At 44.0% G+C, this 264,929-nt stretch overlaps 1 protein-coding gene and 2 long non-coding RNA genes across 5 annotated transcripts; 2 read left to right on the plus strand and 1 right to left on the minus strand.

The window, feature by feature from the left end:
• Positions 1-63,766: 63,766 nt before the first annotated feature.
• Positions 63,767-97,938, minus strand: LOC147915938 (uncharacterized). 2 transcript variants are annotated; one of them, XR_015553558.1, is made up of 6 exons: positions 97,738-97,938; positions 75,405-75,587; positions 68,061-68,297; positions 67,826-67,913; positions 65,705-65,784; positions 63,767-64,489 (listed from the first exon to the last, which is right to left on the minus strand). It is a non-coding gene; the product is annotated as an uncharacterized LOC147915938 (long non-coding RNA). The 2 variants fall into 2 exon arrangements; XR_015553557.1 differs by lacking the exon at positions 75,405-75,587.
• Positions 97,732-100,230, plus strand: LOC147915939 (uncharacterized). Its single transcript, XR_015553559.1, has 3 exons — positions 97,732-97,845; positions 98,294-98,375; positions 98,756-100,230. It is a non-coding gene; the product is annotated as an uncharacterized LOC147915939 (long non-coding RNA).
• Positions 100,231-116,482: 16,252 nt separating this feature from the next.
• Positions 116,483-231,932, plus strand: SPRED2 (sprouty related EVH1 domain containing 2). 2 transcript variants are annotated; one of them, XM_087436652.1, is made up of 7 exons: positions 116,483-116,712; positions 117,162-117,284; positions 198,743-198,920; positions 207,343-207,511; positions 209,893-209,957; positions 225,914-226,063; positions 228,694-231,932. In XM_087436652.1, exons 2-7 carry the CDS (start codon positions 117,259-117,261, stop codon positions 229,357-229,359), a joined length of 1,254 nt encoding a protein of 417 aa, XP_087292778.1. In that variant the 5' UTR covers positions 116,483-116,712; positions 117,162-117,258; the 3' UTR covers positions 229,360-231,932. The 2 variants fall into 2 exon arrangements, 1 of the variants encoding a protein (XP_087292778.1); XR_015553637.1 differs by lacking the exon at positions 116,483-116,712 and having other exon boundaries at positions 116,721-117,284; positions 228,694-229,855; positions 230,903-231,932.
• Positions 231,933-264,929: the final 32,997 nt, after the last annotated feature.

Here is a 264,929-nt window from a genome sequence, read left to right on the forward strand (position 1 = left end):
GACAGTTCCTACAGCACCAAACTCAGGCCCACTCTGGACTTTCTCCTCTGTTTTCTCAGTGTTCATGCATGCACGACCCAGAAATGCAGGCGAGGCGACCTTCCACAGAGCAAATGCTCCAACAGTGGGGCATGAGAGCCAGTGGATAAGTGCTTCCTTCTTCTTCTCCCGAAAAACGTCCTGATACGTTTCATACAGCACCGGGCTCTCAAGCAGTCAGAGGGGATCAAGCACTCAGTCCCCCACAGCAGTGGTCAGATGTGCATCCTTCTCTCGGCTCCCCCTTCCCTGCCTCAGCGTACGCTCGCTCCTGCTTCCTCTCGGGCTCTTCTTTCTGGTGAACCCACACTGACCTCAGAAGATCTCTGAGGGGCACATTTTTATGGTTGGTGTTTATCTTTCTCCCTCTCCCTTTTCTCTATTTCCCAATTATTCTTACAACGAACACTTCCTACTCTCATGATTTTTTAAGTCCTTGTTTTTCCCAAGCTTACAGTCACATCTTCAAGGCTAGTTTTCCTTCATTATGAAAGTAGTATGAAATTAGAGTTAGGGAGAAAGTGTGAGAACGGGACATGAAACATTGCTGGTGAGAATAACATACCCAGAGTCCTCCCAGGAAGCGGGGGCAGCAGGCAGGAGAGAGGGAGAGGGGTGATTCCTCCTGGATGCTCTACAGCCAGCTCTGAGACGGTTCCACAGTAAAGGGCAGAATCCTGTGGAAAGAGAAGCAGCGGGGAGCCAGGGAGGGAGGGAGGAAGGGCATCTGCCTTCCTTTGTTCTCCAGCCTGGCTCCCTGAGATGGGAATGAAGAGCAGGGCCCCCTTCTGTTCCAGGCCTTCTGTTTAGCGGAGGTGCTAACTGGCTGGCAGGCCAGGTGAAAGGCAGACTCAGAGGGGAGCAGAAGACAGGAGGGTGACAAACTAGGTGTGAAGGCCCCTCCCCAAGCTGGAGAGAGCCATTTGCCTGTGTCTGCACGGGCAGCTGGAAGCATGCACTCAGCTACACAGCTCTGTGTTAGGAGCAGGAACCCGCCTCAGGTGTCTCAGAATTAAAAAGCATGAGGCTCTGCGGAAGAATGGGAAAAGCCCACCCGACCATTTAGGTCACTAAGTGGAACTTCAGTCCCTGCTGTTTCAGGGTCTGCTGCCTAAGGAGCAAAGCACTAGATCCCGGGTTATGATCCAGGCTCTGGGCATCTACCCTTGCCCCCATGTCAGCGTCAGCGTGTCCTGTGGCAGAGAGAGGGACACATCCTGCAGCCAGGGCCAGCCAGGCACCATGCTGGGCCAGAGGTTCAGACAGTGGGGGAACTCAGTGGGGTGCTGCAGAATTTGATAGCAAGGTTAGTCTCTGAAACAAGCAGGTAAAATCCTCATAAATGAGCACAAAATGATGAGAGCAGCCACCTGAGCCCTGCCTCCTAAATCCAGCTCAGTCTCTCAAGGTGTAACCCACAAGGACAAGTTTTTTTTTAATTCCCACTAATTACCTTTTTTTATTGTGTTAAAAAATACATAACAAAATTTAACATCTTAACCATTTTTAAGTGTATGGTACATTAGTGTTAATTATATGCACGTTGTTGAGGAACAGATCTCCGGAAACTTTTCATCTTGCAAAACTGAAACTCTTGACCCCTTGAATGACATCTCCCTTTCTCCCCTTCCCCCAGCCCCCGGTAGCCATCATTCTACTTTCTGTTTCTAAGAGTTTAGCTACTTTAGATACCTCATATAATCAGAATCACAGAGTATTTGTCTTATTGTGACTAACATTTCACTTAACGTAAGTCCTCAAGGTCCATCTATGTGGTAGCACATGACAGGATTCCTTCTTTTTAAGTCTGAATAATATTCCACTGTGTATGTAACGGACGACTTTGCTGCACCATTTTACGGGTGACTGGTGAAAAGGCATGGACTTGTGAAAACACACCTGTGTTGATTCAGCTCCTGCCCAGGGAGAAAGAGACGTTGCCTCTGGCCAGCTCGAATATCTGAGTTGGGTCATACACGTGTTCATTGATTTATCTATGTATCAAGTATGTACAGGAGCTACCACATTCTGGGGTACTGGATGTGTGAGGGAAGACAGAGTCCCCACCTCCATAATGCTTCCAGCCCAGTGGAGGATAAACACACACCAAGAGCCCCCAGATGCCCAGCCCAGCGCCATAATGAGAGAGGTACCGGGTATGGAGGGAGCACAAGGGGAAGGCAGCTCCCTGGGCTTGGGGTGGGGGGTAGGGGGGCGGGTCATCAGGCAATGAGAGGGGGATGAGCATTGGAGTGGGAGCAACTGCAGATACAAAAGTTCAGAGAGTCAAGAGAACACACCTGATGTGATGTAACAGGAAGTACACAGTACCACCTACAAGCTATTCTTGCCAAAAAAAGACTTGAATCCAATCAAATCTCTAGGTCAGAGTTTCTCAACCTCAGCACTAGAGATATTTGGGGCCAGATGATTCTTTGTTGCAGGGAGGAGAAGACTGCCCTGTGTGTTGTAGGATGTTTAGCAACATCCTTGGCCTCCACCAATAGACGCCAGTAGTACCCACCCAGTTGTGATGACCAAAAATGTCTCTGGATATTGACAAATGTCCTTTCAGGAGCAAAATAATTACCAGTTAAGAAGCACTAGTGTCCTGAAACGTTTAGCAGTAGTGAGGGCTTCAGGACTCTGTTTCTCTGCATTTCTTTCATCAATTGCCCTCTCCCTTGTGTCAGCATCACCCCAAGTCTGGCTTTGTTTAAGGTATCAAAGTGGCCACAGCAGCTCTGGACCTCACAGCCACGTATGCTGACTAGAAAAACAGAGTTTCTTTTCCCCTAACCACTGAACAAAGGCCTGACTTCACTCTAATTGGACTAACTTAAATCCTGTCTCCTTTCCTGTCCCAATCACTGTAGTCAGGGGAAACTCTGCACTGACTGGCTTGAGTTAATATAGGTCTATCCTTGAGTCACGTCATTCATTTATTTTAAAAATATTGAATGCCTACTATTATAGCCACCTATGTATCCTTACGGTAACTTCTCTTTTCCTTTTAAGCTGATTTGAGAAGGGTTCTGTTATTTGCAACCAACAAAAAAGCCTTAATTAAGACACAGACCACATGTGGAGCATTTTAAGAAGGGGCCCTGACAATCCGGATAATACTCAAATCAGTCCTAGTGCAACGAGTGTATTGAACAAGCAAGATTTCTGGATTATAGTGATCACAACAGCATCATTTGTTGTCTCCCACCATCCCTTTAAATTTTACTTAGACGGTATCACCCCCTTCCTCAGATGAAAATGCCACCAGATTTTTGGCCACTCATAGGTCAGAGAAAATCCTAAGTCATTGTAAATCCCAAATACAGTCTCATCTCCAAAATAAGAATCCCCAGTCAGCATTTGGGATATACTTATACGAAATAATATTTGGGATATACTTATACTAAAAAAGTATTCACTGTTTCTCTGAAATTCAAACTTAATTGGGCATCTTGTATTTTATCTGACAGCCCAAACACAGGGCTGCTTGAGTATCTTCACGACACGGCAGCCGGCTTCCCCCAGAGCGAGCAATCCGAGAGAGAGGAAGGAGGAAGCCACAAGGCCTTTTATGACCCAGTCTTGGAGGTCTCACACTTTTACTTCCACCAAATTCTATATTCAGCAGCAGCAAGTCACTAATCCTAGACACACTCCAGCAGAGGGGAATTAAGCATCAACTCTTGAAGGGAGAGAGATTGAAGAATTTGTGCACATGTTTGAAAACGCAATAGTCCCACATCTTTCTTCTTACCCAAGCAGCCCCCCATCTGGTCCTTGAGACACGTTCACACACACTGTGCCCTACACACTTGGGGTACGGGGGCCAATCCATATGCAGCAGTGCTCGCCCAGCTCTGCCAAAAGCAGCCAGGTTACAGGGAGGAGTCCACACTCTACCTTGTGTCGACACCCACCTCTGTGTTCCCCATGGAAAGCATTCGTCAACGTTCTCCTGGTGGTCTCAAGCCTGGGGTTAGAAGGAAGCACCTCCTCACCACTCCCCAAAAAGAAGTTGGGGGCCCAGAGCACAGCAACAGCCCTCTCCAGGGAAATCCCCTCACCGAGTCTTGCTCTTTTCCCTCTTCCTCACTAACAGTTTTTTAAGGATGCCCAAAGATCAAGAATCAGGTTCCCAGAGATTTCCTTTGAAGACAACGCAGAATTGTCTCCCACTCACTTTGCCCGGAAAAGTCTCAGTCTCACATCTTTCATATTGGTGTATTAAAGGACTTCATTCGGGATAAAGAAAGCATCACAAACCAGGGAAGGGGATGGTGTATTCACAAATCATGTGAGCGAGGTTGGCTCTTGGATTTAAAAAAATCTTAGATTGTATAATCATTATGCATCATATGCAAAAGAAAATCATTCCAGATATGTTAAGTCAACAAAAAAAGAAACAATTTAAAAACTAGAAAACATTTAAGTGGATATTTAACCGATTTTGAAATAATAGAGAACCTTCTAAGCCTAAAGGTAATGGGGGGAAAAAGCATAATGAGTTTAACAGTTCTTTTTAACTAAACACTTAATAAACATTGAAAACTTACCACTAAATTGAACCTCAGAAAATCCTCTCCTAGGATCAGAGGTGGTAAAGAAATCAACCTACATCTTACACGACAGACCAAGAAACATCTTCCTGTAATATTCCATGAGTCACCCTGAACTGAACCCAATATAGCATGTTCTAAACTCCGCAGTGAGACTGCTGTTTTCCACCATATAAAAATCATATTGATAACAAACACAGCCGGAGAGCAGGCTATATTTTTTGTTCATTCATTTCACAAAAGCTACTATGAGCCCAGACTCTGCCCAGCACTATTCCAGGCTCATGGACCCAGAGGTGAACCAGACCATGGAGCCTCCCTCCCTCGCGTATTGCACCTTCTTTGGAGGCATAGGTACAGAAATTTACAAACTTGTTATCATATTGTGAGAAACTGCATCGTAATATGAGCTCATATTTTTACAACCCAGAATTGCTTTCATTGAAGTATGTTTTTACCATTTGGCAGGAGAACTCATTGAATGCTGTGGTTCTCAATCTTGGCTGCACTTGGGACTAATGTGGGAAACTTTTAAAAATACTGATGCCTGGGTCCCACTCCCAGAGATTCTGACATAATTTGTCTGGTGTACCGCTTAGGCATCAGGATTTTTTTAATCTCCTCAGGCAATTGTAATGTGCAGCCAGAATTAGAGCCACCGAAAGGGGTATATAAAAGAAATGACCACTAGATGTCGCTATCCCCAAAGGTTTGACGAGAAAACAGCCCTCACGTACTCTTACTAAATTCTCACATAGATAGATAGACTTTCTTCTGCCAGATTTTGGACCCAAGGAAAAGCCAAACAAAAATATTCCTCGATTTATCTTTGGCCTGAATGAAGCAAGTCACACAAAACCCAAGTGTATTAGTTTCCTAATGCTGTCATAACAAAATACCACAGACTAGGTGGCTAAAAAAACAGAAATTTATTTTCTCACAATTCTGGAAGCTGGAAGTCCAAGATCAGGGTATCAGCCGGGTTGGTTTCTTCTGAGGTCTCTCTCCTTGGCTGGCAGATGGCCACTTTCTCGCTGTTTCCTGGCACAGTCATCCCCCTGTCTATGTTCTCCTCTGCTTATAAGGACACCAGTCACATTCAATCAGGGTCCACTCATATGACCTCGTTTTACTGTAATTACCTCTTTAAGGGCCCTGTCTCCAAATACAGTCACATTCTGAGGTGCTGGGGGTCAGGGCTTCCACATATGGATTTTGAGGGGACACAATTCAAGCAATAACACCAAGAAATCAAAACCAAAACCAATCCAGTCATTTAACTGCAAAAGACCATTTTCCCAGCAGATCCCTCAGACAGTAACTACGGAGAGAGAGTTGCATTTTTTTTAAGTCTGTTTTCCAAAGTCCACACCTGTTATTCAATTTTAATTCAAAGTTTTCTAAACAGCCCACACACACTTAGAATTAAAGCATTCAGTTGGTTGTTTAACCCTATTTCCTGAACCAGGACACTTGAGCTCAAAAAAAAGCAACAGCCTGAGAGAAAGGGTACAGAGTTATGTCATGATTGTTCTGGTGTAAGTTATATTCTTATTATTATTTTTACAACACAAGCAATGCATGTTCATTGAAGAAAAATTAGAAAGTACAATACAAAAACTCAAAGTTGTCCAAACTCCACTAAGAAAGTAACACTTAGAATACATCCACCGAGACTTTTCCTCACTGTGTAGATGTGTGTGTCCTCAAAAACGGAACTGTATGGTTTTGTCACCTGCTTTTCTTCACATAACAAAATATCGCAAGCGCTTCTCCATGCCAATATTAAAGCAAAGAAGACTTGAGAGAAGGAATCTATCATAATTTTATGTAGTTATTTTTTTATTTTTGCTGAGGAAGATTAGCCTTGAGCTAACATCTGCTGCCAATCTTCCTCTTTTTTTGCTTGAGGAAGATTAGTCCTGAACTAACATCTGTGCGAGTCTTCCTCTCTTTTGCATGTAGGTCACCACCACAGCCTGGCCACAGATTAGTGGTATAGGTCCGCACCCAGGATCCGAACTGGCGAACCCGGACCACTGAAGCAGAGCACGCCAAACTTAACCACATATTTATTTAGATAAAAGTTATACGTGTTCACAGGGAAATTTCAAACCATGGTGGAGGATATAAATGAAAAAGAAAACTCTCTTTCTCCTCTCCATCCCCACCCCCACCCCCCAAACTCATCGTTCAAAGGTGAAACATTAAATTAGGACTGTCCTGGAACTCGTGCAGTTTGATCCTCACATCCTATGAACAAGCCACTGTGTTAGAGCCGCATGCTGAAGAGCGATGTGAGTGTTGCCAAAAGTCCTCGTCTACCACAGGAAGTAAAAAAACATTGCTTACAGCTACCTGTCAGGGTGTCTGAATCCCACCACCATAGTCACCCTTCCAGAGCCTTCTGGAGACTCTTTCTCTTTAGGGTTGTTGTGACAGTTGCCTCTGAAGCATGATTCACTTGAGTTAACACGCTCACACATGTTTTTCTGTCTAGTGAAATCCTTCCTGTCCGTTGAACACTACCCAACAGGAGCTTCTAGAACTGCGCCCTCCAGTACCATAGCCACTAGACACGTATGGCTGTTTAAATTTACGTTCATTAAAATGAAAAATTTAGCAAAACCGTGAAGTTTGGCGCCCCCTTTCCTGCACCTCCTCGCTGTCACTGAGCAAAAACTGACCCCGTGCACAGAAGATGGGTCCCAGCCATCCAGGGGCTTTGGAAGCCGCAAGTCTTTCCATAGTGCCTACAGTCAACTCAGCTCTCAGGACTCTGTCTTTAAAATCAATCTGCCACCAGGACGGCCCGGGGGTGCAGTGGTAAAGTTCCTGTGCGCTGCTTCGGGGGCCCAGGGTTTGCAGGTTCGAATCCCACACGTGGATGGACGCACCGCTCATCAAGCCATGCTGTGGCAGCGTCCCATATAAAGCAGAGGAAGATGGGCACGGATGTTAGCCCAGGGCCCATCTTCCTCAGCAAAAAAGAGGAGGATTGGCAACAAATGTTAGCTCAGGGCTAATCTTCCTCAAAAAAAATAAATAAATAAAAACCAACCTGCATCACCTCGATTTGTACTTTTGTTTGAAGAGGAACACTTAAGGACCTCACCAGAAGTCCAGAGCTGTGTGAGCACAGCCAAGCAAGGTTAGCAAGAAGGGATCCTGGGAGGAAGCGCTCCCCACCAACAAATCCCAACCCCACTTCTCCTCCCAACCTGACCATCACACAGCTTTAAAGGACCTGAATCAAGACCCCAACAAGCACAGCACCTTCCCTCGTCCCAAATCCTCACTAGAGTCACATGTTCAGACCAGAGTGGAACACGCCCATCTGGTGGTGGAAGGAAAGAAAGCCTTCCCCAGGTGCCAAAATCCATTGACACCAGCAGCCCCGTGAGGAATTCCAGCTTTATCAGGGAAGTCACGCTGACCCATTCGATGAGGGATTTACTCAGAAGAGAGGACGTCACACACCAAAAGCAAACTAAAATAGCTTCAGGACACCCCAAGCAGAAGAGAAATTTCCCTGAGCTTCTCTTGGCAGGAATGTGTCTCAATTGCCGCCCAAAAAATCTGGTGACAGTGATCCCTCTGCTGATTCAGAAGCACCAACAGTGCAGCAAGCTCGCTTGAACTTCAAGCCGCCACACGTTGGAATGAGCACATGAGAAACCAAACACCTTTCACAAAACCTGAATCAAGCCAACGCGTCCTCCCAGCAGCTCACACGCACACACTCGACTAAGTGTTTGCATGGCAAATGAAATACACCCTGAGAAAAATTCTGCTGAGAAATTTCCTTGTGAGTTTCCGCACAAGCCAAGCAGGTTTCATAGAAGCCACAAATCACAGAAGCAAGTTTTTACCATTTTCTGCTTTTCTTCCCCACTTTCTCTCTTACCTGCCCTGCCTACGGACTTCCCAGCTCCCAGCCAAGTGAACTGCACCAAAGGCGGCAGCTTGGACACCTTTAAAAGCTCAGGATTCATCTACAGCGTAAATCCATGGCCATCTGGACGGAGGAGGGAAGATACTAAGTTTCATCGTGCTGAACAGCATCACCGGGCCCTAGGGAGCCATGCTCACCCAGTGTTTGGGGAAGAAGGGAACAATTATACCGGATCTGAGAGCAGGACCCTGCTGCCCTGCTCATCAAGGTGGCAGCTGGTGGGGCCGGGTCCCTGGAGATTGAGAGAAGCCCGTGGGAGAAAGTCTGGCATTTTCAGGATGCTTTATGTTGGTGAAGGGCACTGTCGACCAAATGCAGCGATCGCAGGAAGACCCCTTTCTATACAGAAAACTCACTGTCTGCGTGAGCTTCTTTAGTGATTTCTGGTCTTAGAGGGCCCTCTGGTATAAAGCGAATAGCCAAGAAAGGGGAAACCTTCAGGTTTATCAGCTGCCATCATCCAGCCATCATGAGGAAATAGGAAACAGGATGGAGGTCTGAGGACTGGCAGGAACTCAAAGGAAAACCCGAGAAAAAGAAGAGGAAGCTCGAGTAGCCAGAGGTGTTATTTTGCTGGGCCTGATCCTGGACACAATGAGCAAAAGCTGTCAAATTCAAGTTCAGGGCCCCAGTACCCCAGTCCACACGCTAGCTCCCAAGGCTTTAAGCCAGAGCACTGGCTGGGGTCCCAGTGGGAACATCAGCCTCCTGTTGGGCAACCAGGGGAAACAAGCCCCAAAAACGTGGGGTCAGAGGCCATCGGGTGAACGGAACTCACAGATGCACTTGGTTTGTCTGATACAGTTTTGGCCCCTGCGGGGTTTTTAAAATGTGAAATACTAGCCAACATTAAAAGTTCAAGAGATTTCACCTTTAAAAAAAAAAATCTAGATCATCGCTTCTCTTGAGAAATCAGCTCTCTGGCTCCGTTGGTTTCGCTTTCTGGCTAGAGCTGAGACGTGGCTGCCCCTTTGCAGCTGGGCACGCGCCCTCCACAGTCCCCCACCCCTGCTGTCTCCTCCACCTGGATCCACCGTCACAGACCATTCATCCCGGCTGTGACTGTGATGTTAACACTCCAGCCAGCTTCACTTGTGTGTTGTAAGCAATGGGCTGTGGCCTTGTCCTGATGTATATGGGGAGAGGCTGCACACTGCGGGCATAATGAGGCCAAGGCAGTCCCAGTGCCCCCCTGACCAAAGGGCACAGGCTCTGGGGGGCCTCAGGGGAACTTGTAGGAGAGGGCTTCACCTAAGGAGCCTAGGTTACTGCCACCCAGGAAGAGGAGGTTGTGGGGCTGGTCCATCAATGCCAACATCAACCTCAGTTGAGGTTGGCAGGCTGCATCTTTGTCCCTCAGGTCAGGAAGAGCCACATGCAGGTGTCAAGGCCGTGCCTAAGGGAGAGAGGCGTTGTTGGCCAATCTTGCTGACAAGATAGCCCGGCAGACTTCAGGCACAAACTCGGCTCACCAGGCGGCACAAGCAGTGGCATCCGCAGGGAGTCAGGGCCGCTCCAGGTGTGGATGACCAGGCGTGGTGCTGTGTCTGTACCTTGTGCATGTCAGCAACATTAATGTCTCACAGGAAGCACTCCTTTAGGGGTCGTCCAGCCTCAGATCAGGATGGGCCTTCAGCAAACATCCCGTGGGCGTCTCTTCTGTCACTGAGAGAACTGAAGCCCAAGACTTAAAGAAACACCCTGGAGGTCAGAGCTCGTCGCTGGCAGAGCCAGAAGCCGCACTTGGGAACCCTGGCTTCTGACTCTGAGCCATTCCCTTTACTCCACGCTGCTCCAATCACCGGGAAAGGAAATGGAGTGATGTAGGAGATTTTCAATCTTTACTCAATTGAGCCCAGATTTCTTTTAAGCGTAGCTGCTTTTTCTGAAACTCAAGCTGTCCAAAACCCTCCCACACAGGCTTACTGGAAACGTTGGGGCCAAGCCATGGCTTTGATCAAAGTTAGGAGTGGGGTGCCCGGTAGCCAAATGGGGCAGGGTATCCTTCCAGAGGAAATCTGGAGCCCCAGTGCCAGCAGGAAAGTCAGAGCCAAGTTCTTGAGAGAAAGCCAAAAGTTTCACCAGGGAGGCCGGTCTAATTCCAGGCGTATAGAGGCAAAATGAGGAAAAGGATGGGAACCCGGGAGTTAAAGATCAGGTTGAAAAGGGACTAGATGGAGTTGGGGGGTAGGGCTCCAGGGGCGCCATTCACATTATAGTCTAAGGACTAGAGCTCCCTGGAATTGTGCAGTGCACAGCCTGCACAACTACACGTGGAGGCATGACCAGGAGTGAGCAGGTGGCATGTATCAAATAAATGCTGCTCTGAACGGTGTGGGAGTGTTTGTGGCTTACCCATGTCGGTCAGTGGCTAAGTAGTACAGGACACTACAAGTTGCCTTAAAGATGAAGTCAGGGCAGACACAAGATCTATATTTCTTGCTGATTTGTAGGTTGACACTAATCTATGGACGTAAATGTATGTTTATTTGAGTTTATTACATTCACAAGTATGAGTTTAATATCTTAGATGCAAAACAAATCCAAGAGACAATGTGTAGGGAAATATCTTTAAGGTGTTAAAACATTTTTTTAAGTCGTAAGAGTCCCCCCTTCCTAGCCAAGCCCTGGTTCAGTCCTATTGAATTAGTGTCATTCACTGTGCCCTGGGGCAGGAAGAACCACCTCCCTCCCCCAGGTCAGAGAAGTCATTTTTGGAGGTTCAGCATAGAATTTTTAGGGTCCATAAAGAGACAATAATCTTGAAAGCCAGATTTTGTTCAGAAAGAAAAAGGTTTTCTAAATTCCAAAGCTCGCCTTTTGATATCAAGAGCAAAACTTGAGATCTTAGCCCAGAATTTTACTATAAACCATATGTAAAGAGGATGCCAAGATTTGACGTCAGGGTATAGTTGTTGTCAAGGCAAAATAACCAATAACCATTCTCTAAATAAGAGAATAGGTGAGTTTTACCTGAGCCGGGGAGAGGATTATAACCCAGGAAGGCACTTTCCACAAAGGAAGAAAGCGTTCCAGAGAAGCATGGTTTTCAGCACATACTTATACCTTTTCAGAACCAAGAACGTACATTAAACACACCCAGGATACATATTCTCAAAGTTTCAAAGAGGTATTCTGTTGCAAATGAGCAGGTCAACACGACCCCAGTGTCGGGGAAAGGGACTAATCCGGGCGTTACCAATAGGGCAAAGGAGGGGCAGTATGCATGCTCATCATGGTTACAGCAAATGGACGATGTATGTGTGATAGGCCATAAGTCAGGCTTCTTTAGTTCAAGCTGAATCAGTTTTGAACCCAAATAGTTGCCCGATATACCTCAATATGTGAAAATCTCTTGTCATTGTTTTGTGGGAAAAAAGATAAATGTGTAAGTAGCAGGCAGAAAATAGTGAGGGCAAGATGAGGGTCTGGGTCTCTAAGGAGAAAAGCAATTCTCACCATCCTGGGCTTGAAAGGAACTGTACGTAATTTGAGAGTGAGCCCTGCCTGTCCCGGGTTGGTGTCCCAGGTAGAACAGACCTATATTCAAGATGGGGTCCAGCAGGTAGAGGAGCAGAAGGGAGGCTGTGGCAGAGGGTTCAGTTGTCCAAAGTCCATGTGGGTGAGCAGGACCTGGCAGTTCCTAAGTGTCACAGCGAGGACCACTGAAATGCTGAGAGAATCAGTAGACACAGAATCTGAGAACCTCATGGTGGAAACAAGAGAAAATCATGATCAGCAGCAGCAAACATAGCCTGATGCCAGGACCCCACCCTCAGCAGGGCCACCCAGGGACCAGACCAGGCCAATCATGTGGGAACAGGTCACAGCAAAGCCCTGGAAGACCCCAAGAAGACCAGAGGCCCTCTGACGATGGAGAGAAGATAAAATCGTTATAGAAAATAACATACATTTGGCTTACCAGAACCATAATATGTAAATTGTAAGCCTGCTACAGTTCTAGAATGGAAATGTATGAGAAAATGTAATTACCACAGAATGCTCTTCCAGTGGCTTTTTGAAAAAGGCCCAGTTGTAACACTACCTCATGTGTGAGTGAGGTACCAACTGGAACTACTGTCCCCATCTAGTTGCTCAGTCTTTGAAGGGTGGCCACGTTATCCATGCCCTGGTCACTGCTTCAGAGTGAGCTGGGCAGCTCCCAAGGATGGTGCCAGAGGAGGGAGCCACATTCACTTCTGCCTGCTCCTTCCTGAAGGCTTTGTCTTGTTCTGCTGGGGCTGCTGTAACAAATACCTTAGACTGAAAGCTTAAAGAACACACATGTATTTCTTACAGTTCTGGAGGTTAAAAGTCCAAGATCAGGGTGCCAGCATGGTTGGGTTCTGGTGAGAGTCCTCTTCCCAACTTGGAGACGGCTGCCTTCTTGCTGTGTCCTCACGTGACAAAGAGAGAGACCATCTCTCTTGTGTCTCTTCTTATAAGGGCACTGTGATGATTGAGTTTATCTGTCAACTTGACTGGGCTAAGGGATGCCCAAAGAGTGGTAAAACATTATTTCTGGGTGCGTCTGCGAGAGTGTTTCTGGAAGAGATTAGCATTTGATTCAGCAGACTGCGAGAAGAGAGCCACCCTCACCAATGTGGGCAGCATCACCCAATCCCTTGGGGGCCCAAATGCAACGAAAAGGTGAGTTCCTTCTCTCCCTTCTTGAGCTGGGACGTCCATCTTCTCCTGCCCTCAGACATCAGAGCTCCTGGTTCTTGGGCCTTCAGACTCCAGGACTGACCCCAGCGGGCCCCTGGTTCTCAGGCCTTTGGACTCAGACTGAATTATACCACTGGCTTTCCTGGTTCTCCAGCTTGCAGATGGCAAATTGTGGGACTTCTTGGCCTCCATGACCATATGAGCCAATTCCTATAATAAATCTTCTCTTGTGTATGTCTGTATATATCTTATTGGTTCTCTTTCTCTGGAGAACCCTGACTAATACAGGCACTAATCCTATTCACGAGGGCTTCACGCTCATGACCTAATTATCTCCCAAAGGCCTCACCTCCAAATACTATCACACTGGGGATTAGGGTATCAACATATGAATTTTAGGGGGACACAAACATTCTGTCTATAATAGGCTTTGAGTAAAAGTCACAGCACAGCCACCAGGCAAACGCCCAGAGCCCCGTGGAGTAACCCAATCTGGCCTCTCCAAGGCATTGGCAGCCACCTTGGCCCAGCTGTGCCAGTGGGAAAAGAGTGGGGACCACAGACAGTCACCATGGTAACCCAGATAGCCCCTTTTATTTTCACGCTGCAAAAATACAAAGCTGCCTCTAGGCCAGAAACAGGTGGTGGTCCTTCTGGGGTGAAGAACACCCTTTGAATTTTCTTAGCTAACTTGGGTAAAAGGCCCTGGGCTGCCCCTTGGCAAGGATTTTGAGGATTACCCAGCAGGATGGATGAACGCTTGTTGATGCTGCTTTCAATGTTCTTTGAGCTTTTCAGAGAAAACTACCATTTCAAGATAAAGTATCTTCTTTTCAGTCTCAAGATGAATGTGTAGCGACCAAAGATTGACAAATACTTACACGTTTTCCTCTAATTTCAAAAGTGTTCATTATTTGGGGGAAAAAATACGTCTCTTCTCATAATAGCTCAGGTTTATTTGTCCTGGAAAGGTTGTATTTTTACCCTGGCTAAGCCCGTTGTGGCCCAGCTCAGATGCCGGTAGGACCTCAGGCTCCTGCTCCCTGAGAAGAAGATGGGATCTTTACAGAGGTAACCAAGTTAAAATGAGGATGGATCCTAATCCAACATGACTGGTGTCCTTATAAAAATGGGAAATTTGGAGACAGACACACATAGAGCCTATGTGAAGAGACGCAGGGAGAAGACGGCCATCTACAAGCAAAGGAAAAAGGCCTGGAACAGATCCTTCCTCACGGTCCTCAGAAGGAACCGACTCTACCAACACCTTGACTTCAGACTTCTAGCCCCCAGAAATGTGAGACAATAAATGTCTGTGGTTAAGCCCCTAGTCTATGGGACTTTGTTATGGCAGCCTTGGCAAACTAATAAAACACCAAGTTGGTATTCAAACCCAGATGTGACTGACTCCTACAATGGACCACACAGCTGACGAAGATGCAACATGGCCCAGAGGATTCAGGAGATGCTCCATTTAGGCCCTGCTAAGACCTGGCTGGGATTTGCAGCCAGTTCTGGCACCAAAACTAAAACCACCAAAGATGGAACGTCAACGCCTGTTACTTCCTCTGTATTTCCCTCCCATCCTACCCACCCCACCTCACATCTTCCCCTTTCTCCATGGTGCCTCCACCAGCTGGTTCCTTGGGCCACTGACAGACACCCCATTTCCCCTATTCTCTTCCCCCATCCGGAACACTCTGGAACGCTTGTTCCCATGTAGACAACCCCCTTGGCTGCTCCGACTTTCTGCTGAATGCGCTGTCCACCTCCTGCTTCCCCGAGGGGGAGGCTGCTCATTCTCACACACTCCCCAGACCCAAAGCAGGAAGACAGAGCAGATATGCTTTCACAGTTGCTGCTTCAAAGTCCTTAGTCTTTCGCCCTCGGCCAAATTTCTCCTCCTCTGACACTCCCAATATCTACGGCCTGAGTTCCTCTTTCCAGGCCACACCTAATTCCATGGAGAACTTCTGCACCTGCCGTCATCTTAAGAGATTTCAACACCCACGTGGAGAATCCATCCAATACCCCAGGCTCAAAGTTCCTCAACCCCCAGGACTCTCATCTCCACTCCATCCACCCCTGCTCACATCACCCAGAGCTGTGCCACCCCCTGAACCACTCCACTTCTGACATTGTAAACCTTGGCCTCCTGCCCTTTGACCTCTCCCACTTCCTCCCTTCCACCAGCTCTGTTCTCTGCTCCTCCCTCCGCTCTCAGCAGAAGACGTGCATTCCTGTCTGCCTGGCCAAGACTCTTCTTTCCCATGTCTCTGGCTTCCATTCCTGCCCCCCGGGAGTGATCACGGCTACCAGTTCTCTCTCATCACCACTCCATCTGTCTTCACCTTCTTCTCTATATGGTCCTCTCCTATCAGTATTTAAACTCAGCCAAATCTCATCTTTAAAGAGAGAGAATTCCATATGTACGAAATATTTTTCTTGGAAGATATATCAGAAATTGATCACAATTGTTACTTTTAGAGAGAGCGACCAGGGGTCTGAGATGAAAAGTACGGAATTTTATTTTTCATTTTATACATTTGCTATCGTGTTTCATTTTTTTTTTTAACACTTACATCCAATATTTTCATTAAAAATAGCAAATAAGGGGTCGGCCCAGTGGTGCAGCGGTTAAGTGTGCAGGCTCTGCTGCGGCGGCCCGGGGTTCGCATGTTTGGATCCTGGGTGTGCACCCATGCGCCGCATGTCAAGCCATGCTTGGTGGCGTCCCATATAAAATAGAGGAAGATGGGCAGGGATGTTAGCCCAGGGCCAGTCTTCCTCAGCAAAAAGAGGAGGATTGGCATTGGAAGTTAGCTCAGCACCGATCTTCCTCACAAAAAACAAACCAAAAATATATATATAGAGAGAGCAAATAAATTAAAAGATAGGGATTTAACCATTGTCTCTTCTCCCTTAGAAAAAGCCCTCCATTGGCCCCATCCTTCCGTCTTGTCATTCAGTCAACCTCCTTGCAGTTGTCTTTGCTCTCTGCCTCCACTTCCTAGCCTCTGAGAGCTGGTGCCTCCTTCACGACCCACTGAAATTGCTGGCAAAGGTTATCATCACCATTGTTGCTAAATCAGGGCCACATCCTGATCCTCCTTGATTGCCTGCTTGGACCATTCTCCCTCCATAGCTTCCCTTGCGTGCTAGTTCTCTCCTCTCCTAGTCTAGATGATATCAGCATCTCCCAAGGCACCACCCCCATCCTTCCCCTCAGACACCACAAGATTTATCCACTTTCGTGGCTTGATCTATAATACGCACATATTGGCCTCCAGGCTTGACCTCTCCTTATCTAACTGCTACTGGTCATTTCCTCAGTCACACCTCAAACCCCACGGGTCAGGTCATCTTTCTCTGAATGCCCCAAATCTGCCCAGTGGGTGGCACCACCATCCCCCATACCAAGTCACCCTTGACTCCTCCCCCACCTTCTTAGTCACAGACACAATAATATCCAAATACCACTGAGTTTATCAACTAAATACTTCTCTTACCTGCCCTCTCCCTCTACCACATTTCTACTGTTGCTGCCTTAGTTCACGCCTGTACCACCTCTCTCCTGGACTAGTGCAATAGCTGGCTGCCCTCTCTGACTCCAGCCCTGTCACCCTCAAACCTGCCCTCCCCACCAGCTGCCAGAGTGGTTTATCTGAAAATGCAAAATCTGGTTTAAGATTCTTGATGCCTAACTACAACCGAGACCTCCCCGATGAAGTCTGAGCTCCTCGTCATGGTTTATAAGCCCTCCACGACCTGGCCCCCTCTGCGCTCCAGCTTCATTTCCTACTACTCTCCGCTCCAGGTTCGCTGAGAAACTTGAAGTTAGAGCATCTGCAGTCATTTCCACCTCCATTTTCGGGCTCCCCGGTAACATCTGCAGGGCCCTGGGTCAAGAGTACCAATGGAGGCCCATGCTGTATGTGTCTAAATGTTGAAATTTCTAAATCAAGCTAACAAACTGTCCAATAAATATTTTCTTTTTTTAATTGAGATATAATTTGCATACCATAAAATCCACCATTTTAAAGCATACAATTCAGTGGTTTTTAGTATGTTCTCAGACTTGTGCAACCACAACCACTATCTACTTCTAGAACATTTTCATCACCCCAAAAAGAAACTTGTACCATTCCTTCCTCCTCTCAGCCCATTGCAACCACTAATCTTTTTGCCTCTATGGATTTTCTCATTCTGGACATTTCATATGGATGGAATCATAGAATATGTGACCTTTCGTGACCAGCTTCTTACACTTAGCATAATGTTTCAAGGTTCAGCCATGTTGTAGCACATATCAGTGCTTCATTCCTTTTTATAGCTGCATAACATTCCATTGTATGGATATACCACATTTTATTTATCCATTCATCAGTCGATGAACATTTCCAGTGCTTCTACCTTTTGGCTACTATAAAACATGCTGATGTGGGCTGGCCTCATGGCATAGTGGTTAAGTGCGCGCGCTCCACTGCTGGCAGCCCGGGGTCAGATCCCGGGCGCGCACCGACGCACCGCTTGTCAGGCCATGCTGTGGCGGCATCCCACATAAAGTGGAGGAAGATGGGCACGGCTGTTAGCTCAGGGCTAGTCTTCCTCAGCGAAAAGAGGAGGATTGGCATGGATGTTAGCTCAGGGCTGATCCTCCTCACCAAAAAAATAAAAAATAAATAATGCCGATGTGAACATTCATTTACAAGTTTTTGCATGGATATATGTTTTCAATTCTCTTGGGTATATTTCTAGGAGTGGAATTGCTGGGTCATATGTTAAATCCACTGTCAACTTTCCACAGCAGCTACACCCTTTTACATTCCACCAGCAGCGTACGAGCATGCCCATTTCTCCACATCCTCACCAGCACTTGTAATTTTCCATCTTTTTTTGTTACAGCCATTCTAATGAGTTAAAATATTTCTTTCCTCCTATCTTAACAGATACCTTTATAATGACAAGGAAGAGCAGGTTTGCATTTAGAATCATCAAACTTCTTGGGGTTTAGCACTGGAAGTGGCATGTGGGGAAAGCCAGCCCTTGGCCCCCAGCCCATGGCCAGTCCCTTCACTATCCACCCCTGGATTTGTCCTGCACCACAAAGGCCTCTCATGCATGTGTGTGGACAGTCCAGCACTAGCATCCCAGCTCCATGCATACACCCCAAAACAGCCTCCTCTTGGGCGTGGAGGTTGGTGCTTCAGGGGCACAGTTTGACCCTGAGAGGAGAAACCTGGGCCCTGGAAGCAGGCTCGGGGCCATTTGAGCAGGGAATTCTAGGCTCGCAGAACCCAGAGCATGGTCTGGGAAGTGCAGGCTTTGCATGGACACGTCCCCTTGTGCCACAGTCTTCTCACCCCTTGTGGAGGGGAGGGGCTGAAGGAGGGCCAGAGGGGTCCTCTGAAGTGCAGTGGACAGTTCAAGGGCCCGTCTTGCTCACGTCTAATGATGGCACGCTCTTGCTCATGTTGTCACTGCTTTCCAGAAGGCTTTCTCTCCCTGGAAGATCCCCACTCATTCTTGAAGACACAGCCCAGCAGTTACATTGTTTGGGAAGCCTTCCCTGGTGCCCCTCACAGTGTGCCAGGCAGGGCACTGGGTCCTAGCAAGAGCCAAGTATATGCTGGCCAAGTACAGAGTGGTCAGCACAATAATCAGGGTGTGCCCGGGGTTCTGGGGGCACGTGGGAGAATCACATCACCCTGCCACGGGGGAATTCAAGGAGGGCCTCCTGGAGTGAATGACCCCTAAGCTGAGACCAGGAAGACAGGCCAGATGCAGCCAAGCAAAGAGGAGTGCCACTAGCAGGGGCCTCTCCAGTGCTCGCCCAGGCAGACATGCCCAACTTCACTGTCTTTCTGCCATCAACATTAAGGAGCACATGGTACAATCGTAGGCTGAACATGCAAAATGCTTACTGCATTTCATGCATGACAGACAGGTTGTATCAGATGTACTAATCATTGCCCATTGTGTTCCCACTCCTTTCTGAGGGGGTAGCCCCTAACCTTGTCCCCTGTCCCCCACACTCCCATTTCTAGTTGGAAGAAGGGGAAGCCATGAAAGGCCAACATGTGGACAAGCGAGTGACCAGGGGCCATGCGGACAGGCCTTGAGGGCTGGTTGACAGCAGTCAGGAGAAAGAGCTGGCAGGAAGGGAACCAGAGACACAGAGTCCTGTGCCCCCCTCACCCCCCAGGCTGACTCAGGACCCCTTGAGGCCTGGCCCTACTGCGGCTGGGTGATCCAGGAGCAGGAACCTTTGCCAGGGCCCCCTCTTTGGATCATTCTGCTCCTCTTCCCACCTTGAGAAGGGAAAGGGGGAAAAGAGATCCCCAAACCAGTTTGTTCTTTGTAAATTGCACTGGTGGAAGTGTGTACTGTGGGCAAACCATTAAACCCTCAGCTAAAATTTGGCATTTTAATTATCCGCACATTCAAGTTATTTGATTTATTCTCTACCCCCCAATGGTTTCCAATCCTGTTTGCAATACCCAGGAAAGTACAACTCCGTCTCAGAACCGTATTTTGCAGATCACGTTTCTTGGGGGCCGTTCCAATAAAATAGTATTGGCCAATTTAGAAAGGAAATTTTCCTCCCACCTGTGTGGTCCCCGCTCTCCACAAGAGGGAGCAAGCAGGTCCTGTTTGGACAGGCTTCTCTGCTCCTCCTCACAACCCCTTATCCAAGCAGAGTGAAAGCGAAATGTTACAGACCTGGTGCCAGTAAGTTTTGGGGGCAGTTCCCGAACTTTCTGGTGCACAGCACTCTCTAAACACGAGGATGTTTTGGCAACTTATTTAAAGGGAATGAGAGATCAACACCTTTCTTGAAAAGAATGAGATCTGGGGAAAATAAAAAAAGCGTTCTATTCATTGCAGTCCATAATACTATTGCATGTAGGTATGTTTATTGAACACTTTTAGTCAAAAGGGTATGATCAAATAATAAAATAATTCTACACAGTAATTATAAATTAATTGGTATTTTAATGGGACACTTACACCTTATTTTTTAAGTTATTTTTTAAATATTAGGGCATGAAAATGATAAGATGACTCTCGTTCTGTTTCAAGAGGTGGTTCTTAAAGCCGCACGGTGAAGCATTTTGAATACCGGTTTAGAGAGACTGGAAGTCCTAAATGTTGTTAAACCAAGGAATTGTATGGACCAGTAGGGAGATTCACTTGGTGGCAGTGTGCTAGATGATCCAGAATGGGGCCTCAGAGACAGAGCAGGTGGGCAGCCCTGGCCACATGTGAGTGGTGGGGTAATAAGGCCAGACGTGGGTGACAAAGGTGGGGAAGAAAGGGAACATACTGAGATTACGAAGGAGCCATTGAGAAGACCTGGTTCCCGACTGAAGAGGTGGAAATGGGAAGGGGTTGGAAGCTAGCCAGGAGCCAAACTCAACATGGGTTGTGGTTGAGGCAGGAGTAGCAGGGAAGGGACAGTTTACTCTGAATTCAGCACCTCAATTAAGCCCTTTGGTTAAATAACAGCAGCATTTACGTACATTTGAAAAATAGTAGAACATATATGTGTGAGATCTCACACATTTAATCTTCAGGCAAAGGCTTGTTGCACAGGTCACAGACCCCTTGCAATAACTGCAGCACCTTCCTCCCCGCCCAGGGTTCTTTGGCATTGAACACGAAGAATGTGAATGTGTGATGGGAAAGAAACATGGGATGCTGTAAATCCATCAGCAAAGGAATCGCCCTGGCATTCTTGTCCCGCTGGGGCAGAAATGGGGACCTATCCCTAGACAGGCAGGGTGAGGTTGGGGCAGGGCCAGGCAGCCTTTGAATCCCATGTCTTGGGTAGAGTTCCTATCTTCTGGCTTTCCACCTCCCTCAAGCCTAAATTCCTTCTGTGAAACAAACCTTCTCAATTCCCTAAGCTCCCGTGGCTCAGCATGCAATCAACGAAGGTTCAAATGACGGGATTTTGAGTGACCCAGATGATTTCCTCCTTCTCCACAGCTCCCTTGCCAGGACGCCCTCACGTAAGAACTCCCCCCCCTGAGCAGGGCTTCCTGAGGCCGGATGTGGGGGCTTTTCTGCAGAAATCTGCAGTCAGCATGAATAATCGCTATTGAGCAAGAGGAAGGGCTCTGGACTCTCAGTCCCATCTGAGTCCATCTCAGCTACTAAAACAAGTCTGACCTTTGGAGGGGAAGCTGCGCAGATGAGAACCCAGGAGGCCTGCAGAACAGTACCGCAGGCCAACTGCACTCATCAGGCCCCAATCACAGCACAGGCCCTGCAGGGGAAGAGTGCCTGGCTCGCCCTCACTCCCAAATGGATACAGCCATTTGTTGAGGACAAAGGCCACCATGAGGCACCATAGCTGATGCTGTGAGAGTCCAAGAGATGCAACACTCTCCAAGAGAGCTTTCCATCTAGGAGAGGAGATCACAAGCCCAAACAATCCTGTCCTTTCTCCCTCACCAGTCTTTGTCATCTTTCAGCCTCCCACAAGCACTGTGTCTGGCACACAGATGATGCTCCCTAAATGTCTGGTGATCATTACACATAACATGCAAGAGGCAGCTCATAGAAGGAAGAGAATGTGTGCATGCAATTGTTATGCTTTGGGGTCCATTTACAACATGGTTTCTCAAGAGTGGCACTTATGGACATTTGGGGCCAGATAATTCTTTACCATAGGTGTCATGTGTATCGTAGGATCTTTAGCAGCATCCTTGGCCTCTATCCACTAGATGCCAGTAGTACCTCCCCAGGCAGCTGTGACAACCAAAAGTGTCTCCAGCCATTTCCAAATGTTCCCAGGGGCAATGTCGCCCCCATCGGGAATCACTGAGTTATAGGTTTTATGTCATCCCACTCCCCCATCCTTCTTCCAGGGTCCTGTGTTTTGGGATTTCTCTACCCTGTCTTTATGAAAAGTATGCTTCCTGAGCTCTGTCACCTCAGAACCTTATTCTCTGTTTTTCAAAATGTTGACCAATTAATATAATGAATGAATTCAAATTAAACTGTTAATGGAAATAGATGCCAGTGGTTCCCTCAACCACACTCACCTCCACAATCCTTCATTTGTCACTGAAACATCTTAATAGAGACCACTTGGAATCAATCATATGACGTTGAGCATCCTATGACATAAATACCCACGATGGCACAAGGGGGCCCTCACAATGACACTTTACAAGATCTGCTACAAGCCACTGAGCACTTGAACTTCAGCTCAAGGCAACCAGCTTTCTCCCACCTGCCAGAAACACAGAGTTCAACAGAATGGGCCATGCCACTTTGGAGAGATCACCTACTCCTCCCCAAAGCCATGACTTAAAATGGCGAGAATTTTAAGCTACATCTAAATCCGGCCCTGAAACGACTTTGCAAATTTCTGTGTGTCCTCTGTCTCACCTCCTGCTGTGAGGGCTGTCCTAGGGATTGGATGCAGGTTATGTGATCTGAAAGCCCAAACTCTGATTTTCAAGCATTTCCACTGAGATCGGCTGGATGACCCAGTGAGGATTACTTCAACATAACCCTATTCGTCTTCTACAGGGGATAGAGGGAATGAGTGGAGAGAAAAAGCAGTGACCTAGGTCATCTGCAGAAATGATACTCAGGAAGGCCGTGGGCAGGCTCCCCGTGGAGCATTTTCTCCTCTCACCTGAGCTGACTGTGACATGCAGACACCCCTCAGACCCTGTCCCAGTTACTGGCAGTGACTCAGCTCTGCCCAATGACTCTAATTCAGTGCTTATTCATAAATTATAACTTTAGTACAATAGGGCACAGCTTTAAAGAAGAGTTATCATAAACCCACCCACCCATGACACGCCAGCGGGCTGCTCATCTCCCAACTTTGGGTGGGCATTCTGTTAGTCATAAAGAAGCATCGGGGCCCAGCTCACTTCTCTCCCCACTTTTTGTATCTCTAGACATTTTATCAAACAGACACTGAGTCAAAATAAGTGGGTTTAGCAATTAAAATCTGTGTGGAGGCTGCCGTATGAAGCTATTTGGTGAATTTGGAAATAAATATTCCTCCATGGCAAATCAAACACTCACTGTAAAAACCTGAATGTAATACGCGTGAAGACAAACTCCAGGTGAAACAACACGGCATCATCTTTTTCTCCTTCAGCAAGGGACATAAAGGACTTCCCTTGGCTTACAGGGAAAGCTGAGTAATTTAGAGTAGAATTGTCTCTAAGTACAAGGAGCAGGCTTGTACTTAGGAAGTGTCAATCTGCTTCTGAATAAACACGTTGCCATCAGGAACCTTGTTCAGCGGAGGAGTACCCCAGACAACGTGCCATCTCACTAAATCCGGTGTGGGGAGTCAGGCAGTCACAACACCCCCGATTTCCGTCGACACTCTCCTTCAGTCTCTGAGGAGATCTCAGGGCTGGGATGTTTCCGCATTCTGCACGCCCTGTGAGGCCAGTGGGGGAGAGCCTCTGCAGAACCTTCTCCCGGCACAAGATAGAAGGAAAAGCCATCCTGGTAGCACCTCCACCTAATGCTTGACATCATGCCTAGAAGATGTTCCTCCGGGATGGGTCATCTTGGTTCTCTCCACATCTGTTGGGAGAGCTAGGAAGCCTCCTGTAGCTACTGGCTTGCTTTAACAGGAGTTGGCTAGAGCCCCAAGTTAATAAGACCAAGACTTGTCTTCCATTTACACAAGGATCACTGGATAGCTCCCCTTTATAAAATTCCTGGATTACAGACTGCACCTCCCACCCCCAGCAGCTGGTGCAAATATCTGCCACCCATGATCTAGGCAGATCCATCTACGCACACACCCCAGATGCATCATTCCAGAGCCTGCCGCAGCCTCCTACAGATGGTGCAGCTCCCATCCGAAGGTGAGGACCGACAGTCCCTGGGAGAGTAGGGCCTCTCACAAGGGCATCTGCCATCACAAAGCCAATCACTTCACACGTCAGTCTTGACCAAGGGTCTCTTGTTTTTCCATCAAGCTGTCCAGAGCCATACTGCAGGCTGACGGTGGATCCAGGCTGGGACCGACTCCTGCTCTCAGCACTGTTTCTATCATGCCCTAGGGGATTAAAAGCAATACACAGTCATGTCTCCAGTTGGGAGGACTCCAGGCCAGTGGTTCTAAACATTTTTAAGGTCACAGACCCCTCTGAGAAGCTGATAAAAACCAAGGCGTCCTTCCTCAGAAAAATGAACTTCTGCACAAAATTGTCCCTATAGTTTCGGCAGGTTCAGAGAACCCCTGAGAACCATTCCTGAAGCACTAAAAACCTCTCCCTGGCCACTGAATTTTAAAGCAAGAGGGAATTTCCTGCTTCTGACTAATCTCCTCGCACCTGCCCAACGCTGGGTACCCACGACTAAACCATCTCTCGGTTGGGGTAAAGCAGCGGTATCACCTAGACTGGCCAAGGGCTAGGCCTGTGTGTAGCCCAAACTTTCAGACTCGCTTCCTTCTGTGTGCCTGCAAGGGGCAGCCCCTCTCAGCAGCTGCATATTGAGGGGTGACTACACCCCAGGCCCCGAGCCATGCTCTGATACAGCTCATCCTCAACCTTTACAGCAGCCCTAGAATACAGGGCCATTGTTTTCATGTTGTAGATGAGGACACTAAGGCTCAGAGAGGTAAACAAGGCCCGCCAGTCAGAGGCATGACTGCTGACACCCTTACCCATCCAGGGCTCCAGGCTCAGGGAACTCCAGCAAATGTGTTTCTCTGAACAGTAGGAATGGACTAAAATCCCAAGGCACCTGATGAGGGAGCTGCTAAAGATGTTGGCTCACTTTGTTTGCTAACTGGGATTATCTTCATTTTCATTTGCCTTTTGACTTCCTGTTTGGAGATGAAAACAAGCATATAACTTTCAGGAGGCCCAGTCTTTCTGAATTTGTAGAGGAACTACAGAAAGCACAAACTTCAAGGGGCACACCTCCAACCCACAATAAGATAAGATGTGTGTCTGGTGAACAACAACAAAAACTTTGATCAATATCGCAGTTCATCACTGATGTGATAGTATGTCACTGTAGTCACATAAAACTAAGAAAACTAGGAGTCTAACATCTGTGTTTTAAAATATCATTTATGTAGAATAAGCTGGGTGAGGTCATTAGAGGAACAAATATTCTCAAGTGACTCCTCCGTGCCCTGCACTGTGCTAGGCCCTGGAGAGACAGAGGTGAATAAGGCAAGGACCTGTCCACAATGAACTCATCCTCAGCAAGGAAGGGGCAGGCATATGATTAAGTGGAATAACAATGTGAGAACTGCTTTACCAGCAATAGGACTGAGGTGCCAAGGGCCAGAGAGCAGGAAGTGAGTAATGCAGGGGAAAGGAGAAGCAAGGTCTCAGGGGTCAGGGAAGGAAGAAGATTTCTCCGAGTTCAGAAGGGGCTGGTCAGGGCATCGTGGGCAGAGGGCACAATGCAAGCTGAGACCCAGAGGGTGAACTGCTGGGAGCGAGGGCTGGCTGCTGGGCAGGAAGATGTGCAGGATGTGAGCCAGAAAAGGAAGGAAGGAAGGCAGTGGCCAGATTATGAAGGCCTTTGTCATCTATGAGAAGTCACTAAGAGATTCTTTTCCTGGACAAAGGACTCAATCACATTTGCATTGTAGGAAGATCACTGTGCATCAGCACAAGAGGTAGAGTCTGCCTGGGAGAATCCAGAAGCAGGAGATGGGATAGAAAATTGCTTCAATCATTTAAGGCAAGGATGAGGAGGGTTGCATTTCAGTTCTAGATGGCCTTCCCCAATGAACATTCTTACAGAAAACCAGCAGCATCTGATGACATGTTGGATGTTCACAGGCAAGGTAAGAGCAGAAGAAGAAATGCCTCTGAGGTATCTAAGTTGATCAACTAGTAGACGGTGATTCTGTTCAGAGAGAATGGAAACATGGGAGGAAGACCTGGTTCAGGGTGAGGAGATGGACAGATGATGAGCTGTGTTCTGCACAGGTTGGTTTTGAGGTGGCCAAAAGGGAGTAGGTAAATGGTCTGCAGATGAGAGCTTTAGAGGATTGTAAGCATAAAGCGTGAACAAAATGAGGTGAGAACTAAGGAAGGAACCTTCAGAATATTAATATTTACAGAGAGTTCGAGGGAAGAAGAGCTAGCAGAGGAAACTGAGTATGAACAACTAAACGCAGGTTGTGGACAAGAGACCATCCAGGAAGAAGAGGCAAATACCAAAAGCTGCAGCGAGGAGGAAACGAGCCAGAAGGAGGTCCTGGGTCAGGCAGTTGGAAATTCCTGACTGACTTCAATTGCAGCAGAACCTCATGAGACTGGGAGTGGAGGCAGAGAGCTTATACTACTCTTTAAAGAATATTGGCCAAGGAGACAGTTCCCCCACCCTCACAGTAAAGCTTTTGCTTCTCTTGAGCGTGTGATCTAGTACATGCCAGGTTATGTGACCCCACCAGACTCACTGCTTAACCCTCGTGTTTGAGCAACAGAGTCTGTACACACTGAGGATAACGTCCAGAACTGGCTGAGGTTGATGCTGATTGCTAGCATTGCCAAGTATTACTAGTTAATTAACTGACTTAAATGTTCCTGAAATGTGAGATGAATAGGATTACTCAACAGTACAGTGAGAAGCTGAGGCTTAAATGGTCGATAAGAAGAAGAGACCTGTCTGCTAAAAAACACAGAAAAAGAGTGCAAATGGCAAAGGTATGTTGTTCACTTTGATAATACCTGGTTGAAGGTTCTGGGATGCAGACATTCTCAGACGCTACTGGTGAGGATTTAAATTGGCACAACCTCATCAACATGTAACCAAAAAAAAAAACAAACAAAATTTCATGTGATACTTGATTTATAATAAGAAATCTCTATTTCATCTTCCTCAGTTCCCGGCACAGAGCTACTAAAACCCTTGGAATTTCCTAAGTGATGGGACTGGTAAAGGTGTCTTTTGTTATGTTAATGTGGTGACTTTTGGAAAGCCCCTATGTCACCTAAGGATGGAGGCTGGTTGCCAGGGGAACCAACCTTGTGATGAGAGGGCTGGAGCTTTCAATCCCACCCCCCAGGGACAGGAGAAGGGCTAGAGATTGAGTTCAATCACCAATGGCCAATGATTTAATCAATCATGGCTATGCAATGAAGCCTCCATAAAAACCCAAAAGGACGGGGTTTGGAGAGCTTCTGGGTTGGTGAACACGTGGAGGTGCTGGGAGAGCATGCAAGCCTCTCAACATTGCCTTAAGCATCTCTTCCATCTGGCTATTCCTGATTTATATCCTTTTATAATAAATTGGTAATAGAGTAAGTAAAATGTTTCTCTGAGTTCTGTGAGCCTTTCTGGCAAATTAATCTAACCCAAGGAAGGGGTCGTGGGAACCTCTGATTCATAGCCGGTGGGTCAAAAGCACAGGTATTAACTTGTTATTGGCATCTGAAGAGGTGACTGAGCCCTTACCTGTGGGATCTGATGATGCTATCTCCAGGTAGACAGTGTCAGAATTGAGTTGAATTGTAGGACACTCAGCTAGTGTCAGAGAATTGCTTGGTGTGGAGAAAAAAACCACACGTCGGATGGAATTGGAATTGGAATCAGAATCGTAGTGCTTACATACACTGTAGTCCAGCAATTCAGCTTTCACAAACTTACCCTATGAAAGCCGTAGTGGATATCTGCAAAGTTATACCTACAAGAATGTTCACCATAGTTTTGTCCAAAAATAGAGAATCAGTTAAACACATCATCATACATCACTATAGGATACAACACTAAGCAACCATTTAAAATGTTGGGTGGATGACTATTTAACAACCCAGAAGAATGTTCACAGTATATTATTAAATCTTTTAAAATAATTTACAAGGGATAATGAGTACATTAAATGTATTTGTGTACATACACTCATATGCACACAGACAAAAGACTAGAAGAATGTACACCAAAATAGCAACACATTCAAATGAAAGCCTAGGAGAATAGGCACCAAATAGGAACAGTAACAATTTCTGGGTGTGTATAACTATGGGTGGTTTTCATTTACTTTTTGCTTCTCTGTATTTTCTAAAATATTTACAATAAACATGTACAGCTTTTGTAATTAAAAATATTCATTTATTTTTAATATAATGAAAATAGTTTAATATAACAAAATAGTCTTAAGTATAAAAGTAATAGAATCTGATCATTAAAAATTTTTAAAGTATTAAAGCACTATTAAGGAAAAATGAAGTGTTCCATTTCCTTAATTCCTCCAAATCAAATTCCCCATAGGGAATCACAAATAACTTTGTTATATCATTGTAGATTTTTTTCTGCCTAAATATATGTATACTTTTAAAAGTAATTGAAAATAATGTTTTTATTGTAGCTAAAGTGGAAGACTAGGTCAGGGGTCAGCAAACTTTTTGTGTAAAGGACCAGATAGTAAATCTTTTCAGCTTTGAGGACAGTCTCCGTTGCAACTACTCAGCTCTGCCATTGTAGCTGAAAGCTACCATGAATAATATGTAAACAAATGAGCATGGCTGTTTTCCAATAAAACTTTATTTACAAAAACAAGCAGCAGGCTAGACTTGGCTCATGGGCCATAGTTTTCAGACCCTTGGACTTAGGTGAACAAATAAACAAAAAAAAAAATGCCAACTTCCTGAGCACACTGGCCAAAGAATACAACTTATTTGGTGCCTTTTCATGTTAACGTCAGCTTCGGTTCAACTGTCCATGTTTCTGGGTCGCCACGTAGTACTTCTTCCTGTTTCCACGTAGCAAGCTGAGTTCCACATAGCAAGGGCCACCCCACCTACTGCTCACATCCAGGCTACCTGGATAAGGGTCCCACCAACTCCCTGGGATCAGCACACTCATTGAGCACCCATTGTGTGCAGACTGTGCTGCTACTGCAGCCTCATAGTCATGGTGATCAGGGAAATGTCCTTTTCATCTTTGTATTTCCATGCCTGGCACAGTGCCCAGCACATGATGATCCCTAAATTAGAGCTGAATACATGAATGAGCTATAAGCAAAGTAAGGATCCTACCCTCAGCCCTGTGGCTCGGTAGTGAAAAGGCGCTGGCACACAGTAGGTGCTGCATAGGCACAAGTCTCCTTGGCATCCATACATGCAAATTCTACAGTGGCAACGGCTAGTGCCACCGTCACGAGTGCTTTAGACAAGTGTTCCTGGGCCGGCTCCGTGGCTTAGCGGTTAAGTGCGTGCGCTCTGATGCTGGCGGCCCGGGTTCGGATCCCAGGCGCGCCCCGAGGGACCACTTCTCCGTCCAACGCGAGACCGAGTCCCACGTACAGCAACTAGAAGGATGTGAACCTATGACATACAACTATCTACTGGGGCTTTGGGGGGAAAAAAATGAATAAATAAAATCTTTAAAAAAAAAAAAAAAAAGACAAGTGTTCCTCAAAGTCCTATGTGAGGTGGAATCACTTAGGCTTTGTATTAAAATGCAGATTTTGATTCAGGATGTCTGGGGTGAGGCCCAAGACTGCATCTCTAACAAGCTCCTGGAGGATGCCGATTCTGCTGGTCCAAGTAGCATGGTTATGGAGGTTCAAGGCAGAGGCAATGACTGAGCAGTGAGGAATTGGAGGAGCTACAAAAGCCCGGGTAACATGGCCCCATTCCTTGACAAGCTTGGTTATGCTGGGTAAGAGAAGAAGCCTATGTCACGATGGGCCTCACAGGGAAACTCATCCATACACTCCTTCTTGGTCCAGGATTAGGTTTTACAGATCTAGAAACTCAGTTTTATCAGTCTTTCTGAGATAACTAGAATGTCCTGACCTCAAAGCAGGCTGGGGGCTTCTACTGAAAAAGAAAAACTAGACTAAAATTGGGGCAAGAGCTGAGAAAACCAACCAGGACAGATAAGACTGTTCTTTCCTCCTGTTCCACTCAAGAGAGAGTCCAGCATTTCAAGTGACCAAATCTCAAGGGGCAGAGCAAACTCTGGAAGATGGAGCCCAGCATTGCCACCCCAGGGTTCTATTCTGGAGGAGAAAGGGGACCCACTGAGGTAGGAAGGGACTTTCTAATGCAGGAAGCCAAAGCTCTTTGGGTCAGATGGACGCATAAGTCAGAGCTCAGGGAGGCCCTTGGTGGTGTTGAGAGAGATGACAGGTGCAGGTCCCAGAGGAAAGGGAACCAGAGGCGATCCAAAAAGCAGGGACCCAGACACAGGGCTGGCCAGCAGACTGGCTGCACATGGGAGGCTATTCCTGATGCGGACAGGTACCCACGGCCCTGGGGACACTCAGCACAGGCACAGAAGACAGTTTCCAGATCCACACATTAGTGCGGAAGGAGCTATCACAGCCATCCCAGGGCTCCTGGATTCCAGCCTGGCCTGGATCAAGCCTGCTGTAGGTAATTATTGCCGACAGCTGGTGGAGCTATGACTGGCAAGGACTGATACAGAAGCGATCAGGTAAGGCTGAGTTGAACCCTGCTAGCCCATCTCAACCAGTTTCTCACGAGAAATATCATTGCCAATTGTGACAGGCAAGCCTTCAGCACATCCTGTTCCTGGTAGAGGAAGCAGAACTAGGATGCAGAGGTTGCTGGGTGGACCAAGTCCCAGGGATCTGCATAGTTCTAATCAAGGTTGTCCCAAGACCTGCCAAGACCCCAGAACTCACACTTCAGTTAGGCATGAGCCTCTGAGTCTTGGTTGGCCTTCTGGGAAATCCTAACCTTCCATCTCTTTTCTAGCCCTAAGCACAACCACATGACCTCTGTTTTCATTGCCATTTAACAACCCAATTCTTCTTTATTTCCCCGTGTTTTCATAGCATGTTGTACGGTCTCAATTTCACAGATTATTTTACTTTGGTTACATTTTAAGTTGGATGACTCCTGATTAAGTGCTCTTTAATTTCACCAATAAACTGTCCTGAAAGGAGATTAACACCCAGGAATGTTCGCGTAAGTATGTCCCCCACTCGGCTATAATTTGTGCACTCTTTTCATCATTGTTTAGTCATAAATATTTATTAAGGACTTATTTTATTCCTTATATGATGCTAGGAACAGTGGATCCAAATACAAATAAAACACTCAGTTCATAAGTAGGGGTTCCTGGTCCAGGGAGGGAGACAAAAGGTGAACAAGTACAGATAATACAGATACAATAGGGAGAATAGGGGGGTTTGTCCCAGCATCACAGAGTTCAGAATGGTGCAAATGATGCCACCCAGAGAATGGATAAGGGAGTGGACTATTGGAGATGCAGGGACTTTGCGAGTGAAGCTGGAGAGATAAATACTGAGTTCCCTAATTCTAAAACCACACTTTTTCACATTTTAACATCTCCAAATCTATGTGTCATGCCATCACTGGCAGCCAGGTCGGTGGGTAATCACGTCTTAGTTGTCGCTGCCTGACACCATCAGGCATAATCAGGAAAGCGTCGTCATCAAAATTTGCAGGGTAGATGTCAGTAGCCTGGAAGAAAATTCCAGAGAGAGTAGTGAAGCACTCTTAAGAAATGCAACATTGGGGGCCGGCCCCGTGGCTTAGCGGTTAAGTGCGCGCGCTCCGCTGCTGGGGGCCCGGGTTCAGATCCCAGGCACGCACCGACACACCGCTTCTCCGGCCACGCTGAGGCCACGTCCCACATACAGCAACTAGAAGGATGTGCAGCTATGACATATAACTATCTACTGGGGCTTTGGGGGAAAAATAAATAAATAAAATTATTAAAAAAAAAAAAAAAAAGAAATGCAACATCGGGGCCAGCTCGGTGGCGCAGCAAAGTGCACATGCTCCACATCGGCAGCCCTGGGTTCACAGGTTCGGATCCCGGGTGCACACTGATGCACCGCTTGTCAAGCCATGCTTCGGCGGCGTCCCATATAAAGTAGAGGAAGATGGGCACAGATGTTAGCCCAGGGCCAATCTTCCTCAGCAAAAAAAAAAAAAAAAAGGAACTGCGACATCACCAAGTCACCTGATAGCAGAGAGAATGATGCTGTGTGGAAAATCAGAATTAAAAGCGATCAAAGATAAAAATGTTCTGCAATGAGATAGTGGTGATGGTTGCACAACTTTGTGAGTAAACTAAAAACCACTGAATTGTACACTTGAAAAGGGGTGAATTTTATGGTGTGTGAATTATAGCTCAATTTTTTTTTTGATGGGGAAAAATGTTTGGGAAGATTAGAAACGTTCTGGAGATGGATGGTGGTGATGGCTACAGAACAATATGAATGTACTTAATGTCACCGAATTGTACACTTCTAAATGGTCAATTTTATGTTATATACATTTTACAATAAATAAGAAATTAAGGGAAAAAATGCCACTATGGGGCTCTGCCCCATCTACACACAAAACCATGTGATGACTCAACCTTTATTTCAAGAGTTCTGTGGAAATAGCGGCTATGTATTACAGCTACAGCTGATTTAAGAGTGAAAGCAGGAAGTTGTGAAATTAATAAAATATAAGCTCATCATCACTAACCTCCCAAGATAACCACAGGAGAAGTAGAGATGGATGCCAACTATCTGTTGGGGCAAAATCCTAAAATTCTGGGTTGACCACAGTTGCACGTACCAATAGAACCCACACCTGCTAAGGCACCCCCAGCTAGTGCTGAAGGCAGAGCATCTGGCCCTCAAAAGACCCCTTTTACCTCATCTCAAATGAGCACAGCAGGGGCCACACACCAGAGCCTAAAAACCTGGAGGATTGAGCAGCAAGTGTGCAAGACAAAGAACAGGCTTGCAAGAGACGGGTCCTGGGTCTTCCTTCCGGAAGCAGAGGACCCACTCCCTGCTGTTCCCTCTTCTGAGGGTCCACACAGCCAGCCTCTGAACTGTCCCTACAGCCAAGTGAAGACATGGAGTCTCATTCCCAGCATTAAAACAGCAGAGTTCCCTCTGTCCAGCTTGTACATCCACCTGCTGTGAGCTCCCTACCACAGTGACAGCTAAGGTGAGAATGCAAAACACTCGCCAAAGAGACCACAACGCTCAGTTCCCCAAACACCTGAAGATAAAACTTTTTTAATAAATAGGTTAACTAAGACCAGAGCTCTCTATTCAAAGTGATCTGTTGGGCAATAAATCTTCTCTAGGAACTCTATTTAGCTCGATTTCTGAAACATTCTAAACAACAGGAAGGAGTGTCGCCAGGCCCCACTGTCTGATGGGGTCCATGAATAGTAGTTAGCCTCTGCTCCAAAGCTACAAAAGGTTAGCCTCCCAAGCATCAACCACGGGCTGAACTGCCAGCACCTCCTCAAGGAAAATCTTACCAGGGAAATTGCCCAGAAACTCCTATCAACAGAACAGATGACCAAGCTCAGGGCCTCCTGCATTCTTTTGAGGCAGTGAAATGTTTATATTGAGTCTTACATTTCACAAGTTACTCGGTGGTCATTTACAGTGTTCATTTCTCATGTCGTCCACTAATCTGGCTATACTCTGTTTGTTTGTTGATACCTGACTGGGGCAGACAAGCCAGTCAATTTTGTCCTGCCCTGGCCCCTTTCTCAGAGAGTCAGTATGATGCTCACTCCCAGAAATATGGGATTTTGACACAGAGACCCTAGATAGTCACTGTTTGAAGTTTTGCGCTTTTTATTATTAAACGTTTATCTCAATTTAGGGTCATCATTCGCATTTATTGAGATGATTTTACACCCTGGTTTTTTCATATCTAGTATATTAGCCATCCCCCCAGCTTTGTGTCATCCAAATAGCCGATCAACACGTCTCTTCAACCAAGTCACTAATAAAAATGTCCACTGTAGGGGCCAGCCCTGTGGCGTAGTGGTTAAGTTCACATGTTCTGCTTCAGCAGCCTGGGCTTCACCGGTTTGGATCCTGGGCACAGACCTACACACCACTCATCAAGCCATGCTGAGGCGGCATCCCACATAGAGCAACTAGAAGGACGTACAACTAGGACATACAACTATGCCCTGGGGCCATGGGGAGAAAAAAGAGAAAAAGGAGGAAGATTGGCAACGGATGTTAGCTCAGGGCCAATCTTCCTCAAAAAAAAAAAAAATGTTGACTATAGTGGTTAAAAAAGAAAAAAAAAGTCATAAAGAAGCAGCAGATTAAATGTAAACAAGTTTTAGGAATAATTTATTTTACTTATATGATTCTTTTTATGTATGCATAAGAGTTATGCACGTTTAAAAATGTACGTCTCAGGGCCATCCCCGTGGCTTAGTGGTTAAGTGCGCGCACTCCACTGCTGGCGGCCCAGGGTTCGGATCCCGGGCACACACCGACGCACCGCTTCTCCAGCCATGCTGAGGCCGCATCCCACATACAGCAACTAGAAGGATGTGCAGCTATGACATACAACTATCTACTGGGGCTTTGGGGGAAAAAAATAAATAAATAAAATCTTTAAAAAAGAATAAAAAATAAAAATGTACGTCTCAAAAAGTTCTTTTAATAAGCATAAAAGACCCTTAGTGATAAAAAAAAGTGTGAGATCATTTAGTTAGCAGCACTTTTGTTTCTTTTTATTGGTACAAAATAATGGTATGTCTTGCAATCGCTCATGTCTTAGACTCAATGTAATTCAGTAGGAGTTTCCCAGGCAGGATACGTGGGGAGGAGCACCTGAAGTAGAGAAGGATGAGTGTGCAAAGGCATGACCTAAAGAGAGTGTGACTATCCAGGGGATTGCAAGGTCGCTGCGTAGGCGACATGGTGAGAAGTAGATGAGAGTGGGAATATAGGAGAGAACCAGACAGTGGATCCCTTACCACGAAATGAGGGCTTGAATCAGCAATGAAAAGGGAATTGGGAATTTTTGAGTAGGAGAGTGATGAGTTAAGATAGATGTTTTTAAGAGACCACTCAGGCAGTCTTCTATGTGGGCAATGAATGGAGGAGGCTCAAACTGAATGCAGACTATTGCAGTGCTCTAGGATCTGGACTCTGGGTGACATGTGATGGCGATTGAAGTCAAGGCAGTGACAACTGCAGTGCAGAAAGAGCAACTCATTAGAATTGTCAGAAGTAAGGGACCAGTTAAAAATGGGAGGTGAGAATCGGGAGTTAGAGATGACTGAAGCTTTCTAGCTAGAGTTAGAAATGGTGTGGCCTTTAGCCAAAAAGGCATCCTGACCAGAAGTCAGTGCTCTCCCTCTTGAGACTGGACTTGGTCATGTCTTGTCCTAAGACTTGAGAGCTCACACTTACTTTGGGGCCTGCTGGCATCTGTACACTGATCACAGAGGGCTGGGGCCACCATTAGGACCTCAGTCAACTCTTTGAAGCTCCATTTATACTCCAGAAATTGTCCAGATGGAAGGAGGGGCATGAGCTCCTCACCTTTGCCCATCAGACACAGCACTCCAGGCTTTTTGGAAATCTGTATTCAGGGCTGACTTAGGTTGAAATTTGAGTCAAATATTTTCATGATCCCTTGTTGCCAATTTGCCATTCAGCCCTGAAGATTCTTTTCTGGTCAAATTTCCACCACTTCAAGATGAGCACTTTATTTCTTCAGGACCAAAAACAGCTCTCAGACTCACGGTTGCTGACTCCAGGAGATGGATTAGAAGAGAGCATAGGGCTTGGCTGCTTGCTGACACGCACGTTCCATCCTCCAGGAGAAGAAGGCTCCTCTCACTTCCAAACCAAGCAATGGTGAGTTTGGAAGGTCTGAGAGGATTAGAGACAGACAGCATAATAATGAAGAGTTTGGATTTGAGAGTCTAAGAGATCTAAGTCTCTGTTCTGCAGTTCACTAGCTGTGTGCCCTGGGGCCATCAATTTAATCTCTGAGCCTCAGTTTGTCTGTGAAACGAGGAGAGGAATAATACTCACTTCACAGGGGTTCTTGTGACGATTAAAGAAGATAACACATGTAAACTGCTTAGCACAGTGCATGACACATTATAAACACAAGATAATGTGTAATAAGATTGTGGATGAGTTGAAAGTGGGTAGAGTTTGACAAGCTTCTCTAGCTCCCCAACAGCAAGGGCAGCCAGAAGGATATGGATTAAGCAGTGTTTTTCAAACATTTGAGCACAATCCCCATAAGAAATACTTTTATATTGTTATCCAGAGCACAAAAAAGGATATATGACCAAAACAACACAAGTTTTACCAAACAATAATTACCTTTAGTACGTGCAACATGGGATACATTCTGAGACTTTCAATACATTAGTCTATTTTGATTCATTTATTTATTTACTTTTTTCTTTTTTTGGTGAGGAAGATTGGCCCTGAGCTAACATCTGTGCCAATCTCCCTCTATTTTTTGTATATGGGATGCCACCACAGTGTAGCTTGATGAGCGGTGTGTAGGTCCACACCTGGGATCCAAACCCGCAAACCCCAGGCCACAGACATGGAGTGTGCGAGCTTAACCACTAGGCCACAGGGCTGGCCCCTATTTATTTACTTTTGAAAGTTTTCAAACTTTCAGAACTTTCAGAAAAGTAGAAAAAATGATGCAAAAACACTCTTCATCTAGAGCAGAGTTTCTTAACCTCAGCAATATTGACATTTGGGGCCATATAATTCTTTGTTGTGGGGGCTGTCCTGTGCATTGTAGGACGTTTATTAGCATCCTTGGCATCCACCCACTAGATGCCATTAGCATCCCACACACATCCATTTGTGACAACCAAAATTATCTCCAGATACTGCCGAATGTCCCCTGGTGGGCAAAATCATTCCCACTGAGAACCACTGACCTAGACCTCCCAAGAGTTAACATTGTGTCATAGTACTTTATCTTTCCTTCAATACATGCTCGTGCGTGCACACACGCACATGCACACACACACACACACAGAGACATATTTTTTGCCTGAGCTATTTGAGAGTAAATTACAGACATCATGACCCTTCACAACTAAATAGTTCAGCATGCACCTCCTAAGAATAAAGACGTTCTCTTATATAACCACAATTCCATATTGTACCTAACACATTAAAATTAATTCAATAATTTCTTTTCTCCTTCTGCCATGTTGTTTGTAATTCACTAAATTGGTTTCGTGCTCCATTTATGGGTCATGACCTACAGTTTGAAGATTATAGAAAGAGGATTAGAGAAGTGAATATAACTGTCTTCTCCTAAAGATCTTTAAAAACAGAAGCTGAACTTTGCCAGCAGAAAAGGTGCACATGATGTCACAGAGCCAAGTCTGTATTTACAGGAGTTTTACCGACGCACTGCTGTTTTTCCCTCCCTGAGGGCTTCCACCTCACAGAGCACACCCCCGTCACTCCCATGGCAGCACTGGGAGCCGACGACCCAGCCAGCCCCACCCTGCCGGGGACCCAGGAGCTCTCCCAGGCGCCGATGGTGTGTGCCCTGGCCTGTCTGCCCAGGGTTGGCGGGGCCTATGGAGCTGGGCGCACAGCGACCTGACCACATCACAGGCCTGGGCTCAGAGTTCAGGCTCAGGCAGGCTGCCCACCCCTTCACTGTTTGCTAAGCTCCTTTCCTTTACCTGCACTGGCTCCAGGAAAGTGGTTACAAGTCAGTCCAAAAACTGCCAACAGACAAGCGCTGAGACACATGAAAAGTGTGTGAGTCACTGGCCGTCTTTGATTCTCCTGACCTTATAAATCTGGCCTCTGAATCCAGCATCAGGATCCAAAGAGCAGCGAAACTTGAAAACTAACGCTACAAAACATGCAGGGAGAACCTGCCGCCACAGCCCCCTGCGTAATCTCCCAGGAGGTCTGGAAAGATCAGTGAGGGGCAAGAGTAAAGGAGATCTTCTCACACAGGCCCTGGCTAGCACCTTCCGTTATCCTGGCAAGGAGGCTCCTTGTGTGTTTGTTCTCACTTTTGTGTTCTTATAAAGGCTTGAAACCTGTGCAGGCCAGGCTTCCCTGAAAGTCAACAGTTTCTCTAGCTTGAAGATTAGAAGTAGGGGAGTCAGATCAGCTCTGGTATTTGAGGAGAAAGAAGAATTGACTACAGCCTGAACAGCCAAGGAGAAGACTCCACTGGAACTGACTGTTACCTCCAGGAGGCAGTTGCTATGGCAACAGCCCATCACTCCTAAGAAGACCCCAGAATACAGGTTCTGCACCTCTAAGCCAAGAGGGTCGGAGAGACGTGCTCCCTGACAGGGAGCAAGATTCAGACAGGGAAGTTCAGTGATGGGGCCACAAAAAGAAATGAATTATCCCGGAAACAAAGAAATGCCATCTTTGTGGCATCCCCTATGCTGTTCCAGTGAATCAACATGATAAAGACATTTCCAAAGCAGGCAATGCAGCAAGGACAGTGATCAGATGCAGCTACGGGCAGGAGTGCCACAAATACTCACTGATGACAAACTGCTCTCACCTACTATTATGCCCCTAGTGTCTCCAAGGTGGATATTGCGACCCAAAATTCTCTCATTTATTTAGTTTCTATCTGTCTTCCCCACTGGATTATAGGGACATGAGAGTCTTGTCTATTTTGCTCACCATCAAATCCTCACTTCTGAGAACGATGCCCAGAACATAAGCAGCACTCAAAAGATATTTGAACAATGAGTGAGGGAGTGAGCAAGCCAGCGAGCAAGTAAACACGGTCTTTCCTCACCTATAGCAAGTTAAGTACGATTCACCCCACTTAACAGAGGAAGAAAGTAAAGCACAGAGACATCAAGTTCACCCAGCTAGTCAGTGGTCAGCCTGGGCCTTAAATCCAGAACTCTTGACTCCAATTCCCACGTTGCCTAAAACCAATAGAGACACAAAATCACCTTTATCACTTACTTCTCTCATCCACCTGGCTCCTACAGTTTGGCAGGACTCACAGGACAATCCCAAGGATGATGGCTTTTCTTTCACCAGCTTGAGTCTAAAATCAACAGGACACTTTATCAAACTGTGGGGAACTTTCTTTGCTCCTTTCTCTTAAAGACACCCCACAGTGAGCCCAGGGCCTGCCTGAGAACGATTCAGCTTTGTCTTCAGCATCCCCATCCACAGAGATGGGCACTTAGCACCTGTGAATGCTGAAGATGCCCACCCAGAAGCTGGCACCCAGGTTGGTGACAATCTTCTACATTCAGAATAGTGGAGCTGGTTGGTGCTGGAGGAGATTAACTAAATAAGGATTGAATTTTAAAAGGCCCAGAGGGATAAAGTGACTCAAAAAACGGTATAAGCAAATTGGCCAGGGAGAACTACCTGGACGTGTAGTTAAAGGGAAAGCAAAAAGGAAAGAAGGAAGGGAGAGAGGGAAGGAAAGAAGGGAAGGAGGAGGGAGGGAGAGAGGGAAGGCAGGAGGGAGGGATCTCAGAGAGAAGGGAAAAATATCCTGTGGTGTTTCAGGCATTCAGATTAGTACATGAGAGAAGAATCATTTAGGGACATTTAGGGACATGGGGACCTTCTAGAGCCTTTCTCACTACTGGCACACGTGATCATTCCCCTGCCTCCCCGCATCCAGCTATGACTTCATGTCAGTTGATCCTACTCCATCTCTTTTAAAAGCATTGAAGACAGTGCTGATTTATCATCACAGAACCCAAGTCTCAGTTATCACAAGGATGTTGCACAAGAACAAGTTGAGAACAGAACTAAAGTCTGCTCCTTTCCTCGAAATCCCTAAAATTTGGTAGTCACATACACACAGGCACACACTTTGCTCCCACAACCCCATTCCTGCCACAGCCACTAGCAATTCCCAAAGCCCAGCCTAGAGTCACCTGCAAGTGGGGATCCCTGGGGATTCAATACAACCTGAGGTGTCTGTCCACCTGCAGCTGAGCCTAGTGCTGTTCTGGGCACCCCCACCAGACAGAGAGATGGAGAAGGGCATCCTCTGTTAAAGTCGTCTGTCCCAGGCCCTGACTGGTGCTTTACAAACAGTATTTAATCTTCCCAACAATCCTGCAAACAGATGAGGAAATTAAGGCTCAGAAAGACAAAGTACTTTACTGCGTACACAGCTAAAAACCTGACTCTGAAACTATTGCTCTTTTCATTAAACCAAACTCCCAACTCATAGTTCTAATTTATTTCAACCTGAAAATACATAGCTTTCTATTCTCCAAAATAAAATGGACTATATTTACTTTAGAGTAGAAAATGAAAACTTTTTAAAAAAATGAATCACATATAATATTAAAATTGCAAATTAGGGTGAAAAGGCAAGAGTAAATGCTAATATTTTTATCTCAATGTAAAGTGGACCCACATTGACAAAAGACTGAATACTTCATCATAGTCTCAGGAAGAGCCAGAACGTTATTCTTTAGCAAATCTGGCCACGTCCCTGGCTCTCAGCAGAGAGAGCAGGCCGGTGTAGAAATAGGTCCTCCAAGGTTTATAACTGCAGCCTCCCCACACCAGGCTGTGACTTCATGAGGCAAAGCATGGCAGAAGGAACCTCTGCTTTGCAAAGATTGACCTTTCTCATTACAAACTAGAGAAGATTCCAGATTTCCCTCCATATGGAAAGCATTCTTATATTCCGGTATGCTGTTCTGAGTAGAAGAAGGAAAAGGCTCAGGGTTAGGGCCCACGTACTAGATTTAGATATAACTCAGGGAACATACACGGATGGACTCATCTGTCTCACTCATTAAAAATAAAAAGTCACTGGCCATTGGTCCAAGAGATTCTTAGCAATAAGGGCAGGACCACACAGTGGATTTTTCACTAAGTGGTCCCAGAACTCGCTGAGGGGTGATCAGGGCTAAAAGATGCTCTCATTTTACTGAAATGTACCCAAGCCTGAGGGAGACACCAGAATGCAAATATATTAAGTTACAAAAAGAAACACAACGCCACATGGGCCCAAATCACCCAAGTCAGCATGATCTGCATTATTCACTCTCTACACCAGCTCCTTGGGAAGCCAAATCCTAACCTGCAGCTACTTTTATCTGCCATGAGCCATCCAGGTCACAAAGACCGGAAACGCTCAAAATCTCAATGATCAGCACTTTCATTGTAGGAGACCCAGGTGTGAAACCGAATTGCAGCAGAACATGGCTTGGATGTGTCATCAGGGCAAAGGTGATTTAATGAATCAAAAATTTAACGGCCTCAGCCTGGGAAGAGCCTGCTCACTCAGAGCCGTCTTGCCAAGGAGACTGGCAATTGCTTTCCCTTCCATTCCTGCAGTGCTATGGAAGCCAGAACTTAGTGAAACTCCTCTCCCTGGGCGGGCGAGGACGACACCACTGGCATTTCTCTTCTCCTATAGCTAACCAATCCTGCTTTAAGGACCGCTCTTTCTTCAGATGCATCAGCTCATTTGCTCAGGCTGCACTGATCAGGTCCTATTCGCCTGACAGCCCTCTTGTCTCTCTCTTTCTAGTAGCTTGTTTGTCTTACTCTCACCCAACATCGTGGCTCCCACAGAGACAGTTTAACTTCCTAAATTCAGGGTTCAGTTTAGCCCCTCAAGTACTGATAAGTGTATTCTCACATAAAATAAGAATCTGAAGCAATTTTTGGTAGATGCATTTTGGACTTGATCTACCCAGATAATCCAAGAAAAATTTCTGCAGTTTACCACCTCGGCTAGGAAGTTTCTTTAATGAAATTCTTCAGCACTGTATTAATTAAGATTCAGGTTTGGCTGCTTTAAAAGAGACCCAAACCAATCATGGTTTAGACAAGATAGAATGTAATTTCCCTTTCACATAACAGTGAATCTAAGCAATCTAGGCTGAGACCATAGTGCCCAGGTTTGAGACCCAGGCACTTTCTATTTTGTTGCTCTGCCATCCATAGGCATAGTCTTTATCTGCATGGTCTCGATGTCTCATGGTAATGTCCACGCTCTGTCACTAGAGGCAGGATAGAAGATGAGGGAAGTTCAAGGTAAGCTTCCTCCCTTTAAAAGCATGACCTGGAAGTTGCACACATCACTTCTGCTCACCCCATGGCCAGAACTTAGTCCATATCCTTGTTGCCGGGGCAGATTGGTCTTGCAATAGTCTTTAGCTGGGCAGCCTATGCTCAGCTGAAAATTCTATTTCTATGTAAAAATGTAAGACTAGATATTATCTCTGCCCAGCTACCATTATTTCTCCTTTTCCTATCTCCATTGCTTTTCTTTTAAAGTCAGGTTGTTCAACAGCTCTTTAACAAGAACAATGATAGCCTAGTGTACAAAATTAGATTAGAAATATGCTGACTTATTGAAAGTAAAGATGTCACATGGATTTTAACATCATATTAACAAATCAAAACACAACATTGTGCACAATACCATTCTAAAGTTCAAGACTAGGAGTACTCCTCAGTTAATACATGGGTATGGGAGCAAGTTTGCTTGAGAAATGGTTTCATGTTGGAGAAGAGTGGTAAATAGGATTGGAAAGGAGTTTGGGTTCCATTGGGGAGGGCCCTAAATGGACAGACTAAGGAGGGGATGCTTTTTCTCTCTTCATGCTGGATTTTACTTTTTGTGTGCATGTTCAGGTTTATAGAACTTAATTATGTGTATCTATAAATAACTAGGGGGCACATAGCATTGGGTTTTCTTAGACAAAATTTTCAGATAGTGTTTGTTCCTGAATGAGGATCAGTTTTATTCTCAGTTGTCATGGACCAAAGCTTATATACTTATTGCCCACTAACAAGGTAACTCCATTATCATTCTTCCCCTCACTCTCCCTCTATTATCAGCAAAATGTCCTATCCTGTTTTCAGCTGAAAGGGAAATCTCTGAGCTCTTGAAAAATAAAAGAAATGAAAATGAGATATAATTATGTATGGTTGCAGCCATAACCATAGGGTTGGTCGGTATAAATGTTGCAATATTTTATTGGTTAGCTTCTGATCCACCACATGAAACAATTCTTTTTTTAAAATTTCAAACACTTCTCCCCACCTCCACTGACTACATAATCATTCCAATCATTGTTCCCAATGGGCAAGAGACCTTTTTTTTTTTTTTTTTTTGCAGCATCCAGATACAAGGAAGGGGTTTAATTAACATACTGTTGACTTTTGTTGGGGAAGAGGGGGTATTTATAGTGACTGCTTTAATATTTGCTCCGACTCATTTTTCTTGCCTAGAACACCTCATTTAATAATTAGCTCAACTCTTTCTGTGGCTTCATATATGAACTTGCCAAATTTCAAAGTACATGAAACAGAGCTAGTAAAGTGTCTGTACAGTTTGAGGAAACTGAATTCCTAAATTTATTCCCTGGGTCAGGCTGGATTCCAGTAGCCTGAGGTGTTCTTTCAACAAAAAAATATTTGTCCCTCTCCATTGTAAAATCCATCCAATAAAATTGTTTAACCAATAACAGAGAAAACTAGCTCTAGCAGAAAGAAAGAAAAGAAGGAAGGAAGGAAGGAAGGAAGGGAGGGAGAGAGGAAGGAAGTAAAGAAGGAAGGAAGGAAGGAAGGAGGAAGGAAGGGGAAAATAAAAAGGAAGGAAGAAAGGAAGGAAGAAAATAAATGAGGTTCCTCCTAAAAACCCAGATTGATGGTTCTTCATGTGAGTGCAAAGGTTACTCTCCCTCTCACAGTAGCTTCTGAAAATATACTCCTCTCTTGCAAATGAAAACTATGCAGCCTTTCTTTTAAAAAATACCCCTCCATAAAATAACACATGTGCCTGGAGCTGGTCAACAAAAAAGATCATTTCTGGGTTGGTCAGTCCATGTTTGAAGAATCTGCAGACTGGAAAGACCCTGGAGGCCTAAGGCGGGAACTTCTGCCCCCAAGGAAAGATGGAACCCAAGCCAGCGATTCTTGGCCTGGTTTTAATAGCACGTAGAAACCTCAGAGTGTTGGGAGGGAAAAGAAAACAAACAGCTGAAAAATCAGCTTTTTCTTTCTCCCTCCTTTAACTTTTTTGAGTTAAAAAAAAAAAAAATCCTTCAATGTTTTACCAGGTCTTTAGACCTCTAAACATACCAATTACTAGTTTTATAAGAAAATTGACTCGCTTGTCACATAGTAATATATCCTTAAACTAACAATGACATTTTGGTTTTTTTTTTTTTGGTTTTTGTTTGTGAGGAAGATCAGCCCTGTGCTAACATCTGCCAATCCTCCTCTTTTTTTGCTGAGAAAGACTGGCCCTGGGCTAACATCCGTGCCCATCCTCCTCCACTTTATATGGGACGGCGCCACAGCATGGCTTGACAAGCAGTGCATTGGTGCGTGCCGGGGATCCAAACTGCGAAGCCCGGGCTGCCATAGCAGAGTGCTGCGCACTTAACCACTTGCGCCACCGGGCCGGCCCCAACAATGACATTTTGGAGCGGTAAAAATACTTTTTTTTACACTTTTTTTTTTATGTTGTACATGTTCAGATTTTCCCAAATTTTATGCATCTAGCAATACCTCACATTGTTTCTAGTTATGCAATATTCACTCAAAAATGTACTGAGGAGCTGGCCCAGTGGCGTAGTGGTTACGTTTGCACACTCTGCTTTGGCAGCCCAGGGTTCGTAGGTTCAGATCCTGGGTGCAGACCTACATACCGCTCATAAAGCCAAGCTGTGGCAGCATCCCACATACAAAATAGAAGAAAATGGACACAGACGTTAGCTCAGAGTTAATCTTCCTCGAAAAAAAAGAGGAGGATTGGCAACGGATGTTACCTCAGAGCCAGTCTGCCAGTCTTCCTCACACACACAAAAAAATGTATTGAGTTTCTGCTCTGTGCAAGACACCATGCTAGAGTCTGATGATAAACAGGGATCAAATGAAGATACAGCCTCTGTCCTCATAGAGCTTATGGTATGCAGAAGAGATGGGCTTTAAGCAATAATTATACAAAGAGTTCATTTTTTCTCCCATTGATCTTAAACCCCAAATCAATCCAAATCCACTTTGATATAAACATGTCACTGCCATGTGATACCTTTATTACAGAGTGGTGCCTCACACACGCATGCAGACAAGGAGGGTGTAATAAGTAATACTCATTTCCTTCTCCCTTTCATTTCAGGGCCTCTGCCCAACTTCCAGCTGCCAACCTGCATCTCCTTGCCTAAAGGCTTTTTCTGACTGCTGGAGCCCGCTCTGCCAGATCATTAACACCCAGCAGCAGCAGCCCTCAACCAAGGACTGACAGGGGTTTGTGTATAACTCCTGTTGCCTCTTGGGTAGCATGTGTAGGAGGTGTATTTTCCACACTGGCCTCCAAAGTTCCTGAATGAGATTTAGTTCCATTTACACATTCTGGTAACTTGCTTGATAAAGCACAATTTGATGGCTGCCTTCCCTTCCCATCTCACTTCCTCACTCTCCTACAGTTGTTTCTAGAATCATCTCCTAAATAATTACTCATGGTCAAATCCTTCCTTCAGGGTCTGCCTCTAAGCCATTTCAAAGAGCCTGCCAGTGTGTGCTCCTTTATTAAATCAATCATAATTTGACAGTACCTACTGAGCCCTGACTGCTTCATTTTTTTAATTTAATTTATTAATTTTCTTTTTTTTGTGAGGAAGATTAGCCCTGAGCTAACATCCATTGCCAATCCTCCTCTTTTTGCTCATGAAGATTGGCCCCGGGCTGACATCATGCCCATCTTCTATTTTATATGTGGGACAGCTTGATGAGCGGTGCATAGGTCTGCACCGGGATCCGAACCTGCAAAACCAGGCCACCAAAGCAGAGCATGCAAATTTAACCACTATCTCTCTTTAAACAAAGAAAGGTAGGACTGTCTCCTATGCATGGTGAGTTTTTTCCCTCCTCAAGGGCACTAAATTTACACAGCCTTGTTCCTCTGAATCACCATGTCATAAAATTTGCCATCATAGCCAAATAAAATTGCTTCACTTACATCTATTTCCTATTGTTCTGTCTCTGTTGACAGAGGCAGGGTCCTCCATATAAGGGGGAGAAGGATTGGAAAGAGGTGAAATAGGCCACTGGGGTGCCCTCTCCGCAATAGGAGATGGACAAGTAAGTCCAAAAATATCCTTTTAGAATCTTACAGGAACACACTACTTTTTATGAAGGTCACATGGACAGTGTTCTTCGTTCCTCTTTGGAACTCAAAAGATCTAACTATATTTCTGTTGATTGTCTCTACAAAGGGACATCTACCAAGAAGTCATCACAGCTCTCAGTTGTTTAACTTAGGATGTTTAATTTAGCAAGAGTCAAAATCAATTCAATCAATTTAAGTCAAAGAGGGGGGTTTGGGAAGGATGCGGGGGAATGCCACAGAATAGCCAGGCTGTGCAAGAGCAGAGATACAGTTGGGCCTTGGGAAGGATAGAAATCAGAATCTCGGCCCCCTTGCAACGGACTCTGCCTCTTTTCCCTGCTGCTCTCTGTAAACTGATTTTATGCTTCTCTCTCATGAAAGCCTAGTTTTCTCCAAGTCAAGGTTCTTGGTTATAGGCAATAAAATCTCTCTGGCTTAAGGAGAAAGGGACTTTTGAAAGGGCATCGGTTGTCCTCAGAATGACATTCAGCCAGTGTGCACCTGCACGGTCTTACCGGCTGCTCACAGCCACTTCCATTCTGACTGGTCACAACATCCACTCAGGTGAGTCAGTGCCCAGTTGTACCACTTATTAGGTATTTTGAAAACCACCTCGGATGAGCTCACAAAATCATTGTGAGTGTAGGCTTTAGACTGGGCTTCCTAGAGCAACTCCCAGAACCCAGCTAAAGAACAGACCTGATATGGGAGCCATCACCAACTCCAGAGCTACGCTCCCTCTCCCATTCCCCGTGCCAGCAAGATGGAGGCCACTCAGCCAAGCTGCCTCTTCACATAATTCCGAATCCAAGTCCCACACAGGATAATCTGGTAGGGGAAACCTAGGCTACAATTCTATATCCTTGTTTCAAAGGAAGCTGGAGAATGTAGGTCGGTTTGTTTGATTGTGGTTTTCGGAACCTACCTTAAGGTGGCAAGATTCATAAAATACGGCACTATCAAAATGTGGAAATATTCATAAGATTTGGGCAGCCACACATAATAGATGCCCATCACAACCCACAAGGCAGAAAAAAATGGCCACAAATTACATAGCTTATAGCTTCAAACACTGAAGGAAAACTAGCATGACTATCTCCATTCTAGTCTAAAAATCCAAGGGAACAGATCATTGGCCCAAACTGTCAGGTGCCCATCCAAACAAGGTGGCAGCACCATGGAAGAACATGGCTGCTCCTGAGGGACCCACATATATAAAGGTGGGGGGAAGGGTGAAGAGTTAGAGGGGGAGGAAGAAGGGAGAGTAGCCAGAAAAATGGGAGTTTGAGGGCATACAAAATAATAAGTAATAACAAGATCAGTTGAATACTATTTAGGTCATTCTTGGAGGAGTCATATTAAAACTATTTCAGTAAACTGGGTGTCAACAAATATGAATATATCAATGAAAGGTGAACATTGGGGAGTACCTGGGATAAGCTTGGTACAGTAGCATGGTGTTTTTAGAATCAGACAGACTTAACTTAATATCATAACTTCTCCACTTACTAACTGTATGACCATGGACAAGCCATCTAACCACTAAGAGGTCAGTATCCTCTTCTGCAAAATAATGAAAATTCCTACTCACAACATTGTTGTGGAGCTAAGTGAGAAAAGACATATAAAATGCTTAGCACATATCTGGCCCACAACAGACATCCAACACTGTTCCTTTCCTCCTGCCTTCCTTCCCTGGATAAGTAGAGTGGGGTTAAATTATGGTAAAACCGGCAGAGGAGCTTCAATCTTGCTGCTGGGACAAACCAACTGAGCTGAGAAATCAATTGAAATGAGAGTTTCGGGGGCATATCAGCCAGCTAAGACTTGTAACAAATGGTCCCAAATCTTTGTCACTCTAACAACTCACATTAACAGAGATGTATTTCTTACTCATTATCATCTGTCCGTTGCAGGTCAGCTTCAGTTCTTCGGCATGTAGTTTTCATTCCACAACCCAGGCTGAAGCAGCAGCTTCTATCTGGATATGACAGCATGATGGCAAAGGAAAAAGAGAATGGGGTGGAGGACACGTGATGACCCTAAACACTTCTGATTACAAGAGGCACAGGTCACTTTAGCTCACAATTGATTGGCCCAAGCAAGCCACATGGCCAAGCATGACAACAAGGGATAAGGATTTATCATTCTCCTGCAGGAGCCACCCAGTAAGGAGGATGCAGTAAATATAGGAACTAATATTTGTAACACTTGAAGAAAGGAGGAGCCATTAGTTGAGCTGTCTGTAGAATAACCTCTTTGGCCCATAGCAACATATCAGGGGATACGTGCATCACTCTTTACTGTTTTAAAAGTACTTTTTAATTTTCAACCATTCATTTAACCTTCACAAGCTTGTGAAATATTACGAGACTCAGGGAGATCAAGTGGCTTGGCCAAGTTCTCACAGCTACCAAGTGGCAGAGGTGGAAACTGAGCCAATTTCACCTCACTCCAGGTTCAGGACCAAATTAAATTCCCATGCTTTAAAGCTTGCCTTTAAAGAAAAGGAAGAGTAAAGATAGACTTATGCTACCTGATTTCAAGACTAGTTATGATGCCATGATTAAAAAAAAAAACCTAGTGGTGGTATTAGTATAAGGAACTAAATAGACAATCCAGAAATAGAAAATCCAAAAATAAAAATCCAAATTGATTTTTCACAAAGGTGTCAAGGCACTTCAATGGGGCAAAAGATAGTCATTCAACAAATGGAGCTGGAAGAATTAAACATACATAGGCGAAAAAAAAGAATCTCAACCCTTACCTCATACCATGTATGAAAAGTAAAATAAATTGGATCATAGACTTGCATGTAAGAGATAAAACTATAAAACTACTAGCAGAAAACATAGGACAAAATCTTGGTAGCTATGGGTTAGACAAAGGTTTCTTCAGAAGGACACAAAAAGAAAAATGCATACATTGAACTTCATCACAATTTAAAATTTCACTCTTCAAAAGACACAATTCAGAAACAAAACAAACAAACAAAAAAAGACATAGTTAAGGAATCAAGAAGGAAATCCACAGACTAGGAGAAAATATTCGCAAAACAAATATCTAACAAAAAGGCTTGTATCCAGAAGACATCAAGAAATTTTAGGGGCCGGCCCCGTGGCTTGGTGGTTAAGTGAGCGCGCTCCGATGCTGGTGGCCCGGGTTCGGATCCCGGGCGCGCACCAAGGCACCACTTCTCTGTCCATCCTGAGGCCGAGTCCCACATACAGCAACTAGAAGGATGTGCAGCTATGGCATACAACTATCTACTGGGGCTTTGGGGGGAAAAAATAAATAAATAAAATCTTAAAAAAAAAAAAAAAAAGAAATTTTAGAACTCAGAAGAAAAACATGGACAAGTTTGAACAAATATTTCACAAAAGATGTACAAATGAAAAATAAGCACGCGCAAAGATGCTAACCATCAGTAGTCATTAGGGAAATGCAAATTAAAGCCACAATGAGATACCGCTACATACCCATTAGAACGGCTAAAATTAAAAAGACTGACAATACCAAATGTTGGTCAGAATGTGAAGTAACTGGAACTCTCATACTTTGCTAATGGGAGTACAAATACTTTAAAAAACAATATGGCTACTTCTTATAAACTTAAATATACACTTACCACATGACCTAGCAATTCCACTCTTAGATATTTACCTAAGAGAAATGAAAGTATATGTCCATACAAAAACATATACATGAATGTTCATGAATGTTCATGAATGTTCACAGCAACTTTATTCGTAATTATTGTAACTGGAAAGAGCCCAAATACCCATCATCTGGTAAAGTGATAAACAAACTGTGGTACATCCATACAATGGAATGCTACTCAGCAATAAAAAGAAATGAACTACTGATATACACTGCAACATGGATGAATCTTAAAAGCACTATGCCAAGCGAAAGAAGCCAGATTCAAAAAGCTACAAACAGTATATCTTTTATGTGAAATTCTTTTTTCAAAGGCAAAACTATGCTGATAGAACCAGATCAGTGGTCGTCCAGGGGCCAAGAGATGAGGCAAGGGGATCAACCACAAACGGGAAGGAAGGAACTTCTGGGGGTGATGGACATGTTCTTTATCTTGATTATGATGGCTGTTACTCAAGTGGATCCATTTGCCAAAACTCATCAAACTATGCACTTGAGACTGGTGAATTTTATGTTATGTAAATTATACCTCAATAAAGAAAAAAAACAAAAACAAAAGAACCTGCTCACCCTTTCCTGCCCTTTCTAAAGCCCTCCTGTTCCTGCTTGTGCATTGTATGAAGTATGGGGTATCCTGTTTTGAGTTGTGGGTTTTTTCCAATTGCTATTGCCATCATTACTCTTTCTAGCTAAAATGCAAATTCTCTGAGGGGAGGGAGTTATTGAAAACTGACTTAAGCCCATTTGATTATACACAACATTGGTTCTTTCTGGTGGAAACAGCAGCCACCGGAGAAGTTGGAGGTGGGTGAGGATTAGCTGTTTCCCTGCACTCTCCCCACCCCATTACACTGATGGGAAACCTCAAGCCAAATTCTGCCACATGTACAAATGTTTACTAAAAACACAACATATTAACAAGCAAACACAAAGCCATTTCTAAAGCCTGTTCTGTAAGTCCCATGAAGTCTAAGCCCTCTGCTTGGCAGTGCTTTGACCACCGCCTCATGTGGAAGGCTTATCTGAGACACACAGGACAGCATTCCAGAAACAAGAAAGATCTGTTACCTGCACAGGTGGCATTAGGTAAACAGACATCCAACTAAACCAATGGTGGGATATGGGACCATTTAGGGATCAAGTATCTGTTGCCTGCACTTAGGGTACAGGCTACAGGCCTTGCTAGATTCTTCTACCCTGTTTATGCAAGTGGCTCTGAAACATTTTAGCTCACCCACACATCTCCAATATATTCAGTTTCATCCAACTGAGAGCTCACTTTCATTATGCAGGCTGCTAGCTACTACTTTCACCAATAAAACCCCATTTCCTACATTCATACGCTAGTTAGAAGAGCCTAAGCTATTGATCAAGATACAGATATCTTTCGCGTTTGTAGTGGCTGCCTGAGCTTCCTGATTAGAAGGAAGCTGGCCACGCCCTGGACTGTGTGTTCTTGGCAAGAGCTGCTACCCTTGGAGTTGAAGCTTAAACCAAACAGCACAAACTTAAGATTCTCTGTCTATGCTGAATTTTTTGAAAGTAAATTATAGACGTCTTTCCAAGAACATATCCTCGCTTCTTTAAAACTCTTCATAAAATTTTTGACTTCTAATAGATGCTTAGTAACTATTAATAACTATAAGGCAAGCAAATTATGAATGGAGGGTTTTTAAGTTTTTAAGCAGAATGGAAGGAAGGAAGGAAGGAAGGAAGGAAGGAAGGAAGGAAGGAAGGAAGAAGGGAGGTGTGGGGGGGGGAGGGAGGAAAGAAGGATGGAGAGAGGCTTCTGGCCTCCAGACCTTCCTTGTCTTTGAAGGCATGGACACTCAGCCCCAGGCTAGCCCTCAGCTTCCAGTGCAGCTTTTTGGGAGACTTTGGGGTCTGGTGGGTTTTTTAAACAAATCCAAAAACAAGGAGATGATGTGGTCTGTGAAAAGGCTAAGTCACTCTGTAAATAAAACTGGGGAATTTCTGGAGTGAAAAATAATCGCCAGAGGCTAATTAACAGCCTAAAACTAGTTAGATTAGCCCACAGAAGCAAGGCTCCTCTAGGTCACTGAGTTTGCTATTTCAAGGAAGCTCCTCTTCCCCACCCCTCCCGGTCACCCTGCAAGTCCTTTCTTCTGTAAGACCAGTCCCAGTGGTCATGCAGTCAGAGCTGCTGAGGGCTGAGCTCAAGGACCGGAAAGAGAAGTGATGGTCCGACTAGACAGAGAGCCAAACAGTATTCTGATCCCAAATACCGCCCTGCCACCTGCCATTCTGATCATTTCTAGTTTATCTTCTTACGGCAGCATAGCACAAGCCCTGGGATTCAACTTCCGGCCTGCTGCTCTCTGGGTCTGTGGTCTTCAGCAAATTACTTGGGTTCTATGAACCTCAGGATCCTCGTGTGTAAAAACCAAAAACAACAACAAAAAATAAGCAAACAAACCACACTACCTACCTATAGTAGCCATCCAATATTTTTTCTTGCCTGATATCCATGTTGCTGCTTGTAATAGCACCCCATTAATCTTTAGTGGAACAGCTCCTCACTGCTTTTGGCCTATGTGGTTCTGGTGAACCCACCACTATTGAACAGGTTGTCACATGACTAAGATCTGGCCAGTCAGCATATTCCATCCTGGCACTAGTGAACTGTTCAGTTATAAGTCCATTCCCAAGCTGGGATCACTGAGACTCAGCCCTGAGACTTGTTGGAAGTAATCCATTGGAAGTAGGTTCTCTCTTCTAAACTTGAAGCTGATAACGATGTGGGCCTAGTGGTGCTGAGGTCAACACATGGAGAGAGGCTGCCCGAGAATGAAGGTGAAGTGAGAAGGAGGAGCACCAAATCGTGATGGCTTGAGCACTTGGACAGAGCTGGGCCTGAAGCAAGGCCTCTCCAGGGACTGGTCAGTTACAGGGGGAATAAATTCTACTTTGGACTCAACCCAGTTTAAGGTGGGTTCTCTCTCACTGAAAAACCAAAATTTCATGGACTCTGGAATCATAATGTCTGAGTTTAGATTGTGGTTCCATAACTCATTAGCCGTGGGACCTTGGGTAGTTTACTTAATATCTCTGGGCCTCAGTTTCCTCACTAGTAAGTGGGATAATAACAGCATCAATTTCATAAGGCTATCACGAGGATTAAATGACTGAATATACAAAAAGCACTTACAACAGGGCCTGGTACATTGCAAACATTATATTGGTGCTAGCTATTTTATTATAATAATTGTTACTATGTTTTATTTGATTATAATAACTGCTATTATTATATATTTTATTACAATAATTGCAATTATATTATATAACTGCTAATTATAATTACTGCTATTTTTTTTTAATCTCATGGGTTTATAGGGTTTAGGGGAATATAGCCAATGAATTTGAGTAAAATTAAGAATTGTACAGGACAGAGCAGAGTGACTGCCTCACAGAAGGAAAGAGTCTTAAATTTCATCCAGCCCAACCTAAGACCCAATTAGCCATATTGTCTTTTTTGCTAGACTGATTAGACCGGTAAAGCAAGGTCATGCCATAGATGTATTTGAGATATATCTCAATAAAAGAGAGGACTTTGTCAAGACCCTGATGGTGTCTATATGGATAAGATTAAGAACTCCGGGTCAAGTCAGGCGATCATACTTGACTAACCAGTTAAACCAAACTTCAATGAAAAGGTGAGATTTGAGCATGATTTGGAGAAGTAGAGAGCATTAGTCTTGAAAATATCTATAGAAAGAGTTTCCTGGGGACAGGGAACAGCCAGTGCAAAGGTCCTGCCCAGCATTTTGGAAGAGCAGCTGGATTAGAGTGAGCGAGGTAGATTATTGTGGGAGACGAGGGCAGAGAGGAAACAGGGCCAGTCATGAGGGAGCCATAGGCCATGATGAAGACTTCAGTTTTTACTCCGTGTGAGATGGGGACCCAAACAGGGTTTTGAGCAAAGGAGTGACATCTGACTTTCATTTTTAAGGATCACTCCAGCTCCTGTATTCAAAGTAGCCTGTCGGTGAGCAAGGGTAGAAGCAGGGAGACAAGTGAGGAAGCTGTTCAGTATCCAGGTGAGAGATAATGCATCTCTCAGCGTGTTGGTCTTACTCTCTCAGACCAGCTTTCTCCTGATAAAGAAACAATGTCTGCTGGCGGCTTCAAGGCTCACATCCTCATAGCTATGACCAGAGGACACAGGCCTCCTTCCCTTTAATTCTCCTTAATTCCCCTAAAAATAAATGAGTAAAGCCCAGAGAAAGGCATGCCCCCACTTTACATTCCACTTGCCATCCTACCACAGGCCTAGCACACAGTTGGCACTCACTGAATGCATTTTGGAACATAAATAAGTAGCACGTAAACACATAGACCTGCTCCCTGATTGATTTTGCGGGATGTGCCATGTTGCACCATTTGCATCCTCATGCCTTTTCTACTTTAGGACTAATGGTCATATGTGCAAAGCGACCAGACGAATTTCATAGGGATGGCCAATGGCTACGAGAAGCATATAGTCATACCCAGAGAACTGAACACCAGGCCTCATTAACATCACCCTCTCATTGAGTTGTTCTTTCCTAGACAATGAGAAAAAATATACAGTTTGAATCTTAGGCAACATATTTTGAATCACAAGCAATGTTATGATACCAGTGAAAGTAGGAGGCCACTTTCAAATATTTTATCAGCATTTTTTATTGTGCAGAATCATCAAGTAAAGCATAAAAGAGAACAAGAAGGACATGGAGAAATGCGGAGCATTTAAATCAGACCCTGAAACCCACAGTCCAAGAATCTGACCTGTAGAAATGCATTGTTTGGCCTGCGCAGTAGTGACCTACTCATTGATTTTAATTTTTTAAATTAGTGGATGATATGTAAAAATCAGGATTCTTCATATGAATTCAGATCTCCAGTTTCTCGCTAAAATGTTACGCTATGTAGCAATGTTGAGCCACAGTCCCCTTGAGGCCCTGATCAGCTGGATTTCTTTTAGCAAGAGCTCCATCACTCCCAACACGTGCTCTGCTTCTAAAATTTACAATACCTCCCTAGTCCCCATTAAAAAAATTGAACTTGCAATCTCTAATTTAAGTATATGTTCTGAGATACCATACAAAACAAAATCCAGAGTAGTGTTCTAGAATTAACATGGTAAAAGAAATCTCAAACCACGGAAATGCAAAACTTTTGAGTAAGAATAGAGAAGTTTTAAATTGGGCATATTTATATTAGAGAACAAGGATGAAAAAGGCTAATGTGTGAATTTTGGCACATCTATCATAAGTGGGACCTTTAGCCATGCCCAATCACAGAGATAAATTTAGAGTCATTCAAAGTCACGCGGATTATTAGTTCCTACATAAGAAAAGCAAGATTAATAAACTTGCCTAAGTGGAAATCAGTTCTTTGGCCTATGTCTGCTATTCTAAATCATAATTGCAAAATTCCTAGCATGGATACATCATAACCAGGAACTAAAGTGGACTCAACCTATGAACCAAAAATTGGAAAGTATCACACTAATTTGTGAATTATTTTTTTCTAAATTGTAGACTCAGCCAAAAAGGTTTCTATGAAAACCAATAAAATTCTATTGAACTAATATGAACTATAACTGAACCAACGTTTTCTAAAACAATTGAACCAGAACATTAGACTATTATCTTAACGAAACCAGTATTTTTTCTGTTTGCATCTCTTCTGATAAGTATCTCTAAAAGCCTTCATATTTTTGTTCTGGTTATTGTGCATATCAAAACTACAGAAATATATTTCAATCAATTATTAATTCTTTTCAATTCTGGCAGACACTGCTACGTGCCTACCAAATACCCATTCCATCCCATTTCTTTAACAAAACCCAAATTTATTCCAGGAGACAATGTATCCAACTTCCTTTTCCTTACCTCTCTTGGAACTAAGTGTGGCCACATGTCTTAGTTTCAAACTACAAGATTTAAGCAGAAGTTGGGTGGAACTTCCAGGAAATCTTTTTGCCATGGACCATTCTATATTCTTCCATTCTGGAATTCAAGTATATGACGAGAGCTCCAGCACCATAAGACAAATTTAAAGATGGAAGCTATGAACTAAGGATGACAAAACAGAAGTCAGGAGATGGAGATATTGCTGACATTATAAAGGTCCATCCCAGCTCCAGACTTCTTTCATGTAAGAGCTAAATAAACCTTTATTGTGAATGAGCCATTGTCTTGAGGATTTTCTGTTATATGTAGCTAAAGCTTATCCTAACTTATAAAGTACATTTACATTATAGAAAACATCTCGGTACATCTTTTTATTCTACAAATATTCATTGAATACCTCCTATGCATCAAGCATTGCATTAAAGATACTGACGTATTTCCGGCTCTCATGGAACACAGAAGAAAGAAAACTTGGCTAGGCAACTAAATCCCAGACTCAGCCCTACTGTTAGCTAATAAAATCTTTGAACTTGGAGAAGTCACTTCACTTCTCTAAGCCCCAGTTTCTTCATATGTAATATGATGAGGTTTGACCAAATTTTTCTAAGGTCATTTCCAGCTCTCCCACTGCATGATTCAGTTGGTTTCCATAGAAAGCCAATCACTTTCTCACTACTCATAGAGACCCATCCCACCCTCAGTCCCTGGAGGCCAGGGAATATGACCCTAATTGATCTTCTCCAACCACAGTTGATAAGACCAAAGCCAGACAATCAGATTCTCCCTTCTGGGAATCTGAAATTGGAATACTGTGACACTGAGTCAGTTATGCGGCGCTGGACGCTTGAACTGAAAAGTCATGTGGAACGGGCGTCAGAGTGGGTGCCACAGCAAACCAAAGTCATGTGTGAGCCAATGTTTGGGGAGCAGAGACACATGAGGAAGCAGGGAAAGTTGCCTGCATAATGGAGCAGGAATACACAAAGGAGGAACAGACATGAAAATCCAAATGTATCAAACTGGCAGCCCCACAAGGCAGATCTAGTCCTTAGTTGGATTTTCATTTGGCCCACAACATTATTTTAAATTTGGATTAGCTGTCAAGATTTTTAAAAGAGGAAATTTTGCATAAAATTCTGAATTTCCAGCTTCTCTTAATTAGTGGAAGGTCTGACAACCCTAGGCCTTCTTTCTTGCATGGCCACAAGAGACTGAAACAGAGTTGTCTAAACAAGGTGAGTTACGTCAGCGCCCACCCCTCCTCCTTATCTTGCACCAGCGCTCTGCATTCATTTCCTCTCTGTAGGTATCTGAGTTTGAGGCCCAGTTCCGGGCAATGTAGCCTTATGAGAAAATGGCCAGCTCAGTTATGATTGTCCAATTCAATGTCCTCTGTGTAGTCCCAGCTCTGCTTTAATAACTCTCCTAGAATAGGTATTAGATTCCAGAGCCAGCGGTGAGGAAAGCCAAGAAACAACACAATGACAACTTAGCTCCCCCAAAAGGCTCAGGAATTGTCAGAACCAGGTTCTTCTGGAAGTGGAAGGTTAAGGTAGGACTAACAGGAGCATTGGTTGAAAACCAGATTAAAGCAGCTCAAGGAGACTTCCACTTTGGCCAAGATGGAACAGCAGTGACCAGATTTACCCTCCCACCAGAAACAATTAATAAAACGGACAAAATATACGAAACAATTGTTTTCAAGACATTGGATGTTAGGCAATGAAGTACAATCTTATTGGTCCAAGAAGAAAGACAAACATTCTGACATTAGGGTTTCCCTAAAGAAACAGCATAGCCAGATAACCCTACAGTGAAGCCCACAGTCAACAAGCCCCACCTGTGAGACCAGAGCTTCCGACTGGCTTTTTAATATCCCACTCTTAAACGTGAGCAGACAACTAAAATTAGAATTTAACTATTCTGAGAACATGAAGGGATAGAAAGGGTGCTTGAACAGGGGGCTGGGGAGCATTATCAGAGAGAGAGAGAAATTATCATATTCTTCAGGGATAAGTCATTAGAAAATGTCCAAAACTCAAATTGCCCAAGAAGTAGCAATTTAAGCCCAGTATTAAGATAAGCAAAGATAAATATTAAAAGAAACAGCTGAAAAAATTGGAAATGGTTGCCTATTAGGAAGGGAAAATGGGGAGGGATGAGGGAATTGCTGTAGTAACAAGTCTAGGAGAATAATGTGACTCTTTAAATTACGTGCCCATGTAACTTCTATAAAAATTAGGGGGGGAAAGGGAAAGAAAATCAATTAGAGATGAATAAAGCTCTTGAAAAGTCAATAGATAGGATGACCACACGTCTCTGTTTGCCAGAGACATTCCCGGTTTTCATCTATTAATAGTGCTCTCTCTCACTTTCCAAATATCTCAGTTTGGCTAACTTCATAACGGATGTGTCAGGCTGACGCCTCCTGAACCCAATGATCAACCTTAACATTACATTAACACGAGACATGGTGCCCTCCTCCTGTGATGCAACAGGAAGTGCACAGGACCGCCTATGAAATATCCTTGCCAAAAAAAATTAAAAGACAAGAAGTTGAATCTAATCAAGTCTCTTGGTCAGGGTTTCTCAAAATTCACAAATTCTTTTTCGTGTGTATAGGATGTTTAGCAGCATCCCTGGCCTCCGCCCACTAGCTGCCAATAGCATCATCCAGCTGTGACAACCAAAAATGTCTCCACACATTGTCAAATGTCCTGGGGTGGGGGGACCTCCCCCAGTTGGAAACTACTGCTCTACATCTAAGTACCAATTTATAGGAAATGGGATGGAGAAATGTGTTAAACGACACCAGCAGGACACAACCAACCAAATTCAGAATGTGGGAAATTCTAAAGGACATATGACCCGGTTTTTACAACAAACACACGGCCCGGGGGACGTATGCAAGGAGGGACTATTATGGTTTAAAACCCCTTTTGAAAAAAATCAACAAATGCAAAGTGTGGACTGTGTTTGGATCCTGATTTAAACAAACCACAAAAAGACATTTTGACACAATCGGGGAAAATTAAGGACGGGCTAGGTACTATGACACGAAGAAATAACGTTAATTTTGTGAGTGTGATAATGGCACTGTGGTTACATTGTTTTTTAAAGCTTTCTGTTAGAGACACATATTGCTGTATTAATCGCTAAAACGGTATGAAGCCTGTGTGGTTGCACAGGGGGAAGTGAAGACTAGATAAAACAAAAATGTCAGAACAAGGATGATTATTGAAATGGAGTAATGAGTACATGGGTATTCATCATACTCGTCTCTCTACTTTGGGTATGTTTGAAATTTTCCATGATAAATACTTAAATGAAAGAAATAAAATCCAAGAAATTAAGAAAGCATGGCTTGCTGGGAAGCACAAGGATAGGGAGTCCACAGTTCAAGGTTATATTCCTGGTTCCTCCACTAACCAGTCGGGTCATTTTAAGCAGGGAAGTCACTTCCCTGGGCTATAGAATAAGGGCCTTGAGTTAACGGATTTCCATGATCCCTTCCTGTTGAGGTTTTCAATGATTCCATGACAATACTTGAAAAAGTGAGTTGAATAGCAGCTCCGAAGACCCAGCAGTTTCAAAACCCTGAATTTGTGGTGGAGACACTGGTGGTGAGTTCTGGCCCAAGGTTCCCCGATTCCCTTCTCGTCCCCTCGACTAGTTTACAAGTAGCCAGATCAACTGCAGTGGAACATTCTGAATTAGAAAGCGCCTGCTGGATGGGGCTTGCGTCAAACCCCTCCTTAAGCGGCTGTGGCTGCAGTTTGAGTAACTTGTCAGGAAAGTGTGAATTACAAGTCACTATTACAAGAGTGTCTATTTTCAGCCTTTCCAAAAAACAGTGAGAAAGAGAGGAGCATGCATAATAAAGCAGCCGGGCATCTGAGGCAAAAGTTTGCTTTTCCTTATCTGCTCCCTCCCACCTAAGCGTTTAACTACTGGTATCTTTTCCCTGCGAACCTGAACGCAGCCCCCTGTAGGTTTGGGGAGGAAGAGCGAACAGGAAGAGGGCAAGAGGAGAGGGACGGAGGAAGGGGGTACCTACCACTCCTCGTCGGGGTGCAGCGCTCAGAGCGGCAAAGAACAGCAGCAGTCCTGTTCTCCCGTCCCGCTGCCGAGCCTGCTGCCATGCAATGATTAACGCAGGACTCGTTGCCCAACGCCCCAAAGCAAACCCTTTTTAGAGAGAGTTCCCTGAACCGCCCAGGAAAACAGCGTCCCAGAGATCTCTGCCCTTGCTTTGAAGAATACAGAAAACTCGCTTTGCCTCCATCTGCGGAGCATCGCCCACGGCGAAGGGAAGGGGAACTCACACCCCTTCCCTCCCCTGCACCCCCGTCCCGGGCCCCAACTTAAACCTCAGCTTCTCTCCCTGGGCCTCTCACCCATAGCTTATTGGCTTTCTAACAGTCTTCCGCCTGCAGGGTGACCTTCCGCAAACGCAAACCTGCCCACGCCACGGAGTCTCCTTTTTAAGATTTTTTTCACAAGCCCCCATCGCTGGGGGGATAAAAATCCAGGGTATAGGATCTCCAGTAGAGGCGATGAGTGCTAGTGATTTCTAAGCATCCTGAGACATCGCAGGAGCTACATGACTCCCCGGATAAACCTAGAAGTAGGTTCTTTGTAATATTCATACTCCAGGCCTAGGGGTGGAACAAAGGAATCGGCTGAGACGCTGGTGCTCTTGGCTTTGGGCCTGGACTCCCCGGCCTCTCCCACCCTGCGCCTCTCCAGTCTCCCTAGAACCTCTTTCGTTACCAGATGGCAGCACCGCCCCCTGGCCACGCCCTCCACAGAGAGTGCTGTGGGAAGGGCAGCCCCAGATAGTGGGTCTCCAGCCTGAAGGGGTGCAGGGGATGGAGGCCCCAGGAGGGCTAGATGCTACATTCCAAAAGTCTCGTCCACCTGAGTCATGATCAAAGCCGCTCAGCAGGCAGCCTGGAGGCGGAGGCTAACAAAGAGGCTGACAGGTCCAGAGAGCCTCAGGGAGCCAGCAAAAGGTGGACCAGGTCAGTTCTGGAGATGGAGTCCAAGTGTCTGAGGTAGCTTTACCAAAAACATGTGTAATTATACAAGTAGCTCAGGAATAAATTCTCCTGAGAAAATATCTAAAACTATTTCAGATTAAGCTACTATATTGGTTAGGATGTACTTAATTGTAACAATGCCTGGCTAACAGTGGTTTAAGCAATAAAGGCATTTAAACATCTCAGGTAACAAGAAGTTAAGGAGAATGGTATCTGTTTCAGAACAGCAAGAAGATATCAGGATGCTGGACTGATGTCTCTACAGTTCTCCTGGCATTTCCCTCATGGTCTTAAGATAGTTGCCATAGCTCCAAGCATCACATTTTCAGACAACATCACGCCAAAACAGAAAGGAAGGGGAGAGGCAGAACTCTTCCTCCACCATACTCTCTCTTTGTTATTAGAGCAAAAAAAAACTTCCTAGAAGTCACCAGCAGACCAGGTCACATGCCTACCCCTAGACAAATGACAGGCAAAGAGGAGTGGTATAAGTATATTGGGCTTAGATCAATCATGATTCAATGCCTGGACCTACCTTCCTTGAGCACAGTGCTGCCCTTTGATACCTGAACAAAATTTGGATTGTTAGCATGGAGGAACTGGTGGGGAGGGTGGGAAATGACTGCTATTAGGCAGCCAACAGTGTGTACCACAACTAAAGTCCTCTTTGTCACCTCCAATCATGAGCCTCCTCGCACCTCCCCAGTGCAAACTGCTACAATAGTCCCCCCTTATTGGGGGGGATACATTTCAAGACCCCAGTGGATGCCTGAAACTGCGGATAGTACCAAACCCTATATATACCATGTTTTTTCCTATACGTACATACCTACGATAAAGTTTAATTTATAACTTAGGCACAGTAAGAGATTAACAACAATAGCTAATAATAAAGATGGCCTTGGGGCCATTATTAAGTAAAATAAGGGTTACTTGAACACAAGCACTGTGATACCACCACAGTCATCTGATAACCGAGGCGGCTACTAAGTGACTAATGGGTGGGTAGTGTGTACAGGGTGGATATGCTGGACAAAGGGATGATTCACGTCCTGGGTGGGAGGGAGCGGGATGGCATGAGATTTCATCACGCTACTCATGGATTGTTTTTTTCTGGAATTTTCCATTTAATATTGTCAGACCGTGGTTGACCTCGGGTAACCGAAACCGCGGAAAGCAAAACCACGGATAAGGAGGTGCTACTGTATTATCATTCCAGACTTCATGTGCATATACACATACATGTGAGGAACACAGCATAATAGACCACAGACTTGGGGCATTTAATAGACTTCTGGTAGAGTTATGTGTGTGAGTATGTGTGCGTATGTGATAAACATGCCATCCTACTCTAAGCATCTTTCTGCAATTTGCTTCACCATTCAAGGATATGTCTCAGTGATCCATCCACATCCATACTTATTGATCTCTTCTATCTTTGCAACTGCTGCATAGTGTTCCCTAGTGTGGACATATCACAGTTTATTTAGATACATCCCTATTGATAGCCTCTTGGTTATTTTTAGAGCAGCTTCTAAGCATTTCTGTGGACAAAGGCACTGGGTATTCTCCATGTGTACCTCCAGATCCAACTTTCTCTGCTCTGTGTTCAGATTGCTGACTGCTATAAACAGCATGAGCTGGCTGTCTTGCTCTCTGGCATCTGGTTGGGTGAAACCTATGTGAGTGGCAGGAAATCAGAGGGTGCAACAGGAGAAGTTGGGGTGTTTATTCCCTGGTTCACTTCCTGTCAAACTGCAGGTTGGCAGTGGCTGTGTTCCTCTACCAAAGGCCACAGCTCCTGTCAAGGGGCCTGCCCTACAGCGAAAGCTCTCAGGGCGTTCCAGTATCTGCTATTGTCCCCTTGCCCCTTCAGGCCCCCCAGGGTGGTAACATTTCTCCCTACTGACAGCCCTAAGGTACTTCACCATCCCGTGTTGGTTTTTCTGACTTGTTGTAAGTAGCCCCTTTATTAAGCCCTCTTTGACATCCCTCTCCAGATGCTGTTTCCTGCTCCATTCTGACTGATAGAGCTACTTACTTATTTAGAAGAGCAAGAACAATGAAGACCTGAACCTTTCAGTGCAAGGCTCCATTTGCCCCCGGTTTGCCGGTTTCTCCCAGCAGCTCCCCTTCCCAGCTTCTGCTTTCATCCCCCTATCACTCGGTCTTGTGTAAGCGGCACCCCAGATGACCCCAGCCCCAGAGAGCCACCCGGACCTCTACTCTGTATGCTGCCCTATAAGCACACTGGGTCCTCATCCTGACTGACAGGTCCTCGTGTGTGGGCCTCACAGGGATCTTTAATTGGCTGCTGCTAAATGAGAGCTGGGAAAGATTCTCAGTTCTCACAGTACATGGTTCCCAACTATAGAGATATCCCCCCCGGGACATGACAAGAGCTCAAGGCTCTTGGGCCCTCTGGGCTCTCTAACATTTCATTCACCTCATGCCTCCTCTTAAACTCAACACTGAGTTCTCTACTTTAAGCCCTGAGATGAGTTTAGCAACTAGTCACCACATTTCCAGAGCTCCTAGCAAAATAGTTAAGAATATGGGCTATGGAGTTAAATAAATCAAGATTCAAATTCTGACTCCACCACTCAACAGCTGAGAGACTGCATGGAAGTTATTTAACTTCTCTGTGCCTGTTTCCTCATTGTAAAGTTGAAATTATAATATTGCTTACTTCTTAGGGTTGTTTTAAAGAGCACATAAGATATATCTAAATGTATTTCTAAAATAACACAGAGCCTCGTCCAAAGAGAGCTTCTCATACACAGTAATAGATTTGATTTGCTCAACACTATATAAGTTGCTGGGGGAGGTAAGGGAAGCCGTGGCCCTACCCTCAAGGAGCCTGATCTACTTTGGAAGATGAGAAGAACATTCTCATGATAATGAACAACACAGATGGCCCTATATTTTTAAGTGACAGATGATCTGGTATAAGCTCCAGTGCAACAGGAGTAGGATGATCCTTTCACATATCTAACTTTTCATATTACCTGACCGGTTCTTTTTTTTTTTTTTTTTTTTTTAATAATTTTATTTATTTATTTTTCCTCCAAAGCCCCAGTAGATAGTTGTATGTCATAGTTGCACATCCTTCCAGTCGCTGTACGTGGGACGCGGCCTCAGCATGGCCGGAGAAGCGGTGCGTCGGTGCGCGCCCGGGATCCGAACCCGAGCCGCCAGCAGCGGAGCACGAGCACTTAACTGCTAAGCCACGGGGCCGGCCCTACCTGACCGGTTCTTGAGGGCGAGCACCAAGCATTATTGTTCCTTGTGTGCCCAGTGCTCTGCACACAGTAGGCATTCAAACACAATTTGTCTAAATACCCAACGAATGCTTGGAGAGCATGTTAGAACAAGCACTTCATTCTTTACAAAGCACTTTGAATCTGAAGCATCGTTTAATTCTCATAACAACCCTGTGAGATAGTTACTATTACTGTCACCTGCATTTTCCGAATAAAGAAACCGTGTCAGATAAGCTTAGCATCTTGTTCAAGTCACACAGTCAGTTTATGGTGTGGCTGGTCTGACACCCAAAGCCTTTGACCGAAAGGAGGAGCCTCCTCCTACAAGGGCCACAGAAGTGCATAAGCTGAAGATGTCCATCCTCTGCCAGATGTCCTTTTCTGGCCTCCAGTGTGCTCTGTCTTTAACCTTTCTCTTTGCTCTCTCTAGCTGAGACAGCTGGCTCCAGTTTTTTCTTTTAGCCAAAGGGAATCCAATTTATTAGTATTTCTTTTCAGGGAGGCAAAGACTCTCCTATTCATCCAAGCCCCTATAAATATAAATGTATAATATAGCCATTAAACTCTGGAATGTGACACAGCCATAACCACACACAAGCTATTAAAAGTTTGCTACCTCCAGTGGGAGATATTCACCATGCTTACTACTCTCTCCTCCTCACAGGGCCAGGACAGAACAGGAGCTCTCTGATTAGGGGAAATCTTTTATTTTGCATTAGAATCCTTCTAAAAGCAGTTGTGTTACCGATTGGAAGGCAATGTTTAAAAAATTTTTTTAATCACAAAAAGCACTACAAGGTTTTTGGGAAAAAAAATCAAACAATACTGAAATATGTAAAGTAAAAAGTTAAAGTTTTCAAGAGAATGAGAAGACAAGCCACAGCTGGAAGAAAATATTTGCAAAAGATATATCTAATAAAGGACTGTTATCTAAAATATACAAAGAACTCTTACAACTCAACAATAAGAAAAGGAACAACCTGATTAAAAAATGCACAAAAGACCTCAATAGACACCTCACCAAAGAGATACAGAAGGAAAATAAGCACATGAAAAGACATTCCACATCACACGTCATTAGGGAATTGCTAATGGTTGTTAAGTTTGTGTGCTCCTCTTCAGCGGCCCGGGGTTTGCAAGTTCGGATCCCGGGAGTGGACATAAGCATCGTTCATCAAGCCATGCTGTGGCAGGCTTGATGGTAGAGGTAGAGGAAGGTGGGCACGGATGTTAGCTCAGGGCCAATCTTCCTCAGCAAAAAGAGGAGAATTGACAATGGATGTTAGCTCAGGGCTGATCTTCCTCACCAAAAAATAAATAAAGAAATAACCAGGAGCTACCACTACACACCTATTAGAATGGCCAAATCCAAAATGGTAATGGCACCAAATGCTGGTGACTATCTGGAGCAACAGGGCCTCTCATTCATTGCTGGTGGAATCCCAAAATGGTATGGCCACTTTGGGAGACCTTTTGGCAGTTTCTTACAAAACTATACTCTTACCATATGATCCAGCAACTGCTTCCCCTGGTATTTAACCAAATATGTTGAAAACTTATGTCCACACAAAAACATGCACACAAATGTTTATAGCAGCTGTATTCATAATTGCCAAAACTTGGAAGCACCCAAGATGTCCTTCAGTAGGTGAACGGATAAATAAACTGTGGTACATGGGACAATATTATTCAGTGTTGAAAAGAAATGAGTTTTCAAGCCATGGAGAGACATGGAGGAAACTTACATTACTAAGTGAAAGAAGCCAATCAGAAAAGGCTTCATAACATATGATTCCAACTGCATGGTGTCCAACTAGATGACATTCTGGAAAAGACAAAACTATTGAGACAGTAAAAAGATCAGTGGTTGCCAGGGGTTGTGGGGAGGGAAGGATGAATAGGCAGAGCATAGAGGATTTTTAGGGCAGTGAAGCTATTTTGTATGATATTATAATAGTGGATACATGTCATTATACATTTGTCAAAACTCATGGAATGTACAACACCAAGAGTGAACTGTAACGTAAACTACAGATTCTGGGTGATAATGATGTGTCAATGTAGGCTCATCAATTGTAACAAATGTACCACTCTGGTAGGGGGATGTGGTTGGTGGGGAGGCTGGGAGTGTGAGGGAGGGGTTGTATGGGAAATCTCTGCACCTTTCCTTCAGTTTGCTGTTAACCGAAAACTGCTCTGAAAGATAAAGTCTATTTTTTTCTTTTTTTTAATTGTGAAATTTTTATTGTACGTTATTGTTTGTCACCATATAAATGCATCCCTCCACCCCTTGTGCCCATGCCCCACCCTCCTTGCCCCTGGTAACCACCAAACAGTTATGTCTGTCTGTGTGTTGGTTTATCTTCCACATATGCGTGAAATCATACAGTGTTTATCTTTCTCTTTCTGGCTTATTTCGCTTAACATAATACCCTCCAGGTCCATCCATGTTGTTGCAAATGGGATGATTTTGTGTTTTTTTATGGCTGAGTAGTATTCCATGGTATATATATACCACGTCTTCTTTATCCAATCATCAGTCAAGGGACATGAAGTCTATTTTTTTTTAAGTGGAAGTCATTTTCCCTATTCCTCCCATGCTCAATCCCACTTCCCACATGTAAATGTTGTTAAATATTTCGTGTATTTTCCTCCAGTCTTTCTTTTCACACACACATAATGTGTGTGTATGTATAAGATTTCTTTAAAAGGTCAGAAAAAGCTATGTATGTGCACATGATTATAGCGGTGTCTCCTTATAACGGTGGAAATACTTTACAGTTATTCAAAATAAGGAATAGTTAAGTAAATTATGATATATTGCTAACTGAGCACTGTATAATGGACTCCCAGATAAGTAGAGTAGAGTAGTAGCAGTAGTTAAAGGAGAGTAGTAGTAGTAGTGGTTATAGTAGAGTAGTAGCAGTACTAGTACTAGTAGAATAGAGGAGGAGTTAGAGTAGAGTAGTAGTAGTAGAATCAGACAGAACTGGGTTTAAGTTCCCATCTTGCACTACCATACAATCCAGCTATTCCACTTCTGGGTATTTATCCAAAGAAAACAACACTAATTTGAAAAGATATATGCATCCCTATGCTCACGGTGACATTATTTGCAATGGCCAAGACTTGGAAACAACCTAAGTGCCCATCAACAGATGAATGGATAAAGAAGATGTGGTATATATACCACTGTGTGTATATATATATGTATGTATACTGAAATAGAATGGAATACTACTCAGCCATAAAAAAAAGATGAAATCTTGCCATTTGCTACAATATGGATGGACCTGGAGGATATTATGGTAAGTGAAATAAGTCAGACAGAGAAAGACAAATACCATATGATTTCACCTATATGTGGAATATAAAAAACAAAACAAACGAACCAACAAAACAAAACAGAAACAGACTTATAGATACAGAGAACAAATTGGTGGTCACCAGAGTGGGGGCGTGGATGAGCAAAATATGTGAAGGGGATTAAGAGGTATAAACTTCCAGTCATAAAATGAATGAGTCATGGAGATGTAATGTACAGCACAGGGAACATAGACAATAATATTGCCATAACTTTGTATGGTGACAGATGGTAGCTAGACTTGTCATGGTGATCATTTAATAATGGATATAAATGTCAAATCACTATGTTGCACACCTGAAACTAATATAATATTGTATGTCAACTGTAGTTCAATTAAAAAAAAAATCCCATCTTGCTATTTAAACAAGTAGTGAGCACTCTCCAAACCTTAAGTTTATCACCTGTACCACAAAAATATTAGCGCTTACCCAAAGGGTTGCTGTATCGATTAAATTGAAATTGAGAATCTATATAAACGCCCCAACAAAGTGCTTGGCACCTGATCGCTGCTCCATCAGCCACGGTCCCTTCTCGAGGGTAGACCCCTGTCCTGGTGATCGTTGCTCCCCAACAGCTTAACTCAGCACCTGGCCAAAGTAAGCAGTAAGATAAATGCTGGCTGAGTTGAACCGGAGTGGGACATTCTAACCATTTAAAATCACTATTCAGAGACAGGGTGTGGAGTTCGGGATTTCAAGCAATACGAGATTTACTGGAGGGAATGAGAGGCTTACACTGCGTTGGATGGTCTGGGGGAGTCGAGGCCAGGGAAGCGTCTTCTATCCTGCACAGTGTGGAAGGATCACAGTGTGGGAGGCCCCTTGCGGGTGACCCCAGCTGCCTGTGGCACCGAACAGGTGATTCCCAAGGGGCTGCCAGAAGCTGCCGCAAAGCCTCCCATCTGCCCTGGTAACGAGGCTTTCTCTGCACCGTCTTGACTCTGTTGACTCATTGAGAGAGAGAGCCCTAACCTGTGCAAAGGAATGCAGGAAAGTAAGTTCTGATAGGGGAGAAGGAGGGAGGAAGCTCATGGCTCAACCTATAGAAGACTGCAGAAGCATTTTTTAAAACTAGAAACAATTTTAGTTTTTAGTTTACAAACAAATATGTGCCCGTTATAAAGGCAGAAAATCATCCATAATCTCACTAGCCAGAGAAAACCCCTGTTAAAACCTCGGTCTTATTTCCTCTTGGATGTTTTCCTATGCCTGCATACAGGTATCGTACCTATATCATATATGTAAAATATTGTATATTTTACACATTGTATATGTGTTTTCCATATGATATCCTTTTATCACATCAATAAACAATCATCCATGACATCATTTTTAATGGCTGAATAGAATTCCAGTGTCTGGCTAAACTATACTTTATCTAACCAATCATCTATTGTCAGACATTTGGATCATTTCCAAAATCTTGCTATTATAAACAGAGCTGCCAGGAACTTCCTTAGAGCCATGCAGTGAACTTCTGATCCTCTTTCACAGAAGGGTGAGAGAGAACAATAAGCTATTTGCTGAAGCCGACTTCAACCCCAAACCACCACCCCCTCATCCCCACCCCTGGCGATACCCAGTCCCCTGGAGTCCAGCTGGAGGAATCCACGGTCAGGACCTTGGATTCTTGAGGATTTGCCCCACTCCCAGGAGGAGTGTCTGAGCCGTTTTGAACCCACATAATTAGATGTGAGGGCCCTGAAACCAGGCCAGCTCTAACCAAAACTGGGAAGCAGATGAAGGAAGTCTTGGCTCACTCTCAACTCCCTCTTAAGTGTTTCCCTTCCCTAGTACTGTCCAGTCCTCCCAAGAGGTAACTGCCTGGTGCCCCAAACCCCTAAGCCCTGATCTCAGCATCTGATATCCTAATTTCTGCAGCCGTGACAGAAACCAGGCTATAAGGAGCCATACCTTCTGGTAATGTATGCTCTCAAGAGGCTCCCTTTAACATCTTGAGTCAAGCAACATGCTTTGAACTAAACACTGCAGGGGGCACAGGTGAGTAAGACATCATCCCTGCCTGCAGGTAGTTTATACTCTGTTCTAGTTTCCTAGGGGCTGCCATAACAAAGCGACATAATCTGGGGGCCCTGAGGCAATGGAAACTCATGTCTCACAGTTCTGGAGGCTACAAGTCAGAAATCAAGCTGTTGGCAGGGCCGCGCTCCCTCTGACAGCTCTAGGGGAGATCGCTTTCTTGCGTCTTCCCAGTGTCCAGTGGGTGCCAGGAATCCTTGGCCTTCCTTGGCTTACAGCTGCACCTCTCCAGTCTCTGCCTCTGCCTTCGCACAGCCTGCTTCCCCGTGTATCTGCGTCTCTGTGTCCAAATTTCCTTCCTCTTATTGGGCATCCGTCATACTGGATTTAGAGCCCCTCCTAGTCCTGTATGACTTCTTCTTGACTAATTATATCTGCAAAGACCCTATTTTCAAATAAGGTCACATTCTGAGGTTCTGGGTGCACGAGGTGGGGGACGCTATTTAACCCAGTATACACTCTGATAAAGACAGTGGTGAATATAGACAATCAAAATTGCAGGCATGAAGTTACTACTACAGCTCTAAAAGGACCCAGAGGAATAAGACATGGGGGTGAGTAGGGGGTGCAAGGAGTTGTGAGCCTGGGGCTGTCCTTGAAGTCACCCTGTCTAGCACCTCCTAGTCTGGCTATGCCTATGAGCCAGACTCCCTGTGAGCCCCCAGTGGGCCGGCTGAAGCTCCCTGTGGAATAAGGAATACTTCTTGAATTCTCTCCAGCTCTCCTCACAACCCCATTTCCTGTCGACCAGAAGTTCTGCAGACAATCACGGCAGGGAAAAGACAAACTTAATGGAGAACATATAAAGGCAGAACTGCAACATCTTTTCCCCTAATTTGTTGTGCTTTTTGCACATATTTTTCCTTTTCCTCTGCTACCTCAGGTTTAAAAATGTGGGGGAGGTGCCAGAAGCAGCGCCATCCTTTTTGAATCCCAGAGCTTGCTCTTTCCTGCCCCAGCCATGCACTGCTAACACAGCAGGGTTGCAAACTCCTGGCGGGACAATTAGGGCCGAGCCCTTCTCAGGACTTCAGGCCACAGTCTGTGCATCTCCAGGGCTGACTTTCAGTGCTGGCAGGGCATGGCGGATGCTGAGATTTGAGAGTCGCCACATCACAGCACGTCCTTTGCAGAGGCAGCGGGGTTGTCTTCAGAGGCATGTTCCCCACACCTAAACCTTCCCCTTGGACCATTTCAAGGAGGTTTACTTCTCCACCAGCTCTTACAGATGACAGAAGTAACTCATAACAAGTGCTCTCATGGTTGCTGTCCCACCCAGAGTCCCCTGGCAGGTTGTCCAATGGTGACTATGACCTACCCCCGGGCTGTCTTCTACACACACCTTTCACTCTCAGCCTGGGAGCTTTCTTGGACTGGCTGTGGGGAGCAGGCTGAAAGGACAGGGGAGGTGAGCCTTTGGGAGCAAGCTCAAGCAATGAGCAACAGGAGATGGTGAAAAACACCTCCACTTTCTTGCACTTGGGGGTAAGGAGGGACAACTCTGAGGTTTGCTTTCTGCCATCTCCCAGAGGTCCCAGAGGGACTGAGACCAGCTGCTCCCAGTGGTGACCTGCTCATTCGTGTGTGCTATATTTTCTCACTTCCCCACTCCCTTCCCCATGCTGCCTGGAATCACTTCCCAAATAAACTACTTGTAATCAAAACCATGTCTCTTGGTCGGCTTCTGGGCAATTCTGTGGGGGAGAGGGACAAAGATAAGTAGAAGTACCTGAAAAGACAAATTACCAGAGCGGTCATCAGGCAGAAGTGATGCCTGGCCAAGTGAGTTGAGGGCTGGCCAAGTGAGAAAAGGGCTGTTTTCAGAGCAGAAGGTGACCTCTGGGAACTGGAGCGGGCAGACAGCCTGGAGGAAGTGGGGCTTAAAGGTTGGGAGAACTCAATGGCCAGAAGCAGGGACAGGGAGGGAGAATGAAAGGGGAAACACATAAGCAAAGGGAATTCCAGATGATTCTTTTCATCATTCTGCCCTGCCCTCTTCCGCAAGTCGAAAAAAATACCTTGACCAGGAGCAAAACCAGGGTTTAAGAGACAGTCGCTGAAGCTGCTTTTCAAGCTGAGACATGCATAAAGAAATACAAATCATCTACTAAAGAGGTCACCTTTCCTTCAGGTCTGAGGGCTGATTGAGTAAGATGACGCATGTAACCGCCACGGCTCCCCGCTCTGAAAACTTGGCACCAGAGCACACTGTGAAACCGCCAGCTCTCACTGTTGTGCCTGGAACCCGGGAGTCATGAACTTTGGGGGTTGAAGATATTTCCCTGAAGGCCTGGCAATCAAGACCTCATGTGCAGCTCCTGTGCTGGGAAAGATTTCTTCTTTGCTCGTCTTCACCTTCTCCCCAGGGAGGGAGAGTGCAGGCCCTATTGGCACATTGGATGAGAAAGGAAAAGAGCCCAGCCAAGAGAAAGGAAAAGAGCTCTGCCGGGTTTTATAAAGAGATCAGGCATGGAAAGCCTTGAAGACTCTGGGCTACATGCATAGAATTTGCTGGAAAGGACCTCGCCCTTGATGGCTGTGTCCAGAGCTAAGAGCCCCCTAAATAAACATACAGACTAAGTAAAAACAATATCTGCTATGCAAACTCAGCTTCAAGACCTACCCCCAATTCCCAACCAGACGGCTGCCCCCAGGCCTCTTCCAAATAGAAATTCCATAGCCACCATTCTTGCCAGCTCACAGGGGGCAACTGAGTTTTGCAGCCAGCGCTGTAGGAAGACAAAGGCTGGATCCGAGTCCTAGGAGGTTCCTAATTGCTCTGCTGTTTACTCAGTAAGAGAATCCGAAGCCCAACTAACACCAGCAGTTGTTGGAGCGACACTGTGTAGCCAACAGGCCCATGTGGGGATCATGCCCCTGGCTTTCCCCACACTCAGCCACAGACCAGGTGAGCGCAGGGGTATTGATGCCCAGGGACAACACTAGCCCACCAGGGGCTGGGATCAGAAGGGTAAATGCTTCCCCATTTCCTCTTCCCCCACCCCCAGATGTTCCTGAGGTGCATTTCACAAAGCTTCTCAGAAGGTCCCACTTAGTGGTGGCCAATTCAATAACTTATCCTTTTGTTGGCTCTTCCTCCTTTCCTGTTTCACTCTCAAATAGACTAGCCACATGTAAGCATTCCTATCAGGCTCTGCTTTCAGAAGAACCCAGACTAAGGCACTCAGAAACCTCGAAATAGATTGGCTTCTGAAAATGACCCCGTGGGGCACAGCAATGAGGTTCCCTCGATCCTTGCTTATGTTTGTCTTGAATGTGAACCTTCCTGTTGTACCCAGGCAGGTATTAACTTGGAGAGAGGTTCTCAATACATCCAGCCCAAAGAAGGAGGAGAAAATGATCCCTCCATCTACATGGAGGAGCCATGGCAGGTGAATTCTTTTCACCAAGTCCTACTTCATTTTGTTGATTCACTAGAACCCATCTTGTGGGAGGGCCAGTGACTCACTATGTAGAAATGAGAAAAACAGTTTCATAAAAAGTGGGATATTTCACACACTTCTTACATACACACATCAGGACACAAAGTGGTGTGACGTGGTTTGGCTGATGTCTAAGTGCCCTAGACTCAATATAGAGATTTTAACCAAATATAGCAAGAAGGCTTCCATTTGAGAATCTAGCTCTCTCTTCCAAAGCAGATGATGGGTGAGAATAAGGGAGGGGGCTGCAGAAGTAGGGGTGAATGGAATTAGAGTTAAAATAAACCTAGGAGGAAAGAGCAGAATTCTAAAGAGAGGAGGAAAAGAAAACCTCATCTATACTTTCTTCTGTTTGAATTCCTGGGTCTGACCATAATGGCTTTCAAAGTGATGTAGGAAACGTCCAGAAATGTACATTTTGGTGGGGGGTGCTTTGGAGGGGTGAGTCTTGTCTAGGTTGTGAGAACTAAGATTACAAATGGCACAAAAAAGAGTAGTGTTTAGTTTTTAGCACTCGTCACAGATCAAAAATCATATTTTAAGCCTAAGACTTGAACTGTTGTGATTATAACATTATCATTTTTCTATATTAAAAAATGTGAGGACTAGAACAAAAAAATTATTTCTGAATTTTTTAGAAGGGTGTGAATCAAAAAAATTTTTTCTCTGTGCCCTCCTCCCTACAGCAGGGGCTGTTAACATCTCCCCGAGCCTGAATATCCAGTTCCATAGCATCATGCAGCCTGGTCAGAAGCGTGAGCTACGCAGTCCCACTCCTAGGTATTCACCCAAAAGAAATAAAAACTTAAGTTCACACAAAGACCTGTGCACAAATGTTTATGTACCCTTATTCATAAACTCCCCAAGTTGGGCACCACCCAAATGTCCTTCAACTAGTGGATGGAAACAAACCTTGGTACATCCATAAAATGTAATAGTACTCATCAATAGAAAGGAACAAACATCAGCTGTATACAAGAACAGAAGAAGAATGAATCTCAATGCATTTTGCTAAGTGAAAGGAACCAGTCTCAAAATGCTGTATGATTCCATTTATGTGACATTCTGGAAAAGGCAAAACCATTCCCCACAGGGCTGTGGGTGAATGGAAGGAGGGGATTGACTACAAAGAGGCCCAAGGGAATTTTCGAGGGTGATGGAATTGTTCTATAGGTTGATTGGGGTGGTGGTTATACAACTGTGTGCATTTCTCAATGTTCATAGAACTGTACACCACTAAAAAGGGTGAATTTTACTGTACGTAAATTATACCTCAATTAAAAAAAAGAAAAAAAAGGCATGAGCTGTGGAGTCCCTGGCCTGGGAAAGAACCTCAGCTCCAGCACTTCCTTTTGTGTGATCTTAGACAAGTTACTTAAGCTTTCTGGGCCTTGGATTCATCATCTGTCCCTGAGGGTTTAATAGCCCCTACTTTACAGGTTTGTTACGAGGATTCAGCCAGTAACGTGGTGACTGACACCCACTCAGCACTGGATCTCATTATGACCATCCAGCCAAGATCCACAGCTGAAGTCCCTCCCCAGGTGGTCTTGATATCTGCGTGCCCTGCACTCTAGCACCCCAGGCCTCCCCCACCTGCCCTCTGCACAGCCTGCATTCCTGGGGAGAAATGGATGCCGTCCCCTGAGAAGTCTGGGAAGCAGTCTGGGCTGGGTTAGAGCTTGGTGCACCTGAAACCTGGCTTTCAGTCCCAACCCATGAGCTGGTATCTCTGGGGGTTTTTAAATCTCTCTCCCACAGTCACCAGCTGTGCCCCTCAGCAAGCCAGTAAGCTCATAAATGCCACTCGAAAGGCATGTGCGCTCACTTTCCCCAGCTCTTGCAGGGCTGTGATTTATCCATTCTTTATATCTTGGCACATAGTAGATGTTTGATAAATGAATGGGATGTACCATCCCAGGGCAGCTAGCTTCTGGGTGTTTCTATTGGACTATGCGAAACATTGTTTGATTATGAGTTCTCAGACTTTTCTTTCTTTCTTTAGTTTTGTATGTGTGATTCTCCTAGCTAATATTTTCTCTTACGTATTAATAAAAACCTACTGCCCAACTACACTATTCTAAAGATCCCAAGCAGACTTTTCTTTTTTTTTTTTTTTTTTTTTTTAAAGATTTTATTTATTTTATTTTTTCCCCCCAAAGCCCCAGTGGATAGTTGTGTGTCGTAGCTGCACATCCTTCTAGTTGCTGTATGTGGGACTCGGCCTCAGGATGAACGGAGAAGTGGTGCCTCGATGCGCACCCGGGATCCGAACCCGGGCCGCCAGCATCGCAGCGCGCGCACTTAACCACCAAGCCACAGGGCCGGCCCCAAGCAGACTTTTCTATAGTTAGAAAGTTTTGTGAAATATTCCCTTCATTACAGTAAGTAACAAGATGAACCCCTTCTTAATAGATTTTCATTGACCAGGATGAATTCAGGGCACAGAACCACACATGCACTGTGGACAGGATTTGACTTCTCATTCGTTCATTAACAGAGGCAATCACGTAATGGGCATTTACAGAGAACCTTCTCTGTGCTAGGGGTGCTAGGGTGCTAGGGAAAGCCCATAGCTCCTTCTCAGCTTCTGTACCTGAGTATGCACCTCGCCTCTTGGGGTCTTGGTTTTCTCAACTGTAATCGGTAAGGCCTATTCCAGACCTGGTCCAGAACCCACAATCTATGACTTGGAGACTGTATTGCAATCTGTGGTGATACAGAAGTTTTTTATCGAAACTGATGATGATGGTGCTGGTGAAATGGTGACGTTGCTGACCTAAAACACAGAAAGAAGTTAAAGGGATGTTTTTAATGGTAGCAGCTAATTTACAAGTTTCCATGTCTCCTGCTGCTTTGAAACTACTTATGATGGACTGAAGGAAACACAGCCCCTCAGATGGGGTAGGGAAGTGAGGAGAGAGCACAAGAGGGCTTAAACTGGTATCTGTAATGCTTTATTCCTTAATATTAAAGAAAAAAGAATTCAATAGTGCTAAATGTTAAATCGGGATGTTAGGAGTTCATACTCATGAGTTATAACGTACTCTGCACTCTTTCACATGTTTGAAATATTTCTTGATAATTTTTTAAAAGACACACTCCTTTCTTTTTTAAGTAACTAAAACTGTGGTGGGAGCATTTTTCATCGTAGAAAGGGTATTTCTCTGTTTACCTGAATAATCCATATTTCCTTGGAAATAACACCCTGCTGCTGATCCTCTCTCTGTCTCTATATGTATCTTTCTCCTTCTCTTTCTCTGTCTGTCTCTCTATCTCTTTCTGTCTCTCTCTCTGCTTCTCTCTTCTCTCTCTCTCTCCCTCCCTCCCTCTCTCCCACTCCCTTTGTCTCTCCAACCCCCCTTGAATGTTTTATGGGATCCTGCCTATACTGCTTGGATGAACAAATGGACCTATGCGTTAAATCATGGCAGCCAGAAGCACCAGTTCCTAGTTCCCTTAAACCTTTCCTACTGGCAGTTCAGCTGAGCCTCCACACTCCTACGGGACCAGACCATGGCCTGGCCACCCTGCTGTGGGAGCAGCTTTGAGCTCCTTTGCTCAAGGACAAATCTAGAGAGAACTCAGCGCCCTAGCAGGGCTGAAAGCGAAAAGGAATCCGCATTTCAAAGGAAGGGGCGAGAGGAGGGGTGAATCAGCCTGCCTCAAAGGCTAAAAATAATCCGACTCTGTAGACTTCTTCCTCAGACCAGTCAGGCCGGAAAAGGGGAGGGGGAAGTGAGGGTAGGATCTTCCCATCATCCTGAATGTGAAGCTGGGGCAGGGCAGAAAAGAGTTAAACTGGGAGCCTCCATCCTAGGCTCTCTCCCAAGTCAATTTCTTATAACCAGAATTCATCACTCATCTCTTTGATAATAAATGTGGTTAGTAGGAACCAGGGGTTTTCTGCCTCTCTGTCCCACTGTTTAGAGGAAAGCCCAGGTGGCCTGGGATGCAAGGCAGCTAGCTCCCTGAGCCTGTATGCTCTGTGCATCTGAGCCTGGGCCTTTGGCCTCCCTGGGCACAGAGGCCCATCTCTGTGAAGGCTTCGGGGGCTGATGGAAACTTCCCTCTTCCCCTAGATGGTTTCATAACAAAGGACATAATGGAAAGGAGGTGCTTTTCGCCTCCTCGAGGAAATCCAAGTGATGTTCCAGCCTTCCTGTGGTCAGATACAAGCTGTCCCCTTACGCTGGGGATGGATGTTTCTCTTCACGGGGTTTCCTTTACTCCCGGCCCGCCAATTCTCTCAGTAAGACAAGGACTCTTTACTGTGTAGGATGCTTCTCCTCCCCCACCCAAATCTGGGTGTTTGTAAATCTGTCTGCAGTTCTTTCCAGAGGAACAACTTCCTTTACAAAGGTTAGTGGCATCCAGGAAGCTCACTAGCTGGCCAGCACTGGGGCATGTCAGAGCTACAGCCTTGACAAAGATTCTTTGCTTGATCGAAGTTTAGTCAGGCTCCTGAATTTTCTCCTAGGTTCATCTGTGCACTTCCTCATAAAATCTAGTTTTAGCAAGAACCCTGCTAAGTCAGTTTAACCAGAACCCCCCACCCTCAATATCTGATCAGGTTCCTCATCCTCCACCATCCCCAGGTGATGTCTGATCACCCTGGCCTGTCCTCAGCAAGAAACCTATTAGGTCCATTTAGCCAGAACCCCTCTTATCCCTGATGTTTCCTCTTAGTAATTTTCCATACACTGACCCCCGGCCCTGCTCCTTGGCTATAAATTCCCACTTGCCCATGCTGTATTTGGAGTTGAGCCCAATCTCTCTCCCCCGCTGTAAAATCCTATTGCAGTGGTCCCTATACCTGTTAGGATGGTCCTGAATAAAGTCTGCCTTACCATCTTTAACAAGTGTCTTTTTTTCTTTAACAACCTCCTCCTGGGTGCCTGGGCTGGGCATCCTTCCCAGGAGCAGTAAATAAGAACCAAGGTTCTGCTCCTTTGGATCCACTGAGTAAAACCTTTGCCCTATAAACTAGTTCTTCTTCAGTGTGACGACCTGTGTGTGGAACCCCACACTAGCTCTGGCTCCAGAAATTCATCCTTCAACATGGTAATCTTACTCAGCAGGGCACAAACCTGCCACATAACCAATTTCTCTTTTCTTGGTGAATATGCCACCCACACTGGTTTTAAAGGTATACCAAGGACCCAGACCCCTCAACCCAGGTGTTATTGCTAAATACTTACCAGGACTTCATATGCTACAGAAACACATCAGCTTTTGTTTTGTTTTTGTTTTTGTTTTCTGAGGAAGATCAGCCCTGAGCTAACATCCATGACAATCCTCCTCTTTTGTGCTGAGGACCGGCCCTGAGCTAACATCTATTGCCAATCCTCCTCCTTTTCTTTTCCCCTTTTCTCCCCAAAGCCCCAGTAAATAGTTGTACGTCATAGTTGCACATCCCTCTAGTTGCTGTATGTGGGACGCCGCCTCAGCATGGCCAGACAAGCAGTGCATTGGTACGTGCCTGGGATCCCAACCCAGGCCGCCAGTAGCAGAGCTCGAGCACTTAACCGCCAAGCCACGGGGCCGGCCCCCACATGGGAATAGTTCTGAATAAGGACAGTTCCATGCAGCTTCCAAATGAGGTAATTTCAGGGAAGGGGAAATTCCTCCCTCTATCCCTCTTGAGTTCTTATGGCTGGACTATTAATAAAATTAACACAAGACCAGATTAACAGGAGAAAAACCAATTTAATATGTATGCATGGGAGATCATAAAAAATAATGCTCAGATAGTGAACAAAGCAGGCTGTTTACGTATCTTTTTACACAAAGAAACAAATTTGTGAGGATTTGACAGGACAAAGAAACTTAGGTTTGAGTGATTAATTAGTAAGGAATTTAAGCAGACTTTGGTTTTGGGGGTAGTAAATTAGTAAAAAAGTAACAAGATTTCTTTATACAGACTTCTCAGCCTTGAATTCCCAAACTTTGGTGATAAGGATGTCTCTCTTAGCCTCCAGGTACAGGAAGGGCACCCTTCACATGGGAGATTTATTTCCTACATTCAGGAGGAACAGAGATAGGAGAGTCAGAATGCCCTTTTTGTACCAGCTCTTTTCTCAAGGAACTCTAATTCAAAATAATCAGTATGCCTTTGTGGGATATTTGGGGGCAGCCTGCCCTGGGCCCCAACAGTAAGAAGACCATCACTGCCTGGATGTGGACCAAAAGAACTGTCAGGTACCACTCCCTTAGACCCCAAAATGCATTTCTTTGAATTACTTATGAGAAAGGATATGAACAGCTAACATCTTTTGAGGGCTTACTCTCTGCCAGGCCCTATGCTCAGCCTTTAAATAGATCATCTCATTTAATCCCTACATTTACACCATGATTTCCAGAAGGGCCCTGTTGAGGTGCAAGTAGTCTAGTGTGGCAAGTGTACAAGAATAGACATTGGAAGACAGGTGCTTGAATCTCTAGGTCACCTCCTAACTTTTTGTATGATTGTGCAGAATAGCACAACCTCTCTGGGCCTCAGAGTTGCAAAAGGAAATTATGGTATTAAGTGGTCCCTTTCACAAGAGTGGTTGGATGGGTGTTACTGCTAATCTCTAAAAGGAGACAGAAAGGAGATAAGCAAACACACAAGAGGAAGTTACCAAGATTCCTCAGGCTTGCCACATATCTTAGAAAGTACGCCTTGTCCCCACTGGGCTCCCTTTCTAGATAGTTTCTGGAAGTCAGACCCTCCCCCTGAGCCTTCCCAGTTTCAGTAGATACAAGGGAGTTCTGGAAAACAACAGACTTGAAATGGGCCACTTTAGGTGCCCAGGGCTCAAAGGGTTAATTTACATCTCAAGGGAAGTCACACTTGCCCTTTTTCCCCCAGTGCTGGAGGCATTAAACAGGAAAGGACTTTTTAGGGTCTGACATCTTAGCCATTTTTATCGAAATAGCCCTTGAAGCAGGAGAAAGATACATGTCTGAGGCAGATCCTGAAGAGGTCCCATAACAGGCATCAAATTGCTTTGAAGTTCGATCTATATCTTTTAAACTATATGCAAAGTTTTCATTCTAGTCATATCTGTGCCTATTTGTTTTAATAAAAAAATACTTTTGGTGACTTAGTCAAATTACATCTCTCTCCCCTTAAATCTTTGAGTAATCAATTATAGTGGTGTATTGAGCACAGTACTAAGAGCTTTACAGGCACTATCTCATTTAACTCTCACAATCACCCGAATGGGTAGGCGCTATTACCCCTCCCACTTCATAGGGAAACTATCTTCCACTTCACTGTTGGCAACACCGTGGATAGATGTTTAGCCTGTGGCTTCTCCCACCTTGGGCATTACGGATGAGTGCCCTCCTTCACTTAAGATCATAGGAAAGTGGGGCCGGCCCGGTGGTGCAAGCGGTTAAGTGCACGCTCCACTGGGGCAGCCCAGGGTTCGCCGGTTCGGATCCCGGGCGTACACTGACACTTGGCAAGCCATGCTGTGGCGGCATCCCACATAAAGTGGAGGAAGATGGATGTGGATGTTAGCCCAGGGCCAGTCTTCCTCAACAAAAAGAGGAGGATCGGCCGATGTTAGTTCAGGGCCGATCTTCCTCACAAAAAAAAAAAAAAAAACATAGGAAAGAGTCTTTACTGTTGTCATTTTTTAAATATAAAAGCATCTTGTGGGCCGGCCCCGTGGCTTAGCAGTTAAGTGCACGCGCTCCGCTACTGGGAGCCCGGGTTCGGATCCCGGGCGCACACCAACGCACCGCTTCTCCAGCCATGCTGAGGCCGTGTCCCACATAGAGCAACTAGAAGGATGTGCAGCTATGACATACAACTATCTACTGGGGCTTTGGGGGGAAAAAAAAAGGAGGAGGATTGGCAATAGATGTTAGCTCAGAGCCGGTCTTCCTCAGCAAAACAAGGAGGATTAGCACGGATGTTAGCTCAGGGCTGATCTTCCTCACAAAAAAAAAAAGCTTCTGCCAGAGATGCAGGAACCAGTTGGGACTCTCCCCTGGACTGAGACACCGGCAGGAGCCATAAAAAAAAATTTTTTTAAAAAGCATATTGTGAATATTATAGCAAACATAATTTCCTCAAACCATACACTTTTCTAAGCCTGAGAAGCCCCATCAATCCCTCTGAAAATGCCTGAAACAGAAATTTGCCTTGAGTGTTGCACTATTTCAGATAAAGACCCAGTTGAATGTGGTGACTAAGCTGCTTGGGCTCCAAGCATGGGCTCAGGAGTCATAAATCCCACTAAGCCACTTCCCCTCGTGGGATCTTGGGCTAACCATTTACTCGCTCAGCTTCAGTTACTCACCCATGAATTGGGGATAATAATGGGACCTACCCAGAGGGTTGTTGGGAGGATTCAATGAGCTAATGTACATACAGTGCCTGTCACAGAGTAAGTGATAGATAAATGTCAAATGCTTATTAAAGAGATTTTGGAGGGAGATTGCTTTAAGCAATACCTTTAGTCAACAATGCCTAAAACCACACTTCCATGGTGGGGAAAAATATTGCCATTGATTTCAAATTCATCTTCAGATGTCAGACCAGGTACTCTGACCTTTGACAGTGAAACTATGATGCTTGAAGCAATGTCCTGGATTCTAAGCACGGGATGGGGTGTGAGGTAAAGTCGACTGACTCCTGCAACCCAGCTGAAATTCTTTAGGAACCTGAAAGCCATTTGCAGGGAAGAACGAATCCATAAGAGGACCCGTTAGCTAACATGGGGTCATCCCTCTGAGACCACGTCCGCGCTGAGCCTTGCTGGCTGCAGATATAATGAGATCACAGCTGCCCTGCCCGGGAGGTGGTGCTCATCACCCTCAACCCCGGCTGAGCTGACAGCGCCCACTCTAACCCTAGGCTCCACTTCCCCTTCAGCCCCCACATTCTCATCTCTCTGCTGGACTGAGAACTCACAGAGATGGGGCCATGCAGCCTTCATATCTGCACCCCCACCCCTGGCACCCCCACCCCTGGCACACAGTACATGTCCTGCAAATCTTTCCAGAATGAATTCATGGAGGGCTGTAAAGTTCTCTCCACTCTTCTCTAGGGTATACCTGTGTACCCAGTGCCAGTCCTGTGGCCTGTGTATGAGTCAAAACAAATGCCTTCCAGGCCTGCCAACCTTCCTTTCCCAGACCTGGTGCATATGGCTGCCCTTCAGCTAAGCGTTACCTCAAAGAGTCAGGTCTATTCAGGCACGATATTCATATTCTTTATACATATTTTAATTGCATAAATATCTTGGTCTCCCTGGCATCATCCTTCCCAAATATTTCTTAAGCTGGATTACTTAGGCCAATGACAGAGCTCATCTATTTTATGTTGATTCCATTAGCTTTGGTTTCCTGACCTAGTTTCTAAATTGGAAGAAAGAAGGGGAAGAGGGCACCTTTCCATAGCCTTCTAGACCCTGCCTAAGGAGAAAACTTAGGAGATGTGGCTCATCTCCCACACTCTCATTTGAGTGTGTCCTTGTCTCCCCCTGACTCCCCCAATTCTATGTATGAAGATAGCAGAGAAGTAACATACCTGGATAAACTTAGTAAGAGCTTCTCTCCACAGACGTCCTGGAGCCTGGATCCCCTACCCATAAACAGATTAGTCTGGTATCCTGGCAAGGACCCTGGATTTATAATCACTGGCCCTGCCTCTTGCTGGCAGTGACATTTTGGATAATCACTTAACCTCCCTAGGCCTCAATTCTTCATTTATAAAAGCAGGAGCAGCCTAGGATATTTTTTAATGTTCTCTGTAACACCAAAGACTAGACAGCATTACACAAACATGAGGAATGATTAGTCTCCCTGGAAAATGCCTTCCTTCCCCCCAACATGAGTTGGCAGAAGGTTCTGAGAACAAAGGTCCCTAGGGAAAGAAAAGTTATCAGCAGATCACAGATCACATTCAGAACAAAAGAGAAGCTGCAGAACTCCCCAGACATATCTAATTTAGGCAGAATGTCTCCCAGAACCTTTGTGGGGACTTGAGAATCTCTGAAAGTTACCTTCCCATGAGAATGATTATAAGCATCAATTGTCCGATAGTTGTATCAAAGGAAAACTTTGGCTTGAACTAGAAGCTCCTAATATATTAACTGGCCCTTTTAGAGGGCAGAATATGCCAAGAGGTGCCTAAAGAACTAATAGTGCAACCTGTGCTCTATTGTCCAAGGCTACTTTGGGTCTTATAAACCATAAGTGCAATTTTTGAAAAATCAATGCTCTCAACAACTGAAAGTCAATTGAGTTACTTAAGCTTTCCCCAACATACATAGCCGTTGACTTTCCTGGAGTCTGGCTACAGCATTTGGGCCTTGGGAAGACACCAAACTACTTAGCCAGCAGACAAAAATATAGGAAGTTCCAATCATCCAATCAAGAGACTATTAAAATACAGGTCATAAATCTCTGGTTCTGCCACAGTTCACCAAGGACAAAGTCTGGCAACCTTCCGGCCTTGCTGAGAGGCAGCTCCATGGAGCTGGGATGGCCAAGGGTCCTGTTTTCTCCTCCTCTTTCTCTTAGTTTTATCTTAAGATTGTGGTGCACAAGGATCATCAGGGACCTTTTGTTTCCTTACCAGAAAGGGAACCTGTTTTCCCCAAAGGTACCTGAGAAGTTTTTACTGGTTTAGCACTTCAGCCTCAGCCTTAATCCTGAGAACATTCCATCTCCAGGCTCTCTCTGACTTTGACCATGAGCAGGCTCCTAAGGTCACCCCTGTAGCCCTGCCCCTTCCCTCCAGAGCTGTGAGTGTCAGAGGACAAAGGAGCAGTGTCTGCCTCTGAATCTGAGCTCACTGAGGGTCAGGGGATCCTGGGGCACACTGGCAGTGCTTGGGGAGGGGGCTGTGTTCTCCCTAGGACGTGACTGCCAGGGTGCTTCAGGAACCTCAGGCCCCATCCTAGCACCATTGATGCTGAAGGGATTGATAACTCAGCACACATAACCCATTCCAGTGTGCCAGTTGGGAAGCTCTGCTATAGAGCCTCTGCCCTCTAATCATGGTTTCCTCATCTGCAAAATGGGAGAATAACACCAACTGCACTGGGTGGTTGACTCCATGAGATTATTTTGGAGGCAAAGTGCCCAGTAAGTGCCTGGCACCCAGCAGGCTCTCAACAATGGCAGTGCTTTTTCCTTGCCTCCACCTCCATTCTGAAGTCCAACTGCTGAGGCTGATAAGAACCAACTGATTTTCCATCTCTAGAGTGGTATAATCTATCAATATACAAACCTTGATAAAGGGTGATGATAAAAAGTTCCTTTCAGCCTTTCTTCTGTTAATAAAAATTATCCAATGTCCTTCCAATGTTGTACAAGAGCATTCTAACAAGCCCACCTGAGGGTTATCTGATGCTCTGCAATAGAGGTTCTCAAAGTGTGGTACCTGGACTAGCATCAGCGCTTGTTAGAAATGCTCAAGGCAGTCAGCCCAGAACAGAAAAGGCCTGATCCAGGAGCCACACCCCATCCTCCTCAGATCCATCTTCCTGGCTCCCACAGCTTCACACGGTTGAGGTCAATTCCTTCTAAGGTCTTGGGTCAGAGAACTAAGAACTGAGTTTTCAATCAGGGCATTGATATTTATGTAAAAGACAGCTAACTAAATGATTATCCCAGACAACAGAAATACAAACCTGAGGCTAGTTCTACATCTGCTAGTTTTTCATGTGGTAACATGCCAGATACGCACAAAAAATCTAGCCCATTCACAGATGGGTTGATCCATTTACAAATTGCTGCATAGAAAATAAAAGCTGGTTTGGGGTCTTAACAATAAAATTAGTTTTATAAATACTTGAATTCTACTTGAAACATAAGTTTGAAGAGAAATCACGTTAATGAAAGTTACTTTCTTAATGCTATGGAAGTTTTGTGTTCATTATATTTCAAATCATTGCCAATTAATGCAATAATGAGAATGGTGTTACTTTTAACTGACTTTACTGTTCTGTAACCACTGAAAAGCATTTTTAAGTTTTTAATTATTTTTTTAAAGCACTGACTAGGCCAAGCTGATACTGTGGAAATGTGTTCTACTTGGTGAGAAAGGGGAGGAAAGAAGGGCGGAGGAGAGTGAGTGCCTAATCAAATTGTACATCCTGCCACGGGGGAGATTGAGGAATGATTGGCAAAGCTCTGTGGGTTGAGGAATGTCTGTACAAAGCATGTATGATTGATATATATATATATATATATATATATATATATACAGAAAGAGAGAAAGAAGAAAATGGTAGAGATGCTGATACAGGTAGTCCTGATTGGCATAGAGATGTGGGTATATATGAGCATTTGTAGAAAGATTTCAGAGTTCTTTCACAGTTTTCCCAACGCTTTTGCATAATATTCAAGGAACAGTTAGTGAGCTTTTCCTGCGTGTGAGGTGTAAAGTCTACAGGGAGGACTTAGGGAAAGACCCTCAAGTGGCTCACATCCCAGTTACTGGTAGGTAACATCACCTATATCTGTCCTATGGAATCCAAGTGAAATGTATGCTGTGCTCAGTGTGATAATATGTTGCAGATAAATTTGTAGTGGAAAAGTTAAGATTGGAAACTCAGTTTAATTTACCCTTTATAAGAGGGATACTTGGGGGAAGCAATTAAGAGCACAAAGTCTAGAATCAAATTTCCTGGGTCCAAATTCCAGTTGTATTGCTTACTAGCTATGTAATTCTAGGCAAGTAATCTAACCTCTCTGTGCCTTAGTTTCCTCATCTGTAAAATGGGGGTGGTAATATACCTACCTGAGAGGGTGATTATAAGAATTAAATGAGTAAATAATATATGTAAGGCACTTCGAAGAGATCTTGGCACATAGTAAGCACTACATGTGTTTCCTATTACTATTTTTAGTTTATTTAAATTTGGAGATCAACTTAAGGGGATATTTTGTTCATCCCTAGGTAATGCAACAATATGGTGAGAAAACGGAGATGAGATGGAAGTAGATTTGCAAGGTCATTTGGTCAACTCATTGCCCTAGAAAAACACAGTGGCATCGTAAGGGATCCTAGTGCATCATTTCTTGGTGAGCCAGAAATTGGTCTTGGCTGGCACCATTCATAAGTTTATGTTCTGGCATGGTACCCACACCTTTACCCCTACATGGTCTGACACCCTAGAGAGCAGTGGATAAATGCCATTACCCAGGCCAACCAAACCAGTTAGGAGCCATGTTAGGAAAAATTAATAAAAAAAAAGAAAACCTGAAGGAGGAGATCTGAAAATAGAACTTTCAACCTTGACAGCCTTCTAGAGTAAGTGAGTTCCATGGCTGGAAGCCATTACTCCATCTGTCCGATAAGTCATTCAAAAAAGTTCACCATCTTCGAGACTTCAAAGATGAATGCCTGTCAGCCCGAATAGCCCCAGCTGTGTGCAGAAGTCCCTAGTCCCTTACTTCCCTTCTTGGCTAAGACGCCCCTTCTGAAAAGTCATCCCAGGAAGTCACTTAACCACTCAGTTTCCTTATCTTTGAAAAGGAGAACCATTTGGTGACTTTTGTGCCTACTTATCTCCCTAGGGAATTTATGGTATATGTGTAACTAAGACTCCTATCTAAAGTGTCCAGTGTCGCAGAGACTATCAAAATATGCCTGGTTAATTCACTTTGGATTCATTGATGTTTCAGGAATTTGAATAACTGGATAATGTGGAGGTGGGCTTAGGTCTGGGCCCTATCTTTCATGTCTCTGGAAATCTGGCGGTTTAGACAAGAAAGAAAATCGTAAACATACCCTTTCTAAAAGATACTCTTCTCAACTATTACTACTATCTTCTTGTTCATGGACCTATTCATGGCATATTATTTCTCATTCATATATTGAAATTATTTCTTTCATCTGCTCTACCCACTGTGCACAGTAAGTAATAAGTGATGCTGCCACTGAATGTGGTGCTGCTTGGAAACTACCTGATGGTCAACCAAGTCTTCCAAGTTGTGCAGCCATGGGATGTGTTAAGAGGCATCCACCCACGCCTTCTTGACCACTTCAATTGGAGGAGAGCTTAGCCAGAATTAGAGGATTTAAAGCATTCAAAGAAAGTTAAAGCCAAAGAAGCACAGAAATGGGATCATCTTAGTGGTCTGCTTATTGACTTTATCTATTTACTTCCTGTTTGATCAAACAGTGCTCAGGTTGACAGTGACTCTGACTTTATCATGCATCAGAGTCACCTGGAGAGTTGCTAAAATATGGGTTGCTGGGCCCACTCCCATAATTTTGGATTCAGTAGGACTGGGAAGCGGCCAAAAAACTTGCCTGCTTCCTACAGATTCACAAGAGATACTGATGCTGCTGGTCCGGGGATGACACTTTGAGAACCACTGGGTTGAAAAGTACATTCTTACAGGTGAAAATCTTGTATTTCATGTCTAGTTATGGTGACCAGCTGTCGTGGTCTTCTTGGGGTTGAAGGGTTTCCTTGGATGTAGGACTTTTCAGTGCTAAAACTGGAATAGTCCTGAGCAAACCAAGATGGTCGATCACCCTAAGAATAGAAGAGATGGTGACATTCTTAATCTTTTTAAAGTTTGGACTAATTCAGCATGCTAACTAGTTAGTTAAGAATTTACTAAGTCCCAAAGACCATATATGGGTATATTAGACAAATTAAGACAAATTAAAAAGAACAATTCTAGTTCTTGTCCTCAAAGAATTTCCAAGCTGAGTTAGCCTTCTAGCCATTCATTCATTTATTGATTCAACAGATTTTTATTGACTGCCTACCCATGCTAGGCATTGGGGGGTACATCAGTGAATAAGATGGACGTGCAACCTGTCCTCATGGAGCTGACTGTCAAAAGGAAGACATTGAACCTGGGTGAACAAAGGTGAAATGGAGATAATTCTCACTTGGAAGTGGAGTTATGAGGCTTAATTGAGTTAATGTCTGGAAACCCTACAAAAGGGAACAGTATGTTACAATCACTATGATCATATGACCAGAATCTTCTGAAAAGTCCTGATTTATGAGATCATATTTCCCAGTTTTTGGATGAGGGAAAAAATATAGCTATAAAGTTGGAAGCCAGGAGAACTAAGGCTTAGTTCTGGTTTGGCTACTAACTTCTGTTTGACCTTGAAGGAGTCATTAATGTCTTTATTCCTCAATTTCCTCACACTATCACTGTAATGGTCAAATGAGATATTATTATGGAAACGCTTTCAACATCAGCAAACGGATTTATTTGGAAGGCAAGTTATTTGGAAAGGTATCACATGATTCTAACATCACAAAATTCCCTTCTGCAATAAAAGTATTCAAATCAGAACAATTTCTGTGACCTGTGGTTCTTTTATGAAAATGTTTTGAAAAAAATAAAGAGCCTAGGTGAGTATAAAGTTTTCATTTTAAAGGCAAGAGCGGGGCCAGCCCCGTGGCTTAGTGGTTAAGTGCGCGCGCTCTGCTGCTGGCGACCCGGGTTTGGATCGGGGCACGCACGGACGTACCACTTGTCAGACCATGCTGAAGCAGCGTCCCACACACAGCAACTAGAAGGATGTGCAACTATGACGTACAACTATCTACTGGGGCTTTGGGGAGAAAAAGGGCGGGGGGGAAGAATGAAAGTAGATTTAAAAAAATAAATAAATAAATAAATAAAGGCAAGAGCTTCCATGATTTAGGGTGAGAGATTTCTGAGGACAAATGGAAAGTTCTTTGAAGACTTGGAATTTAAATTTGCACCACTCTATTTGAATTCAAATTTCTAAGACCAAAGATTTTAACGAATACCTAAATAGCATTAGGAAAAAAAATGCACATCTAATTGTTGTCTACATGTTTTCATCTTTTAGAAAAAAGTCATTTTTGTAAAATTGAAAGCTATTTAATTTTTTTTTAAGGCTTCCTTTTTTCTTCACTGGGTGTATGTATATGCAGGCATCCTAGGGACATAAGATATATATCTGAATCATGTCATCCCCTGCTGTCAACAATTGAGTAGTTTCCCATAGCCCTTAGATTAAGGATCAAATAACCCTAGGCTAATAATATTTCTCAACTCTGGCTGTTTTACCTGGGAGACTTTTAAAAAATACCTATATCTAGTCCCTTTTCCTCCAACTGAATTAGAATCTATGTGGGTGGGGCCTGGATACTCAATTTTGTAAAAGCCATGTGGTCTGGCGCTTGTTGCCTCTCCAGTCAATTCTGCCTCAGCAGTCCCCTCCCTGGCTCTGCTCAGTCTCACTGGCCTAGTCCTTGATACTGGACACAGTTCAGGGCATTTGCACATGCTGTTCCCCCTCTTGGCTTAAGCATTCCTTTCCTGACCTCCCAGACTATACCAAATTGCTCCAGTGCACACTCTCCTAGCACGAGACTTGGGCCTCCTTAGCACATCTCACAGCTGCACTGCACATTTATTTGTGAGACCCTTGGATTAATGTCTGCCTCCCCACTGGGCTGTGAGTTCCTTGAGATCAGAGGCCAGTTGGATTCTGCTCACTGTTGTGTCTTCCCCAGCTCCAGAGAAGGGCCTGACACATAAGAGGTGCTCAATACTTATATCAAATGTGGGAAATGAATGACAGATGGAAGATGATCTAATATCTTCTGTCACAGCTTTTAAGAGATCAAAAAAATGTATATTTTTAAAAAGTCATGTGTAAATCTAAGGAAGAATTTTCACAAAACATTGAATCCCATTTAATCTTAGCTAAAGCTCCTCCAGCCGAGCTCCAAAGACAAACATCATTTGGAAAATAAAATTACAGAACTAATATAACGAGCCATATCCTGTTGAGAGTTATTTTGGGAGGTGCCTACAAAAGGAGGGTTGTATGCTGCCTTCTCAGTGCCTGGATGGGGAGCCACAGCCCTCCAGAGAGGGATTTTCTAAAAGAAGAGTTAGGCCGAACGGTAACTGCACTACAAAGCCTGGTTCTGCTCATACCTTGGTTCCACTGGGGCCTCTCTGTTAGCCAGTCAGTTTGTTCATAAATAATATCTGTTCCTAAATCCAGAAACGCAAATGACTTCGGTTCACATATTTGTACCTTGAAACATCAGAGAGCTTGAGTCTGCCAGGGTCATCCCCTTCTTTAAGCCAAAGCTGGTAATCTCAAGCAAAGAAGTTTCCAGACTAAACTGAAATGCACAGTAGATAAAGTTAATTCACAAAACAAAGAATGATCTGTGTAGGGTGTGGTGGGCTCTAGATTTCAGATTCCAGATGCATGTAAATTGATGCATTCAGGATATTTGTACTGGAAAGACTGGAAGCAAATAACAAAAGTATTGACAAATTTTAGAGTTATAAATGAGCTCCAGTTCTCTTTTCTCTGTCCTCAACCACTAATATGCCCCTGCTTGGGAGGTAGAGGGTTCAGGTGGCCTGTGGCACTAAATTGCAATTACAGATCACATTGCCATATCCTCATCTTCCACACTGGCACAAAAGTCCATGAGAGCGGGGAGGAACTGGCCTGCCCCGATTGTTATCACTGAGTAAAACCAGCTGTGTTTCCTAGGTCCAGAGCTACCCAGAACTATGATGTTTGGCTTTAGCATCCTGCCACTCCCTTCCAGAAGGCCTCTCCATCTTCCAAGCCAGCCACAGTGTCCCAGGGCATTGTACAGCCACTGGGAATGCCCAGGGACCAAACTCAGGCTCCAACCTCTAGGATCCTCATCTCCCTTCAAACATAAAAGAAGGATAATTCTTACCCTGCAGTGACATTTGGAGAATTCTATAAATAACATATGTCAAATCCCAATCAGTGCCCAGTAAATGTTAATTCCATGTGCGAAATGCTTCCTCCTTGATGTCAAAACGTCTAGGGTGTTGGTGCTCTGCTCTCAAGTGGACAGGAAATCGTCTAGGAATCTAAGTTACATGGCAGTGTGAATGATTGAAAATGGATTTCCCTGTCAGCTTCTCAGTGTAGATAGCTGCGTTAAAACAACAAAAAAAGACATTTAGAGAAGTAAACCCCCAGTGCAGTGTCACAGGGACAGTGTAATGTAGTAAACATTGGCCTGGGTCCTAAGGCCAAACTTCCTGGGTTCAGATCCTGCTTCTACTCCTAATTACCAGTGAGAGACCTTAGGCCAGTTATTTAACCTCTCTGTTTTCCTTATCCCTAAAAAGGGTTTGATGTTAATAGCACCATATCTCATAGGACGGTCGGTAGGCTGACTGAATGAATACACATGACATACTTAGAACAGTGGCTGGCACATAGGAAGTACTCAGTAAATATTAGTTATTGTCACTGATGATGGCATTTCAAGCACAGCTGTGGACAAGGTGGGATTCCTGGGTGGTTGCTTTCTTGCCAAGTCCAAGCTAAGTACCCACTCACCAGGTGGCCTTGTGCTTACAGGAAACCACTTACCAGGTGGCCTTGTGCTTACAAGAGACCACTCACTAGGTGACCTTGTGCTTACAGGGAGGGAGAACAATCCGCTTTGTTCAGAGTGACAGGAGCACAGATCCAAATTGAACGAGAAGGCCCCCTGCATTTTAACGAGGGGAAAGTACGTGCCACTTGTATTATTGCCTCCAGAAAAAAGGGAATGAGGGATTATTATACGACCCAGAGATGCCCTTATCTTTTAGTCAAGGTGAATTTGAGAGGGAACTAGGAAGCCATTTTCCGCAGCTCATCACAACATCAATATGGAGCATTTGTGTCCCACTCTATGCAGAGCAGGGCTCTTCTATATTCTTTACCTCTTTTGGTTTGGTTTGAGCTGAGGAGAAGAAATACCACAGAAAGGAGAGATGGCTAAAAGGTAATGGGAGACTGGGGGTGTAGGCCTAGCGTTATACCCTCCTTCCCTGGGCCTCAGTATCCTCATCCATAAAGTGTGGAAGATGGACTAAATACTCTCCAAGATTCCTCCTAAGAGCAAAAGAAAACTACTCTAAGACTTGAAGAGTTTACAGAAAGGGAAATTAAAGCGTAGAGGCATAGGCAATTAAGTGGCTTGTACAGCGTTAAATGACAGAACCATCACTAACTTAACATGTCCAAGACTGAACACCTGATCTTCCCCGACTCAAACCTGCTCCAGCCAGAGCCTTCCACATCCCAATCTCATGCAAATCCATCCTTCCAGTAGGCTAGGCTTGAAAACCTTGGAGTCGTCCCTAATGCCTTTGTTTCTTCCGTACCTTACATTCAATGCATCAGCAAATCCTGCGGGCTCTGTGTTCAAAACATATCTGGAATCTGAACACTTCCCACCACCTCCACCACTGCTTCAGTGCCTCCCTCATTGCTCTCCTGTCTGCTGAATTGAGGACCCTGCTGAAAGCAGGAACGTTCATGCTATAGCCTCTTGGAGCAACATGTCCCTCTCGTATAAAATACACTTAATTCTGACCTTGTTGTTTTCCTGTTGGGGTAGTTATCTTTTCCTTCTTGATTTTGTAGGAGTTGGTTGTACATTCTAGATATTAATCACTGGTTTGTTTTAGACATTGTAAATAGTATCTTTTTCATTCTGTCAGCTGTCTATTAATTTTGTCTATGGTGCCCTCTTTGAGAAATTCTCTTTGTTAAGGTAATATAATTTACTGCATATTTTTGTCTTAAGATTTGTTCTTTTTATGATTTGTTTAAGAAGTCTTTCCTTAACTCTAGGTCACAAAATATTCTACTACATGTTTTTCTATTAACTTTCAAATTTTACCATTCGGACTAAGGTTTTTAACCTCTCTATCATCCAGTTTTATATATGGGTTTAGATAGCAATTTTGCTTAATTTTCTTCCATAAGGTGAGCCAACCCCATCTAGTAAATAATTCATCCCTTGCCCATTGATTTATGAATTATATTATACAACCAAATTCTCATACATACATGGGATTGTCTCTGAACTCTGTTTCATTGGCCTATTTGCCAGTTCTTGCACCAATACTACACTGTTTTTATTACTAAGGCTTTAAAAAAAAATTTTTCCCCCAGCTTTATTAAGGAATAACTGACCAAAAATAGTCTATGTATTTAAAGTATACATTGTGATGATTTGATATACATATACATTGTGAAATGATTACCACAATCAAGCTAATTAACACATCCATCACCTCATATAGTTAACTTTTTTCTTGTGATGAGAATGCTTAGGATCTACTCTCAGCAAATTTCAAGTATACAATACAGTATTATTTATTAACTATAGTTACCATGATGTACATTAGATCCTTATAACTTATTCATTATCAGGATATCTCTCTGGATAGATGCTTTCCTCATTCCACCCCACCTGGAATCTGAATTCCATGTTGGGCCACCACCCCTCCTTACACACATACACACACACCTCACCCTGCACCAGCTGTGACACCTGACACTCTGCCACGGGTTCCCATCCCCCAACCACAGAAGCCCACCTTGCTCTGCCCCACCTAATGGCTAAGGACCAAATTGTGCAGGAAGGGTAGGGAGCAAAGGGAAGAAGAACCTTGCTTAGAGTTTTTTAAAGTTTTATCAACAAAAGTTTCATTTATTCTTGCTGTATTAGTTTGCTAGGGTTGCCATAACAAAGTACCACAGCCTGGGTGGCTCAAACAACAATTCTACACAATTTCTCATAATTCTAGAGGCTAGAAGTCTGACATCAAGGTGTCCACAGAATTATCCTAAGGTCTCTCTCCTTGGCTTGTAGATGGCCGTCTTCTCCCAGGGTCTTCACATGGTCTTCCTTCAGTGCATGTCTGTGTCCTAATTTCATTTTCTTGTAAGGACACCAGTCATATTGGAGTAGGGCGCCCTAATGACCTCATTTTAACTTAATTACCTCTTTAAAGGCCCTATCTCTAAATACAGCCACATTCTGAGGTATTGGGGGTTAGGAACTTCAACAATGAATTTTGGGCGAATATCATTCAGCCCATAAAACTTAAGCTAATTCCTAGATATTTTGTGCTTTTCGATGACTATATTGAATGTTCTTTTATATTTTAATTACATTTTGAGATGATTATTGCTAGTATAGAAAAATGCTATTGATTTTTATATGTTGACTAGCAATCTTCCAGAACTCGCTTATTAAATTGAATTCTTCGTTGATTGTTTCCTTCATCATCAAACAATGACAGATTTATCTCATTATCTGACATACCCTTTCTCAGTCAGCTTTATTTCCCAAGAACCGCCATTTCCTATAGGAGTCCTCTTACTTTCTTTATTTAGATTCTCATAGACAACTCTGTATGGTAGAATCTAGAGGGAGATACAAGGTCAAGAATGAGATTTTTTTCTTTTTTAAGATGGAAGAGACTTAAATGGCCAAAGGCAAAAAGCACTTGGTAAGAAAGAAATTGAAGATAGAAGAGAGAAAGGGGTACATAGGAAACATGGAAGGGGATTTTAGCAGAGATGGCAGGATTAGCCTTGGATAGGAAAAGAGGAGAAGGCAAAGGTAGGTGGGGATGTGGAAAAGATGGTAGGTTAGGGATGCAGAGATAGGTTGCAGGATCTCCTCTCTGATGGCTTTACCTGTAAAGTCACCTATTTTAAGACATAAGGGTATTGGGCGGCATGAAGTTGGAGTTTGGATGGAAGGCTGAAGAACTATAAAAGTTTGTTGTAATCCATTGTTTTTTCTTCATCTTACCATAATTTGTTATACATGTGTAACTTAGAGAATAAACCACTCCCTGCTCTTACCCCCATGAAAATTGAGAACAAGAGCTCCTGGCTAAGAATTTAGTCAAATCCCTTCCAGAAAGTTCAGGAGGTAAGAAAGCATCCATTAAGAGGTTCATGGCTCCTTTCTTATTCATAGTAGCTTGTACTGCCTCTGAGAATTCATGTCTGTCTGTGAGAGGAGAATGTTAAGTATGTGTATGTCTGTATCTAGCAGATCCAAAAGTCACGCACTGAAATTGTCAGGATAATGATTATTCATACTGCATCTACAGCGATGGGAAAACCTAAAAGTCAACTCAGCTTAGAGAGACGATGCCCATGCCAATATCCATACCCTACACCTTGGGCCCCAGAATGAGATACAGGGAACAGATCACATGCCCCAGGTAGCTACGGGTCCAAGGAGGACGAGAGACACAAGAAATACAATTGAATCCAACTTGGGTCTCAGATCCCAGAGCCAAAGGCCAACTTAGCTCAGTCAAGTCAACCTGTAGACCTATAAACATGAGAATAGAGGATTGTTCTTTTAAGCAACTGAGCTTCAGGATAATTTGAGACAGTATAACTGTGGCGGTAGCTAACTGACACACCACTTTATGTCAGAGGAATCTAACTTTAGAAAAGGAGAAGGGTAGAGGCTGACACTTTTGAGATATATAAGCAGTAGCTGTCTCTATTTTATCTGGTAAGCTGTACTGATTGACTCCTTCATTCATTCAAAAGATATCTAATGAGCACTTACTATATTTTAGACACTGGGGACAAAACAGTGAATAAAACAGATGGAAATCCCTGCCCCATGGAACTTAAATTCCAGTACGTGAGATATATTTGCTACAGGCTGAGGTGTATTTGCTACAGAACTTAAATCCCAGTATGTGAAGTGTATTTGCTACCTTTCCAGTGAGCAGAGAAAATGGTGTTAGACTGTCTTAACCTTGGTGCAGCTGGCTCACTTACATTTGTTTAGCTACTACAACACAGGCTTTTAGCCATTCATGTAACCCAAGTTAGTTCCCTTCTCTACTTCCCTTTTGAAAGGAGTGACTTGCCCTGAGTTCCTACTATTTGACAAGCACTAAAACTACATTATTTTTAATCATTACAAACCCTATAGAGTGGTTAACAGTATTCCTATTATATACAAGAGGAAGCTGACGTGAGAAAGGTGATGTAATTTGCCCACAGTCACGCAGCTGGGAAAGACCTTGGATCTGAACCAGTTGTGTACAGCTACAGAGCCCTGTTTTGATGAGCCATAAGAGCTCCCATAAGCTTGGCATTGCTCTAGAAGGTTCTAGATTAAAAGAAAATATTCCTAATGTCAGCTAACTTCACGGTGCAATGAAAATGGTGGTGTCTAGGAATACCTCTATGACTTCATCTTTTCCTACTAAATAATTTCTTTTTTTTTCTGATTCATATTCCATGAGCACACGTGGTTTAAGCCAACTAGAAATTCTTCAAGTGGCTACACATCTCAGAACATATAATCTTGGTTAGCTCTTAAAATTTCTTGTCCAAAATCTAATCCCAAATCCCACTCCAAAAAAAAAAAAAAATCCAGCAGGAAACAACTGTTTGCCTTGGAAGAATAATCTTAGAAATCAATATAAATAGTCAAAAGTTAAAGATGTTGGCTCCACTGGCCAAATTTGGAACAATTTTAGCACTAAAAATAATGATAATAAAAAATTATAACATTGAACAAGACAACAAAAAAAGGAATCTAGAATTCAGAGTTAAACAAAAGGTAGGATGGGGCACTTTTTTTTTCTCCAAATAAATTACAGCTAATAAATGTAGAAGGAATGATATAATCAGAAAATGACCATTTTGTAACCGCTGATGTAATTAATAAATGCTTTAAGCAAGAATCATCAATAGTTACTAAACCATTGGGTGAAAGATTGTTGGGGAACAGAGTATTTCCCAGTCTCAAAGTATTACCCCCTTTTATTCCTTATTAATTACAAAGGGTAAAAAGTACCTTTACAATAGAGAAATCTGACGGACACTGCCTGAACCAAGCTGCCAAACTTAGCATCACAAATAATGGGACAAATCGACATTATATACCTCCTGACAACTTGCAATGGGAAATACCCAAAATGTCCTATGTAATAGTCTTGCCAAAAAATGTTTATTCAGAGTGTCTAATCACAAGGAAACAATCTGAAAGTCTAGTGGGAGCCATTCTACAGGACAACTGGCCTGGGTTCTTTCAAAGTGTCCGTGTCATGAAAGACAAAAGCAACAACAACAACGGGAAACCAGGTGAGGGGACTGTTCTAAATTAAAAGAAATCAAAGAGACTTGACAACCAAATGCAAAATGCAGCACTTGATCCTTGATTGGATTGGGAGGGTGCTTTAAAAGACATTTTTGGAACAATTGCAAAAATTTGGACTGTATTTTAGATAATATTATTTCACTAACGTTAAATTTTGTGGGTGTGATTATGAATTGTGTTCTGTAGGAAAATGTCCTTATTCTTAGGAAATGCTTGATGGAGTATTTAGGGTGAAGTATCAAGTTGTCTGAAATTTACTTTCAAAAGGTTCATCATGTATGTGTGTGTGTGTAGATAGATAGACAGACAGACAGATGTACAATAGATAATCTCAAAAGTGTAAGAGAGAAAAAAAGAGAAAGATAGAGAGAGAAAGCAAATGTTAACAACTGTTAATCTAGGCGAAGAATCCATGGATTTCTCTGCTTTTTCTTTCAACTTTATTGTAAGTTTGAAAAAATTTGGATTAAAAATTGGGGGAAGAAAAATAAAGGTGTTGGAATAGATGTTGTCTCCATTCCTTACCTTGCTGGCATTTGAAAAATGGGAAGATCTGAAATAGATCATCCTTGGAAGATTCCGTCCTCTCTGAAGCCTGGGTCATTCCTGCAAACCCACATCCAGTGTCCAGCCTTTATGCTCGGCACACTCAGGAGCTGACCACGTGGGGCACTGGCTCCCCTGCTCCTCTCCCCAGTCTGGGACATTACGATGATTGTTTGGACCTGGCTTTGATAGACAAGAGGCTATTCGTGCATTGCTGGGAGAGACTGTGAAGGGTGAGTCAGGAAAAGACTGGGAAAGAGATGAGAGGGCAGAGAGTTGGGATGTTCGCAGGCACGAAACAACTCAGGGATGTGTGGGAAATGTGGAGGAAGGGAGTCTGGGAAAGGGTGAAGGAGCAGGGGCTTATCTAAAAACCCTTTAATACAAAACCAACAGGGGAGAGCTTATTTGTTCTTGTTTATTTACCCACCACAGGTTCCCACCATGAAGTAGGCAAGCAGCACTTACCTGCATTTCCTCCCCCTGCAAGTTAGCCCAAGCTTCCTTCCATCCTCTGTCATCCAAGCCCGCCTTTCTTTGCAAACAGCTGATCTTCGTCAAGTTAATGTCCCCAAAGTAAGGAACAAAAAATTTTAGAGCTGGAATATATCTGGAGACAGATTGTAGGAGGGCAAGGGTAGAAACAGGAAGACCAATTTGGAAGCTTTTAGAGTCATCCCAGTGACAGGTGATGGTAGCCTGGGGGCTTACAGAGGAAGTGGTGAGAGGCAATTGGATTCTGGATACATTTGAAGGCAGAAGTGAAGAGTGTTAATTGCTTCTTTGTCTACAAATGTCACTGGCCCCACAGATTTCCCTTCAGCATTCCCTATCTTGGTGGGGTTTTTTCTTTAACTAGAGGGCTTGGTTTCTTAGAGCCACAAGGTGAGTTGGAACATGGGCAGATGAAGGCAAATCCATCCCCAATCCTGGAAACACTATTCAAAGGGCATGCCCTCCTGATAAAGATTGGTTAGCAACATCAAAGGAAGTTGGGTCCAACTCAGCATTCCACCTTTTCCAGGAAGCCTACTTCGCACGGTGTGATGTCTGCCTCCTATGAAGTCAAGAGAAGTCTCATCTATAGTAATAATATCCTACGTGACGTGAGTATAGTACTTTACAATTGTTTCACACCATTTGGGGAGGTCTTTCCTGACCCCTAGACTGGATTATGTCCCCTGTTCTATGTTCCCATGGTATCTTGTTCTTCTCCTATTATAATTCTCACTATATTTTATTGTGGATACTTGTTTAAACATTTCTTTCTTGCTAGATTGAAAAGCTTTATGAGGAAAAGACAACGTTTACCCCTGGTACCTAACACTGTGTGGTTCATAAAAGGCATTTAGTACATCCCTACAATTGCGTGAATAAATGATTAGTAACTCTTTTAATTTTCAAAACAATTCTTCTAAGGCGGGTGTGGGAGATCAAGATTTGGCCACCCTGAAATCTATCTCTTTACCTTGGTTGTTTTCTCTAGGGACATTTGACCTCCCCCACTAACTGCCTAAAGAATTTGACATGGTGGCTCCTTCCTGGAACGGATCTATCATGATGGCTGTAAAGATAATGTAGGATGGAGATTACAATAGGAAAGGCACCAACAAGCCCCTCTTATCAGAAGTTCTGTCTCTCTGGCCACATTCTCTGGATGGCCCTGCAAGGAGTTGCCAGATAATCATTTACATTTATAAGGGAAATCTCCATTTGTAAAGGTATCTCCCTCTCTGTTTTGAGAAGAGAGGGGGATGGCCTCATTTCTAGAGGCTTATCAATGTGGAAGTTGAGGCCTTAAAGCTGCATAACCTTACTCTTGTTTACTGTGCTTTAGTGGTAACCTCCTGTAACTGACTCCCCCCACCCCCAAAATCCTCCTTTGTCATTGGCTGAACATGGTATTTAAGACGAGAATTTCTGCTATTGTGTTGAGAAACGCAGTGTCCCTGCTTTCTCCCAGGTATACATGTTATTAAACTTGGTATTATTTTCTCCTGCTAACCTCTCTTGTTAATTATTTGGCCAGCCATAAGAACCTTAAGGAAGGGGCCGGCCCCGTGGCTTGGAGGTTAAGTGTGCGCGCTCCGCTGCTGGCGGCCCGGGTTCGGATCCCGGGCGTGCACCGACGCACTGTTTCTCCGGCCATGCTGAGGCCGCGTCCCACATACAGCAACTAGAAGGATGTGCAGCTGTGACATACAACTATCTACTGGGGCTTTGGGGGGAAAAATAAATAAAATAAAATCTTAAAAAAAAAAAAAAAAAAAGAACCTTAAGGAAAAGGGCAGAGGGAGATTCCCCCTCTTCCCCCGACACGGGTGTTACTGTCTGCACTTCATTGATGAAGGGAAGAATCTGTTGAGAGACTATGGTCATGAAGCTAGTTAGTGGAAGAACTAACTGGGAATGCTACCCAGGGCTCAGCTCTTTCCACTATGCTCCACCTAGAACCTAGAAGAAACATCCACTCACTTAATCAATCAACCGACACATTGATTATTCCCCACATTCCAGGCTCTACTATGGGCACATATGCTCATGCGGGGACATACAAAAAACAGTAAGATTTGTGTTGAGATGCTGGAAACCAAAAGCAGGGAAATGGACATGCAAATACATAATTGGATTATAGTGTGGTAGGTACCATGTGAGCTCCTAGGAGGAATGTCTGACTCTGCCTGGGTGAGGGAAGACTTAAACGGATCCATTTGATCTGGGTTTTGAAAAAGAAAAAGCATTTTTCTAGGAACAGAGCAGGGAAGGTTGCTAAATGACAAGGCTGATGGCTGATACCTCCAAAGCTAAGCAACCTTGTTTTCTGCTCTATTGCTGACTCCCCCATCCCACCCAAGCCCCAGCAACTGGCTTAGGAAATGGAGGAATCAGTCCCAGGAACCCAGGCTTGCTTAGCTCAAAAGCAGTCAACGCAACAAGAAACCCGCAGTGTGGCGCCAGGTTGTATTATAAACATCCCTACAGCTCACTTACCTGGGCCACCATATACAGACTGAATATATCATCTATATGAATGGTGTTCGAGGGATTCAGGTAATGCTCAACCCTCACTATCGCACACAGTGGCCCCAACACCTCATTTCAATCAACATATAAAATCTATTTTTGTTACAAATGAAAGAACACTGCAGGCCATCTGACATGGAATAAAGTGAGGTAAAACTTGCTGTGAGTAAGAGAGCACTGGAGCAAGGGAAGACCACTGGTTTACTGGAACCTGGGAGAAGTCGCCTTCTAAGAATATAATGAACTAGCCAGGGTAGTTAACAATTCTTCTTTCACAGAGACATGGCTCTGAAGGGCAGCCAAGAGAAGAAGGTTATTCTGTGGGCATTGTCATATCAAATTAGGAATTTGGAGAAAAAAGCTACTACTATAAGCAGTTGAAGTGTCAGGAAATTTTTAAGTAGGAAAGTATGGTGATGATATTTACATTTTAGAAAGATAATGGACAGCAGTATGTATTAGAGGAACAGAGGACAGAGACAGGGAGATTGTTTAAAAGATTAATGAAAAAATACCAGTGAGAGATGATGAGGCATCTACCCTCAGGGTAATAAGAATGAAGAGGAGGAAATGGATTCAGAAACTATTTAGGAGATGGAGTCATCAAGACCTGAATGACTAATTGCGTGTAGGGGATGAGAAAATAGGAAGAGGAGAGGATGATTCCTGAGCTTCTGACTTGCAAAAGTGGTTGGATGGTTGTTGGAAGAAGAGAGAAAGAGAATGTATGTGTGTGTGTGTGTGTGTGTGTGTGTTTGTGTGTGTGTCTGAAAAGAAAGTTCAGCTTTATAACTGTTAAAGTGACCATGGACCACAGACAGGTTTCCAGTAGGTAGCTAGATTATGTGGTCTGCAATTCAGGAGAAAATTCCAGGCTGGAGACAGTAATTTGAGAGTCATCAGAGTTTAAATGGCAAGTAGGAGTGGATGAGGTAGCCCAAGGAGAGACCACACAGAGAAAGGAGAAAGCTGAGGACTCAAACTTAGGGATCATCAACATTTAAGGGGCCACTGAAAGCAAATGCCCATGAAGAAGACTGAGGAGTCAAGCCACACAAACTGCAAACTCTAAACACCACTGGGAGCCTTAGATGTTCTAGCTCAGTTGGAATTGTGTTTGGCTGCATATACCAGAAACGTGGCTGCAGTGGATTAATCAACTTCTTATCCAGAAGGCAGTCTGGGCATGGCTTAATGAAGGCATCAAGACTCATCCTCCTGGGCTGGCCCCGTGGCTTAGCGGTTAAGTGCGCGCGCTCTACTGCTGGCGGCCCGGGGTTCGGATCCCGGGTGTGCACCAACGCACCGCTTCTCCGGCCATGCCGAGGCCGAGTCCCACATGCGGCAACTAGAAGGATGTGCAACTATGACATACGAATCTCTACTGGGGCTTTGGGGGAAATAAATAAATAAAAAGATTCATGCTCCTTCCAGCTCCTTTTGTCCTCATGATCATAAGATGGCTGCTCCACATCAGGCATTAAGCCCTCAGTAAACAAGGAAGAAGAAGGGGAAGGGCAAAGGGCAAAAGGGCATTTGCCAAGCCTCTCTCTTTTTATCAGAAAAATAAGTTTTCCGAGAAGCCCCATCCATTAGACTAAAAACTACAACTCATTGGCCAGAATTGGGACTATGAATATCTCACTGCATGGGTACCTGAAGGAGATGAGGTGTTTTCTTTTTTTAACTTTTTGTTTGGCAATAATTTCAAACTGACAAAAAACTTGCAAAAATAATCAAAGAATTCGTGTATACCCTTCACCCAAAATTTCCAAATATTAACATTTACCACACTTACTATCATTTTCTCTCTCTCTCTCATGTACATTTATTTTTGCATACTTCACTGTGTGCTTCCTAAAAATAAGGATCATCTCTTACATAACCATAGTACAATGATCAAAATCAGAATATTAATATTGATACAATGCTATTATTAAATCTACAGCTTTTGCCAGTTGTTTCACTAACGTCCTTTATTGCAAAGAAAAATATTTTTTTTCTAGTCCAGAAACCAGTCCAGGATCACACATCGCATTTTGTTGTCATGTTGCTTTAGTCTACTTTAATCTAGAAATTTCCTCAAACTGTCCTTATTTTTCACATCATTGACATTTTTGAAGACCACAGGCCAGCTGCTTTGTAGAACATCCCTTATTTGGGTTTGTCTGATGTTTCCTCATGATTCAGGTTACGTATTTTTGGCTAGAGTACCTCAGAAGCAATGCGGTGTCCTTCTCAGGGCATCATATCAAGAGGCACATAATTTTGATTTGTCCTATTACTGTGATATTAACTTTGATCACTTGGTTAAGGTGGTAAGGTGGTATTGGTGGATTTCCCTACTACAAAGTTACTATTGTATCCTTTGAAATTAATAAGAATTTGTGGGAGATCAAACTTTCACCTACTAGTTTTACCATCCATTGATGATCTTACCTGAAATGATGTGCCCATCATTCTTTGAGCACTTTTCATATTTGAGATGATTATATTTAACAGGGCACATTACCACCTTGATAAAATAAGGCTTCTGTTAGTAAGCAACAAAAGGAAAAATGGAGGTTGTGTGGGCAACCAGTTCTATCTACCACACCTAGCTCCTCACCAGCCAAGAGCTGGTGGCTTGAACCCAAAGTGAGTGCCTTGCCTTGTTCTAACAAAACAACTTTGTGCCCACAATCCAAAGAGAGCCTTGAGGCCATGTAATTCCATCTGTGCCTTTCTTCACTGTAATCCTTTATCACCATGGCATCACTATGCCAAGTCTCCTGTGTTGCACAACTTCAGGGGGTGCCATTCATATTGTAGACTATGAATGATGTATTAGAGCAGGGGCCTGCAAACTTTTTCTATAAAGGGCCAGATAGTAAATATTTTCAGCTGTGTGGGCCATTTTTTTTTTCGGTCTTTGTTGCAACTACTCAACTCTGCCATTGTAGTGTGAAAGCAGCCGTAGACAATATGCAAATGAATCAGCATAGCTGTGATCCGATAAAACTTGATGTACAGCTACTGACATTGAATTTCATACCATTTTCATGTATCATGAAATATATTCTTACTTTCAATTTTAAAAAACCATTTAGAAATGTAAAAACCATTCTTAGCTTGTGGGCTTTACCAAAATAGGCAGCTGGTTAGATATGACCATAGTTTCCCACTCCCTGCCCTGCTCAGCTAAATTGTCATATGCGGTGGCCCTGCCTCCAGCCAGGTCTCCTCTCCCTTACCCTAATCTCCAATCTGCCGTAATTGCTCTGAGCTTTCTCTCCACCTCCTGTCCTCTTCTTTCTAAGGTCTTTCCCCTGTACCCCCGGAATCTCCCTTCAATTGTAAATAAACCTCTTTTCACCTTTAACCTCCTAGCTACTTCCTTGCCTTAACTGCAAAGTGAATGTATTGCCTAAGGAACTTTCTTCCTTTGCTGAATTCTAGAAAGGATGCTACTCATTTTCCCATGCCCCACAACTCATAGGCGTGGGAAGTGGTGCTGACATCCTCCACATTCCCCAATCCTACTTCTAAACTTTGTACTCTTCCGCCCTCTTGCAAAACCTCCTCCTCCTTTGAAGATCTTATCATGCGACTCTTTGAACAACAGCTAACACACACTGAGTGATCTCCTCACAACCACTAGGAGACAGGTACCATTATTATTCCCATTTTGCAGAGAGGCACAGAGAGGTTAAGGTCATACAGCTAGTAAATGGCAGAGACAGGAATCTAATCCCAGCAGTTCATGCTTATTACCAAGACGTTATATTGCCTTTTCTCTATGATCATGGACCACGTGGATAACTACCCTCCATCCTAGCCTCACTCTCCATTGTCACTTAGGCGCATGGACAGAAACAAGTGCACACTTAACTTGAGTCATTTGAAGAGGATTTAATAAAGGAACTATTTATAAAGGTGTAGGCTAGTCCTTCTCAACCTTTTTTCATTATCATCCACCCTAAGGAGAAAAATTAAATTAATCCACTAATTATTTTTACCAATTAAATTAACTTGAATTAATTAATAAGACATTCAGTTCACCTCAACCCAATCCATTCTTCCTACAAGTCAAAGTCGTCTTTCTAACTGCAACCAACTGGGAACCAGCTGGTTCTGGAGGGAACCGGATGGCTGGAGGTGGGCAGGAAGATGACCTTTTCAGCTTTTAAATGTTATACAATATGAGTGTATCATCTAATTTTAAAATGAAATGTAACTTTAAAAATTGACCTAAAATGCAAATATGGTCATTCTTTCCTATGCTCAAAACACTTTAGTAGCCCATCTGCCACCAAGTTAAAATCCAAATCGGTTCACATGTCACACTAGGCCCCTAGCATCCTTCTTTAGCCTCATCTCCACCACTTTCCACCTCAAACCCTGTGTCCACACATCTGAATCACTGAGAAATGAATGTGCTCCCTAAGCAACTGTCTTCCTTTGCTGCCTGTTTGTTCACAATGCCATTTGTATCAGGCGTCTGCTTTTGTAAACCTGCAGTTTCTACAACCCAGAATGCAATGCCTCTCGCTCTCCTCTTCTTTTCTTCCTGGTGAATTCTTCATTCTTCAAAATCCCGTTAAAACAACTTCTCCTGACTCCTGTGAGAATAGCCACCAATGTTCCTCTCTGTGCCACCACTGGTGATTAAGAGCACAGGCTCCCATGCCAGACTGTATGGGTTTAGATCCTGGATTTGTCACTTACCAGTTGGTGACTTCGGGCAAATTATTTAACCTCTGTGCTTCAGTTTCCTTATTTGTAAAATGGAGATTAGAATAGTTCTTATCTCAGAAGGAGAATATTCATTCACCAAATATTTACTGACTATCTATTATATATCAAAACAGATAAAAATTTCTGCCCTGGCGGAACTTATATTAGACTTTAGAGCAGGGGTTGGCAAATTACAGCCCCTGTGCCAAATTTAGCCACCTGCTATGTAAATAAAGTTTTATTGGAATGCGGCCACGTCCATTCATTTATGTATTGTCTATGGCCACTTCCATGCTACAATGGTTGAGTTGAGTTGTTGTGACATAGATCATAGGGCCTGCAGAGCCAAAAATATTTACCTTTAAGAAAAAATTTGCTAGCCCCTGCTCTGGTGAGGTTAAGTGAGTTCATACACTTAAAGTGTTTAAAACTTAAAAACATTGCCTGGCACTTGGTAAGCACTCAAAGGATGCCAGCTTTACTAATATCATTGCATACACTTACAAAAACACTTAGCACGGGTATTCAGTAAAACTTTTGCTGAATGAATGAATAAACAGAGAGGTAAAGAGGAACCAGAAGTTGGGGTCATGGAAACCACTGGCGGAAGTTTCAAGATGGTGGAAGTGGTCGGCTATGTTAGGTGACAAATCAATACTTAAGAAAGACCATCAGATTTGGCAATCAGATGAAGTGAGTTAACCAAGAAGCAGCTTGTGTGAAGTGGTGAGGACAAAAGCTAGACTATGGTGGGTTTAGGAGGGAATGGAAATGAGGAAGAAGAGATAGGAAAGTGGAGATTATACAGCTATGTGACGGCAAGTATTGAGATAAAAATGAACACCTTTGGTCTGCCACCTGAATTTTTAAAAATCTGCTAACCAAAAATGTTAGGTTTATTGAAATATTGGGGTACCTGATGGATTCTCTGCTTATCTTTGAGCTGTTTGGTGTTGGGTAAAATGTCAATGGGTAAATTCAAGTCCAGAACTAGAGAGAAATTTAGGCAGAACCTTCAAGTCCAGAACCATTAAAAAATTTATGATGATGTTAATGATGATAAAGTAATGTTTGTTTCTTTTGTGATCTTAATCATTGTGTGATCTTAACTAGTTTGAAATGAGAATTTCAATGCAAACAGCAGTGTAAATTTGCCTGTAGAATATTTATTATAATCACAGAACAAAAGCCATATAACCATACTTTTTTGTTCATCCTATAAACATTTGCTGAGTACTTTGCATGTACTACACATTCCGATATAGATAGATATGTGTGTATAGAACTTAGCTAATTTGGTCATTGCTTTCCCCATCCCCTCCAGGAATTTGTGATTTGGTTGGTAAAGAAAGCTCGTTGAGCAAATATGTTCAATATTTTTTATAGATGCTAAGGTAGAAGTTTAGATGAGTTACAGCAGGGGCACAGAAGAATAAAGTAATTTATATGAAATTATTTTGCCATCTGTTAACTATTTGCCAACTATTTTTACATCTATACAGATATACATTAAGACCAAAGAGAATGATATCAACTCATAGCTGCTTTCTGGAAAACATGTACGAGACATTTAGGACTCTGAACACATGCATACTATTACTGAGGTTTTTTTTAAAGGGCTACAAAAGAGTATGTTTAATATGATCATATTTTTATTAAAATATATACTATATAATATTTTATTAAAATATTTACTATGTATACAGAAAAAGTCAATAAAGATACACATTTAAAATATTAACAGGGGTTATATCTGGGTGATGGGATTACTGGGATATTATTTTATTAGCTATACTTTTTGCACTTTAAATATTTGTACAATGAACAGGGCTTACTTTAATAATCACAAATAACAAGAGAACAAAACCATTGAGTTGTAACCACGTTACAAGCACACAACATGTGTGCTTGTAAGCACAAAGAGACTAGACATTTTTATGTTTTTGTAGATTGTCAAGTGTTTAGTTGTTACATGAATAGCAACAAAAATTTATCAGCTTTTGAATGTCAGCAGATGACATCTCAAAGAGATGTGTCTAGAAGTCAACTCTGTTGGTTAGTCCTCTTCTGCAAGATGGCAAACTAACCAGGCACCTGCCGTTGAAGCACTGGAATTTACTTAAAATAGGGAGTGCTGTGCACACAATGAATGAACACAGTATGAATCACTTAGTTTGGCCACAAATAACAAGACACTGGTAAAAAGTGGCTTAAACAATAAAGATTTACTATTTCACATAACATGAGGTGCAGAAGTAGTCAGGTTCCAAGTCTGGTTAACTCAGTAGCTCAGCAATTTCAGGATTCTGGGTCAGCTCTCCTTTGATTTTCTTGGCTGTCCTCTCCTGGTAGCGCTGAACATCACTGCCTCACACAAGAACTTCCAAAGGCAGAAACGGGGGCGTTCCCCCTTTCTCTCTTTTTTTCAGGGATTCAAATCTTTCCCATAATTTCCCTAGCAGACATCTCCCTACATTTTATTGGCTACATTGTGACAGTTCAGTGTAAGGAAAAACGGGGAAAAAAACTAGACTCAGTCAAAGGAAAAAAAACATAGCCACCCCTAAACCAAGAACTGGAGAAAAGGATTACCATTACTGCCCTAGACCAGCGGTGTTCATTAGAATTTAATGTGAGCCATAATGCAAGATATATATATATATCTCCCTGAGTAGTCTTGGAAAGCTGAAAGCAAGTCTTCATTCTCTCCTCTACGAATGAGCTACAACATTGATAAGCAACACTGCCTTCCACCAGCATAATTAGAAGTAATTGCCAAGGGTGCATCTGGCGTTATTTCAACAAAGGCACCTCAGTGACAGAATCTGGACTTCGAGTTCCTGAGTTATGGTTCTGGGTGTGAACCTGACTATTTGTGTGGTCTTAATTGAGTCACTTGGCTTATCTGGGCCCCAGTTTCCTCCTTTTAAAACAGTTCTTTAACATCATTTTAACTCTAGTTCTCCATGATTTTATATTACTGTTCAACTGGGGACCTTCCTAGACTCTTATGTGACACCAGCAAGCTAGGTCAGCAACACATGAGAAGTCATTCAGAAGGGCACTTTCTCTGATGCCATGGGGCAAAATGCACTTTTAAAGGGAAAGAAAGAAGGCAAGCCATGGTGGCTTGTCATTCACTTACTCGGCTAAGTATTACAGGGTACCCACTAGGTGCCATAGTGACTCTAGATCTAGTAATAGAATAAGATGTAGTCCCCACTCTCAGTGAGCTTACAGTCTAGTGGGAACGGAGTATAGATAAGCAGGTACACAACTACAAAAGGTGTATAAAGAGGGCTAGGACAGTGGAAGACGAGGGTGTAGATCAGAGGAGCATCTAGCCCAGCTGAGGGGAGGTGAGAGAAGCCTCCCTGGAAGAAGTGATACCCGATTAAGGCCTGAAGAACAGTACATGGTTGCCCCTCCTGGCATCAAGGGAAATTGCCTGGCCTACAGGGCATCTCATCCTACACTTTATCTACTTTTCTTCTCTTCTTTTCTCTGACTTACTGTTTTTCTATTCGTTTCTTCAGTGCATTTGCCCAGTTGTCTGTATGCCTGGGATCTGGTGACAGGACCACAAGAAAACTCTTGCAGCAAACTGAAGGTTTCTGTTTCAGAACCTTCCACCACCTTCACCACCATCATTTCCATAATCCCCACCACCACCTCCACCATGATCACCACCACCATCACCACTATCACCACTACTACCTTCATCACCACCTCTCAACACCTCCATCATCACCACCATCACCACCATCGTCACTACCACCTCTCAACACCTGTCATCACCATCCACCATCATCACCTCCACCACCACGAGCATTACCTCTACCACCATCAAAAAAGTATACAAGTGACCCTTGCTTTAACGAATCCCAGAACTATGTCTAAAATCTGAATAATATAGTGAAAAAAATTGAGATGATTATTTGCTTTTCCAAATTATTCAGCCACCTTAAATAGTTACGTTTCCCTAGTGTTTTTTATATATGCTTTGGTTTACCAACATTTTAATTGCCCAGATCTCTTTAGGAATATACCTATTTTAAGAAGTAACACATGTCAGAGACAGGATGTTCATGCTAAGAAGGGCAAGCATAATAAGAAATTCATAAAGTCTCTTTCTTTATTCATCAAATTATTGAGAAGAGTTTTATATGCAAAACTCTACTAAACATTAAGCAGTTTTAGTTAGCCACAAATCAGTAATTATAAAGGTAAAGTTAATTCTATCAATAGTACTCCTATAAATAGTACACCTATATATAAATATATAATACTTACATAAAAATATAGGATACATACATTTATATACTAATAGCATGTTTGTAAATTTTAAAATATATTTATGATATATTTGTATACATAAATAACACTTATCATATATCTATGATCAATGTATATTATTATTATAAATATCCTTCTCTAATTGTGAAATTTGGGTGACAGACTGAGACAGATTGTAAAAATGGTTACAAATTCCTCTCTCATCCTTGTCTGCACTTCCCTTGCCATGTGACTTTGCCACTCTTTTCATCAAGGAGAGTCTATTTCCCCGCTCTTTGACTCTTGACTCTAGGTGGGCCATGTGACTTCTTTGGCTAATGGGATATTAACAAATGTGACGCAAGCAGTGGCTTGAAAAACGCACACGCTTTGGGGTTTGCCCTCTCCTGCTGATCTGGGAACCCAGCCACCACCGCCATGTGATCTAATCTGGGCTGGCCTGCTGGAGAATAACAGCTCATGTGGAGCAGAGATGAGCTAGTCCAGCTGCAGCCCTACTAGACCAATCAGCCCGCCAACCAGATACATGAGAGACCATTGTAGACCATCCAGCCCTAGCTGAGCTGGCTGAGGCCTGAAGACCCACCAAGTGGAGAGACTAGAGATTCATGAGAAAAAATAAGATGTTTATTGTTTTAAGCCACAAAATTTTGTGGTGGTTTGTTATACAGCAAAAGCTAACTGATACAGGGACCATATCTCACTGAGTTTTGTTTTCCTCTTTTCTCTTTATCCATTCCAAAAAGCTTCGGTAAAACATTTGGTTCATTAGAGCCAGTTATCACAAACCTATGATCTTTTCTTCCAATTCTAAAAGCTCTGATTCTCTTAAATTAATAAGCTTCCTCTCTTGGTTATGGTCTTTACAGAAGAAACGGGCTGGAGATAAAGGTAGTAAAAATGAGGAATGATGTTAACAGTGAGAAGGGAACTGGAGATGTGAATTTAGGTGGTGACAGTGGGATGCTGAGGCAAAAAAGAGAGGTTGGTACAACTCCTAAAGTGTTGACTAACTTCCTGGGAGAAGTTTGTTCTACTAAATCACAATCTGTGAAATTCCCTGGCACTGACCGCAGATGACCCAGATGACCCTATGTTACATTATAAACACACATTCTAAAATTCCCCTTTTCACTTTTCACTTTTTCACTATTCAAAATATGGCTTTCTATTTTGGTAGTTAGAATTTTGTTGGCTCCAGCAACAGAAGCCCAACTCGATCTTAAAAGCCCAGATCATCCTCCAGCTTCAGGCAAGGTTGAATCCAGTTACTCAAATGATGTCCTCAGGGAACTGTCTCTCCATCTCTATCTCTAGGTTCTGCTTTCCTGTTTTGGCCTCCCTGTATTCCTCAATCCCTGACCTACTTTGTGGGTCCCAGAGTTCAGTGGTAGCAATTGTCTATTGGGTCTCTCCATCTTTGGTGACCAAGCCCTATTCCTCCTCCCCAGCTGTTACTCTAATCATGTTAAAGGCACTAAGACCCATCCAATTACCCAAGTCAAAAACTTGGGAGTTATCCCAGACCTCTCCATTAGTCCCCATATCTAATAGATCATAAAGCCAAGTCACTTCTCCCCCATCTGTGTCTTTGGAATTGGTTTTCCCTCTCCATGGCCATTGCCACTATGCTTCGTCATGCATTGTTATTTCTCTCATGGAAGAAAATTTAGTCCTAATCAGTCTTTGTTTTGCTTCCTACAAACCATCCTCCATGCCTGGAGTAATCTATTAAAAATGTAAATCTGAGTCTAGCATTCCTTGCTTAAAATGTTTAGTCATGTAACTTGTATAAGCGGCTCCACAAAAGTGGGGTACAAACATGATCCTATTTGGTGATTTTTCCAGTTGATCCCTTGAACCCCCGCTGCTCTCTGTTGGCAGAGAGCCTAGTTATCTTAAGTTGAGCGCCCTAGAAACAGAGCCTGAGCTGGGATCTGTTGTTATTTTAGGGGCCTCATTGCTCCCTGCCACAGACGGGAGCCGAGCCCACTCTGATCCACCCTGCCTGGCCTAACTACAAGACAGAGTCTTGGGGCAGGAGATTGCAGATTGGTGTCTTTCCTTCCAAGAGGCCCAAGGCTCCTCATGCAAATTGCGTACCCAGTAACAAGCTCTGCCTACTTGGGGTCTCAGAGTGGGGCCTTGATCTAGTCACAAAAGATTCTTTTACGTCAGAGGTCAAAAACTCAAATGTATACAGGAGCCAGAAGCCTGACTGACAGGGCAGCCACCACCCAGCAATAATCGTTACTAAGCAGGAATTTGGCACTCACAGTTACCACATCTTTGGAGTTTTTTCAGGAGGAGCACAAAATCTTGATTTTTATGTGAAATATTCTGATTTTAAATTATTAACTTGATTTAAAAAAAAAAAAAAAAGCAGGCAAAACAAAGCTTGTCCGGGGCCTTCTCTGGCCCAGGGGCTATCAGTCTGTGAATTTGGTCTTACACCCTAAGTTTCAGAACAATGGATGCCCATTTGTCCCATATTTGCATAACTATGGGCCACTGCAATGAACCCGGTCTGGACAAAGATCTGATGTGAATCCTACAAAAGGTTCCATGACTTCAAGATCGTCTAACCTTCTCTAGTGTGGCCTGTGTGGCCTCCTGGCTCCTACACTTCTCCAGAACTTTCTGTTCCCCTCTCCCCCACTCTGTTTCACACCTCAGTATCCAGGACGCCCTCCACTTCCACTTATTTATGGACACTGTGGCCCTCCTTCAAGATCTGCCTCAAACACTGCTTCCTCTGGGCAGCCCTCCTTCCCCTGGTCTCTGCTTTCTCTTCTGCTTACCCCATGTTCTAGAGCAGTTACTCCACTGCCCTAATGTTTTACAGGCCTGTTGCCCCACCTGACCCAACCCCTAGAGGGCAGGAGTCTGGGTTCATTCACATCCGTATCCCCATTGCCTCATAGAGTACCTAGCACTTTAAATGCAGATTACAGAAACGGGCATCCACTTTGAAAAATAATGAGCTGACCATTGCTTTTCACACGCCAGAAATCCATTTATGAAGAACAGGTAATTTCGTTTGGAGAAATTAAGTTGAAACTTGGTGTTTAAGAGAAGGGACAAAAAAAAAAACCCGCAGACTTTCATTTTTAAAATGACCACATATTTGTGAAATACAGTTGGAAAGAGTAAGTTTTTAGACTCCCTCAGCTTTGGACATAGCCGAGGCTTCTAAGAGTTCTAGAACTAGAGAATAGCTAAATTGGTCGCACTAGCTTTTCTCCGGAACCTCAGAGGTCCCCAGGGCTCACAGTAGGCGATGTTTGCTGCCTCAGAGGGGAAAGGAAACCAGCTCCTCTGAATGAAACAGTACTTCCACAGGGGCGGCGGCCTACGGTGAGAGAGCGAGCAGCCACAGTCGAAAAGACCCTTTGCATAATCCACTCTTAAACTGACTGAGGCTTGCAGAGTTGTAAACTGAAACTCCGGAGGCAAACCCAAAGCGGTTACATTTTTCGACGAGGTTTCCCAGCCCTGTCAATCATTTCCTGCTTTCTCTCCCTCCCCAGTGCGCGCGCGCGCGCGCACACACACACAGAGTTTAGACCGCTGCATTGACATTGAGCCTCTCTCCTACCTGAAGTGGAGCACCTCAGGAAGCAGCGAGGCTGGAGTTTCATTCATAATACATGAACTCAAGGGAGGAGGGAGGCAGAGACAAGAGCCTTTCATCTCTACGTAAAATCCCAGCATTGCAGCTGAAAGGGAAAATGACCTGGGAGGGAACGGCATCGAGGATGAAGTACTGCACGATAACGGTACCGGCGAGCGCGTCAGCGGCCCGCCCGCCTGCTATTTATACCGCAGCGATTATGCAATCTGGCTCCAGCCATTCATGCCCCGACTGGGACGACGCGCGCCGGGGGAGGGGGGGGCATCATTCCCGGGCGCAGGGTCAGTTTCTAAGTTTGCATCATCCCCTTCATTACCAGAGAGCTTGGGTTTCCATTCCTGCCGGCGGGTCTTGGGGGAGACAGCTGGGCTACAAACTCACTTGGCACACACTGGCACACAGGACTGGACTGCTTATTTAAACATAATAATAAAGGCACCAGAGCGCCCGAGGCGCAGCCAAGCAGCGCGCAGCGCTGGGCTCGGGACAGACCGGAAGGAACTGATAAACCGAGCGCTAATGATACCCGCTCCCTCCCCTATCGGAAGTGTCCTCCGAGCGCCGGTCATTGAGAAATACCGAAGGGGCAGAATGCGGGTGAGATGAGGACAGGTCCGGGCGCAGCCGCGCGCCTCGCGGGGCGGGGAGCGGGGGCGCCGCGGCAGCAGGGGGCTTCTGCGGGCCCCGCGGCACAAACCTTAGGGCACAGTAGAGTCCTCCCAAAGCACCACCCCCCGCGCGCCCCTGAGTCGGGGGACTGATTTATCGATCCCTTCCCCCCAACCCCAGGGAGATCTACACTCCCGGCCCTACCAGACCCCGATGGGCGATAGATGGGAGGACGCAGAGAGGGGGCGAAGGACACGAAACAGAGCGGATGGCAGAGAAGGATAAAATGTCCGCTTCTCCCGGCGCCCGTGCGGGGCGAGAGGGGGCGGGGTCCGCGGCTGGCTTCCGAGTGAAACGAGACCTGCGGGTCTACTGAGCATGCCCGTCCCGCGGCCGCCGATGGTCGCTCCGGTTCCGCGCTCCGGGCTTTCCGGGCGGCCGGCGGGAAGGACCCGGGTGGGGGTTCTCCCCCGTCCGCGACTCGGGATTGAGAGGGGAGTAGGTGGGGGTCCTGCTGGGTTTGCGTGAAGTTGTGAGCAGATCGCCATTACTTTTGAAGCTGTACGATCTCACTCTGAGTCGACACCCTTGATTTGATCGTGTTCAGAGCTACCTGCCCCCTGCTTTTGCTGGTTGTCGGGGAGATACAGGGATGTGGGTATACAGCTCTTTCGGCAATGTCATTAAATTAGAGCCCTAAATCCGTTATACTTCCTATTCTGGTAACAATCCAGTTGATAAGACCCTGATATTCAGATCAATAAACATATCTGAATTATTCATCCAATATCGCCATTTATTCTATGGAGCGGCAGGAGTCACAGTTAGTAATTGATGGAGTGACCTGCTAGGAACATTTCCACCCAAAGGCCTCTTTTGGGTCACGAACAAGGCAGAAGAGAACTGGAAGGTTTTCTTTAGAGGAACATGAAGGACCAGGAGTGGAGGGGGGAGCATTTGGTAATCCCACTGGCTAGAGACAAGAAAAGATTGCCATTAATCTCCCATTTGCAGTGTGCTTAGCACAGTACCTTCACTGTATAGCCAATTAATCTTCCCAGCAACCCTATGTTGTGGGAATTATCCTGACACTGCAGACGCCGAACCCGAGGCTCAGAGAATTGAAGGATCTGCTTGAGTGTGGCACCAAGACATCCAAGTGGGGACCTGGTGACTCCTGGACCTTAGAATGTTTTCCTTTGCTCCTCTGGCTGCCTGGTCCGTGGGCTGGGCCAGTCAGTCACTGCCATTAGCAGGGAGCTCGCTGAATGAGTGGTGATGACACCGATTCAGCTTGCCTACCTGCAGAAATGAATACTCACCTCACCTGCTGCCTTGCCATTTGGGCACTCTGAAACTGGAGGGTGGAGCCAAAGAGATGCCCATTGGGTGGATAATTTTGACATAGACAAATGCCTATGTTTCTGGAAGTTCAGGAATGACTGAGTGGGATCTCTTTTAGCACCTCCAGGAGAAAAGCAACAGTGGCCACAGGGGAGAACTGGGTAGATGCCTTAGCCCTATGTGGATTTAGAGAATAATAAGATCTTGTTTTGTTTGGTGCTTTCTCATAGACTCAAAAACTGAGAAAAACAAGCTTGCCCTTGTTATCCCTGTTTTATAAAGAAACGGAAGAATTGCTAAAAGCCTCACTCAGTGTCTCAGGGCTGCTAAGAGAAAACTGGACCCAGGTGTTCTTCCCCTGTCTAGTGCCCTTTTCACCACCATACACCAGCATTCAGCATCAAAGGTGGGTGAACTTCAATCCTCATCCACAAAGATCATGGTTGCAATAAGCACGAAGCCTAGGGTAAACCACTAGTTTCTCCTTGACTCAAGGTGAAACTTTTACTATCTTTGGAGCACTTGTGGCTTTCCAAACGCATACATACACCCTTTAGGTATACTACATTTGAGGCATATATTTAATCTTCTCTTAATGTGTTCAATGGTAGCTATTTAGTTAACATCTCTGTGTAGTCGCTTGGCACATTCAGGAGGATGGAACATCTACTGTGCTTGGAGAGCAGGAAGGGGCAGGGACTGTATCTTTTGCACCCTAGTATTTCCTAGAAGGAAATACTCAAATGCTAGGTAATTTGTGGGATCCACTGCAAAGTGAAAATGTGGAGCCCCTTGTTCAAACATTATAAAGAATTTCAAGACCACAACAGCAGAGCATCAAACCAGGCAAAGATCCCTATGCAACTGCGCAGGTTGCACGCCGGGGAAGCCAGCCCTGCCCTTTGCCCATGGTCCTACGCCAAGGCAGGAAAAATAATTTAAAGACAAAGGGGAGGGAGAGGGGGACTCCAAGAGTTCTCCATCTCCCCATCTCACTGTGCCAAAGCCCACGGGGCCGGCTACCCCTGGCCCAGGAACTATGGCCTTCAAGGGCCTGGGACAAGGGCCATCCTCCACCAATACGAGCGAGATTTACTGAATAATTTAAAAAACATATTTGGGCTTACCTTTTAACCCGAGAAAGTCCATTTCTACTGAAGTGCAAACATTTCTGGGCTGTGTTGGATTTACCTTTTATTTTTTTATGTACAAATAATGATTCCTTAAAAATGCCCGTTCCCCTACCAAGACAAAAAAGATCACAAGATTCACGCGAAACTGAAAAGCCTCTGCCATTCAGAGCCTTGGCAAAGGCACCTGTGCCGCCCCCACCCTCCCGGCCCACGGCGGGGGGTGGGGATCCTCTGAGCCCGAGCACCCCTCCGGCTCTTCCCTGAGCTGAGCTGCCCGTCTCCGCCCCCTCCTTCCCGCCCCGGATTCTTAATCCAGGGGTTTGGAAGGAGGGAGGGAACCAAACAGGAGCCAGATGTGTGCGAGTCCCGGGCTCCTGCCTCCTCCCTCCTCTCGGGCATCTTAAAACCCGGAGCGCTGACAGAGAGGGATCCGGAGCCAGACAGACGGCGAGCAAACAACTCCGCTCCAAGGCTCCTCCGGGAGTGGAAGCCCGGAGGGAGGGGGGGAAAAAGGAAGCCGGGCATGCTCAGTAGGCGGGACAAAGTTTTTTTTTTTTTTTCTCTCTCTCTCTCTCTCTCCTTTTTTTTTTTTTCGGTCGCAAGTAGGAAGCTTTTTGCACTCCACCACCTCTGGCCGCTGGGAAGACGTCATCGCTTCCGCCCTACTTCCTCCTCCTGTTGGCGGCGGTGAGAATCCAATATGGAGTAAATCGGTGGAGTCGAGAGATGGGGCTCGGACGGGGCGCCCTGCACCGCCTCCCAGGCGCACCTCCCCCGGCCGCCGACCGCTCCCCGGAACCGTGATTGGCCCGGCCCCCCCGGGGCGACCCCGCACCGAGCCCCCACCCGCGTCCGGCCTTCTCCTCTCAGCAGTCCCCGCCGCCCCACGGCGCGCTTGTTTTTCTCCTCCTCTCCCCAGCGCCGTCCCCTGCCCAAATCTCTCCCCCTCCGCCCGCTCCCGAAGCCCCCGAACCCCGCCCGCCTCGCCCCTCGGCGCTGCGACGCTCACTCCCTCCGCAGCTTGCCTTTGCACCCCTTTCCCCAAACCTCACCCCGCGCTCCGGTCGCCCTGCTTCCCCTTCTGCCTTCTGCGGCGCCCCCCTCATCTGTAGCCGCCCCCCCCCCAACCAAATCAGGCGATCTCCGGAGATGTGAAGAAGGAGGGTGAGCGGACAGGAAGATGAAGGGAGCAAAGCTGCCCGCCGCGGGACAGGCGTCTAGGTGAACAGGAAAATGACCGAAGAAACACACCCGGACGAGTAAGTTTGGCCGCGGAGTGGGACGAGGGTGTCCCGCGGAGACAGCGTGGGGGCCGGGGCTGAGGACGCGAGTGGGGACGCTGGTTGGGTGAACTTGGCATGGGGTGCAGCGACTCGCTGGCCTGTGGGGTTTGGGACGCGAGATTTCCCCCCTTGTTGAAGTGAGGAGGGGGCAAAAACTGCTGCGGCCGACAGGGGCGCGCCTTGGGTCGGCGGGCTGGTGGCCGCTGCGGGGGCCAAGGGCGCGCGGGTGACCTCGGGGCGGTCCCCGCTCCCTCTCCAGGGACTCACAAACACCCCTTCCCCCCCGAAATCCTCGGCGGCTGGAGCGGAAGACCTGACACCCCCGCTCCGGTTTCCTGGGGTCGGTGGATTTTTACATGCTGACTTTGTGACTCTCCCGCCCCGTCGCTCGCCCGCAGTCCCTTCGGGAGCCCACTGGGGCCCAGGCTCCGCCATTTCGTTTTCTTGAATCGCTCTCATTTGCATACCACATTTTCATTCATAAAAAACAGGGCAGAGCGAGAGGAGGACTGGGCTCCGGCTGCGCGGGGGTCTGCGTGCGCCCGAGTCCCTGCGCCGCCCGAGGGGTCCGGCGGCGCGTGTGAGTGTGGGTGCACGCGCTGATGGCCCGGGACAGGCGCCCCGCGGGGTCGGGGCAGCTCGGGGGGCGGATCCCAGTCGTGTGCGGCGGGGGCGGGCGGGAGCGTGCGGGGCAGCGCGCTGCAGGCCAGTGTGTGTGTATGTGAGTGTGCGCGCGTGCACAGGCGTGCGTGCCCGGCCCGCGGGAAACAATGCTCAGGGCGCGCCGCCCAAGGGGCTCCCGGGCAGACCTGCCGCCCGTGGGACTGGTGCCTTTCTCCGGCCCCCGGGCCCCGGTGCAGCTCCCTCCGGCCTCGCGATCGCCGAGCAGGGTTTGGCTTTCTCCCACCCCGGCTCGAGGCGTTTCCAGTCGCGGGTGCAACCGAAGCTGTGCCCGGCGCCTGAGGTCGTCGGCCTCGGGTCCGAGCGGTCACCGCACGGCGGCTGCCGCCGCTGCTCAGCGGCTGTGCCCGCCACCAGCCACTTTTTTTTGTGAATAAGACGCTCTCCTTTATTGTCACATGATATCCCTCCCCTCCTCCCCTGCACATTCATAAATCCGGAGCCTGCCTCGGCTCCTTTCATTCAGCGCTGCCATTAGCCAAGGTAGCGGCGGCGCTGGCTTGGGCGCAGGGAGCGGGTCTGCAGCCTCGGGGACGCGCCCTGGAGGGAGGCCCCTCGCGTGTCTGTGGGGGCGTCGGGCTGCCGGTAGCCAGCTCCCGAGGCCCCGGGTCTTTTGCCCCCGCGAGCATTGAGACTTGGTGCAGAGAGGGGAAGTGACTCAGGGCTGGGCGACGGGGAGGGCTGCTCTTGCAGCAGGTGACAGAAAGCTGTTTTCTACTCTGAGAATCTACTCAATTTTTTTTGAATGCCCGTTTATCCTTTGGCGTCTGCTGTTGCCAGGCTGGATGGAGAGGGTTGGGGAGGGCTGGGGTTTGAGAAAGGGAATTTCCTTCTTGTGGGTCCCCAGGGAGTTTTGACTGCAGTAACCCCTGGTCTGCTGGACACCCATAGCTGAATAGGATCCCGCCTGGTGTGCGTGTCGCAGCCGTCCCGCCACATCTGGTTTTTCTATTTTAGACATTTTGCTTTGCCTTCATAGACAGTATCTTCAAATGGTAAAATGAAAAAAAGTTGCGCTTCTAGGGCTGAAATATGGAGGGAAAGGAATATGCTGCTGGGCCTTGTCCCCCTTCGGACTCGACTAACAAACAGGTGTTTTTATGGTTCCTCGTTTGTCCCTGCACACACAAATAGCAGTAGTAGCAGTAAGTGACAGTTGTCATGCTCTGGGCGTCGGGATTCTTGGAGATTGGTTCAGCCACCCTACACTGGGTTCCTTGGCTCCATCTCTTGGGAGTACTGGCCAGGCCACTCCCTTTTCACAGCGGCATGTCCGCTTTGCATCCTACCCCACCTGGTATCCAAAGCAAAAGGATTTCTGGTGTGATCACCAGCAAGAAATAAATCTCTATTCCAGGCCTTCAGAGCAGTTCAGCATGGAAACCGGCTGCCCCCACTGCTGTCAGAAGCCCCATTGAGACAATGGATGTTTGAGGACAAGTTCTGGTTTCATTTAGAGAATCAGAAAGCTGTAGTTCTTTAGCCCACTGCAGAAATGGCCTTCTCGGCATTACTTTTAATGTAATGACCTTGGCATGAGACATGAAATGCCTGGTAAGAAAACGGCTGCATGAGCTATAAACTGCCATTTGTGGACACTGTCCATTATATATATTGTTCAACGTTCTTATGTAATGACCCATCTGAAAAATTCCTTTTAAATGTTAGTGCCAGGAAGAAGGTTTCTCCCTGAGTAATAGAGCTTGCTGTGAGTGCTTTTTTGTTTTTGTTTTTTTTTGCTACCGCTGTCTGGAAGCTCAGAGCTAAAATTATTGCTTGATTATGGTAGCCATATTAGCCTAGGTTTTTGCTAGATTTATATATCCCTCCTCTATATGAATTTTAGTCTTCATTATCTCTTCTAATGGTTTTATGTTTGAGGTCCCTCAAATACCTTTTGGAAGTAGGCAGAGGTGTGTTACTTATAAAGAGAATTGGTGACATCAAACTGGAGACCTAGGGAAGATATATTTGTGCCTTAGGTAAAATAGATTTTCTTGGTAGTCCACATATATTTAAGGTTTTTATTAAACAATACAGATATTTAAACATCTGTTTAAATTTAAACATTTAGCATCAGAATACAATAAATCAGAAACTTGCAACTGGTTAAATTGTGCTTAATTTTAAAAAATAATAAATGTTTTATCTTCTAATGTTGTTTTTCTATGTCAATTTAACACTCCTCTCTAATAAATATATAGTAATTCAGGAAAGCTTGTCTGCTCTTTTCACTGATGGTCCTAAAAAATAGCTAGTGTGTAGAAAATACACTGACCCTTCTTTGATCCCACTCCAGATAGAAATGCACTTTAAGGTTTATAATTCTACAGACTTTTTAAAATAATTTAAAAAGTAAAGAACATCAACAAACTATTGAAAGTGGTGTTTTGTACATAGGAATAGAAAGTGTTTTTAAAATCATACATATTTTGTCTGTATCTTTATTTTTTTTTTATTTATTTATTTTATTTTTTCCCCCCAAAGCCCCAGTGGGTAGTTGTACGTCGTAGCTGCACATCCTTCTAGTTGCTGTATGTGGGACTCGGCCTCAGGATGAACGGAGAAGTGGTGCCTCGATGCGCACCCGGGATCCGAACCCGGGCCACCAGCATCGCAGTGCGCGCACTTAACCACCAAGCCACAGGGCCGGCCCTGTCTGTATCTTTAAAGCATTTGATCATGGCTATGAATGGTTTGGAAATTTGCAGACAAAGTGAAGAAACCCTTCTCAAGCGAGCTGTAACTCAGGAGCCATTGAGCCATAGAGCTGCCATTCAGCTTTCTATTTTGTTCCTTTCACGAACTCTGCTCTGCAACACACATCTTGCTGAGAATGGATTTGCAGCTTCGCCCTAAGTCATATTTTTCCTGATGTTGAAAGGTTTCCCATTAAAAAAAACAGGCTCAAATATTTTTGCTGAACCATTTCAAGGAAATTAGACATCAGAACTCTTATATCTAAATACTTGAGCTTACTTGCCAAAAGATGAGAATACTGTTGAATCATCACACTTGACAAAATTAAGAATAATTCCCTGATGTTTATAAAAGACTCAATCTTTTATAACAGGTCAATTTAGCCAGAGGCCAATCACCAATCCCACCTTAAATGCATTTGTAACATACTTAAGACTCAAGGCTTAGCCATTTGCTAACTTTCTGATCTAAGGCAAGTTACTTACGTATCTCACCTTGGTTTTATCTAAGTGAATGAAATGGGAATAAATATTATATGTCATGGAGTTGCAGTGAGAATTAAATGAGATATCCTATGTAAAGCTTACAGTCTAGCACCAAGCATAAAACAGTGTATGGTGTTGGCTCTTTCCAGGGTACTAAGATGGGTTTCTTACAGACTCAGCTTGTTAATTTTCAAATAACCCGTTTAACTGATGAGGAAGCTTAAATAAAGTTACTTACCTAAGACAGCAAACATTTTTTATAGCATTTATTCATTTAGCCTTCTCAACAATCCTATGAGGTAGATGGTATTATTACCCCCACTTACAGATGAGGAAACTGAGGCCCAGAGAGGTTAAGTAATTTGCCCAAGGTCATACCATTAGTAACTGAAGGAGCTGGGATTTGAGCAGCCCAGCAGCCTGGCTCAGGAAGGACTGTTTTTAACCACCGTGAGGTACTGTCTCAGAAGGGAGAGGGGGATCAGCCATAGTTGTTCTGACTTCAGAGCTCACACCATGTCTGCCAGTCATGCTGTCCCTAATTCTGAATTGGTGACAGTCTGTCACCATATCAAGTCCTTAATTTATCAAACTCCTCTGTCAGTTCGATCAAGTCACCATCTTGCCATAACTTTTTCCACTTCCCCTCCCTGAAAATGCTATGAGGCACATACTGAATTAAAGTGAATTTAAATAAACTAGGGCTTGAGAATTCTGAGATACACATTGAGATAATAGGAGGAGTGTGAATTCAGAGTTGATTGTTACTGGAATGTTCGTTCTGCATTCATTGAAATAACAGTTGTGGAAATTAGACCTGATACAACAAGTATTGATCCATTTTCTTTGCTTTAGCCTTCAAAAGGTGATGTGTTTCTGCTCTAGATTTCTTAAATGTTAAAAACATGGAGTTGACTTTGCAGAATTGGAATCTTGGTCCACTTATCAGAAAATCTTGAAAGGAAGACAAAACAAAAAAACTTGGAAAGACCTGAACAAGCTTGTAAGCCAGGACATTGTCATTGTAGTCAGAGTGCCTACTGCATGCACTTACTGTACAGCTTGTCAGGTGGTGGGCCTGGGCTAACTCCATCTGCTGGGCTTGTTTCCATAGGGATGTTAGCAGATGCTACCTCCTTTCTAACTATAGCTGATCCCCTCTGCTTTCCAGTTCCTTTCACCAATAAAATACATAAAAAGAGAATCAATACAAATACCCAAACTATTCTGCCTTGACAGTCTGCTTACTTGTGCTCTTTATTCTGGAATTCTCTTCTTTCTTCCTTCCTTTCTCCAACAAGTGAAATTCTGGTCATTCCCCCCAACCAGCTTTTCCTTTTGTGAGGTCCTCCTAGACTTTCCACATCCTCACTCTCTGAGTCAAAATTGAGGACTCTTTTTTTTTTTTTTTTTTAAGATTTATTTATTTATTTATCCCCCCCCCCCCCCCCAAAGCCCCAGTAGATAGTTGTATGTCATAGCTGCACATCCTTCTAGTTGCTGCATGTGGGACGCGGCCTCAGCATGGCCGGAGAAGCAGTGCGTCGGTGCGCGCCCGGGATCCGAACCCGGGCCGCCAGCAGCGGAGCACACGCACTTAACTGCTAAGCCACGGGGCTGGCCCTTGAGGACTCTTTACAGCAGTTTTTCCCCACGCTGTATGGCAGTTATCACCATTTAGAGTGGGCTTAGATTCTGGCCCAGACTATGAGTTTGTTAGATCCAGGGTTACCTCTCAACTGCCTAGTTTTCTAGTTGTTGGCCCAATACCATTGGGCACATTGTGGTTGCTTAGTAAATGTCTGTTGAATTAAAAAGGGGATTTCATTATTATTATTATTTATTTATTTATTTTGATGAGGAAGATTGGCCCTGAGCTAACGTCTCTTGCCAATCCTCCTCTTTTTGCTTGAGGAAGATTGTCCCTGAGCTACCATCTGTGCCAGTCTTCCTCTATTTTGTATATGGGACGCCACCACAGCATGGCTTGATGAGCGGTGTGCAGGTCTGCGCCTGGGATCCCAACCTGGGAACCCCGGGCTGCCAAAGCAAAGCACATGAACTTAACCATTACGTGACTGGGCCAGCCCCTAATTATTTTAAAATGCTGTTCCATCCCTGCCAACTAATGCAATAATTACAGTTGTTGTATTTGGTTAACTTAGGGTGTGCATAAGCCTCCTACTGAGAAACTCTATGTTCACACGAAGCCCTTGGCGTGTTTTGTGGAAATTGGGTGCAGAACTGTCTGGTGGTGGTGATCTGTGATTGACAATTCAAAACCATTTTGACTCCAGTCCCTGTTGTGGGAACTGGGAAGTAGAAGATCTTGGGCACAATAAGCCAGGGCCTGTGTTTCTGCCTCTGCAGGAGGATCTCTGCAGAAATCACAATATTAACAATTTGCAGTAGCTGCAGGGTTCTGATGGAGTCTGAACACTTGAAGTTGGAGACATCTGTGCTGATGAACTCCAGTATTGGCATAGTTCCTATATTACTGGGCTGAACACAAATACACAGTCTTAACAGCGGAATCCTCAGAAACTGAACACGATGATAATAGAGGCAGAGCAGGAAGTTTTGGTGTGTGTGGTTGTTTGTTTTGGCTTGTTTTCTCTTAAGTAAATTGGGCTGATTGTTTTTTTTTTTTAAAGACCCAGTCATATCAATAAACTCTTAACTATTCTTATAAATGTTTCTTTTAATCAATATTTAAAGCTAGAACATTGATGATATTTTAAGGCATTTTAGTCACTGGAGTAGAAGGCATATTTTGGAGTGGTGCACACAGTGCTCTATGGAACAAAATGCATTTTCTGTATGCTTGCCCTGGGTAGACATGAAGGATTGTTACCATGGCTTGACATGTGTTCCATGTCATCGAGAGGAAGTCAGGCCAGGATCTTAGTAAAATATGTGATATTAACTGGCATGGGAGTTCAATAAATTAAGGAACAACTGTTTGCTAATACTTATTTCTGAGGTAATCTTTGTCAACAGTATGTTCACATGTGGCATATTACACACATGATAGCAAATTGTGCTTATGTTCCTTATGCTACTCTCAAAGTATAGTTTAAGATTTACTTAAAAACAAAATTTCTAAGGGGCAAGAAGGGTCGGGGGTGGGCGCAAGAGGTGAAGGGATGCATTTATATGGTGACTGACAAACAATAATGTACAACAAAAATTTCACAATAAAGAAAAAAAAATTTTCTGTGTTTACTTGCACTTAGAGCGTAGAGGTGAAGAAATGGATTTAGACTCTACCCTAGCATTTAGCATTTGTAATTGAAGAGATTAGAACAACACAGGCAGCTTCGAAGATGTATGGCTTTGGCTCCTCTGTGTACTGAAATAATGATTTTCAAATCTGTTTGTTTTCATTCTAAATATATTCCCTGTGGTCCGTTCATTAACGATTAAAACTTAATTGTCAGGTTAAGTGTTTTAATTTTTTTCTCTAGTTCATCTAGTAATGACATCTCTGTCTTTTCACTTTCGTTATTTATTTCTCTTATTTCTTTTTCTCATTGCATTGCTTTGGCTCTGGCCTCCAGTATTGCTTTTTCCCAGATAAGCACTGTTTATTTTGTATTTGCATCCCACCCTCACTGAGAATGCACAGAGAAGCTCGGCCCGTCTGCCCTTCTAGGTGTGGGAATAATAGCTTGTTAACCCATCTACCCACAGCCTGGCAGAGTGCTGCATCTATAGTAGGCTTCCTGCAAATGTTTATTGATTGGTTAAAATAAATATTTATTAATTGAAAAATAATTTCACCTTATATAAACATTTAAACGATTATTCACATTGTACCTACAACCAAAAAGACTTTGAGGTTGCTTTTTCAAAACTACCGAAAGGGGCAGACTGCCGTGATGGTAATGGAAGAAACATGGGCTTTGGGGTCACACCCTGCCTCTGCCCTCTGCTGACGAAGGGACTCTGGCAGGTGTCCTAAGCCATGAGCCCTGGGTTAATGTAATCGAAGTTCATTCTGCTACCTACTTCTTTGGCAGTTAAAAAGTGGGAATGTGATAGTGAAGGTAAAACATTTTAGCACAGCTCCTGATAAATCCGGAATTCAGTGGCACTCATCCACCTCTGGTAGATCTCACATCATGTAGCAAAGTATCATTTATTTTCAGAATTTAGAAGGCAGAGGATTTTCATTACCTATTTTAGCCTCACAGCAACCTTTTGAGGCAGGAAAGGAGACTCTCACTTTATGCCTAAGGGAGTTGAAGTGACTCGCTCGAGGGGGTTTGTGGGAGGAGAATTAGAGCCTAGAAGTCAGTTTCTGCTTTTCATTTGGCTTTATAGAATAGCACTTTACTTTGGGTACTTTATCAATAACGCCCAGCTGACAATTGGCCCCTTTAGTCAGTGATCTTAGTTGGCTGTGCTTTTTGAGATTTTATGTCTTTTAGTAGCTTGTCTTCTCTCTTACTGTCGGCGTACTTACCTATAGTAGCATCATTGGCTCTCTTGCCATCCCTGTCTGTGGTTTAGAAATCATACTACCAACAGCATTCAAATTGTTTCTAAAACAAGAGTCAGTAGGCTTGGTGGGGATGGGTGGGACTGAGAGTTCTCTTAGGAGTAAATTGGCTTATGACTTGTTTTTTCTACTTGCCTGCCATGTTGGTGTTTGCATTTTATATTTCCAGCCAAGAAATAAAGTGGATGCTATCCCAGAGGGTTAATGTAATCATCCACATCCTAATAATTTTACTCATTTTTACAGACCTTTTAAAGCTGCACAAGTGTGAATATAGTCAATATAGCAATTACATTTCTCTCCTTTGCTTAATTACATTTCTCTGACCTTTGCTTAAGTCCAATCTGGGATTTTTCTCAGGTTCAAAATTCCAAAACAGGTCTGCTCTGCCAGGATGGTGTGCACTGGCTCAATGTTACCTCTGGCCCTGAAGGCCTAATTGTTGCCTTCTCATTACTCTGTATGTGAACAGGTTTCAATCAGGAGTCCGCTGTTTGTAAACCAGCTTTGAGGCCCTTAGGATCTGTTCTTAGATGTCTTTTATACTAAGGAAAATTAGGGGACACTAGATTACAGGTGACCATTTGGAGGGTGGTAGACTTTGAATCTAAAGAACTTGACTTTAGAACATACTTGGACCCTAATTGCAAAGCCATGTATAAATTATTTTATTGGATAAAATAAATGACAGTGGGGGTGAGGCCAGAGGAAAGGGAGCGACTAGCTGTTGAGTGCCATTCACTTACTGCACCTAATGTACCAGACACCTAATCTGCGGGAAAGTGCCAGAGCTGTGACTCAGAGGGAGTCTGCCCTCAGGATCTTACGTTCCAGGGTGCTGGGCACTTTCATATGCCTTAAGGGGATGAGGACAGATTGTCTTCATGATTCACTAACTGACTGTCAGAGTTGTTTCCTTTTCCTTCCCCCTCTTCTGCAGGGTTCCTCCTGGAGCTGCAAGCATTGGGATTCCCAGATTTGGGGTGGGGGGGGACTCTTCATACAGAGCATTAAAGGAGGGACATGCCCTTCCCAGAATCCCCTAACAAGTTCTTCAAGTTATTTTTAGGGTGAGTGTGTGTGTGTGTGTGTTGTATGTGCATGCACGTGCGCACTCACGTGTGGATGGAATATGTCCGACAGTCAAGCATCCACAAACTACAGGCAAAGAAGAGGTTCAGAGAAGTTAAATACTTTGTCTGAGGTCACAGAGCAGGACTTGTTATTTTTAACCCAGGTCCTTTGCCTTCAAATCCCATGTCTATAGAACAACATTATGTGTCATAACTTCACAGAGCCTCACATTTCTCAATAAAAAAATTGTGTGTACAGGGGCCAGCCCGGTGGCATAGCGGTTAAGTGCACGTGCTCCGCTTTGGCGGCCCGGGGTTCGCACATTCGGATCCTGCTTGTCAAGCCATGCTGCGGCGGCGTCCCAGATAACGTGGAGGAAGATGGGCACGGATGTTAGCCCAGGGCCAGTCTTCTTCAGCAAAAAGAGGAGGATTGGCAGGTGTTAGCTCAGGGCTGATCTTCCTCACAAAAAAAACAAAAAAAATGTGTGTACAGCTTGATTTGTATTACTGTTGAGCCACTGAAATTAGAATTCACTTAGAATCCTGTAAATGCCTCGAAACTGTGAGGTGACATTTCTTCCTTGCATTCCTGTTCAGCTCTGTGGAGTAGGGAACCAGTGCCCACAGAGGAGGCCTTTGCTGTTCTCAGGTAAAGAGCAGCTCTACAGATACCTCTTGTGGAAAGAGAACCAGCCACCTTACCCGTGATGGAGAGCGTGTGTGAGCAGAATGGCTGAAAGAGCACAGTAGTCTCCTGAACCTGTGTTTTAGCCTAACTGTTTTGAGAGGAGGATCAAACTTGCATGTAATAGGGAATCACCTGGAAATCTTGTAAAATGAGGTTTCTGATTCAATAAGGCCTGAGATTCCACATTTTTAACAAACTTCCAGGTGCTGCTGGTGCCGCTGATCCGTGGACCACACTTTGAGTAGCAAGGGCCTCTCTCTCTATGGCTGTGATGACGGTGAGCGCACAGCTGCCAGGTTGTGTCTTCACAGGCGACTTCACAGACCTGGCATTTGGAATCTGTTGAAGAAGCTCAGGGGACAAGAAGGTGGTGTTACACAGGGAGCGATGTTATCAGGGCCTGCACTTCCCCATCCCCAGCAGCACTTCGAGCTTTGAGGTGTAGCTTGATTTTAGATGGTAGTGTGCTGGAAGAATTTTCTCTTCTTATGGCTTAAAAAAAGTTCTTGATGAATGCCAGGAGGCCCAAAGGATCCATCACTTAAAAAGAAATACAAAGTCCCAGCACTTCGTGTGTAATGTCTCACCATCAGCTGGCATTCTGCAGCTTCCAGACGAATCAGTCTTGTATGGAAAGCCTGCAGCCCTGCGAAGCAGGCAGGCTCAGCCCTAGAAGAAATCACAGGAAGTAATTAAACAGAGAAGGTCAGAGAAAGAGGAAGTGGTTGTGTTCTTTCTGATGCGAATAGCATTGTTGTTCCTGGGGATCAAGATGATGATGTTTAAGTCTTCTGGAATGTGACTGCTTGGGGATTTGATTGTATTTAAATTGAAGCCCTTTTAGTTTATTCTTTTAGACAGCAATCTAGTTAGGAAATGAATTGCTTTTAGGTCTTATCAGGAATCCCTATGTGCCTCAGCAGAAGTCTTAAGCAGGGAGTTGCTTATAGCTTGGCAAATTGCACTTAAATGAAATGAATGTCAAGATTATTAGAGGTTAATTTTAGGTGTCTGGAGTTCTCCCTAATTCTCCTGATTAAACACTTTAACATAATAGTTTCCTTAATTGGAATAATGATGGAATATTAGCATGCATATTAAACCATTTACCCAAATTTGAATAGGGTTAAAATGCAAATTATCCATCACTTGTCAGTGCTTACTCTTTAGAGGTAATTCCTGGTGAGAGATGGGGAAGAGACTGGAACACGAATCTGAATGGGGCTTTCTATTGAGGCCGCATTGCTAGGAAAGGCAAGAATAGACCAAAGGACTGAAGTAAGTGAGAGACCCTTTGTTTCCCCAAAAAAGAGGTACTAAAGATACCAATGCCTGGCATAGTAATAACTCCAACCTGGAGGTACGTGTAATGGGAAATCTGAAATGAGCTGACTCTAGACCCTCTCTGGTTGTATCTTCATTAGCCTGTCATATTTTTCTTTCAGAGGAAGGTGATAAGAGACTTAAAGTCCCTCCCTATCATTTAGATACCACCTCTGAAGTCTTGAATTGATGCCACCACCCAGCAGTTCCCAAACAAGTGCCTGGGAACCCATAAGCACCCATAAGTGTTGTTTGTGAACCAAATACATAATGTCAGATATTATATATAATATATATATATTACTTTTTCAGTGCACATAGCTGCATATAAAATACAACCTCACTAAAATACTGCTGCATTCACAGTGCATGTTTGTGATATTTGTCTCAACTCACAGTTATTAAAAAATACAGCTATAATCCCTGGAGAGGGAAGCTAGGCCCTGAGTTTTCTCCCTTTGAGTACTTAGAAAGTTGGGAATCATTGCTGTGACCCTCATTCTGGAGCTAAGAACCTAAGTGTGATCATTGATCATTCTGTAGGGGGTACATATACAGAGGGTGTGTTCCTACTCTGGGGCAGGTTGGGTGGCAGGTCTGAAGGAAGGCAGAGGACAAGTTTAGTTGGAGGTGGATGGGGGGAGTTGACAACGAGTCAGGACATCTCCCCTAGGGACTTGGCATGAGGTTGGGTGTTCTCACTGAAGGAAGCGAGCTGGGGCGTGAGTTGTCTCTGTCTCCCGGCTCTTCTCCCTCTCCACTGGAGCAGTCAGCATTGACAGCACACCAGTGCTGTGCAGCTCACACTCTATTGATTGTGGAAAAGAAGATACACCCCACACTAGAAGCTCTTGAATGGATACCAAGTGGCAAAGAAGATGGGTGCCCGTTGCCATGTGTGTAAGTTCTGGGAGTCAGGAAACTGAGGTTCCTATTCCCCCTTTGCCACTAACCTGCTGGGTGACCTTAGGCCAGATGTCGAGCTTCTTCTCTGGACTCAGCTGTCTCATTTCTAAAATAAAAGGATTGAATAATATCATAATATTGAAGAACTCTTCTAGTTCCAAATATTGCAAGGAGAGTCCATGTTTAAAAAATTTTGTTCTTATTTACAAGTATAATCTTTTTAAAAATAGAGACAAATGCAAAGAAGAAACTAAAATACCTCTTGCTGCACCAGCCAGGGGAGGGTTCACTTTCCACAAGGTGGGCCTTGTGTTTTAGAGGACTCAGGTGAGGATAGGGATGGTGTTTTGAGGGATGGGGCAGGTCAGGCAAGTTGGGGAGGAGGCATCTCGTGTCCATAGATTTCTTCCACGGGCAGGGAAACTACCTCTGTATTTATGCTGAGGGAGTTCAGAGAAAGAGCTGGTCCAGTTGGCTGAGGCTAAATTTGGGAGGTTATTGTGTGCCAGGCTAACAAAGTGGGTATTTGGACTTTTGTTCTTTAGGTTGAATGCAGCTGTTTAAGGTTTTGAAGCAAGAACTGATTAAGTGATATATTGGTAAATGCAAACTATTTAGAGGGTACAAGCTAGGCTGGAGTGGTGGGGGCGGGGGCCGCTAATAATTGAAGCTCCACTATATCTGGGCAAGGCTTTTCTTTCTGGCTTTTATGAAATGCAGTAGGCATTGCTGTAGAAACCTTTGTTCCAAGAAGGTTGTTGTTATGTTTACTGGAAGATGATCAAGGGTGCTGTGAGATTCAGAACAAAATTAACCAACTTACTTTGTAGATCAAACTTACAGCCTGGAAATAACCCAAATGAGGGTTTTTGTTTTTGTTTGTTTTTAATATTGTTACTTCTGCAGGAACACAGCACTGGTCAAGTGAAATGCCCTTGTGAAGTGGAAAATACATTGCCCTTTCTCAATAGAGTAAAATGGTTGCAACCTGACCATAAAATTGTAGAACTGGGGAGGATCTTAGGAAAATACCAGCTCAGCTCCCTTTCTTTACACGTAAATCACAGTCCAGAGAGGTTGAGTGACGAACCCAGGGTCACACAGCTAGTTGGTGGTTTGGGATATATTGGCGAAGAGATGTCATTGGCCTTGGTTCCTGTCCTGTTGTGGGTGCTATGTTAAACATGCGTGACAATTGCCACCCTCGAGTTGTTAAATCCTCAGGAGACAGGAAAAAGATGGTGGAAACATTCAATTCAGATCAATGTGGCCCGTGTTGATGGTCAGCCGTCAACACTGAATAGATTGCTAGCCTTGGTCAGCCCCTGTACAGGGTTGAGATAGATGCGCTTGCCAAATGCGGTTCCTGTGTGGCTCGCCTGCAGATGGCAGGTAGGGGACCCAAGGTATGGCTTCCACCTGTCATGTTTCAGAGAGAGGAAGGTAGGGAGTGGAGGCAGGGGAGGGCCTCCTTTTGCTCGCCATCCTGGGAAAGAGGAGAAGATGAGCCCTTAGATGAAAAGTTGAAATACATGTGACGTTCCAAGGTTTTTGCACCTGGGCACCAGCAAAAAAGGTGATGAAGCATTACCTATACTTATTCTTCCTCCCCAGCTCCAGCGCCTTCTGTTCTCCCCATGTGTTTGCTTTTGGTGTTAACTGCCGAGGTGGTGTGGTCAGAGACAGCAGGAAGTAATATTTGATATGCAGGTCTCCTGGGGTGGGGGTCGCTCGGTTCCAGGATGGGAAGGGTGGCGGTTTGGGCACATGAGTGTGAGAACTCCACGTACTTCTAAGCCAACAGGTGCTTACAGCAAAGAGAGGAAGGGAAGAGTCGACCGGCTGGTCATGTAACGAGCATTTTTTATGGTAGCTTTTCACTGTAAGTTTTCATAAGGCGGTTGCCCCATAGGTTAACTCCAGATCAAGTCGGGATTATCCTCTACTGAATCATACAGCTAGTAAGTGTCGTGGCCAAGGGCATATAGAAGCCTAGGCTTGAGGAAGACTGAAAACAGTCCCCACACCAAGACACACTATCCCTGAGAGTCGGCGGTCCAGCAGACAGGCTGGGAGGACACACCCCGCTTTGCTGTGGTGAGACTTGGTCTGTTTCCCAGTCCTGCTTTGAAACTCCACTTTTCAGTCAGGACTCCCCTTGGGATAATAAGATTCATACTGTTTGTATAGGATAGGAAACTTGTATTTTTTTAAAATTTCCTTCTCTTGGGGTTCTACACCCGCCAGCCTTTTGTTTTGCCTTGTTAATCCCTATCAGCTGGGCATCCTTCTACTTATAGAGTAAAAGATTCCTTGTGAGCCTGAAGATTCCATTGTGGAGTTTCACGCTTCTCATCGTGGGTGCTTCTGGGTCATCCAAATGGTTAAGGTGCTTTGGTTATAAATGGTTTACCTGCAGATCCCTCCTTCCACATTCCTCTTGTTCCGCATGGAGCAGTACAACAGTGATTAGGAGAATTAGGCAGATGTGATCCACCCCCCACCCCTGGCATGCAGCCTGAAATGGACAGTTTATCACTAGGACAAGAGGCCCCAAGGTGGACTGTATCTGGGGCTGGTTTGGGATGTTATTGAGGACCCAACACCCTTCCATCTTTCCACTCTTACATTTCTCCTCCCTAGACCAACCAACTTAGAATTTCACCCCCACCGCCTGTGTCAGTATTTTAAAAAATCCAGATTCTACTGTACCTCCAACTAATCCGAGTTTGGAAGAGGGGAACACCCAACCAAACCTAGAGGATTGTAACCAACCGAAACAGCAGTGACCAGGGAGCATTTACTCTTTTTAAAGATCCCTGAGTGACAGATGTTAACTAGACTTATTGTGGTAATATATACAAATATCAAATCATGTTGTACACTTGAAACTAATATAATGTTATATGTCAATTACAGCTCAAAAAAAAAAAAAGATTCCCCTGTCTATCACTGCCCATTAATTTATCCTGAGTAGTTGGCCATATCGGAGGATATTCGAAAGGCCACACACATCCGTATCAGTGAACGGGAATGTTCTAAGAAATGTTACTCCTTGCCTTCCTATTCTTTCCTCTTGGTTTCATCTCATTCAAGTTAGATAACAAATAATCTCTTAGGGAGGAAGATACCAAATTGACGTTACATGTGAAGGGAGATCATAAGAGACGATAAAAAATAAATTCTAATTGTTGATCCAAGAGGTCTTTTATTTAATAAAAATTCTAAAGCACACAAAAAAGTCACCTACAGCTGTCCAAAATTACGACTGTTTTTATTATTTTCAGAAAAGGTTTGGCTGAAACTTTAAAAGCCCCATTAATTTTTTTCAGAAGTTTTCCTTGGTGATGTAACACAGATGCCTTTAGGATACAAATTTAGCTCTTTTAATGTTAAAGTAGTAAATAAAGAAATATAGGGGTGTTTTTTTATTTTCCTTTTTTTTTAGTGAAATGGGGACAGTTAGTTTACAGGGAACAGGAATAGTTCTTGCATTTGACTTTTGACAAACTTCTGTTAACATGAGAGCAGTGTTTTCTCAAATTTAGAGGAAAACAAAGCTATAGAATTATATGCTTTTACCTAGAAATGAAAATACATTGACTTAAAACGGATGCCTCTAACAAAAACTGATGGCAGGTTTTAAGCTTGTAGCTTGTCACCCAGAAGTGTGGCGCCGCATGCGAATGTGGGGAAGGCTGAAAAATTGTTTTAATGTATTAGGAGAAAATGTGAAGGGCACACCTAAAAATGGGAGTCTTGCACAATAATGTGAATGTACTTAATGCCACTGAACCATACACTTAAAAGTGGTTAAAATTAAATGTTATGTATATTTTGCCACAATTTAAGAAAAATGAAACATCAAACCAAAAAAATGGGACAGAGTCAACTAATGACTTAATAACTCAAAGACTTCTTTCCAGGAAAATGGCAGCCTGAACACAACTGCCTGGGCCTGTGCACTGCAGACCCTGAATCTATTTCACATCCTCTTAGTAGATTTCTAGATTTCTAGCTTCCTGTGGGTCCCTGCCTGGTCTCCTCTCTCCCACCAAAAACTGCTTTCCCAGAAGGGATTGAGGCGATTAACTTTGAGATTAGGTCTGTGGTGCCCAGTCGTGTATCTCCTTAAGGTTCCTGCAGTTGACCTAGCATGTGTGTTTCTTTCTATACTATGTCTTGACAAGGGGTTGGAACCTCTGAGAAAGTTCTAGAGGTGGGAACAGTTCTGCGGTAGAGCTAAGAGCAGAGGTGGTCTTGGTTGTGGTGGTGTGGGTGATGGGCCCTTTCCAGATGGTGAGACCAGAGTTGAGGAGGGTCAGCTCATTCAATCGTGACCAACCGATATGGCCTTGGGCAAGCACTTCATGTGCAGAGAGCCTCGGTGGTTCTCAAGGACAGCAAGAATTCAGCTTCAGAGACTGTGACAGCCATATGGGATAATAATACACAAAACTAATACTCACACGTGTAAAAACCAGTCAGCTCATCCCTTCCTCCTTTCCTTATTTGCAGACTAGAAGATTCATAATCAGGCAGGTGAAATTAAGAATCACTCAATTCAGACAAACGTGTGAGAATGAATATGTGCCGTAGCGCAGACCCGTGAAAAAGCAACTTGTTCTTTGAAAATGTTAGGCCCTTTTTTTGTTTTTTTGAGACTTGATGTTTCTCTCTTTGAGTAGTTTTACTAGGCATGTTGGTGTAAATTAGGTTGTTAGCATTTCTGAGGTGGCATACCCCTAGAGTGGGAATATTAGCAACTTCTTATGTAGCTTTTGTTGAATTTTTCAATAAAACTACTAATGAACATTAAATAAAATAAAAATAAATACACTAACTCTTACCAACAAGTACTCATTCTTGATGGTTGAAAATCTATACTCATTCATAAACTGTTTATAGATTTGACACTTTCTGGCCTTGGGAATACTTAAGTCACCACATTTGATACTTAATTTGTCAATCTCTATGTCCAGTAGAAAAAAAACAAATGTAATGAACTGCTCTGATAAGCTTTGGGGATAGGGTTATTCGTGGTCGAGGGCATATTTGTTCATGTGAAAGCACACACTCCCCCCCAGGGATTGAAACACAAGAGCCGAAGATCTTACCAATTTAGGGAGCTGAGAAGTATGCCCTGTTCTGCCACACCGGATGGCCCGTCAGTTCCTGTGGACACTTCTGCAATAAGGAACCCGCGTGCCCAGTGACTTGGGTGTGTGGCTCTGATGGTCAGTGAGCTCTTCTATGGAACCTCTGCCCTCTGCAGCAGCAACAATCGGTTCTCTTGTTCTGATGGCCCTGCTGATACAGGAAGGCAGTGCTCCCTCTTTTCTCTTCTGCTGGCCCAACATCATCCCGGTCTCCTTATCAGTACTCAGGTGCAACCATGTCTCCTGTAAGTGGGGGCCCATAACTAGAAGTGCTTCTCCAGGTGCTATGGACCCTTAGATCCTGTGGATATCTGCCTCTCTTCGTGCAGGCTAGGGTGGCCGGGGGGCCACGGTCGGTGTAAAGGCATCAGGCTGTTTGCATGGAAAACCCATGCTGCTTGTGCTGAGCCTGCACCCTTGATTTTCCTTTTTATGGCTCTATCGGTCACCATCAGCTGCTATGGGCTTTAGAGGTGTAGACATCTCTCCCCTTGAGAGGGGCAGGCAAAAAGCAAGCCCTCCCAGTGCCAGCGTGAGCACTTGCTGGGCGTGCTGTTGGCTCTAGGTGTGCTGGGCAGTGTGGGGAAGGGAGTTGCCTCCTGCTCCCAAGGATCTCTCCACTTCTAGGTGAAGGACTCCAGTCTGTTGTATTCCCTGGTGGGTGGTATTCTTTGGTAGGGGTGCAGAAGGCCAGGAGAGAAGGTGAGTGAGCTGCTTATAGCACTGAGATAATTGTTTCTTGAAGCTGGTCCTGGGCCACCTACTTAGAGTCAGTAGTCTGGAGGGCTTGTTAAAATACACATCTGTGGCCCACCCAGACCTCTGGAATCAGCTTCTCTGGGGGTGGGGCCCAGGGAATCGACATTATTGAAAAGCTCCCTAGGTGATTCTTCTGCCTGCAAGCCCGAGTTTGAGATCCACTTCCTAAATTGTAATTACATCCTTGAGGTTCGTTTTCGCAAACGTCCAGCTACTGAGGACTCAGGAATTGTAAAGACTACCTTTGTGCCTTACTCCAGCCACCCAGTGCTTTTAATAGTTCCTGAGTATGTGTTTACACAATCTGCATTTTATGAAGTCCATAAAGACATATTTACCCAACAACTCACCACTGCTCCAAAGGTCAGCTGTCCTCGGTTTGTATGAAAGGCATTTAACGCAAAGTCAATTAACACCAAGGTAGAAGCCAATTAAGGCAAGGAAGTGAGCTGTTGAGGCCAACATTCCATTCCTAACTTTTGTCCCCTGTTGTAGCTTAGTTTTACAAGTCCCTTTAAGCCATTTACTTCGCGTAGCCCGTGCCTGTGTGGCCAGTCACCGCATACAGGTAAAGTGCCCTTTATCGTGGCTTCATGTGGGAGTGCTGTTTAAAAGCGTGTAGTATAAGTAACTATTAAATGATGGCACGTTAGCACTGTGCAACTGACTGAAGCACCCTCCTGACTGCAAGCAGCGGGGAGTGCCGGGGAGGAAGGGCAGGGCAACTCAGTCTCCCTCAGTGTTGCTTTCAGAGCCTGCTGTTGAATGAGTCCTGCCTGGGTCCAGAGCTGTGATTTCCTCCTTTGCAGAGTCATTCCTCAATGAATGGCTGGAAGATTAAATGAGACAACGTGGGTCACGTGCTCAGCACAGTTCCTGGTACACGAAAGCAATCAATTTGAAAAAGGTATCTGTTGCAGCTGATAATGATTATTATAACAAAAATTGAAAACCCTGAGAGGTTAGCAGTTGCAGTAGGTCAAGAAGCTCAGCTGGTAGGTTTTTCCACAGTGAAGGCACCCAGAGCAAACAGCCTCAGGTCCTCCTGCACTGGCTGGGGCCCCATCCAGATGCCAGCCGGGCCTCCTCCTCAAAGGAAAGGTATGGAAATGCAATAGAGTCTTTCCTGTTAGACGCTGTGCATGACGTCTTTCAACCTACCTTCTTACCTTAGGAGAAAAAAGCTAGGTCCTCTTGTGATTTCATTTGGGAACCATTTTTATCTAGCGAGGTTAAGAACTGGAATGGTGAGTACAAGTAGTGAAGTAAAAAGGAGATTCTGGGGGCCGGCCCTGTGGCTTAGCGGTTAAGTGCGCGCAATCCGCTGCTGGCGGCCCGGGTTCGGATCCCAGGCGCGCACCGACACACCGCTTGTCCAGCCATGCTGAGGCCGCATCCCACATACAGCAACTAGAAGGATGTGCAGCTATGACATACAACTATCTACTGGGGCTTTGGGGGAAAAAAATAAAATAAATAAAAATAAAAAAAAAAAGGAGATTCTGCCTGAGAGGGTATAATCAAACGCCACAAACATGCTAAAGGATCCCAGCGTGGGCAAGGGAGGCAGACACTGAAGGCTACCTGCGGAATCTTTGGCACCAACACACCAAGTTATGCATTTATTTTGCATTTAAAATTATTCTTAAAGTCTTCATCAGGAAACAAAATTCTTGTTACTAGAAGGGAGGCTGTCGAAGTGGCTTTATCCTTTTTAAATAGTGTCCCAGGTGCAAATTGCTAAGAACTGCATTACTATAGGGAGGTAGTAGGGCTTCTTGATAAAGATCATAGGATTTAGACCAGTGCTGTCCAATGGAAATACAACAGGAGCCACATAAGTAAGTTTAAATGTTCTGCTAGTAGTGTTTAAAAAAAAAAAGTAAATATGGGCCGGCCTGGTGGTGCAGTGGTTAAGTTTACACACTGTGCTTCGGCGGCCCAGGGGGTCTGGGTTGGATCCCGGGCATGGACCTAGGCACCGCTCATCAAGCCATGCTGTGGCAGCATTCCATATACAAAGTAAAAGAAGATGGGCACAGATGTTAGCTCAGGGACCATCTTCCTCAAGCAAAAAGAGGAAGATTGGCAACAGATGTTAGTTCAGGGCCACTCTTCCTCACCAAAAAAGGAAATAGAAACAGGTGAAATTAATTTTAATATATTTTTATTTAACTCAGTATATCCCCAATTATCATTTCATCATGTAATCAGTTTTAAAAATTATTAGTGAACTATTCTTTTTTTTTATAATTTTATTTATTTATTTTTTCCCCCAAAGCCCCAGTAGATAGTTGTATGTCATAGCTGCACATCCTTCTAGTTGCTGCATGTGGGACGCGGCCTCAGCGTGGCCGGAGAAGCGGTGCGTCGGTGCGCGCCTAGGATCCGAACCCGGGCCGCCAGCAGCGGAGCACACGCACTTAACCACTAAGCCTCGGGGCCGGCCCTATTAGTGAACTATTCTGCAATTTTTTTGTACTACACCTTTGAAACACAGCGTGTATCTGACACTTGCAGCACATCTCATTTAGACCCGGTGAATTTCAGGTGTTCACTAGCCACATGGCTAGTGTCTACTGTGTTAGCACATCTGTAGACTAAGGCAGACCTGGTGTGAACTCCTCTGCTGCTTATTAGCCATGTGACCAGAGGTAAATTACCTGAACCTTAGAAAGCCTCAAATGTAAAAATGAGGGCCGGCTCCGTGGCTTAGCGGTTAAGTGCGTGCGCTCCGCTGCTGGCGGCCCGGGTTCGGATCCCGGGCGCGCACCGACGCACCGCTTCTCCGGCCATGCTGAGGCCACGTCCCACATACAGCAACTAGAAGGACGTGCAGCTATGACATACAACTATCTACTGGGGCTTTGGGGAAATAAATAAATAAATAAAATTATTAAAAATAAATAAATAAAAAAAATAAAAAAATGTAAAAATGAGACCATAATACCTACTTTTGTGGGCTGTTGTATCAAGTCAGATGTATGTACATAAATGTATGGGTCCTTAAAGAGATGCTCTGTTCATCTGAGGTGCCTCATGAGTGCCAGGTGGATGTTACCGGCCTCTGGAAAGCAGTTTCAACTTGAAGCCTTGTTGAGAGGGCCTGAGGTCGAGACAGAAGGAAAGGGTCATGGGCCAGCCCGGTGGCGCAAGCAGTTAAGTGCCGGCACTCCGCTGTGGCAGCCGGGGGTTCGCTGGTTCGGATCCCGGGCGCACACCGATGCACCGCTTATCCAGCCATGCTGTGGCGGCATCCCATATAACGTGGAGGAAGATGGGCACGGATGTTAGCCCAGGGCCAGTCTTCCTCAGCAGAAAAAGAGGAAGATTGGCAGATGTTAGCTCAGGGAGGATCTTCCTCACAAAAAAAAAAAAGAAGAAGGAAAGGATCGTGCCCCTCTGTTAAGCAGCTTGAAAGATGGAACCAGCAAGAAAGGACAGGGGCCCTAGAGACTGGTTTTGCGAGGAACTATCTCTGGAGCTGAAAACAGAGACTGATAAATCCTGTCTAAGCCGAGGGAATGGGCGTGGAGGATCTGGAGCCACTCGCCCATTTGGTTCATTGAAGACCAAGATTCTCCTAGACTGTGCCCAGGATTTGTGACTGTGCAGGGTGCCAGAGGGGACTCTGGGAAAGAAATAGGAAAGAGGAGGAAAGGGGGCATGGCCTGGGTTGGTGGCGTTTGGGGGAGTTACCCTTCACAGACGTGCCATGTCATAAGCATTCTGATAATTCTTTTTTCTCTCCCTTTAGTCTTCTGGCTTCCTGGCCCAGCTTTTGATGTTTTTTATTGTTTGTTCTGAAAAGTAAAAGTATTACTAGACCGTCGCATTCTCTTGTTTTAGTGGTATTTTAAGACACTCCCAAAGAGCCAAAGGGAGAACTATCCTCAAATTGCAGTTCTGGGGAGTTCCCTGTGCTCCATCGTCCTTTGTGATCATGCCAGGTGGAGCGTGCACGGATACAGTGTCTTCACAGGCAGAAGGACAACGTGATCCAGCCAGAGAATAAATACAAGTTGATCTCTCAATTTAAGCAGACCAGACACCAAAATCTAGATTTGCAAAGCACGTGAATGCGGGTGTGTGTGACAGTCACCATATGCGAAGACTCAGCAGAAAAGTGCTTTAAATAGGCAGCATCCCCCCATGCCGAGCAGGGAGAAGCTGCATGCCATGTACCCACCTCCCTGATTTATCAGCAGTTCTCCTGCGTCTGTGGCCACACAGCAACAGGTTGAGCCCCTTCGTGCTGAATCTTTGCTTGATGAGGACAGTTTAAATGGCCCTAAAGATTGTCATTTGATGGGTTTTCACTGCATATGGTGTTTTCCTTGAATTCAGCCATAGGTATTAATCATCTCCTAACACCACACAGAGATATGTAGCCATCTCAAGTTCCTGTTATTTCGTTGTTAGTTCACATTATTAATCATCTCCTAACACCACACACAGATATGTAGCCATCTCAAGTTCCTGTTAAGAAGTCAAGTTATTTCATTGTTAGTTCCCATTAGCTACAAGGCCAGAGACTTTCTGTCATGGGGCTTTTAGCCATGAATAAAGGAGCTGAGTGCCCCATTTGAGAAAGGACTAAACTTTCCACTGCCCCAAGTAGTGTCCAGTGACTTGGATCAGAAGCCCGTGTGAGCCGCCGGGAGCTGGTGGCTTGGTGGAGGGCCTTGCCTCATTCGTGGGTCTGTGCTCTCAGAAAAGGTGGATCTTATCTCTAAGAAGTGTGGCTCTCTTTATCAGGCCATTCCGTAGAACAGGTTCACTTCCAACAAGGGTCAAAAGGAGAACTTGATGTTAACTATTGCTGGCCTGTCTCTCACCTGCAGCCAGGAGAGCTGATTTGCCAAGCACAGAAGGAAAGTGAAATAATGACACATCCTAAAGGGTGTGTTTCTACCTGCCCCCGACCTTCCATCCCCCCACTGCCCAGAAAATCCTCCCCAGAGATGGAAAGTCAGGACATCTCAGGTGTAGGGCACAGAAGATACAATGACCAGTTTCATTTCCACAACCAATTAGGCACCTTGTCACTGCCTCTCAAAGCTCCTTGCAATCTTAGAGACAAACTTGGGTGCCCCCCAAGCAGATAAAATATTGGGTCCGACCTAGCAAAACTAGGCTGTGTGATTTTTTGCGGGGGGCACAGCTGGTATCGCTTTGGGTTTTTAACATTTCAATTCATTTTTCTTGACTGCTGTGAAGAGTGAATTATAGGAAGGGGGTTGGAGGATTAGCAAGTTTGTGGGTATAGGTTTGGGTGGAGAGGATTAGGAAATCTAGTTTCTCACATTTTCTGTGTTGGGCACAGGCTGCGGGATTTTTCTGCCTCTGGGATGGTCTTTGTGGCTCTGGCCTCTTGTCCAGGGTCTGGAGGACCTGCTGCCTCGGGTGGTTGCTCTTCTACCCTCAGGGCAGCATTAGCAGCTCCAAGGAGTCTCCATCAACAGCATCTAGGCCAGAAGCACCATTTTACAGGTGAGGACACTGAGGCCTGGGAGTTAAACCCAGGTCACACAGTTGGGTAGTGGGAGAGTCTGAGTGCCGTGGTGGTTTCCTCTTCCCATAGGGGTCATCCAAAGGAGTGCCAGGAAGAAAGGGTGGGCCCGTGCTGCCCATTGCAGGGGACTCAGCTTGGAGAATTGGTTTAGAATTTCAGAGTGCCTGAAGGAACGGGGAAACAGTCACTTAGCAGAGAGGCCCTGGGTCTTCTCAAACAGGAGTGCTCTGGGTAGGAGGAGGAGGGCGGAGGAGCCTGAGGGCTCGGTGGAGGAGCTCAGATGTAGCTCCTTAAATTAGTTCAAAGTGAGAACTGTAATTGCTATACTTGCTCAAACCAAATGTCTGAACATTGTTATAAAATGAGGTGTAATCACAGAAAAGAAGATTGCAGCGCAGCATCACTCCCACAAAATAGCCTTAGTGTTCTCTGGAGCCCCACGGTGCTGAGGAATCTTCTGGGGCTGCAGAAGGCCCCTTAAGTTGAGGTGTGTGTTTTGGACTTAATTGGGAGAGTTCGTCCTGCTCCTTCGGACAATCATTCAGTTACTTGACATTTGTAACAAGTTGGTGGTGAAGGGAAAAAGAATCGCCATTAAACATTTTAGGAATATTTGAGGTCAGGATAAAATAAGATGTGAACAAGAGGGAAAACTGAGGCTGATTTATGGCAACTGGCCCTTGTTAACTGCTATTTGAATGATAAAAGGAACCATGAAAAGTATATTTCAGTAACTCCCTGGAAAATGACTTCCTCTATCAGTATTTTTATGTCAATTCCATACTTTTCTCCCCAAGCTGAAAAGTGCTATAAAAAGGCAAATTGAGCCCTGATTCTGCCTTTTGTTAGTCACGTCATCTCGAGCAGTCCCATAAACTCTAAGCCTTCGTTTTTTTTGTTTGTTTTTTAAATAATTTTATTTATTTATTTTTCCCCCAAAGCCCCAATAGATAGTTGTATGTCATAGCTGCACATCCTTCTAGTTGCTGTATGTGGGACAGGGCCTCAGCATGGCCGGACAAGCGGTGCGTTGGTGCACGCTCGGGATCCGAATCCGGGCCGCCAGCAGCGGAGCGCACGCACTTAACCGCTAAGCCACGGGGCCGGCCCATAAGCCTTCGTTTTCTCTTCTGGAAAATGGGTTGATGTGTGTACAGGTAAATGAGAGAACACTTGGCACAGAAGAAAGCACATGGTAAATATTAGTGAGCTGCCTTTATCATCATCGTTGTTGTTTCTAATCATGTTTATAACATTGTGTTTATAACACGTGTGTAAGAGAAGAGAAACAAACCGAATCAAAGATAGCCACAAGACAGGAGGGAAAGTGGGGAGTGGCAGGTCTGTTGGGGAGCGGGTGCCTGGAGCTAAGGGAGATTGGTCCAGGGAAGGTTTCCTGGGCCGGTTGTTGGGGAGGAAGGGATTTGCTTGGCAGAAGGGACAAGGTGATGTCCAAGCCGGGGAAGTGGTGCATGGGGTGACAGAGCTGTGCCTGCATTGATGAGAAATGGACATGTGGTTTTGTGGAACTACAACCTGGCCCCTTTGTCTAAGTGGCTCCTCCCTGATCCTGTGTCCCAGACTTGGGAAGTCTGTTGATTCTCCAGCTCCCGGAAACCCCAGGTCCACTCTATCTGTGCACAGTAGGGTTTAGTTCCAGGAGGGCAGGGTGTTTGCCTGTTCTGCTCATTCCTGTGTTCAGTGCCTGGCATAATAGGGGGCTCAAGAAATATCTGCCGGATAAATGAGTAGGCGAACAGTGTGAAAGAATATCTACAGTAAATTATATGTGCTCCTTGAGAAAACTCCCCGAGAAAACTGTCATTACTGAGACTGTTTAGCCATCCTATAAAAAGAAGAGAAAAGCTTTAAAAACGACGTAGTTTGGTCATAGACAAGTTGTATATACTTGTGCTTATACCTAGTTACCATGCAGTTCACTAATGTATTTAATATATGTGATTAGCTTTGTGAGTATAGTTGATCACCGATTTTAACTTTATTTTACGTGGTCATCTGCCTACATACAATCCTTAAAACAGTTAAAGGGAACGTTATTAGCACAAACATTCCTTTTTAGAAAACCGATTGTGCTGCTGTTTCTGGAGTAGTGTTTGAATATTATATTCACCTGATTATCACTCTGACCAGCACAGTACTGAGCACTTGCTGTGAGGTCTAGGCCTGCTTTACCAGGGCTTTGATGTGCCTGTCAATCACCTGGGGGTCTTGCTAAGCTGCAGGTTCCCAGTCAGCAGGGCTGGGGGGAAGGGGCTGAGAGTCTGCACCTCTAATCAGTTTTCAGATGCTACCTAGGCTGCTGCCCATTGCCCCACACTTTGAGTAGCAAGACTTTGTCTTTAGTATCTTGAGGTTTTTCTTTGTGTTCTAAAGATGTCTAGCATATCCTATTCTAAATGTTGACTTTTCTATACTTAATCTCTTCTGGAAATAGTCATTTTCTTAGGAGGGCCATTGTTTGGTTTGCACATGGTTAATACAGTGCTGCCAAGTATAGCTGCTCCTACAAGTTTGGAAATTTCAGGATTCATTGTGGACCTTGAGTGAAGTCTGATGCTTTATATTTGGCTTTTGGGAAGGTATTTGGGCTTTTGGATGTAAATCAAATGTTATTGGGTTCAGTGTTGGCTAACAGTATGGATTGTACCAATAAATTCTTTGGCACAACTGTAAAATGCCCCAAACATGGTGGATTCATTTCTATTTCTCAATTTGACCAAATGTGCTCATTGTTGTCGAACCCTTTTTTTTTTTTTTTTAATTGATGTTTTAATGGTTTCTAACATTGTGAAATTTTGGGTTGTACATTTTTGTCCATCACCACATATATGACTCCCTTCACCCCTTGTGCCCACCCCCACCGCCCCTGGTAACCACAGTCCAGTTTTCTCTGTCCATGTGTTGGTTTATATTCCACATATGAGTGAGATCATACAGTGTTTGTCTTTCTCTTTCTGGCTTATTTCACTTAACATAATACGCTCCAGGCCCATCCATGTTGTTGCAAATGGGACGATTTTGTCTTTTTTTATGGCTGAGTAGTATTCCATTGTATATATATACCACATTTTCTTAATCCAGTCGTCAGTCGAGGGACACTTAGGTTGCTTCCACTTCTTGGCTATGGTGAATAATGCTGCAATGAACATAGGGGTGCATAAGCCTCTTTGGATTGTTGATTTCAGGTGCGTTGGATAGATTCCCAGTAGTGGGATGGCTGGATCATAGGGCATCTCTATTTTTAATTGTTTGAGGAATCTCCATACCGTTTTCCATAGAGGCTGCACCAATTTGCATTCCCACCAGCTGTAGTTGAGGGTTCCTGTTTCTCCACATCCTCTCCAACATTTGTTGTTTTTTGTCTTGGTGATTATAGCCATTCTAACAGGCGTGAGGTGGTATCTTAGTGTTGTTTTGATTTGCATTTCCCTGATGATTAGTGATGTTGAGCATCTTTTCATGTGCCTATTGGCCATCTGTATATCTTCCTTGGAGAAGTGTCTGTTCATTTCCTCTGCCCATTTTTTGATCGGGTTGTTTGTTTTTTTGTTGTTCAATTGTGTGAGTTCTTTATATATTATGGAGATCAACCGCTTGTCAGATGTATGTTTTGCAAATATTCTCTCCCAGCTGGTTGGTTGTTTGTTCATCTTGATTCTGGTTTCATTTGTCTTATAAAAGCTCTTTAATCTGATAAAGTCCCACTTGTTTATTTTTTCTTTAGTTTCCCTAGTCTGGGTAGGCATGTCATCCGAAAAGATTCCTTTAAAACCAATGTCAAATAGTGTGTTGCCTATATTTTCTTCTATGAGTTTTATAGTTTCAGGTCTCACCTTCAGGTCTTTGATCCATTTTGAGTTAATTTTTGTGAATGGCGATAGCACATGGTCCACTTTCATTCTTTTGCATGTGGCTGTCCAGTTTTCCCAACACCATTTATTGAAGAGACTTTCCTTTCTCCATTGCATGTTCTTAGCACCTTTGTCTAAAATTAGCTGTCCGTATATGTGTGGTTTTATTTCTGGGCTTTCAATTCTGTTCCATTGATCTGTGTGTCTGTTTTTGTACCAGTACCATGCTGTTTTGATTACTATTGCTTTGTAGTATGTTTTGAAGTCAGGAATTGTGATGCCTCCTGCTTTGTTCTTTTTCTTTAGGATTTCTTTAGCTATTCGGGGTCTTTTGTTGCCCCATATAAATTTTAGTATTCTTTTTTCTATTTCTGTGAAGAATGTCATTGGGATTCTGATTGGGATTGCATTGAATCTGTAGATTGCTTTAGGTAATATAGACATTTTAACTATGTTTATTCTTCCAATCCACGTGCATGGGATATCTTTCCATTTCTTTATGTCATCGTGGATTTCCCGCAATAATGTCTTGTAGTTCTCATTGTATAGGTCCTTCACCTCCTTGGTAAGATTTATTCCTAGGTATTTTATTCTTTTTGATGCATTTGTAAATGGTATTATCTTTTTGAGCTCTCTTTCTGTTAGTTCATTATTAGCATATAGAAATGCAACTGATTTTTGTAGATTGATTTTGTACCCTGCAACTTTGCTGTAGTTGTTGATTGTTTCTAACAGTTTTCCAACAGATTCTTTAGGGTTTTTTATATATACAATCATGTCATCTGCAAATAATGAGAGTTTCACTTCTTCGTTACCTATTTGGGATTCCTTTTATTCCTTTTTCTTGCCTAATTGCTCTGGCCAAAACCTCCAGTACTATGTTGAACAGGAGTGGTGAGAGTGGGCAGCCCTGCCTCGTTCCTGTTCTCAGAGGAATGGCTTTCAGTCTTTCCCCGTTGAGTATGATGTTGGCTGTGGGTTTGTCATATATGGCCTTTATTATGTTGAGGTACTTTCCTTCTATTCCCATTTTATTGAGAGTTTTTATCATAAATGGATGTTGTATCTTGTCAAATGCCTTCTCTGCGTCTATTGAGACGATCATGTGGTTTTTATTCTTTGTTTTGTTGATGTGATGTATCACGTTGATTGATTTGCGGATGTTGAACCATCCCTGCGTCTCTGGTATAAATCCCACTTGATCATGGTGTATGATCTTTTTAATATATTGTTGTATTCGGTTTGCCAATATTTTGTTGAGGATTTTTGCATCAATGTTCATCAGCGATATTGGCCTGTAATTTTCTTTCTTTGTATTGTCTTTGTCTGGTTTTGGTATCAGGGTGATGTTGGCCTCATAGAATGATTCAGGAAGTGTTCCATCTTCCTCTATTTTTTGGAATAGTTTGAGGAGGATGGGTATTAAATCTTCTTTGAATGTTTGGTAAAATTCACTGGAGAAGCCATCTGGTCCTGGACTTTTATTTTTTGGGAGGTTTTTGATTACTATTTCAATCTCTTTACTTGTTATTGGTCTATTCAGATTCTCCATTTCTTCTTGGTTCAATTTTGGGAGGTTGTATAAGTCTAAGAATTTATCCATTTCTTCTAGATTGTCCAATTTGTTGGCATATAATTTCTCATAGTATTCTCTTATAATCCTCTGTATTTCCATGGTATCCGTTGTAATTTCTCCTCTTTCATTTCTAATTTTATTTACTTGAGCCTTTTCTCTTTTTTTCTAGTAAGCCTGGCTAAGGGTTTGTCTATTTTGTTTATCTTCTCGAAGAACCAACTCTTTGTTTCATTAATCCTTTCTACTGTTTTTTTGGTCTCAATATCATTTATTTCTGCTCTGATTTTTATTATTTCTCTCCTTCTGCTGGCTTTGGGCTTTGTTTGTGTCGAACCCTTTTTTGATTAATACTGAAGCAAATCTTCTGTAGTCTTGCAAAATAGAAACCTTAATTATGACTCTTTCCATGTCTGTATCATGCCTATTGATTTGAATAATTTCTGAATTGTCAGAGAATTTCTTCAGATGCAGCTGCTTTGTGGAATTATATTACTCTAATTCAGCCAATAATATAGGTGTAAGTTTAACTTTTAGTTTGCCTTAAGATGCTGTGATTCCATAGTGAACTCTGATAGGAATTACTATTCGTTCACTAAGGGCTCACCTCTTTAGGTGCTGGAGTACCCCGGGAGCTCTAACCTGCCCTCTTCTCTCTCTGCAGGCCTGCTGGGTGGCATCTAGTCCCATGGCTTTAAGTACCATCTCTGTGCAGGTGACTCTCAGACTGATTTCTCCCAGCTGGCCATTCCCAGAACTCCAGTCTTGTATCAGTATCGCCCTGTGGACCTCTAATAGGCATCTAAACTTAAATGTCCAAAACAGAACTTCTGATCCCCTAAAGTGGGCAGCCCACTCACCCAACCTTCCATGTCTTGAAAATGACACTACCATTCACTCAGTGCTCCAGATCCCGAATCTCATGGTATGTTTGATCCCACTTTCCTATACTGCCTGTCTGCATCTAATCCATCAACAAGGTTGTCTGTTGTTCTCCACAACAAAATGAAATTGTCCTTTTTTTTCTTTGCAACCACCTCCCTTGGTCAGGCTGCCACAATCTCTCACCTGAGGAGTTGCTGTAGCCCTCAGGCACCCTACTTCACTCTTGCCTCTGTATATAATACATTTTCTGCAGAGTAGCCAAATGATCTTTACAGAAACCACATTGCTTTGTGTCTCTCCTTGTTTAAAACCTTCTAGCAGTTTCCCGTTGGGAACTCCTAACCTGATTTACCAATCCCCCGATTCTTGCCCTGGCCTGTATCTCACATTCTCCTCATCTGGTACCATTCTTTTGCAAGCCAGACAAGCTCTTTCTCGTCTCCATCTTTATATTGGTCATTCCCTCAGATTAAAATGCTGTTCCTTCTGCTCTTCCCATCACTGGCTCCTTCTTGATGATTGTAACTGAGTTTAAATGTCAGCTCTTCTGGGATGCTTTCCCTGACCCTAGTCACGTCTTATTACATCATCCAACTTTAAATTTGTATGGGACTTACCATTGTCTGTTGATTTATGTATTCATGGTCTGTCTCCCTGTATGTGAGCAGGAACCTCATTTGTCTTTAGTGTTTACTAGTGCCTAGAAAGTACCTAAATATAGTAGAATCTTAAGTATTTGTTGATAAATGCATGGCTTTATCTGGAATACAAAGAACTTTTATAGAGTTCTATCAGCTTTGGTACTTATTCTCTACTGTTGAGACAAAAAGTAAAATAATAAACATATTATTTCTAAAGATTTTTTTTTGCTTTGTTTTGTTGTCTTGTAAAGAAGCAATTTCCAGAGTATGTTAGAAGGTGAGGTCCCACAACTACAGGCCTGACCCTATTGGTGATGTCCAGGTTCCTAGGAAACCCATGTGCCTTTAGAATTACCTAAGAAAAATTAACAGATGTTTGTATGCGTTAATGTTCTGATTGCTTTACAATCTGTAATCTGTGAGTGGTCTAATGTTAGCATTTAGTTAATTAAAATATTGACCCACCGTTATTGGCAAATACTTCTTGAGCTCTCACTACTTAAATGTCATTGTAATTGATGCTACAAAGAAGAAAATGGTATGAGACGTGGTGACTGACCTTGTAATTCTGTTTGTAAGCATTCAGTCCTTGACTTTTGGTTAAACATAGTAAACTGAACAAGTGTATATACCTCTGCTTCCTCCCCAAACTCTCATAAAATGACAGTAAGGAATAAAAACAGTGTAAACCCAGAAACCTCCCAGAGAGTTAGCAACCAAATTTTGCAAGATAGAATTGCCAGTACGTGAGTGCTGATTTAGCAGAGCAGAGAAAGCTGAATCCAAATTGCCTGCCAGGGTGGGTGGTGCAAAGTTGGGGGTAGGATAGATGGAAGTTCTTGCTACAGAATCCTAAAGGCTGGGGTTCCAGATGCAATACTGAACCAAAAACAGGGAGTGAGAGAACATTCCATCAGAGCAAGGGAGAAAGAGAGAGAACACCATGAAATCCAGGAATTAGGGTCCAACACAGAAAAGAAGTCAAGAGAAGAAGCCCCAGCAGTGCAGCCACACATTTAGGCCCTGAGAGCAGCCAGTCTAGAAGGGGGATGCAGGACAGATGGCCCCAGAAGGGATGGCACCAAGAACAAAAATGCTTTTGATCCTATTGAGAGAATGTTTTTCAGCTCTGGCCCAGTTTGTAGATGAAATAGTAATTGATACATAGAAAACTAAGCAAAAATTTTAGGAGGCAATTTATAATGGAAGAATAAAACAAAAAGTTACAAGAAAGAAAATATAACCATCAAATTTTCCAAGGTCAGCTCTAAATATTTATATAATTCTAACAGTGTATCACCAAATCTTGATTTGAATAAAATGTCATATAATTATTTGAGAAGAAGTGAGGAGGAGAATTGTGGAGGAGCCAGGGGGATATAATTAGATAATCGCTAAAATTGGTGTCAGAAGGGTTGTGTATCAGTGGCTTTGCTGGAGAAGTATTCATACCTGAGTATCCTCTACGATGCTGAGAATAGCCCTGTCAGGTGCTTTGGAGGAAGTGACATGTCTAAAGAAGTCTAGCTAAGACAGGGTTCCTTTCTTCAAGAGGCTGGCAATCTAGTTAGAAAAGCCAGGGTCTGTGAATTAAATATAATTGTATGGTATCTTGTATTGTGAGCAAAGGGCCAAAAAAGGTGCCAAAAACAGATTGTAGGAATTTGGAGGGAGAGGGGAGATGATCTTGGTTTAGGCAGTTGAGGAAATCTTCACAGAAGAGGAAGGAATTGAGTTTTGCCTTGATAGATTGGTAGAGTTTAGGTAAAAAGGAAAAGAGAGATGTCCTAAGCCACAACACACTCCAGTTGCCACTGAGAAAAGTTAATATTGCTTGTTCAAGACAGTAGCAATGAGGGCTGGGTTTATTATTTGGCGCTGTTGTTGGCTGATTTCTGGCAGGCCTGGGTCACCTTCAGGATATTCATAAGTGTTGGGGTGGGGGTCTCAGAGGCCAGGCCCTGTAGATCATATAAGCCTGGTGAATGGGGAGCCAAGATGTAGTGTGCATCTAGTTCTCTGTTAATTTTTCTATTTTCAGTATTTCATTCAAAATAAAGAGAGAAAAGTCAAGTCTTTTTCCTTTTTCCTTTTCTGATGGCCATGACTGAATTTTTCTTGCATGAACGGTTCTTGTATTCTTATTTAAAAGAAGAATTTGGCATATGGCAGACCTCCTCAAGCTATCTTTAGTTGGTTGTGGGGTGTAAGTGATTAAGAATGCAGCTGCACTTGCTACCAACACATGCTTTTAAGGAGTGAACTGCTAAGCAGACAGGCCTGGTTAGAAGTTTAGAATAGCCTCTTGGGATCAAAGACCTAATTTTTCAAGCGCATGAGATACAAGAGTCCCTCCCCTCAGGACTGAAGCATTGAGGCCTGTTTCTGCCTAGAGGCAGCATGACTTATTTGTTTAAAATGGCGGCTACTCTTGGCTCTGGAGATGCAGCCATGCTTCACTTGGAGTAGACAGGAGAAGGCTGACTTCACTCTACTTTGTATAGTTTGGCTTCAGTGCTCCTTTGGAAGAAAACATTCTTTAATTCTCCAATGTGTCCCTGGACAAATCCATCTCTGTCCTGTTGCTCCGTTACACCGCGGTGCCGGGTCCTTAGTCTTCAAAGCTTGGAACTCCCTCTTGCCTTTCCTCCAAAAATTTGTTCTTTCACTCAGCAAATATTTACCAACTTTCTGCCATATGCAGGACCGTGGGGAGAACACAAAGATGAATCAGACATGGGGCCTATCCATAAATGTTGTCAGTCAAGTAGAGGACGTAGGGCAAGCACACGGGAGCTTTTACTATGAAGTGCCCAAGACTAGCACCATGTGCTGTAGGTATTTAGAAGGGGACGGAGATTAGTTAGAGGGGTGGGTTTCAGGTAAATTCATGGAGAAGGTGACACTTGAGTTGAGCCGTGAGCTATGCAGGGGGGAGGTGTTGTTGGCAGAGGGAGATGGCACATGAGCTGTAAAACAAGAGGATAGTTGGAGAATTGGAAGAAGGAGCAATCAGTGCTTACTGAGTTCTCATTATACCCCAAGCACTTGGCTGAGACCCCACCCTCGTTATGCCATTTAATCCTCATAGCAACTTTTTCCTGCTAAGAACACTAAGGCCTGGAGCATTTCAATAATTTGCCCAAGGATGCTCATAAGTGGTAAGGGTGGAGAGTTGAACCCAAGGCAGTCTGATTCAAAATCTCAAACTGTTAGCCTCTGAACCAGAGCAGGTGTTAGCTAGAGCAAAAGATATTTGAGGGGAAAAGGAGTAGTTCGAAGAGGTCACATTTAGAAAAAAGTGGTTTGGGGCAGATGAAAAAAAGAACCTTGAATGCTGAGCTAATTAGTCTGTAAACAGCAGAGAGCTGTTGAAGGTCTTTAATGGTGTGTGACGTGGCCACAGCAGGGCTTCCAACTGTAAGACGGAAACATTTGAGTTCATCACTATGTGCCACACACTATGCCAGATGCCTGGCACCCCTAATGTCATTTAATTCTTTAACAGCCCTATGTGATAGGTGCTATTGATGCCCCTTGTACCAATGAGGAAACTGAGTAAAATCTTAGAGAGGTTAAGTGAGCCGCTTGCTAGAAGTGGAATTGAGTATGATGTGCGAGGTGGACTTGAGGTCTGAGGCAGAGGTCAATCAGGCCACTGCAGGAGACCATGAGCCACAGTGGTGATTTGGGGAGGGGAGGAAAGAAAGTAGTGGATGTGAGAGAGTTGGAGAGCCACTAATGTGAATGCGAGTCCACGTGGGAGAGGTTTCTAACTTCCACCTTGTAGGGTACAGGTGTTGGGGAGAAGCCTGGGGAGTATGAGTGGAAGAGGGGGCAAGTCACCTTCCTTTCCAACCTCACAAACAGACTTGAAGGATCAGGTTGGGATGTTCTGTCCACACGTGAGGCGAAGGCCTAGGAGGGCTGGACTTAGCGATGGATGAAATCCATTAAACTGGTAAGCGAAGTGTGTGTGGAGGCGGGGGAGCTGGGGCTGCAGACGGAGCAATCTGAACACTTAGATCGGAGGCTGGAGAGGAACCTGGGATGGAATGAGGGAAATCAAGCAGGGGCATGTGGATGGGCGGTCAGCGGGCTTGGATACCTCAGGAGGAGCTGGGTGGTGGAGAGCAATTGCTGGGTGAGGCAAGTCCTGGTCACCAGACATCTTATACCCTTCACCCCTGCTGCTAGGGTCAACCCTAATCTGAGGCAATCTCCCATTTTCCTCATTCAGAAAATGAATAAAAATCATCACCATAATTGGCATAAATTTGGCTAAGAAAAAAACATGGAAGTAGCATAATGTGAAAATGTAGTGGCTTTTAAAAACTTTTTCAATTCATATAAAAGGAAAAAAGACCCTGCTGGCTAGTACTTGAATATCTAGACCTTTGCATTCCACCTTCTTTGAGTCTCACTGTGATCAGAACTGGGCTTGGTGTGCTGGGAAATCAAGATAATAAGTAAGACCCCTCATGGCTCCTAGCAATCCTAGTATCAGAAACGGACAGAAACGCATGGAGGCATGGGACTGAGGTGCGGGAACATAGGAAGGAGCCCCTGTCCCCGTAGGTATTCAGGAAATGCCAGGTGTGGGGGCAGGGAGTGTGTTCTTCTCTTCAAAATGTTTGATGGAGTGACTGTGAAACATGCAGTGGTAAGAAATCAGTCTTCAGATAGTATATGTTCCTCAGTCAGATTTGGCTCAGAGGGAATTCTTGGTTTGGGGGTTTATTGAGGCTGCTTTGAAACAGGAGGCCCATTAAACCCATGTTCGTGTCCGTTCACAATGGCTCCGGTTTCATCAGACAAGAGGCCTGAGCAGGGTGCCAGCAGTAACCCCCTATCTATGGCAGGCCTCGAAAAAAGCAGCACCCTTTGCCAGAGCCTGTGAATTTTAAAAGCAGGGATTTGTCTGCGGAATCATCTTTCTGAAGCCAATGTTGTGTAATTGCTCGCTTGTAGAACTGTGGTTGATCTCTTTTTAGCAGGTTAGCTACCTGAGAGGAAATGAGAATTTAAATTGTTTGCTGGACTTTTAAAAATTTACATATGAGGAGATATCTTCACCAGAGATGCATATGACACAGAGGAAGCTTTCTGTCCAAGTAGCAGCCGCTATTGATTGACATTTTATAATTTTCTTGCCTGGGTACTTGTCACACATTCTTAGTAGTCCTCACAACAGTTTTTACTTGTGTGGTTTTAAACCCATTTCAGAGATTAGGAGCTCAGGTTCAGAAAGTAAGTAGCTTTTTCAAGATCCCTCAGCTGGTAAGTGCCCAAGCTGGGATTGGAACCCAGATCTTTCTGACTCCACCGCGGCTTTCTGCTCCCGTTATCAGGAGTAGCCCAACAACTGGCAATAATGATTTTTGAATGAACAAATGAGTTCTCCAAGAAGAATAGTTCATATGCTCCCTAGTTTGAGAGAATATTTGAGTTAGCTGTTTGGAGAAGGGGGTCACGGACCACGAGGCACCAATAAATTTTCCTTACATCTGATAAATCACTTTATTATGATGATTGCTGCAAAAAAAAAATGGTTATTCAACAAATGGGTATTGAGTAAAAATGTACTTTTCAGCTCTAGATTTGGGAAAGGGGGCTGGGGTGGGAGATCCAGGTGGAGGGGGCAGGATGGCCAGCGGTGCCACATTTCCCACAGTGTCTTCCCGCAGTAGCACCACATCTGTGTGCAGGTGTCTAACAGGTCGCTGTATGCTACACTCAGGATTATTTTGAATAACATGCTGCCTTGTTTTTATCTCGGTAGCGGTAACTTTGTATAAAAAAATAGCTAGTTCCACAATCATTTGCCTTTTGAAAAGGAGGCAGGGGAGAGATCTGTTTAAAACTTGTCACAAGCTCCTCAGTCCCTTCTTCCTGTTATTTAGTGGCAGGTAGAATCTCTCATTCATTGAGGTCTGGGGACCAGCGGTCCCCCCTTCTCATTTTGCGCTGCCTTCTGCTTCCATCCCTCATCCTTTCCACGCAACTCCTAGGGCAAGGGCCTAGTGAAGGAGGACGGAGTGTCCCTGGCACGTTCTGATTAATCCTGTTCATTGTCAAGTACAGCTTTTTAATGAGCTGATTCACGACTGAGAGTAGGTCTCATGCAAATCCCCAGTTTGTATCCTGCAGATTTCATTTCTAACAGTTTCCTCATTTCACAACTCCATTGTACCATGGGTTTTATGATTTCCTTCAAATGTAGAACTTCACCTCACATTGTATTTCAAAACTATGAGTAAATATTTTTTTAAAAAATGAAAACCTTAGAAAAATAAGCTAGAAGAACACATAGGTAGATATTTAACTCGTCTCTAAAGAAACAAGGATTGTCTACACATAAACGTACTAGAAGAAATTACTGAGGAAATCACTGATAAGTTTCCAAACTTCTGTTTGTGAGATACCACAGACAAATTTAACAGACAGACAAATATACAAAAAACGTTTGCCTCGATTATGATATATAAAGAGTTAATATAAAACTGTGAAGAGTTCAGAAAATTACAAAAAGAGACAGTAAGACAACCAGTAGAAAAATAGACAACTTAGTACTTTAAAAAATGCCAAGCTAACTGGTTAAAAGAGAAAAATATAATTGGCCAAACATGGGACAAAATAGTTAACCCCACAAATTATTAAAGTAATGCAATAAAACAAATTATTCACAGATTATTCACAATTATTATTATTCACAAATTATTAAAGTAATGCAAATGAAACAGTAGCATTTTTTTCAACTGTTATTAATTATCAACTAGGAAAATATTTTTAAATGCTGGTGTGGCTTTGGTGAGGGGGCATTTTTCAAACACTATTGGGAGTAGAATTTAGTGCGCCCTTTCTGGAAAGCAATTTGATAATATAACTTTTTTCAAGTTCATCTTCATAATCCAAAAATTCCTCTTAATAATCAGAAGAAAACACATTTACGGGCAGTGGTGTTTAAAGTTATGTGAGTTGAAAATGTTGATAAGAGAGCCTAGGAGAGTGGGTAAGCCACATGGAACATCCATGTGACCAGATAGTATGCAGCCTCGGAAAACAGTACTTTTAAGGAATTATTAATAATATAGAGGATACAGCATTGGGTGAAAACAGGATTCAGAACTCTGTGCCCATATACCATGATCCAAATTTTGCCTAAAACACATGCATAGCAAAAGGGCCGGAAGGAACTACACCAGACTGTCACCACTGGTCATGGTCAGTTCTGAGCTGTGGTATTAACAGGCATGACTTGTTTTCTTCTTTAGTCTTTTATGTATATATTAAGGTGACCAACCATCCCAGTTTGCTTGGCGCTGCCCTGGTTTTAGCACTGGTAGTCCTTCCCTGGATGGTTGGTCACTCTCGTGTATATGTGTGCATAGTGAGATGAGTTTGTGCCATTTGGCAGGAAGGGCCAAAGATAAAGTGACAAGTGACAAACTAATGGGGCCTGTGTTGGAGTCAAGCAATAGGTTTTCTGGTGATAAAATTAATATGCCTTATTTTAGAAAACATAGAAAAAATTAATATGTAAAAACTTAAATAGTGCTTACATGTGGCCAGTATTGTTCTAAATGCTTTTGCTGGGCCGGCCCCGTGGCTTGGCGGTTAAGTGCGTGTGCTCCGCTGCTGGCGGCCCGGGGTTCGGATCCCGGGCTCGCACCGACACGCCGCTTCTCTGGCCATGCTGAGGCCGTGTCCCACATACGGCAGCTAGAAGGATGTGCAACTACGACATACAACTATCTACTGGGGCTTTGGGGGAAAAGAAATAAATAAATAAAATTATTAAAAAAAAAAAAATGCTTTTGCTGGTTAACATTCTTTCATCACCCAACCCTATGAAGTAAGTACTGTTATCACATCCCCATTTACAGAGGCACGGAGAGATTGAGTGATACGCGCAGGGTCCCACAGCTCCTGACAGAGTCTGGATTTGAACTCAGGCAGTCTGGATGCAGAGTCTGGGCTGTTAACTACTGAACTACCGTCTTGATCTCTACAGATCCTCCACTCCAGCCACTCCCGTTGCTGCCCTTCTGGACAATCGTGTCGTTACTGCCCACACCAGGCCGCTGAGTTGGCCACGCTTGACTTCCTGCTGCTCCACTCTAGCCCCTGTCATGGCCAGGACTGTCACTGACCTATGGCCAGGACTGCCTTTGACCTCAAACAGAGGAAACACCTTCCCCCTCTCTGGAGCCTGGGGTGGGGATTTCCATAGCAGAGTTGCTGGCCTCTGGTGATAGAGTTCTTTCAGTTTTGCCACATGATCTTGTGGCAAAGGTCTGGGTCCAGGTGCAGCCTTGGGTATTTTTGGAAACACTTCTCCTTTTCCTTTATTTTGCCAAATCTGGCTCATCAGTCCTTTGAGGGTGATTTTGGCTTCTCTGCCCAGACCATCAGACATTTCTGTAGGTGTTGGAATCTTCCATGAGGGTTCTGGACTCTGTGCAGATTTCAGGGTGAGTGTGAAAGTGGGGCGGGGGCGATGTACATCAGGGTGTCCATCCTCAGCTTTGCTCAGCTAAGCCCCGTCGTGATTGCACATGGCTTTGTTAGCAGTGGTGATCTCTGAGTGGTGGATGATGGACAGTATTTATTCTTTTGCTTACCTGTTTTCAACATTTCTTCAACAAACTTGATTCACTTTCCAGATTTTAAAAATGTATTTCAATTTTTTTTTTCTTGTAATGCTGTTTTCCTCCTGCAGAATTTCCAGTTCCTTCAAAATCCATGCATGGCAAAGAGCTCCCTAACCCTCATTCAGGTTAGAGCACCTCCATTTCTGTACCAAAGAGAAATACCTTCAGCTATTGTCTGAACTTATACCTTGCTGATAATTCTGCCAGAGTTTCTGGTTAATTGTTTGCTTTTCACATTAATTGAACAATGAGAGGGCACTGGCATTCCTCGCTCATGAGGTGGAGGCACAAAATCTACATTTCTTTTTAGGTGTGTTGAGGGGGTGGTTGGGAAGTGGGTTGTTTTTGGTTTTAAATCTTAGAAATCTGTTATTTGACAAGTAAAACAAAGTTTTAGGTACTTAACTTTTTTGTGAGGACTATGATGTTTAAGCTGAAACCAAGTTTAAATTTGGACCTTGGTTATGTTTTCAAAGAATCTGTGTGTTTCTTTATCCTCTTCCTTCCAAAAAGTTCAAAAGTATGAGTCAGTCTCCCTCCCCTTAACACACTTTTTTGGGAGGTAAGAGGGAAGTAATGTAGCAAAATTATTCTTTCTCAATTGTAAAAGTTGGGTGTCTTTAGATGTTGTAGTGTTCAAAGGAAAGACTGTGCTTCCCAAGGCAAGAAGTTCCCTTAAAAAAAAAAAAAGACTGGGGCCGGCGTGGCTTAGCGGTTAAGTGCGCGCGCTCCGCTACTGGCGGCCCAGGTTCGGATCCCGGGCGTGCACCGACGCACCGCTTTTCTGGCCATGCTGAGGCCGCGTCCCACATACAGCAACTAGAAGGATGTGCAACTATGACATACAACTATCTACTGGGGCTTTGGGGGAAAAAAAAAGGAGGAGGATTGGCAATAGATGTTAGCTCAGAGCCGGTCTTCCTCAGCAAAAAGAGGAGGATTAGCATGGATGTTAGCTCAGGGTTGATCTTCCTCACTCACACACACACACAAAAGACTAATGTATCTTTCTGTTATTTTGTCTCTGGAAGAGGGATGAGGCATCTGCTGGGATGAGAACAGGGGAGAATTGCCAGGTGGATTCCTGAGGCTGGAGCAGAGCTGTGAAGTGAAGATCTTTAATCCTTCAGAGGAAAGAGGGATGGGGCCTGAGAAGCTAGAGCGAGGGGATAGGCCTGGCCAGTCAGGATTCTCAGAGACCCGGTGCCCACAGCTCTCTCCGCAGAGCCAGCATCCCTTGGGAGTGGTTAGACAAGCAGAATCCCCTTCCGCCACCTACTGAACCAGAATCAGCAACCCCAAATGATTCGCCTACACTGCCTGTGGATACTGGCTGAATTGGTGGCTTGCGTGGCTGCCCAAGAGAGCAATGTACCACCAAGCCAAGGCGCAGGGGGAGGGGTGGAGGTGGGCTACGAGCTAGACTGAGGAAGATCATTTAATTAAATTCATAATAATATATTCTAAATATATAAAACATAATAAAAATATAATATATACATTTATAATATCGTACCACATGCTCAGGGTTTGGGTTTTGCTTTGGGTACCTAGGAAATGACCAAGAACACAACAGGAGGACACACTTGTGTGTGGTGTGTGCGTGTATGTGTGTTTGGAGGAAGAATTGCTTTTTCACCTCCCCTCCTCCTGGTTTTGGTCCCTCATCTGCACTGGTAGTCTTGGAGAGGACTGAGGGACTTGCTGCCCCTTGACAACAGCCCCTAAGAACACATGGTAAGCCCCCCAGTGAGGAGACCCAGCCCTCTCCCAGTCGCCCTCACATGGCAAACAGTAGAGCTCTTTGTGAGGGTCCTCTCTGTGCTCTACAGGCTCAAGAAGTCACCAAAAATGGAGTTGCATGCCCTTGGGCCTTGGCTAATCTGAGCACAGCCCAGGATGGAGTAAAAGCAGGGAGCTTAGCTGGGAGGCAGGCACGGCACGGGCGGGGCGGCCTGCCCACACGGCGCCCTGGGCTGGCATTACCTCATCCACGAGTCCAGCCGCTGATAATGTCTTTGGCCCTGCCCCTAATGGGAGACGCGATCTTACCTTGAGGGCTCAGATTCAGTGTTCCATAAGCTCTGGATTCACTCAGGTTGAACTTCTCCCCCCAAACACGTTGTATTAAAATAAGGGAGTGAACACAGCTTGTGGGTGAGGTGCTGGCCTGGTTCTTTTTGGCTGTGTGATGTGCTAAACCTGTTGTCCTTAAGACACGATCCTCATTGCTAACTCATGGCGGCTCTTCCTTCAGTGTTTATTAGCTCCCTTTTTACATAAACTTATATATTTATGTTTAGGTTAAAATTTGCATTTTTAGTCTAAACTATTAGATCTAGATTGGAAACAAATATGCATCCTGTGCATAGGGTTGATGACTTGAATATTTCTGATTTTGTTTGACCAAATGCTCTACTGTCTTCATTCTGGAGTTGACATGTACACAGTTACCTAGCCTTTCCAACATAGATCCTGTTGACTTCAAAGATACTTTTGAAGCATTTACCAGCATGTTTTGAAATTTTTGTATTATTTTTCACTTATTGGTATCAGAATTGAATATATTTACCTGTTGCTGCCCATTAAGTAAACTGAGACCTGGGTGTGCTTACCATTATTTTGTGCAAAAACTAACTGATCAGGGTTACAGATTATTAGGTGAGAAAATTAGAAGCCTCTGTTGGAGGGAGTTCATACTGCCTTTGCAGCGGTCATAGCTGGAGAGCCGTGACTACATTCCTTAAAGAGAAAGCACAACCAAGAGTTGCGAGTATGGGCTAAGGAGGAGATTGTTCTGGTAGCCGAGTGGAATTTCTGTCTTCAGTGTTCTGTGACTAAAACTGAGGGAACCAGCATCGACTGAGTACCTACCACATAACCCACATTGCGCAAGGCTTTTGGGATACTCCCCACAAAATCACCCTGTCACAGGGGGAGGGTCCTCCAGCCCCACCTTGGGGTTTCAGATGGTCAGGGTATTCGCTGAATACTTCAGAATTGAAGTATTTTTCTATAACATTAAAACCAGCTTCAACTTAAAAAAAACAAAACAAAACAGAACTAGCTCTTAAAGAGCCACGTGTGGGAAGTGTTTGCTGGGTGAAATGTGGCAGGGAAAGCAGGTATCTAGAGTGGACATTGTAAAAGACGCTTTTATGCCCGGGGCCTTATGGAACAAGAGTGCTCTAAACATACAGAGTGGCAGCTGAAGAGCCAAAACCTGAAATGTCTTAGACAGACTGCCTGAGCGTGTTACTTGATTTCTCTTCCTCTATAAGATGGGGACCATACAGTAAGGATGGTGATAATATATTTTTGACAAATTCATGATTACATGAAGAGCTTACTAGGTTGGCAGCACTATTCTGGATGTTGGGTAATCAGAGGTGACCTTACGTTCTTAAGAGGGAGCCACACAATAAGCAGGGAAACCAGTAAACGAGAAAAGTACAGGTTGTCCCCAACGCCAGGAGAGATGTGCTAGAGAATAAGTGGTCCAGCCCTTACCTAGTGAGTACCCAGCTCAGTAAATGATGACTGCTGCTATTACTGTCGTTATTGTTATTGAACGGCCTGTGAGGGGAGGGAGGTTCCTTGACTGGGTTTGGTGAAGATCTAATGTCATAGGACACACAAAGTTAATGCCTGTGTTTTCTGATACAATATCATCCCCCTCTCTTGGCCTCACCATCTCCCATGAGCATGATCAGTTGACAATTGCTGGAAAAATCAACTTTGCCTGAATGTGTAGGAAGCTATTTGGGATTTCCAATGTGTTCCTTCCTCCTAAAAAGTTATAAAGCAGGTTTGCTTTGAAGGGGTAGTGGTGATCATTGTTCATCTCTTCTGCTCTCTGCCTCATTCTGCTTCTTTGCTCAAAAGCAACTTAAGTGCCCACAAGCATTTCCTTGAAAAGATCATCATTTCAAGGGAAATGAGATCTCATTTAAAGTTTCTAGGTAAGAAAACCCAAGGTTCTTGTCTTTACTTCCCTAGGGCAGTTGGTAGGGTATTGAAGTAAATGTGGATCACCCTCTTCCTCTCCAGATTCTACCCCCGCCTATGTCAGATGCAGTAAGGTGAAAGAAGGTAATGCTGACTCTCCTGTTCCCGTCCCTCTACCACACCCCTCATGGTGCTGGCAGCCGCCAGGGAGGTGGTGAAATTTCCACCACTGTGCCAGCTGGGCCACCTGTGAAGCCACTGCCAAAGTCAACATGTGTAGTCTTTGTGTCTGGCCAGTAGGTTTCATAATGGCGGTTAATGGAAGTTCCTGTTCAGACACCCTCAAACTCCTTGTGTAATTCTGTCTCCAGAGGGCCCAGGCAACTCCTCTTATGTAAAAGCAAGATCTTCAGGGAATTTTTTAATTTTTCCTTTAACTGGTCACTTGGCAAGGTCGTAGGAGGCTTTTTAAGTGGCCGTTAGAGGTGGAGAGCAATATTGCTAGTGGCCATTGAGTAAAAATTTATAGCAGACCTAAGGTGTATCAAGTTTTGTTCTGGAAAGAGGGGAGGGCACAGAAATGACTAAGCAATGAACCCAGAGCCCTAGGACTCTTGATGTAATTGAGGTGTGGAGGAGAGACAGGTAAATAAATAACCGTACTATAAATCAAGACCAGAGAGCTCAGTGGAATGGGCATCTGAATGAGTCACCTGAGAGAGTGGAAGCCAATTTCCTTGTCTTGAAGTCATCTTTGAGGAGAGGGATGAGTTTCAGTGAGGAGAGGTAAGAAGGGTTCTTCTCAGTAGTGGTAGCATCTGCTGCCTTCTGGGGCTGGTCTGACAGAGGCGTGTGGACAGGGCCTGCCTCACGTGCACGCACCTAGGCAGTCACGCAGGGCCTTGCGCGTAGAAAGGTCCCACACTTGGTTTAATGCTCTACTGTTGCCGTTCTGAAATTCTTAATAATTTTTGAACAATGGGCCCCACCAATTATTTTCATTTTGTACCAGGTCCCACAAATCATGTAGCCGGTCCTGCATATAGAGATGGGGCTGTAACAGTGTTTGGGCCAGATTGTGAAGAACTGTCTGTCAACCTGGAGAACATTTGGCTTTATTCTAGAAGCAGTGGGGAGCCATGGAAGGTGTGGTGACAGGGGTTGTAGAAGGAGAAGTGGAGAAGCTGGTGAGACCAGAGAGGCAGGCAGTCCATGGAGGGAGGCTGATCAAATCATGCTGGAACAGTCATGGCAGATACCAAGAGCCAGTGGAGATCCACACCTGGTGCTGATGGGCTGGCTTAGGGCACTGGGGACAAAGGCGGAGAGGGTTGTTGGAGATGGCGGAAGTTTGTAGCTGGGCTGGAGAGTCCACTCACCAACAGGAATGCAGGAGAAAGGAGCCCCTAAGCCAGTGGCAGTGAGGCAGATGTTTTGCAGGAGCGGGGCGAGGCCCTTTCCAAAAAGACCCGGAAATCTCTGGTGGGACTGCTTGTAGAAACATGCACTGCAGCTGCTCAGCTGCAGCAAATGACCTGCAGATCAAGGTTTTTGTCAGTATCGAGAGCTTCACTAGAACAAATATTCATCCAAAAATAAACTTCCCGTTCTTCCTGTTTTTATAACTTGCCTATTTCCTCCGAGTTTGAGGCTGGTCTCCAGTTCCGTGGGTTATTAATCTTCAGAGGATCAAGACCTCTATAGAAGTATTTCCTGTACATGTTTATCTACCCAGCCCTAAATTATTTTCTCCAAATGATAAGAGAATTTTTCCATACTGGTGTGTCAGACTTTTCCTTTGAGAGATTTCAATTAGGCACCGCAGCGAATAAGGCTAAACCAGAACAGAAGGAGCCCAGGTGGTGGTGGGGAGTGACCTGCAGTGGGTTCTGATGGCCATTCTCAGCCCACCTCCTCCAGGCTAAAGGTGGCTTCTTTCTGGCCAGAGTCCCAGGGAGGTCAAGTGACAGCTGCAGAGGGCCTTATTTGAGGAAATTTTAAATGCCCTGAGAATCCACAGGGGAATAATAGCTCCAGAAATGTCTCTGCACCTTCGAAGAGTTCAAAATACCCCTCCTTGAACTCTAACTTGTTCTTACAACATCTTCCAACTATAAACAGGGCCCCTACCTTCCCTCTTCCTTTCACAGTCGAGAGAATTAGCGTATGCCTGGTGCTCATGACTGTGCACAAAGAGAGAAAAGCCATGTTGAAGCTTGGGCCAAGTTCAGATCCGATAGACAAATAAACAAGCTTGGTTAAGTAGGCGTGGGCATTTTACTCATCGGCTCAATGAGTCCACCTGCCTCTGGGAGACTTTCTTTGGTCTCCTACTTTTTGTGCTTACAAATCCCAAGCTAGCATGCTGATGGGTATTTTTTTTAAATGTAAGCCTTCTTGTATGACTCTTGCAGAGAGCCGTGGTGGCCGGGCTGCGTGGGTGGCGGCTTGTGCTGCAGCGGAACTTGGAGGGAAGCCAGCTGCCTTTTACCCAGGCCTTCCGAGGTGGGGCTGGCATGCCATAGTTTGCACAAGGCACTACCCCTCCCCCTGGGTGATTCAGGTGCCTGGATTGGGAATTACTGCACCAGACCATGGCCTGCTGCACTAGACCGCACTGTCCGGTATCCAAGCCACTAGCCACCTGGGCTGTTGTGCACTTGAAATGAGGCTAGTGTGAACTGAGATGTGCTGCATGTGTAAAATACACGTCGGATTTGGAAGCCTTATTACGAAGAAAAAGAATGTAAAATAGCTCATTAGTAATTATTTCATTTTGATTACTTGTTGAAACGAAAAATATTGGATTATGTCAACTATATTATTCTAACTGGTTTTGTCTGTTTTTTTATTACGTTTTTAATGTGACTACTAGAAAAATTTAAATTACAGATGTGGCTCATGTTACATTTCTGTAGGACAGTGCTGCTAGTCTGTGCTGTAGTTCAGCTGCCAGCGGTGGCTTTGAAGCAAAGGGTACATTCCCAGAGGCAGGGAGGGAGGGTGCCCCTCTCCCTGGTGGCCTGGCTGACGGGGTGACCCAGCACTAAATGTAGACTGCCTAGGGCAGTGGGTAGACATCCTACTTCTAGGCGAAGAGTTAATAACTTAATGAGCCGGCAGCAGGAATTTTTTAAAATCGTTTCAAAGCACCCCTCTTGGCTTAATTTTTTGTCTTAGCCTCATTTGCTGACGAGCCTCCTTCCTGGAAGCCTTTTTTTTCAAATTCAGAACTCAGCCCCTCTGTCAGCTGGGACCTACAGAGATGGTGTTGGCTGGAGGGGCTTGTTGTTTTTATTTTCTTGTTTAGATTGTTCTGCCCGCAGGTCAGCCTCCAGTAGCTGCTCTTTGTCCTTTCTCCGCAGGGCCCACCCTGGAGCTATCCAGATAGGCCTGGGAAGCCACTGTTGCAGACCAGTCCCCAGAGTGGTTACTCAAGTGTAAACATATCTTGGGAAAACACAAAGTGGATGTGAAGCTTAGGAAACTCATGCTTTGAGAAGCACAGACGTACAGAACCACAACCAACCTCCTAATGTCGGCGTCGTGTTTCAGGAAAAAAGGGGAGAAATTCCACTGGTCTTTGAAAGCCCCAAATAATTCCCTGTTGCAAGGAGGAGTTTCACGTTGACTTCAGAGGTCCAGGAAGAGCCTGTTGGATTGTATAGTTATCATTTTATTACATGGTGAAATTTCTCTGCTTGGACACCTGTGCTGGGGGCTTCTTCATCAGCCAGAGCAGCCCTGCCTCGAGGCACTGCGTTCTTTTGACACATGTTGTCCACCCTGCTCTCTGTTGTATGCTAGACCTTTGCTGGAATAATCGACATGAGAACCAGCATTTATTAAGTGCTTGCTCTGCGCAAAGTGCTTTATAACGTTTACAGTGAATTGGCATCACAAGCTCCGAGATACCCCAGAGAAAGTGCTGTGGTTTCCCCATTTTGCAGATGGAAAAACTGCAGATTAGAAAGATGAAATAAGTTACCCGAGAACTCATAGCTAGAAGTCGATGGGGCAGGGAGTACAACCTGGGCTGTGTGCCTCCAGAGCCAGTGTTTAACCATAGGGTGTCACACTGCACTGCCCAGACCAGCCTGTGTATGTATTGTTCATTCTGCACGAGCATTTGTTTATCATTGACACGTCTGCTGGTGCAGGCTGAGACACGACACCAGGGGAGGGTTCAATTCTGGGTTGCTGAACCAGCCAAGCTAAGGATTGAGGAGCACTGCCGGCACCTCTGAGCTTTGCTGGGAGGATGCTCTCTCAGATGGCTTTTAATAATTTTATTTATTTATTTATTTTTTCCCCCAAAGCCCCAGTAGATAGTTGTTATGTCATAGTTGCACATCCTTCTAGTTGCTGTATATGGGACACAGCCTCAGCATGGCCGGAGAAGCGGTGCGTCGGTGCGCGCCCGGGATCCGAACCCGGGCCGCCAGCAGCCGAGCGTGCGCACTTAACTGTTAAGCCACAGGGCCAGCCCTCACATGGCTTTTAAAATGCTGTGCTGTGGAACCTTCTCCCCGCATGGCTCTTGTGTTGGTGCAGAAAGGGTAACTCCACAGCTGGCTGGCTAACCTGATGAGGTTTGGAAATGAACAAAGGGGTTAAGAGCTATATGCTCTGGAGTCAGACTGCCCTTTTGGTTCTACCTCTCAATGGCTTCATAGGTTGGCTTCTTCATTCTCTGGGTGGCCGTTTCCCCAGCTGTAAAATGGGGATACTCATAGCACCTGGCTCAGAGAACTGCTGTGAGAATTGAAGAGGACACATAAGGGCATAGCATAGCATAGTTGGCACATCAGGTAGATGTCAGCTAACATTTCGTTATGATTATCTTTAGTGCTGCATGATGGATTACAGTCATATACAAAACGTACCAGCAGATATGATCATGTGGCTTGCGTTTTGTTGTTTTATGGCAAACCCATCAGAACATATATACCTTTGAATCTGAATAGGTACCTTTGTACTTGAATGTTGTATCTTTTAAAGCCATGATGTCACCTCAGGAAGCTCCATGCTCATCTTGATCTTGCAACCATTTGCTTGAAACATTTTCAGAAGCCTTTTTGAAACTCCTCAGGAGACAAAAGATGGTGATGTTAAGTATTTGTCTTGTGAAGGTAGATTTTTTTTTTTTAAAGATTTATTTATTTATTTTCCCCCCAAAGCCCCAATAGATAGTTGTCTGTCATAGTTGCACAGCCTTCTAGTTGCCGTATGTGGGATGCAGCCTCAGCGTGGCCAGAGAAGCGGTGCGCCGGTGTGTGCCCGGGATCCGAACCCGGGCCGCCAGCATCAGAGAGCACGCACTTAACCGCTAAGCCACAGGGCCAGCCCGTGAAGGTAGATTTTAAGTTGGAAGTGGCCTTAAGTTCATTAGAGCTAAGTTTGGTGAATAAGTCGAGAATAAGTTTTGGTGATGGATCCACTGTAAGTTAAAAAATAGTGCTTAACTAAAAAGCATGGATTTTTTTTTTTTTTTTTTTAATTTTAATGGCTGGCTTATTTATTATAAGACTAGCCTTGAAGGCAGTTCCAGAAGAATTCCAGGTACCTTTCGACTTGGGACAGCATCTTTGGAACACTAGTAGAATCTCCCAGGGCAAGAGCTTTAGAGACAGGGGTTTGGGAGTGAGTATTGATGTATGGGGACAGTATTAAGACGTATAAGGATATGTTTTAGGAGTAAAAATTAGGCCTATTTATACCTACTGTTTTAAGTAACACTGGCAGCTGAGTTGGCCTTGTATTTGGGGTTCGTGTAACTGCTAATGGGGCCGGTAGCAGAAGGTTCCCTGCATTCAAGGAGTAGAGACCAAAACCTGGCTTTGGGCCTAGACTGCTTGCATTCCAGGCCTATTTACAGCTTGTGATACACAGAATTCAAATCTGAAGATGTAGGTGTGTGTTAAGGGAAGGGCCCTTGGTGGCATCCTCAGCCAGGACCTTAAAGCTGGGCGTGTGAGAAGCACTCATCCTTCTTATGCATTGCCACGGACTGCTGAGAGACTAGAAAGCAACACTTAGCTGGGGCTCACAGAGGTGGAGGAAAGATGTACGTCCCCATGGAAAGTGATGAAAGAAAGTTCAAGGGTTTTGTATCTTCAGACTCATAATGACTAATAAGTTCATCCAGGAGGGCTGGCAACCTTTGGGTGATTTCCTACAGGTAGAAATGAGAGGTGCCATGTTTAGTGTATCCTAAAGCTTACCTTGGAGAGCCTGGGGCTTTGGGATTCAGCTGATCAAACTCCAACTCTGCTCTCTGTTGCTGAGTTAACTATGGTGTCATAACTAGGATTGCCTGGGCCTCACTTCTCTCATCTGTAGAATGGGAACATAATTATACTGGTTATGAGGGAGGGTCAGAGGAGTTACACAGAGGAGAGCCTCAACAGATGCAAACCCCTCTCCCAAGGCCCTAAGGATGACACCAAAATTAACCCCATTGCCAGAAGAAAGTAGGCAGAGGCCCACAGTTGTCCATCAGACTATGCCACCTGCCACAGGAAAATTTCCCTTTGTGAGGTGCGGCTTGCACTCCTGAGAGGAGACTTGTCAATGCCTCTCTGCTTTGAGTAAGGTCAGCTGTTGGGGCTCCCACACTCAGCATCTATGACCACTTAAGCTGCTGAAGACACTTGGGCCTCTTAAAACAGGGGCTTTTCTGTAGCTGATGTAGGTGGGTCTCAGCAAGATGCACATTGTCACTTAATGGTCGGGTGGTGAGGGAATGTCGATATGAACTGCAATCCTGATCTTGATAACAGGTCATCTCCCTTCTGGATTTAAAATAGGCCCAGGTTCTGGTTTTAATCTGTTTGCCAGATCCCTAGTTTTACTATAGCTCTACTGTCACCCTTGATTGCACTGCTAATTCAGGGAAGCTTGGCCCGGAACACAGACTTGGCTGCCCCGGAGAGACAGATAATTAGACCGAGGGGGTCACAGGCAGGCTGGAGCAGAGAGCGTCCAGCTGCCACTGTCCTCTCACACTTACTCCTGACATTTTCCTAAACCACCCTGTTACGTTCCTGGACCCCCGATTCTCAAACTTTGTTATACAATAGAATTACCTGGGGAACTTTGAAAAATCCAGAAGTTCAGGCTGTGCCCCAAACAATTAAGTTAGGCACCAATTAAAAAAAAAACTTCCAGATCATTCCAGTGTGCAGGCAAGTTTGAAAACCAGTGTCTTAGTTGATGGGATAAAAAATCTGGTGCGGTTACTTGCTGAGTTGACTTGCTTTCGTGTGGTCATTAACTCTATCATCTCTGGATCATCTGGGGCCAAGGTGTCACCCCTAGGGGCTGAACTGCCCTTTCTGGTCAGTAGTGAGGTCTCAGTGGCATATAACTATTATATCAGCCTGTTTTCTTATTATGAAATGTTTTAAACTTTTACAAAGGTAAAGAGAATAGTATAATGGACCCATGTACGCATCACCCAGCAGTCATTCGTGTTTTCTCCGCCCCACCACACACACTGTTTTGCGGGGGGAGGTAAGGGGGTGCGTGGAGTATTTTAAAGCAAATCCCAGGCATCATTTCATCCATAAAAACTTCAATATGTATCTTTAAGAGATAAGGGCTTTAAAAAAATAACCATAATGCCATTGTCACACCTGAGAAAAATAACAATAATTCTTTAATCTCATCTAATGTCGAATCCATGTTTGGTTTTCTCCAGTTTGTCTCAAAAATGCTTTTCTATGTTGAGTTTGTTCCAATTAGAGTCCAAACAAGTATAAATCATTTCTAATAGTTTGACTTGAACCCCAGGGTAATTAAGCCGGCATTGTATACACAAACAGGTAATGATGCATGTGCACGTCTGAAAAGAGACCTAAATGGCATTTGGCTCAGCTGATGTTACAGGAAGGTCTGTCTCCTCCTCACCTTCCTTAGCCCTTCTTGTGGGACCTTGACCTGTCATGGAGGAAATGCTCTTTGAGGCCTCAGCCACAACCACTTCTGTGCTGCTTTGCTTCTGCCTGAAGGCATGTTCCCTGCGGTAAACTTAGAATAGAATCTTCAGGATGCTTGTGGAAAGAGAGGATGAGTCAGCTTCGTGGACAGCTTAGAATTTCCTGCTCCTTTGCTGGAGGCAGTGGCTGGGAAGGGCTGGAACTGCCTCTTGGGCTCCTCGCTGAGCTCTGTCCTGCTTTGCAGGCTACCTCTGGGGTTTCACCTGGGACTTGTGCTCTGATGCAGGGACCAGCCAACAGCTCAACCCTAGGGTTACAGATGCCTCTGTGTGGCTTCACCTCCAACTGGACCTCTGGGATAAGGTCCGGATAATGACCAGGAAAAGAGAGGGTTACTTTCTGCCCGCTGAGGTAGCACTAGCCACCTCACCAGTCTCCACTTTGGCACAGTGTCCCTCTCCTATGAGATAGAATGCTGGTAGCATTTCTTAAAGGGTCAGATGCCTGGATGGCCCTTAGGATGAATGGATGGTGAGGTTTTGGGGGGTTAGCAGGATGAGAATAATGATGGAGAATGAGTAACCTAAATAATTGAACTCTGTCTCACTCCTTCCATAAGTATCTATTGAGTGCCTAGTATATATGCATCATACCAAATCAAAATCTCATTTTATTTTTCCATAACTATATTTTTAGCTTTGGAAGGGCTTTGTCTTGATTTCAGATGGATTTGCAGTTGCAAGGTTTTCTTCCTTCTTTCTCTGTATCATGGTCAGGTAACTCCGGGGCACTAAACAAGCATCTTAATATATAAAGGCAACTCTGAAATATAAGGATGTTCACCGCAGGGTTGTTTTCAATAGCAAAAGGTTCCAAAAAACCTAAATGTCCATTAATAAGGGACTGGTTAAATAAATCCTGGTACATCCTTATAGTGGAGTATTGTACAGGTATAAAAAGGGAATGAATTAGTTGTCTATGTTCCAGTATGGAAAGATCTTCAAGGGATAAAAAGCAAGGTCTAGAACATGTGAATAATATGCTATCTTTGTGAGAAGGGTTGAGAGGAGAATACTTATTTATATTTGCACAAAGCCTGGAAGGATGCACAAAAAACTTTTGAAAGGTGGTTACTCTTGGCTTGTTGGGTGGGAGAAGGAACAGGGCAGATGGGATGTGGTGGGAGTATACCTTTTTATATTTCAGTTTATGAATCGTGAATGTTACCTATGCAGAGCAATTAACTAAATTAAAAAAAATAAATCTATACTTATGTGGTACAGATAAATTCATAATTTATTATGCTCCAGTTAATCTGTTTTATAAGCTTCTGACCACTGCTTACCAGTACTTAACACCCCAGCATCTGTTCTGACATGGACCAGTGAGGCTATGACCAGCCCATGGAATGTGTGCCATCTTCTTCCCGTGATGCCTTGCTCAATAGCAGATCATAAATATTTGGTTCTATTCTGAAGCCCATCGGCTTTTCCCCTTCCTCACCCTGAAATATAAGCTGAAGTGACAACATCTCAAGTTGGATGGGTGGGGACAGGGAAGGCGGGCTGCCTGTGTCTTCCAGCAGTCTTCTGAGAAGGAACTGTTGGGGGCTCGGGGGGTGGCTTCCCTTCCCATGCCAGTCTTTCTGCAGTCTTTTGCTTATCTGTTGGCATCCTTTGCGCCATATTGTCTGTGTGTTTGTATTTATTTCCAGCTTCTACTGAGTGGTAGCAAAATCCCTTTGAGCTGAACTGGTCCCACCCTGGTAGCTTGGAATGTTCTAATGTTAAGACTTGCTCTTCACATTCGGCACATTCTTAGGATCAGGGACAATTCCTCCAGGGCTCACAGGAAACAAACAAATGAAATCTATGGAACACTTGTCTCCCTTTTGAGTGGAGAAAGAGGGGTAGAGAGAATCTTTGGGGAGGCTTGAAACAAAGAGCCTGTGGGCGTGAACCTTGTTTAAAAGTATTTTGAAATATGAAATTCAAGGACACTCAGGACCTATTCTTGATTCTCCCACAAATGTACCTTTTATATTTTTTTCCAGATTGTGTATCTGGGGGTTACTCTTTGGTTTTTAGTCTATAAAATAGGTGAAGCCCATATTCATTGTCCATTCCCTCTTAGCCATCTGATACTTATTTTAATAAAACTTGAAGGCTGTCGTTTTAAATGGCAGCTCGGTGAAGAGAGTGGGTGAGCCCTCCTCAGTTCCTTTTCTTCCTTGAATGAGTACTGCAGTGAGTACCGTTCTAGGGGTGAGTACCAAGCCAGTTGAGGTTTGATCAGGGAGTAGGCTCCCACAGATCTCTTCCTCTTTTGAGTGGAGCTGTGCACACAATGAATAGCACATGTGGTCATAATTACCCTGGACACTTCTGTAGGAGGCCAGCATACACTCTGTCGCCTCTTCCTCCAGTTTTGGGAAGGATCACTGTTTTTGTGATGGAGCACCAAATGAGGTGCTTGGTTAGCATTTAAAGTCCATGTTGAAAGATGCATGTGTACTGCATCTTTAAACTACAAAGTCACGTAAGGGTGGCAGTGAACCAGGAGAGGCACGTGGACAGTGGGTCCCCAAATCTCGGCCAGCTCCAGCGGATGTGTTCATTGAGGGGAAGAGCCCCTCCTCTGTTTAAATGTACTCAGACTCTTGCTTCTGTTCTCTCGCTGAGCGGGCGGTGTTGAATTTGGAAAGTTAACGGTGCATACGTGCGACTCCCGGGTAAGGCACTCATCTTAACTACGATGCAGAGCACAAGTTCTTTCCTTAGTGAGATACTTTGGATTTTTCCCCTTTCCTCCTCTCTCTCAGCAAGTTTTATTATGGCCATTCTTGGGGGTTCCTGATAGGAGGAGATACTTGAAGCAAGATGAATGCTCACCAACTGTGCCTTTCCTAAGTAGAATTCAGGTGAACCAGGGGGAGGAAATTGACGCCGAAGTCAGTGATCTGTAAGCCTTATCTGATAGTTTGCAACCTGTTGACCAGTGAGCCCTAACTCAGGTTCACTGGCCCCTTTAAAAAATTTCTGATAGAACTAAAATGTTTATGGTAAAGTCAGAAACAATCTTCAGAGTAATGAGTAACTTTGCTGCCCTTCTGATGATTTATTTAACCTGGTGCCTGAGACTTCTAGTGCAGGCGAATATTCTGGACACTGTCATTTACTTTTCTTGTTCTGGAATCATCCCTGATTGCTTTTCAGAAAGCTGAAGTTACCAGTGTGTCACAATTTAGGGATGATTTTGGTTTTAGCTAGGTAGCTAATTCTTAGTCAGGAAAAGTGGACTTAGAGTCAGAGGTTTGGGGCCCAGTTCTGGCTCCTACAACTAAATTTGAACAAGAAACCTGGCCACTGGCCTTAGTTTCCTCATCTGTCAAGTGTGGTTGGTCTAGAACTAGATAAGTCTAAGATTCGTTTTAGAATTCTATGCTGATCTTCTAGTTTTTTAGTTAATATCTGGGGTCCATAAGGTGTGAAACCTATGAATTATTTATTTGCCCCTCTGGGGTGCCTAACTAAATCAGAAAAAAACCTGCACACAATACCTTTAGTTTTTCTCAGAAATGTGTAAGTAGAGAAATAGGGAATAATGTTTCCTAATTATTTTTTTAATGGGATTCAGACAGTGGAAAAGAATACATTAAATTAGCAAACATACATGACAGAAGTGTAGATTCCTATAATGCTCTTAAATTCTGCCACCTAGATATCATTTTAGGAGAATGTTTCTTTGCATTTCCTAAATTTTTTACAGTGAGCTTATTACTTCTTGTAATAAAGAAGAAATACACATTACAAAAGTTTGCTACCCCCTATCGGTCATTTCCTCTCTTTTTATAATCTTGATCTCCACCCCCTATTTAAGACAAGAAAGGTTAATCTGTGTTTTCTGTTGAATGAATGAAAGAAATTCACTCTGCCAAGGGTTTACGATGTGCCAGGCACTGAGCTACAAAAGTGAGAAAAGAAAAAGAAAAAACCTTCTCTCGAGAGTCTCAAGTCCAATGGCATAGGCAACATGCAAGTCATAACAAAATGCTGTAATCGTGGTACTGATTGCCACGAAGACAGAGAAGAGGATGTGCTAGACTCCAATTACCTATCTCAAAGTCCTGTGAAATTCTCAGGCTCAGTGCCTGCATATAATACAACCATAGCTAATGTTGACATTAGCTGTTATTGTTGACTAATGTTGTTTGTAAGGAAAAGTCAGTTCTAGCTTTGGGGTGAGATCTACATCCTTTTAGCCTGCTGTGTTAGTTTAGGCTGGCCTCTTAGATCCAGGTCAGGAACACAGCTTTCCCCGCAAACCCTTGGTCTTGATCCACCAGCACTGCCCAGCTTTCCTTCTACTCCTCTCTCTTCTCTGGCTACTTATATTATTAGGCAGTTTTCTCGTTTAGCTGTTACCAGTCCATGCCTTGCAGAATCTTAGAGCTTCAAAGACTGAACTAGTTTAAGCTCTACATTTTCTAGACAGGAAATTGAGATACAAAGAAGTTAAATGACTCTCTCCAAGGTGATATAACTAGTGGCAAAGCTAGGCCCAAACTACTGCCTCCCAATAGAATGCATTTGCATGATTTCTAAGTCCAATAATGTATGCTGTTTACATAGGTGAATGAGTAAAGAGTATTGTTGAGAGTTTTCAGTAGGGATTTCCACTTCCACAGCTGAATATCTGTATTGCCATCTGACAAACAGAGATGGCTTGCACGTGGAAGGTTTCCTTAGCTAGGAAGCTACCATTGTTTGTGACCAACATGAAGGTGAGTGGTAGATTTCTCTTCTCAAGACTGTTCCTGGAATTATGCAGCCTTCGAGCTGCGTCAGGTCTAATTCTGGCCTGAAGTGAGGGAAACAACAGAGTGGGCTGAGCTGGGCTGAAGGGCAGATTTGGGTCCAGCACCCTCAGTACAAGTCACCTTGAGGAATAAGCTGTCCAACCTTGAGGAGATTTCAAACACAGACCTCCCTGTTCAGCCTGGCGGATATTAAATACATTAGGGCCTGCCCAGTGATGTAGCCGTTAAGTTTGTGCGCTCCACTTTGTCGGCCCAGGGTTTGCGGGTTTGGATCCCGGTGTGGACTTGCGCACCGCTTATCGGCCCATGCTGTGGCAGGTGTCCCACATGTAAAGTAGAGGAAGATGGGTACGGATGTTAGCCCAGGGCCAATCTTCCTCAGCAAAAAAATAAATAAATACATACGTACATTAAATAGTCACCCCTTAGGCACTCCCTAGATTCCCTTTCCACGTCTTGAGGCAGCTTCATCCCTTGAACTTAAAATTCCACGCCTGGTTTCTCTCTGAAGCCAAGCCCTGTTGCCCTATTTGGTCTCTAGGCTTGAAGGGGAAACTGGTCTCCAGTGGACACCTGGCTTTCAACTCGACCGCACACCCAGAACCCTGAATGCCCTATTACCTTTTCCTTATTAATCAAGCCCTTGGCTCCTTCCATCATTTCCCAGAGTGATTTTTCTGTATTTCTCATATATTTCAGATTTCTTCTTTCTCTTTTATCAGTCCTGCCTTATTTGTATAACATCCTGTGCTGGAGAAATTAAGACTATCTAGACTCAATTGACCTAGTAGTTTAGCCCCCTATTTTTCCTCCACACAATCCAGAAACAAAATTTGTGGGTACATTGAAATAACCATGTGGAGTACCCAACACAGAGTGGGCACTGGGTGAGTGCGAGTTCTCTTCTCCTTTCCCTACAGAAACCTGGCTGAATCTACGAGCCTAGTTCTGAAGGGTCCTCAAATCATAGAGTCTCTTATTAAAAAAAAAAAAAAAAAAAAAAAATCTGGTTAGCGTAATAGCGCGTATGCATTTAATCAGTGCAGGTCTTCTGGCTGTGGCCAAGCTGAACATCCCCAGATTAACGATGAGTTTTGGAGAGAGCCTTATTTTTCCCCTGGGCCAGCCAGTTACACTTTGAGGAACGTGGCTGAAACTGACTTGGCCTCAAGTGAGGCTTGTCACTATGTGTACCGTCTCTGAAATCCTGCTCTCAGTAGGAAACAATAGAAGTCATCTTCCTCCCGCCTCTTCCTGAACCAACTCAGCCCTCATCATCCACTTTAGTATTTAACATATGCAATTTTCTATTGGACTGACTTTGCGAAGATGTTGATATTTGCCAGTAAGGCAACAAGTGACTGCCAGAAGGACACTGTGTGTCTAAGTATACCCAAGATTTAACCTCTGTCCGAACAGCTGGCTAAGACTATTTTTTAATAAGGGAACTAACTGAAGGAGGTTAGAATGGTTTCTTTTGTTCAAATTTCCTCTCCCAGAGACTAGTCCCAGGAGTCCCTTCACCTGCATTATCCATTGATGCTGTAGGTTCATTTTCTCCAAATAAACAAGCTTTCCTGCCAAAGAAAATAGGCAGCACGATTGGATGCAGGGATGCGTCTTGGGACCTGCATTTGAGGCGTGTTCTTCATTTTTCTGGGTTAGCCCCCAGGCTCCTTACTGGGCTCTTGTCGGCAGTGGTGGTGTTGCGGCAGCCCTCGGTTCTGCAGGCCCCTCGTGCTGTATTAACCCTGCCCGTGGCTGTCCAGCCCCCTTGAAAGCATCCTTCATTTCTGTTTGCTCAGTTTCCTGAACGCCTCTTCCAGATCATCTTTCACCTCTTGCTTCAAGCTCTGGGGACACATGTGGTTTCAACATAATGCACAGATGTGACTTGGGGGAGGGGAGGCACGGCTGTGGACTCACACAGGAGCTGAGTTCACTGGACTCTGAAGTAAGGGAGGTCGTCCTCTTTGAGTGGGCAGGTCAGGAAGGAGGGGAGGCAGAAAGACCAACAGGCAACCTCAGGCTCTGTAGATTTCTCCACGGGCCGTGAGACAGAGCGCTAGGGTATGTGTTTTGCATTGTAAGGAAAGGGTGAGCTACAGCTCATGTGGATCAAATCACCATAAATAATGCTTGTGTATCTGATTCTAGATGAGACATTAAGCAGAATAAGGGACTAATAACCAAAACTTCTATAGGGAAAAGACCTGGTTCTTTATCTACCCAAATGTTGATCACCAGGGGTCGACAAACGTTTTCTGTAAAGGTCTAGATAGTAAATATTTTCAACTTTGAGGACCATATGGTTTCTGTCACAACTACTCAAACTCTGCCTTTGTAGCTCTAAAGCAGCCATAGACGATATGTAAACAGACGAGTGTGGTAGCTGGCCATAATTTGCCCACCCCTGAGATTTTAAATTCATAAAACTTACAAATACTCTCATTATTGTTTGCATAAATTCATGAGCACTCTGTGGCTAGGCCCTATGCTAAGTACTTGTGAATGATCACATTTATCCCATTCAAAACAATTCTGTGAAGTCATTAATAATATTGTACCCATTTTACAGCTGAAGGAAATAGAGGCTTAGAGAAGTTAAACATAAGCAAGAGCCAGGCTGGATTTTGAATCAAGACAGCTTAACTCCAGGCTCATGCTCATTACCACTACATAGTACAGCCTACAGTACCAACATCGTTGATATCCACATTTGCTTTTAGATCTTGACATTAGCCAGTATTTGGACTTTAACCAAAAAAAAAAATTTATAAACAGATAATTGCTAAAACCCTTGTACATATTAATACGTAGCAAGAATTTTAAACATAAGAGTCCATTAGCGAATTATAAGGAATTGGAAGCCATGTTCTGCTATGCTTCCCAGCTAGTTTTGCTTCTTAACATCCAAGGATCAGTGCTAGGAGATGAGTATGTAAGGGCCTGGGGGAGCTCAGAGGCCAAAGACATCCAGGCTGGGTTTCCAGGTTCCAAAACCCAGTGCTCTGAAAATGGCGAGATGGAGCTGGGCCTGGAGCAATCTACTGGCCTCACCCGAGGCCAGCCGCCTCTTACCAGAAACACCAATGTGAGCTGTCAGCCTATTGTACACACAGGTGTAGGCTCCTTGGCTGCCACTGATGGTGGCATAGTTCACGCTAGTGTGGTCCCAGGAGACTGGATAATCACGTACTCCAAGTTATTTGCTGACTAGTGGAGGTCATTAGCATGCAAGTCAGCCAAATAGAAATGTCCATTAAAGATGGCAGAAACCAAGTTTATGTCTTTTGTTGTTACAATAAGTAAAGTGTGTTCTGAAGAAAGCTCAGAATAAAAGATGGGAAAGAATCTCATATCCCATCGTCTATAGCAGTGTTTCCCAAACTGCTGTCTTCAGCTCGCAGGGACAGTAATGGGGAGGGAGTTCCTGTGGTCAGATAAATTTGTGAAATGCAAGACTAAACAAACTTAAATAGTATTCTTGAGGATATAGTATTGTTTTCCCAAAATGTTTGTTTGTTTTGTTTTCAGAGTCTCTTAAAAAATTATTTGCAAGGAACACCCTTTGAGAAACCCTAATCCAGATGCATTTCCCAATGTTAACATTTATGGTCCAAGATTTTTTTTAAATGGGTGAGAGTGGCAGCAGCAACAACGGTGGTGGTTATTAAATCCTTTTTTTTTTTTTGGTAATGGGCTATGTATTTTCTTGTTTGTGAGCGTGCATTTAACTTTATTTCGAAATATTTCATACTTACAGAAAAGTTGCAAGAATGGTACAAAGGACTTCTCTATACCCAATTCCCCATTTGTTAACATTTTACCATATTTGCCTTATTATCATTCCTTCTGTGTGTTTGTGTGTGTATACATTATTATTGCTATTACTTTTATATTTTTAATTAGTGAAATCTGAATTATAAAATTCTTTCATGGATTATGGATTTATTTTTTGAAAATACTTATAGAAACTCAAATTGGGCTAGTAGTTATTAATTCCCCCTATTTCTACCTGTTGCATTAAGGTACATCATGCTTTGCAAGTGTGTGAAAGGTTATCATTAAACTGCGAGGTGACATTTTGATTGTAGCTTGTGGTCTTACAAGGAAAGAATTTGTGAAAACCAAGGAAGGCTTCAGCTCAGGCCCACACATAGTCCTAAACGATCTGGATTTGCGAAGTTATCATTTGATGTTGTGCGAGGACTGTCAAAACTATTTGCAGCCGGTTTGCAGTCCTCTTGGACAGTGTCTTTTGAGGATTAGGCTTGGCTTTTGGCTGAGGTGGGAGCTTCAGCCTGACATACCCTCCTATCCTTGAGTTTCAGAATGAAAGGGAGGCTTTCGTGGGACCTCTGTATTTCAAGTGTCCTATGGTGACTTGTCACGCGTTCAGAATGTAACAACAGGGACAATGTTTTAAATGACATCTAATTTTGACAGTGGTTTTGTTTAACATATGTTGGAGCTTCCATATCTGGGTTTTTTCCAGCCATGAAATCAAAGCTCTCTTCTTCCTTCACATGGTTTAAGTAACCCAATTTAAGCATAAAGTGAGTGGAGCAAACACTGTGCCACCTTACAAAGAGATTGGTTGGTGTAAGGGGACTGTGGATGTGACTTACATAACCTCTCATGGAGTGTTTCCAAAACCATATAAGGAAGCTGGAAATAGTCGCCTCTCCTTCATAATGTCAACATTAACTCATGAATGAGGCTGGGGCTTGTATCCTCAAAGAAGGCATGGAGAAACAACCACCAGACAGTCTTGGGAGGAGACGGCACCAGGCATTTGTTCAGTAGGTGGATGCAGCCCTCACAGTGGCCTTAGGACACATGGATCATGCCTTCAAGCTGGAAGCTCCCACACCCACAGGGCCACTGGGTTGCACTGTGTGAATGGTGCCCGTTCACACCTACGGTAGGTTCATACCTAACTAGAAAAGTACCTTGTTTGGGTACAAATTAGACTGTGGAGACAGAAAATTTTTTTTTAATTTTTAAAAATATTTTATTTTGAAAATTTTCAAAGATACTCAAAAGAAGAGAGAATAATATAGTCAATCCCCATGTACTCAACCATACAGATGCAATAATTTGCCACATTTCTTTACGCTCCTCCTCTTTGGCTAAAATATTTCATAACAAATCCCAGATATTATATCCTTTCATCCCCGATATCCTTTCTCTAAAAAGTAGTCATTTTATAAACACAGTGCCGCTATCCCATCTAACAAAATTAATCCAGGACTAAAATTTTGATGTATAATGTTTACAAAGCTCCTGCAACTAGGTAACCCTACAACATAAGAATCAACAGGGTCTATGCCTATATTAATACACTGATAGGTTAAAAGAGGGCAGTCCTTGCTCTCAACTCTGAACAAAAATTATTTGGATTGGAGATGGGGGCGGGTGAACCATTTGCTCTTGTGGTTCTACAGACTGTAATCTCAGGTATCGAGCTGTGCCATTTGCTTCCTGGGCATTTCATAGTATCATCAATGATTGATAATCATAACTTACAGGAATTTTTTTTAAACAATATTTTAATTGGAAAAAGCATCTGTCAGCTGTCAGGCTTCCAGCTTCCACTTTTGAGAAGCAGGATGTTGAATGTGAGTAATGACACAACAGGCCTATAAAATGCGGACTAACCCTCAGATGACTCATCCAGTACGATGCAGTATATTTGTCAAGGAGACTGAATCATATATGGGGGAAACCACTTCTCGAGCAGCCAGCTGGTTCTCAGGTCCGCAGGAGACGATCCATTTTTATCGGAAGCTTTATAGTAGCAATAATGCTAATACCCAGCACTTGGGCTCTACAATGTAGAGGCAATGGCATCGCCGGGCAGGTATGTGCTTACTGTTTACATGGACTTTATTTTCTCGTTGTTCTCTTCTGCCTAACCTTCCGGATGATTTCTTTTAACATTTTTTAAGGTAGGAAAAAAATTATTCTAATTGTGAAGAACTGAAGTATGTGTGTTTGTGTATGTGTGTGTGTGCCACGTGCAAGGACAGACAGGTAACCACTGGTCTTTTGATGGACACAGAGCTCTTGTCCACTCATCTCCCTTGCTGAAAACAAATCTCTCCTTAGATATTCAGATAGAAATGGTCTTAACTTACCCCTTTTATTAAGCCCTGAGTTTAAAACATGCTACCTAGGAAACAGCTTGCAGAGGTGGTATACCTTTTTTTTGGGGGGGGGGTAGCTTAAAACTTAAAAAAATGAATAAACAGAGGTGAGCTAAAGGAGGTGGTCTAATGATAACTATTGTATTTGTTTTGTTGGATTTTTTTTTTTAATATTGTGCTTTTTCCTACCCTCTAAGAGGCATGACTTAATGCAAAAAAGCTTTATTCCCCGACTGAATGAATACATCTATTTTTTGCAAATCATAATTTGCTCATACTGAACTCATGCATTAATTTTTTCTAGGTGGGAGAAAGGGTAGTGGGGATGTGGTAACAAGGTTTAATTATAGCTTTCACATGATCTGAAGGATTGTTCTGCATAATTGGGAGGCTGTGTCGCCTGTCTGACCCTCTCCCTCTCTCTCTTCACTCACTAAATTTAAACAATGCCTGGCTAGTTAAGGCACATATCTTGTTTATTTGAGTATATTAAACATTCCTCTGTGTGTTGACAGTCCATTCAGTGTCTCCTCATATTTTTAAAATATACTTTTTGTGTCCTACTTGTTAGGGACAGATGCTATCGTTAGTTTATAGCAGTACTATTTATGCTTTTCTGGTCTGTCTGTCCAGAATGACTGGGTCAGGACCTATAACACACTGCCCACAAATTTGCCTAAGATTCAGCACTTGTGGGGCAGTCCCGTCTATGGTGGTAAATTCTGTTATCACTTGGAGAACATTAAACAGATCTGGGTTACCAAGCTGGAAAAATAGCAGTCTTTGTTTCTCTCCCTCTTTCTTGTCAAGCCCATGAATGATTTGTTTTCCTTGAGGTATGTATATTTTAAAGTGTCTATAAATGTATTACATTTACTTATTTAAATACATTCAGAAATTCAGATAATATGGAAAGCCAGCATAAAGGGAGTTTGTTTGGTTTGTTTCTGTTTGTTTTGTAGATTAAGGGGTATACTTTTTTTAGACTGGCCAATTTGTTTTTGGAGACAGGACCATCTCCAAATTTCATTAATTTTGCATTCTATAAATGAAAGCCACCTGTTATGCTGTAACATGCTAATTATGGTAGAGGACAATAATGAGGAAGAACAGTATTTGAAATATGTGGGGGTTTTGCTAAGAATTTTCCTGCCCACATCTGTAGTGCTTATTTTTATATGTGTGTGTGTATACATGCATGTAGAGTGCATATTTAATAATAGCACTTGGTGATATTAAAAAATACTTCAGATTCAAAATGAGGGTCCTTTTTATTCCTTCTCATTAACATTTTTTTAAGTTATGGAAGAAAAGCTACTTAGAAAATGTTAGCTTGAACTAAAGCTTGACTTCTGTGATCTTACAGGAAATGGGGTTCTCTCTCCAAGGTTTGGTGGATGCCACACTCAGCTCAGGGTTCACTTTGTCAAAAGTCGTCAGAAAAATAATGTGACTTAATAATGTGAATTAAAGGCAGAATAGCTAATTTGCTCCGATTTTTCTGAAATCCTAGGTTCCATTATATCATTTATTTTCCTTGAGGCCTACAGACAATGATTATAGGCAGGTATATAAAAACATTTCTTTTAAGGTTCTTGATTTATTGGCGTATTCTGTGAAAGTGTCTTCCTTCCCTCTGATTTGTGTGGTTGAGACTAACTGAGGTCCTGTCCAGATTATTTCAGGGCAGCATTGATTTCGTTCAGCTTTGGTTACATTACACACTCAGGACATACTGATCATTGCGATTTGGCAATGATAATCACCCCCAGAGTTGTGGCCGCTGCTCCTCGGAGGCCCCTTTGCTGTTAAGCACCATGAGCCATCAGTCCAGAGTGACTATATGGTTTTTAGATTCCTTCTTCCCCTTTTGAGGGAAAAGGAATACAGAGCCATGGCCAAACCAAGGGTCTCATATCATTCAACTTGGAAGCGATCAATAGATATTGAGTGAGACGCTGCCTGTGTTCAGAGCTATGTGCTGGGTAATATTAAATTTAAAAATGCTTGTGATCCGGGCCCAGCCCTGTCCTTGCTTTAATTCCCTTTTCAGTGAGGATTCATCGTTATTGGCGATAGATTCCTCCTGGGTTTTCTTTTATTCATAGATTTACTGGAGTCTATAATCCAGAGCCACTAATTGCTCTGTGTAGAAGCAACTTTTAGCTGTTCTCTTCTGGTTCTTCAGAACCTAACTCTTCTTGGATGGAAATCAAGAAAACTGCCCTACTCAAAAATTCATTTGATAGTTTTGATGGCCATGTTTTCTGAGCCAAGTAGAGTGACACAACCTCGGACAAAGAATTTTTTTCTCTCTCTCTCTTCTTCCTTGAAGAGAGTGTTTGAGGAGAGTTAGGCAGAGTGTTTGAATCCTGAAAGCTTAGAGCATCCTTAGTGGAACAGATTGGGAAAAGCTATCCTTGATGTTTACTAATCTTTGAGGTTTGAAGACCCCTCCCCTGTTAAAATTGTGTTCTATGACTCAAAGCTGTAATGAATTCAGTAACCATTTAACAAAAATAGGTTTATTTAAAATCACTATAGATCATCTATCAACATTTAAAAATACTTATTAGTATTTAGAGAGACCTGTTTTAGTAAGTCCACAATCTGTTCTTGCTGTATGGGTGGATGATTTATGCATAAATGGTGATAGTCATAGCCCCCAGGGGGAGGGCTGGACCGGTCCATTGCCTGTTGTCCGTTGCCCACTGTTCTGCTGTTACACTGTCCTCCCCACATCCGGGGTTTATGGTCACTCTGCCTACATAGTGGGTGGGATTAATAGCACTTGTAGATAAGTCTTGGGTCATTATGTGGAAATATCGACTTTCCTTTGTAGCTCAGAAAAGCCAGAGACAAGTACAGAACAGCCTTCTTAGGTCATTAACCCCACTCTTAAGGACACACAAATGGGGTGAGTGACCACTGTCTTAACAAAGTCCAGCACGGACTTTTATTAGTCCTGAGCATTCTTCCAGGTATAAGTTTGCTGACAGCTTGTTTGCATTGACATCTGTGCCCAGATTGTCTTATGGTGTATGCAGGACAGTTTTGGAAACCATGCCCATTCCCAGTTGGATTCTTAATCACCAACGTTTCTTCATGACTAATGATCACCATAGACAAAGCAAATGCGTCAGAACCAGGCTGGCACTTCAGCCCTCTTAGAAAGAGGGCTTGTATGACACTCTGCCTTCCCTGCTGCACTTTCCGAGAGCAGCTCGGGGAGTTAGCTACCTCGTCTTTATAGAGCTCCGTGTGCAAGGAACCGCAACAAGATACTACTCTCTCTTTCCAGATTTCAACCCAGGAGATGACTTTTAGTTTTCAGTGTTAATTCATGCAGTTGTAAAGATTTTCAGATTGGAGATGTCCAAGCTGGGTTTGGCTTTTTTGTGGTTTTCTTTTTAAACACATGTTCCTTGTACCCATCCAGTGGAAGAGATGGATTGCCTGCTGTTGCTCTGGCCCCGGGGGGCCTGCTGTTTGACTGGGCCTCTTGAATTCCATTAAATGGAGCGCAGACAGCATGTGTCATGAAGGCTGCTTGGGGAGAGTGAGGAGCAAAATCAGTGTCTGTGGGTGGGCATGTGTTCTCATCACATCGCCAAAGAACTGCAATGTGCAAAATCTGGCAGGAACTTGTTCCAAAGAAAAATAAAACAGCCCCTTTTTTCTGCTTTGAGAAATATTAAAAAACATCACTAAACCCCATGTTGAAGAAATGAAACTGTTAGAAAATCTTTGTGATTGTATGTTTTAAATAATCTTAAAAACTGAGGTTAGAACAGAAGAAATAAAAAGGAACTAATCATAAACAATATTTTAGGGATTCTGTCACTTATACAGAATTGCAAACATGATAAGCGTTCTATTAGAATATAATTGGCTAAGGATTCGGGGAATTTGTTAGAGCTAACAATTAGGAAAGTCTATTTTGCTTAACTTTCTTCTGTTCTTTGAGATGATTTTGTAAGAAAAGCCATTTTTATCTCAGAAAACCAATTACAAAGGAAATGTTTGTGTTTTTCATATATGCAGTTTGTCTTGTATCCCAAGAAACAAAGCGTAGGCAACATTTACATTTATATTTGAAGCACAGGATCTCCCTTTATAGTTACCTTGAGAAGGTCTTGCATATTTGTTAATTGTTCCTCATAGTGTAGAAGAATATTTCTGAGACGAAAGAATGGTTACGATGTATGTAGTTTGCACAACGGGCATATGCTACTTTTATAATTAGGGGAGAGTTTTGTGGGGTTTTTTTTCGTAGTGGTAATGTTGACTTCTTAAAGACTACAGAAATGTTCTTTAGCCAAAGCCCAAAATTTATGAATTTGGGGTCCTTCTTGAGTATAGCTATTTCAAGTGGCCCCTTTTTGTTTTTCAAATTATTTGTCTTTATTGTGTGTGTGGCAAAAAACACATAATGTAAACTTCACCATCTTAATTATTTTTAACTGTACAGTACAGTTGTGTTAACTATATACACATTGTTGTGCAACAGATCTCTAGTAGAACTTTTTCATCTTGCAAAACTGAAATTCTATACCCATTAAACAATTCCCCATATTCCTCTTACCCCTGCCCTTTACAATCATCCTTCTACTTTCTGTTTCCATGAGTTTGACTACTTTAGATAGTAGGATTTAAAAGTATTTGTCTTTTTGTGACTGGCTTATTTCACTTGGCATAATGTTCTCAAGGTTCATCCATGTTGTAGCATGTGACAGGATTTCTTTCTTTTTTTAAAGCTGAAAAATAGTCTATTGTATGTATTTTCTTTTCCATTCATCTCTTGATGGACATTTAGGTTGTTTCCACCTCTTGGCTATTGTGAATAATGCTGCAGTGAACATGGATGTGAAATTAATTGCCTTTTGAGATAGAAGTTGACTTTCCATAAATGTTAGGGTTAATTCTCTATATGCAAACACGCCAGAAAAAGTATCATCATGTCATATCACCTTATGTTTATCTAGCCTTTTTGGTTTACACAAGAGCTTCCATATACCGAGTTACTCACTGTGGGAAATTGCTGGGTATGTAGTAATTTTCAGTCCGAGATGGCCTGTTTATGGTGCCTTCAGGGATCATAACTCTAGAGGTGAACTTAGTCCTGGGATAAGATGCCTGTAGCACACCAGTGAATGAGATGAGCTGTGGGTATCCTCTTGAGCAGACATTAAGACAGGGCTCTTTTATTCTTTTCTGATACTACATGGCAGCCTACAGTGGCAGCATGGCTTCAGGGTAGTGTAATTGCATCTCTTTGGCCATACGGACTGCCTGCCACCTTGTCAGTAAAGCTCTTTGGTGAAAGAAGCTGACTGTGGCTACTTGGTTGTCCTGCCTCAAGCAGTGATCTTAGCCACTGCTGAGTGCATGACCTAAAGCTTGGTGGGCTCCTTGGCGCAAGCGTATTGGTGATGTCCAGGAAAGCCCAAACGCAGCAGCTTAGCCTCCAGGGGTCTCAGTTATCTGTGCAGATCATAAGTCTTGAAATCAAATGGCTTCTAGCCCTTCCCAAGCTGGTAGACTTTGTTATGTGGGGATAGCATTAGTGTTCCCTGGAAGTTCTTTTTTTTTTTTTTTGTGAGGAAGATCAGCCCTGAGCTAACATCCATGCTAATCCTCCTCTTTTTGCTGAGAAAGACCAGCCCTGAGCTAACATCTATTGCCAGTCCTCCTCCTTCTATTGCCAGTCCTCCTTTTTTTCCCCAAAGCCCCAGGAGATGGTTGTATGCCACAGTTGCACATCCTTCTAGTTGCTGTATGTGGGACGCGGCCTCAGCATGGCTGGAGAAGCGGTGGGTCCGTGCACGCCTGGGATCCAAACCCGGGCCGCCAGTAGTGGAACGCGCGCACTTAACCACTAAGCCACGGGGCCGGCCTGGAAGTTCTTTTTGAAATCAAAGTAGAATACCCTGCTATAAATGAAACAGTATTTTAAGAATATCGTGTTAAACTGTAAGCAGCAAGCTTGGTAGCTTATTGGCCTACACATTCTCCTTACTGCCCAGTTCTTTTATGGCAGGAAAGTAACTTAATGGAAGCACGTGTACCAAGTGGATGGCTCTGTTCTGTAATAACTCAGAAGGAAATTGCCCCCGGAGGTCAAATCCCATCCCTCTGTGTGGTCAAGAACTGGTCAGGAATCCGTTGCTGCGTGATTATCCTGTGAGCCCGAAGCATCTTGTTCATGCTCTTCTAATTGCTCGCCAGCAGTCATTGCCACCATAAAAGAAAAGAACAATTTCCCCAGTAACACTTATTTGGAATTCCTAAGTGACAGCCCTAATACGCATTGATGCCATTGTTACATTTACATTTAAACCAGTTGTGAGTTTGGGTAATTTAGTGCTTTCCTTTTGGTTTATCAGCTTGCTTGCTTCGGTGTAAAGATTCTCAACCTTATTAGCAGATAATCATCAGCTTGGCTCTTTTTAGAGCTATTCAAAATCCAGTGGTGCCAAATTCCAGGGACCTCAAAATGAAGCCTAAACTGGGAGTTTAAGAATTTCTCCTTGCTTACCCTTTCTCCCCCACCCCACACCCAGAAAGGGACACTCTTGGCCAGAGTTGAACAGAACTGGCCGTTCCCACTGGAGGCTGGAAAGGGGCTTCTGCTAAGGAGACTGTCAGTGGGCAATAAAAACCATTTGGGACTATACCTGTGATTCAGGTATCTTAGGAATCAATTAGGCTTTCATGGACTGGATTGGGAATCCTGCTGCTCACCATTTTATGTTTTTCCTGTGGGGAAAATACATTCCAGTATCAACAACTGCTTTACAAGAAAACTTATGGACCAGAGCTCGTTTGTGACGTTGAAGCAGCCTGGACCCAACATGAAACTTGAAGTGCACAGAGTTGCTTTATCCAAGGTCTACGAATAAATGTCTCTGCCCATTTTCAAGTTAAGCAATTGCTTCATTACCTCTTCCCAACATTTTTCCCCTTTCTCTCTGAATATAGTGAAGATTGGTACTGGAGTATCTGTCTGGAGTCCATTGATAAAGCATGTAGAATAAATTCTGTGGGAGAGGGGGCACCTCCCTCTTCTCATCATCTTTGCCTGCATTTGTTCCATAAATATGTCTTGGATTTTATTCCATGTTAAAGAGAATCTGACACTTGTGGATGCATAAACCCAGCTAGATGGCTAGGTTGTACCTATTTTATCCTTATACAAAGGATCTTATTAAACTTATTAAAACTAATTTTTCATTGTTTTCTTGTTTTTTCAAAATACTTTGATAGACCACTTTTGCTCCTGGGAACTGTATAATTGCATAATAACACTTGCACTCAGAGAATAGCTGTTAGTTTGTCGTGGTTTCAGGTCTTTGTGGTTTCGAGTTTTTTCAGTTCAAAAGATGTTTTCAGTTGCATTTTACTGCTGAAAGTTTTCTGATCTGCTTTTGTAGAATATTTGGGCGGCTTATGTTCGCTAAGCCCTCTGGCACAGCTAAAGGACTTTAAGGCAATGTTTGTTTTTTTTTAAACACAGAAAGGGGGCCAAAGTTGAAAAGAGACCTCAAAGGTCATTGGGCTCCTACCCCTCATTTTACATATGAAGAAACTGAGGCTCAGTAGTAGAATCTGGGGTGTCTCACCCAGGAGTGGGAGGGAGATGGGCAATAGAGGTTGTCTGCTGACTTACGGCACTGGTTATACTGACGGATCCAAGAATGAAGATGGCCTCTGTTGGCGTGAAGCTTTGTTAACCTGAATAAAACTTCCCAGCCCCACCCCTGAGCTCCACCGGGTTTTTCTCATGTGGCTGTGTTATTAGTGATACCTCGTCATCTCTCCTTAGGATTCCTTTGGCAATCGGTTGCCTATCCAGTAAATTTTAAGAGACCAATAAGACTACCTTCTCTTATATCCTCTAGATCACCTAGCTTGATATGGAGACCTTTGCCGCACCACAGGACCCTTTTAAACAAAGTGTGGGCTGTTTACAGAGATGGATCTTAGTCTTTATTGGTCCCTAATACCAGTGACCTTGAGTAAGTCCCCTGTCCAGTCTGGATTTTAGTTTTTCCACCTAAGTGAGGGGTCTAGAGTAGATGGTTTCTACAATTCTGTCTAGCTTAGAAAGAGGTCCTGAATGCTTCAGGGAAAACAGATGCCTTGCGTGTGCTTTGTTTGTTTCTTTGTGTGTTAGCTTTTCATATCTAATGAGGGAAGTGGCAGAATCATAGAAGAAAAGGAAGTAAATGAATTGGTAATTCTTGCCCCCTGAAAGGGCATCCATGTCCAATGGATCTGTTGGGATATAAGCAGAGCGCCTCTTAAAATCCAGTCAGCGTATTGCTAGCACCATATGCTGACTTTTTTTTCCCCTCCCTGTGGGCTAAATTGTCACCTTCTTTTGTTTGAGAACAGGTCTTATTAAGGACAAGCTCGTAAAGGATTTGTAGGTTTAGAATTTGGTATTAACATAGTTTGGTAAAGTAATTTCCTGACCTTTTGACCTTGGTTTGCTTTGGGGGTTGGAGCAGGTGGCAGGTAAAAAGTGGGAAATGTGTCCTGGATCCCAGACTTTTCAGCACCATTATCAGCATCTTTTGGATTTAGCGTTGATCTCCATTTAGAATATAGCACTATAAATTTTCTCTCTCTTCCCCCTTATAAAAGTCTTCAAATGTTCAGAAAAGTCAAAAGAAGTGTACAGTCAACACCCACCAGCTCCAGTCTGCACCCTGCATTTTACTGTTATTGCTTTATCACACACACATGTATCCTTCCCTCTGTCCCTCTCTCCATCCAAGATGCCATGTTATTTTTTTATGCATTTCAAAGTAAGTGACAGATATTAGTGCCCTTCTCCCTAAAACATTTCAGCATGTGGATCGTGAAGTACATTCTTCCTTTGTTTTCTCCAATTGAAGGAGAAAGAAAGCAAATATATTCTGAGAAAGTCAGGCGCAGAAGTTCCAGGGCTGCAATTCCAAGACCTGAATTGGAGATTATTAACTTTAAACAACTTTTTTGCCATGTGTGTTTTGAAGTACCAATTTTTCTATTACACATGTGCTTTAATGTGGTGAGAGTTAATTTTGTTTAGTAATCTAACATTTCCATTAGCTGGCCTTTGGGGGTTTAAATGTGGATCGTAAATACCATTTTTGGAAGGGTGTATAAAACAGAGGGAAAGTCAAAGAAAATTATTGCTTTCAGAGTAAAAAGTAGAAGAAAGGGTTCTTCAGGGGTGAGTTATTTTAAGTTGGTAATCCTTTGATCTTGATTAATTATGAACTTCACTGAACTCCGGGCTCAGCAGAGCAGCAGACAATAAAAGCAAAATCATAAACTTAGGTTCAGGCTTTGCCCTCTCACCCGCCAGGACTCCCTTGTCCCCGGTTCACACTGTGTAATCACCCTGAAACTCAGCCCTTCCGGACAGAACCATTACAGTCTGTAAGAAGTAGATTCATTCTACTTTGGTTTGAATAAAATAAATTTCATTTTTAAAGGTAGTTTGCTCATGTCAAAGTTGTCTGTTTTGGTGATTTTTGATTTAAAAATTCAGAAATCTCTAATAGATGCCCTGAAAGTTAATGAACTGTTGTGATAAAATCTTACCATAATTTCCTAAAATGTTTTAGCTGATCTTAAAATATCCGTGTTAATGTTTAGAGAATCTGTTGCTGTGACAGAATTAACATTAAAATAAAATACACATATACATGTATATATTTATCTTGTTATTTCAGTAAAAAATTGTATTATATTTACTTCCAAATCTAAGAATTTTTATTGTTGTTAGAGGGTAGTATGAGTTCATTTAATTTTCTGGAGCCAGTGTTTTAAAACTCAAAAATAATTTAAAATGCATTCCAGAGCCTGCTATTAAGGTTATTAATTACCCCCTGTATAGATACTTGACAGATAAGGATACAGAGGTCCTAAGTGGTTGACCAGAAACCCACCTAGGATTTAAGGGGCATCACCCAGGAATCTCCAGTTCTCTGAACCCCCAGGGTGGCGAAATTAGGATTTCTGCTATTAGTAGGGATTAGAGCAAATTTCCAAATTTCAAGAAAAAATGATTACTTTCTTCACGGATTGTGCATCCCCCACAATAAACTACCAAGCCTGTCCTGCCGCATCTCCCAGGCTTGACCTCAGCCAGGCCTTTCTTCGCCGGGCCGGGTGCATTACTCACCTCAAGAGGTACTTGCTCAGGGAAGTTATATTGACACAGGGAGAGTTGCCAAAGAGGCATTAAAAAAAAAATCTGTCTTAGACACAACATCTAAAATTGCTTTTGGGTGCTGAAGCTGATTTACTTCAGCAAACACGTTATTGCCCAGGTTTAAAACTGCCCAGTGTGTTGGTTTGGGTTGTACATTAGGAGAGCAGCCCTAGCGCCTTTATCTTTATTGTGCCTCAGTCAGAAGTGATCCATCTTCATAGATATTACATATTTAGTATTCTTGTGGTATCTGAATTTAAGTGCTGAATTTAAATGTTAGTAGGAAAAGTTTTATTTTTGCTTTTTTTAAAAAACTATAGCTCCGTCCTTAAGACATTTGATATATTAAATAAATAAAATCAAAAGATTTTTGTAAAAAGATTTTTACAAAAGTAAAAAACAATTGAGAGCAATGGAAGTCGAATCCGGCTGAATCACTCTTTTCCTGTGGAGGATTTCTGCATGTTCAGACTACAAGCAATAGAAACTTAAAGGTTAAATTAAAAATTACATTTTAAACACAGTTACAGTGGAGTGAGTCCAATAACTTTGTAAACCTGGCTGAGAAGGAAACGCCAAAATCAGTGTTTTTAAGGTAATTTCCAGCGTGCCTGGGCACTGCCGTGGGCATCACCACCTTCCGTTCACAGTCCTTGAAGACTTGCCCCAGGATTGGGGCTCTCACTGAGGGGTGGGGGGTGACGGGGGCCACCAGATGCTCTGACTTGCCTGGGCCAGAGATTTTTCTAGCTCACTGAACTGATGATGGTCAGTGCTCCTGGGCTGCGGGGAAGTCAGAGGATCCCTGATTGCCTCTGGTATTTCCTCAACTATTTCCTCAAAGGCCTCTTAAACCTCTGTAAAGCTTACAAGTTTAACTACCAGCCATGCCCTTTGTTCCTTTGTTTCTTTGCTTCATTTCCTCTTCTTGGCCATTATGGGTCACAAGACACAGCAGCAAAGAACGAGGGACCAGAGTGGTGAACAGCACACTGCCCGGTACCCTCAACTTTCGACAGCCCTGCAGAGCGTCCATTCCCAAGGACATCTGCAGGGCAGTTGTCTCGGCCCCATCGGCAACAGAATGTGCTAGAATGTTGAGTACACGTGCTGCTCTGTGTCTTGTGGCCTGAAAGTGTAAGGTAGCACTCTGGAGACTGGAGGTGTGTCTATTTACAGTGCACTGTAATTTAAAGGAAAATATTATAGAGGCACATAGCATGCTAAATCAGCACTGTATGTTAAACAAGGTATAGGCATTTCTTTTGAATCAGAGAATCACTAGCTTATAAAAATAGGGAATTTGCAGTAGTTATTCTGAAGGAGTATTTTTGTGTTAAAATTTCAATAGGAAAATAAAAGTAAAAGTGTCTAAAACTTGCACTTGCTAGAGTTGGTTCTAAAGAATGATTTATAAATTACTAAATTTAATAATCATTCCTATTTCAAACATCAATTGTGCTGGCAGTGTACTTCACCATAATAGAGAAAGCAACCCTTTCTAATATATGCACTAGAAAATGGTGTGTGGGTGAATAGGTCTATTTATATGCCTCAGTGTAGCTAGGGAGCATCAACAACAAAGATGCTGGGCTTATACTTGGCATGCCAGGATGAGAATGGGCATGCCCCATACCTCCCCCTCTGGATGAGGGAAGAACTTGGACACGGATGCTCTAGTGACCTTGTAGTACAGCAGAACTTACTGGCTTATGGTGCAAGACTAAAGTGAGGATTCCTAAAACATTTTCTAGTATCTTCACTCCCAGTTCTGAGCCCAGCACCTAGTAAAGGAGGAAAACCTATTCACAGTCCCTCTGGAGCTCCCACAATATAAGCAGGACCCCTGGCTTTCAGCCTAATTGGGTTCTGGATGAAGGTTACATCGCCAGTTGTTGCAAGGCAAACAGCCACCATCACCACCTTTTGGATACCACGTTATATATTGGGATTCCATTCCTGGAAACTCATTATATACCATTTTAAAAATGCCTAAATTGATCATGAAGATAAAACATAGAACAAATCTGTTCTAATCCTCTGGGGGGAATTACTCTGCATGGGCAGGATGAGCTGTGACATCTCAGAAAAGTGGGGACACGGTGAAGACTGGACTGAAGATCCTGCCTTCCTGTCTGGTGGATTTGGTCACTAGCAGAGTGCCCTGGCACCATGAGTTCAAAATTATGGTGTTAGTACCTGTCCGAGTACATGGGATCTTTTACTAGCAGATGCTGGGGTAGGGCAGTTTCCAAGATGACTCTCCATCAAGTGTACTTCATGGCTGATTTCATGGATGTTAAATAACTGTGGGGAAGACTTCTTAAGTGATCTTAGCCCACTTTTCAGCTTCCCCAGCTCTGAGATCATGCAAACCGGTTCTCTTTTATGAAACAAACGTTTAATGTTCAGAAAACTTCTTCTCTGCTCCACTGTGCCTGCTCATCAGCATTTGAGAAGAGAGCTGGTGCCTTCACCAGAATTGGCTACTGCCGGGTCTAGCATCTTCAGCAGGCTTTTCTTATCACTGTTTTCTATAATGGCCCATTGTATAAACAGTACACATTTTAGTAGTTAAGATAGAGGTCTTATTTCCTGTGTGTGTCAGCGGGCAGAGCAAGTGCTTTACATTTAGTGGCTTGTGCAGAGCTGAAAATCACATTACCACCATGCATAAAACTACACTATGTAGAACTTTCCTTGCCTGTAGAGTTCTGAATACATAAATTTCTAAAACCACGGCAGTTCACTTTTAAACAATGCTTAAGTAGTTGATACTTAATAAAACGGCCAATCTCAAAACCACCACCCACTTAAATAGAATATGACCAGTATCTTTGGCTTGTCAACACATTTGATTCTGCTGAAATATTTGGTTGATTCTTTCTAAAAAGATGACTGGGCATTTATATTTCATATACATTTGTGTTTTGTACCCACATATAATACTCGATATATACATATATAATCTGATGAAATCAAAGAGCCTTTATAAATCTATAGGCACAAGCGAGACGGGGGTCGGGGGTGGGGGAAGGAAGTGATGACAATGAAGAGTGCGTCTGGCTCCCCTGGAGGACTTGGTGTTATATTTGGCTCAGCTGGCGACTGGGGGTTGTGCTGGGAGGAAGAGGGAGCCTGAGAGGCTGGGATCTTGGCTAATCCCTCTCAAGGTCTGGTGAAGTGGAGAAGGGTGGATAAGAGGCCTGGGAGGAAGTGAATGTAATGTTTAGCATAATGGAGAGATACAGGAGCTGTGTAATCAGATAAGGGCTGGCCCTGAGGAGGGGGCCGGGAAGTATTTACAGGGGATGTAAAGTTCTAGGCCCTGAAGCTGAGGTGGGGGGCAGGAGCAGAGGGCCCTTCACAGATGGCAGATGGAATTATTTTCCTCTACAGGTGTGCCTGAGATGTAGGCTCAGACCTGCTCTTTGTAAATCTGACTTCCACTGATAATTGCTGGAGGTCCATTTTGGATTTTCTCCTGTTGTCAGGGGCCTGATAGTCTCCCCGCCACTCTGCTCTCTTACAGCTGAAAAAGTGGGCAGTCTGGAAACCCACTCCTTAGTGGCTGGGGGGGGCTGGTCTTTAAAGGACCTGTTTTGTAATCAAAGTCAGCCTTGCAGCAAAAATAATTTTGATGGCTACAGCTTACCCAACTTCTCTGTAGCGAGTGCAAGCACTTGACCTCTGTTGCTGCTTTTAACCCTCAGGACCTCCCAGCAGGGTAGATCCTCTCTTCGTTTTTGCAAATGAGGAAACTGAAGCTCCAAAAGAGGCTTCCTCAGCTACTGAGAAGGTCAAGGCAGTGCTGACCTGTCTGGCTCTGAACATTATTTATGGACACAGAGGTGCCTCGTCACCGCTTCCTACAATTCCTTTGTTTACGTCTGTAACGTGGCCCAGAAAGGACCTGCTTTGAATCTGGAGAGCTTAGAACATAAAGGCCTGAGATCCAAACCTTGCTGTGCCTCCTTGGAATCAGCACCCCGAAATAGAAATCTGGTTTTGAAATTGTTCTGTGCCTCCCCATCCTGCTGTAGGATGTCACCTACCTCTTTTGCATATTGAGTGATCACGGGACAGCAAGTCCTGTTTTTATAAATAAGGCCACGTGTTGGGAACACAAAGATTCTCCTTAAAGAAACCACATTTAAGTGGCAGATCCCCAGTGCAATTCTTAAAAGCCAATTTGACTCATAACGCATCTAAAGAATATGGTATTGTTTGGATGGTGGTAGTCAAATACCATTTGTAATGACATTGATGTTTGGGGGCAGTTTAGCTCAAGTTCAGACACTAGGCCTCCCCATTCAGTTGGCATTTGGACCCACGTGTGGAACTATACCAGGTCCTGATCAGTTCCACTGGCTTAGCAATTGCCACTTTCAGAAGCATTTTTTAAAATTTTGTTATTTTTGACAATGATAGCATTTTTTGAAATTTTTCTAAAGCATACCAGCAATATATTCCTTGTGCAAGTTAAAAAACTAATCTGCCCTTGCCCTTCCTGCTCCAACCTCCCCCAAACAAACCCCACATCTGGTTTAAACATGTTGTTTAATTCTTTCCAGAAAGAGAAGGAGAGGAGGTGGGAAGGGAGTTTTCCTCCTTTATACCTTTCTGGTAATAGAGTTCATTGTCGTTTCTGTTCTGGGTGGGGTGAAGTGCCTAAGTAACATAAACACGCTACAGATAGGAAGCAGTTGGCACGTGGCCATGCAGCTGGATTATCCAGACATCCTTGGAAGCTTTTAGTGCAACACTCTATCCCCCTGCCTTGTTTTAAATAGCCAGATGCCTCAGTTACTGCTGGCTGTCGGAAAGGAGACCAGAGGAGATGGGGGGGCTTCTGTCCCCCCAACCCCACCATACACACCCCATCACAGAGAAGTCTGTGCCCTCAGGAAGGGGCATAGGAGGAATCAGGGCAGGAAAGAGGATGCTGCAGACCACAAGGAAAAACTAAAATTAAAAGCCCCTGTAGTCTGGAAGCCGAGGGGTGGGATATTTTTTTAAATCTCTAATAAATGAATACCTTTTGGAAACAAGTTTATGGCACTAGTGTAAGTAATGCAACTTCCCTTTTTCATGTTTACTTAATCCCCTCAAAGGAAGGAGAACAGCACACAGCTGCAACGCAAAAGAAGTAAAATCGTGTTTTAACAAGGGGTGTGCAGAGTTTCACCTTGGCCATTTCCTGTTCGGATGAACCCATAGTGTGCTCTCAGAAGAGCTGAGAAAGCTGTGTTTCATACTGGAGATTTCCAAATCCTGGGGACCCTTGGTGTTTCTAGAATAAATGGGGTATAGGGAAAAAAAGGATATTATCAAGTTGTTTGTATGTAACTAACGTAAGCAAATGTTATAAAATGTTCTTAGTCTCTATGATCTAAAGGAATATGCATGTTGAATCCTGAGATGAATGGATTAACGATAGAAACCATGTGATTTTTTAATTCCATTTCCCTGTTAATGAAAAAGAAATCTTTACCCTATCCCAATTAAGCTATTGTGGCCCATAAGCAAATGAGTATTGAACACCTTATATTTTCTCAAGGATTCTGTTAGCTACAAATAACTTTTTAAAAACCTGTTTATAAATATTGAGTATTTAACTCATTCATTCCACAACCTTCTACATGTAAGACACTGCTCTAGGCTCTAGGGATCCAGCAGTGAACAGAAAGGGCAAAGCCCCTGCTCTCATGGAGTTTACATTCTAGTTGGGAAAAGTAGGCAAACAGGACAGATGCTGATTTAGTAGCATGTAGAGAGACAAAGCAGGGTGAGAAGATTTAAGAGGAATGGAGGGTGCTACTTTAGATAAAGTGGGCAGAGAAGTCTTCTCTGGTGAAATAACCTTGGGCAGAGACCTGAATGAAATAAAGGCATGAGCCTAGTTGGTATAGGGGGAGAAGAGTGGGAAATGGGGTTTAAAGTAAAAGTAATAGCAAGTGCAAAGGCCCTGAGGTGGAGGTATGCTTAAGTGGAGGGCCATCAAGGATAATGGGACTGAAGTGGAATGAGCAAGGGAGACAGTGGTAAGATAAGTGCTAGATTTGACTTTTACTCAGTCATATAGGAAGTTATTGGAGGGTTTGTTTGAGTAGTGTCACAATCTGACTTACCTTTCTGTTTTCTTAGAAAGTTGAGCAAGCGTGGAAGTAAGGAGGCCAATTAGGAGGCTATTGCAATAGCCTGAGAGGCGATGGCAGCTGGGATCCAGGGCAGTGTCGATGGAAGCAATAAAAAGTGGATTCTGGATATATTTCCAAGGGAGAACCAGAAGGATAGGAAGGTGTTGGGAATCAGGAGTTCCATCTGAAACATGCTGATTAAAATGCCTACTAGATGCCCAAGCCGGGAAATCACTTAGGCTGTTGGTTTTACTGATCTGAAGCTTAGGAAAGAGATCTGGGTAGAAATGTGAATGTGGGCACTGTTTGCACATGGAAAGTATTTAAGTAGTTGTTGGCCGTGGCTTGGATCGTGGATGGTTTAGCCACAGTTACAGGAGAAGAGGCAGAGTACTGGTACAGAGTAGTGGGCATGCTGGCAGGCACAGGTGCAAGGTCTCTTCTGATGTGTCTATTTTCTGGGTGAAATTAAAGCAAGCTCCTCCATCATCTGAGAGGGAGGGGGTCAGAGGACATGTGAAGTAATCTTCTTGGGGACGGATTGGGGAAATGTAACAGGATGCTGGGTGGCACTTGAGGACCCACTTGAGTTTAGTGGTTATGACTTTAAAACTACACCTATCAGCGTAGTAGAATGGAGTTTTTCCTCTAACCATGTACAACAGCCTAGGTGGGACATGGAGTTAAGTAGATGGTGGGATTTCACCCGGGTTGGAGTTTCGCCAGGCAATTACTATGAGGAAAGAGAGGGCAAACGTGTTAAGGTTTTGTGCAAAAGAGTGTGTCATGATAGACTATGGAACTTAAGTTGAGTAGCAAATCAAGTGAGAATGTGAGGGATGTGGAGAAGAGGGCAAAGGTGGTCGGAACAGTAACTTGTTGGCCCCAGCGGGGTGAAGAATTATTGGAGTCTGGAGGGAGAGAGCTGCAAAGTTGGGAGGTGGTGGCTGAAGAGCAGGATGCTTAAAATTGAGGTTATGGGGGTTGTGCAGATATTGGTAATGACAAGGTCAAGGCTGTGACCTAGGCATGGGTGGCTAAGATTGGGTGTAAGACAAGGGCATTGGAGGAGAAGAGTTCCAGAAACTGGGAGGCCAAGAATTGGAAGGATCCTGTGTTTGAATGGTGAAATTACGAAGAATCCTGACAGGGATCATAGCGGAGAGATGGAGGGACACTGAGCCCACTTGCTAACGTCCTCAAGGAATGAGGGAATTTGACCCAGAGGTCTGTAGAAGATTGAAGAAGGGTAGTGGGGGGCATGGTCAGACTTGTGAGTTTCAGGGGAACTGGAAAAAAAGGGCCACTAGCCTGCAGCAGAGGTGAATACCCTACCCACACCCAGGCTCAGCATGGAGGGTTGTGGGAGAGAGAAAGCAGCCCCATGTGCGTGGGCCACAGAGGCTTAGCCCAGAGCACCTTTTCATTTAGGTTAAGAAAGTGAAAAGAATTTATATGAGGTACCTGCAGGACTCAAGTTCATAGAGACAGAAAGTAGAATGGTGGTTGCCAGCGGCTAGATGGTGGAGAGAATGGGGAGTTAGTATAATGGGTGCGGAGTTCCAGTTTTGCAAGATGAGAAAAGTTCTGGAGATGGATGGTGGTGATGGTTGCATAACAATGTAAATGTACTTAATGCCACGGAATTGCACGCTTAAAATGGTAAATTTTTACGTTATGTATATTTTACCACAATAAAAAAAAAAGTGAAAGGAATGGTCTGAGGAAGGGAAGAGGGAGTAAGGGGGATGTTGGAGCTTGAGTCCCGGGGGCACAGTGGGAGTGGAGTTGGGTCACAGTAGAGGGTGAGCCACAGGGAGTTGTGGGAAATCTGGGTGGCTTTGCCTTTGGGGAGTGAGTGAGGCGAGCCAGGGATGTGGGGCAGAGGGACCTTCTAAATGGTCTCCAGCAGGTTACAGATGGTGGTGGCCGGGCTCTGAGCACCGGTCTTGGGGCGCAGGAAGACGGGTTCTGTGTTGCTCTGCATCTTTGTTTCCTTAGAATCTGGCATAGCGTCTGGTGTGTAGAAGACAGGAATATATGTTTGAATGAGTAAAAACTGAATTCTATCCAAGAAAGAAAACAGCAAGTGAGAATTTAATGGCCTTGCTGAAAATCCAAATAAATTTCTCAAAATGTGATGAAGAATGAAAAGAAGTTAGAGTTGGTCTCTGGAGGAGGAAGAGGGTTTTTGGCAAATGTGCAAAAGAACTTATTGCGAAATTGAAGTTTAGACTGGAAAAAATAAAATCATAAACAGAAGGCTACATGTGTGTAAAAGGTATTTGAATTGAAATATTTTCCCATCTATATAAATGATTGCATGGTGAATTTGTGATTTGAAAGTGGAGTATCTGATTCTTATGCTAAATCAGAAGATTATTAGCTTGGTCGTTCATTGTAAACTAAGTTTTAAGGGTTGAAACCATAATATCTTCTTAAGTGAGTGGATTTGCCTTTCCTAACTTATAGATACCAAACTATGGTGATCAGCTCATTCGTTTTTTTATTAATGCTTATACCTCGAAACTAGAGAATATTATGCCTGCATACATCTTCAAAGACTCACAAATATTTTTTAATTACTGGGCATCTACTTTTAAATGTACTTTTATATTGAGTTTAAGTGTTTTGTTTTTTCCCTAAGAGTTGAAATGGGCTCCTGTTTAAGGTTGCTGCCAGGCATAGATTTTCTTTTGATGAGTCCAGAAAATGCTGGCTGGTGGTCATCTTGCATTGTGAAACATGTCCTGCAGCTACCAGACCGTTGTCATGCCCCATTCTTCTTGTTGTTGTCGTTTTAGTGACAGCTATATTGTGCGTGTCAAGGCTGTGGTTATGACCAGAGATGACTCCAGCGGGGGATGGTTCCCACAGGAAGGAGGCGGGATCAGTCGCGTGGGGGTCTGTAAGGTCATGCACCCCGAAGGCAATGGACGAAGCGGCTTTCTCATCCATGGTGAACGACAGAAAGACAAACTGGTAATGGCAGACGTGTGGGTTAAATTAGCAACGACTAATTTCTTGACGTTAAATCATACCCCTCCTCCGTAGGTATTTTTTCCCATCTTCCTCTGACTTAAACTCTTACGAAAGCTTCCAAAGTTAGAACTCTGAAGCTGGTGCCAAATTGTAAAATGTAACCCTGGCTTTCCAGTGAAGTCACTTTTTACCACACACCGTATAACTCAGATGCTTAGAAGTCATATTTGGCTGTCTTGTTTGCGTCTTTGATTAATTAAGCTGTCTTTCTGTCACTGTAACAAGATATTCACAACAAAAGTGTGTTCTTTATTATGAATCACGTTGTAGTGAGCTGTGAAGTCAGAGTTTTTAAAAATGTAGGGTTTATTCATGGAGCATGCCATCAAGGTTTGGATGGTGAGAGGTAAAATGCGAAGGAAAGTCATCTGACGTTTGGTTACTTCTAAATAAATGTTTATCTAGAAGATACTGTAGCTTTTATTTCATAAGCTAATGAATAAAACGTGTTTGGAAAAAAAAAGTAACAAAATAGTGCTATCACACTTCTATAACAATTCTACATGCTTAAAAATAAACACCTTGGAGAGTAATCATTATCCACATGGGTGGGTGTGGTGATAGTTCATATCATAGTTTCATGAAGGAACTTAGATGTCCAGTTCTGTGTTATGAAGAAATCTGTGATAGGAAGGAAAATTGAATGTCTCAATCTATTTTTAATTGGTGGCCTTGAACCTGAAAGACCATTGCTTCTGTCTGTGTTTGATCATGGAGTGTAGACTCAAAAGCCAACTGCTGATTCAAAATGTGCAGGATCGTGCAGGATCGTACAGGATCCCAACAGAGAAAATACAAAGACACCACAGGAATGTGTCAGTATTACATTTGAGATCCTTAACAGAGGCTTCTGTTGAGTTTTATGTGCTCAGGGTACAAATTTAATCTTCTTTTGCAGCGAATTTTATTGTTTAAAAAATTTACAAAACAGATAAGACAGAACAATTTGTAAATGTTACATATGGATTAACAGAAATGCTCTTTTCACGCTTGATTCATTTCTGAAAATGAAAATTAAAAGGCAGAATATAGCTCATTTTAAGAAGTATGTCCATTCAGGAAATTCCCTACATGATAGTCAAATAATTAAAACGTTCTTATTTGTAAGATAGTCACAAAGGCAATGTAACCACACTAACAATAAAAAGTAAAATAATTCCATTTATCTAGGATTTACCGTGTGCTAAATACGTTGCTTGTCCTTTAATTAAGTTGTATCCTTGTATCCTTACAGCAGCCTGTATGATTATAACTGAAGAAATTAAGATGCAGGTAGACTCCGTGTTCTTTGATGACCCATCCCGGGGGGCCCGGAACCAGTATTTGATACCTGTCACTCTGACCCCAAAACTGAGCCAAACTTACATATGCACAACCACCTTTATAGCCCATTGATGTAGTTTTGTTCCCCCTTGTGCATATTTTTTTTACATAGCTGTAATCAGAGCTCATAAACAGTTTTGTATCTCATTTGTTTTGCCTTAACTTCTTATGAGAAATTTTCCATGTTGCTGGTATCAGGTTGATGTTCCATTGTTTATTTGATGATCTCCTTAGTGTCACATATTAAAGTTCTTTCCCTCTCCCCCCTCCCCCCACCGTATTACCTGCCTGCGTTTTCCACATTTATTATTTTCTCAGAATAATTTGGGGGCATCAGATTTTTATGACTTTTGATACTTATACAAAGAACTGCTACCAGCATATATGAGAATTTCTTCTAGCACACTGAGGATCAGATATTTTAAATCTTTATCAATTTGATAAAGTAAAAGTGGTATCTTATTGTTAATTACTAATGAGATCAAATATTTTTTTGTTTGTTAAACAGTTGTAACTGAATTATCTGTTAATGTCCTTTGCATATTTACCTATTGAGGCCTTATTTTTCTCCTTGATACGTATGCCCTCTTGTGTAGTAAAGCTATCGATCTTCATCTGCCATATATACTGCAAATATTTTTATAATCAGTTGCTTGCATTTTTTAGTTGGTGTTCTTTTTCTACAAAAATTTTGATGGAAAAAATGTGTTCACTTTTTCGCTTTTTATTTATTTATTTTTGTGTGTGAGGAAGGTTGGCCCTGAGCTAACATCTGCCAATCTTCCTCTTTTTGCTGAGGAAGACTGGCCCTGGGCTAACATCCGTGCCCATCTTCCTCCGCTTTATGTGGGACACCACCACAGCATGGCCTGACAAGCAGTGCGTCGCTGCACGCCCAGGATCCGACCCGGCAAACCCCCGAGCTGCCGCAGCAGAGCGCGTGCACTTAACCACTTGCGCCACTGGGCCGGCCCTTTTTATTTTTATTATTACTTTTGTGTTAGCAGATTATCTTACCTGAACAATTATATATTTTTAGATCTATTTTTTCCTGGTATTTCTGTCATTTGTCCTAGAATATATCAACCTAAAATGGCCTTTAGATTGTCTAATCCAGCTCCTTCATTTTATAAATACATTTATAAACTTATATCTTACCACTAACTTGTACATAATAATTGTTTTTTTTTTTAATAATTTATTTATTTATTTTTTCCCCCAAAGCCCCAGTAGATAGTTGTATGTCATAGCTGCACATCCTTCTAGTTGCTGTATGTGGGACACGGCCTCAGCATGGCCGGAGAAGCGGTGTGTGGGTGTGCGCCCAGGATCCGAACCCAGGCCGCCAGTAGTGGAGTGCGCGCACTTAACCGCTAAGCCATGGGGCCGGCCCCATGTATATAATAATTGTAAACTTATACCATTTTGTTTGAGGCCCTTTATGTAAATAATCTCAGTTAAATTCCTGCTAAATTCTGAAGGAGGAAAATACTATTATCTCCACTTTGTAGTGGGGAACCTCAGTGCTCCAAGAAGTCATCCATTTCCTATTTAGGCGTGCAGTGATTAGCAGAGCCAGCATGGGGAACCATTTCATTGTGAAGCCAAGACCTAGTCCCTTCATACTGACTCTGCATACTAATAGGGCAGCCCTGGTTGTGGACCGGCTTCTGTTGTTTGTTGCTATTGCACAGGAGTGTACTTTATCCCCTCCCCTATCATGTTTCTCCATCGCTACATTCCCTCCTCCTGTCCCCTTTACATTCTTTGACTCTACACTTTTGGACTTGTACATCCACTGGTACTTAAATCATGCACCCATACACACAGTTGTGTTTCTCTGTCTTTCCATCCCTCACCTTGCCTATTTCACACTCTGGGAAATTCTGGACTCCTGTAGTCAGTGGTACTTAACCTCCTCCCCCTGCCTTGTTCCACAACATGTGTGCACATGCGTGCGCACGCGCGCACACACACACACACCCTTTGGAGATATGGTGACTCCTCCTTTGGCCTCAAAGCTTCCATAATGCAGCACTTCTGCCCATTGGAGAGTATGAACCCCCGCAGGAGTTCTGCACATGCAGTGGGTTGTTGAAGGAGCCCCCTCTAAATGGTAGAATGATGAGGAAAGAGTGGACATCGTTTTTAGAATACAGTGGATGGATGGTATCAGAGTTCCCAGTATTCCAACTAGGACATGAAATGCTTTTTCTGAGAGAAACAGTGTTGTCAGTAGTTTTTATAATGCAGTGCAGTTCTAGGAGCACGTTGGCTTTTGTTATTGTTATTTGAATTGTATGTTGAGGCCTGTGAACTTAACTGCCATTGTTTCTATGGGAAAAGTCTGTGTTCCAGATATCTATTCACAACTTGTTATTTGGATAACTTTTGTAAGTTGAGGATAATCAAGTTTTCCTGACAAATTATATGTAAATTTAAAATTTCTAAGTTGAATCCTATTTTAGATAGACTAGTGGAGTTTACTCCTTAAATGACCCCAGTGAGAAACCACCTTATGAAGATTAACTGCAGAACCTAAAGCGATCATTCCAGTCATTGCCCATTTCCAGACCCAGGAGCTCTCACACACATTTGCTGGGGGTTCCAGCTGGCAAGCTGTTTGAAAGGCAATTTGGGAGGATATTAATTTTATTTTATTTATTTTTTTTTTTTTTAAAGATTTTATTTATTTTATTTTTACCCCCAAAGCCCCAGTGGATAGTTGTGTGTCGTAGCTGCACATCCTTCTAGTTGCTGTATGTGGGACTCGGCCTCAGGATGAACGGAGAAGTGGTGCCTCGATGCGCAACCGGGATCCGAACCCGGGCCACCAGCATCGCAGCGCGCGCACTTAACCACCAAGCCACAGGGCCGGCCCGGATATTAATTTTAAATATATATACCTTTTTACCCAGCAGTTCCACATCTAAACCATACCCTACAGAAGTAGACTTACACACAAAGATTTATGGACAGCAACAGCTCTCAAACATTTTGGCCCAGGATCCCTTTACACTCTAAAAATTTATTGAGGAGCCCAAAAGGCTTTTGTTTTGTATGGGTTATAGCTACTAATATTTACCATATTGAAATTAAAAGTAAAATTTAAAAAAAAATATTATACTGTTAGCATAAATGACATTCTTTATGACATTCTATATAACTATTTTCCAAAACAAAAATAATTAGTGAGAAGAGTTGTATTGCTTTACATTTTTGCAAATCACTTTAATATCTGGCTTAATAGAAAATTGCTAGATTCTGGTATCTACTCCTGCTTTCAATCTGTTGCAATATGTTGTTTTGATTGAAATAGATGAAGAAAATCCAGTCTCACAAAGGTATGTAGTTGGAAAAGGGAGAAGTATTTAATAGCCTTTTCAGTTAATTGTAGAAATATTTTTTTGATACTATACCAAAACTTGGCTCGTAGTAGTTTGTTAAACGTGGAATCGGAAGCCCTATCAATGAACTTTTCATACTCTGTTACATTAAAATCCGCTGATTTATCTTTCACTTTGAATGGTCTTTTCCTTGTTCCTGATTTTGTAACATTATGCATTGGTCATTTGGAAAATAATGATATACTAAGTTAAGCAGATCTTCCAAATGTTGATACATTTAATTCTACAGTATCAAAAATCACATTTCTTAACATCACCACTAATCTCATTAGAGAAGTCTTCGAGTATTAGGAAGCTGTCCAAAATTCTAATTTTCACTTGAAAGTTCAAATTTTTTTATCGGCAACAAATACCTCCAGTTGTTTTCCTCGAAGTGACAGGCTCACTGTGTTCATTTTCAAGAAAACGTCTGCCAAATACCCAAGTCTGAATAACCACAGTTTGTCAGTTGTTCTTTCAAGTAAACCTGGTGATCCATGAAAGAAGCAGTTAGTTCAACTCACAGCTGAGACAGTCGCGCAAGTCCTTTTCCTTGAGACAACCCTCATTCCTCCGTATGCGGCAGAAGAGAAAAGGCTATTAGAAATACTGTTCGCTTTTTCGGCTACATGTTTGTGCAAAGCCCGAGTTTCTTCATATATTTCAACCAAAGCAACATGTTACAGCAGATTGAATGCAGAGGCAGCAATGAGAATCCAATTATATGTACTTCCCATTTCATCACAGAAAATAAAAGATTTGTATTCAAGGGTCAAGATTTAATAATCTTTAACTGTTTCATCAAGGACAATCCTGTGTAAAACTAGCATTTTTTACTTTGATGATGTGACAGTGATGAATCCAGTGACCTTTGTACAGTTTGGTGCCACTGCACTGCCTTGATTGACACCACAGCACAGCGGTTTCACCAACCATTCCTTTTACACCATCAGCAGAAATGGCAACACAATGAAAAGGAAAAAAAAGTCTCATTATATGAAAATAGTTTTGCCATCCTGGACCCCCTGAAAGGGCCTTGAGGAGGGGCGAGCGAGGGCTCCCAGGAGCCCACAGACCAAACTTTGAGAACATGTATAAAGATGTTCAGTCCATCATTGTCTGTAAAAGTGACCAATTAGAAATAACCTAAATGCCCATTAGCATGGAGAGTGGCTGAATGATTCTAATACATCCATATGGAGGAATATTATGCAGCCATTAAACAGAAGCCTTTTTACCTTCCTGTATCTCTAAGACATATTTTTAAGGAAAATAAAAGGCAAGTTGCAGAGCAATTTTTAGGTGTGGCTACATTTAAACACACACACGCGCGCGCGCGCACAAACTTATGTGCGTATATAAAGAAGCCACAGAAAGGGAGCTGGGATAGTGCCCACCATACTGACAGTGTGTGACTCTGGAAATGGAGAGGCATTGAGGGTGTGGCGGGAGATGAGTAAGAACAGAGCCTTCATGTATTCATCTAAATTACTTAAATCTCTTACAAAATATATTTCTTGTGTAGATTTTTTTAAAGCCTCCAACAAGAATATATAATCACTTTTTTTCTCCCTATGCATCTCATTTAAAAAGATATTTTTAAAAGCCTTTCTCAAGTTTTAAGTTAATGCCAAAACTTCACTAGAGGGTTTATACCTGTCATGAAGATTAAAGCATCTGAACTTTTTCATTTTTGTCATTAAACTTAGATATGTGATGATGTCATTTTTTATTTTGTTTAGGAGGACATAAAGAGATGGTATCTGATCCCCTCCCCCTCTCAGAATTTAGGTGGCTGAACTTATTTTACTTTTCTAAGAATTTATTAAACTTCTCTAAGAAAATGTACCATTGGAATAATGTTAAACTTGGAAAATGTCAACCAAAGACTAATTTTTTTTCACCCTAAAAGTATGGAAAAACTGGAAGTCTTTGTTTTTACAAAAAGTTTATTTTGAGACTTTGAATTGAGACAATTAAATTCTAAAATAGATAACATTTGTTAGTTAAAGCCGTGGTTATTTGGATTTCCCCAGTTTGGAATGGGGCTGGGCTGACATTTAATCATTGCACTATTCTTAGGGAAAAATGGCCATAATAAGCAATTTAATTATAAATAGAACCGTGTGAGCGTACTGTTGTCTTCTTTTAATACAATGTAATCAAGTTAACTGCTTGGGACTGCTATTTGATATAAACAGTTTCACTATTATTCTCATCTATTAAGTTAGGGAACATTTATTAGGCAACACTTAATTTCTGTTTGCTTAGATGTATTCTTGACAGTTCTACTCATTTAAAGATATTCTCTGATTTGAATTTATACTAATTTAGGGAGGCCTTTACTCTTTTCCTTCGCTTAGTCTAAAATTAATAACATCTCATTTTGTTAAATGCAGAGCTTTGCCAGAACAACATCAAAGCTATTAAAACTTAGCAAAATCATTTTGGTATACATAATGAAGCCATAGGAATAAATATTGTTGATATTTTGGAGTTTTTTATGAATAAAGAATGAAGTTAACACTCACATGATTGCAATGCTTCTTTTATTCTATAATATTAAACTCTAGTATCCTTACCAAGAACGGCACTGTGCTAGACACAGAAGGAGTTATTTAATAATACATATTGATCTTTTACAGTCTGGTTAGGGGAACAAGACTAATGCACATGAAACTGTTAAAGAATAATATGAAATTGAGTGCTAAATTGTGAAGGTGACAAGAAGAAATGGAATAACTAAAAGAGTAAAACTTGATGGTAGAAATATACTGGGATGAGTGTGACCCTGTTAAGTTACTCATTATTCAGTGTTTTCAGAGCATGTTCATGTGTATGTTCTCATTGATAACGTTGGTGTTATTTCCATTTTAGAGATAAAAAGATCAAGGGTCTGAGACAATCTGCTCAAAGTCCTAGCTTAGTAAAAGGCAATTCTGAGACTAGATTGCTAAAAACTTGGAGATTGTTCTAATAATCCAGATAAAAAGTTAATAGAGATCCAGATCAGGGTGGTAGCAACTGAAATGGGGTTGATATAAAACATGTTAAAGGAAAAATGAAATGGACTTGGTGATTAATAGTACAGGGAATAGAGAAAGCAGAGGAGGCAAAGATAACCATGGAGATTTTGAGCCAGAGAGAATGGACAGAGAGAGATTGGCATTGCTAAACACGGGGAAGTTAGGAGAGGAAACTAGTGGCGGAAATTTCAGAGCAGATTAATTTTTCAACTTGTTGAATTTGAGGTCACTAGGAAATACCCATTAGGAAAGAGGAGAGAAGACTGAGAGTCATTAATACAAAGGCCCTGACACAGAAGCAGTAAACCTGGTACTGAGCAAAACCCCAAGACCTAGGCCTCAGCCTAGTGCCCCCGAGTCAGGGGCAGGAGGAAGACAAATGAGTGAGATGAAAAGTGTGGTTAAGGAGTATAGCAGTACAGTAGGGGGTCACCAAAGGCAAGAGTGGATGGTCAACAGAGGCAAGCAAAGGCTTCCTCCGAGGTGGAGAGCCTCAGATACTTGAAGGCAGGGATGGGGGGGTTCTCATTAGTTGCACCAATGATGGATAGTTCCTAGTTAAATTTTGGTAACAAGACACCATCATGACTTTCACAAGTAACCAGCCCGTGCATTTCCATCCTTCAGGTGGTATTGGAATGCTATGTACGAAAGGACTTGGTCTACACCAAAGCCAACCCAACCTTTCATCATTGGAAGGTCGACAATAGGAAGTTTGGACTTACTTTCCAAAGCCCTGCTGACGCGCGAGCCTTTGACAGGGGAGTGAGGAAAGCAATCGAAGACCTTATAGAAGGTAATGAATTTGTCACTGCATTCTCAATGGGACTTTGGGAATGTTCCAAGTTCTTTTTAATTCCAGTTGGGTCTGTCATCATATATCTGTGGTTTTTTGTTTTTTTTTTTAAAGATTTTATTTATTCATTTTTTTTCCCCCCAAAGCCGCAGTAGATAGTTGTATGTCATAGGTTCACATCCTTCTAGTTGCTGTATGTGGGACTCGGCCTCGCGTTGGACGGAGAAGTGGTGCCTCGGGGCGCGCCCGGGATCCGAACCCGGGCCGCCAGCATCAGAGCGCGCGCACTTAACCGCTAAGCCACAGAGCCGGCCCAATATCTGTGGTTTATTTGCGGGAGGGTTGGGGGCCAGGTCAGTAGATGCCAAGACTTGAGGAACATCCAAGGAGAATGATTATAAAGTGAAAGTGCAGGGGAAAATGAGATGGGTTTCAAAGTAAGAAGTGATCCCAGTTGGTTTAGACTCTGCTCTGAAAAGACAAGTTCTGGACTACCATGTGAGTGACTTTTTGACAGGTTTCACCTTTCCCTGACTAAAACAGCTTTGGTCTGATCTGTCTTGGGTCAGAAGTGGAGAATGGATTCTAATGGGCCCAGAAGGCTCCAGGCCCAGCCACTGTCCTCCTATAATCAGAGCCCAGGGTCTATGGGGGCCACTGAAAAGGAAAGGGATCTGTGACTCCTGGAGCCCTGATTTGAGCAGGCCTTAGTCTGAGTGGGTAGTAGACATTGTGTTGCATTTGATCATGGCCTGGAAGGCTCTTGGGCCGTCGATTCTTATGGGCTTTTCTAGAGTCCACAGATGCAAACACACAAATTCTCCTCTTCAACACATTGTTATCAAATCACAGAGTTAAAGGTACCATAGCCAGGGCCCTGCAAAGAAAGAAAGATCAAGCAAGGCATATTAAAGCCAAATTCAGAATTTGGGGAAATTAATCATGAAAGAATATGTTTCGTTCATTTAAGAAATAAAAGTGTTCTGAAGTCATAGGGGAAGAGAGAAAAGCAAATCTTAAAAGAAAAATCGCTTAATATCAGTAGTAAGACAATTCTAGCTAGAACATAAATCTGTTAACTGCAGCCATCTGGTAGCCAAAAAGATAATAAAAAACCAGTGTTCACATCATAGGTCTGACATAAGGTGGCAAATATTTAAAATGTTATTAACCATAGCTTTTAAATGTTTGGAGAGAAAATAGCTCCTATATTATTGATCGAAGTTTGCAGTATGTCCATGTACTTAATCCCTGAAGCTACACACACAATTTGATTCTCTTACTTATAATTTTTTTCTCTATATACACTCTGCCTAGCTGTTTTCTGTCAAACTTGCCTTAAACATTAATTGACTGGAATAATTCAAATAGTGGAGGAAAATCCCAAAAGATCAATAGGAATTGCACAGAGGGTATTGTGGGACTTATTTTTCCTCCTGCAATCCCTCTTTGGAAATTTAAATGTTTCTCATCCCTTTCTGAGCAATTCTTTTAATTCCAATTTTATGTAATAGCAAAATATTTTCTAAATGCACATTTTTAAAGACCTAACAAAGAAAAGGAGAAGATAGAAAATAAATTTCCCTCTTGGTACGTCTATCACTTAGGCACATTTAAATGTTTTTCCTTTTGGCCTTTAACGGTGTCAATTAAATTGATCCACACATTACTGGGTGCTATTAAAGGACCAAGTGGGAAGTTATACTGATCTGCAAACCAGAATGAAGAAAGAGATGAACAAGTAAGTAAATTGAACCCTAAATAACCAATTCACTCCATGATGGAATAAACTGAGTTTTCTGACATGAGCCTAAATTTTGGCCTGAGAAACAGAGAAAACTTGTTGATGTCCTGGTATTGTAAGAGAAAACCTCCTTACCCTGGTATCAGCTTAGATGGTGGCTCCCACAATCTGGGTTTTAGAGTACAGTGTCTGAATTTCAGAACAGGAGGTGACCATACATGCTATTTAGTCAAACCCTGTCATTGGTAGATGAAGAGAACAGAAAGCTACGTGCGATTGACACAGTGAGACTGTGGCGGGTCTGACTGGGGGGCATCGCTGGTGGAGGCTGGTATGACGCATGCCCTTCAGAGCAGTGGGCAGGCTCTCCTCTCTCCTCCTCCGTGGTGCCTCTCTGTGCACAAGTTTGAGGGATTCATTGAGAACAACAGTAGGCAAAGTTAATTTAGGGAGTGTCCTGGCAAGAGTCAGTTAAAGAAGAGGGAATTAAAAGCATTTCAGTCCCAGGTAACATATTTATGCTGGTGATTCCCATGCAAAAGGAATAGAATGTGGTTTTATTAGAATATACTTTTTAAATGATTGGATTTGACTTATCCTCTTTGGAAACACTTTTTCTTACATTTTTGTCTTTTAGGCTCAACAACATCATCTTCCACCATCCATAATGAAGCTGAGGTTGGTGATGATGACGTTTTTACGGTAAGTTCCCTTGGTCCTCTGCTTTCCAGATCAGTTGGTGAATAAGCAGAGAGAGGTTCTGTTGAAGGGCCTGAGAGACACTGTGCAGTTTGGTGTTTGCTGTTGCTGTTGGGGTGCCATCGGGGAGATCTCTGTCTGGTCACAGTTTTTGCTGTGCTGGGTTTGGCTTTGTTGCCCATGTTGCAGTGGTGCCATCGGCCACACGGCACAACAGCGTCAGCCCTCTCCGACCTGTCCCAGGTTCCCTCAGATTTAGGGTGACCAGCTGTCTGGTTTGCCTGGAGCCATCCTAATGTTAGCACTGAAAGTCCCTAGTCCTGGAAACACCTCAATCTAGGCAAACTGGGACAAGTGGTCACCCTACTCAGTCTTCTGTTAACACAGCCCCCTCCCTGGCTTCCAGGGAAAAAGCCAGAAGTAGCCTTCATGATGAGTAGTTAAATACCTGATAAAAAAAATGGCCTGAAGGCTGAGCTGAGGTTGGGCCCAAGTGTGCTAAGGCAGGAAAGGACGTGGCTGTTTGGACTCAGCTTGAGTTAATGGGATGTAACTGGAGACAAAAAGGATTTCTCAGCTTGCTTCTTCATTTCAGTCCTGTGCTTCTGGATGTTAATTAACAAATAGTTCATTGTGCACCTGCTGTGCGCTCGGTGCAGCGAGGAGCTGTAGGGCAGCATTTTCAGACTCTTGGCCTTGACCCACAGTAAGAAGTACATTTACGTTGTAACCTAGGACACACACACGTCAACAGACACCTGAAACCAGGTCGCACTTCATGCTCTGCATTCTGATTTTTTTCTCTTCCATTTTATTTTCTTCTACTTTTTATTATGAAACTTTTCAAGCACATTATTTAAAGAATAATACAGTGAACACCTGTATACTCTACACTTGGATTCGGCAGCTGTAACATTTTGCCTCGTTTGCTTTATCTTTGCGTGTGTGTGTACTTACACACGCGCACACACACATTTTTTTTTTTTTTAATTTTTATTTATTTATTTTTCCCCCAAAGCCCCAGTAGATAGTTGTATGTCATAGCTGCACATCCTTCTAGTTGCCGTATGTGGGACGCGGCCTCAGCATGGCCGGAGAAGCGGTGCGTCGGTGCGCACCTGGGATCCAAACCCGGACCGCCGGCAGCGCAGCGTGCTCACTTAACCACTAAGCCACTGGGCCGGCCCTTGCTGATCCAGTTGAAAGTAAATCACCTCTAAATACTTCATGCATCTCCTAAAAATAAGGCATTCTGCTATACGACCATGACACCATTCCTATAGCTAAGAAAATTAATAGGAATTTCATAATATCTAATAGTTCCCCAATAGTTCCTCCATTGTCCCAAGAGTATCTTGTATGAGCTAGTTTTTATTTCGTATTTTAAAATGTTGGTTGCAACCCTTTATCCTTGTTTCCCAGTGCACTCATCAAGCAACTGGTAGTTTGGAAAACGCTACTTTGGGAATACAGAGGTGTGTAAACCACGGCTCCAGCCCTCGTGGAGATCATAGGATGGTTCAGACAGAGATGAGATTAACCCCTGAGAGGCTCAGAGAATAGCACAGACTATGTAAAGTACTCTGGTCCAGAGTTTTTCACAGGGAGGGGCGTGGGGGTCAGAGAAGACCACTAGGAGGTGAGGCTGGACTGTTCCTCGGTGGCATTTGAACATGGTTCAGGAAGGGGCTTTGAGGCTGGGAACCACAGGGGCAAAGGCGGAAGCAGGGATATGCGTGGTGAGTTGCCTAAGCATTGCAGATCCCAACCTGACGTGAACAGAACATGTGTGGGGTTTCAGGAAATGAACTCAGTTGTCCTTCCATGGAGCGGCTGGTGTGATGTGCCTCTGAACAGGCTTCCTATAGTGCTCCAAGCAGATCCTCTCAACAGTTGGCATGTTGCTTACATCTGTTCCTTTGTCACGTTTCGAGAGACAAACAACAGCAGGCGGGTTAAAAGGTGGCTTCCTGTGCTTCAGAGCAAAACTGTCATCCGCAGCTGCTTCCCAGCTACCTGCCAGAAGTGATTTATAGAATTCGGAGAGGGCAAGAGGGAAAGGGGTGATGGAAGCCAGCATCCCTCCTGGTTTTGTCCTTTAATCCACAGAGGAATCAACGTGCTGCTCTAGAAGGAAGTGTAGAAACAGCCCTGCTGCTTCCAGACGCTCAGAAACTCACTGGAGAAGGAGCTCCACTTAATTGCGTTCCGTTCCGTGTAGGCCCCGCTGTATATGATCAGTTGCCTTCACTCCATTTACAAACAAGGGCCCGTTAACAATAGTACCTCCCTCCCCCAGGACAGGCCCAGTCATTAGGCTGTCGACTATTAGGATCACATCCCATGTAAGGACGGGTGGGTCTCCAGGGGACACATTTCCCTTTTGTTCATGATCTCCCTGACATTAGACTGCCTGTCCTAAGATGGTAAATGAGATGTCTGTGAAAGCTGGAACCAAGCAAGTGAGCAGCTGCGTTAACTCCCGTATAGTCTACAGCTTCCCAAAGTTTGTTGTATTCCAGAACTTGTTTTGGTAAGACAGATGTTTAGAACTTGGAATTCATTCATTACAGAAAGAGTATAAATGGTGATAAGACCCTCATATAACTTATGATGGACCAGAATTATGAGAATTTTCTAAGAGAACAGTGTATGGGAAAACCTTTAGTGGGGTAACCCGAGGAACCAGGAGTATATCTTCTCTTTCCTACTGTTTCAGGGGATTCCTTGGGGTTAGGAGGAAAATGGGACATTGTGGACAATATACTGATGCACGTTCTACATTGAGGAATAAAGTGGAGAAAGGAGCCCCCCCACTCCCCGTGGAACGGTTGTTTGGTGTGGGTGCTCACCAAGCCTGGGCTGTCTCTGCTCACACTTTCCCACCTGTCATGGCTATCCCCAAATCAGCTTGTCCTCCTGGCTTCTCAACGATGGTAAAACCATGTTGCAATTCCTAGCATGTGCACACACAAGCACACACAAGCACACACGCCCTGCTCACCCATTGGTCGAAGGGGCCGACACCGTTGCCTCCACAGTCTTCCCAGGCCTCTCCTTCCATTTCACTGCCACCAGCCTGGTGTGTGCCCACATCTTTCCTGCCAGAGCTACCACCAGAGCATCCTGATTCACAACTCTCGTCATTTTCTGAATTTGGGCTGTTTATCCATTCATGTCGCCTAATATTTCTCCCTCGGCCGATTATGATTGTTCTCTCTCCTTTAAAATCCCACAGCACTCTGTTGTTTATTTCTCTCTTGCCACTTGAAAGCCTGCCCTTTTTTTGTTTTTCATATTTTATTTGCTGAATGAATGACTCTTTGTCTAATTGGAAGCAGGTTATTCATCATTATAGTCTCCGCAACCCCCTGAAGCTTTGCTCTATAGGTGCTCAATATGTGGGTGATCTGAACTCCAGATGCAGTGTGTAACAATCATAAGTTTTCATATTTTATTCATTTGCTTTATTGTTATCCTGGCGGTCCATTTAAAGATGGGTGATTTTGAGGGATTCTCGGTAGCTTCGTGTCATATTTTTCTAGCTGTGTTTTCTGCCAAGTCTGCAACTGGGAGTTGAGTCCTAGCGTTGTCACCCATTGTAAGCTCTTGACCACTCAGGCTTCTTCCTGCCCTCCCGTCGGCCTTCTCCCTTGCAGCCTAGTCCCTTCACAGCCCCTCTACTGCGTGGCGGACCTCAGTCATAATGACTGATCCAGGTGAACACAAATACCCAGGTGGCAAAGGTGTGCCCAGCATTAAATATGGATGTAGGAGGGAATTCCAATGCCTGAGCCATTTGAGACAAATCTATAAGATGAGTAATGCAAAGAATATAAAGCAACAACGACAACAAAAATGTTAGCGTTCTGTAACAGGAGTTTTTTAGCCTTGCTAAGAGTTAGCACACTCTTGTTGGTGCCTCTGACTGACAGCTTTTCATTTCTTTCACTTCAGAGCTGGGGAGACATGAGAGGGACAGAATGGAAAGACCCTCGAGTCTGTTCCCTCTGTTGAGCTTTCGTCTTTGTGGAGGAGACATGTGCTGTACATTGTCTCGTAGAGGAGGCCCATGTACACTTTAGATATGAACAGGTTAGCTCCGTGGATAAGCTGAGCTAGTTTGCTTCCCAGTAGGACTGACTTCCTCCCAGATCCCTACAGTGCAGGGCTCTGAAGTCAGAGGGTTTGGAGCGTGCAAGAAAGGGGGTTATTGAGAGGAGAGAACAAGTAGAGAAAATGGACTGTGTAGAACTAGAGAGGCTCCAGGTTTTATGGTCATTTAATGAACCATTTTTCAAATTCCTGTTTGTAGGGTTTGGTCAATTAAAACCCGGTGGTTTATTTACTGCTGCAGAATTCTAAAATCATTTTTAAGTGTTATTAGCATCTTCATAGATAGACAAGGATGATTTTAACACGATCTTGGGAGAATGCAGCTGCAGTATATACATACTTCTAGAGCAGGCTAATCTAGAATCTGGTCAAGTGTTGTCGGCGCTTCAGCTGTCATTGTGCTGAGTGGCTGGATTCTGGCTCTAAAGCTGAGGGATTAGGGAAATATTTGCTTTATAGAAAGATCCTCAGGGGTGTATAAAATAGCTAAGTCTTCATCTTCCATAATAAGAAGTCCTTAAATAATATCTAAATCTACAAATCAGAAAATAGTGGTATAACCACATGGCATTGAAAAAATGGAGAGACATACAAGAAGAAAGAGCCACAAGAATTGAAAGTGTATTGCTCTGGCAAGTGAGAAGCTGAGAGGGGGAAGCAAGACTGCTATTTGAGATGTTAAATGATGTACACGTATTGATTTTTTAAAAAGAAAGAAAGAATGTGAGCGGGTTTTCTCAGAAAGGGGCATGGGGGTCAAGAGAGAAGGAGGAGTGCAGAGACACCTTAGTGACAGCAATCCTGACTTCCCCCATCTGGGGGTTTAAAGAGGTGAAAGACACAGCAGAGATGAGAGCCGTGCCTCTCAGCGCTCTTCATCTTCCTGCTGTTTTCTCTGCCTAGTGTAGGAAGCAGTGTGTCCACCGTGGAAATCGTGGCCCATTAAAGGTAGCATAGCTGGCAGGAGTTAGCTGGAAGTGTTTGGCTTGCTGAGAGGCCAGGATAGCTCCTTAGATGCCAACTCCTTAGAATTATAGGTCTTGGAATTGGAAGGGATTTTGAGTTCATATCAGATGAGCCAGCCTCCTTCCTTCTGGCAAGTGAAGAAGGATTTGCCTCGTTTTATGGACACAGTTGTGGAAGCAGCTCAGAGAGTCACATGGGTGACTTGCCTAGCTGGTTCATGGTGGAGAAGTGGTGAACACCATCTCCCAACCTTCCCAGTTCACCACTATTGTTTTTCTCTTCCTCTGTTGAATAATTGTATTTATGATATTTCAGCTCTTGTATTTTTTAAACAAACAACCAAATACAAGAGTGATATTTTTGGGTTCTCTTGGACCTAAGTTGGAAAGGGGAGAGATAAGAAGATAAATATGTGACCAATGCCCCATGTGGCCCATTCATGTGACGGGCTTGGAGCCTACTCAGCAAGTGTTGTAGCCTAAAGGTCCTCGAAATAGCAACTCGGAGCTTGATCATAGGCAAGCCTACCCTGTATGAGGTTTTGATTTTTTTTCAGCCTTCTAGGTGTGTACTACACCTAAGTATTGTTGCTGGGTTTGGGCGGCCCTTCTCCATGGGGAGTCCTAATTCAGCCCTAGTGCCTTAAGGCCTCCATCCTATGTAATGAGTTAACTTCTCTCCTGTGCACCTAGAAGGGTAGTCTGTACTGTCCTTGGCAGAATTGAGACGAGTCGTTCACATCATTTTGTGTGGGGCTGAATTCTCTCCTAGAACCCAGTGGAAAAAGGCTGGTATTTGGGTTATGTTTTGCTGTTTCATTGTACTTTATTTCTTTAGGTAGGCAGTCCTTCTCTACACAGGGAAAATGTCATGTCTTTGACGAGCATCGTCAGCTTCTAGCCATGTTTTGCCCAGACTGGAAAACTTGGTCCTTCCTCGTGCCCTATGCCTGAACTCTTGACATCCTGTTTGTTACAAGCTGCAGTTTTATTACTTTCTGGCTATTCAGAGCAGTTGTCCCTAATGACACCTCGGACCCCTCCCATCCACCCCAGGTGTTTTCTAAAGCGGGGCTAGAGCAAGTGGTGGAGACCAAGTACTAAGAAGCAGTTTGTTCTGGCCTCGATGGGCTTTTGAGTATTTGCACGTTGTGCTTATTTTCATTCTTGGTTAAGTAGAAAAAGTGAAGTCATTGAATTTTGTAATTATCAAGGTTTCATTTATAGAAGCAGAAGAGTGCAGAATACCACAAAGTTTTCCTTTTCTTGAAGAGTTTTTTCTACCTAATCCATTCCCAACAAACATTAAGACTGTGAAGGCAAATCGACCAATTTTGTAATAAGTGATTACATTCATTTACTGATTTCCTAAGAAAGAGGTTTTTCAAAGATGAAGTGGCATGTGACCCCTGAGTTTGTGGGGTTTGGAGGCTTGGGAGAGGCCTGGATTCTACACGTGGTTCTGCCCTTAGATAGCTGTGATCATTGATCCTTTGGACTCTGCACTTTCTCAGGGTGAACATGTTTCCTCTGAGTCTCTGTTTGCTGGCCCGAGGGAGGGGAAGGAAGGGAACGGCCCGTGTGGAGCTGTCCCTGGCACTGTGCCCAGCACATTCACATAGGTCACTGGGTTCCATCCTCACAACCACCCTGGCAGGTACATATTGACACTTGCATTTCTGCAAATAAAATCACCAAGGCTTGGGGCAGTGCAGCAACCTGTGCTCTGTTCCGCACTCTGCTCACCCAGAAGGCAAACCCTGAGTCTACTTGCTGCCTTTCAGAGAACTTTAAGAAAGGGGAACATTTATTCAATAAGTTTCGGTTAATTTTACATATTAAATATACCACATTCCCTTTAATGGCAAACGAGTCGGCTAAATGATGGACTTTTCAACTAGTGCATTGGCTTAAAACCTCAGCCATCTCGTCAGTGGAGGTTCCTTGTCCCTTCTTGAAAGCCCAGGCTCACTTTAGATGATCAGTTGATCAAAAAGGTTTTCTGTTGCCTCTACTTTTGGAATAAGGGATTGAGGCAAAGTAGGGTGGGGGGAGGGTAAGTAAAGAAGAAATAGGTTGAAAATGTAAATTACTTCTGCGCAATTTCACTAGTGAAACTGATCTATAGTGGTTTATTAAGAAAAGCAAAGATGTTTTGGGAGAGGCAGCCCATGCTTTGTGGTGATGCCAGGGAGTGGTGTCCCCTAACTGCTGGCTGAGACCCAGCACTGCATGGGGTGGCGTGGAAGGTCTCAGAAGACGGATGGGAGCTGTTTTATCTTATAAATGATAGTAATTAGCAAGCTCACATTACTAGTAAGAGGAGGATCTTTTTATTCAACATGTAATACCTACAGTGGCTAAATTAAAGCAATTAAGTGTCTAAGGCTCAAACAAAAGCTTTGAAATGCTCTCAATTTCAGTTGGCCCACAGGCATTTTGCTAGCCCTCCCACTTGTGTGTTTTCTTCACTTAAACAAATATCATCTCATCTTCTTAAGCTGTGGCTAGTAGGATACCATTATTTCCATTTTACTAATTCATACTGAGTACATGTTCAGGGTTACCTGAGTACAATGAAAGAATGCCCACTTTATCTGTCCTCTGGGTCCCAAGAGGATAATGTCCCAGAGTCTAGGACAGTCATCACTTTCTCCCTCTGCCTCTTAGACCCAGACTGCCTACTAGTTGGGGCCATAAAACAGCGCATGCCTGGCTGATTTCTTGCTCTGCTTGCCTCTTTGAAAGAGGACACCTGAACCAATGTAAGCCCTGAGGACAGGAGAGCCAGTGCTACCTGTTCCCAAAGACCTGTTGACAAAACGGGTGACAACTTCCTGTTTACAGAAGAAAAGGGATTGGCTGTAGGTCTGTCTAGTAGATCCTGAGGGGAAGGGCTGCTTTGCTGAAGACGACAGCTCATTCAGACCACCTGAGCCAGGAGCCTTCTGAGGCCCGAAGCCATCCAGTGTACTGTCTTCTGAGAGGCAGAGGATGCCCAGGGTTTCATGTGATCAGTCTAGTCTCCCAGCCCAAGGCTGAGAGGAATGGTATATATTTCTATTTCCATTTACATTTGTTTATATTTATATATAGTATGCGTGCATACTTTTTAAAAAAATAAATGAGAAGCCCTTGCAATAGGAAGAATATTGAATACTGCTTTGGTTGCATCAGCTGCTGGGATCTATTTTGGTGGAGGACTGCAGTAAAAATAATACAAATTGTGGTCCTAACTACTAGTTAGCTGTCTTTAAAAATGTAAAATAACAGCAGCATCTACAGACAAGCCAGGAATTCTGCTTAATCAATCTGAATGAATCCCGTGGCTCTTGAATCAGCTATAAGCAACAGTCTTAGTCACACCCCTCTGACCTGTAACGTTCTGAGGAGGAGGGGAGACGGGTACATGTCAGATTGTTGGAGCTCAGACAGACCTTGGAGGTCACCCAGTGCAAGTCCCTGATTTTACACATGAGGAAACTGAGGCCCAAAGAAGTTCAACAACTTGCCCAAGACATGTGGCCTAGCCTGGCCTGGAATCAGGGTTTTCTAATTCTCTCAGTATCATGTTTTTTTTTTACTTAACGTTGCTGTATGATTCCTGGATGATGTGATCCAGCTTCTTAAGCATTTTCTTAACTTGACTTTCTATGCCTTATTCAAAACACATAGGCCTGCAGACCTCCTGAAGTGGCTGCTCAGAGTGGGCTCGGCTCCTTGTGCTGTGTGTTTTCTTCGGCTTGTGTGTTCCTGGGGACACAGGGATGATAAAGTGACTGTACTTGCTTTCTTGCCTCTCTGGAGGTGGGCTTCATCCCATTTGTCTCCATTCCCAGGAGAAAGAAGAAAATTGCCAGTTGCCAGCCTTCTCGTAGTCTCACCAGTATACCCAGCAGGAGCGTCCTACTCTGGAAAGCTATAAACCAGGTGCCCCTTAATGGTTCCAGGTGGCCTGGAAACATCAGCCCTGGGCAACACCTTTCCTCTCCCATCAGCACTGCTTGCCAGCTGCTGCTGCCTTTGTTCTCCACCCCTACACTCCCTTTTGGTGAAACAAAGATTTAGCAGGAAAACCCAGGGGAGTTGAAGGGATGCACATAGTCCTGAAGACACTTGTTTCATTTTGAAATGCATAGTCTGACCCACCCTGAATGCCCCCAGAAAGCCCTTGGTCAGCAGCCAGGATTCCATCCCAGGATGGGCAGTGTAAGCAAACTACCTCCTCAGCTGGTCTGGCCTCTTGGCTCCCTCCCTTCCCTCCCTCCTTGAGCTTCCCTTGGTCAGAGGTTGGCCTTCCAAATGAAGAAGGCTCATTCCCGGGCCCAGGGCCTGTAATACATGTGCTTCTTTAGAAACTTCCAGGTACACTTGAGGTCCCTGCATAAGAGAGTGAACAATAGCCAAGTTTCCAAGAGTAAGAAATCATATTCATAAAATATGCCCATACAGTAGGAGGGAGCCAGCCACGTATTTAACATTAGTCATCGATCTTCCAGTCCTCTTTCTCCATCAGACCAATTCCCACCCAACCAGGCAGCACTGACCTTGGCGAAAGAGGCAGCCCCAGCCCCAATGTCTTTTTGTACTTCATGTTTTGATTCATTGTCAAGATATCATAACATTAAAGTCAATTCAAAAGAAAAGTCTGTATCAACTTTTGAGGCTCCGTGGTTTTCCTCTCATTTGTTGTTAAATTCTGGAGAATTATAGGAAATATCTGAATTCTCAAAATAACTATAACTTACCTCTCTGCAGAGTCCAGCCATTGGAAGCTTGCTCTTTTTGAAGAAGCTTATCAGATGTTCACTGGTAAACTCGAGCCTCTTTTTTCTTCCTCTGGGTCTTGCTCTGGGTTGTCCACCCATCTAGAAAGCCACCTGCCCATCTCGGGGCCCCTCCTTAGGGAAGCCACCTAGCCTTGCCCCTGCCCATGTCACCTTCTGCGTCTGAGCCCACATCTCACAAAGCACCCAGCCCAAACCCGAAAACCTTTCAGGGCAGGAATGGGTGTTTTTACCACCAGAGTGGATTTGCTGAGGCTGGTCTTGTCTATATTTTCTGTGTTTAAGGTTGGCAGTGCCCACTCTTTCATCTCAGTACCTTCTGAGTCTTGCTTCTACCTCCCTTCCCTTTATTTTCTCACCCTCCGGTTTTTTCTACATTCTTCCTTATCAAAGTTTCGTCTCAGCTCACTGCCCCATTAGAGGGCTTTAGAACCAGGTCACACAAAGCTTGCTACTACTAAAAATACGTGAGTTTTTACAGTAAGCATAGAAAACTTTGAAAATGTAGTCAAAGGTCTACCCCTTAAAAAGGGATCAAACTTAGGTGGTTAAGAAACACAACTCCCATATTATAGGTGGAAAGCTGCCTAGCTCAGTCTACAAGACTAGCATAACCCTGCTACAAAACTGGGCAACGATAGCTCAACTAGAGAAAAATAGAAGCCAAATTCACTTATGAATCTAGATGTAAAGTTTCTAAATAAAATACTAACAAATCTCCTCAAATATTTGTAAAACGAATTTAGTGAAAGACCAGTAGAGTATACCCCAGGAATGAAAAGATGGTTTATGTTAGAAAAGCTGTTTAATTCATACCTTAATAAAACAAATTAAAGGTGAAAGACTGTGTAATCATCTCAATAGATACAGAAAAAACATCTGGTGACATCCATCATCTTTTAGTGAAAACCCTTAGCAATCTAGAATATAAGGAAACTTTTGAAACTTTACTCTGTAATCACTCCAGTTATCTAGAAACACCATATTTAATAGAGAATCTCTAGAAGTTGTCCCATTCAAGTCAGATTCAAGGCAAGCAGGGCCACTATCACCTCTGTTTTTCAGTGTCATGCTGGAAGCCCTGGCAAAAGATGCAGTAAGACAAGAAAAAGAAAGTGTAGGAGCCAGCCCCAGTGGCCTAATGGTTAAGTTCAGCTCACTCCGCTTTGGCGGCCCAGGTTCAGTTCCCAGGTGTGGACCTACACCACTCGTCTGGCAGTGGATGTTAGCTCAGGGTGAATAATCCTCAGCCAAAAACAAAAAGAAAGTGTAAATATTGGAAAGGAGACCAAACTCTTTTCTGGGTGATATATGATTTACTTAGAAAAATCCAGAGAATCACTGCATAAGGTATTTGAACTTGCATAAGGAAGTTAAGGTAACCAGACACAAGACCAACATAACAGAATCAGTAACTTTTCTATAATCAGTAACAGTTTATAAAATGGAAATGTTTAATCTCATTTCATTTTTGCAGTAACCCTGAGAATGATTTTAGCTCCATTTTGCAGATATAAAAACTGGAGTTTGGGGCCGGCCCGGTGGCATAGTGGTTAAGTTCACGCGCTCCACTGCAGTGGCCTGAGATTTGCAGTTTCGGATCCCATCCCCAGACCTACACACTGCTCATCAAGCCATGCTGTGGCAGGTGTCCCACATATAAAGTAGAGGAAGATGGGCACGGATGTTAACCCAGGGCCAGTCTTCCTCAGCAAAAAGGAAGATTGGCAACAGATGTTAGCTCAGGGCTAATCTTCCTCACCAAAAAAAAAAAAAAAAAAACTGAAGTTAGAGGTTAACTTGACCAAAATCACACAATTTATAGTTAGCAGAGAATGAATCAAATCCAGTCTGAGCTGAGACCTTGTTATCTAGCACTGTAATACTCCACTGCGTTCGTGTTCAATGCCACGTATAAGGTTGCAGACTTCTTAATTGGACGTCTTTGTAATAACGGGAATTGACACTAAGTCACAGTGAAACAGAGGCAGGATTTTTTTGGAGGGTACATGCCAGGTGGCAATGGCTGTACTCGCTGCATCGTGGTGCGCGAGACCTCCCAGGAGTCGGCAGCGCCCAGACGGCAGTGCCCAGCCTCACTGTCCACAGCAGGCGGCATTAAAGGCTCGCTCTGACCATGCTTTCTCGGGACGCAGGGTAGCTGCTGCTGAAGCCTCCCCTCTTGGGAGCCCGAGGTCCCTGAGCACAGAGTAGCTGCAGAGGACTGCCACTTTTGTTCTTCTTGAGCTCAAACCTGCAGCAGTTCAGAGACACCCACCACACAGCAAGGCCAGTTTAAAACACAGCCCGAGTCTGAGCTGAAGTGAAGCTGTCAGACTGGTAGGTTGGTAGGTAGGTGTCATTCGCTTGTGCACAAATAACAGAGAGATGCTCAAGAATCTTGCGTGTGAGTGTGTGTAGGTACATAGCTTTGGTGGGCTGCTTTCTGCAGCTCTGTGGAAACCACGGGCAGAGGTATAGGAGAGCCAGTTCAGAGGTGTGCATGGGTAACAGGAGGTTTCTTGCCTGGCCTTGCTTGGAGACGCCCTGATAGTATGTTCCTTTTGTTTGTAGGTCACACTCACCACTTTGTGAGATTTGTCTGGCGGTATAGATCCAAAATAAGCCTCGGCTTCATTGGAGCCTCTCTTGCATGCTCTCCTTCCTAGAGCCCAGACCAACACAGAACAGTCCAGGCATGGAAGGCTCCAGGCTGGGCTGGGAGGTACCCTCAGCAGTGAACTGTGGACATGCCTCAAAGTGTTCTGGCCTTCCCGCTCCTTTGTACAAATCGGTCATTAGATTAGGAGATATTGAAAGGCCTTTCTCAGTCTCACATTCTCCGATAATGTCCGGGAAGCTCTGCACTGGACACTGCAGTGGAAAGAGGCTGTGCAGGGCTGGGAGGGAGGACTGGTGCATCAGGGATTTCTGATGGCTTGTGAATACTAGGAGAAACTGGGTGTGCCTCATTTCTCAGAATGACTTTCTACACATTGTTAACCTGAACATGGGTCACAGAAAATAGGGTGGATTAGGGTGGACAGATGACTAACACAGAGGTGACCGTGAGCTGTTAACTGGGTTTCTGAGAATTAAATGCTGAGCGCATATAACAATTTTCAATACAAGGGCAACGTCTAACCTACGAGATGACTGTCATGTGGGTGTTGGATAAGAATTTAACCCTTGAGATTTGAATCACCCCGAAGGGCCCTTATCTACTCATTCAGAAAGTATTTATTGAGATCCTCAGAAACCTTTGTATTGCGAGATACCACCCCCTTATCTCCTGGGTTTGTGTAAAGCAGGGTGCACCTTCTTACTTGGAGGAGTTGTGCTTGTGTTGATCTCAACAACAAAATAGCTCTCCGAGCCAGCACTGGAGCGGTCTCACCTGAGTTTGAGAAGCAGCAGTGTGCTGTAGTGAAATCCACTGGGCTTGTGGTCAGGGGCTACATTTCAGTCCAGCTCTGCCAGCGGCTGCCTGCCACTGTGGGCAGGATCCTGCATCTCTCAGAGTCTCTGTTTTCCTGTGTGTGATGTGGAGACGATAGTTTACCTGCAGCCGTGCTCACACGCAGCCAGGGCCTGGCACGTCATAAGCACCCACACAGTATGAGACTATTATGAGTTGTTTGCTTGTTGTTCTCTCAGATCTACAACCACCTGTGTGTCGAAGAGGGAGGCAGTACCCCCAAAGACATAAAGAAAGGGGGGATGAGAGTTGGAGGACAGGCCGGAGTTTGGAAGAAACTAGAAATGCTTGTGTATCAGTTTGGTCTCTTGCAGTTACTGGGATTTGAGGGGTAAATAGCAACTCTTCCCTGAGTTCTGAACCAATTGAGGAGGAAAGAAAACAAAAGATAGAAGACCCTTTATTACTGATGATCCGGGAAGTGGGTGTCCCAGGACCGCACCCCAGGATTAGACAGACCTGCCCCGCCAGGCACAGGGATGCTGGATCTCCCCAGCCTCCCCACAGTGGGGTGGGCCCTTGACCTCCAAGTGGACCCCACAGTCCCAAGAATGGTTGCCAGCACATGCTATTTGCCAGTTGGGTGGCTCCCAAGAGGCAGAGGAGGGAAGTAGCAGACCCTGCACGCCCAGTTCTACTCCACCTGCTGCGGAGAGGAGTGGGGGCCAGAGAGAGGCCAGGGGTGTGATACAGGTGGAACTGCTGCCAGAGGTGGAATCAGGAGTGAGGAAAAAGTGCACCCAAGTGACCCACCCGACGCATTCTGGCTTAAGTCACCAAAGGGAATTGGATCATATCACTGGGACATCCAGGGTGGATCAGGATTCAGGCTTGTCTGGATCCAGAAGCTCAAGTGGTGTCTGTGGGGGCCTTTTTCTCTTGGTTTTGCTTCACTTCATCCTCAGAAGGTTCTCTCTCTGTACCCTCACCAAGATTCCAGGTCTATGGGACCCTTAGATCTTAACTTCAGAGATAAAGACAGTGTCTTTTCTGACCTCTCTGTCAAAAATCTCTCTGTATTGAGAGAACTATATAGTGGTTACTAGGGGCAAGGGGGTTGGGGGGTGGGCACAAGGGGTGAAGGGAGACATGTATATGGTGATTGACAAACAATAATGTACAACCAAAATTTCACAATGTTATAAACTATTAAGACATCAATAAAAAAAAAATCTCTGTATTGCCTCAGAGAGGACCACATGTCCATATCTGAATTAGTCACTGTGGATTGAGGGATTGGAAACAGGCGTCAGCCCCACATCACTTGGACCAAAGAGAATTAGAGAAAAATCCAGGAGAGTTGAGTCCTCAAAGGGATGCTGCACATGTCCCCCAAGTTTTAAGAATGAACAGTGGTTGTGCTGCATAATAGAAATGTGGGTGTCTTTTCTTTTTCCTGAATACTTGTAGTCCCATTTTTCTGAGCGTTTATTACTTTCTAAATGGCGAGGGGGGGTAAAAATAATAAGTCTATTTGTTTTAACCTTGCTTTGCGCCTAAAAGGATTTATGACACTAACAAAAAACACATAAAATAAAAAGAGATAAATAAGCAAAAGCGATAAGGGGAATACAAGAGTGAGAAGCAACAGCCAAGGAGGAGTTCCTAGATATTTATCAGAAATAGGACACCCAGATATCACGGAAAACCTTTTCATTTATTTGGGGAAAAAGAAAAAGAAGGATCCATTACTCTAAGGATTCAAAGGTGGAGTGGGGATTCTGAGGAGCCCTGGTTTTAAAGGCGATGCCAGCTGCAATTAACAAAGCCTTTTAGGAGCACATGGCTCCTGGGCCCCGGGAGGTTGTGGAGAGTGAGCATCACCTGGGATCAGCTGGCCCACCTCCAGTCTCAGGTGGGAGCATGAAGCACCTAGGTAGTGGGTATACTGGGAGGTGATCGGGCCCCCTGTGCTCTGCCCATGGGCACAGTCTATCCTGATATCTGATCACCTTCCCAAGATGCCATCATGGAGGCTCCAATCTGAACCTCGTCACCTCCACTGGAAAAACTCACCCTCCACAAATGGTGGCCTGCGTCCCTCTGTGCGGTCATCCATCTAACTTCCAGTTTAAGGTGACCCCCAAGGCTGGTCTCCAACCCAAAGATTACAAAATTTCTTCCTGGAAAGCCAGCACCACGATAACCCCGAGGTATCCTTATCTCTGAGACTTTCCCAGGCCAGAATTAGCTCCACATATAAACATTTGGGTTTGATTTTTGGTTGTTAGCATCTCCCCTGCTTACCAGAGTCCCTTGCGATCAAGGCCACAAGTGGGGTAGCCATTCCTGATCAAGCTGGAACACATCAGTGGGAGGCCTGGTGTTGTGAGCCCTTCCCCAAAGCCTGCTCGCTGCTCCCACATTTGAGAAAACAAACCCAACTTTCCAGGGTCTGGTGGCTGGGTTTCTCTGCCTGTCCAGCCAGCCACATGGAGTTGAGACAAGCTGGCCCTTCAGGGGTCCTCCTGCCTCCCACAGCCAGGATAAACTCAAGATTTCGGGAAGTCCTGCAAGATGGCACCAGTCGGGGTAGACAGTGTGCTAGGGTTTGGTGTGTGGCTTTGGTTTTTGTTTTTTTTAATTAACTCTTGGTTACCTCCCTCCAAACAGACAGCTACAGACAGTTCTTCTAATTCCTCTCAGAAGAGGGAACAACCTCCTCGGACAATCTCCTCTCCCACATCCTGTGAGCACCGGAGGATTTATACCCTGGGCCACCTCCACGACCCATACCCCACGGACCACTGTCCCCTCGAACAGGTGAGCAGCAGTCTCGTTCCTCTGAGGTCATCGGGGTGGATGGCTCCCGATGCTGGAAGGTCTCCTTCTCCTCCTGTTTAGCCAGATGCCCTGGCCTCTCCTGCTCACTTTGTACCCCCACCCCATATTGAAGGTGGTGGTGGCAGCTCCCCCTTACTCAGTTTTCTGTGTGCCAGACATCTTGCTAAACCCTTCATGTGCTTTTTCTTGTTTAATTCTCACAAATCACCCCCCAAGGCAGGCCATTGGCACCCCCAGTTTATGGATGAGGAGGCTGAGGCTTAGAGAGCTAGAGGCCCTGGTGGAACAGGATTCAAGTCTCACCCCGGGTGCTCTGCTGCCTCCTGCGTTCCTCTGTCCAAGGGCCTCCTGGCTTTGAGTGAAAGCACGGAGCCACGATCAGGACTAAAGAATGCTACACACTTGGCTCGAGCACCCTGGCACCGTGGGCTACAGGCCCAGGCTTGCTCGGGGAGATGTAGCTAGAGTCTGGAATTCAGTAATTCAACAAATATTTACCGAGCGGCTGTTTTGCAGAGCAGGTTCCTAAATTGTGGGACATGGACTGGTGCCGTGTGGGGCGATGTGGCCACCGGTCTGCTTTGAAAAGAGAAAAAGGAGCACAGGGCAGTGAGTCTTTTTTTTTTTTTTTTTTGACATAAAGCTAGATTTATATGACTTTTTTAAAATTATTGTGTGCCTCTTAATATTTCGGCATTAAAATGTTTTTTTAAATCACATTATGGTAGCAGTAGATGGGAATTGACTTTTTGACTCCCCTTACTTTGCATAATAAATAATTAGCAAAGTCTATGTGAGCTTTCAAGATTTGTTTTGAAATCCTACAGGATTGTGATTTTCCAAAGTCTGGGAAACTCTGATGTCAAGAATTTCACAGGAATTAGGGCAAAGCGTGTGAGATGGGGCTCCTGTCCTCAAGGAGCTCACAGTCTGGTGGTAAATCTAACTACCGTGTGATTAAATTCTATAACAATATTATAATGACCATAACGGCAACAGGGATCAAGCACATCCTGTGTGACAGGCTGTGTGCTGATACCACCACATAGATTCTTTCTCTTCATTCTCACAATAGCCCTAAGCAGTTTGCTAGTCAGGGAAACTGAGTCTGAGGCTTAGCTTTTTGTTGTTAGTGCTGTGGAGTCGATTCTGATTCCTAGGGACCCTGTGTACCGCAGAGTGGAACCCTGCCTGGTCTTTTTGTGCCATCCTCTCACCTTCCAGTGCTGTATCAAACAACGCTCCGCTGCTATTCATAGGGTTTTCATGGCCAATTTTTTTCGGAAGTGGGTGGCCAGGTCCTTCTTCCTAGTCTGTCTAGTCTGGAAGCTCCCCTGAAACCTGTCTACCTGGGTGACCCTGCTGGTATTTGAAACACCAGTGGCCTAGCTTTCAGCATCACAGCAACATGCAGCCACCACAGTATGACAACCGACAGACAGGTGGTGGGGTTCCCTGACCAGGAAACAAGCCCAGGCCGCAGCAGCACCAAGTCTTAACCACTAGACCAGCAGGGCTGGTGAGGCTTAGCTACCTGGTAAATTCCATAGTTTGAATTTGACTCCAGTGGGTTCACTCAGAGCCATGTTTCTCACCCCTTAAAAAGCTTTCATGCCCAAAGGACTTCAAAGGTGAGAAATCTCATTCTCTGCTGCAGCTGAGCTGCCCCGTGCAAGGCAGGCTTACCTGCATCTATTCCATAACTTTACCAGCGCCCACCTCGGGACAAGGCATTGTTGCAGACTATAGCAGGACCACCTGCAGAGATGACTCTGTCATGCTAAGGGAGAATGTGGTTTGGGGTGAAGGCCAGAGGGTGTAGCTCTGGGTCCCCCCTACCAGGGCTCCATTGCAGCTCTGCTGCTCACTATCTGTGAGATCCTGGGAGGATTCGAACCGGGCAGCTGGCCTCTGGAGCCTGCACTCTTACCCTTTTCATATCCGGGCATCTTATCGTCCCAACCAGATTACAAGGTACTTATTCCTAGTATCCCCTTTTGCTTTTGTGGACATGACCCACAGTGAGAAATGCATTTTCTGCTGTGACCCAGTATGTACAAATTGTACACACGTAGATAATGAAAAGTATTTACCCTTATAACATGCAGTGCACTCCAGTGCTCTTATATTTCACTGGAGGAAAAGAAGCTGGTGTTACAAAAGAGAACCGACAGGCAGGACTAATCTAAGCTGTTAGAAATCAGCCTGGGGTCACCGTCACCTCAGGGGGGGCAGGTAACTGAAGGGAGGCGGGGGATGTCCCGGGGAGGCCTCCCACCGTCTGCTGCTTGATCTGGGTGTGTTCAGTTTCTGAAAATTCAAGCTATATTCTTACAGTGTGCACACTTTGCTGCATATATGGTAATATTTCAACAGAAAGGGAAAAATGCTGGTCTCGGCCCCTTAAATTGATTTCCTGACCCAGGAATGGATTGAGACTCACAATTTGAAATATTATCTTTGACTGACCCACAAGATGTTCAGTAATTACAGGACGGGTCAGTTTCGTCAAGAAATCCTTCGTCAGGGTGAAGGGTGCGTATTGGAGGATGTGGGGCCGGGGAGCAGGGGGCGCTGCTATAAAATAATGTCTCCTTTCCCCGGGGCAGTCGATGCCGAGGCCCTACCGCCAGGTGAGCTTCCCGGACGACGACGAGGAGATCGTGCGCATCAACCCCAGGGAGAAGATCTGGATGACGGGCTACGAGGATTACCGGCACGCGCCCGTGCGGGCCAAGTACCTGGACACCTCGGAGGACGCGGACTCCTACGTGCGCTTCGCCAAGGGCGAGGTCCCCAAGCACGACTACAACTACCCCTACGTGGACTCCTCAGACTTTGGCCTCGGCGAGGACCCCAAAGGGCGCGGGGGTGGCGTGATCAAGACACAGCCGTCCCGGGGCAAGTCCCGGCGGCGGAAGGAGGACGGCGAGCGCTCCCGGTGCGAGTACTGCAGGGACATGTTCAACCACGAGGACAACCGGAGGGGCCACTGTCAGGATGCGCCCGACTCCGTGAGAACTTGCATCCGCCGGGTGAGCTGTATGTGGTGTGCAGACAGCATGCTCTACCACTGTATGTCGGACCCCGAGGGAGACTATACAGACCCGTGCTCGTGCGATACTAGCGACGAGAAGTTTTGCCTCCGGTGGATGGCTCTTATTGCCTTGTCTTTCTTGGCCCCTTGCATGTGCTGTTACCTGCCCCTTCGGGCCTGCTACCACTGCGGAGTGATGTGCAGGTGCTGCGGTGGGAAGCACAAAGCGGCCGTGTGACTCCGGGCCCTTCCCCCCGCCCCCCATCCACAGCCACAAGGGACCTTGTCTTCGCCACACTCTCATCTTCTCCCCTGCTCCCTGGTGCCACCATTGCAGCCTGGGGAACCTACCCGCTGGACTCTGCACTCCCCCCCGCCACCCACTCTGCGTCAGCGACACACCCCTACACGCAGCACACAGTGTTCTAAGGAAAGGAACCTCCACGCAGACCTTCGTGTGTTATTAACAATCTGTAATCAAGCTGTCTTCTCCACATTGATTTTCCTGTCTTTCCTCCCCACCTCTTCCAGTTCAAAGGCACCTGTAGTCGGAACTCCTGATTTTTGAGGGTTGTTGTAGTTGGTGTTTTCCAAGAGCATGGAAGACTCTCTTTCTCTTGGTTCGGCTTGCCTGTTGGTCCTGAGCATCGTCGGGTTCCTGTGGAAATGTGATGTCAGAAGGATGAAACCCACCAGAAGTATTTTAACCTGCAGTCAGTTATTATGTATAGGAGGTGAGCTAGTTAACAAACTTCTCCCACAAATCAAGATCGCTTTAACTTTTCTAAAGCCACAGTTCCCCTGTAAGCTGCAGTTTGTATCTTGAGCCCATCATCATTTTCTGTGCCTCCTCCCCCCAAATCTTGTCAGTTATTCACCAATACGAACATTCACCCGTAAAATGACTGAGAATTGAGCCTTAACTTCAGATAAACTTGTGAGAATCAGGAAAATTCCTTAAACTGCATCACATCCTCTTAGGCCAGGGCTAGAAAGGGGATTTCAGGTCTCTCTGAGCCTCCCCAGTTACCCCTAAAGTAGAACTTTTTAAAATTATGTCACCACCACTTCTAAAAATTTAGCAATATTAGAAGAAAATGCTCATGAAGAAAGAAATTTTGCTCATTGTTTTGCAAACCAAGTAGTCTATTCAAACACAAACCAGTGTCCTCCAAAAAAGTTCCGGTTGAGAAACACTCAAGTTGTAGTAAATAAAATTATAAGAGCTTTTTTTTCCCCCCAGTGGCTATTTTGTATTAACCGGGGGAAATTTTAAATGTCATACATTTGAAGAGTGGTGGGTTGCATTTTGTTCATGGGTTTGTGTTTTTGTTTTCATTTTGGCCTCAATTTCACATCACGAAATTCTTCATTTATACTTGGGAAAAGGCCATATGTAAAAACCCTTCCAATGCCTAAGTGTCTTTCTCCTGCAATCCTAAACCCAGACTTGCCACTTTGGGTGCACAGATGGTTAGGTCAGCAGGCTGGGTCTACCTGTCGCCTTGCCACGTAGGAGGCTTCTAATTAGCTGGGAAAGAGTATTTTTCTAATATATTGCAAGGAATAGCCAAATCTTATTGCAGAAAGAAGAAAAGTGAAGAGTGGTTACCTGTACCTAGCATAGTACAATCAAAACGACGTGGAGACCGTAGAGGACAGGCTTGTCAGCGCTGGCTCTTCTTCCTGCCATGATCTTCCTGTGGTAATTGCCAGCTGAGGGCATAGCCTTATCCCTCTCTCTCTCCCCACTTCCCTCTTCTCTTCTCTGTTGCACACAGGACATCAGTCTTCGAGGAAAAAGACTTTCTTCCAGTCTGCCAATCGTATTGGGAAAGTGCTAGCCACGCTTACCTTCATGGGAGTGTTTTCAGCTCATCTGAGAGCCCATCACATTTCTTTAGTCAGACCATCGGTGTAAATACCGAGTGTGCTTATGAGTTAGTTGGAGTATGTTTTCATTTGTTGGAGTGACTGGTTTGGGAAAGGAGCAGAGAGCTGTCAATCTAGTGATGAGAGAACTGCTTCCCTGCCAGGAAAACATCTAGAAAACCTTCAGCCAGCCTCCAAACGTTGTCAAGAGACCATCTTCCCCCCACCCTGAGTCTTTCTCAAGATCTCCTCTCTACAAAGCACAACACTAATGTATGTTTTGTTAGACCTCAGTCCACGAGCCCCTATTTATTTCAGTATAATACACACATCCCCTGCTTTTTGTCCGTTGTCCCTAATTAGTCCTTATCTGTTTCGATCTTCCTTTACCCCGATCGTTTTCCATCCCTTTGAAGAGTTATGCTGGTGAATCTTACTCCGCTTACGCTTAACGCTTTTTGGTTTGTGAAGGCAGCGGTTAAGGGCACAGGGCAGCCGTGGGGACATTTATGTAAATACGTCTCTCTCTAGTTACCACGCTGCAGCTGAACAGTGTGTAGTATTTTCCCAGTCAGCTCTGCCATACTGACGTCAATCATTTGAGAGAAATTATTCAGATTTTATTTTTGTATCTGTGGTAACAAAACATTAACCAAAAGATTTTCTGTTGGGAAGCTTCCCCCGAGCCCCCCCCAAGCTATTTGCTCACATTAACAAATTAAAGTGCCTGAAGCATAATTCATTCTTTACCTGTATACTAAAAACCCTGTTGTATTGATTTTTTTATAATAAGCCTTTTTACCTCTGTGTAAAAAATATATATACAAGTGTATGATGTACATTTTAGTTCTTAACTTTTTTTTATGGTTTCTAATATGTATGACCAATGTAGCCATTGCTTTAAAATGTACCATGTAAATATAAACACATCCTATCAGATTGCTGACTTTGGGCTATTTGTCTGGCTGGAGTCGGGGTGGCATTTGAGCCTCTGTGGATGTGGGAGTTCTCACACACGGGATGGGAAGGGGTCTCCTTTGGAGAAGGACGTAGAGACACCGGTCTGTTTTTGTGAGGCCCTTCCCGCCTATGGTTATGTCATATTCCCAAGGGGAGACAGACGGCAGCTCCTCTGGCTCGGATGCCTCAAGTGAAAGGAATGCTGTATGTCACCGCCCAGGGAACACCGCCTCTTCCTAGGCCTAGCTTCCCCCACGCGTGCTCCTCAGAGGGAACAGCTGTACTTCCTCCAAGTTGTTTTCCACCGATTCCTGCTGAACCTCAGGTGGGTGTGTGTGTGGAGTTTGGAAGACAGTTTCTCACAGAAAACAACTGTTAAAACTGCAAGACCCTTGGTCTCCTCAGAGTGGTTCTATTTCACCGACACTTGGCCCACTTTCCCTTCCAAATGGGCTCTTTGGATGCTCAAAAGTTACAGTGACAATCCCTTGGAGGAAATAAAGTGTGGGGTCTTTTAAAGGTCACAGAGGAAAGTTTCAGCTCCTTCTCTAGAGAACTGAGTTTGGGGCCTTAAAAAGAGATGTGTAGAGGGGCCCCTCCATCTTAGTTTTAACTGTTCCCTAAAGCAGTGACTTTTCCAAGGCACTGGCAAAGGTGAAAATCAACAGGAGATGCTGGAAATTGGAAAGTGAGAGGAGAGAAGCCATAAGGATTGGTAAGTAAGAGGTTATTAGAGAACTTAATGAAAGTTGCTTCGTTAGAGTCGGAGGGGCGTAAACCAGATTATAGTGGGGTGAAGAGTCAAGATGGAGGAAGTAAAAACGTCAAATGGAAAACATGTTTTCAAGAAGTTTGATGCTAGAGGAATAATGGGATTGCTCTGAAGTAGAACTGAGGAATTAAAATAAGTTAATATCTGCCAAGATAATATGTATGCATTTACTTGTTCTTATGACAGTTAATCCTGAATAAACTGTTCTCATAAAAAAAGAAGGGAGAAGAGAACTTGGAAGGTGCCTCTAAGAGCTGCAGCAGAAAAGGAGTGCTGAGATCTTCCTTGACCCTCGTGTCCCCTGCATGTCCCTCCCGTTATCCCTGTTTACAGTTGAGGAACTGAGGCTTAGAAAACGTACGTAAGGTAAGCTGCAGTCACATGAAGCGAGAGCTGAACCCGGCCTGAGCCCGGGTCCTTTCCTGGCCTCGCTCTGATTCCTCTGCTCACCCTCCTCCCTGTTTGTGGGCTTGAAAAGTGGGCACCGGTCAAGAGCCTTGCCCAGTCCTCCCTGTTCTCTCAGGCCCATCAGGCTGCTTCAGGATTAGCCTGTCATCTTTCATGCCTGGCGTGCTCAGCCAGGAGCTGGACGCACTACACGTGTCACCTTTAACTCCCTGTGAAGTAGAGTGTTCATGTCCACCTCACAGGTGAGGAAGCAGGCGTAGAGAAACTACACTCGCCCTTTCAGGGTCGCTGGACAGTATGCCATTACTAGCCATTAGCCCTTGGGCAAGTGACTTCGCCTTTGTGAGCCTCGGTTTCCTCAGGTATAACAAGTGGAGTAACACCGTCAGCACTTCAAGAAGGTTCAATGATAGGGTGTAGTTACAGTGTAGTACACGGGAGGTGCTTCCAACTGCTAGTTCTTTCCTCAGTTCCTCCTTTATCCTGGGACCCTGAGGAAACATCAGAAACTAGAGAGGACGGTCTCTTTTGAAGCACACGTGGCTGAAGCGATTATGCATATTTGGGGAATATTTAGACTTACGACATAGATGTTGAGATTTCTTTTTCTTAACCTCTCTGCAATTCTAAAGTAGGTTTTGATTCCTTGCCTGCCCTCCCAGATATGTTTGTGGCCCATAGCTGCAGAAGTGCACTAGGCTGGCTGGATTCCTCGGGAGCCAGTGCATGCAACTTGGAGAAAGTTGGTGGCTTCTGTCAGAGCAGTTCCGCCAAGAGGGCTGGACCCGGCTCAGCGTACTTGACCAGGGTTGGAGCACATTGTCTTGCCGAGTTCTGCCTTCCTGAACCTTCCAGCCCCTCTTTTGTGGCGTTTAGGTCGCCCCCTACAAGTCAGTGCCCTCATCTCCTGGGTCTCTGCGCCTCCCTGCTGCTGTCCCCACTGCTGGTTACCACCCCACCCCCACAATGGTGGGCACCCCCCAGAAAACCAGGACATTGTCCCAGAGGAAAAAGTGTTGTTGGAAGAATTCTGTTTTACAAGGACTCCCAGGGTGGTTTGTTATTTTAACAGGGCTTTCGAGCAGGCAGTCACAGGGCCGGCCATGTGAACAAGGGACCAGCGCTTGTAAAAGTGTGCCAGCTGCTTGCAGAACTCCTTATTGCAGCCCTGGTGGACTTGCTGATTTGTGGGGTGAGATGGTTGGAAATATCACACTTTGTTTGTTTGTTTAGGCCTAAACCAGATGGGTGGACTGAAGGGAGATGACCCTGGTGACATTTTGCACAACCAGATACCAGTTGTGACCTAGCAAATCGGGGCCCGCCTGTCTCCTCAGCTAGAGCAGCCACCGGTGCTAGTGGTTCCCTCAAGGCAAGCTGACCACCTAAAGGGCAGTGTGGAGTGGGGCCAGGGTGGGGCGAGTAGGAGGAGGTAGGCTCTGTATATTTATGAAGGAGGAATAAAACCAACTATGTGATAGTCATGCCTGGTATCCTTTTCTTCTCATTATGTCTCTTCTCTCATTTTTTTTTTTTTTCAAAAATTGGTCGGAGGGCCTCTGATTATAGAAGTAACACACAGAGTCATTGTAAAAATGTCATACACTACAAAAATATGAAAATGAGTCTCCTTGTATTAGTTTGCTAGGGCTGCCGTAACAAAGTACACAGACTAAGTGGCTTACACAGCGGAAATTGATTGTCTCAGTTCTGGAGGCTGGAAGTCCAAAATCAAGGTGTGGGTTGGTCTGTGAGGGAAGGATCTGTTCCAAGCCTGTCTCCTTGGCTTGGAAATGGCTACTTTCTCCCTATGTCTGTTCACATTATCTTCCTTCCATATGTGTCTCTGTGTCCAAATTTCCTCTTTTTATAAGGATATCAGTCATGTTGGATTAAGGCCCACCCTAATGACCTAACTTTAACTTAATTAGCTCTGTAAAGACCCTATCACCAAATAAGGTCCCATTCTGAGGTACTAGAGGTTAGGACACCATATGAATTTAGGGGAGACACAATTCAACACATAACACTCCTCTATCCTACCGAAAGTAAGCGCTGTGTGTCCTTTTGGACCTTTCTATGCATGTGTACGCAGATGTGTGTATGTGTGTATGTACACTTACGTGTATATGTGCACACGAGTGTTTTCTCTTTGGAGAGGAACTAAAATAGAATTATGCATCCTATCTATGCTGCTCTAAAACCTCTTTTTCTGTTTTGTTTTTACTTAAAAGTATATCCTCAGCCACTCTATGTCTTTTGATTAGAGAATTTAGTCCATTTACATTTAATTATTGACAAGTATGCACTTATTGCCATTTTGTTAATTGTTTTCTGGCTGTTTTGTAGTTCCTATGTTCCTTTCTTCTTTTGCTCACTTCCTTTGTGATTTGATGGTTTTCTTTACTGGTATGCTTAGATTCCTTTATCTTTTGTGTATCTTCTGTAGGTTTTCACTTTGTGGTTACCATGAGGCTTACCATATAAGAACTTGTATTTATTAACAGTCTGTTTTAAGTTGACAACAACTTAAGTTTGAATGTATTCTAAGCTCTACCTTTTTACTCTCCCCCCTCCACCTTATATGTTTTATGAGGTTTTTTTTTCTTTTATTTATTTATTTGTTTATTTTTGTGAGGAAGATCAGCCCTGAGCTAACATCCATGCCAATCCTCCTCTTTTTTTTTTGCTGAGGAAGACTGGCCCTGGGCTAACATCTGTGCCCATCTTCCTCCACTTTATATGGGACACTGCCACAGCATGGCTTGACAAGTGGTGCGTCGGTGCGCGCCCGGGATCCGAACCTGGGCCACCAGCAGCAGAGCGTGCGCACTTAACCACTACACCATGGGGTCGGCCCCTCACCTTATATGTTTTAATGTTACATTTTACATCTGTCTTGTGTATTCCTTAACTAATTATTATACTTATTTTTAGTACTTTTATCTTTTAACCTTCATTCTAGCTTTATAAGTGATTAATCTTCAATCTTTACATTAGATTATTCTAAATTTTACTACATATTTGCCTTTACCAGTGAGATTTATGCTTCCTTATGTTTTCCTGTTCCTCAGTAGTGCCCTTTCTTTTCAGCTTAAAGAAGTCCCTTTTAACATATCTTGTAAGGCCGATTTAGTGGTGATGAACTTCTTTTACCTTTTGCTTGTCTGGAAAACTCTTCTCTCCTTCAATTCTGAATGACAGCTTTGCCAGGGAGAGTATTCCAGCTTGGAAAATTTTTCTTTCAGCACTTTGAATATATCCTGCTACTCCTTTCTGGCCTGCAAAGTTTCTGCTGAAAATCTGCTAATAGTCTTACTGGGGTTCCCCTGTAAATAAAAAGTTGTTTTTTGCTTACTGCTTTTAAGATTCTCTCCTTGTCTTTAACTTTTGACATTTTAATTATAATGTGTCTCTATAGACCCATCTATATGCTGCCTACAAGAGACTCACTTCAGCTTTAAGGACACACATAGACCAAAAGTAAAGGGATGAAAAAAGATATTTCATGCGAATGGAAACCCAAAAGAAAGCAGAGGTAGCTATAGTTATAGGAGTGTAACTAGAGACAAAGAAAGTATTATATAATGATAAGGGGGTCAATCCAAGAAAAGGATATAACATTTGTAAATATTTATGGACCCAACATGGGAGCACCTAAATATATAAAGCAAATATTAAAAGACCTAAATGGAGAAATAGGCAGCGATACAATTAATAGCAGAGGACTTTAATACACCACTTTCATCAATGGATAGATCATCCAGACAGATAATCAATAAGGAAACTTCAGCCTTAAATGACATGTTAGACCACATGGACTTAACAGACATATACAGAACATTCCATCCAAAGCGAGAGAATACACATTCTTCTCAAGTGCACACAGAACATTCTCCAGGATAGATTTTATATTAGACCACAAAATAAGTCTTAATAAGTTTAAGAAGATTGAAATCATATCAAGCATCTTTTCCAATCACAGTGCTGTGAAACTAGAAATCAATTACAAGAAGAAACTGGGAAATTCACAAATATGCAGAGATTAAACAACATGCTACTGAAAAACCAATGGGTCAAAGAAGAAATCAAAAGAGAAATCAAAAAATATCTTGAGACAAATGAAAATGGAAACACATTATACCCAAACTTATAGGATGCAGGAAAGCAGTTCTAAGAGGGAAGTTCACAGTGATAAATGCCTATATCAAGAAACAAAAGTCTCAAACAACCTTATTTTATACCTCAAGGAACTAGAAAAAGAACAAATAAAGCCTAAAGTTAGTAGAAAAAAAGGAAATAACAAAGATCAGAATGGAAGTAAATGAAACAGAGACTAAAAAGATAATAGAAAAGATCAGTGAAACTGGTTCTTTGAACAAAATTGACAAACCTTTAGCTAGACTCACCAAGAAAAAAAAAAGACTAAAATACATAAAACCAGAAATAAAAGAGATGTTACAACTGATACCACACAAATACAAAGGACCATAAGAGACTACTATGAACAATTTTATGCCAACAAATTGGACAACCTAGAAGAAATGGATAAATTCCTAGAAACATATAATCTATGAAGACTGAATTGTGTAGAAATAGAAAACCTGAACAGATAGATTACTAGTAAGGACATTGAATTAGTAATCATAAACCACCTAACAAACAAAATTCCAGGACCAAACAGCTTCACTAGTGAATTCTACCAAAGTTTAAAGAAGAATTAATACCAATCTTTCTCAAACTCTTCCAAAAAATAGGAGAGCGCACTTCCAAACTCATTTTACGAAGCCAGAATTCACCTGATACAAAAACCAGACGAGGACACTACAAGAAAAGAAAATTATAGGCCAATATCCCTGATGAGCATAGATGCAAAAATCCTCAACAAAATATTAGCTAACAAAATTCAACAATACATTAAAAGGATCATACACCAATATCAAGTGGGATTCATTCCAGGGATGCAAGGATGGTTCAACATCCACCAATCAATCAATGTAATACACTACATTAACAAAATGAAGGATAAAAATCATATGATCATCTCAATAGATACAGAAAAAGCATTTGACAAAATTCAACATCCATTTATGATAAAAACTCTTAACAAAGAGGGTATGGAGGGAAAGTACCTCAACATAATTAAGGACATATATGACAAACCCACAGCTAACATCATACTCAATGGTGGGAAGCTAAAAGTTTTCCTCTAAGATCAGGAACAAGACAAAGATGCCCACTCTTGCCATTATATTCAAAATAGTACTAGAAGTCCTAGCTAGAGAAATTAGGCAAAAAGAAAAACTAAAAGGTATCCAAATCAGAAAGGAAGAAGGAAAACTGTCACTATTTGCAGATGATATGATATTATATATAGAAAACCCTAAAGACTCCACAAAAAAAACTGTTAGAACTAATAAACTAATTCAGTAAATTTGCAAGATATGAAATCAATATACAAAAATCTGTTGCATTTCTATACACTAATAATGAACTATCGGAGAGAGAAATTAAGAAAATAATCCCATTCACAATTGCATCAAAAAGAGTAAAATACCTAGGAATAAATTTAACCAAAGAAGTGAAAGAACTATACACTGAAAACTATAAGACATTAATGAAAGAAATGGAAGACAACACAAATAAATGGAAAGATAGTCTGTGCTCATGGGTTGGAAAAATGAATATCATTAAAATGTTCGTACTACCCAATGCAATCTACAGATTCAGCACAATCCCTATCAAAATTCCAATGGCATTTTTCGCAGAAATAGAACACAATCCTAAAGATTTTAATGGAACCACAAAAGACCCCATATAGCCAAAGCAATCTTGAGAAAGAAGAACAAAGCCAGAGGCATCACACTTCCTGATTTCAAACCATATTGCAAAGCTATAGTAATCAAAACAGTATGATATTGGCATTAAAATAGACACATAGACCAATGAAACAGACTGGAGAACCCAGAAATAAACCCACACATATGTGGTCAGTAAATTTATCACAAAGGAGCCAAGACTATATCATGGGGAAAGGATGAGCTCTTCAACAAATGGTGTTGGGAAAACTGGACAGATGAATAAAAGAATACACACGCAAAAGAATGAAAATGGCCCGCTCTCTTACACCATACATGAAAATTAACTCTAAATGGATTAAAGACTTGAGTTTAAGACCTGAAACCATAAAACTCCTAGAAGAAAACATGGGTGGTAAGCTCCTTGACATTGGTCTTGGGGATGATTTTTTGAATTTGACACCAAAAACAAAAGCAACTACGAAAAAATAAACAAATGGGACTACATCAAACTAAAAAGCTTCTACACAGCAAAGGAAACTATCGACAAAATCAGAAGGCAACCTACCAAATGGGATAAAATATTTGCAAATCATATATCTGACAAGGGGTTAATATCCAAAATATATAAGAAACTCATACCACTCAATAGCAAACACACAATTCAATTTTTTAAAAAATGGGCAGAGGATCTGAATAGACGCTTTTCCAAAGAAGACATACAGATGGCCAACAGGTGCATGAAAAGATGCTCAGCATCACTAATCATCAGGGAAATGCAAATCAAAACTACTATGAGATATCACCTCACACCTCTTAGAATGGCTAGTATCAAAATACAACAAGTGTTGGTGAGGATGTGGAGAAAAAGGAACCCTGGTTCACTGTTGGTGGGAATGTAAATTGGTGCAGCCATTATGGAAAACAGTATTGAGGTTCTTCAAAAAATTAAAAATAGAACTATCATATGATCCAGCAATTCCACTTCTGGGTATTTATCTGAAGAAAACAAAAAACACTAATTCAAAAAGATATATCACCCCCACGTTCATCGCAGCATTATTTACAATAGCCAAGACATGGAAGCTACCTAAATGTCCTTCAATAGATGAATGGATAAAGAAATTGTGGTATAGGGGCCGGCCCCGTGGCTTAGCAGTTAAGTGCACGCACTCTGCTACTGGCGGCCCGGGGTTCGGATCCCAGGCGCGCACCAACGCACCACTTGTCTGGCCATGCTGAGGCGGCGTCCCACATACAGCAACTAAAAGGATGTGCAGCTATGACATACAACTATCTACTGGGGCTTTGGGGGAAAAAAGAGGAGGAGGATTGGCAATAGATGTTATCTCAGAGCCGGTCTTCCTCAGCAAAAAGAGGAAGATTGGCATGGATGTTAGCTCAGGGCTGATCTTCCTCACCAAAAAAAAAAAGAAATTGTGATATATATACATATATATATACAATGAATACTATTTATTCATAAAAAAGAAAGAAATCTTGCCATTTATGACAACATGGATAGACCTTGAGGGCGTTATGCTAAGTGAAATAAATCAAAGAAAGACAAATATCATATAATCTCACTTATATGTGGAATCTAAAAAAATGAAAAAAAACCTGAACTCCTAGATATAGAGAACAGATCTGCGGTTGACAGAAGCAGGAGGTGAGAGTGCGCAAAAAGGGTAAAAGTGATAAAAAGGTACAAACTTCCACTTACGAGATAAATAAGTCCTGAGGATATAACGTACAGCATGGTGACTACAGTTAATAATACTGTGTTGCATATTTGAAAGTTGCTAAGAGAGTAAATCTTAAAAGTTCTCATCACAAGAAAAAAAAATGTAACTGTGTGGTGATGGACATGAATTAGACTTATTGTAATCATTTTGCAATATATACAAATATCGCATCATTATGTTGTACACTTGAAACTAATAAAATGTTATATGTCAATTACATCTCAATAAAATAAAGTAGCTAAGAGAATACAGCTGTCTTCTATTTAGGCAGACATTAAAGAGATTTGCAAAATATATGCCAGTGACTCTCATCTCACTAAAATATTTTTTATTTGGAAAACATTTATTTTTCATTAAAAATGTTATTTATGTTAACATGCAAAGGGTTTATTATTGTTTTTTGTTTTTTGTGTTTTTTTGTGAGGAAGATTAGCCCTGAGCTAACATCTGTTGCCAATCCGCCTCTTTTTGCTGAGAAAGATTGGCCCTGGGCTAACATCCGTGCCCCTCTTCCTCTACTTTATATGTGGGACGCCTGCCTCAGCATGGCTTGATAAGTGGTGCATATGTCCGTGCCGGGGATCTGAACCTGCAAACCCCAGGCCACCAAAGCAGAGTGCATGAACTTAATCATTATGCCACCAGACCAGCCCCTATTATTGTCATTTTTAAGTGAATTTTTAATAAATAATTTTTAAATCTCTCAGTTTTAATTTCTAATGCAAGTATATCAATAGCTATAACCTACACAAACTAAAGTTCTTTAGGTTCTGCAATTTTTAAGAGCATAAAGGGATCCTAACAACAAAAAGTTTGTGGCCTCTTCCTCTCTTTGGTTAACAGACTGTTTCTTAGTCAGTTCTGCTCTTATTCGCTTCAAATGTAGCGTTGACTCTGATTCTTCTCTTTTTGGGTACTTTATATTATCTTCTTATTTTAGCCAGCTCTCTTGTATGGCTTCTCTTATCTCAGACTTTGTCCTTCTAGTTCCTTCTTTGGCCAGTACCATGGGGGCTGTATCTTCTTGCATCTTTCCAAGGACCCAAAGCAGCAATTATCTAAGATTAGCATCTGTTTCTTGTAGAACACTAATGTTCAGAGAGATCTGCTGCCTCTGGGTCTTAAGGGCAGTTTTCCCCTCCTTCAGGCCCTGCTATCTTTTCATTGGTCCCTTGTTGGTATTTTTCCATCGCATGGAGAGCCCTTTATCCAGGCTCAGCCTTGGCCATCAGACAAGGTAAATGCAATGTCCTTAGCCTCCCATGTGGGTGCTGGCAGCTTCCTATCATGGATCTAAGCCTACCTAGCTCAGATGTTCATGCCTGGTGAGCATTACGTGGGGTATTTCTGAGCCAGCCTAAGGTTGCATCTTCTGCTCAGCTCTTGGGATCTCTGATTAGGCTGAAGAATCAAATGTAGTTTGCAGACCTTTCAGTATCCATTCCCAGCACCCTTTCTTTTCTCCCGCTCTTGATGACCCTTCCTAGCAATTAAGTGTGTCAAGAAGTTGGTGCATGCCTTCGGCCCTCCTCTCTCTCTCCCTCCCTCTCTGTTCTGTGCTGGGAATTACAGTCTTTGTTGCTTTGGACAGAGGCAGAAAAGCAGGATGAAACTAGGCTCTGTCTGACCTCAAAGAGAAGTCCTGCCTGCCCAGGTGGGAGACCATCGCCAAGGAAGGGATTGAGTAAAACAAACCTATTTCCTTCCTTCCAGGGGCTGTCTGTCCTATTTTGGCTCAGAGAGGGCAACACAAATGGCGTGAAATCCAAGAATGTTCTTCCAAATGCATCCCAGTGGACGATGTGATTAGTGAAGATTCTGCCTCGATTCTGGCTCGCAGCCTTGTCTTTGGTCATAGGGCTGTTGCCAGGTTTTACGTTTGTGTGAGACTTCCTGGGAATTCTAGGGGATACTGCAAGGGGGTATCAGGTGTGTCTGGTCTGCTTCTGCACTCACCTGGGAGTCCTTGGAATTAATATTTGGGGCCTGATGCAAAAACCATCCCATGTTTTTTCTTCTTTTGTCAAGCCCGGGTAATAACTACCTCTGTCTCACGCTTGCCATGCTCCATTAGTAACTATGGTTGCCTTTTGAGTGTCTTCCAAAAAAGGCTTTCCCTGCCAAGAGAGAGAAAATTGACCATGTCTGCCCAGCCCTGAGAGATGACATTGTAGGCTGTCACAAAACCATCCTGTGCAGCACGCAGCCAAGGAGAAAGGGAGAAGGAGAAACACGGGACCCAGGCCTGTGGTCCCTTTCTGAGTCTACCCTCTGGGGCCAGGAAGTTGTGCTGTGGTCCCTGCATGCTGCTTTTGAATGCAGGTCTTTGCTTCCTCACTGGCTTGATGCGACAGGCAGAAGCCACTCTGAAAATGCCTCGCCCCGACGGGGCCCAGATATTTACATAGTGGCCTTTCATTCTGCGAACCGAGTGTGTGCCTCTGCAAATGTTTTAGGCCTCCCTGCATGCTTGCGGGCCCCTGAGTGCCATTCACCAGCTTTTCAGTTTGTTTTGTAGGCAGCCAGCCACCGAGAGGGAGGCCTGACTCAGAGCACAGGGGCCCAGCCGTCTGCTGCTGCCGCCGCCACCTCCTACCACTGCAGACTTGGCGGGGAAGGAAGCAGTGGGTTTTACAGCTGGTGTTTTTGGTTTAGAAAAAAAGAGAGAGAGAGAAGAATTTTTTAAAAAATACCTTGCACATGTAAAATGACACTGAATGTAAGTCTACATGCAGTATTTTGGGAAGAGAGAAATTATGTGTATGATTCATCATTCCTCTTCATGACAGCAAAGGAGGTTTACACTCAGCCTGTGGTGTTTTGGGAGTTTGTTTCAAATGCTCTGAAAAGAGAGGGAGAAGGCCCAAGTTCCTCGCCCCCTCCTCAGAAGGAGCGTCGTGTCTGGGCTAGATTAGGGCAGCCTGCCACTGCTTCCTGTCCTCTGACGACGAAGATTCTCATTTTTTTATCAAAAACTGGGTCAGCTGCTTCATGGATGCAGGGGGACCAGGGTGTGGGGAGGCCAGAAAGCCATGCTCTCCTGAGTCTGACTTGAGTCTAGAAATATGTGTTGACAGAGCTGGATGGGAGGGCCCTGCCTAGTGCTGCCTCCCAGCAGGTGCACCAGGCTCCCAGGAGGCGGGGTGCGCATCGCTAAGGTTGGGCGGCCAGCGGCCAGGAACACGCAGTCTTTCTAGGATTCGGCCCTTGCAAGTTACCAAAACATGGTGTGCTGCTTCAAGGCTGACACATACCTTGGCAGGGGTGATGGGGCTTCTGCCCAGAGCTGGGAGTCCCCAGGGTCAGGCTGACCTCCAGGCTGCAGTTTGGCCTGGAGGAGGGGCCGCACAGTGGGTGTGGTGGCCGCCCAGGGCAGATGCGTTCCCTGGGAGCACTGGGGCCATGAGCAGCAGGCTGACCCAGGGACCAAGTGCACAGTTCGGGCACCCGGGGAGAGGCTGGCAGCAGCTTCCCCATGCTGCCGGCCGGCCTGCCCGAGGCACCCCACGTTCCTTCCCTCACATTCATTGTGAGACAGGAGGACTTCCTCAGTCCCTCAGTCACAGGCACATTGCAAGTTCATTGTGGACATGAGACAGCCCTCAGTATAAGAGTGGAGACTTATACTCTAAAATTCAAAATTTCACTTTTCCAAAGCTGTGTTAGACTCAAGTCTGGTAAAATACAGCACTGAGTCCAAAAATCAAAACAATTAATTATACTGTTAAGTTCTGTTTCTTGCCTTGGGAGGCAGTTTCCAGAATGTTTGTCTGATAATTTACTAAGCTTAAGCTCTACATTATTTTGTGGGGTTTTCTGTCTGTGTGGTTTATTTGACAATATGACAGTTAAGAAAAATAAAAGTCCTCTGCAGATGAATTAGCAATTGAGTAGCATCTAAAAGCTAATATTGGTCCCCAAATCTACTATTGTTAACAAAAGCCCCCACAGGCCTGTGGTCATTGCCCTGCTCACCCAGCCCCACCAGCGTGTGGGCTTGGCAGAGACACGTATTGCGCAGGATTATCCATGCGACCACACACACACACACACTGCCCAGTCCCTTGCAATTAGGTGTGGCTACGTGCCTAGTTCTGGCCAGTGAGCTCTGATGGACGTGACTTAGGGAGACATGGACGAGTCAGTGCATGATCCTCCTGCATTCTCCCCAGTGCCGCACCCCTCCCCCGGGGCAATCCTGGAGGCCACCCATGGAGGCGGCAAGCAGCCAGAAGAAAGCAGATTGGGTCACTGAGTCACTACAGGAAGGACAGCTGACATGGGGAGTGGCCTGAGTCAGGGAGTGAAAGAGTAAGTAAAAAATAAATCTTGGTATGAAGCCAGGATAATTTGGGGTTTGTTTGTTACCACAAAAGACTGTCCTGACTGATACAAAGATAGCAGCAGTTTATGTAAGAAATATCACCCTATGAGACAAAACGCCAGCTTCACCCTAGTGAAGGGAAGGCAAAACGGTGACAAGAAGATGACCTCCTTTCCCCCAGGCCCAGAAGTGGCTTCAGAATCTTCTCAAGCCTTAGTACTAACTAGGGAAAAGGCATAGCTCTGTTGAGCTGAGCTTCTGGAGCCCAGGGTGGGCAGTGGAAGGAGCAGTGCTCAAGAAGACTTCTCTCCAGCCACACCCCACCCCGTCCTCCCCACCGACTGTTTACTGCGTGACCTTGGGCAAGCTGCTTCACCCCTCGGGACCTCAGCCCGTACCTCCTTAGGTGAACCAGGCATGATGGGTCTCCACCTGCCTAGGGCGCGGGCTGACAGATGACCTTTACAGTTCCTGGCGGCCCCACAGGGAATGTGATGCGCTGGGGGCTGGAGAGAGGAACCTCTGCTATCAACATTCTTGCTTTCATTCAGAAATGTCCCTGGGGCACTGGGCATGCTGAGGTCTATCAAACCTGGAGGGTTGCACGTATGGGATGTCCCAAAGCCAAGAGCCTGCATGGCCCCCTTGGTGCCATCCCCAATGCCTTGGCAATGGTAGAAGTGCAATCTCTGAGCTAGTGCCCCCGACTGTCCCTCAATGTCATCTTGCTCTTGTTGTCAAAAGGAGAATATTGCTCACACACATGTGGGAGGGCATTTGCCTGAAGATGCTTACTGCAACATTGTTAGTGATGACAAAAATCTAGAAACGCCAAAAAAATCTAAAAGTCCTAAATATCCTTGAGGAGTGGACTGGTTAAGTTCCAATATATCCATACTACTAGCCACTATCTAGCTATTAACAAGTCAGGTGGCTCTCTCTGTACTGATGCTGAACCCTTCCAAGACATATGAAATGAAGAAAGCAAGATGCAGATAGTGTGGACAGCACATAACCATTTGTATACATAGAACTGTAAACACAAACACAGACACATCTGTGTGTGTGCTCTGTATAGCTGGAGAGCAACACAAGAAACCAGTAATGGTGGTTGCCTCAGGACTGAGATCTGGTGGGACAGAGAATTAATTTTCATTGTGAAATCTTTTGTACTATGTTTTACCATACATGGATGTATTCTGTTTTCCTTTAAGTTTTTTATCAAAGAAGTCAAGAAAGGAAACACTGGTTTTGGAATCCTAATCCTAGATTTCAAGCCAAAGTTTGCTACATCATACCTGTGATCTTTGGCAAGCCTCAGTTTCTTCATCTGTAAAATGGGGTAATAATCATGCCTACCTCAGTGGATTGTTGCGAGGATTAAATGAGATAATGTGTAACAGTTTAGCACAGGGCCTGGCACCCATTAAGCATTCTTGGCATCCATTCATGGCACCCATTAAGCTATTTTTGTTAAAGCCCAGTGCTCACGTCCATTTGACCACAGGGCCCAGCTATCTGACAGAATCATTAAGAACATTCCTTGAAGAGCGAATGTTGGTATTGGTTTTAATATTTTATCACCTGGCAGTATCTTGTGGAAAACACTCATTTGTAGCCTCCTTCCTGTGCCCTGCCCAGCCTGCTATTAACAGTCCCCAAAGCCTTCTTAAAAAGTGTGCTTCTCCATATGGTTTCCCAAAACTCCTACTTAATAGATAGGGTTGATATATAGCTGGGTGAACATCCTTTTCTCCTTGAGCTTTTACGGAGGATGTGAGGGAAAGGGCTCTTCCTACCAAATGAGGGAGAAAAGACTCTCAAAGCCATTATGTGTCTGACACCAATTCAATTACCCCATCCGTGCCCTCTCCAGCTCAGCACTTCCTCAACTTCATTAGTGCTGCTGCCAGCTGACGTCCGACCCTTCATGCAGAGCCTTGTACAGGAGAGGACAAGCCTCCAGCGCAGCAGGACACAGCAGCTCTCTCATTCCCTGAGCTAGGGGACCTGGGGGCCTCCCAGCTGAGTGGAGGGTCCAGGTGCAGTTGTGGGGCCCCGTACAAACCTACGGCAGCCTGATTCCCATCACCCAGAGTTTCAAGTGATCTTTAAAAAAAAAACAAACTTGGTGCTCCCGGGTTGGTGAACGCATCCACGTGCGGGAGCATGGGACGCCCCAATTCCACGGGCACAGAAGCTCCTGCACTCGGGACCCTTCCAGACCCCGCCCCAGGTACCTCTTCCTCTGTATCCTTTATCACATCCTTTATAATAGACTAGTAAAAAAATTTAAAAGGGTGCTAAAGAAAGAAAACAGGAGGGACAGAGAGTGAGGATAAGAGAGAGTTAAAGGAGAGCGAGAAATGAAGGAATAATTTTTGTTATCATATTAAAAACTGAACATTACGCTAAAAAAAAAAAGTTGAGAACATAGGTCACAGAGCCTACTTTGGCTCATTCTTTATAAGGAAAATAGCCCCAGAGGCCGGCCCGGTGGCATAGCGGTTAAGTTCACGCGTTCTGCTTTGCTGGCCCAGGGTTTGCGGGTTCGGATCCCAGGCGCAGACCGACGCACCGCTTGTCAAGCCATGCTGTGGCACAGTCCCATATAAAGTAGAGGAAGATGGGCACGGATGTTAGCTCAGGGCCAATCTTCCTCAGCAAAATGAGGAGGATTGGCAACAAATGTTAGCTCAGGGCTAATCTTCCTCACCAAAAAAAAACAAAAAAAAAGCGCCCCAGAGTCTATCCTACTGCCCTGACAGAGCCCAGCCGTACCTCCCATGAATGCTGGTTTCCTTGTCTGTCAGACCAAAGGTTCTAAGAGGCTTGAGGGAAGGTGACCATGCGTTATGCATCCACACAGCATCCATTAATGACCTGAGTGCTGAGAGTGGTAAGCAGACACTAGGGAGACTGAGTTCCTCAAAGCTGTGATCCTCCTAGACCAAGGGAAGGATATTGGAAGCCCTGGTTATTCCGGGAGATGGAGCTGCTTGCCTTTGAAGAGACCATTGGGCTTGGACCATAACCATCTTGGCATCATCCATGACAGACTGGAGACCAGAGACCCTTCCTCTCGCAGGCACCTATGAGTTCCTGGGGTCTCATGGAACCATAGGGGAAAGGAAGGACATGCACCTCCTGAAATATGACTGAGATGGAAGTCTTTGCCACCATGGCAAGGGGGGCTTGGAGTCCTATTTAATTAGGGAGATGAAGTAACTGTGATACAGATTTTTTTGTATCAAAAGTTGGGAACTCAAAGTCATATCAACTAGATTTGTATCCCTGGTGCCTGGCACAGAACATGGCACATAGAAGATGCTCAATAAGTGTATAATGAATGAATGACTAATCCTGAGGCCTTGCAAGATCTTTAGTCATCAAATGAAAATTCAGTTACTTTTCACAAGTTCTATTATTTTCAAAGGCAGAGAGTGGGCTCTAACCATTTAGAAAATTGCTCATCCCCATTAGGAAGCAGAAATTCTCCCTTATATCGCATGTCACTCCCTTACTCAATCCTTCCAATGGCTTCCCATCTCACTCTGAATAAAATCCAAAGTTCTCACCATGACCTTCACAGCCCTACAAGATCTGGCCCCCACTATCTCTCTGACCTTGTCGCCTAACATTCTCCCCTCCTTTTATTTCCTTAAGTCACAATGGCCTCCTTATTGTTCCTCAAACACGTTCCTGCCTCAGGACTTTTGCACTTGTTCCCTCCACCTGCAATGCTCTGCCCTGAGATCTCTGCAGGGCTTCATCCTTGCTTCCTTCAGGTCTCTGCTGAGATGTCGCCCCTTTAGAAAAGACTTCCCAGGTCACTTAATCTAAAACTGCCTCCCTTCTCAGTCTCGCCTTCCCACACTCTATGCTTACACTACTTTATTTCTCCTCAGAGCCCTCAGATGACACATATATGACACTGTTATTTGTTTACAGTCTGTTTCCCCACTAAAGCAATAAGACAATAGATCTTAGTCACTCCTGAATCCCCAATGCCTAGAACATACCTGGCACATAGTAGGAACTCAAGAAATATTTGAGTAAATGAGTGAATTTAACACATTTGACAGCCTAGGCCACCACACCACTAGGTCTTCTCTCAAAGTGAGACTTGATTGGCATGAATTTCAGAAACAGAAATAGAATGTTGGAACTGGAGGAGATCTGGGGATCATGGACTTCTGCACTTTCAGGGCCCTGCGGGGCCAGGCTGTGGCACCTGACACCTGCGAGGCCTGGGGTTTTCTGCTGACTGTAAGGAAGCCACATTGACAAGGGGAGACTCCCAGCCCAGTGGCTCTGTGGTGTCTTCTCCAACATCACTGGGCTCAGAGCAAGAGGGAAATTCCATAGATCTTAAGAGCTGCTCTGAGAAAACACAACTGGGAAACCCTGGGGTAAGCAGATCCCCTCACCTCTCAGGGCCATAGGTAAGCTTCTGGGCGTTATGATTCTCCAAGATGGGGTGACTGTAGACTGCATTTCTCAAACTTTTTTTAACTCTTGTTCTGGAGAACCCTTTTGTGGGATTTGTGTTCCCTGGGACACATCTCGGAAAACATGCTTTTTTCCTGGCTAATGTGCCTTCTGAATAGGGGTGTGGGATGCTGCAGGAAAGTCAGTTGCTTTGGTTACCTAAAGAACCCAGAGATGGGACTTTTCCCTTCCCCAAAGCCAGGCTTGCCAGCTCCTCCCATCTCTCCGGGGAGTATCAAAGCACATTCCTGTCTACCTTCTGCCTCCAGCGCCCCTAGACCTGAACCAGCTCCCTTCAGCATCTCCAAGTCCTACCACACACGTCTCAGCAGGATGGTCCTTCCCCTTCCAGAGGTCACCTTCACCTGCCTACCTGCCACCTCCATCCTGAGGCCCTGCTAGGAGGGCTTCCTCCTGGAGCCCAAGGCTGCCTGCGGGGGAGAGGAACATCGGAAGCGTCCCCTCTTCCTTGCGCTTTGGCAGCCCCCAGGCAGGGAGCCATTTAAATAGCTGGTGTGCTCGTAAAGGAGACAAGCAGGGTCCTGAACAGTATGTGAGTGATCCAGCTTTGTAGAATGAGAACATGCCGTGGACATGTTCACGGGTATCTGCAGAAAGGGAAAGAGAAAGCTGGGAGGGGGATGGTGGTTATCTCTGGGCGGTGGGATTTGCGGTCGTTTTTTACTTAGCTGTATTTTTAAATTTTTCCACGTGTTTAAAAAGAAAAAACAAGAACTCGTGTAAGTATCACAATCTGCAGCTGTCATTCAGTTCCTCACTGTGTGACCTCAGAGTACTCGACCTCTCGAGTTCCTCATCTCAGATGCCCCACCTTGTTCCTTCTCTGAGGCTCTCCGGGAACCATCTCTGTTCCATAGCTAGGTTGCAAGCAGCTAGAGAGCAAGCGAGCATCTCCCGCGGCCGCTGCTCCTCGTCTTCCCCATGCCCACGCGGTGCCTCGCACGCTGCGGCGTTATTTTTTATTACTGCAGGTGCTAAATAAATTCTCAGTGACTGAGGCTAGAGCCAAACACATTTATCCTTGTCATCGCTCCAATTCTGCGCGGCTGGGACGGAGCCCAAGGCGCTGGAGACGCCATAAATCTGCTCTGGGGGCCCCACCCATTTCTCCACCAAGCAGATGTGGTCGCCGGGAGCCAAGGTTTGGGGGGCCCGGCGCTGGGCTGAGAGCAGGAGTGAGCGCGAGGCCCCGAGAGTTGGGAGTCCCTGAGAAGGGGGGCTGGTTTCACAAACCTCCCCTCCCAGGAAGTGTGTGAGTCGGCTTTTGGCAGTGATTTCCCCCGAAGGAAGGGACGAAGCCCTGACCCGGTGCAGAAGCAGCCGGTAGAAGCCACGCCTGGGCTCAGTCCAGCCCCGGCCCCAGAGCCCCTGCCCCTGCGAGCCTGCGCAAGTCGCTCCACTGCTCTGGGCCTCCCTTTCCTCGTCCGCCAAAAGCACCTATATTTGGGATTATCATGAGAATAAGATGAGATTATGCATATATAATCTGACACATAGAAAGCGCTCATAACGACCAAATGGTACCTCTTAAGATGCTTTTAGGGTCCAACACCAGTCCCTAATTGAGTAACTGGCCCCCAGGGGGCTCCAAGTTCAGGGCTAGCTTAATGCCTGGGACCCTTTCCCACTGCTGACCAAGCTGCTGTGGGTGAACTCACTGAAAGCAAGCTCCAGCTTTGACATGAGTGGGTCTGTTTTTCCCCTATACTCCCCACTCCTAGGCGGGAGTGGATTTATGAAGCAAAAGCAGCTCGTGGTGCATCCTGTGTGCCAGACATCTGCTAGGTGCTTCCTATCCCCTTTATAGAGAGGACGTCGTCTGGGCGCAGAAGAATAAGGTTGTGGCCAAAGCCACACCGCATGATAAAAGGTGGAACTCGAGTCCAAATGCTGCCGAGTTACTGCACCAGAAGAGAATAAGAATCTCCTCCAAAGTCTGCTCACCCCTATGTGGTTTTGCAGACTCTGGAATTTTCCATTCCATTTGTTTAACACCATTTGTAGTGAAGTCTTCCTAATGCATCTTGGGAAAGAATGTGCTAAATGGTACTATATACAAACTCACTTCTCCCACATATTAGCCACACTAAGAGCCACGCCTTTAAATAATTCTGAGACGTTCTTCCCAGGACATTTGCAGCAGCTGTGTTCCTCTCGGTTAGGAGTTGTGATGGGGACCCTGAGCTGGGTGCTGACTGACAGGGAAGTGTTACTACCAAATCCTGTGCATGACTTAGACCCTCTCAAGTGTCCCCTAAAAACCCATTGTCAAAATGGGCAGGGAGAAAACTGTGGGTTCACCAGGTGCTGAACAAATGTTTCCTGAAAGGAGGGTGCTTGGTGACAGCCGTTGGAGAACTTCAGCTGGAAGGATGGATGCTCAGTGATTTAGACACAATGGAGTTTCACATTTGACCTTTGGCTTCCACATGAGATTAAAGGACAAAAGACTTTTTCAAAGTCATTTTCTATTTACATAACTAGTTCAGGGGCTCTGGTGGAAGTGGGGAATCCAAAGGCTACCCAGACTGCTTCCTCTTATTTTGACTTATGCCAGTGGTTTATAGCTTGTTTGTATAATAAATATTTTATAAATTCCTTTTAATATCCCAAATGAAATTTGTGGATTATAGAAGCTACCTATACACATTTTTTTAAATTTTTATTTATTTATTTATTTATTTATTTATTTATTTATTTTATTTTTTTGTGAGGAAGATCAGCCCTGAGCTAACATCCATGCTAATCCTCCTCTTTTTGCTGAGGAAGAATGGTTCTGAGCTAACATCTATTGCCAATCCTCCTCCTTTTTTTTTCCCCCCAAAGCCCCAGTAGATAGTTGTATGTCATAGTTGCACATCCTTCTAGTTGCTACATGTGGGACACGGCCTCAGCATGGCCGGAGAAGCGGTGCATCAGTGCGCGCTGGGGATCCGAACTCCGGCCAAGAGCAGCGGAGCGCGCGCACTTAACTGCTAAGCCACGGGGCCGGCCCATATACACAATTATTTTTTTTTTTAAGATTTTATTTATTTATTTATTTATTTCCCCCCAAAGCCCCAGTAGATAGTTGTATGTCATAGCTGCACATCCTTCTAGTTGCTGTATGTGGGACGAGGCCTCAGCATGGCCGGAGAAGCGGTGCGTAGGTGCGCGCCCAGGATCCGAACCTGGGCCGCCAGCAGCGGAGGGCGCGCACTTAACTGCTAAGCCACGGGGCCGGCCCGTATACACATTTTTAAAACAATTAATGTAATACCCTAATTCTAGCACAGGGTTTTTTAACCTGAGGACTATTGATATGGGGCCACATAACCTGGAGAGGCTGTCCTGTCAACTGGAGGATGGTTACCAGCATCTCAGGCTTCTAGATGCCAGTAGCACCACACCCCAAATCGTGACAACCAAACATGTCTCTAGATATTGCCAAATGTCCCTTGGGGGGCAAAATCATCCCCCATTGAGAACTACTCCTCTAACATAAAGGATACAAAGAAGGTAAGGTATAATAAAGTAACATGTATTTCGAAATATAACTGCTCAAGCATGGCTGCCCTGGAGGACTCAGTGAAGCTGCCAGCTGCCGGCATCTACCGATAATGAAGGGGTTTGGATTTAAGAGATCAGAAGCTGTTTATACAAGAAGAACAGAACAATGAAAGGGCAGAGGTATGGATGGACTTTTGAATAAAAACTAGTGTTAGGCTAAGTAATAACAGAGAACACTTACCTGTGTATAAGACAAAGAATAAAATAACCATAACTGAAGTAGAGATAGGGTCCTAGGACAAGCTACAGACTCAAAGTCATGAATGAGCTGGGACTTATTTATAAGTACAGCATCAGGGTGGTTCCCTGTTTTATGACTAGGAGTATCACTCTAATGATAGAGTCTCTAGAACTTAAAAAGAACTCAGAGGCTGTATCTTGTGAGAGGATAGATTGAATAGAGGCCAAGTGATGGGGAAGACCTCTAGGGAAGCAATCAGAATAGTGTTGAAAAAGAACAGGCCAACTGAAAAATAATTTAAAAATGTAATTCTCACAACCTAGACTTCTTATCATTGTGCTACAAAATATATATATATGTATATATGTATTATATAGATGGGAATATTATAACAATATTTTTTTAAACAACATCAATGAAATTCAACGAGATCCTTGTGTTTCAAGCATCTGCTCATTTACATCTGGTTCAAGGTGTATTCAAAGAAATCGCAAATCTCTGTTAATATTTTCAGTTGGTTTCATTGCACAGTAACTGCCCTATGGCGTTGAAACCCTTTTCAGGAAAATTTATAGTTAGAAATGCTTAACGCATAGAGCTGTCAACCTGCACAGCACGAGTAAATTACACACTAATTTCTAGAAAAGATCTTTCTTCCATTTAAGTTTTTCTCTATAGAAAGGTCTTCTAAATTACTGGGTTTTTCAAGTAACTTCTTAGAACTTATTTTCAGAATTACGATGTTCTAAGTATTGCTGATTTACATTTGTAGTGAGTTTGAGCTGGGAGAACATTCGAAAGTCATGTGGGACATGAAACGATTCTTCGAAACATGGGACTCTCCCAAACATTGCCGGACATCTTGCTTCGCCCCATCCCCAAATGCCAGTGGAGGTGTGAACCAAAAACCACACCCACCAAATTCCAAAATGCCCCGACTGGGGCCACACAGCTCCTGTTGATTACCCCACTCTCACATGAGCACATCCACGATGTGGGGTGCTGCCACACAAGGCCACGTTGGCAAGCATCCTCTTTGGATGGACACAGATTCATATTTCCCGGCCACCAGCTGGTGTTTGGGGCACCATATAGGTATTTCCATTATCTCCACTACCTCTAACACTTCTATACAATTTTGATTTGGGCCCGGCCATGTGGCGCAAGTGGTTAAGTGCACGTGCCCTGCTGTGGTGGCCCGGGGTTTGCCGGTTCGGATCCCGGTGGCGCACCGAAGCACTGCTTGTTAAGCCATGCTGTGGCGGCGTCCCATATAAAGTAGAGGAAGATGGGCACGGATGTTAGCCCAGGGCCAATCTTCTTCAGCAAAAAAGAGGAGGATTGGCATCGGATGTTAGCTCAGGGCTGGTCTTCCTCACAAAAAACTAAATAAATTAATTAAAAAAAAATTTTGATTAGTCATAACTCACTTCATGCAACCCTCAGTGAGTGATATTAACAAGGTAAATGGGTAACAGTTGTTGAGAGCTCCCTGAGTGTTAGACCCTGAGTGTTAGGGCTATTATTTGATTCAAACTTCACAATAACCGTATGAGGTAGATACTGTTATTAGCCACATTTTATAGAGGAGAGTTTGGGTAACTTGTCCAAAGTGACCCAACCAGTGAGTGGCAGAGTCAGAGTCTGAAACCTGGCCTTACTCTGTTTGCTGTGCTATGTCCTCAGAACTGGCTGCTCTGTATTCAATTTATGTAAAAGAAACAAATGGCAGCAAAGCATACTTTTATAAAAATGTGTATGTTTTTTATACCCAAAGTTTATCCAGATTCAGTAAACATTCAGCACAGCCCCCTACATCACCTGTTCTATTGTCCTGTGTACTTGGAGGACTTGGGGTGGAGGAATCTTGCCTTTGAGGCCCTGAAAGATACCCCATTATGAAAGAATTATTAGCTAAATGTACCATGCCCAGAATGGCAAATAGGTTTCATCTTTGGTGTCAGCTGATTGACTGGGCATGGCTGCCTAGGGTTGAGAAGGATTTTTAAGGCAACTCGGAGGTTGGTGTCATCATCAACAGAAACATCTGCCCCGGCTAGGGAGAGGGCACGTAGTGGCCGCCATGTTATGAAGTTACTAGCCCTAGGCAGGAAATTTACACTTCAGAAAAGTTTTCAAAACTAGGAATAAAAACAAAAAGGAATTTTTGGTGGAATTCTAAATTAACCAGAAAACTGGTTAAGTGCCTCAGAATATCCTTCTCCTGTAGTTATAGAAACATTAAGGTAGGAAGGAGCTTCAAGATTATTTAGACTTATTCACTTTAAAAACATTTTCAAAAATAGGAATAGAAACAAGAAGGAATTTCTGGTGGTGAATTCTAAATTCCCCAGAAAACTCAGTTCCTCAGAATATTCCATTCATGGACTCGTAGAAACTTAAGGCTAGGCTAGGAAAGACTCGGAAGATTATTTCGGCCTGTGGTTCTCAAATTTGGCTTACAGCAGAATCATCTGGGGAGCTTTTGAAAAATTCCGATGTCTGGGTTCTGATTTAATTGGTCTGGCGCTGGGCCCAGGAATTGGCATTTTCTTAAAATTCCCCTACTGGTTCTAACCCCCAGCCTGGACTGAGAACTACAGATTTGGTCAAAAGCCCTCATTGTACTGATGAGGGAATGGAGGCTTAGATAGAGAAGACTGGTGGTCTTCCTGGAGACACACAGTCAGCCAGGGGCAGAGCGGAGTCTGCCCGCACCCTTGCCTCTGGCCTGGGCGTGGGGTGAACCCCTGGGTCCTCCATGTTGCAGAGCTAGGGTTCTGGAGCCCTGCTCAGTCTCCTAATCTGCGTCCCATTGGTCGTTTCCTCACAGCTGACTCTCAAGCTGAGCATGACCACGCCCCGGACGACAGCCATTTTGTTGCCCCCTCCACCCTCTCCTCCTGGCATTTCCAAAGAGAATCCAAACTTTTCCCACTGGGCCGCTATGACATATCTGGTTTGTCATGCCTCTTGCCACAGGTGTTGCATTGTATGGCTTGCTTGTCCTTGACGTCCCTTCATGGCACTGGAAACAATAGTAAGAGTACAAATGGTATACTCTTATATACTATAATAGTATATAAATAATAGTAAGAGTATAAAAAGTTATTTTTTTTAATAATTTTTATTTATTTTTCCCCAAAGCCCCAGTAGATAGTTGTATGTCATAGTTGCACATGCTTCTAGTTGCTGTATGTGGGACGCAGCCTCAGCGTGGCTGGAGAAGCGGTGCGTCGGTGCGCACCCGGGATCCGGGCCCAGGCCGCCAGCAGCGGAGCACGCGCACTTAACCACTAAGACACAGGGCCGGCCCAAAAGTTACTTGTAAAGTAACTTTAAAAAAGTGGAGGAAGAGAATGAGAAGCATGCTAAGACTTGTGGAATGCCTGCTGTGCACCAAGCACCTTATGTATTCATTTATCCTCTCAACAACATTGGAAGAGAAATATTATTATCCCATTTTATAGATGAGGAAAGGAGGATCTGAGAGGTTAGGTGACTTGCCCAAGGTCACACAGCTAGTGAATGGCATAGTTGGGATTCAAGCCAGTTCATACCACTGCCCTCTGCAGCCTCCTCCGTTATTATTATTATATTATTAATATATTATTATATTACTATTAGGGGTCTGTCCCAGTCCCTTAAAAGACAGAGTGTATCACCCTACAGACTGATCATTAGTTGCCAGGAGAAAATGGTAACTGCAGTGGAGAGACCCGACCACTCATCCACCAGGTGATCAAAATGAACATAAGCAGATGGGCATCACCTGTGTTGTCCTCTGGCCAGGACTAGTCCTGAGGAAACATCCCAGGAACCCAGACTGCGGAATATTCTACGAAATATCTGGCCTCTATTCTTCAAACATTTCAGTGCCACAAAAGACAAAGCCTGAGGAGCTGTTCCTGAGTAAAGGGAACAAGAGACACGACATCTAAATGTTGTATGTGGTGCCGGAGGTGATTCTGCCCTGGAGTGGGGAAATGCTTTGAGGCCCTAATGGGCCAATTGACAAGCTTGGAATATGGAGTGTAGAATAGAAAACATTACTGCAACAGTGTTAAATTTCCTGAATGTGATAACTGTGTTGTGGCTATGTCAGAGAATATCCTGTTCTTAGGAAATCCGCACTGAAGTATTAAGAGATAAAGGGGCATGGGGTCTCAAGCTCCTCTCAAATGGGTCAGAAAAAACAAATATTGCTGCAATATTCCTTACAACAGCCAGCAGAGAGCTAAGCCCACAGCAAATAGAGACTTAAAAATCTTTGTTTTTATTTGATTAAACAATCCCTCGGTTTCTTGACATCAAGGAAAATACTTTTCAAAGTGGCTTTCTTGGCTTCTAACACTTCTGCTTCATTTCAGAAAAGGCATAACTAAATTCTGACCCTTCACCAACCCACTCCCACTCCACCCCCAGCTGCTCTAAGAAAGGGGGAAACCCTACTGCGAACTTGTCTTACTTCATCACCATTCATAAATTCCTTCATGTTTCCTGGAGATTTATTTGGGATTTTATTACTCTTACCATATTCATAGGGTGAAAAAACAAACTCAGCAGGATATGGCTGAGCACATTCTCTGCTCTTCTTCTGACCTGCTCCTATGAAAATCTTAAATCAGATTCTCGCTGTATGAGATGGAGGGAACTGAGCGGGGCCTCTCGCTCGAAGGAGAAAGTTGTCTTTAATTTGACAAATATTGAGCCAGCCGCTGCTTTGTGTGGCACACAGACCTCTTATCTCAGACATTCGAGAGAATAAACACACTCTGTATTACCGAACTAAATGTTTTGGAACTACCTCCAGTGTCCTTCATTGCTAAGCCCCAGTTTCCTTAAGACAGAATCGCGTCTTACTTGGCAGGATATACCTATTTAGTCAGTCTTAGCTGCAAACAGCAAAACCTGCCCTGGATGGTTTAAGCAGGAAAGAAATTACTAAGGGAAGCTTGGGAGCCCACAGAATCCCTAGGAAGGCTGGAGTCCAGTTGGAGACCATCCAGGCAGGAGCCAGGCCTTCAGCAGGGACCCCCGCCACCTCCCCTTCTGGACATAGCCTCTGCTGCCCACACCTCTGACACTGGGCACTGGAGACCAGGTGCCCTGCCCAGCTGTGCCTAAAAGCCCCAGGGCTATGCTGCCCCCTGCCCAGGAAAGGATTCCTCTGGGTATCTGCTTTCCAGGTGGGAGTGTCTGAGGGGCAGATCCTTGCTGCAGGAAAGGCTGGAAGGCTAAGTTAGTGACTTCTGCCTCAAGGAGGCTGGACTTCACAGTGTCGAAAAGACCCTACATATGGAAAGAGAGTTCAAAAGATGCTTGGTGGCCACCAGCATCATGGCCAACGTCCAATAATATGGCGCCAAGGTGGGAACAGTCAACCCGGGGAAAATGCCCCATTTCCAGGTTTGCTTGGCATTCATTAGTCTACTGTTTGTCTCTTCAGTCACTGTCTTCTCTCTCCTCTGTCTGCTATTGTTCTGGCAGTCGAAGGCTTATTCTGAATATGAAGAAAAATCTGTAAAACCCTCAAATCTTAGTTCTAAAGTGAACCTTTGAGGAAGAGACTGGGAGTAATAACTCTTCCAAGCACCTTGAAACCTGTTGTTTACAGATGAGGAAAAGGAGCCGAGAAATGTGGGATTTGCCCACAGCTATTGCTGTCTATGCTACTGACTAGGACCAGGATTTTCTAGACTGTGCTTTGGACAGTATTAATAGGTGGTGGCCAGAGAGAGGCAAGGAGGCAATGATTAAGAGAGAGACAGACTTTGCACTGGATCAAGTCCACTCGGTTTCCTTCCTGCAGGGCCTCTCGGAGACTTGAATGTGCTGCAAGGGAGACGGATGCAGCATTCGGACCATAGAGCACACTTGGGTTGTAACGGGTCTCGCTGGCACGTGGGTTTCACAGAACACCCTTGGGGAAATACTGCCTTACCCCATGCTGCCTCTTACCCAGGTTAGAACTCTGCAGACAGAACACTTAACTTCTGCAAATTCAAAACTCAAGAGACTTGCACGCAAATGCAAGTGATTGTAAATGTCATTGGTTTCAGACCTTTGAGGGCTACTTTCAAAGGGGAAGGAAGGAACAACACACTGCAGACGTTCAGTCCCTTTTAAGTTCTCTTGAATGTCTGGGAAGTTGCTTTTCCTCAGCCACCATTTGACGTCGGAAATGCAGCTTGAGATCTTGAAACAATGGGACCCCTGATCTTAAAGCAGGCTTTAAGGTTAAATGATTGTAACTAACGCAGGATAAAATAATGGTATCTACTGAGGAAAAAAAAAAGATTTGTTTCCTACAATGTCAATGTAATGCATATGACATTTCAAATGCGCTTATTTTGCACAAACTGAAACGAACATTGTCATGAGTTGGTTTTTGTTTTGTTATTTTGTTTTTTGGTTCACTGTCAAATTCAACTTGACAGACTATCTTCCAATTAATTTAACACATATACGTGTATAAAACTTGCAAAAACTTTGGCTCCCACGCGAGCTGGCCCTCAAACCCCTCGCCAGAACAGCTGCACAAGGCTGACTCTTCCAACCGCAGCAGACCATTTGGCTTAGTAATCCTTGGTGCACTTTATACTGAGATAATTGCGCAGCCTATTAAAATGCCCATCAGTCTTACTTTTTAAAGGTGTTTGTTTGGTTCTATCCCAAGGGCCATTAAGATGTCAAAAAAAAACCCATCTCGGAGGTGTGGCCCACAGCATCAACCTCACCAATCCCTTCTTTGATATTATAAAAGCACTGAATTGTGAAGGTCACCAGACACCAGCCCAGTTCCTCTGAAAGTGTCTGCTGGAGACTCCCTCATTTGGAATGGGTTTTGATTAACTGAAGAGATCATTTCATACTTTTTAGCAGTATATTCACTTCTTTTAAACAGCAGTTTTAAAAAAGTAATGAATTATTTTCAACAAGATCATAAAACCCATTTAATCCTGTCACGGAAAACTAAAGGCAAATTGGCAGTGTGAATGGCCTTATGGTAAAACTTGCTGGACATATTTTTAAACAATTTACGTATAGGCCTTAATGTGTCTAAACATCCAGAAACCAAAGAGGAATCTGTTTCCAGGATCTTTAGACCGAGCCAGGCACTCCACCCGCTCGGTTGTTTTTCTTGGTCTTCTCATCTCATGCGAAAACATTCAATCCAGGTCCTAACCCTCAACTATCCCATGAGTATGTGAATTACAGATTCTTGCACATCTGAAGTACTTTCTTGTGGCTTTTTTTGGTTTTGCTTTGTTTTGTTTATCCTACACAACTTCCTTCCTTCCTTCCTTGCCTTTGCTCCCCAGGGCTTTTTGAGATAGGCTAACCACTAATCATGTCCTCCTGCAGCAGCAGCAACAGGACACCCAGATCCAGGCACCTCCCCCTGCTCCTGGCCAAAGGGGGATGTCAGCAATAATGGCATCTTAAACAACACTGCTATTCCCGGCATGGAGATCTGGGAAACATCCTTGAATTCAGAGAGCGAGTTTAGCTGCTGCTTAAGTGACACACAGCTGCTCTGCATGGGAGCAGAGTTACTGTCTCCCAGAGACAATGCCCCTTGCAGGTTTTAGCCTCTGCAGACGTGCCTTCCATTAGGTTGTCCTCGTCGAGACAGTCACTCTGAGAGCTTGCTCACGCACTTGCCACTCTCAGAGCATTCCACCCAGCACAAATTCTTAGGAGATTGAAGCGATTCGCATGTTTCCCCTCCCCAAGTGTTCTTCCCAGGGCCATCTGGATTCCAGGGGCCACTGCTAACCTTAATTGACATTCTTTCCATTTCTTGCCTTCCTGTTGAGTGGAGATTTTGAAAACTCCATTGACTAATTTGTCAAGTTCTGATCTAAATTCAGGGCCTTGGACCAGAATGAACACCTGCTAGGCAAAAACTAAGCCTAAAAAAAAAAAAAAAGCCCAAACTTGATAAATCCTAAGTGTGACAAGCTCCTCTGGATTTAAATGCCTGTGGCCAGCAAGCCATTCATTTGTTCACTCCCAGAGCTTCCACTTAATTTTCTTCATGGGAATGGTTTGCTATAAACAGAAGAGCAAGCTCTTATGGGGCACTTCATGTCAAAGCGCTTTTCTAATGGCACTTGGGGCGGCAACCACTCCAGGCTGGGGGCACTCTCCTCTGCCCGAGTTAAATTAAGCCACACAAAAGACAAGTGCTTTTCCCACGGCCTCTGAGTGAGGGGTGGAGTCAAGACAGGGTCCTGTGCTGATCAAAGCTTTGAGAGACAGAGGGAGACTCGGATGACCACCGCACAGAACCATCACAGGGTGTTGGAGAAGCAAAGGTGGTGTAGTCGAGAGATGCTTGAGTTCAACTCTGCCTCGACAACTTCTAGCTCTGGGTCCTTGTTCCTGTTCCCTTACCTCTGCAGTCTGTTTCCTCATCTATAGAGTGAAGATGATAGCTCCCACTTGAATTAATGAGAATGCTGGTCAAGTGCTTTCAGTACAGCTCCCGGTACTGAGTGGGTGCTCAGTCAGGGGTGACCATCACAGCTTTCTGTTGTGCCATCATGACTGTTGTTATTGCTTCCTATGTGACTCCTTGAATTACTGTAGGGCCTGATGACCCCTGCTGGCTTAGCTCACAGAAAGTCACGGAACTTGAACAGTTCAATAAACACTTAAGATGCCTTCTTGTTCTCTGAGAGGCAGTAAACTGAGGCAGGAAAATGCACTTCCCCTCCAAAAGGGATTTGAAACAAAGGCCCTTTGAAACAGATGAGACAGGCAACACTTTCCTTTGTGAGGAGCATTAAGGTACGATATTAAAGGAAGCCAAGCCGATTTTCTCAAGGCACACAGTAGGACCCCTCGAGAGACAAACGGAGAGTCCAAGAGTCCCTGCTGGCTAAGTTCTAGGTGGGAAAGCCTTTGTCTTCATTCTCTTAGAAAACTCCTAATTAAGTGAAAGCTTTGGAAAAATAGACCCAGATTTTTATCATTTAGGCTGTAGCTTAATTCTGTACAAAATTCCCCTGGTTTCTGATTCATGTTCTTCCAAGTACAAAGGAGCCCTTCTAAGAATGTCACCTCAACTTCTGGAAGTGGGGCCAGGTATCTGCCTTGTAATTAGCTCCCCAGGAGATGATTCTCAGGCACCCCCAAGTTTGAGAACCACCAGCCTGAATGCTGCTGGAAAAGCTAGGAGAGGAAGGGGGTGTAGGGAAGGGAGAAGGAACACCTCGGAGACTCGGAATCCTTTCTTGGTTTAGATGGAAATAGTTCACACGATATTGTCACAAATCCAAGCTATCTGGGGTAAATGGTTTCCTCGTCTCTCCTCCATAAATCAGTGTGGACGGTCTTGGCCAGGTCCGCTCCTTGCGGGTTGGGCAGCTGTGAGTCAAGCGAGGAGTTTATCTCCTCCCCTTCCCCTGACCTTGTCCTGCCTTTTGCAGATGCAGTTCCTTCCCTGTCTGCCTCACAGCTAATTATTTTAGCAGACAAGCTCCGAGCCTGAAGAAAATGGGGCATATTCTTGAAAGTAATAACTGTACTGAAACTCAGTGGGAAAAGTCCCTCCTTTGGTCCCAGCTTCTGAATAAAATCAGCTAGTGGAGCGAACTCCCATTTGGTTCAGTTTGCCACTCAGCAAATCTTTCCTTCTAAGAGTTTAAGATGGTCTTTAGTAAATTTGATTTTATCCTGTCATTTCAGGGAACTTGGGAACAGCAAACGTTTTTGTGATTTGGGCCATATTCACAAGTTTTCCAATCTCAAGGATGCGACGGCGGGGGTGGGGGTGGGAGCGCCATAAATCCAAATCTCTTTAGACTCCTAAAACATGGGAATTTCATTACATAAATCTTTCCCCTCACATATTTGTTCAAAAGACCCACATATGCAACAAAACAAAGAAAACTCATTTAGAATGTTCAAGGAAGCTTTTCTTATCGTTTTTTAAAGTACCTGAGAGAGGATTTTTGTTGGCTCACACCACAAATCTTAGCTTCTTTTGAATGGTATGAACAGAAAAAATGTTTAAGGCATAAAAGAGTGCTATGTATATGAAACGGAAAAAAGAAAGAATTTTCAGCCCACTCTTTCTGAGATTGGTAGAATTAACCAAAACTAAAGAAATAAACATGAAATTCTTACACCATTTTAAAAGAACAGTAGCTTGAAGTTAGAAGGTCATTTTCCTAGCACCACCTCCACCTGTGTGTTTGAGAAAAGGCAAACAGCAAACACTGATACCCCCAAAATACACATTATGAACAGCATTCTGCTTTCGGGGACCTTATGACATAAAAACCGACTGAAAAATCACAAGAGATTTATTGATAGCAGTCATTAAAATGACTATTGGTCATTACGAACAATTAAACACTTCCACTTTGGGACGAATTTCAGGTCAACATTCAGAACTAACGAGGCCTCTAAACATCTGATATGCATTTTCAGCTGACTGTACCATTTCATATTTCCATTTCCATTTCACCATCAGAGGTGGTGCTTAAAAGGCTGAAGGATATTTGCTGTGTGCTCTGGAGTGAAACAGAAAATTTAAGAGAAGCTTTCACAGTGAAAACAGTGGGAATGAAACATTCAGGCAAACAAATAACAAGAAAATGCATCCAGCATCAACTATACATTCTTCACCTGGAGACCTCTAAAGCTTACTTGTCTGGGCTGCGGAAGAATTATGTTCAGAAGATAAACGTTACTTCCTACTCACCCAGAGGATCCATCAAACTCCTTCTCAGAGAGGGTTCCTGCATTGGAAATGAACCTCCTCCTTACCTGCAGCTGATTACTTATTTAATATACAGCCACCGCATGCCTGCCTCTCTCCTCTTCTCTGTTTAAATCTCTGGCTAAAATTATCCTTGTCTAAAAGTGCATGCAGGGGTAAGCTTTTCTCTCTCGCTTTCTCTCTAGCAGCTATCGACTAAAATAATAAATTCCACAAACTTTCAAATTTTGGAACCAATTGGGGTTATACTTAAAAAAAATCAATACTTGAGAGAACCGTATATAGGTGGTCTCCAAGTTGCATCTAAAAATTTGTTTGTATGTCAGTTGCATGGAACTTGAGACACAGAGATTTCCTCTCCAGAAGTAAAGCTACATCTGGTAGGTTGGTTCCTTGGCCAGACCACAAATCATTCTAATCCTTCGGGCAGCTGGATTTAGCACTGGCTGTACTAGCTTGAGTTCAGGGAGCTGGGATCCATGCAAGTCAGAAGTGAGGAGAAAACATCTCTAAAAACAATTTTGAAATAAGCAGTTTGCTCTGGTTATGTCACCCCTTTTAGCCCCCAGCTCCCATCTAAATGGCCCGGAAAGAGTGAGCTTGCCCTAGTCACTTCTTCACATTCCCTCGGGAGTCGGCCTGTTTTTCTCCACTGCACACCTTAGGCCAAACTTACAGACCTTCCCTTCACTTACATCACAAGGAGCTGCTAATCTTCACTAGGTGTCAGTTTGTCGCTGGACTTCTTTCAATGCACACACATGTGTAAATGACCAACGGTGCTTTAACCTTCCCAGAAGAATTTGCACTTTGAGTAAAGGATGTTATCACTCACCTGAACTGAGGATTTGTTTGGGGGAGGTGGGGTGAAAGTCAGCGCATGGCCGACCAACACCGCTCAGAGTTGGGTTTCCAGGCCTTATTCCAATTTCACTTCCGAACCTATTTG

This window comes from Ceratotherium simum, chromosome 11 (genome assembly GCF_057802395.1).
Source record: "Ceratotherium simum simum isolate JZ-2026a chromosome 11, ASM5780239v1, whole genome shotgun sequence".
Lineage (NCBI taxonomy): Eukaryota > Metazoa > Chordata > Mammalia > Perissodactyla > Rhinocerotidae > Ceratotherium > Ceratotherium simum.

What these genes read in the sequence shown, in the direction of transcription:
- SPRED2 (XM_087436652.1), top strand. Translation starts at nt 117,259, where the DNA reads ATGACCGAAGAAACACACCCGGACGA. An exon ending in AATCGAAGACCTTATAGAAG is followed by an intron (nt 207,512 to 209,892) that starts GTAATGAATTTG and finishes TTTGTCTTTTAG; the next exon opens with GCTCAACAACATCATCTTCC. An exon ending in GTGATGATGACGTTTTTACG is followed by an intron (nt 209,958 to 225,913) that starts GTAAGTTCCCTT and finishes CCCTCCAAACAG; the next exon opens with ACAGCTACAGACAGTTCTTC.